The sequence below is a fragment of the Scyliorhinus torazame genome, chromosome 17 (genome assembly GCF_047496885.1).
Source record: "Scyliorhinus torazame isolate Kashiwa2021f chromosome 17, sScyTor2.1, whole genome shotgun sequence".
NCBI lineage: Eukaryota > Metazoa > Chordata > Chondrichthyes > Carcharhiniformes > Scyliorhinidae > Scyliorhinus > Scyliorhinus torazame.
Window position 1 is genome coordinate 115,999,141 of NC_092723.1, and position 288,358 is coordinate 116,287,498.

At 48.3% G+C, this 288,358-nt stretch overlaps 2 protein-coding genes and 1 non-coding gene across 3 annotated transcripts; 2 read left to right on the forward strand and 1 right to left on the reverse strand.

Moving 5' to 3' along the window:
* Positions 1–58,268: 58,268 nt before the first annotated feature.
* On the reverse strand, positions 58,269–181,509 carry LOC140394090 (myosin-16-like). The gene is made up of 44 exons (XM_072480928.1): positions 181,229–181,509; positions 173,794–173,937; positions 171,162–171,318; positions 162,233–162,260; positions 159,376–159,472; positions 155,944–156,036; positions 154,207–154,270; positions 154,010–154,108; positions 137,220–137,323; positions 131,481–131,619; positions 129,307–129,425; positions 125,476–125,625; positions 121,784–121,954; positions 120,902–121,069; positions 119,336–119,462; positions 118,950–119,008; positions 118,546–118,633; positions 118,021–118,138; positions 110,406–110,526; positions 107,598–107,734; positions 106,222–106,303; positions 103,056–103,229; positions 101,976–102,203; positions 100,699–100,803; positions 98,602–98,688; positions 97,618–97,763; positions 95,070–95,160; positions 93,972–94,028; positions 90,712–90,798; positions 89,721–89,966; positions 85,907–86,024; positions 85,145–85,272; positions 84,355–84,551; positions 81,153–81,285; positions 74,415–74,631; positions 72,818–72,954; positions 71,485–71,588; positions 71,014–71,206; positions 70,223–70,426; positions 69,610–69,735; positions 68,965–69,135; positions 65,763–65,963; positions 63,121–63,337; positions 58,269–59,559 (listed from the first exon to the last, which is right to left on the reverse strand). Exons 1-43 carry the CDS (start codon positions 181,430–181,432, stop codon positions 63,146–63,148), a joined length of 5,811 nt encoding a protein of 1,936 aa, XP_072337029.1. The 5' UTR covers positions 181,433–181,509; the 3' UTR covers positions 58,269–59,559; positions 63,121–63,145.
* trnac-gca (transfer RNA cysteine (anticodon GCA)) lies at positions 99,208–99,296 on the forward strand. The gene is given in 2 exon segments: positions 99,208–99,244; positions 99,261–99,296. It is a non-coding gene; the product is annotated as a tRNA-Cys (tRNA).
* A 58,778-nt stretch (positions 181,510–240,287) lies between the features above and the next one.
* On the forward strand, positions 240,288–272,494 carry LOC140393569 (importin subunit alpha-5-like). Its single transcript, XM_072479852.1, has 11 exons — positions 240,288–240,382; positions 248,314–248,391; positions 253,264–253,398; positions 256,425–256,510; positions 257,721–257,989; positions 258,090–258,172; positions 259,749–260,012; positions 264,518–264,751; positions 265,790–265,972; positions 271,626–271,775; positions 272,303–272,494. Exons 2-11 carry the CDS (start codon positions 248,323–248,325, stop codon positions 272,357–272,359), a joined length of 1,530 nt encoding a protein of 509 aa, XP_072335953.1. The 5' UTR covers positions 240,288–240,382; positions 248,314–248,322; the 3' UTR covers positions 272,360–272,494.
* Positions 272,495–288,358: the final 15,864 nt, after the last annotated feature.

The window sequence follows — 288,358 nt, forward strand, 5'->3', positions numbered from 1 at the left end:
GTACTATGAAGAAGCATTTAAAAAACTGTGTAAGTACTGGACACAATTCAAATTCCTAAATTCCCCCACTCTCTCCCCAACCCCCACCCTCCCTCCCCATCTCTCTCTCTCTCTTTCTCGCACCAATTCTCAGTGCTGTTCACTCAGTGCCTTATTTCCTCAAATGTTCCTCAACCTACCCCCTCTCCCTTTTGGCTCTCTCCCCACATGTTGCAGCCAAACACCAAAAGATGCCTAGCCTCACACACAGATTGGCTGGCATTTTTCATCTGCCCATAAATTCCCTACAATGCAGAAGGAAGCCAGTCAGCCCATCAATTCTGCACTGCCCCTCCAAAAGAGCTTTCTACTTAGGCCTACTACCCCGCCCGATCCCCATAACCCCACCTAACCAGCACATCTTTGGACATTTAGGGGCAATTTATCATGGCCAATCCACCTAACCTGCACATCTTTGGACTGTTGGAGGAAACCTGAGCACCCAGAGGAAACCCATGTTGACAACGGGAAAACGTGCAAACTCAAGGCCAGCTTTGACAAAGAAGTAATCGAGACTTGAACCCTTAGCTCCCTTCTCTCTCCATAGATGCTGTGAAACCTGCTGAGATTGTCCAGCATTTTCTGTTTTTGACCCAAGGCCAGAATCAACCGCTGTCCATGGCGCTATGAGGCAGCAGTGCTAACCACCATGCTGCCTCTCTCTGCACTTCAACCAAAACCTTTGTGAACTCAGTGAGATACTGGCTCTGATTTGGACTGACAAGAACTGCAGAAGTTCAAGAAGGCAGCTCACCACCACCTTCCCGAGGATAGTGAGGGATGGGTAAAAAATGGTGGCCTAGCTGACGCCCACAACTCATAAAAAAAATACTCTCATTGGATGATGACATCCCTTGATTGATAAAATCTTTCAATTGCTGCCTGCCCCACCTCGGTTTCTATTTGTTTGTTTTTTTCCACATTCTCCATTTTTGGAGGCCTTCTCGCAGACTCCTAAGAGGGCGTTCACCCTGGCTGCAAACTCACACAAGCTGAGGCCTTACAGGAGTCCTTTAAGAGATCACAAACCTTTACTTGTATAAAGGGGCTCTGTTACTTTCTGTAGCTGCAGAGCATCCAAAGTATTCTTATAAAATTTGTCATCAACCCACCTGGGCATCCAGAGCCTGCCACTGCACCTGAAAAGGCCGCTGCTAGAACAGCCTTGCACAGGACCTCTGGTTTAGACTGCAGTTCATAACTGACCTGTGTGTGTTAGATTGGAGAACACCATTGACAACCAGCCAAGCAGAACCTAATTCATGGTCTTCTTCAGGAAGCATTGTCAGTCAATTTCAGTTTGCTTTGCATATACATCATCATGTAGTCATTGGCCTTGAATTTCTTGGGCCCTCACTCTGCTGGTGTACATGTTGTAGAGCACATCCCTTGCTTCCCGATGCCCAAAGCTAGAAAATCCCTCCCAAATTCTGTGGCATCGAGTCATTTGCATCTACTGCCCTATGATTCTTAAGGAAAGTATATCCAGGGGAATATCAGGAATTCCTCTCCTCATCCCCTTGACTACGCCCCCCCCCCCCCCCCCCCCCCCCCCCGCTTGACCTCATGATCTCAGTAGGTAGTGGCGATGGGAGCAGGGTTTTGTGGGTGGAAAATCTACCTACTGCCTCATCCAACCAGAATTTAACGGTTCAACAGAAGCTGAATGCTTGCAGTACTGGGATATAACCCTAATTTGAGGCCATTTGTCAAGGTTAAAAATGATCTCAGCCCATTCCAGTCCTGTATCTCTCGGGATGTTATAACCCCCACAGGACCTATGGGATGACCCGCTTAATCTCCCTTTGAGACCCATGGAGTACAAGCTCCCCTGCTGAGGGGCGGAGGCTCATCAGCAAGTTAGTTAACTCAGTACCATAAAAGCCGGTCCAGGTAGGTGCCGAGCTGAAGAGTACTCCTGTGTGGGACTGGGACTCTTCTTGTCTATACGTTCTTCCAGGAAATAAACCTTGTTTTAACTCTCCTTTCTGGACTCCTCTGTGGCTCCAAATTGGGGACAAAGCAGAGTTGGCAGGTAACCATTTAGAGCATGACCACCTCTCTTCATGGTGGAATAACGTTTGCACCATTTTGTAAATGCTGGTTTTTGACTGGCTTGATGCATTCGATGTGGGTACAGCGGAATGAGTTTCAGTACGCAGAGCATATGTGCTATTTTTTTAACGTGAACTCTTATCGTTGGTGAAGTGTTGGGTACTCTGCTACACAGACGAACCAACACGGTTGCGAATGGTACAACGCAGTTTTATTTCAAACACCTATTTACACTGGTAAACTGTTTACTGAGGTTCGATCATGACCCTTGATTCTGTGGACCTATTTCTAATTCTATCGTGTAGTGGCACTCAGCACATGGTGGATGTCTGAGTGGCTTGTAATGAGCTCTGTGCCCTGAGCCGTCTCCTGCTCGAGTGCCCAGGAAGTGTTGTGTTCCCTGTTTTGTACTGTGTATGCTCTTGCCTGTGATTGGCTGTCGTGTTGTGTGTGTTGATTGGTCCGTTGATCTGTCCATCAGTATGTATGTATGTGCTATGATGTTTACCTGAATATCATGACAGTTGGGGATAATTGTCAGATGGTGAATCTTCTGAGCGCCTGTGGGGCCTCCCATTTCATTGTCATAAAGAGCCCAACATACACCACGGTCCCAGACTCTAAGGCGTTCAAAGATTTAGTGGCACTCGTTGCAAATACTACTCCCCCAAGCAATCGGTTTTTGTACATGAGGCACGATCAATTTGACTGGAGACGAAGTTGAATCCAAACTGAGGCTTTATTAGTATCAGATGTGTGGCCTCCCACAGCAGCTGGAGAAATGGCTGCGAGCTGAAGGCCACGCATATTTATAACCCGCCTCCTGGGTGGAGCTAGCATGCAGGGGCCACAGGTGAACCTGTAGTGCAGGTTCTACCGTACAACCTCTAATATCAGAACACAGTGGGGTCACAGTGAACCACATTCACCCCCTGATAAAATTGAGTCCGGCGGGGGTAGTGGATAACTATATACAATTAGAAATTTTAATATTTACAGAGCAGTAAAAAAATGTCTCCGGTCATCCGGCGGCCGGTCAGAGGCTCAGCCGATCCGGTGCCTTGATGGTTCTTTGAGATCGACAAAGTCGTGACGGTGATGTTGGCGCTGTCGTGTTCGAAGTTGACTCCGGGAGCATGCCGAAATCCTCTTCATCAACGGAGGTGGGCAGGGGGAGGATGGACGGTCCTAGGGGGGGGTGATGGGGACGGCGGGGGAGGGGAGGGTGGCACCGGGGGCGACAGGGGTGGTGTGGGGGTGGAACCTGCTGGTGCCAGGTCACTGAGGGAGACGGTATCCTGGCGGCCGTCGGGGAACGCCACGTAGGCGTACTGTGGGTTTGCGTGGAGCAGGTGCACCCTTTCCACCAACTGGTCCGCCTTGTGGAGCCGCACATGTTTACGGAGAAGCACGGTTCCCGGAGCTCTGAGCCAAGTTGGGAGCGATACCCCGGATGTGGACTTCCTGGGGAAGGCAAAAAGACGTTTATGCGGTGTACTGTTAGTAGCAGTGCAGAGTAATGAGCGAATGGAATGTAGTGCATCAGGGAGGACCTCTTGCCAGCGGGTGGCCAGGAGATTTCTGGACCGCAGGGCCAGCTGGATTGCCCTCCATACCGTCCCATTCGCCCTTTCTACCTGTCCGTTTCCACTGGGGTTGTATCTCGTCGTTCTGCTGGAGACGATACCCCTGCTGAGCAGGAACTGACGTAGCTCATCACTCATGAATGAGGATCCCCTGTCACTGTGGATGTAGGCGGGGAAGCCGAACAGAGTGAAGATAGAATTTAGGGCTTTAATGACGGTGGCAGACGTCATGTCGGGGCATGGGATGGCAAAGGGAAAACGGGAGTATTCATCGATCACACTGAGGAAATATGTGTGTCGATCGGAGGAGGGGAGGGGGCCTTTGAAATCCACGCTGAGACATTCAAAGCGGCGGGAAGCCTTCACCAGGTGTGCGCGGTCTGGCCGGTAGAAGTGAGGTTTGTACTCCGCACAGACCTGGCAGTCCTTGGTGATTGTCCTTACTTCCTCGACGGAGTAGGGCAAATTTTGTGCCTTAATGAAATGGTACAATCGAGTGACCCCTGGGTGACAAAGGCTGTCGTGCAGGGTCCTGAGTCGGTCTACCTGTGCGCTGGCACATGTACCTTGAGATAGGGCATCTGGGGGCTCATTGAGTTTGCCAGGGCGATACTTAATCTCGTAGTTATAGGTGGAGAGCTCGATTCTACACCACAAGATTTTTTCATTTTTGATCTTGCCCCGCTGTGTGTTGTTGAACATGAAGGCTACCGACCGTTGGTCAGTGAGGTGAGTGAATCTCCTGCCGGTCAGGTAATGCCTCCAATGTCACACAGCCTCAACGATAGCCTGGGTCCCTTTTTCGACGGATGAGTGCCGAATTTCAGAGGTATGGAGGGTGCGGGAAAAGAATGCCACGAGCCTGCCTGCCTGGTTGAGGGTGGCGGCAAGGGTGACGTACGACGCGTTGATTTCTACTTGGAAATGAAGTGTTTCGTCTGCAGCGTGCATTCCAGCTTTGGCAATATCAGCTCTGATCCGGGCGAAAGCCTGTTGGGCCTCGGCCGTCAGGGGGAAATGAGTGAACTGTATGAGTGGGCGGGCCTTGTCCGCGTAATATGAGAAGAACCCCAAGCAACGTTTGAGGGCCTTGGGGCAGTGGGGAGAGGGAGCTCCATGAGGGGGCGGATGCGGTCAGGATCGGGCCCCAGAACTCCATTCTAGACCACGTAGCCGAGGATGGCTAAGCGGTTTGTGCGGAACACACATTTGTCCTTGTTATACATGAGGTTGAGGAGAGTGGCGGTGCGGAGAAATGTAGCGAGGTTAGCGTCGTGGTCCTGCTGGTCATGACCGCAGATGGTCACATTGTCTAGGTACGGAAACGTGGCCCGCAAGCCGTACTGGTCGACCATTCGGTCCATCTCCCTTTGGAAGACTGAAACCCTGTTGGTGACGCCGAAGGGGGCCCTAAGGAAGTGATATAGCCGGCCGTCTGCCTCGAAGGTGGTGTCTGGCGGGTTCGATTTACGGATGGGGAGCTGCTGGTAAGTGGATTTCAGGTCCACCGCTGAGAGTACTGTGCAATCTGGTTAACCATGTCAGATATGCGTGGGAGGGGGTACGCGTCGAACTGCGTGTACCTGTTGATGGTCTGGCTGTAGTGCACGACCATTCGGTTTTTCTCCCCAGACTTAACCACTACCACTTGAGCTCTCCAGGGGCTGTTGCTGGCCTCGATGACGCCCTCCCGAAGCAACCGCTGGACCTCGGACCTGATGAACGCCTTATCCTGTGCGCTGTACCGTCTGCTCCTGGTGGCGACGGGTTTGCAATCTGGAGTTAGATTGGCAAAAAGGGGAGGAGGATCGACCTTTAGGGTCGCGAGGCTGCACACAGTGAGGGGTGGTAAGGGTCCACCGAATTTAAGGGTCAGGCTCTGGAGGTTGCACTGGAAGTCCAGGCCGAGGATAAGTGCAGCGCAGAGGTTAGGGAGGACGTAGAGGCGAAAGCCGTAGAACTCTATGCCTTGGACTGTGAGCGTGACCGTGCAGTACCCCCGGATCGCTACGCGATGGGATTCGGAGGCCAGGGAGATACTTTGATTGGTAGGGTGTACCTTAAGGGAGCAGCGCCTTACCGTATTTGGGTGTACAAAGCTCTCGGTGCTCCCGGAGTTCAGTAGGCAGGAGGTCACATGGCCATTGACTTTCATGCTGGTGGATGCGTTGGTCAGATTATGTGTTCGGGACTAGTCGATTGCCATGGAGGTGAGCCGTAGTTGACCGTCGGGTAGTGAGACGGCCGTTGAGTTGAGGTCCTGGAATGCCATTGGTGTCCATGTGCTGCGGGGTGGACAAGATGGCGGCGCCCGGAGATCCTGGGGATTACAAAATGGCGGCGCCCATGGAACGCACGTTGCGGGGTTGTAGCAAGATGGCGGCGCCCATGAAACGCACGTGTTGTGCGGGGGAGAAGATGGCGGCGGCCATTGGTCGCACATGGCCTGGGGAGGAGAGGAGGATGGCGGCGCCCATTGTCCGTGACCGGGGGGGGTGGGGGCGACCACGGCCGCTGAGCGGGCCTGGCACACCGCAGCGACGTGGCCCTTTTTCCCGCAGGCCTTACAAAGGGCAGTGCGGGCCGGGCAGCGTTGGCGGGGGTGTTTTTGCTGGCCGCAAAAATAGCATCGGGGCCCCCCGGAGATCACTGGCTGGCGCGTAGCGCAGGCGTATTGGGTGGGTAGTGCCCCTACTGGGGCGGCTGCATGTGGGGCCCATGAAGCGTAGGAGGGGTGGGCCACGCGGGTGGGGGCGTAGGACTGGATATTGCGCAGGGCGACCGTCATGGAGAGCGCTAGTGTTTTAGTCTCTGCGAGGTCACGCGTGGCCCCTTCTAGGAGCCGCTGCCTGATAACATCAGACCCAATCCCAGTCACAAAAGCGTCCCGCATAAGGAGATCTAAGTGCTCCTTAGCTGTAACGTCCTGGCAGTCACAGTCCCGAACTAGTGGGATCAGGGCCCTCCAGACATTCTCGATTGACTCACCAGGTAGTTTTGGGCAGCACGGTAGCATTGTGGAAAGCACAATTGCTTCACAGCTCCAGGGTCCCAGATTCGATTCCGGCTTGGGTCACTGTCTGTGCGGAGTCTGCACATCCTCCCCGTGTGTGCGTGGGTTTCCTCCGGGTGCTCCGGTTTCCTCCCACAATCCAAAGATGTGCAGGCTAGGTGGATTGGCCATGATAAATTGCCTGTAGTGTCCAAAATTGCCCTTAGTGTTGGGTGGGGTTACTGGGTTATGGGGATAGGGTGGAGGTGTGGACCTTGGGTAGGGTGCTCTTTCCAAGAGCCAGTGCAGACTCGATGGGCTGAATGGCCTGCTTCTGCACTGTAAATCCTATGTAAATTGAACACACGTTGCGAGAGCGTGTCTGGCGAAGAGCGTGTTCGTCTTCTGTTCATTATTTTCTTTGAGTTGAGTCATGGCATCAGCGTAATTGGGCGCATCCTGGATCAGCGGGAAGACTTTGGAGCTGAGTCTGGAGTACAAGATTTGAATCTTCTGAGCCTCTGGAACAGGGGTCGGCGCTGCGTTGATTTAAGCTTCAAAACAAGGTAGCCAGTGCTGGAAGTCCTTTCTGGCGTCGCTTGAGTGTGGATCCAGCTGCAGGTGATCTGGTTTAATCCGGAGGTCCATCTTCTGAATCAGATACTAATAAATTGAGGCACGATCAATTTGACTGGAGACAAAGTTGAATCCAAACTGAGGCTTTATTAGTATCAGATGTGTGGCCTCCCTGGCAAAATGGCTGTGAGCTGGAGGCCACGCATATTTATAACCCGTCTCCTGGGCGGAGCTATCATGCAGGGGCCACAGGTGAGCCTGTAGTGCAGGTTCTACCGTACAACCTCTAATATCAGAACACGGTGGTTTACCACAGTTCAGAGGTACCAATTTAATATGGCTGAGAGGATCACAGGGAAATCCGTTACTGAGTATTTGGCACAATTGTGCAAACTGGCGGAGTTTTGCGACCATCCCTACGCGAGATACTATGGGAACGCTTTGTATGTGGAGTAAATAATGTTGCGACTCAGCGGAAATTGCTGTCTGAGTCGTTGCTGGACTTAAAGAAGGCCGTAGAGATCTCCCTATCATGGGAGAGTGCAGAGAAGGGGGTCCAGTAACTCCGGAGTATACCGGGGGGAGGTCAACTGTGTAGGGTGCCCCCCGATTCGGTGAACAGCATCCTCTAGGACCCCCAGAACCTCACCCTGATCCAAACACTGTCGAGACCAGGCTCGTAGGCTAAGGGCTTCCACAGCCAGGTGGGCCACCTCCCTGAGTCGATGGAGGATGATTCAAAGCAGTGCAGCACTTGCGGCCGGCAAACCGCAGTAATAAGTAAACCACATGTTAGTCAGCAATTCCTGGGCTGAATTCTCTGCCGTTGGGATTCTCCGTTGCGTTGGCAGCCCGGGGGTTTCCCGACAGCGTGGGGCTGCCCCACAATGGCAAACCTCATTGACCAGCCGGCGAAACAGAGAAACCCTAAATCTGGTGCAGCGGGACGGAGAATCCCGCCCCCTATGCCCAGCTCAAAGGCCAGCCCAGAACCAGGACCCTCCACTTAGAACAACCTGATGTTGAGGAGTGTACGCAATTGCAATGCGTTGCCGTGCCATGAGCTGCCCCCATCAGGATTACTGTTCAGGTGAATGGCCACCCGTTAGAGATGGAATTGGACATCGGGGACCACAGTTTCACTAATAGGGGGCGCAATTCTCCGACCCCCCGCCGGATTCCCCCGCCCCGCAAGGGAGAATCCCGGCCATGGAGTCAGACCTTCAAGAGAATCAGGACTGGAGTTCAGTAGTTGGGCTTGCGGGACACCGAGGCGAGGCTAGCAACCTACACAGGGAAACCCCTAACCACAGCGGGCACGACAATGACCCCGGTCATGTATCGGCAGCAGTCCATTAAGCTACCATTAATAATTGTGCGAGTCCCTGGACCGAGTCTCCTGGGCTGTGACTGGCAACAGATCGCCTGGATGGGCACCAGAATCTTGGGGAAGTATCCAGAAGTCTTCCATGAGGGTCTGAGAAAGATTAAGGGGACCATGGACAAGATATATGTGAACCCTGAGGCCCAGCCAATGTACTTGTGTACCTGCCTGGTCCCCGATGCGGTGCTGCTGAAATCGAGGATAAACACAACTGATTGGAAGGCCTCGGTATCATCCACCCAGTGCAGTTTGCGGATTGGGCAGCGCCGGGAGTCCTGGTACTAAAACCTGACAAAAATGTGCGCTTGTGCGGAGATTATAAATTGACCAAAAATGAGTCCTCCCATCTGACAGGTACCTAAGCCCCAGATTTAAGACCCATGCGCAAAGTTGGCTGGTGGTCATTCCTTTTCTAAGCTTGACATGAGCCACGTCTATGTCCAGCTGGAGCTGGATGCCGATTCCAGGCTTTATGCAACCAGAATAGCGACAGGGGCCTCTACGAGTACAGGGGGTCCCCGTTTGGAATATTGTCAGCTTGTGCAATATTTCAGCGCGTTATGGAGGATATCCTGAGAGGGCTACTGCATGTGGCAGTCTACCTGGATGACATCCCAGTCATCGGAGCCACGGAGAAGGAGCACCTGAGCAACCTGGAGGAAGTCCTCCACCAGTTTTCCAAGATGGGCATCTGCCCCAAGAGGGGAAAATGCATTTTCTATCCAAAGGAAGTTACATACTTGGGTTTTTGTCTGGATTGGGATGGACTACACAACTGAGGAGAAGGTGGGGGCTATAAAACAAGCCCCCACACAGGAAAACACGACAGAATTGCAGTCGTTCTTGGGTCTCGTATACTATTACGGGAAATTTATTCCTGGCATTGCGACCACCTCGCCCCACTACACACATAGCTGAAGGGGCACCAAGAATGGTTGTGGAGAGTGCCTCAGGAGGAGGCCTTTGCCAGGGTAAAGCTGCAGCTTATGTCGTTGGGGTTATTGTCGCAGTATGACCCCTCCAAGCCCCTACTGGTGATGTGCGACGCTTTGCCTTACGGAATTGGAGCAGTGCTGTCCCACCGCATGGCTGATGGTAGAGAAAGGCTGATAGCATTCCCGTCACGGACTTTGTCTGCTGCGGAGTGCAATTCCAGCCACATTGAAAAAGAAGGTTTGGCTGTTGTATTTGCGGTGAAGAAATTTCATCAATGCTTGTATGGGCGACTTGCGGAGGCAGCCATGGAGTGAGTGGTCGTACACGGGGTGGCTCCTGCTTGAAGGTTTTGGTTTTGGCCCTTTTCATCCGTGCTTTTGGTAGATTCAGTGGAAAAGTGGAGCGGAGGGGAAGAAGTTCTCCCCTGGATGGGCATGTTTGCGGGCTATCAGACCCGGCTGAAGACAGTGAAAGACCTGGCGAGAGAGTTGGAGGAGACTCGTGGTGCAGCACCAATTATGAAAACGGTGGAGGGGGAAGGATCGGCTTCGAAGGGAAAGCTGCAGATGGAGCAATTGACGCAGAAGCTGAGAGCGGGGTGCCGCTGGGAACGCACAAGTTTCTGGAAAAAGGAAAGATCCTGAGGGTGAAACGAGTGTGTGAATCGGAAGGAAATTGAATCCAGATTTATCAGGCCATTTTGTTGAGCACGAAACTGGGGATACTGGGCCAAGGACGTGCGGGACCCTGGGTAGGGAACGGATTAAAAGGGGGGAAATGTACAAACTGTTAACTGTTCTGTTGGAATGTGGTTTTGCAGTTATTGTTTACGTTTGGAATAAAATATCTTGAAAATAATAAGTGTATGGGTGTCGATTGGCCATTGTGACGGACAATAAAGCATTGGTAGGGCTCTTTAAAAAAGACAAAGCATCCCGCCAATAGCATCTGCCTGGATACAGCGATGAGCCCTGTTGCTAGCAGCCTACAAGTCTGCCTTCGGGCATCGCCCAGGTTTGCAGATTGCAAACGCAGACACATTGAGCAGGTTCCCGCTGCCAACATGCCTTCCATCCCCACCGAGGGCCGGTAAAGTTGTTTCATTGCTTCATTGTCACCTTGCTGGTCACCGCCGCCCAGGACACAAAAGGACCCAGTATTTGGAATGTGTGCCACATCGTCTTGTACGGGGGCTAGCAAGGTAAACTGCCCGAGGATCTACATGCCGTTGACGCTAAGATGCCGGAGCTCAATGTGGAAGACACCATTCTTCTGAGGGGGGCTTGTGTCATGGATCCAAGCCAGAGCAGACAGGCGATTCTCCAGGGCCCGTACAACAGACACCAGGGGTGTTGAAAATGAAGATGCTGGCCAGACTTTATGTGTGGTGGCCAGGCCTGGATGAGGTGATCGAAAGACTAGCCCGACAACGCACCACATGCCAGGAGCAGTGGAAGCTGCCGTCTTCCACCCCACTACTTCCATGGGAATGGCCAGTCGGCGCCTACACGCCGACCTTGCCGGGCCGTTCCAAGGGTCAATATTTTTATTCATGGTGGACACCGACTCCAAGTGGCTGGAAGTCCATTGGATGTCGTCCATCATGTTAGAGGCCATGGTTGAGAAGCTACAGCTCTCTATCAGCACCCACGGCATCCCGGAGATGCTCGTCACACATAATGGCACCACGTCCACCAGTGGGCAGCATGGTAGCACAGTGGTTACCACGGTTGCTCCACAGCGCCAGGGTCCATGGTACGATTCCTGGCTTGGGTCACTGTCAGTGAGGAGTCTGCACTTTCTCCCCGTGTCTGGGTGCGTTTCCTCCGGGTGCTCCGGTTTCCTCCCACAGTCCAAAGATGTGCAGGTTAGGTGGATTAGTCATGCTAAATTGCCTTTAGTGTCCAAAAAGGTTAGGTGGGGTTACTGGGTTACGGGAAGAGGGTGGAGGTGTGGGGCCTAAGTGGGATGTTCTTTACAAGGGCTGGTGCAGACTCGATGAGCCGAATGGCTTCCTTCTGGACTGTAAATTCTATGTTCTATGAAGGCAAACGGGGTGTGGCACATCCGCATGGCGCTGTGTCATCCTTCCTCGAACAGGCTGGCTGAGCGAGCGGTGCAGATCTTCAAGAGAGAGATGAAGAAACAGACCACGGGGTCCTTGGAGACACAACCAGCAAGATTTTTGATTCACTACCGGACCAGTACGTATGCCGCGATCGGCAGAGCATTGGTGGAAATGTTGATGGGTGGGAGATTCAGGATGGTCATCTCGGAAACGACATTTCCGACACGCTATACACCCGCCGACCCAGCCCTGCAGCCACTGGCAGTGCAGTCATGAGCAAGGAGGAGCAGACGCCCTCCTGCTCTCCCCTCTTCAGAGGGATGTATGGAGTTCGACGGGGGGGGAGGGGTGTTATAACCCCCACGAGGCCTGATTCAAACAGATTTAGTAGTATCTTTATAAAGGAATTTGGATTAATACTTGGAAAAAAATAGGCTATGGGAAAGAGACAGTGAAACTAATTGGATAGTTCTGTCAAAGAGACATCACAGGCATGGCTGGCATCTAGTGCTCCACTATTGCGAATACATCATGTGAGATTTCTCAGTCAGTTTTCAGATTAAATCCCATATATTTACTTTAACCATGCATTTCATATTAATGTTTTTATTTTGGAAATTGTTCAGTTCTTATGTTGTTCATATTTAATATTTCTGTCAGAAAATCTCATGTATTGTTCTGAGAATCATTCAAATCTTGAAATCTAAAACACTTCAACCTCCCAGGAGAGAACCTTTTAGAAAAATACGGTTTTCAAAAATGAAAGGAAAGCAGTACATCTGTGGAGTTGAAGAGAAGAAACATTGATTGTCCTATATCTGAAATATGTTTTAAAAAATGACAAATAATGCCACGATAAATTGCAGACCTTTGTGCTCGATGAGCGCAGTATAAAATACAATAATATTACGAGGAAAGAAATGATTGAGTGGTGAATAATTGCACTGTGCAAATTATTCAATAAATAATCTCCACACTACCATCATTGTGAACAGAAGTTGTCTTTTCCACTTCAATCTTATTTTTGAAAAATTGACACCACAATAAAGGCAGGTTATATTTCTTTTTCTCAAGTTATTGAGTTAAGGGGCATTATAAACTGCTTTACATTATATTATTCCGTAATTACTTTTTATGAAGAGGAAAAGATGTAAGATTTATAGTGCCCGATTAAAGATGTGTGAGCTAAGCCAGTCAATTAGTAAGACCTCTCTGTGTATTTGCATTGTATGCGTCAATTGCCCTTTCCAACCATTTTATTCTGTTTGTGTCTTTACGTTTTATTTAAGGAGGGTAGCGCGGTGGTGCAGTGGTTAGCACTGCTGCCTCACGGGTCACTGTCCGTGTGGAGTTTACACGTTCTCTCCGTGTCTGCGTGGGTTTCGCCCCCACAACCCAAAGATGTGCAAGATAGATGGATTGGCCACGCTAAATTGCCCCTTAATTGGAGAAAATGAATTGGGTACTCTAAATTTATTTTTAAAAAAGTTTTATTTAAGGTGGATGTCCCATGAGTCTGTCAGACCTCCGTTCTGGAGCACTTCACTCACTAAAAAGCACACAGAAATGGGTTCAGTTTACAAAACATCCTTTGCCAGACTGACGTTCTAAAGGCACCAGTCCGCCAGATTAGCACAAAGAAAGTTCAGCTTCTGAACTCATGCAGCTGTCAGCAAGGGCGGTGCTGCTACTTTAAAGCTGCGTCACATTCAGGTGTCTGCAACTTTAGAGCGTGACAAAAATGCAACCTTCGCATATCTAGCCACAAAGATATTCCATCACAGTCCATTTCTCCTGGGGGATTGTCTGGCAGTTTCCCGAAATCGAGGGTGAACCACCATACGTTGTCTTGAGCAACCTTGGTGAAATCATTTGCATGCAAGGGCTTGGTGCTCGCCTGTTGCTGTATCCAGAATGCTGGTTCCTGGTTCTTGCCCAGGTTGGTGAAGTTTCTCCCACAGATTGATGTGTGCCTGTGCATGTGTGGCTACTCCAGTCACACAATATAGTTGTTTCAGAGGCTTGGGGCATTATGGGCATCTGATGCCACCATTACAACCTCACTGATTTTACCATTAGAAAGTGCTTCAGCAACATGGAAGAGGTTCAGACAAATGTGATGTGTTGGGTGCTTTGGATCCGTGGAACACAGACAGGCTACCAACACTTAAATTAGAACAACACTATTTTATTAAGCTAGAAACTGTTGAACATACTTTCACTGTGGGTTAACACGATGTCAGATTAAACTAAAGACCTATGCCTGTCTGAACCAGTCTATGCACTCAGCACATGGTGAAGATCTGTGCTGTAAGCTGTAAGCTCTGTCCTTCTGAGAGGCTGCATCCCGAATGAACGGGAACTCTGATGCCCTCTGTCTTTAAAGTGAGTGTGCTCTAACTGGTGATTGGCTGCGGTGTTGTGTGTGTTGATTGGTCTTGCTGTGTGTCCATCAGTGTGTGTCTGCACCATGATATACTGGTGTATATTATGACATCCCCCCTTTTATAGAAAAATGTATGTTTGTGGCAATAAATAATGTGTGGTGAGAATGTTCCTAACTACGTGTGGGGTGCGAAGACATAGTTACAGGATTATGTACATGAGAACTAAGCTATTTACATGGGAAGGTGCCTGGTGCAGAGAAGCAGTATGCAACAAGAGTAACGAGATCAACACTATATACAAACCAGGGAAACGATCAAACAAAGCAACGGAAAAATTCAGAGAGTCCATAAATTCGAAAAGTTCATAAATTTAGTCTCTGAGGTGGGCGACAAATTCTGGTTGACCGCCTCAAGGGTAGGTCGAGAGCCGCCGGTTCAGGAGCAGGCTGGACTGCGTCAAAGTCAGGGGGAGGCAGAGTGACAGGGAGCTCTGTATAGTCCGTGGCAGGGTCAGCAGGAGGGCGAGGTGACACTGGAGGATCACGAGGCGAGCGTGGAACGAGACGAAGGGCTCGTCGATTGCGGCGCAGAATAGAGCCATCCGGTAGACGAACCAGGAACGAGCGGGGGGCCACCTGCCGAAGGACAACAGCGGTTGCAGACCAGCCACCATCCGGAAGATGGACGCGGACGCTGCCACCTGGAGCCAGAGCAGGGAGATCAGCTGCACGGGAGTCATGAGCCGCCTTGTGCAGTGCACGAGACAGCTGCATCCGACAAAGGACCGGAACGTGGTCGAGGTCTGGGACTTGGATGGACGGCACCGTCGTCCTCAGGGTGCGATTCATGAGTAACTGGGCTGGCGACAGGCCAGTGGACAGTTGGGCGGAGCGATAGGCCAGCAAGGCAGGGTGGAAATCGGACCCAGCATCGGCAGCCTTGCATAGGAGCCGTTTGACGATATGTACTCCCTTCTCTGCTTTGCCGTTGGATTGGGGGTACAGGGGACTGGATGTCACATGGGCAAATTTGTACCTCCTGGCAAAGTTGGACCATTCTTGGCTGGTGAAGCAGGGGGCCATTGTCCGACATAACCGTGAGCGGGATGCCGTATCGAGCAAAGGTTTCTTTACATGCACGAATGACTGCAGACGAGGTGAGGTCGTGCAACAGTATCACCTCCGGGTAATTCAAAAAGTAGTCCACGATCAGGACATAGTCTCTACCCAGCGCGTGGAACAGGTCGATACCCACCTTGGTCCATGGTGACGTGACCAACTCATGGGGCTGCAGGGTCTCACGTGGTTGGGCCGGCTGGAAGCGCTGACAAGTGGGGCAGTTGAGCACTGTGTTGGCTATGTCCTCATTAATGCCGGGCCAGTACACAGCCTCTCGGGCCCATCGGTGGCACTATTCCATGCCAAGGTGGCCCTCGTGTAGCTGTTCCAGGACAAGCTGGCGCATGCTATGTAGGATGACAATGCGGTCCAGTCTTAGAAGAACCCTGTCTACTACCGCCAGATCATCTTTGACATTATAGAATTGAGGGCATTGGCCCTTGAGCCACCCGTCCGTTAGGTGGCGCATGACACGCTGTAGCAAGGGGTCAGCCGCCGTCTCGCGGCAAATTTGGACGAGGCGTTCATCCGAGGCAGATAGATTGGAGGCCGCAAATGCCACATGGGCGTCAACCTGGCAGACAAATCCCGCTGGGTCACATGGAGTGTTGACTGACCTGGAGAGAGCATCAGCAATGATGAGGTCCTTGCCTGGGGTGTATACCAGCTGGAAGTCGTATTGCCGGAGGTTGAGAAGAATACGCTGGAGGAGAGGCGTCATGTCGTTCAAGTCTTTCTGTATTATATTGACCAGCGGGCGATGGTCGGTCTCGACGGTGAATTGAGGAAGTCCGTAGACATAATCGTGAAACTTAACAACACCGGTCAGAAGGCCCAAGCACTCCTTTTCTATTTGCACGTAGCACTGCTCTGTGGGGGTCATCGCACATGATGCATATGCAATGGGGGCCCATGATGAGGTCTTATCACGTTGAAGGAGCACTGCCCCAATGCCGGATTGACTGGCATCGGTCGAAATTTTGGTCTCCTTTGCTGGATCAAAGAAGGCTAAGACCGAGGCCGTGGTCCGTTTTGCCTTGAGTTCCCTCCATTCGCGCTCGTGGGCAGGGAGCCATTGGAAGTCTGTCGTCTTCCTGACCAGGTTCCTGAGAGCCGTGGTGTGAGAGGCGAGGTTAGGGATGAGTTTCCCCCAAAAACTGACCATGCCAAGAAATCGGAGGACCACCTTCTTGTCCTCTGGTGTTTTCATAGCTGTGATGGCAGCTACCTTGTCCGCATCCAGCTGCACATCCAATTGGGAGATGTGGTCCCCGAGGAACTTAAGTTCTGTCTGACCAAAAGAGCATTTGGCCCTATTGAGGCGGAGGCCATGCTCATGTATACGTCTGAATACGCGCTGGAGGCGACTAACATGCTCCTGCGGGGCGGTGGACCAGATGATTATGTCATCGACATAGACGCGAACACCTTCAATACCTTCCATCATTTGTTCCATAATCCTATGGAACACTTCTGATGCAGAGATGATCCCAAACGGCATCCTGTTGTAACAATATCTTCCAAAGGGGGTGTTAAACGTGCAGAGTTTCCTGCTGGATTCATTGAGCTGGATTTGCCAGAATCCTTTTGAGGCGTCGAGTTTGGTAAAGAGCTTGGCGCGAGCCATCTCACATGTGAGCTCTTCGTGCTTGGGAATTGGATAGTGCTCTCTCATAATATTGCGATTGAGATCCTTGGGATCAATGCAAAGTCTCAATTCGCCGGAAGGCTTTTTTACACATACCATGGAACTGACCCAGTCGGTCGGTTCCGTGACTTTGGAAATCACTCCTTGGTTCTGGCGGTCCTGCAGCTGCTGCTTGAGGCGGTCCTTAAGGGGTGCTGGGACCCTGCGAGGTGCGTGCACCACAGGCGTGGCATTCGGTTTTAATAAAATCTTGTAGGTGTACGGGAGCGTGCCCAAGCCCTCGAAGATGTTGTGGTACTGGTTGATAATGACGTTGAGCTGCGCCCTGAAGCCAGTGTCCTGAAAGGCAGACGCGTCAGCAGGAGAGAGAGAGTGAACTCTCTGAACTAGGTTCAACAGCTTGCATGCCTGCGCGCCAAACAGAGAGACTTTCGAGGAGCCCACAATTTCAAAGGGAAGGATGGCTTTGCGTGACCTATGTGTCACTTCAAGTTGGCATGAGCCGCTGGCAGCAATGGCATTGCCATTATACTCTAATAGCTGGCAGGCTGATGGCAGGATGGCTGGTTTGACACAAAGGCTTTGGAGGTCAGACCGGGCAATGAGATTGGCGGAGGCACCAGTGTCCAGGTGGAATCGTATTTGGAACCGGTTGACCGTAAGGGTGGCACACTATTCACCGTCCGGAGCGATGCTGTATACTGATAGAGGCTGGATTCTTTGCTTCGGGGACACCCTGTTTCTGGTAATGATACCGACTCGAAAAGGCGCCTACGGGTCCTCGGTGTCAATATCGGGTAGCAGGTCCGAATCGGGCTCAGCGACCGTGGGTTGAATGGCCCGGACAGCCCTGCGAGGCTGGCTGGAGCGACGAGAGATGGCAGGCTGAGCTGATCTGCATAAAGCAGCATAATGGCCAAGTTTGCCACATTGCAGGCATCGTCGGGATTTGGCAGGACATTGCCGCTTTAAATGGGCGGAGCCGCAGTTGCCGCACGTTGTAGCGTCAGTAGGTTCACTTCACCACCGCACATGCGCGGTGTGGTCGTACGTGGTGCACGGCTGCATAGTACGTTCGTCGACGTCCCCTCGTTCAGTGCGCACAAGCGCGGGAGTCTGTGAAAAGCGCGCAAAATGGCCTCATCTAGGCTGAGGCCCTGGAGTTCCTCGATTGCTTGGACCCGTTCTGCCTCGTGGGGACCCTACCGCGACGTTTCAGCCGCTTGGATGTGGGAATACCGACTAGTGGCGTGTTCATGTAGCACGCAGGTCTCAATGGCAATCGCTAGGGTGAGCTGCTTTACTTTGAGGAGCTGCTGGCGTAGGGGGTCCGACTGAACACTGAAAACGATCTGGTCGCATATCGTGGAGTCGGAGGTGGACCCGTAATTACAGGACTGCGCAAGGATGCGGAGGGGGTGAGAAAGGACTGGAAAGGTTCATCCTTACCCTGCAAACGCTGTTGGAATACATAGCGCTCAAAACTTTCATTCACCTCGATGTCGCAGTGACTGTCAAACTTGAGGAGGACCGTCTTGAATTTTGATTTATCTTCACCATCAGCAAAGGTGAGAGATTTGAAAATGTGGACGGCATGGTCCCCGGCCGTGGATAGGAAGAGAGCGATCTTCCTGGTGTCTGAGGCAGCTTCCCGGTCTGTGGCTTCAAGGTAGAGCTGGAATCATTGTTTGAATATCTTCCAGTTGGCCCCTAGGTTGCCGGTGATGCGGAGCGGCGGCGGCGGGCGGGCGCTGTCCATTTTGCAGGATGGCTGTATGCTGGTGGAAGGCAGATCACTTGCAGGTAGGTCTAAGAAGTTCTAACATCCCTCAACTACTGGTGCCATGATGTGTTGGGTGCTTTGGATCCGTGGAACACAGCGAGGCCACCAACACATAAAATAGGACAACACTATTTTATTAAGCTAGAAACTGTTGAACATACTTTCACTGTGGGTTAACACGATGTCAGATTAAACTAAAGACCTATGCTTATCCTAACCAGTCTATGCACTCAGCACATGGTGAAGATCTGTGCTGTCAGCTGTAAGCTCTGTCCTTCTGAGAGGCTGCATCCCGAATGAGCGGGAAAACTGATGCCCTCTGTCTTTATAGTGAGTGCACTCTAACTGGTGATTGGCTGCGGTGTTGTGTGTGTTGATTGGTCTTGCTGTGTGTCAATCAGTGTGTGTGTCTGCATCATGATATACTGGTGTACATTATGACAAAATGTGGGGGATTTAACACACAGTTAAATCACAACCAAATTTTCACTCTGATTATTTCTGACAACTTCCTTGCCCAAAAATATAAAATCAAAATGGTGCAAAGCTCATAAACCACCAATCACAAATTTGCATCATGTACATTGTTAGAGGCCCCCTCTCCTTCCCAGAATTTCATGCCAAACAATCTCTTCCTTGCAGCAGTTGTTAATTTTACCAACACTTCGTACACATTCCCAGACTCACATTTCCACTACAATGGCTCTCCACCATGGCGAAAATATTGACAATGGGCGGAAATTCAAAGTCCCACTCCTGAAAACGCCATTTCTTATTTTCACGGGGGTTTGACTGGAGTCAGGCTGGGGTTTCCGCATTTTCAGTTCATGGAGGCTGTAGGCCACTTAAATTACCGGCTTCCTCCACTGAAGTGGGATTTTGGCCAACCAAGAGTGTGAAACCAAGGGTGTTCAGATTAGACCACGTAAAAGCTAATCTTTACTTGCTGCATTCATTTGGAAAGCACCTTTGGAGAGGTGAGGCACCTTTTGGATATGGTTCTGTGACATCTTTTGGAGAGGCCAGTCACCCTTTGTTATAATTAAGGCACCCATTTGGAGAGGTGAGGCATTCTTTGGGATTGTGGCGTTGAGGGGCTTTTCATTGTAACTTCATGGTTGACGAGGGAAAGGCTGTGGATGTTGTCTACATGGACAGTCACAGTCTCTGACCAGGGGAATTAAAGCACGGCAGAAATTTTCTACAGACTCACCAGGGAGCAGACTACGAGTAGAGAGTATGTGTCTGGCGAAGAGCGTGTTCGTCCGCTGGGCGTAGTTCTCTTTCAGTAGCGCCATGGCTTCATCATAGGTCGCGCGTCCTGGATAAGCGGAAAAACGTTGGAGCTCAGCCGCGAGTAGAGGATCTGGATCTTCTGAGCTTCCGGAATTGGGTCTGGTGCAGACCTGATGTAAGGTTCGAAACAGGCTAGCCAGTGTTGAAAGTCCTTTTTGGCATTGCTTAATTGCGGGTCCAGCTGCAGGCGATCCGGCTTGATGCTGAGGTCCATCTTTCGAAATCTTTAGTGTAATAAATTGAGGCACGATCAATTGCACAAAGACGAGAGTTGAATACAACTGAGGCTTTATTACACTAAGATGTGTGGCCTCCTACAGCAGCTGGCGAAATGGCTGCTGTATGGGGAGCACACATATTTATCCTCCGCCTACGGGGCCGAGCCAGCAGGCAGGGACTACCCCCATACCTGTAGCACAGGGCCTTACCACACATCTCTTAATATATACAACAGTGGTGATTACCACACCCAGCAGCCTCTCCTTCCCCATGGCCCCAGCAGCCTCTCTCTCCCCCATGGCCCCAGCAGCCTTTCCCTCCCCCATGGCCCCAGCAGCCTCTCTCTCCCCCATGGCCCCAGCAGCCTCTCCCTCCCCCATGGCCCCAGCAGCCTTTCCCTCCCCATGGCTCCAGCAGCCTCTCCCTCCCCATGGCCCCAGCAGCCTCTCCCTCCCCCATGGCCCCAGCAGCCTTTCCCTCCCCCATGGCTCCAGCAGCCTCTCCCTCCCCCATGGCCCCAGCAGCCTCTCCCTCCCCATGGCCCCAGCAGCCTCTCCTTCCCCATGGCCCCAGCAGCCTCTCCCTCCCCATGACCCCAGCAGCCTCTCCTTCCAGCCAATGTCCCAGCAGCCTCTCCCTCCCCCATGGCCCCAGCAGCCTTTCCCTCCTCCATGGCCCCGGCAGCCTCTCCTTCCAGCCAATGTCCCAGCAGCCTCTCCTTCCCCATGGCCCCAGCAGCCTCTCCCTCCCCATGGCCCCAGCAGCCTCTCCTTCCCCATGGCCCCAGCAGCCTCTCCTTCCCCATGGCCCCAGCAGCCTCTCCCTCGCCCATGGCCCCAGCAGCCTCTCCTTCCCTTATGGCCCCAGCAGCCTCTCCCTACCCCATGGCACCGGCAGCCTCTCCTTCCAGCCAATGTCCCAGCAGCCTCTCCCTTCCCCATGGCCCCAGCAGCATTTTGTTCCTCCATGGACCCATTAGCCTCTTCTTCTCCCAAGTTCCCTGCCGCATCTCCTTCCTTCATGGTCCCAGCAGCCTCTCCACCCCCCCCCCCCCCGACATTGCCACAGCAGCCTCTCCCTCCCCCATGGCCCCAGCAGAGTCTTCTTCCCCCATGGTCCTAACAGCCTCTCCCCCCCCCCCCCACCCGTGACATTGCCATAGCAGCCTCCCCTTCCCCCATGGTCCCAGCAGTGTGTGCCTTTCTCCCATCCCCCTCCCAAACTTGTCTTTCCCCATCATACTTACCACCGCTAGTGTTCACTGCTGTCCAATTACAGCCTGATTCTCTGCCACAATTGCTGTTGATGTGCCCACTAGTGTAAAGAGGAGAAGACCAGCACATGAAGGAGGTCAAAGTCTGATAACTGCTCAGTATTGGAAATGTTCCTGTCTGCAAGTCTTTCTGCTCCATCTCCTCCCTCTTCCTCAACCAGTTGCTCTGGCACTGGTAGGCCTTCGATCTCCTCTTTGCCCTACTGCATAGCAACCTCACATAGCAACAAAGCTTCACAACAGACAGCAGACAGTAATGATCTTGAATGTATGTCTGTTGATAAGCCATGCTCATCAACTTTTCCTTCAGTCTCCACTGGTATTCCCTATCTGATTTCAGGCAAGATCACTGTTACGAACCCCTGGGCTAGTGTGTGGTCAATTCTAGCCCTACTTGACCCGGAGTCACAACACAATTGAATGAACTAATAATTTTCAGGAAGATACCCAGTCTTTGGCCCTTGGCTGCCCAGTATTGCGGTCATCAGGTTTCTAAATTTAAACGCAATGCTTTTTATTTATAACAAGAACTATAATGAAATATGCAGCAAATACAACTATTATTAACTGATTAACTATTATCTAATTCCTAATCCCTCAACTTAAACCTGCCCCCACCTTCCACAAATACACACAAGGCAGACAAACACAGAGCGATGTAAAAAAATGCTAAGTAAAAGTAAAAGATGAAAGTCTTTGCTTCAAATGGTTGTTTTTAAGCACACTGTCCTTCAAAGCAGGCTTCAGGTCAAGATTTCTGCTTTCCAGTCTCTCATGGTTTTCACTCTAGATTCATTCAGGGATCTGCAGTTTCAGAAATACAGAAACTCACAGCCTTTCTGGAGATAGAGAGAGTGAGAGAGGGAGAGCGGGTCATTCCCCTGAGTGTCAGGTCGCTGAAAATGATTCCACTCAGGTAGGATCCAATCACCACCAGTTACCAAGCAGAAATTGGCCTTTTGGCCAATTCATTGGCCACCAGCCAACCAATCAAACCGAGTCCCACCCCATCTCGTGGGTGCTGAAAGTCTGAATTCTTCTGTCCAAAGCTAGCACAGTGTTCTCTGTTGTAACTTGAATTCCTCATTCTCCCTGCTGCTTGATTTAAAGGTACACCGCCATTAAGCATCCATGGATCAAAAATGATAACGGCAAAAATAAAGAAAGGGGAAATAAAGGAATCGACAGAAAGGACCCTTACAGCGATCTATCCAACGCCATATTGCTTCTAAAATGAGTGTAAAACATTGTAATGTCGTGACTGCACATATCTGATTCAAACTCTTAACTAGGAAAGAGATTCTATGACTTTGCATTCAGTAGATAAAGGCATCTTATTGTTTAGACCAACCAAGAGGATTACAGTTTATTTGTTCCGTAAATACAGTCAGATCCATATAAAGTGGACAAAAAAACAGGAATTTTCCAATCTCATTCACACTGAACTTAGGCTGAAATTTACACTGGTTGATCTTGCCAACTGCAAGCTTACCCCCACCAAATTTACTGCAGAATTATGATTGTCCGCCATTTTATGAATGTCTGGTCAGCTTTTTAATGCAGTGTAGAAAGATCGATTAGTTTTAGGAGTGACCATATAAGAAATAGGACTTGGTTATTTTATAAACAAACTTTATTAAAACAAAAGAAAAGAAAACAATATTTAAACTTTTACTTCATCTCTAACACTAACAAATTATGGTAAGAAGTTTTACAACACCAGGTTAAAGTCCAACAGGTTTGTTTCGATGTCACTAGCTTTCGGAGCGCTGCTCCCTCCTCAGGTGAATGAAGAGGTACGCTCCAGAAACATATATATACCTCTTCATTCACCTGAGGAAGGAGCAGCGCTCCGAAAGCTAGTGACATCGAAACAAACCTGTTAGACTTTAACCTGGTGTTATAAAACTTCTTAATGTGCTCACCCCAGTCCAACGCCGGCACCTCCACATCATGACTAACAAATTATATGCAGTTTCTTAACCTTCCATTAGACAACATTGACACAGAACATGCAGCTCTCATGCCACTTTCGCAGGCAGTCAAAGGCAATACAAGCAATTTTCTTTCTGGTAGAGACCTTTTCCAAAGCCTGCTCAATTTCCACAGCCTTCCCTTGTAATTCTTCCTCTCTCTAAGTACCGACCATCCCCTCAAACAATGCTTCTCCCTTGAGGTGGCAAGACTTGAAACACTTATAGTTATCTTGGCTGATTGCCCATTCCTGTTTATACAAAAGAACAGAGCTATGCAATTCATATGCAACTAGCCTTCCCTTGACGGACATATAGATCATTAGACTCTGTGATGGGATATTGGCTGGTCAAACAAGGTTGTCCCGAATGACAATGGGTCTTGAGTGGATCATCCTGGCTGAACCGGGGCATCCTGTGTATTCCCACTAACGAGGTTAAGTCTGAATGGTGCAGTGGGTAGCACTGCAGCCTCATGTCCCAAGTTCGATCCCAGCTCTGGGTCACTGTCCGTGTGGAGTTTGCACATTCTCCCCTTGTTTGCGTGGGTTTCGCCCTCACAACCCGAAAGATGTGCAGGGTAGGTGGATTGACCGTGATAAATTGCCCATTAAAAAAAAAGTCTGAATGGGACAAGGTAATTCAGGTTGTGGGTGTATCCTCTGACTCTTTTTAACCCCTAAATTGCGTGGTACATCTTGGAGCCAATTTCTTTTAAAAAAAAATTTCAGTACCCAATTCATTTTTTTTCCAATTAAGGGGCAATTTAGCGTGGCCAATCCACCTAGCCTGCACATCTTTGGTTTGTGGGGGCGAAACCCACGCAAACATGGGGAGAATGTGCAAACTAGACATGGACAGTGACCCAGAGCCGGGATCGAACCTGGGACCTCAGGGCTGTGAGGCTGCAGTGCTAACCACTGAGCCACCGTGCTGCACCTTTGGAGCCAATTTCTGAACCCAAGTTCCTAATATCTCCCTATCGTGACAACCCAGAAATGTGAAATGCAAAAAAAAATGCAAATACAGTATCACTAACCCGGGCAAAATTGTGAGTGTAGAAAGGTGTGCTACTCCTTTCAGCCATGGTGCCTCACCCTCAGAACCTACTTCTTCTGCTGATCCTCCTCCTCTACCATTATTAGGGTGAACATTGGGATGTCCACTGGGAAGGCCATTTCAGCAGCATAGTCTTTGTGAATGTATGTGGGAGGATGGGTGCAAGGCCATGAAAATGTTTGTCTTTCTGAGATTGACAACAGTATTGGTTCATTAGTGTACAGGCTTCAATAAGGGAAAAAGTAAGGAAAAAGGGAAAAGAATTGTTATCAAACTGCAACACTCCCAGTTATGCAGATTTGGTCTGTTATGTGCCTAAATCTTCGAGTGTAAATTTATGCCCATTCAGAACCATTGTAGGTTCAGGAAACTCATGCTCTCTCGTTTTTCGTACAGGTCAAGGGCTGGGCCTGGTTAATAAGCTAAGCAGGGGGCTGGATTCTCCGTCCCGCCATGCCACATTTCTGTTTCACCCCACCGGCGGGATGCTTCATAACGTCGGCTGGGCAATGGGGTTTCCCATTGTGGGGCAGCCCCACGCCGTCGGGAAACCCCCAGTCTGCTGGCAAAACGGAGCATCCCACCGGCAGAGAATCCATCCCAGGATTTCTGCAAACATAACTTGGGATCAGCACGAACAACTGAAAGTGTGTGCATGGAGAAGTGAAACCATTGTAAGTCTGCTTGAGATGAGTGCAAGAATTTCCCCAGGAGAAATCAGTGCCAGGTACTTGCCCTTGCATTGATGAGGATGTACGAGGAAACCTCAGGCCAAAGTATATCCAGCAGAGGGCAGTAGAGCCTAGCTGCTGATTGGCTGTTGCGGGGCAAATTTGCATCAGTGCATTGCGGTCACTGCATCCAGAAAGTGCACCTGAGCAAGCCACCCTAGGTGTTCAAGTGAAGGCAAGCATCCAGCAGAGGGCAGTAGAGCCGAGCTGATCATTGGCTGTTGCGGGGAAAGTTTGCATCAGTGCATTGCGGTCACCGTATCTTGAAGGTGGTTTGTGGAGGAGCTGTTGTCAAGTGACAGTTCAACCTGAAACGCTTGTTCAGTATTTCCCTCCCTACCTCCTCCTCTAACCAAAAAAAAAGACAATCACTGTAAGGATCCCAGCCGAGTAAAGATCAAGTGGGAAACTCGAGGGCAGGTAGAAGTAGAAAGAAGTTGGACCGTGACGTCACAGCCTGCAGGTAAGTGATTGGCTGGTGACTGGTAAGTAGTTTTTCTTTTCCCTGAGGTGTTATCATGCGGGACGCAGTGGTTGCTGAGTGAGTGTTTGCTGTGAAGGGGAGTAAATCTTTTTTAAAACTTACTGTTGGGAGGTTCCAGCTGAATCCGGTCGGAGTGAGGACAGAGTGACTGCTGGGTAAGTAGTAAAGATTTAAATTGTTTGCGCAGGCCCATAAAAACTGATTGCTGTTCTTGTGTGGGGTGCAGTGGTTGCTGGTTAAGTGTTTTATTTTTACTTGTATTTAATTTGGGCAGTTTCGAAACCCTAGACACTACACTTGTAGTGTCCCCCACCCTTCCACCTCCTTTTACCTAAGGGGTAGAGTGAATAACAGGTAAGCTCTTTTTTTCTTTTTTTTTATCGAGAGGGGATGGCAGGGAAGGCAGTGCAATGTTCCTCCTGCAGAATGTTTTAGGTGAGGGACACCGTCAGTGTCCCTGCTGATTTCACCTGTGGGAAGTGCACCCATCTCCAGCTCCTCAGAAACCATGTTAGGGAACTGGAGCTGGAGCTGGATGAACTTTGGATCATTCGGGAGGCAGAGGTGGTCATAGATAGTAGCTTCAGGGATGTAGTTACTCCGAAGAATCAAGATAGATGGGTGACGGTGAGAGGGGCTGGGAGGAAGCAGTCAGTGCAGGGTTCCTCTGTGGTTGTTCCCCTCAGTAACAAGTATACCGTTTTGGATACTGTTGAGGGGGACGACCTACCAGGGGTAAGCCACGGTGAACGGATCTCCAGCACTGAGTCCGTCCCTGTGGCTCAGAAGGGAAAGAGGGAGAGCAGGAGAGCAATAGTTATTGGGGATTCGATAGTTAGAGGGACAGATAGACAGTTCTGTGGCAGCGAAAGAGACTCACGGATGGTATGTTGCCTACCGGGTGCCAGGGTCCGTGACGTCTCGGGCCATGTTTTCAGAATCGTCAAAGGGGAGGGGGAGCAGTCACAAGTCGTGGTACACATTGGTACCAACGACATAGGTAAGAGAAGGGACGTGGATTTAAAACAGGAATTTAGGGAGCTAGGGTGGAAGCTGAGAGCCAGGACAAACCATATTGTCATCTCTGGTTTGTTGCCGGTGCCACGTGCTAGTGAGGTGAGGAACAGGGAGAGAGTGTAGATAAACACGTGAATGCAGGGATGGTGTAGGAGGGAGGGTTTCAGGTACGTGGATAATTGGAGCACATTCTGGGGAAGGTGGGACCTGTACAGACAGGACGGTTTGCACCTGAACCAGAGGGGCACCAATATCCTGGGAGGGAAATTTGCTATGGCACTTCGGGGGTTTAAACTCATTTGTCAGGGGGCTGGGAAAACGAGCTGTAGTCCAGAAGCCAGTGTCGAGAGTAGTGAGGTACTGAGGAGGGTATCAAGGTCGCAGGAGTATACCGGCAGACAGAAAGGTGGGTTGAAGTGTGTCTACTTCAATGCAAGGAGCATCCGGAAGAAGGGAGGTGAAGTTGGAGAGTGGATTGGTACTTGGAACTACGATGTTGTGACCATTACGGAGACATGGTTAGAACAGGGACAGGAATGGTTGTTGGAAGTTCAGGGGTATAGATGTTTAAGTCAGAGTAGGGAAGGTGGTAAAAGAGGTGGAGGAGTTGCATTGTTAATCAAGGATAGTTTAACGGCTGCAGAAAGGCAGTTCGAAGGGGATCTGCCTACTGAGGTAATATGGGCGAAGTTAGAAATAGGAAAGGAGCGGTCACGTTGTTAGGAGTTTTCAATAGGCCCCTAAATAGTAATAGAGATGTGGAGGAAGAAATTGCAAAACAGATTATGGATAGGTGTGGAGATCTCAGGGTAGTTGTCATTGGTGACTTTAACTTTCCAAATATTGATTGGATCCTCTATAGGTCGAACAGTTCGGATGGGGCAGTTTTTGTACAGTGTGTGCAGGAGGGTTTCCTGACACAATGGGCGGAATTCTCCACTCCCGTGCCGAAGTGCCAACGCTGTCATGAACGCCGTCGAGGTTCACGACGCTGCGAAACGGCCACTATCCCGACCGATTCAGGGCCCGATAATGGGCTAGGTTCGGGGCCACATCATCTACACGCACCAGGCCTTATCGCCGCGTAAAGGCGGCGCCGCATACATGACGCGGCCGGCGCCACATAACTGGCGTCACCCGCGCATGCGTGGTTGCCGTCCACTCCGAGTCCGCCCCGCAAGAAGATGGCGGACGGATCTTGCGGGTCCGCGGAAGGAAGGAGGTCCTCCTTCAGAGAGGACGGCCTGACGATCGGTGGGCACCGATCGCGGGCCATCCCACATTTGAGGTACCCCCCGGTGCGGGATCCCACCCCCCCCCCCCCGCAGGCCGCCTCCCCCCCCAGCATTCCCGCGCTGTTCCCGACGGCAGCGACCACGTGTGGACGGTGCCGGGGGGAACCCGCCATTTTGGCCTGGCCGGGCCTGAGAATAGCGGGGGTGCCGGAGAATCGCCATTTTGGGTGTCTCCGGCGACTCTCCGGCCTGCGGCCCGCGGAACTCGACGGGGCCGTTCCCGCCGCTTGGGAGAATCGCGGGAGGGCGTCGGACCGGCGTCCCGGGAAATTTTGGCGGCCCAGGCGATTCTCCCAACCGGCGCGGGAGTGGAGAATCGCGCCTAACATGTGGATAGGCCGACAAGAGGGGGACCACATTGGGTTTAGTATTGGGTAATGAACCGGGCCAAGTGTTAAATTTATTTGTGGGAGAGCACTTTGGACATAGTGTCCACAATTTGGTGTCTTTCACTGTTGCAATGGAGAGTGATAGGGCCATACGGCAGGGCAAGGTTTATAATTGGGGGAGGGGTAATTATGATGCGATTAGGCAAGAATTAGGGAGCATAAGATGGGAACAGAAACTGTCACGGAAAGTCACAAATGAAAAGTGGAGCTTGTTCAAGGAACAAATACTGCGCGTCCTTGATAGGCATGTCCCTGTCAGGCAGGGAGGAAATGGCCGTGTGAGGGAACCATGGTTCACAAAAGAGGTTGAATGTCTTGTCAAGAGGAAAAAGGAAGAGTATGCAAGGATGAGAAAACAAGGATCAGTTGGGTCGCTTGAGGGTTACAAGTAGCAAGGAATGAGCTGAAAAAAGGGCTTAGGAGAGCTAGGAGGGGGCATGAGAAGTCCTTGGCGGGTCGGATCAAGGAAAACCCGAAGGCTTTTTACTCTTATGTGAGAAATAAAAGAATGACCAGGGTGAGGGTAGGGCCGGTCAAGGACAGTAGTGGGAACTTGTGCATGGAGTCAGAAGAAATAGGAGAGGCGTTGAATGAATACTTTTCTTCAGTGTTCACAAAGGAGAGCGGCCATGTTTTTGAGGATGAGAGTGTGATTCAGGCGGGTAGACTGGAGGAAATAGATGTTCTGAGGAAGGATGTATTAGCAATTTTGAAAAACCTGAGGGTCGACAAATCCCCTGGGCCAGATGGGATATACCCAACGATTCTTTGGGAGGCAAGGGATGAGATTGCAGAGCCTTTGTCTTTGATCTTTGGGTCCTCACTGTCCACGGGGATAGTGCCAGAGGACTGGAGAGTGGCGAATGTTGTTCCTCTGTTCAAGAAAGGGAATAGGAATGACCCTGGTAATTATAGGCCAGTTAGTCTTACTTCGGTGGTCGGGAAGATAATGGAAAAGGTCCTGAAGAATAGGATTTCTGACCATTTGGAAAGATGCAGCTTAATCCGTGATAGTCAACATGGATTCGTGAAGGGTAGATCTTGCCTCACAAATTTGATTGAATTCTTTGAGGAGGAAACTAAGTGTGTAGATGAAGGTAGAGCAGTTGATGTCGTATACATGGATTTTAGTAAGGCGTTTGATAAAGTTCCCCATGGTCGGCTCATGAAGAAAGTAAGGAGGTGTGGGATAAAGGGAAATTTGGCCAATTGGATAAGTAACTGGCTATCACATAGAAGACAGAGGGTGGTGGTGGATGAAAAATTTTCAGACTGGAGACCAGTTACCAACGGTGTACCACAGGGATCAGTGCTGGGTCCACTGCTATTTGTGATTTTTATCAATGACTTGGAGGAGGGGACTGAAGGATGGGTCAGTAAATTTGCTGATGACACCAAGATTGGTGGAGTAGTGGATAGGGTGGAGGGCTGTTGTAGGCTGCAAAGACACATTGATAGGATGCAGAGCTGGGCCAGAAAATGGCAGATGGAGTTTAACCCTGATATGTGCGAGGTGATTCATTTTGGTAGAAAAAATTTGAATGTGGATTACAGGGTCAAAGGCAGGAATGTGGAGGAACAGAGAGATCTTGGGGTTCATGTCCACAGATCTCTGAAGGTTGCCACTCAAGTGGATAGAGCCGTGAAGAATGCTTATAGTGTGTTAGCGTTTATTAACGGGGGCTTGAGTTTAAGAGCCACGGGGTTATGCTGCAGCTGTACATGACCCTGCTGAGGCCACATTTGGAGTATTGTGTGCAGTTCTGGTCACCTCATTATAGGAAGGATGTGGAAGCATTGGAAAGGGTACAAAGGAGATTTATCAGGATGCTGCCTGGTTTGCAGGATAGGTCTTATGAGGAAAGGTTGAGGGAGCCAGGGCTTTTTTCTTTGGAGCGGAGGAGGATGAGAGGCGACTTAATAGAGGTTTATAAGATAATGAGGTGGATAGAGAGTGGGGACGTTCAGAGACTATTTCCTCGGGTGGATGTAGCTGTTACAAGGGGGCACAACTATAAGATTCAGGGTGGGAGATATAGGAGGGATGTCCGAGGTAGGATCTTTACTCAGAGAGTGGTTAGAGTGTGGAATGGACTGCCTGATGTGATAATGGAGTCGGACACTTTAGGAACTTTCAAACGGTTGTTGGATAGACACGTGGAGCACACCAGAATGACAGGGAGTGGGATAGTTTGATCTTGGTTTCGGACAACGCTCAGCACAACATCGAGGGCCGAAGGGCCTGTTCTGTGTTCTATGTTCTCTGTATATAAAGGATCCCAAAGTGAGAAATGTTCCCAGATTACCATCAACCAGTGCATTCCTTCTGTACATACTTTGGTCTGAAGTTTCAGACTTTTCTGGAATTCCATACAATGTAGATTCGTAAATGACATTTTGAATTAATGGCATTTTTACTTTATTTTCACTGGTGTGAAATGTTTCTATTAGGCACTAGATTTATGCAACTAAATTACATGTCTTATGCATGAATAAAAGACAGATTGGTTTCAGCACAGCGCAATGCCTCATGCACAGCTCATATATTAGTTCATAAAAGTGTCAGAAATTTATAATATGTCAGCGAAGGCCAGAGCTCCAGGACACTGATAAATTATCAGGTACACATTAATAAATATTTGTCTCAGTTAGATTTTCCTTACTGGTTAGGAATCTAAGATATGATTTGTCACCATTTATTCAATAGGGATTTCTTATTATTAAAATTGCAGTTTGGCTAGTTAGCACAAAGCATTAATTTACAATCATACCACTTCTTGGTTATTCTTCCCAGTCCCCTGAATGAACTGAGCCATGACAATGCCCATGCATGTCAGCAGAGATCCAAGGCCTCACTCAAGTAGCCATTCCTTAGGCATGGGCTGAAGTGCCGAATGCTACCTGGCTGTTCCTTATGAAGGAGCATCATAACCCAACCCAGTCCCGGTCTCACACAGCATCTTAAACACTTCCTTATGGTGCGACAAAATAGCAAACAGAAGCACGATTTCTTGTTGCTAAGAGACACTGCTGGCTGAATACACTCAAAGAACAAAGAACAATACAACACAGGAACAGGCCTTTCGGCCCTCCAAGCCTGCGCTGATCACGTGTCCTATCTAGACCAACCGCCTGTATCCTTCTATAGCCTGTCGGTTCATGTGCCTATCCAGGTAAGTCTTAAAGGTCGCTAACGTATCTGCCTCAACCCACCTCTCTTGGTAGTGCATTCCAGGCCACCACCACCCTCTGTGTAAAAAACCTTCCCCGCACATCTCCACTGAACCTTTCCCCTCTCACCTTAAACTTGTGCTCCCTTGTAATTGTCATTTTTGTCCTGGGAAAAAGCCTCCAGCTGTTCACCCTATCTATACCTCTAATATTTTATAAATTTCTGTCAGGTCGCGCCTCAGCCTCTGTCTCTCTTGGGAGAACAATCCCAGTTTATTCAATCTCTCCTCATAGCTAATACCCTCCACACCAGGCAACATCTTGGTCAACATTTTCTGTACTCTCTCCAAAGCCTCCACTTCCTTCTGGTGGTGTGGTGACCAGAATTGGACACAGTATTCCAAATGTGGCCTAACCAACGTTCTATATAACTGTAACATAATTTTCGAGCTTTTATACTCGATACTCCGTCCCATGAAGGCAAGCATGCCATATGCTTTCTTTACCACCATTTCCACCTGTGCTGCCACTTTTAAGGATCTGTGCACCTGCACGCCCAGATTTCTCTGTGTCTCTATGCTCCTGATGGTTCTGCCATTTATTTTATACCTCCCACCTGAATTGGATCTACCAAAATGCATCACCTCGCATTTGTCCGGGTTAAATTCCATCTGCCGTATCTCTGCTCAATTTTGCAGCCTATCCATATCCTGTTGTATTCTCTGACAATCTTCATCATTATCCGCAACTCCTGAAATGCTAGTATCATCCGCAAACTTGCTAATCAGACCCGCTACGTTTTCTTCCAAGTCATTTATATGGATTACAAAGAGCAGAGGTCCCAGAACTGATCCCTGCGGAACACCACTAGTTACAGACCTCCATTCGAAAAAAAACCTTCCACTACCATGGCCAAGCCAGTTCTGGATCCATCCAGCTTGTTCACCCCTGACCCCATGTGATCTAATCTTTTGCACCAGCCTGCCATGTGGGACCTAATCATATGTTTTACTGAAGTCCATGTAGACAACATTCACAGCCCTTCCCTCATCAACCATTTTTGTAACTTCCTCAAAAAGTTCAATCAAATTAGTGAGACATGACCTCCCTCGTACAAAACCATGCTGTCTGTCGCTAATAAGACCATTCACTTCCAAATGTGCATCGACCCTATCTCTAAGAATCTTTTCCAACAATTTCACTATCACTGACGTCAAGATCACTGGTCTATAATTACCCGGATTATCCTTGCAACCCTTCTTAAATAACGGTACAACATTGGCTATCCTCCAATCCTCTGGGATCTCACCTGTGGCTAATTAGGATGCAAAGATTTCTGTCAGAGGCCCAGCTATTTCATCTCTTGTCTCCCTCAGTAATCTGGGATAGATGCCACCTGGCCCTGGGCATTTGTTCTACCTTAATGATTTTTTAACACACCTAACACTTCCTCCCTTGTAATAATGACCTAAAGTGTTTATACATCCCTCTGAGGCACCACCAATCAACGTGTCCCAATCCTTTGCGAGTACCAATGCGAAATACTCATTAAGGACTCGCCTTGGGTTTCCTCCGGGCCGAATGGCCTCCTTCTGCACTGTATGTTCTATGTTCTATGTACTTCCTCTGGTTCGACACATCATTTCCCTCATTTGTCCTTGAAAGGACCAACTCTTTCTCTAGCTACCCTCTTGTTCCTAATATACGTATAAACAGTATACAGTATACATTTCAGGAGTTGCCTTGGGATTTGTCATGATATGCACTCATGCACATAATGAGATACAGACAGGCAGTGACAGACACCCAGTACAGCCAATCAACACACAGGACAGAACACAACCAATCACCAGGCAGAACACTAGAAGGTGGTCTGGCACTATAAAACACACTAGGCATCAACACTCTGCCTCTTTCCTTTGGTAACAACTGTAGTGACAGTCAGGGTGTATATATCAGTTAGCACCTTCTACACGTGGCTCAGAGCTAGTCTGGTCTAGTTAGTTATAGTAAGCACGCTTAGATTAGTAGAGTGTCAAACCCACAGCGAACTGTGTGCACTGCTCAGCAAGTTCAATAAAGCGTATTGAACTAACATCAAAGTTTGGAGTCTACTTTCAAGTACAACTGCATCCAGTTGCAGTCTGTGTTACCCCAGGGTGATTAACACGACAGGATTCTCCTTAGTCCTGTCTGCCAAGGACATTTTGTGACCCGTTTTTGCCCTCCTAACTCCCTGCTTGAGCTCTTTTCTACTTTCCTTGTACTCCTCATGTGCTTTATCTGTTTTTAGTTCCCTGTATCTCACAGAAGCATCTTCTTTCTTTTTGACAAGGTTCTCAATTTCCCTTGTCATCCATGGTTCCCGAATCCTGCCTTTCCTGTCCTTCCTTTTTACCGGCACATGTCTGTCCTGCGCTCCCATCAACTGCTCCTTAAAAGACTCCCACATTCCAAATGTGGATTTACCCTCAAACAGTCTCTCCCAAAACAACAGCCTCCAAATCCTGCCCAATCTGGTTGTAGTTAACCTTCCCCCAATTTAGCACCTTAATCCTAGGACAACACTCGTCCTTTTCCATGAGTATCCGAAAGCTTACAGAATTGTGGTCACTCTTCGCCACATGTTCTCCCACTGCAACTTTGATGACCTGGCCGGGCTCGTTCCCTAGCACTAGGTCCAATATAGCCCCCTCTCTAGTCGGACTATCCACATATTGTTCCAAAAAAACATTCTTGGACACACTTAACAAATTCCTCACCATCCAAACCCTTAGCCCTAAGGGATTTCCAGTCAATATGAGGAAAATTAAAGTCTCCCACTACAACAACCCTATTATTTCTACATCTATCCAGAATCTGCTTACATATCTGTTCTTCAACTTCCTGTGGGCTGTTGGGAGACCTGTAGTACACACCCACCATAGTGACTGCCCCCTTACTGTTTCTGAGCTCTACCCACAGTGCCTCGTTACTTGATTCTACCATGGTGTCCTCTCTCTGTACAGCTGTAATATGTTCTCTAACCAGTATTGCAACTCTCCCACCTCTTTTACCTTCCCCTCCGTCTCGCCTAAAACACCTATATCCTGGAATATTTAGCTGCCAGTCCTGTCCCTTTTTTAACCAAGTCTCCGTTACCGCAACCACATCCAAGTTCCGAGCATGAATCAGGCTTTAAGTTCACCTGTGTGATGAACGGTTACTGCCTTATCATCATGTAAGGTGATGTCCCCTTTAAGACCGGGCTTGTAACCCTGGGGACTCTGCCTCTGGCTCCGCCCATCTGGGAGCCATACATAAGGGCTGCCTCATGGTCTGTAACAGTCAGCTCTCATCTCTAGCTCTGGCATAGTTATTAGTCTAATAAAGCCTTCTTTACAGTTTAATCTCTAAGTGTCATTATTGAGGGTACCTCAATCTGTCTTACCTGTTATACTCCGTGCATTGAAGCAGATACACTCCAGACCTACAGGCCCACTGAGATCGACCTCCCCCAGCCTACCTTTCCACTTAGCCAGCCTGACCCTGGTACCATGCTCATTCCCAGTCTCTACACTTGCTGGCTTACTGTCTTGATTCCCAACCTCCTGCCAAATTAGTTTAAACCCACCTGAACCATACTAGCAAACCTCCCAGCCAGGATATTGGTGGCCCTCACTTCAGGTGTAACCCGTCCTTCTTGTGCCCCACCTTCACTGGAAGACATCCCAGTGATCCAAAAAACTGAAACTCTTCCTTGCTGCACCAGTTCTTTAGCCACGTGTTGAATTGCACTATATCCCTGTTGTGGCTTCCGTGCTGTAGCTTTTTTTGAAATTCTATGGTTTTTCCCCTTGAGGCTGCCTGAGATCAGTTACTTCAGCACAGGCTTGGGATAGAACCAATGTCGTTTCTCATTTGCATGGGTTCGCACCACACTAGGTAATGCATTAGCTCAGCAAATAATCATGGAAAACATGGATCTGGTAATTCATGCCGTTAGCCTGAGGTCTGAGGCTTTGTGATAGTGTGGCTCAAACGCACTTTCAGTGCATCAAGCCTGCACAAGGGTTGACAATGTAACAGGTTAATTGACGCCTCTATTTTATTTAAATTAGGGGGCGGCATTACATTATTTAAAGACCACTATTTTCACAGGATTTGTAAAAACGGTTTTGATGCCGAAAAACAATGATTAGAAAGAAAGGAAGACTTGCATTTATAGCGTGCCTTTCATAAGGGCAACACGGTAGCATTGTGGATAGCACAATTGCTTCACAGCTCCAGGGTCCCAGGTTCGATTCCGGCTTGGGTCACTGTCTGTGCGGAGTCTGCACATCCTCCCCGTGTGTGCGTGGGTTTCCTCCGGGTGCTCCGATTTCCTCCCACAGTCCAAAGATGTGCAGGTTAGGTGGATTGACCATGATAAATTTCCCTTAGTGTCCAAAATTGCCCTTAGTGTTGGGTGGGGTTACTGGGTTATAAGGATAGGATGGAGGTGTTTACCTTGAGTAGGGTGCTCTTTCCAAGAGCCGGTGCAGACTCGATGGGCCAAATCGCCTCCTTCTGCACTGTAAATTCTATGATAACTCAGGATATTCCCCAAAACTCTTTAAAACCGTGAAGTACTCTGTTATAACCTACAAGAGATCTTAGGGTTGGAGCAATCAGTCTCACCGTGAGTCTTGCTGAATACGAGCTCCCCCATTAAGGGGACAGGGAGCCCTCAATCATCCGTGGTTAAGATCTGTATAAAGTCAGCCAGATATGGAACCGACGGAGCAGACTCGGCTAGAATCTGATGTATATTGTCAATATAATTGCTTTGCAATAAACCAATTTTTCTTTTTACTAACACGGTTCGGACTCATTTGTGGTCTACAAAACTGGCGATGAGGATACAATTGGATTACTGTTGACGCTGCTACACCATCAGCTGAACCACCTCCTTTACTCTGCTGGACCAAGGTTGGATTTTTTTTACCGGAAGTGCCTTTGTTTGGAAGATTAGACGTGTTCAATGCAAGACTCGAGGATTGGACACAGTATTCGGAACACATGCGTTACTTTTTCCTTGCCAACAATGTCACATATGATGATCGATAGACAGTAATATTGCTGACTGTCTGTGGAGCACATACTTATGGAGTGATAAAAAGTTTTACATATCCTGCAACTCCGGACAATAACATTTTTTAGCAGTTGGTAACTCTAGTGGCGCAACACTTCAACCCTAAACCGTCCGTAATAGTGCAGAGATGCCATTTTAATACGGCAGAGAGGACCCCTGGAGAGTCCATAACCAAGTGTTTGACAAGGCTACAAAAAATAGCTACATTTTGTGAACATGGAACTTCCCTTTCCGAAATACTGAGCAACCATTTGGTCTGTGGAGTAAATAACATGGCTACTCAAAGGAAGTTACTAGCCGAACTGTCCCTAAACCTTAAACAGGCTGTACAAATTTTGCTTTTCTGCGAAAGCACTGAGACAGGAGTGCAGAAAATCCAGGGATGGAGGTTAACACCCTAGGACATGTTCCCCCCATACCACCCCCCGGTCCCCCCCACCCCTAGGCAAGCAGCAGGTCCCCAGGACTGATACCCCGCTCCGGACCGAGTACCGTAGGGGCCAGATCCGTTGATCAAAGACTGAGTCATCCCGACAGGATATCCCCTTGGAGTCTATAGAGGAAGAGCCAGGCCATCATGGTGCATGTGAATGCAGGGATCGAAGGGAGCGCAAGGCACAGGTCAGCCAGAGATCCAGGCGCCCCAGTCAAGTCAGGCGCCAACCACAGGCTCATATTTTCCACCTGAATCAGCCAGGGCAGGAGTGTATGCAACTGAATTGTTTTACGGCACCCCGACTGACCCCTGTCAAAATAACTGTGCAAGTTAATGGGCATCCATTAGAAATGGAGCGAGACGCAGGAGCTACAGTTTCTGTTACTGGAAAACAGACTTTTGACAGGATAAAATCTGTGGGACACTGAGGCAAATTCGCGATGGATACCCACGAACCGTTAGCCATTGCAGGAACCATTATGACCCCGATGGTTTACGGACAACAGTCGGTGCGCCTCCTGTTAATTATAGTCAAGCAATATGGCCCCAGCCTGAAGGCCGCGATTGGCTGAAGCACCTACGTCTGGACTGACAGCAAATTTTCCAAATGTGATCTGGGAGCTTGTACGAAGTACAAGGAAAATACCGTGAGGTTTTCCAACCCAGACTGGGGGAAATAAAAGGGGTCATGGCAAAAGATTCACGTCAACTCGGACGCACACCCAAGATATTTCAGAGCTTGTCTGATCCCTTAGCGTTGTTAGTGAAAGTTGAGGCCGAACTTAGCCGGCTCGAAGGACTTGGGATCATCAGGCCAGTATGTTTTGCTGATTGGCCGGTGCCAGTGGCCCTGGTGCTCAAATCTGATAAGACAGTCAGATTGTGTGGGGACTACAAGTTAATGGCCAACACGGCCTCCCGGTTAGATCAAAGCCCAAGTCCTGCATCAAGGATCAATACGCAAAATTGGCCAGTGGACACTCAGTACCAAGCGTGATATGACCCATGTGTATTTGCAATTAGAATTGGACTCTGCCTCCCATAAATACATCACTATAAACACCGATAGAGACCTGTATGAGTATACCGCACTACCCGTTGGAATGTCGTTTGCCTGTGCCATATTCCAGGGGATGATGGAAAACATACTGGGCAGCACGGTAGCACAAGTGGATAGCACTGTGGCTTCACAGCGCCAGGGTCCCAGGTTCGATTCCCCGCTGGGTCACTGTCTGTGCGGAGTCTGCACGTTCTCCCCATCCATGTCTGTGTGGGTTTCCTCCGGGTGCTCCAGTTTCCTCCCACAGTCCAAAGACGTGCAGGTTAGGTGGACTGGCCATGATACATTGCCCTTAGTGACCAAAAAGGTTAGAAGGGGTTATTGGGTTACAGGGATAGGGAGGAAGTGAGGGCTTATGTGGGTTGGTGCAGACTCGATGGGCCGAATGGCCTCCTTCTGCACTGTATGTTCTATACTATGAGGGTAGTTGAGAGTGGCAGTATATCTGGATGAAGAGTTGGTCACAGGGAAAACAGGAACATTGACGCAATTCGGGCAAGGTGCTCCGTCTTTTCTCGGAGATGGGTGTTCGCCTGCAGAGAAAAAAGTACTTTTTCATGTGAGGGAAGTGGTATACCTGGGCTACCATGAGGGGTTACACTATTTGTTTAGGTATGGGCTATTCAGCAGGCTCCTATCCCTGAAAACACCATGGCGCTGCGGTCTTTTTTGGGATTGGTGAACTATTATGGAGAGTTCATCCCCGACCTCGGGACATATGAAAATCGCTTATTGTCACAAGTAGGCGTCAAATGAAGTTACTGTGAAAAGCCCACCCCCTCACACCTTCTTTTAAAGAAGGACCAGGAATGGACGTGGAGAAAGCAACAGGAAGCAGTGTTTATGCAAGTTAAATAAAATTGACTTCCTCCGGCTTGTGAACACATTATGATCCCGCCAAACAGCTAATTGTCACGTGTGATGCGTCACCGCACAACATTGGCGCCTTTTTATCACATCGCATGGTAGATGGCAGAGAGAGGCTGATCATTTTCACCGGCCAGACACTGGCCATGGCCGAGCGCAATTATGCGCAAATCGAGAAAGATGGTCTGGTAGTTGTTTTCGCAGTGAGGAAATTCCATCAATATGTGTACGGTCGACATTTCACGATCATCACGGACCGCCAGCCACTGCTCGGTCCTTTTAAAGAAGACAAGGTAGTTCCGCCTATCGCCTTTGCCAGGATCCAGCATTGGGCCCGCCTGCTGGCCGCCTATGTGTACTCAGCTGAGCATTGTCCTGGCACCCAGATCGCAAATGCGGATGCATTAAGCTGACTGCCTTTGCCGACATGCCCTCCTTATCCTCCCAGGATGGATGAGGTCATGGCCACGCTCAACTTTATGGATTCATTGCCTATTTTAGTATCTCAAATCCACGAGTAGACACAGACTGACCCAGTAGATCACGGTAGCACAGTGATTAGAATTGTTGCTTCACAGCGCCAGGGTCCCAGGTTCGATTACCGGCTTGGGTCACTGTCTGTGCGGAGTCTGCACGTTCTCCCCATGTCTGCGAGGGTTTCCTCTGGGTGCTTCGGTTTCCTCTGTCATGTGTGAGTACCTTTAAGAAATGGGTGTTTACTACTGCAGTGATGTCAGAGAGTGGATGGAGATGGGCTGTCTGTCAGCTTTTTACTTTTGTTTTAGGCTGTTTGCTGCAGGGTGTGTTTTAGTTTTGTTTTCAGTGTTGGAGCTGAAGCGAGACAGAGCAGGTGTAATGTTGATCTCTCTGCCATGAAAAGACTATCTCTTGATCATTTGGTGAATTCAGAATTATAAATGTTCTCAGTAGTGAACCTAATGTGCTTCTGTTAAAAGGTGTGTCTTTTGTCTTCTGGATCTTGTTTGGGACGTTATTAAGGATTACTTAGTGTTGTATTCTTTAGGGGTTGTATTTGAATTGATGGTTGCTAAGATGTTCACTGTATGTTTTAAAAAGGTTAACTTGAGTTCATAGAATAAACATTGTTTTGCTTTAAAAAATACTTTTCCATTTCTGCTGTACCACATCTGTAGAGTGGGCCATGTGCTCCCCATACCACAATCTATTAAAAGTTGTGGGTCAGATGAACTCCATGATACACTTTGGGGTTCTCTAAACCCTGGCCCATAACATCTCCCACAAGTCCTGAAAGACGTGCTTGTTAGGTAATTTGGGCATTCTGAATTCTCCCTCCGTGTACCCGAACAGGCGCCGGGATGTGGCGATTAGGGGCTTTTCACAGTAACTTCATTGCAGTGTTAATGTAAGCCTACTTGTGCCAATAAAGATTATTATTATTATCCTTTTGAAAGTTCAGCACATAGTCTTATATGGGGGTCAGCATAAGTGATATCCTGGCAAATTTCAGGCATTCTTGACGAAGATGGACAGAGTGGATAGGCAGAAGCTTTTCCCAGAGTGAAAAAGTCAATTACTAGGTGACATAGGTTTAAGGTGCAAGGGGCAAAGTTTAGAGGAGATGTGCGAGGCAAGTTTTTTACACAGAGCGTGGTGAGTGCCTGGAACTTGCTGCCAGGGCGGTGATGGAAAAGGTATGATAGCGATGTTTAAGAGGCATCTTGATAAATACATGAATAGGATGGAAATGGAGGGGTACTAACCACAGATGTGCAGAAGGTTTTAGTTTAGACAGGTATCATGATCGGTGCAGGCTTGGAGGGACGGAGGGCCTGTTCCTGTGCTGTACTGTTCTTTGTTCTGTGTCTGAGTTTAGCGTGGAAGGTGGCATCCTGTTGTGGGGTACGCACGTCGTTGTCCCTTGCAAGGGCCAGGATCTGATCCTCAAGGATTTGCACAACAGTCACCCAGGGGTGTCAAAAATGAAAATTCTAACATGTAGCTATATTTGGTGGCCTGGACGCTGAGATGGTGGGAGTAGCCCAACAGTGCGGCGTATGTCAGGAGCACCAGAATCCGCCAGCCGTGCCCTTCACCCATGGGAATAGCCAGGGTGACTGTGGGAGCGGTTAGATGCCAACTTTGCCAGCCCGTTTCAAGGCACAATGTTCTTACTCTTGATAGACACCCACGTTAAGTGATAGAATGTCGAAGACCACCTCCAGAGCAACCATTGAGAAAATGCTTTTCTGAAACTTGCGGTAGCGGCCTTGGAGTGAGTGGTCACATATTTGGTGACTCCCGCTTGAGGTGGAATTCTCTGGTCCTTCCCCACCCGATTTGAGGGGCAGTTTGCAGGCCTGGAGGAGCTTGAGACGTAGCAGCTGCCTAACCAAAACAAGTTCAGGTACCTGCAGCTAAGGGACTTTGTTAGAAAAGACGTGCTGCCCTTTCTGGAGCTGCCACCTCCAGTGGTGCAAGACAAGTTGTTGTCCGAGGATGGCATTGGGGAGGGAAGAGTGGCGAATATATATGGAGAGCTGATGGATAGGGAGGGCTCTCCTGTGGAGGAGGGCAGACGTAAGTGGGAGGAAGAATTGGGGTGGAGTTGTGGGCTGGGGTGTGAAGGGTAGCCCTGCGGAGGGTGAATGCTTCCTCGTCATGTGCAAGGTAAAGCCTCATCCAGTTTGAGGTGGTGCACAGAGTCCACATAACGGTATCGAGGATGAGCCAGAGATGAGGAGTTTGGATTGTTAGTTTTGTTACTTATTGCCAAGGTTTGGCTTGTGTATTTTTGTACGTTCTCCCTGTGTCTGCGTGGGTTTCCTCCGAGTGCTCCGGTTTCCTCCCACAAGTCCCGAAAGACGTGCTGTTAGGTGAATTGGACATTCTGAATTCTCCCTCTGTGGACAGGCACCGGAATGTGGCGACTAGGGGCTTTTCACGGTAACTTCATTGCAATGTTAATGTAAGCCTACTTGTGACAATAAAGATTATAAAACATTTTTTTTTTTAAATGCCTTCAATGAAAATATTTCTGAAAAACAAGAAAAATTGCGTTTGTCCTTCAGCATGCATGGTATTCCAGAGGTGTTGGTTACTAACAATGGAATGCTTTTCACAAGTGAGAGTTCTTGGAATTCCTGAAGGCTAATGGGATACGGCCTGGTGGAAAGGACAGTACAAACATTCAAACATGGACTCAAAAAGTAGACTTCGGGGTCGATGAACACAAAACTGGCCAGGTTCTTATTCTGCTATAGAACCACTTCGCATGCTGCTACCAGGGTGGCACTGGCCGAATTTCTCATGGGCCGGAGGCTTCACACCCGTCTTAGTCTGGTTTTCCCTGGTATAGGCGGGCAAGTATGCCACAGCCAAGAATTGCAAGGGCATTGTTCTATTCTACGAAAACCACCCAGACTCTTTGTACCAGGTGACACAGTCTATGTTCAAAACTTTGTAGACAGTACCCAGTGGACCTCTGGGACAATCATCTGCCAGACAGGGCCAGTATCTTATCAAATTCAGGAACAAGGTTGTGTCATGAAAAAGCTCCTTGATTTCATTTGGTCCAGACGACAGAGTTCTATGTAAAGTTCCTCAGTAGAGGAAAGTTACTGTCTAACCAAATCTGATGCCAAAAAGGCTAGAGCATTATGCCAAGGGGGTCAAGATGACAAAATTAGAGCGGTCGTAGATATGGTTTCTGACATGGAAACCCGTCTCCGACAGGGAGCAAGCAGTGCATCTGCCTCAGACTGTGCATCCACAATGACATTCCGATTGGAAGCTGTGTTCACTGTCCTGATATACTCCACCAGATCCAGCACTGTGAGTGGAAGAAGGACAGCCAAAGGCAAAGAAAGTCTTGCGCCCTCCTACTCCACAGTCGGCAGAAGAGTTTTTGTACTTGGGGGAGGGGTGGGGGGGGGGGGGGGGGGCGGCGCGGGGGGGGGGGGGGGGTGAGATGTTATAACCTGCACGAGACCTACGGGATTGGAGCAATCAGTCTCCCCATGGGGCTTGCTGAATAAGAGCTCCCCGCTAAGGGTGCGGGGAGCCCCAGATCATTCATGGTTAAGGTTTGTACAAAGCCGGCCAGGTGTGGAACCGACAGAGCAGACCCGGCTGGGATCTGATGTATGTTGTAAATATAGTTGCTTTGCAATAAACCAAGTTTTACTAACTTAGTTCGGACTCTTTTGTGATCTACTGTGTAATCACTGTTGTAATGTAACCAATCTGTATCCAGTAATCTCCCACATACAGTATATTCTCCCAGGTTATTTTGAAAGGATAAAGGGTGATCTGTATACTAAATGGAAGTTGGGTATTCCAAGGATCCAAATAATAAATAATTGGCCAGCATGGCTGGATAATTGAAAAACAACCTCTCCCCAATTGCAATGAGCAACACTGTCATTTCTGTGCATTTGTGAAACAGACACGGAAAAGTCTAACCAGGGAAGGGACCAGAGAAAGATACAGGCTTAAAAAGCTAGAATGTGAATGAAGTTGATCACCACAAAATTCAGTTGCATTGCATCTGCATTTTTTAGGCACTACGGGTGGCTTTTCAGTGCCAAAATGGCATCCATGTCACCTGCACACTCCTGCTGTGGATTGTACAGGATTTGGATTTAGGTTTATTTTTACATGTACTGAGGTACAGTGAAAAGTATTGTTCTGTGTACAGTCCAGACAGTTCCATATATGAAAAATCATAGGACATACAATAAAGAGACAATGTAAATACATAGACATCGAGTGTAGTGAGTGTAGTACTACTCAGTAGAGAAGATCTGTGGAGACCAAAGAGAAAATGCTGGAAAATCTCAGCAGGTCTGGCAGCATCTGGAGGGAGAGAAAAGAGTTTCAAGTCCAGATGATCCATTGTCAACTTTATTAAGATGTGTGGAGAGATCAGTTCAGTCCACAAGAGGGTCATTCAGGAGTCTGGTAACAGCGGGTTAAGAAGTTGTTTTTGAATCTGTTAGTGCGTGTTCTCAGACTTTTCTATCTCCTGCCAGGTGGAAGAGGTTGGAAGAGAGAAGAATCCAGGTGAAAGAGGTCTTTGATTATGCTGCCCACTTTCCCAAGGCAGTGGGAGGCAGAGTCAAGAGATGGGAGGCAGGTTCGTGTGATGGACTGGGCTGTGTTCATGACTCTGTAGATTCTTACAGTCTCGGACCGAGCAGTTGCCATACCAGACTGTGATGCAGCCAGATAGGGTGCGTTCTATTGTGCATCTGTGAAAATAGCACAGTGGTTAGCACTGTTGCTTCACAGCGGCAGGGACCAGGATTCGATTCCCAGCTTGGGTCACTGTCTGTACGGAGTCTGCACATTCTCCCTGTGTCTGCGTGGGTTTCCCCCGGGTGCTCCGGTTTCCTCCCACAAGTCCCGAAAGACGTGCTCGTTAGGTGGATTGTACATTCTGAATTCTCCCTTCTCCCACGCTATTAGGTTCTCGATCTCCCTCCTGTACCCGAACAGGCGCCGGAATGTGGCGAGTAGGGGATTTTCACAGTAACTTCATTGCAGTGTTAATGTAAGCCTACTTGTGATATAATAAAGATTATTATAATAATTGGGAAGAGTCATAGAATCATAGAATTTACAGTGCAGAAGGAGGCCATTCGGCACTTCGAGTCTGCACCGGCCCTTGGAAAGAGCACCCTACTCAAGTCCACACCTCTACCCTATCCCCGTAACCCCACTTTACCTTTTTGGATACTAAGGGCAATTTAGCATGGCCAATCCACCTAACCCACACATCTTTGGACTTTGGGAGGGAACCGGAGCACCTGGAGGAAACCCATGTAGACTTGGGGAGAAGGTGCAGACTCCGCACAGCTAGTGACCCAAGCCGGGAATCGAACCTGGGACCCTGGAACTGTGAAGCAACTCTGCTAACCACTGTGCTACCGTGCAGCAATATGGACATGCCAAATTTCCTTAGTTTCCTGAGGAAGTATAGGTGCTGTTGTGCTTTCTTGGTCGTAGCGTCGACGTGGGTGGACCAGGACAGATTGTTGGTGGTGTGCACACCTAGGAATTTGAAGCTGTTAATCATCCCCACCTCGGCACCATTGATACAGACAGTGGTGTGGACAGGACTTTGCTTCCTGAAGTCGATGACCAGCTCCTCAGTTTCGCTAACATTGAGGGAGAGATTGCTGTTGTTATACCACGCTACCAGGTTCTCTATCTCCCTCCTGTACTCTGTCTCATTGTTGTTTGAGATCCCCCCACAACGGTCGTGTCACCAACTATTGGATGCCATGTTGGAGAGGTTGTTTGCTTGGATGCAGGGAATGTGCAGAGTTGGCAGATTGTCAGTGTGAACACTCATTTGACTTCAGCAGTGACGTTTTTAATATCGCTGCTCCAATTAGCACCCTCTCCTAAACTCATATACACGGCTAAACATGTTGTTCAGCAGCACTAAGGAATGTCCAGCACTATTTAAGGGATCATCATTCAATTTCAAGTCAGTTGCTCGTTGATTTCTGCGAAGTAAGTAGTAATGTTTGTTGGCTCGTCCAATTGTTGAAGGTCGAAGAAGGCAGTGGTGTGGCATGTGGTGAAGACTTTGGTTCTCACTTCATGGGTTCTGCTCCAGACAATCCAACAATCACCTCTCACCCATTTTATTGAACAAAGCTGTGGTTTCTGCCTGTTTGTGAAACAGGAAATAATAAGGGAGAGAGCCAGACACTGAAAGGAGCAGCTTTTGCAGCAATGCAGGTGCTGAGACAGAAAGGGACCACCAGGCAACACACAGGTGTCATGATATGCAGACACACACATAATGATAGACAGACAAGAAGCTAATGGACACAGAGAACAGGACATGACCAATAAGCAGGCAGGACACTCAGGGGTGGGATCTGACTATAAAAGACACGAGGCACTCACACGTCGCCTCTTTCCACTGATGAACATCTGGAGAGTCAGTCAAGCGTGTTGTTACAATCTCACACCTCCACCACGTGGCTAAGAGCTAGTCTGGTTCAGTCAGACAGAGTAACCACACTTAAGTTAGCAGAGAGTCGAACTCACAGAGAACTGTGCTAACTGTGCTATTAGTTCAATAAACCTGATTGAACTAACTTCAACGTCTGGAGTATCTTTCTGATCTAAGCTGCATCCAGTTGCAGCCAGTGTTAGACCAGTGTACCTAACACGACATGATACCAGGAGACTACTAATTTAAGGTGGCTTACCTCAGTCCGCTCCGTGATGACCAGCAAATGTATCCCAAAACCATGGAGAAGATTCAGGATCCTCACCAGCTCAGGACCTCCAGCAATCTCAGTGCCAACTGGCGGATATTCAAGCAAAAGTTTCTGCTGTACATCGAAGCCTCAGACCTCGAGGATGCGGCTGATGCAAGAAAGATCGCGCTTCTCCTCTCAATAGCGGGTGATCAAGCCATCGAACTCTTCAACTCGTTTAACTTCACCGAACGTCAGGACAAGACAAAGTTTCAGACCATCCTGGACAAGTTCGATAGTCACTGTGAAGTGGACACCAATGAAATCTCGAGCGCTTCATATTCAAACAACGTCTTCAAGGTAAAGATGAATCTTTCAATGCCTTCTTAACTAGCTTCTGCCTGCTAGCGCTGTCCTGCAACTTTGGTGATATTGCTGACTCCATGATCAGAGACCAAATCGTGCTTGGAGTTCACTCTGATCCTCTGAGAGAGCAGCTCTTAAAAATCAAGCATATGACTGTCGTGTTGGGTGTTCCGATGCACAAATGATCCAACACGGCTGTAGAAGGTACAACTCTGTTTTATTGTCTTAACAACGACAACTACTAACTGCTGGCTTGGGTACGTGCTTTACCAGCTAACCTGTGGACCCAGCCCTATCACTATCTTAGTGAGGCACTCAGCACATGGTGTATGTCTGAGTGGCACGCTGTGAGCTCTGTGCTCTGAGCTATCTCCTGGAAGAATGAGTGGGAACTGTGGTGTTCCCTGTTTTATAGTGCGTGTGCTCTCACTGGTGATTGGCTGCGATGTTATGTGTGTGCTGGTTGGTCCAACTGCCTGTCCATCAGTGTGTGTGATTGCACCATGATATGCTGATGTGGATATCATGACATCCCTTTTCACAAAGGATATGCGCCTACATGCTAATAAATAGAAATGTGTACTGAGTGCATCTGAGTATGTGTGTGCAATATTTACAACATGTATATGAGGCTAAACTATATACAGAGGAAGGTGTCAGGTGCAACAGAACAACGAGGTTGTACCAATAACAGAACAAATGCAATCAGCAAACGACGAGAGAAAACTTCTGGAACAATGAACGACAAGAAAAGAAACACGTTAACAGTACTGTAAAACAGTTCAGTGAGTCCAATGTGCTAACAGGCTCATAAGTCAAGTCTCTCAGGTGGGCGACGAATTTTGGTTGACCGTTAGGATGGCACACCCACTCACCGCCCGGATCAATGCTGTGCACTGGCAGCGGCTGGTGCTTCCGACTTGGGGACATCCGGTTCTTGTGGATTACCGCAACGCGGAAGGGCTCCCTGTCTTCGGTATCGCTGGTCTGCATGCTATCATGATATGATTCAGTGTAGAGGGGCTGAATCGCCCGCACGTCCCTGCGAGGCTGACGGAATTGTTGGGAGTTGGCAGGTTGAGCTGCTCAACAACAGGCAGCATAGTGGCCGATCTTGCCACAGCGGAGGCATTGTTGCGCTTTGGCCGGACATTCCCGCTTTAAATGGGCAGAGCCACAGTTGCCGCACGTCGTGACGTCATGGCGTTCGTTGCGCCACTGTGCATGCATGGTGCGGTCCTGCGTGCCTCTGCATCAACTCTGCGTCCCTCTGCGTCAATGTCCCATCTCCTGGCACGTACAAGCGCGGTAGTCCTCGGAAAGCGTGCAAAATGGCCGCCCTCGTTCGGGCCGCGAGCCGGGAGGAACTCGATCGACTGGACCCGCTCCGCCCCGTAGGACCCGTGCCATGCCATTTCGGCCGCCTGGATTTGGGAGTACCGGCTGGTCGCGTTCTCATGGAGGATGCAGGTCTCGATGGCAGTCGCTCGGGTGAGGCGCTTTATTTTTAGGAGCTGCTGGCGTAGGGTGTCCGAGATGACCCCAAAAACTATCTGATCCCGTATCATGGAGTCGGAGGTGGCCTCATAGCCGCAGGACTGCGCAAGGATACGGAGGTGTGTCAAGTAAGATTGGAAAGGCTCATCCTTACCCTGCAGGCGCTGCTGGAAGAGGTACCTCTCGAAGCTCTCATTGACTTCCACGCTGAAGTGTTCCTCGAACTTCAGAAGCACCGTCTTATATTTTGTCTTGTCCTCGCCTTCCACGAATGCCAGCAGTTATAGATTTTGTTGGCGTGTTGCCCCGCCGTGGAGAGAAGGAGGACGATCTTCCTGGTGTCCGATGCATTCTCGCTGCCTGTGGCTTCTAGGAAGAGCTGGAAGCGCTGTTTAAACAGCTTCCAGTTGACGCCAAGATTTCCAGCGATTCGGAGCAGCTGCGGCGGGCTGATGTTTTCCATGGAGCAGGATGGCAGATTTCTGAAAGGGTGCAGGTAGGTCTCACAGTCGCTGGTTAGCATCCACCACTGGTATCATGTTGTGTTGGGTGTTCTGATGCACAAATGATCCAACACGGCTGTAGATGGTACAACTCTGTTTTATTGTCTTAACAATGACAACTACTAACTGCTGGCTTGGGTACGTGCTTCACCAGCTAACCTGTGGACCCAGCCCTATCACTATCTTAGTGAGATACTCAGCACATGGTCTATGTCTGAGTGGCGCGCTGTGAGCTCTGTACTCTGAGCTATCTCCTGGTAGAATGAGCGGGAACTGTGGTGTTCCCTGTTTTATAGTGCGTGTGCTCTCACTGGGGATTGGCTGCGATGTTATGTGTGTGCTGGTTGGCCCAACTGCCTGTCCATCAGTGTGTGTGTGATTGCACCATGATATGCTGATGTGGATATCATGACAATGACCCTGCCAGTCGCGATTGAAACATGTACAGAGCATGAGCACGCAAAAAATCGGTATTCCTAATACAAATCGGCTGAAAATGAGAAACTTGCCTCCCACGAGGCAGGTCATCTCCTGGATGCAACGCCTCAGCATTGAAGACAGCGGCCATCTCGCGCGCTTTTCCCAGGGCCCCACGCATGCGCGATGCGAACAGGATAACAAAGCGGCCGACACCCACACTGCGCAGGTGCAGATGTCTGCCGTCCGCATTGTGCATTTGCGACGACGTACACCGCGTCACGACGCCGACGTCATGACGTGCCCGAACTGTGGCAACGACCACTTAAAGGGACACTGCCCTGCAAGACGCAGACGATGTTTGAACTGCAGGAAGTCTGGACACTATGCAGCCTTGTGCAGGTCTGCACCACCAGTCAGGCTTCAATCCCGCCCATCAAGGCCCTGTCGTTCCCACCACCACCTCTCCGGCGGTCGACCAGGATCAGACGCAAGCCACAGAGACTGGACTTATGAACATTTGTTCTGTTTGCTATGTTCTGTGTTCTCGCATTAGACAGCTGTTTTCACATGTACATATGTTCACATCCACTGCATGTATATATGTTAATATTGGCCTATTCTTGTAAATACATTCACATATGTCATCCAAACATAAAGAAAACGGGAGATGTCATGATATGCAGACACACACATAATGATATACAGACAAGCAGCTAATGGACACAGAGAACAGGACATGACCAATAAGCAGGCAGGACACTCAGGGGTGGGATCTCACTAAAAAAGACATGAGGCACTCACACTCCACCTCTTTCCACTGATGAACATCTAGAGAGTCAGTCAAGCGTGTTGTTACAATCTCACACCTCCACCACGTGGCTAAGAGCTAGTCTGGTTCAGTCAGACAGAGTAACCACACTGAAGTTAGCAGAGAGTCGAACTCGCAGAGAACTGTGCTAACTGTGCTATTAGTTCAATAAACCTGATTGAACTAACTTCAAGGTCTGGAGTATCTTTCTGATCTAAGCTGCATCCAGTTGTAGCCAGTGTTAGACCAGTGTACCTAACATGACAAGGCGCAGTAAAGTTAGAACGCAAGTTAGAATGGGTGCAGTCGTTTGCAGCCCTCTTGACCTGCAGCATTACAGAAAGAACAAGCAGAGGCAACACATGGCAGGACAAGCCTCGCGAAAAGGGAGGAGGAGGAGGAAATGGATAAGGGTCCTCAGCAGGAGATTGTATCCATCCAGTATCTACAGAGAACATTTCTTCCACAGCAACCTCAGCCACGAACAGACTGTGCCATATTTCTGCTTTACTAAGGAGGCGCTCGCTGAAATCTGTCACACATTGCAGGTAGACCTGTAGCCCTGAGGGGCGACATGGTGGCGCAGTGGTTAGCACTGCTGCCTACGCCGCTGAGGAATTGGGTTCAATCCCAGCCCCAGGTCACTGTCTGTGTGGAGTTTGCACGTTCTCCCCGTGTCTGCGTGGGTTTCACCCCCACAACCCAAAGATGTGCAGGTTAAGTGGATTGGCCACGCTAAATTGCCCCTTAATTGGGGAAAAAAAATAATTGGGTACTTAAAATTTATTTAAAAAAAGACCTGTAGCTCTGTGACTTAGTTGGGATTTCAGGTTTTTCCATGGTACGAGGTGCATATGCATCATTTTGAAGATGTCACATGCAAACATACCAATGGACTGCAACCACCAAGGCTTCCATTCAATGTTCAGCTGGTGTGTGACCATACTCAGCAAGTCATGCAGCTGAATGCCTGGTCAGCTTGGTAGCAGTCAAGAAGCTTCTATTCTGTGCCAGTCCGCTGAGCCAGTATCATTTCAGCCACCATGTGAAACCAGAGGATAGTTTACTTGGCAATAAGAACTATCTTTTGACCACCTGGCTCTTGACTCCAGTCTGTAACCCACACACAAGTTGGCAGCATGCACATAACTGGAGCCGTCCTGCCACTGAAATGTCATTGGAGAGACTGTCTGGGTGCTGAACACGTTGCTGCCTGGACCTTTCCAGAATACTCACTGGAGTGCAGCGCATGATTTGCTGCAGTCGGCTGCATGCTGCACAGACTCACTCCCTCATTAGGGTACAGCCCTTGCCACCTTCAGCAAGCAGCTGAGGAGGAAGAGGTAGAGGAGGAAGAAAACTTTACCTGAATGCTCGTAGTATTCGGAATAAGGTAAATGAGTTGATGCCGCAAATCATCGTGAATGACGATGATTTAGTGGCCATTACTGAAACATGGTTAAAGGATGGTCACGACTGGGAGTTAAATATCCGAGGGTATCAAACTATTCGGAAGGACAGAGTCGATGGTAAGGGAGGTGGTGTAGCTCTGTTATTTAAGGATGACATCCGGGCAACAGTAAGGGATGACATCGGTGCTATGGAGAAGAAGGTTGAATCCATTTGGGTGGAAATCAGGAATAGTAAGGCGAAAAAGTCACTGATAGGGGTAGTCTATAGGCCACCAAATAGTAACATTATGGTGGAGCAGGCAATAAACAAAGAAATAACGGATGCATGTAGAAATGGTACAGCAGTTATCATGGGGGATTTTAATCTACATGTCGATTGGTTTAACCAGGTCGGTCAAGGCAGCCTTGAGGAGGAGTTTATAGAATGTATCCGCGATAGTTTCCTAGAACAGTATGTAATGGAACCTACGAGGGAACAAGCGGTCCTAGATCTGGCCCTGTGTAATGAGCCAGGATTGATTCAGGATCTCATAGTTAGGGATACTCTCGGAAGGAGCGATCACAATATGGTGGAATTTAAAATACAGATGGAGGGTGAGAAGGTAAAATCAAGTAGTGTTTTGTGCTTAAACAAAGGAGATGACAATGGGATGAGAGAAGAACTAGCTAAAGTAGACTGGGAGCAAAGACTTTATGGTGAAACAGTTGAGGAACAGTGGAGAACCTTCCAAGAGATTTTTCACAGTACTCAGCAAAGGTTTATACCAACAAAAAGGAAGGACGGTAGAAAGAGGGAAAATCGACCGTGGATATCTAAGGAAATAAGGGAAAGTATCAAAATGAAGGAAAAAGCATACAAAGTAGCAAAGATTAGTGGGAGACTAGAGGACTGGGAAATCTTTAGGGGACAACAGAAGGCTACTAAAAAAGCTACAAAGAAGAGTAAGATAGATTATGAGAGTAAACTTGCTCAGAATATAAAAACAGATAGTAAAAGTTTCTACAAATATATAAAATAAAAAAGAGTGGCTAAGGTAAATATTGGTCCTTTAGAGGATGAGAAGGGAGATTTAATAATGGGAGATGAGGAAATGGCTGAGGAACTGAACAGGTTTTTTGGGTCGGTCTTCACAGTGGAAGACACAAATAACATGCCAGTGACTGATGGAAGTGAGGCTATGACAGGTGAGGACCTTGAGAGGATTGTTATCACCAAGGAGTAGTGATGGGCAAGCTAATGGAGCTAAAGGTAGACAAGTCTCCTGGCCCTGACGGAATGCATCCCAGAGTGCTAAAAGAGATGGCTAGGGAAATTGCAAATGCACTAGTGATAATTTACCAAAATTCACTAGACTCTGGGGTGGTCCCGGCGGATTGGAAATTAGCAAACGTGACACCACTGTTTAAAAAAGGAGGTAGGCAGAAAGCGGGTAATTATAGGCAAGTGAGCTTAACTTCGGTAGTAGGGAAGATGCTGGAATCTATCATCAAGGAAGAAATAGCGAGGCATCTGGATGGAGATTGTCCCATTGGGCAGACGCAGCACGGGTTCATAAAGGGCAGGTTGTGCCTAACTAATTTAGTGGAATTTTTTGAGGACATTACCAATGCGGTAGATAATGGGGAGCCAATGGATGTGGTATATCTGGATTTCCAGAAAGCCTTTGACAAGGTGCCACACAAATGGTTGCTGCATAAGATAAAGATGCATGGCATTAAGGGGAAAGTAGTAGCATGGATAGAGGATTGGTTAATTAATAGAAAGCAAAGAGTGGGGATAAATGGGTGTTTCTCTGGTTGGCAATCAGTAGCTAGTGGTGTCCCTCAGGGATCAGTGTTGGGCACACAATTGTTCACAATTGACATAGATGATTTGGAGTTGGGGACCAAGGGCAATGTGTCCAAGTTTGTAGATGACACTAAGATAAGTTGTAAAGCAAAAAGTGCAGAAGATACTGGAAGTCTGCAGAGGGATTTGGATAGGCTAAGTGAATGGGCTAGGGTCTGGCAGATGGAATACAATGTTGACAAATATGACGTTATCCATTTTGGTAGGAATAACAGCAAAAGGGATTATTATTTAAATGATAAAATATTAAAACATGCTGCTGTGCAGAGAGACCTGGGTGTGCTAGTGCATGAGTCGCAAAATGTTGGTTTACAGGTGCAACAGGTGATTAAGAAGGCAAATGGAATTTTGTCCTTCATTGCTAGAGGGATGGAGTTTAAGACGAGGGAGGTTCTGCTGCAATTGTATAAGGTGTTAGTGAGGCCACACCTGGAGTATTGTGTTCAGTTTTGGTCTCCTTACTTGAGAAAGAACGTACTGGCACTGGAGGGTGTGCAGAGGAGATTCACTAGGTTAATCCCAGAGCTGAAGGGGTTGGATTACGAGGAGAGGTTGAGTAGACTGGGACTGTACTCATTGGAATTTAGAAGGATGAGGGGGGATCTTATAGAAACATATAAAATTATGAAGGGAATAGATAGGATAGATGCGGGCAGGTTGTTTCCACTGGCGGGTGAAAGCAGAACTAGGGGGCATAGCCTCAAAATAAGGGGAAGTAGATTTAGGACTGAGTTTAGGAGGAACTTCTTCACCCAAAGGGTTGTGAATCTGTGGAATTCCTTACCCAGTGAATCAGTAGAGGCTCCTTCATTAAATGTTTTTAAGATAAAGATAGATAGTTTTTTGAAGAATAAAGGGATTAAGGGTTATGGTGTTCGGGTTGGAAAGTGGAGCTGATCCACAAAAGATCAGCCATAATCTCATTGAATGGCGGAGCAGGCTCGAGGGACCAGCTGGCCTACTCCTGCTTCTAGTTCTCATGTTCTTATGTAAAAGAAGGATCAAGAATAAGAAAAGGAGGAGAAGGAGAAAGGGAGGTGGCAAGCAACATATCCACTTTTCTGACCAGCCTGTCTATGATTGGCTCATCCAGCTGTGATACCAGTGAAGGCAACTCCTATTCATCAGCCATTATCCGTCCTACTTCTTATGCTCCCTCTCTTGTTGTTTATTACAACATCTGCTTTACCATAATGCTGAATTAAAAGCTGCCATAAAACAACCATATCAAACCATTTTTATCAGTCAAACCATCCAATATGCCATACAAAAGACAACTAACCATGCTTGCGCATTCTCTTAGTGCCACATGCCTTTGCCTGCCTTTGTACTCCTATACAGTGTAGCATGGTTAGTGGAAGGCTGCTGATTTTCACCAGCAAAGATTGAAGATGGCCATGCGGGACTCCCTCAAGCAGCTCTGGTCCTTGAGGGCCCAGCTTCAGACTGCATCATCTCAGCAAGGGTGGCAGCAGCTCTAGGCTGGCTGACTGACGGGCAACATCAGAGCACTGGAGGATTGGCATTGGTTGGGATTTGGGGGAAGGCGGGGGGAGGGGGGGGGTAGAATGCTGTAATCCTGAGAAAGGGCAAGAGGTTCATTCTCCATGGACCCACTGCCTTTCTCCTGATTGGCACCTCAAAAACTGTAGCAATCTTTTGGAGGACAGATGTTGGACTGCACATTGGCTGTCTCTAAGCTGATAGCAGTGGGTGTGAGACTGAATCATGGTGCTCCTTTATCATCGGTATCATCTTCCTCTTTCACTTCTTGATGTTCCTCCACTGCCTGGCCAAGTTGGATATCTCCTTGGATATCCGCAAAGAGAAAGGCACAAGGGTAAGCTTGCAGTTTGTGGATGGTGGAAAGGAAGAGGTGCATGCTTACACCATCTGCAGCTTGTAAATCAGTCGAGGTTGAGGGATGACGGGGCAGTGGAATGCGAGAAGAAAGAATAGGTATGAGCAGACCGTGACCTTTGATGGTTTCAGCCCTTTTGCTGTCCACGAGCTTAGTCGTGGCCGCTCCAGTACGATGAGCATTGAAGCATTGCCCCCTCCAGTAAGGCAAGGACATGCCCTTGGTAACGGGCTGCTGCCACTGATTTTGCACCATTTGTTCTGCAAATGAGGGACTGTGCCAGTGAGTGTGCTGCAATGTGTATGGGTGATGTGCCTGTGTGGTTGAATAAGCTGGCAGTGTGCCCAAGTTGAAAGATGTCAGCATAAGGCTGGAAGCACGGTTCAATGTGTGAGGGTGAGGTGAAGCTATGAATGTGAAGTATGAGTAATAGTTGTTGGAGATTTTTGGAAGGTGAGTGAAGTGGAGGCGGGGAAATAGTGAACAGTGCAGTGTCTGAGGCTCCAGTTTTATTTGTAAGGATATGTCATTTGAAAATAAATTCACTGACCCTGACCACTTGTGTAAGGTTATTACACTTTCTGTGGCACTGAATTCAGGTACTCAAGGCTACACTGTTGGCAGTGATGATTTTCTACTCCCAGTGGCTTCGCAAAGTCTGTCAGTAGAGTCTCCTGAACCATGAGAATAGAACACCTCTCTTCTTTGATCCATCCCCTGCTCAATGGCCTCGAGTGCTGTGTCAGAGGCCTTGGAGCAAACTCTCTGCCCTATGTGCCGTTATTCAGATCTGTTTCTGCTTGGACCCTCTTCCCCATCCAATTCCAACACATGCTGCAGGCAAAATGTACCTCCTCCTTTAGAGAGGCAGGATCACACAAATTTGTGGCCTCTGCTGAACCATGCAGACACTCAACAGCTGCACACCATAATCGCAGTAATAAGAAATGTATGTGTTTGGATTTTGAAATGTAACCAGTCTGATTGACACATTTGGCTTTCTGTAGTCAAGTGACTATGTCATGAGGCTGCCTCTGGAGGCAGACATTTTAATACTAGTTCAATAAAACCTCTCACTGAGACAAAACACTGATGGAGACTGCTGTCCTTATACATGCTGCCTGAATTGGAAGGAACAAGCCCGTCGCTTGCTATTTGACTGTATCCCATGTTGCCCCAAGTCTATTTAAATCAAGGAAGGCCAAACCCCACATTGCATGCTCATCATTTAGATATTCTTACACAGAGATAAAAGCCCAATGTTCAAAGTCAATCAGTCAGGGTTGATCTGCTTCAGCGAAAGGCCTCGAAAACCTATTACAAACATACAACTTAGTAGCAGGAATAGACCATATTATAAAACTATTGCTGACCAAGCTAATGCGTATCTTGGGATGCAATTCAGCAGCCTAATCGTGCCCGGCTCATTGTTGGGACGGGGCTGTTGAATCTCGTGAGAGGCCTCTCACCCGAATAGCAACGTTCAAAATGCCTTGTGAGATTTAATGATATCTTGCGAAACATCTCTGTTTGGATCTCGCCCTCATTGGGCGTGATACACATCTGCATATTTAAATCAGCCATTAGGCTCATTTAACTATGCGTTTGCAGGATTCCCCTGGTGTTCGGGATCTAAAGGCCGCGTCTGGAAGACCTCACCAGTATGCCGTTTATTGCTGGTTTCCAAATCCCCCAGGTAACAGCACCCAGGCCATGGAGACTCCGGGGTGGTCAGGACAGGGCAGGGTGGCACTCTGGCAGTGCCACCTGAGCACCCTGGCACTGACACCCTGGTACCAGGATGTCAGGGACACTGCCTTGGTGCCAGGTTGGCACTACCAGGGATTGGGCCTGGAGGAGGCCTTACCAGGTAGAGGGGGGTGGGGGGTGGGGGGGGGATGAAGGGGTGTTCTCGGAGGCCTCCCCAAGGTTTGGGGGGGATCAGGAGAGGGTCTGGGGTTGAAAATGGTGGGGAGCTGAAAGGGGGGGGGGGGGGGGTGATGATCAGGGCAGCCTTCCAAAATGGCGCACCAATCTGCGAGGAGCTTTTCTTGCTGGGCTCGCAAGCAGGAAATGACTCAAGTGCTGCAGCCATCGAGAAATACCCCAGTAAACATGCCCAAAACCAGACATAGAATTTTTCCATTTGAATCGCACCTTTGCTCTGTTTCAAGATTCAACATTAAACCAGTTGAGAGGTTGAATAAACTCGGTTTGTTCTCACTGGAACGACGGAGGTTGAGGGGCGACCTGATAGAGGTCTACAAAATTATGAGGGGCATAGACAGGGTGGATAGTCAGAGGTTTTTCCCCAGGGTAGAGGGGTCAATTACTAGGGGGCATAGGTTTAAGATGCGAGGGTAGAGTTTAGAGGAGATATACGAGGCAAGTTTTTAACACGGAGGGTAGTGGGTGCCTGGAACCCGCTGCCGGAGGAGGTGGTGGAAGCAGGGACGATAGGTGACATTTAAGGGGCATCTTGACAAACACATGAATAGGATGGGACTAGAGGGATATGGACCCCGGAAGTGTAGAAGATTTGAGTTTAGCCGGGCAGCATGGTCGGCACGGGCTTGGAGGGCCGAAGGGCCTGTTCCTGTGCTGTACTTTTCTTTGTTCTTTGTTCAGTATTACCCAGCCCGCTCACTCATGGTAAGGCAGTGTGGTTTGTTATTTTTATTATTCACATAGAGGAATTTGCACATGAATGATGTGTATTCTGACTGTAATTATTCCTCAGGATGTTTTATTCCTGTTTATACTGGACGGCACAGTGGTTAGCACTGTTGCTTCACAGCGCCAGGGTCCCAGCTTTAATTCCCGGCTTGGGTCACCTGTCAGTGCGGAGTCTGCACGTTCTCCCCATGTCTGTGTAGGTTTCCTCCGGGTGCTCCAGTTTCCTCCCACAAGTCCCGAAAGATGTGCTTGTTAGGTGCATTCTGAATTCTCCCTCTGTGTACCCGAACAGGCGCCGCAATGTGACGACTAGGGGATTTTCACAGTAACTTCAATGCAGTGTTAATGTGACAATAATAAAGATTATTATTGCACAATATAACACTTTAATAATTTGTCTTTGGCCTCTCAATAAAGTTATTTCAGTCCTCCCAAATGAAATACCAGGCGATGCACACGAGTACTGTCAAAGTATTTAAATTAGCTGACTTATTGCCCTGTAAACTCATGTAAAGTGAGGTGCATGCAATGGCTCCCGATGCAGCTTCACTGGATCTGCAATATGGTTCCCACATGTACACTGCAACACATTTTATTTTCATACCATGACCATGTTCTCCCAGTCATCAAATGTTGGCAAGAGCAACGTATGAAAAATTATTAAAATTTCTATGAATCAAATTCCCGTTGAATGAACACAAAAAACTGCGTAGAGCTCATTACTGCACTATACATTTATTCAGGTAATTGGGGTGCACGGGTATTTACACAATCAGCCAGGTTATACATTGAATTGCACACTCTGTCCTTGACTTGAGGGAGCAAACTTCCTTTCCAACTGTCAGCATTACCATTACAGATGTTTGCTCACTTTACACAGGATGGAAGACAATGCACCTTTGTCATAAGCTGCTCCAAAAAACCATCTCTTAGACATTCCACAAATTCCTTTTCTTGGGATCCACTGCCAACCTGATTTTTCCAGTCCACCTGCATATTGAAGTCCTCCATGATTATTGTAATATTGCCTTTTTTACATGCCTTTTCTATCTCCTGATTTATTTTCTGCCTCACATCCTGACTACTGCTAGGGGGCCTGTACATAACTCCCATCAGGGTCTTTTACCGTTGCGATTCCTCAAATCTCCCCACAGAGATTCTATGCATTCTGATGCTATATTGCTCCTTGCTATCGATTTAACTTCATTCCTTACTAGCAATGCAACCCCGCCCCCTTTGCCCATCTGCCCGTCCTTTTGATAGTTCGCATATCCTTGTATATTTAGATCCCAGCCTTGATCCCTTTGCAGCCATGTCTCTGTGATGCCCACAACATGGGCACAGTGGTTAGCACTGCTGCCTCACAGCTCCAGGGGCCCAGGATCAATTCTGGCCTCGGGTGACTTTCTGTGTGGAGTTTGAACATTCTCCCCGTCTGCATGGATTTCCTCCAGGCGCTCTGGTTTCCTCCCACAGTCCAAAGAGTTAGGTGGATTGGCCATGCTAAATTGTCCTTAGTGTCCAAAAGATTAGATGGGGTTACTCGGTTACAGGGATAGGGTGGAGGCGTGGGCTTAAGTAGGGTGCTCTTTTCAAGGGCTGGTGCAGACTTGTTGGGCCGAATGACCTCCTTCTGTGCTGTAGGGATTCTATGATTCTATTCTATACATCTTTCCTCAAATAAGGGGACCAAAGTAGTACTCCAGGTGTGGGCTCTGGGGGAGGCAGATTCTCAGAGGAATGCAGCAAGAGCAGGGTGGCACCATGAGTGGCTCAGCTGTACGGGAGCGAGAAAAAGAGTGAAAGCAATAGTGATAGGGAATTCTCTCGTAAGGGGAACAGATGGACGTTTCTGGGGCTGCAGACATGACTCCAAGAGAGATGATTCTTCATTTCTGCACGTTTCCAATGATAAATAATTCAATATCCCTTGAAAAGACGGGAAATTTTTGTTCAGCAGATATCACTTCAATGAATGATTGACAGCTGTCAAGGAAGGCACACATAACCCTGAAAGTAAATGAAACAAGTTTAAGATTGATGGAAATCACTTCGGTTCTTTTATTTCATAATTCTACATAAAATTATTGTTCATATAAGGGCAGCACGGTGGTGCAGTGGGTTAGCCCTGCTGCCTCACGGCACAGAGGTCCCCGGTTCGAACCCGGCTCTGGGTCACTGTCCGTGTGGAGTTTGCACATTCTCCCCGTGTTTGCGTGAGTTTCGCCAACCCAAAGATGTGCAGGCTAGGTGGATTGGCCACGCTAAATTGCCCCTTAATTGGAAAAAATGAATTGGATACTCTAAATTTAAAAAAAAAATTATTGTTCATATTATATTTTACGGTTCTTCTTACATTTATAGGCCTTGAACTTCATGGAGGTTTGAAAGGAGCATCGAGTGCATGATTTTCACACTGCGTTGCACCTGGTGCCGATCCCGTTGCGCCGGGTGCATCATGGGAGAGGCCCAAAATGGGCTTTGTGACGGGCTACGAGCTGCGCGCAAGTCACTCGACCCACGCCGCCCAGCACGATCTGGATTATGCCCTCACTTGGCGTGACCCAGATAATAATATTTAAATGATACATTAGTCTCACCTAAATATTCATGGCCGATTTGAGGCTGCCATCTTCCGGTTCCCAAGAGTCACTGGGCGCACTGGCGAGGCCGCACCCGGGTCTCACCCGGGATTAGCACTAGTCTCCACAAGCAGAGACCAGGCTTGATGGCCACTCCGGGAGACCCGGAGGCCATTGAAGCCCCCTGCATGAACGGGGATAAGGCTGGCACATGGGCATCCTGGCAGTGCCTGAGTGCCAGGTTGGTAGTGCCAGGGTGCCAGAATGGCAGTGCTGCAGGGCATCATGAAGGTTCAGATGGTGAAGGGGAGGACATTAAGGTGGGCGAGCCCTTAGTGATCCAATAGCAGGTATGCTCACTTGGCGTGGAGGAAGGCGATGCCCAATGCCCAAAGGATAGATGGGTGTGGGACAGGGTCACTCTCATGTCTAGGTGCTAACTTTTATTGATGGGAGGGAGGTTGTCGCTCGGGAGTCAAGCGTTGGGCATGGGGTGTTGCCCATGTCTGCAAGGGGTTGCATTGCACGTGGGTGGGGGGGGTGGGGCACCGTCAAGCTCACTTTGAGATCAGGGCATCCTTTCAAATTCACACTCTGATCTCTGAGGAGCCTGGCTGGCCAACGGGTTCAGTACCCCACTGCAGAAAGAATTTCTAAGGGCGCGCATCTCCAGTCGTGTTGGGTTCTCGCTTGAGCGCAACGTGGCCGGAGAATGCCGGGAAAGTCCACCAGCGAGCCTCCAGACAGCCTCAACGGCAGCTGGGATTCTCCGACGATCCGCGAGACGCCGGAGTCGGACCCAGCCCCAAATGGGCGGGACCGAATGACGCTCGCAGAAGTAGGTCATAAACCTACTTGCGACCTACCTGCGCAGGAAACAGCGGCCTCCCGCGATTCCTCGGCCTGCCTAGGGAGGCTGCAGCTGGGCGCCGATCAGTGCTGGTCCACACAAATGAAGACCAGGTGGAAAGGCACCCGGGGGGGGTCTCCCAGGCCACCGGAGACCCCAGGGTGGTCAGGGTAAGTGCAGGGTTGCTCCCTGGCCCACCCCCTGGAATGTGGGCACCTTGGCACTGCCCAGCTGACACCTTGGCACTGCTACCCTGGCACTGACAAGGTGACCGGTAGGCAGGGCCAAACCAGCAGGAGCACTGCCTGGGTGCCAGGGTGGCAGTGCAAGTGTGCCCAAGTGCCAGGGTGGCACTGCCAAGGCCAGGCATCAACGGAGGCCATGTCCATGAAATGAGGGTGGAGGGGAGTCAGGTAAGTAGTGACCTCCGGGAGCTTGGGTGGATGATGGGTTAGGTCCTAGAAGGAAGGGGGTGCTATAAGAGGGTTTGGGGGGCCCGAAGAGGGGGGACTCCATAGCTGGGTGTCCTTACTTGGAGGGTGTGGGGTAGTGTCCATGTGCGTGTGTGTGTGTGTGTGTGGGGAGGGGCGGGGGGGGGGGGGGGGTGACATTGGCCATGGGTGAGTGTAAGCTCACTTAGAGATCAGGGCATCCTTTCAAAATGGCGGGCAGATATCTGAGTTCAGCTCCCCAGTGCTAAAAAAGAATTCTAAGTGTGGGCTAAACCGGCGAAAAACTCCCTAGGGCCCCAAAAAGTGACTAAGTGTCATTGAATAGCGGTGGGGAACTCGCCGGCAGAGCCGGCGGGAAACTCCCTGAAAAACCCGCCACAAATTAACTTTGAAATTTTGGGGGAGAATCGGGCCCCAAAGTTCATGTGCGGGATTCTCCGCCGGAGGGATTCTCCGTTTTGCCCGAACCCGGGGGTTTCCTGACGGCGTGGGGCTTCCCCACAATGGGAAACCCCATGGAACAGCCGGCGAAGAAGAATCCTGCCGGTAGGTTGAGGCCGAAATGTGTCAGGGCGGAGAATCCAGCCCAATATACCTTCCACCATCCTACTCATCACATAATACAACAAGAATGGAATCGGTGACTAATCATAACAATCAATTGCGATTAATTAATGTACAACATTCCCAGACATTATGTAAAGAAAATTCCAGTGGTGGAGTCATTGGGAATTATAACTGCAAAGTCAGCAGTTCCTCCCTAAGCACACTGTTCCTACCAGTTAGCACATATTTTTTTATTTAGGCAAAGCATTGAATGATCTGAAACTTTTGTAACTTATTTTGTTTCTATGTTTAGCCCTGATCTCGTCCACAGATGGTTCCAAAGGTGCTTACTGATCCCCATTAGGGATCTTTGAACAGTGACTGAAAGGAGGAGCTCAGAATGCACAGACTCATCGCCTCAGGACACTGCTGGCTATCTGGGCTAGCTCAATACAGACAGAGGAGAAAATCTTTGTGTTCATAGCTCACGGATTTCCCCAGTGATCATTCTGGGTGTTTTTCCATGACTTTAACATCAACGCTTTACCAACAATGAGAATTATTTATATGGGCTGAGATAACTCTCATCCAACCCCGCCAGGAAGTCCGCTGGATGAATGCATTGCCCTGTTTGACCTCCAGTTTGTGCTGGGTTTGCTGATTTCAGTGAAGATTCAACAAAGGTGCTTCAAGTGGCCTCACTGACCCTTGATTCGGTTCGAGAAAAATAGCCCACAGTCCCCAATTCAGGATTGATGTCCTGTGTAATTTGCTATCAATGCGCATGTATGTAGATAACAAGGTCAGATGAAGAGCTGCTGTACTGCATGATAGACCAACCTACAACACCTGCTGGTACTTGGATGGTCAGTTAGGAAGGTTCTAGAGGATGGCTCCAACTAGAGGGTGTTATTGTTAATTGAATTCATTAAGGTTATGTAGATACAGAAGGAAAAAAATGACCAATTGAAACAGATGTATAATTTGAGTCGCAACAAAGTTGCAAAGGAGCCATCCTCAAAGATATACAACTAGCCGGGGAAAAATATTGAAGCAAACAACTAATAGAAAATCACAAAGACAATCGTTTTTGAACGTGCGTTTGCAATTTGGTCAACACAATCAAAAAAGTCAAAGTTACCAGCTGAGATAGAACAAGCATCTGTCTACTCCTCGGTGGCAGATTTGGAAGACACCTGGATGACCTCGACTGTGCTAAAGCTTTTGCTGGCAGAAACTCGGTTCCGGGTTCTGAGTTTGTTCAGCGCACATTCTGCCATCCCAGCTCTCTCCTCGGCATCGTCCAGCTCGTGCACAGTTTTCCTGTATTTTGCCAGGCTCTGGTTAGCCTGTTCTTCCTGTGAAAGGTGAAAGCAAAGCAACAGTGTGAATGGGGTTGTCATCACCAGGTCCTTTCTATTAGGAGCAACAGTAATCAGTCCCCTCAGCTGAATGTTGTAGAAGAGGTCTCCAAATTGGTTGAAATTGAGATGAAAGACTAACATCCCTATTACTAAATGGATAATCTTTCACAATTTACTCCTTTGGCAGCTGAGAAAATAATATGGGGTGTATTCTTTATCCTGTAGATTGAGTAAGGTACTGTATAAAGACAGTTTTTAAAAAATCCAAGACACTGAAAATGGAAATAATATTGTCGCCTTCAATTCTCTGGTGGGATTAGTGAGGTTTGGGGTTGGGGGTGGATGGCTGTTCTTGTAACTCAAGCAAGAGACCAGTGGATCTCCCAGGAAGATGGTGGGCACTTTACTCTGCGTCATTTTCTTGGACGTTCTTCACTGTCCTGTAAAGTGTGGAATTTCCAACCCCAAATCCCACAGGAAGCAAATGACGGCGAGGGCCTCAGATGCCCAAATCTCCTGCTCCAGTTTTTTTTCCTGTAGTTGTGGGTAGGCTAAGCGAGTGGCGAGATGTACTGGCTCTCACAGGGCCGTATGTTGGTGCAGTCTAGGCAGGAAAATGGCCTGAACCAGCAAAATGTAGGCACATAAGTTCCTTTTTCTAAAGGGGAGGATGGGGATTTACTCCAAGGGAAACTTTGGTATGGTCAATGTATACATCATTTGGTATGATAAGCACTGTCGTGTATCCTCCCAACATACCCATCCGCGTAGTGAAGTAAGGAATTTTAGGGTCTCTAACTATTACAACAATCAAGAAAAACAGTTGTCAAACTTAGGCATCGTTGTTTTGATTGGCCATCTTTGATTGACTGTTTCCAATTAAAAATAGGTAATCAGACAGCTTTCTGATTGGATAATTTGAAATTAAGGTTCGTGAGATAGAGGACGAATTCTCCAGCCGTTACAATTCACTTTTTCTGCCGGCAGCGGACCCCCGCCCGCCGGTTTCCCGGCAATGTGGGCTGGCTTCAATGGGAAATCCCATTGGCAAGCGCCAGAGTATAGAATCCCATCGGCAGTGAATGGCGCGCTACCGAGACACACATGGCTTGGGGACCGGAGAATCCTGCCCAGTGCTTTCTATATTCTCAGAATACACTGTATTTTGTTCCAAAGTGTAATTTGTTCGACCGGTATACATGAGCTAATGTTGCCAACCTCAGAAGCCTGCATTTTTACAGCACCTTTAAAGTCGAACAAGGCACAATTGTTGGGCGGGATTCTCCCATCGGGCGGCTAAGTGCCGGTGCCGGCGTAAAAACGGGAGAGTTTTACTCCGGCGTCAGCGCCCGTTCCGAGACCCGATTCTCCGGGCCACAGAGGGGTAGCATGGCACTGGAGCGGCCCACGCCGCTCCAGCTGCCGATCCCAGTGCGAGCCCGGCACCGCGGGGTCCCCGCATGCGCAATTGGCCCGGCACCAACTAGCGCATGCGCAGTGGCCTTCTTCTCCGCGCCGGCCCCAACGCCAAATGGCGCAAGGATACAGGAGCCGGCGCGGAGGAAAGGAGGCCCCTGACAGAGAGGCCGGCCTGCCGATCAGTGGGCCCCGACCGCTGGCCAGGCCACTATGGAGGCCCCCCTGTGGTCGGACCCCCCTCCCCCCCCACAGGCCGCTCCCGAACCCTTCAACGTCGAGGTCCCGCTGCCTCAGAGGATGTTAGAACGGCGCCGGCGGGACTCGGCATTTTGTTGACGGCCGCTCGGCCCATCCGGGCCGGAGAATCAGCACGCCGGCCCGTGCCGGAGAGTCGCCGCATACCCTGACCCGCGCCACACAGACCACGCCGGCTCCAGTGGCGCCGATTCTCCGCTCTGCAGAGAATTGCGTCCCGGCATCGGGGAGGCGTGACGCAATTTGGGCGGCCCGCCGCCGATTCTCCGAGGCAGTGGGGGGTCGGAGAATTCCGCCCCATATGTTCATTCATGAATCGAAGGCAGTTTCTTGGACCATTGTCTGATGGTGCTTCATCCTGAGCGGTTTCCTTGGCAGTTTTTGTGACTGGTGCTTTACCATTGCCTTCCACACTCAGGGGCTGGGCGCGGAGGCAGGTCCCAAGTCTACCTCAGCTGGGTGGGGAATCAAAATAGTGATTTTGGCATTATTCTGAACCACATGCAAACCATCTTGTCCCCATTCCCAGCTAAAGTGATAGAGGTCCAAATGAAAAATATGGATACCAAGCCAAGAAAGGGGCTGTTGGGAAGGGTCATCTATAACATGGGTAAAGAGATGGGTTTTAAATATAGCTTTAGAGGAAAAGAGGGATTTCAAGAGGAATTTCCAGAGCTATCTGTTCATAATAATGACCTCTTCTTTTAATACTTGTTGCAAGGACAATCTTAAACAGTTCACTTACAGATTCCTCAATCTGCCTCTTGTAGCTCTTCAGCTTGTTCTGCAGTTTCTCCACCAGCTCCTGCATGCGTTGGTTAGTCTTGTGATCTTCCTCAGTCTGGAAGATAAGCTCCTTCAGCCTCCGTTCATGCTTGCGCAGACTCTTCACTGTCTCAACGTGGCGTTTCTGCTCAGAGTCCAGCTCAGACTCGAGTTCCTTAATCTAAAGCACAGGAAATAAACACTAAATAAAGTTTCTCACTTGAGAGGCGTAGCGTTGGCTTTCATCAGAATTCAGGATCAGGTGACCAGAAAAAAAAGAAAGGATGGAAGATTTGCATTTATGGAGATCTCGGATGACCTCCAGATGACCTGAATCTCTTTCTGGTCTATAGGAAACATTCCAGCCAGACATGTGACAACCATTTCTAAGGGCCAATAAGATCAAGCATTCCAACAAGCAAGTCAACATTAACTTGCACTAAAGATTCCGGGATGTTTTCAATGCAACGCAAATTTTCCTTTGCTGATGTATATGTTCTCATTAAGTAATGATTTATGAAGGGGCAGCACGGTGGCGCAGTGGGTTAGCCCTGCTGCCTCATGGTGCTGAGGTCCCAGGTTCGATCCCGGCTCTGGGTCACTGTCCGTGTGGAGTTTGCACATTCTCCCCGTGTTTGCGTGGGTTTTGCCCCCACAACCTAAAGATGTGCGGGGTAGGTGGATTGGACACGCTAAATTGCCCCTCAATTGGAAAAAATGAATTGGGTATTCTAAATTTATTTTAAAAAACTAATGATTTATATTTATTCCAGAAGACTACTCATTTCAGTTGAGGATGAAAGATGGCGGACTGGATCAAATCTCACCCCCATTTCTTTTTTTAAAAAAAATCATTTTATAAAGGCATTTGTGACTTTTTAACAACAATTTTGAAAGCAAGCATAACACAGTAAATAACATCCCCCCAATCAACAACTATACCCAGCCAACATGGCTTACACACACAGTTCCCCAGACCCTTCTCCTCCACTTGCAGATCTCACCTAAACTATCTCTCCTTACCCGCCCCCCCTCTCATTCCCTAATCCCCGCCCCTTATTGTATCTGCTAACAGGTTAATTTTCCCCGAAGAAGTCAATAAACGGCTGCCACCTCCGGACGAACCCTAACGTCGATCCTCTCAGGACGAACTTGATTTTCTCAAGCCTGAGAAACCCAGTCATGTCACTAACCCATACCCCCGATTTTGGGGGCTCCGAGTCCCTCCACGCCAATGGGCTACCATGGAGGCAAAGGCCAAAACGCAGCCTCTCTCGCCTCCTGGACTCCAGGGTCTTCCGACACTCCAAAAATTGCCAACTCTGGACTCGGCGCCACCCTTGTTTCTAGTACCGTGGACATGACATCAGCAAATCCCTGCCAGAATCTCCTAAGCTTTGGACATGCCCAGAGCTCACCCCCATTTCTGACATATCCTATTTTTATTGGGTTGGGAGTGGGCTAGGGGTGGGGGAGGGGGGGGCGAGGGGGTGGGGGGGGGGGGGGGGCTGGACAAAGACGGGACATGACTCCCACATGCGGAAATCCTAAACTCAGCAAGGCCATTTTTGCTGCAGTGTGTAAGTTACAAATCTTTGGGAACTTGCAAGGGCGAATCTTTAACGGGGGATAAGGTCTGTACAGCTGTTGTTAGTTAAATGTCCATTCCTTTAAAAATTGAAAAAGATGTCTGTCTGAGGATGTGAAAGTCGAAAAAAATGTGATTTCGCGTTTCAATGGGTGTTTGTTGATATAAATTGTCCTGGTGCACTTCTTCCAGCTAAACACAGGAGACCGAGGGACAGATTACATTTGTTTATTCATGATTCAAGCATTGGGAACCATCCCAGAGAAACCTATGAAGCAGCAATTTCCTCTAATGCATCTCTCAGCTCTAACACAGCTCTCACAGGGAGAGCATTCTAATCCAGCTCTCTCCAACGAGTCACAGATATAGAGCTTGTGCAGTTTGCCAATTCACAGAACGTTGTTTAATTTCCAATCTTGCATTATTTAACCTTTCACCCAAAAGCTTGTCTGTTATGTTCTAGCAAGAGACTGTTCTTCTTACAAGTAAACAATCTTGCTGGCAAGTTCTGCTGATCTTGGGTCTTGTGGTAGAGCACATGTGCTCTTTACTATCATGCAGGTGTATAAGATCTAACCCCCATTTTACATAATCTATTCATTCACCCTAACAAATCATAATGGCTGTTATTCAAGCATTATTAATGGTTGGCTGCTTTCCACAATCGACCATCATCATAGTGGGGGGGGGGGGATTCTAAGTTCACAGTTTTATTGACAGCTTAAACAGGTTATTAGGGGATTAGCCATCTTTGATGTGGGGCTATCAATAAAGGTTGGAGTGTATTTTTTTACATAGTGCACTCTGTAATGGATAGGTAGAACTTTATTTTATTTCATCTCAGTATGGTCCATGAGGTCTGCCATGACGGATACTTGGCAAAGAGGGTGTTCGGGAAAAGGGTGGTGGTTCATGAGTTTGCACTAAGTTAACATAGCAGCTATAAGGAGCCCAGGACAAAGATGGAAGCATGAGTTGGCATGGATGGTGTGAGGGGCCATTGGGAGTGGGCTGGAGTTTCATAAGCTGCCATTTAGGTGCATGAGGAGTGGGTGGGGTTGTGAGGGGTGAGGCATGGAGGGCATAATGTTTGAGAAAACAACTGGGTCCAAATCCCAGAAAACCAAGGCATACATTTTAAGGGGCTGGTTTAGCACAGTGGGCTAAACAGCTGGCTTGTAATGCAGAACAATGCCAGCAGCGCGTGTTCAATTCCCGTACCAGCCACCCCGAACAGGCACTGGAATGCGGTGACTAGGGGCTTTTTACAGTAACTTCATTGAAGCCTACTTGTGACAATAAGCGATTATTATTATTAAACCAACTCCCAGAACAAAAATCTGCTCCTTGGGCACTTTTTCCCAAGATGGGTGGGTAACTGGGTGATTTCCTGACTTGAGCTAATCAACCCGGGATGAAAATCCAGGCCTCTATATTCACATTAATAAATCAATGGACTATGGGTTTATTTGAACCTTTTTCTCCCCTTTAACATCTCAGGTGTTATGATGCAATGAACTAACAGAGTCTAAAGCTGAACTATTTTCCGTGGTAATTCAGTCCACATTAATCCCTACCCTATTGCTCTTCTCACCTTTGTCTCCAGTTTCTGGATGATGCGTCGGCCACCCTTGAGGGCTTGTTGTTCAGCTTCTTCTAGCTTAACCTGCAAATCCTTGATATGAATCTCAAAGTTCTTCTTTATCTTCTCCAAGTGCATGCAATGTTCCTGCTCTTGATGCAGCTCCTCAGTCATACGGGCAGCCTGGTTAAACAAAAGTGAAAATTAAATTGACGTAACTACTTGTGAACAACCTATATTTTACACATATCCTGTTAGAACCAAAATATATCAATAGCTGAGACATCTGCGATTTAAACAACTCAGGAATCGCTCTTTACAAACCATGCAATGAAGGTATCAGCAAAAAGAAATTGACCATTTAGATTCAATATTTTGATCTTTTTAAACATTCAATACGTCATCCTTCAATGCTCCCTAATATCAATTACTAAATAACAATAATAATGACAAAAAAAAATGGTTTACTTTTTAAACTGACCATCAAAGGACTGAAGATGTCTGATTTATGCTTGGACGGAAAGCGAATTTTAATTTGGTTTACTTACAAATGAATTAGCCTAAGTAAAATTATGTCATACGGATAATAGGTGAATGTTTTCTCAGTTAACAAAAGTATCTAAGTTGTGTGGTAGTCCACCAAGATTGAAAACCTACATCACTCATGGCCTTCTTTGCCTTCTCATCGGCAGAACGGTACTCGTGGATCAATTCTTCATGGTCATTTGTGAGGGACTGAAGATCCCCTTCCAGTTTCCGTTTATAAATCAGCAAAGTGCTGCTCTGAAAGGGAAAAAAATAGAAAGTTGGAGCAGCATTTATTCTGTCCAGTTTGATCAGTCAACCACTTTAAATAAACACCTCCCATTCTGGTCAGATCTCTTCCATCTGTTTTACTCACCCATGGTGCTCTATTTTAGCATTTCAACACTAAGGGGCCTTAACTGGAAATTCCAAAAGGCAATCATACCAAATCAGAATAATGCTTCAATTTTCTACAGTGAATTTGATTATAACTTGTGGCCAACTGTGTCCCGCAGGGTCTCTGTTCTTTAAGAACAATACTGAGACGGTTCAAAATCTACTTCATTTCGGACCCAGATAGGCAGAATGGAAAATAAAGTTTGAAAATGATTGGATTCAAACCACTGTAAAGATATTATGATAATACAATGTTGATTTATGACTCAGTTACTTCCGCAAAATGTTCATTCACCCTTTTTAATGTCCTTTCTCTAATAGCTTATGTATATATGGCTCCACTAGTTACCTGCACGTTGAGTTCATTGTACCGTTCAGTAATTTCGACCAACTCCTGTTCTGTGAGCTTGCGGGATCGTTCACTGGATTCCAGAGTGTTGCGATGTTCCTCCAGTTCTGTCTGCAGAAGGCTAATGCGTCGTTCTGACAGGTTGAACTGTTCACGCAGCTCCTCGTGTCGACGCGAATCCTCATCCATTTGTGCTTGTGTGTCCTGAGAGAGCAAGAGGATCATTCTGTCAGCAGTGAAATTGTTGAATGTGAGTTGCTGGCTGACTCTCAGTCAGACAATGGTTCAATTTAAGAATTATTTTCAAATCTTTCCATGGCCTTGCCCCACACTGTTTCTGAAGCCACCTGAATTCCAACAACTCACTGAGGTGCCTGCACTCATCCAATTTTGGGCTCATGCAAAATCTCAAATCTTTTTGCTCTAACTTTATCTGTCTGGGCCCTAAGCTCTGAAATATCATCCCTTTATCTCTCTGTCTGCTTTAGACCCTCCTGACCTGCCCTTATACCTCCTTTGTGGCTCAGGGTTTTTCTTTGATAACGCACCTTTGAAAGGTTTTGGAACTGTTTAGTACTTTAATGATGCTATATAAATGCAGTTTCTGTTGTAAATGCATTAATAATCCTCCCATATTTAAGAAGCCCTTATGTACGTAGGCTTGTATTTATCTTATTCCAGTTATTTGAGTCTTGCTTTTTATTTCCTTAACATGAATCTACCCAACCTTCCTGGCAAGGCGAGATTACAATAATGTTGCAATGAAGCAAAAGGCTTCAACTCCTCTGTACCTTGAGTTGTTGCTGGAGTTTCTTTAGCGTCTTGACCAACTCTGCGTTGTTTTTGTTTGCATGTTCCAGTTGGATCTCCATCTCATTGACATCAGCTTCCATTTTCTTCTTCAGCCTGAGTGCCTCAGCACGGCCCTTGGTCTCAACCTCTAAGCTGGCCTGCAGTGATTCAATGGCACGCTGGTGGTTCTTTCTGTAAATTGACCGGAAAAGGTAGCTTTGGAAACCTTAGCAGTAGTGATCAACAGTGGTGGAATGTCATGGAGATGCCTTTACCCAACAACATGCAACTTCTTTGTTGAAAGAGAAAGTTGATTGTGTTGACAGTACAAGTATTAAAGAGATACCATTGGTTCAATTCTCATTGTAAATGCAGGGAACAATACTTAAATTACAATAATCTAGCTGAAAACAAAATCAGAAGTACCTTTAAAAGGTGTAGAATGAAAGTAATTAAATCACACTTCATACCTTGTGGTTTCAAATTCCTCTTCTTTTTCATGGATTCTCCTCTCGATGTCTGCCTTCACCTGCGCCAATTCCAGTTGAACGCGGACCACCTTGGCCTCCTCTGCCTAAAAGCAAAGACCAACCAAACATTGTCAGCATGGAAATGAAAGTTAAACTGATGAGGCATAAAACAGCCATGACTAGTTTTTATATAGGACTTGTAAAGAAAATTCCCAAAATTCTCCAGGGGTCTCACAAATAGCGGTAAATAAGGGCATTGAGCCACAAGGGCAGAATCCGAGGTGTAATCAACAGTTTGGCCAAAAACATGGGGAGCAATTCAGCTGCCTCCTCGTGCCCGACTTGGTGTCGGGACAAGACTGTTAGATTTACATCGCTCAAAACAACTTGGGAGATTTAATGGAATCTCGCGAGACGTCATGATCTGGATCTCATCCTGACTAGATGGGACCCAGATCAGCATACGTACTGCTCATTTAAAATGAACTACATAAGGGTCGGGATTCTCCCTTACCCGGCGGGGCGGGGGTGCCAGCGGGATGGAGTGGTGGGAACAACTCCGGGGTTGGGCCGTCCCAAAGGTGCAAATTTCTCCGCACCTTTAGGGGCCAAGCCCTCACCTTGATGGGCTAGCTCCACGCCGGAGTGGTTGGCGGGCCGCCAGCCGGCAGGAAAGGCATTTGGCGCCATGCCAGCCGGGGCCGAAAGGACTTCGCCGGCCGGTGGAAATCCACGCATGCATGGGAGCGTCAGCGGCTGCTGGCGTCATCCCCGTGCAAGCGCGGCGGGGGGGGGGGGGGGGGTCTCTTACGCGTCGGCCATGGTGAAGGCTGTGGCCGAGACGGAGGGAAAAGAGTGCCCCCACGGCACAGGCCCACCCGCGGATCGGTGGGCCCGATCGCGGGCCAAGCCACCATGGGGGCACCCCCCAGGGCCAGATCGCCCCGCGCACCCCCCAGGACACCGGAGCCCGCCCACACCGCCTAGCCCTGCCAGTAAGAGAGGTAGTTTGATTCTCGCCGGCGGGACAGGCATTCCAGCAGCGGGACCTCGGCCCACCGCGGGCCGGAGAATTGCCGGGGGGGACCCGCCGACCGGCGCGATTCCCTCCCCCGCCAAATTTCCGGTGCCGGAGAATTTGGCAACCGGCAGGTGCGGGATTCACGCCAGCCCCCGGCGATTCACCGACCCAGCGGTGAATGCAGCAGACAAATGTTTTGGCTATTTTCCAAAATTATATTATTGTGCTGATGCTTCGTGCAATACTAATCACAGTTTTATTATGACGGAAACCTTTGTTTTGATTGACATTCACAGAATCAGATTTCATTACCTCCAGTGAACTTTCAGCCTCTTCCAGAGCTAGCTGCAGTTCATCCCTTTGAACTTCCAGCTTTTTCTTCAGTTTCTGAAGCTCGTGCACACTCTTTCCACCCTCAGTAAGTTGGTCGACCAGTTCTTTAACCTCATCTGAAGATTCACAGAAAATTGCACAGTGAAATGTGTGATCGTTCGCATCAAAACCTCAAGAAGGTAGACGTTTGGAAAATCGTGCATTTGTTGTTCACTGGGCAAACAATGTCACTTCCCCTATTTGTTGCTTTAAAATGAGTGTGGGGAAGGGGCGAAATAATGTGCCTGAAGCGGACAGGCCTTTGAGCACAATGGGCCGATTGGCCTCCTTCTGCGTGAACCGTTATGGGGTAGGTTTTGATTCTGGGCGATAATATAAGATGGGTGACAGCAAATTGGCAGCCTGTATCCACCTCTCCCTATTTTTATTTCCTGTGAAATCAATTCCATTGTGAGGTGGCACATCTTGCATTGTAGCATTGTAAACGCTCGGCACAGTTATAGAATCACTTTCATAACAATGTGACATCTGGTAGATTTGACATTGATATTGTGAACTAAATTACTCGATATGTTGAGGTTCCTTCTACTACTTTCTAATATACCATGACCTTTGGTACAATATTGTTTGTGGTTCTGTCATTACTGCCTAAGATAGCTTCTGCATTGCACCACAGTGACCAGAATGAAAATATTTTAATTACAAAGCTGAGAATTAAAATGGCTATATTTTAGTTAGATGTAATTGCCAATTTATGCATCAAAGTTCACTGTTTGACATAGTCAGGCCATGACAGGATTGAATCGGAAGTGGAAGATCTGGTGGACAAAATGGATTGAGAAATAAATGGCTTGAACAGCTTTTTAGCAATGAACTGAAGATTAACATTTTCAAATAATGCCAGCAAATGTGAAGTATATTGTTTATCTGGAGGGTATAAGGGAAATTATTTTTCTGGATTCTATGTCTACATCCCCACCATGCCAATCCTGCAAAACAAAATTAACTGGCGATGTGATAATGATTGTACTTTTGTATCTGCATTTAATTGTGTGTGTCACTGTAATCGCGCGTGTGTGTGTGTGTCTGTGCTGACACTGTGCCCAGGCATGGGTCAGTTGCAAATCCAATGTAGAATCATAGAATCTTTACAGTGCAGAAGAGGGCCATTCAGTCCATTGAGCCTGCACTGACGCTCCAAAAGAGCTCCCTACCTAGGTCCACTCCCCCACTCTATCTCCATAACCCCACCTAATCTTTGGACACTTTGGGGGGCAATTTGGCATGAACAATCCACTTAACCTGCATTTCTTGGGACTAGTGGGAGGAAGCCGAAACACCCGGAGGAATCCCACACAGACACGGGGAGAAAGGGAAAACTCTACACAGTCAACCATGGTTGGAATCAAATTCGGGTCCCTGGCACTGTCAGACTAACCACTGTGCCACCGTGTTGTCCCTGTAGTTCTGCTTAATTTGCGTTGAGTAGTAAGACGCCTCTAATGTGAGAGTATCAAAATAATCGCTGCTTGTTCTTTGTTGTGAAAAGATTTTATGATGAATGACAGGTTCCCACCTTGTAGATTCTTATTGTCCTTCTTCACAATCTCAAGCTGCTCGATAATCTCTTCATAGACTGTTTTAAGTTTGAAGACTTCTGTCACATAGCTCCTGCACTCTTTCTGTGAGCTGTCAAGTTCAACCTGCAATTCTTCATATTTCTGCTGCCATTCTGACATCATTTTATCGAAGGAGCGTTGTTTTTTGTCCAGAATAGCTGCAGCAGCATTTGCCTGGGAATAGTCAGAAGAGCAGGTGCTTATTACATTCCGCACCAAAAATAACCACTAAAAAAACAGGCCTGTATTTTGTTAGGTTTAAATCTTCTTGGGGTATCTGTGAGCGCAATGGAGGAAATATTAAGGGCGTTGTAAGTTGTCGGGTAAATATTTGAGTGAATGATCCAGGGAGCACTGGTCTTAGGGTTGCAAACTCCAGTTGGGCATATTCCTGGAGGTTTCATCACATGACCTCACAACCTTTTCACTAATTCTTATTCAATATTTTAAAAGTAATGAACAAAAATTAAAAATAGGCATTTAAAAAAAAAATGCCACTGTACTTTTTCACACCAGGGGCGAAATTCTCCGTTATCGGCGGAAACTCCGCCGATCGGCGCAAAAAACGGCGCAAATCCCACTTGCGTCACGTCATAAAAATGGGCCGATAGTCTGCGGCCCGAAATGGGCTAGCAGCGACGTAACGGGATCCGCGCTTGCGCAGTGGTTCACGCCGTGCAGCGTCATACGCGCTGCACGGCGTGACGGCTCATAAGGCCGCGCAGCTCCCCCCCCACCCGACCGGAACAGCCGACCGCAACACCCGACTTGATGGCTGGCCGTCGCTCAGCCCCGAGGTTCGAGTCACGCGATGTGGAGGCGCTCCTGGATGCGGTGGAGCAGAGGAGGGACGCCCTGTATCCCGGGCACGGCCGCAGAGTTGCCCCACGCCACAGCCGGCGTCTGTGGAGGGAGGTGGCAGAGGCCGTCACCGCTGTGGCCCTGACACCACGGACAGGCACCCAGTGCCACAAGAAGGTGAACGACCTCGTCAGAGCAGGCAGGGTGAGCGTCCCCCATATCCCCCATATCCCCTCTCCCCCAAATCCCCCCCTCCCCCATATCCCCCATATCCCCCCTCCCCCATATCCCCCATATTCCCCCCTCCCCCATATCCCCCCCTCCCCCATATCCCCCATATTCCCCCCTCCCCCATATCCCCATATCCCCCCTCCCCCATATCCCCCCTCCCCCATATCCCCCCCTCCCACATATCCACCCTCCCCCATATCCCCCCTCCCCCATATCCCCCATATCCCCCCTCCCCCATATCCCCCCCTCCCCCATATCCCCCCTCCCCCATATCCCCCCTCCCACATATCCCCCATATTCCCCCCTCCCCCATATCCCCCCTCCCCCATATCCCCCCTCCCCCATATCCCCCATATCCCCCCTCCCCCATATCCCCCATATCCCCCCTCCCCCATATCCCCCATATCCCCCCTCCCCCATATCCCCCCTCCCCCATATCCCCAAGTGAATCCAGCCCTAACCTTAACCTCTGCAATGCACGCGCAACCGATGGCGTGCATTCATATACCTGCCTAACACTGTTGCCTTTTACCCCTGCCACCACCCCCCCCCCCCCCCCCCCAGGAGAAGCGCGCACACAACAATAGGGAGCATGTGAGGACTGGAGGAGGGCCCGCTGATGAGAGGCCACTGACCGTACACGAGGAAAGGGCCCTGGAACTGGCTGGCGGACCTGACGACCGGGAGGTTGCTGATGCAGAGGTCGGGGCCCCACGAGCAAGTGAGCCACCAACAGCCCGTCCCCATATCCCCCCTCCCCTATATCCCCCTCTCCCGTATCACCTGATCACTGCCTGATGTCTAACCATGCATGCTTCATTGTGTATCGCAGGACCAAACGTCCAGGCACCCATCCCCGCAGATGCAGACCGCCCGCAGGATGCCCCTCGGAGACCACGGGAGACGGAGAGACCCGAACCCTCCAGCATGCGACGCCCGCAGGATGCCCCTCGGAGACCACGGGAGACGGAGAGACCCGAACCCTCCAGCATGCGACGCCCGCAGGATGCCCCTCGGAGACCACGGGAGACGGAGAGACCCGAACCCTCCAGCATGCGACGCCCGCAGGATGCCCCTCGGAGACCACGGGAGACGGAGAGACCTGGAGCAACAGGGAGACGACACCCCCGTCACGTGCGGGAGCGACCACCCAGCGATGAGGGGGGCAGCCACAGGCCCCCGTCACATCCGAGCCAGGACACCACTACCCAGGACACCACTATCCAGGACACCCCTACCCGGGACACCACTACCCAGGACACCCCTACCCGGGACAGCACTACCCGGGACAGCACTACCCAGGACACCCCTACCCGGGAAGACGAAATACCGGACAGTGACTCAGAGTGGATGGGTGGAGACGAACCCCCACCCCAAAGTGCCATGGACTCAGAGTGGGACGAAGAGCACGACACAACGCCACTGCTGTCACCAACACCCTCCACCATCGCAGAAACACTCACCACGGTTGGGCACTTTAGTGATGAGGCGTCTGGTACACTCACTGGTGCGCACAACACAGCCGTCCCGGTACAGCAGGTGGAGGTAGGAGCAGCAGAGGGACCGGGCGGTCGGAGGGCAGCCCAGGCCAAGCGAACATCTGCCGCCCAGATGGATCCCGGGTTCCTGCAGTTACCACACCCACACATAGATCCGATGCAACCACCGACACGGAGACGAGCGAATAGGGTGACGGGTGGCTTGCGGCGGCTGCGGTCGCAGGTGGAGGAGTCCACCCGCGTCCAGGAGCTGGGAGTGGTCCCGGTCATGCGTGCCACCCAGGCTGACACCGCACGGGTGGCGTCCGCGGTGGAGGCAATGGGTGCGACGGTGTCAGACATGGGGAACGGTTTGCGAGGCCTGGGGCCTTCCGTGCAGGCGGCGTCTGTGGCCCAGGAAATGGCTGCCCTCTCACAGGAGGCCATGAGCCAGTGCCAGCGCCAGATGGCAGAGGCGCTCAACGCCATAGCCCAGTCTCAGCAGGCCATGGCCCAGTCTCAGCAGGCCATAGCCCAGTCTCTGCAGGCCATAGCCCAGTCTCTGCAGGCCATGGCCCAGTCTCTGCAGGCCATGGCCCAGTCTCAGCAGGCCATCGCTGAGGGCATCGGCGCCAGTGGCCATGTGCGAGCTGGCGTCGCACTGTCGCAGACAGGGTTCGACAACCCCCTGGGCTCCATGGCTGCAAACCTGCAGACCCCTGTCGATACCAGCACGGGCCTCCAGGACTGGCAGCGCCAGATGTCGGGGGCGCGTCGGATGGCCAGTCCGTTCGCATCCCCCACCCATGTAGAGGCCTGGGGGCCATCGGGCACCCCGAGGGAGGAGGAGGTGGTGTGGTCCATCCCGGCTCCCTCTGTAGGGGAGGTCCCGGTACACCGCGACACCTCGGACTCCCCCCCTTCCGTCCCAGGTGCATCGGGTGGGCAACGGGCAGGACAGGCTGGCAGCTCGCCATCCCAGTCGCCCGGGCCGCAGCCTGGCCCATCTAGGCCAGGACGCCCCAGGAAACGGCCGCCAAAGGGATCCAGTGTCAGAGGGCAGGAATCACAGGAGTCCACCTCCAGTTCTGCTGTACCGTCTGGGGAACCACGTAGACGTAGTCAAAGGGCCCGTAAGGCCAAACAATTAGACACTGAGTAAGTTGGCACGGGTGCAGGGCACAGATGAGTTTTAGGCGCTAGGGCACGTGCATGAACTCCTTTGGTTATTAAAGTCAATGTTACACCTACCGAAGCTGCCTTTATGCTCTGTCCAAAGTGTGCGGGGGTGTCATGTACGTTGAGCGCAAGTGTGTGTGTGAGGGGTGGTCTTACCTCAGCCCCAGGTGAGTCTGCCCCCTTCCCCCTGGGCCGCCATCAACATCCCCCGGGCAGAGGACGGGACCGTGCGCTGCAGTATCACAGCCGCATGCAGGGATGGTCCGGGTGGATGGTGGTACTGTGGCCATGGGTCAGACATAGTCCAACGATGTAGAGCCAGGAGCTCATCGGAGGCGGGCTGTCATCATTCTCCATGGCCTGCGATAGACACGCGTCCACCCGCAACTGGGTGAGCCCGGCCCGTTGTGCCGCCGGTGGATCGGCAATTGGGAGTGGGGGGGTGGTGTGCATGCGGGTGGGGTGTGTGGGGTTGGGGAGGGGGGTGATGGTGCTGGGTGGATGGATGGGTGGGGGGTGTGGGTGGTCGGCTGTTGTCATGGTGTGCGGTCTGTGGCCATACTACCCGATTCCCACGCCCATCTAGTCAGTGAAGCGGGCGTCTATCAGTCTGTCCCGTGCCCGCTGGGCCAGCCGGTAACGGTGGACAGCCACCCGTCTGTGTCTACCCCGTCTGCCCTGACCATTGCCCCCATCCCCCTCATCTGGGGAGGACTGGGCCTCTTCCTGCTGCTCCTCCACTCCGCCCTCCTCTGCCTGCGGCACATCGCCCCTCTGCTGGGCTATGTTGTGCAGGACGCAGCACACCACAATGATGCGGCCGACCCTATCTGACCGATACTGGAGGGCGCCCCCAGAGAGGTCCAGGCACCTGAAACGCATCTTCAGCACGCCAAAGCACCTCTCGATCACTCCCCTTGTCGCTACATGGGCATCATTGTAGCGGTTCTCCGCCTCATTGCGTGGCCTCCGTATAGGCGTCATCAGCCACGATCGCAATGGGTAGCCCCTGTCGCCCAGCAACCAGCCCCTCAGCCGGGGATGGCGTCCCTCGTACATGCCGGGGATGGATGACCGCGACAACACGAATGAGTCGTGTACACTGCCTGGGTAACGGGCGCAGACGTGCAGGATCATCATGCGGTGGTCGCAGACCACCTGTACGTTCATCGAATAGGTCCCCTTCCTATTAGTGAACACGGCCCTGTTATCTGCAGGTGGCCGCACGGCGACGTGCATCCCATCGATCGCGCCCTGGACCATGGGGAACCCGGCAATGGCAGAGAAGCCCACGGCCCGGGCATCTTGGCTGGCCCGGTCCACGGGGAAGCGGATGTAGCGGTGCGCCATGGCATAAAGGGCATCTGTCACTGCCCGGATGCACCGATGCACCGATGTCTGCGATATGCCGGACAGGTCCCCACTCGGTGCCTGGAATGACCCCGTTGCATAAAAGTTCAGGGCCACCGTAACCTTGACGGACACGGGGAGAGGGTGTCCCCCGCCAGTGCCACGCGGTGACAGGTGTGCCAGCAGGTGGCAGATGTGTGCCACGGTTTCCCGGCTCATCCGGAGTCTCCTCCTGCATTCCCGGTCCGTGAGGTCCTGGTATGACTGCCGGGGCCGGTACACACGGGGCGCCCTCGGGTGCCTCCGTTGCCGTGGGGCCGCGACGTCCTCCTCCCCCTCCTCGTCCTGTCGGTCAGGTGTCCCTCCAGCCTGGGCGGCTGCCGCCTGCCCCTCTGCGGCAGCCTGCGCCGCCTCTCTGGCACGCTCCTCCTCCTCCTCCTCCTCCTCCTCCTCCTCATCCAGGGCAACATAGACATGAGCGGCTGCCACCACGGCGGCCAACATCGCTGGATGATCTGAAAACATGACGACCTGGTGGGGGGGAGGGGAACGACGACATGTCATCATTGCCCATATCCCCTCCTCCCCCCAGCCAGGTGGCATGGACCGCATGGGTCCAACTGTTGGAGGCTGGCACCTGGCCAGGTGGACCAACTCATTTGCCCTCCCATCACCCACCCCGGCACGGACCCCCCCCCGCCCCAACCTCCACCCCAGCACGGACCCCCCCCCCAACCTCCACCCCGGCACGGACCCCCTCCACAACCCCCAACCTCCACCCCGGCACGGACCCCCTCCACAACCCCCAACCTCCACCCCGGCACGGACCCCCTCCACAACCTCCACCCCGGCACGGACCCCCTCCCCAACCCCCAACCTCCACCCCAGCACGGACCCCCCCCCCCCAACCTCCACCCCGGCACGGACCCCCTCCACAACCCCCAACCTCCACCCCGGCACGGACCCCCTCCACAACCCCCAACCTCCACCCCGGCACGGACCCCCTCCACAACCTCCACCCCGGCACGGACCCCCTCCCGGCACTCCCCCGGAGCCCAGCCTACTCTAACCACCCCCCCCCCCCCCCCGCCGCACACACACACAAGCCGAGACACACCTCTTCTCAGGCAATCAGTCTGCGGCCACGCCATTTCCTGCCCAGAGCCAACCCCCCAGGCCGTCACTCACCTCCTCGCTGGTCGGCGTGAGCCTGGAGCACCGGGTCACGCCGATGAAAAGGAGGTTTGATTGACGTCGACGTGAACGGTCATCACGTCGACGGGACTTCGGCCCATCCGGAAGGGAGAATATCGGCAGGCCGAAAATCGGCTGCCTTGCGCAGGCCCGTGACATTCTCCGCGGCAGCGGCGCCATTAACGCCCCGCCGACTTTTCTCCCTTCGGAGACTTCGGCGGGGGCGGGGGCGGGATTCACGGCGGCCAACGGCCATTCTCCGACCCGGCGGGGGGTCGGAGAATGACGCCCCAGGTTCCTTGCAGCACTGTTCTGATGACTAACTATTTATTCCTGGAGACCCCAGGACACCCCCGGAAAGTTGGGAACTCTAACTGGTCTGTGCTTATACTGTTGGAAAGAAGAAAACAATCCCATTTTCAATCTAAGTTTCTTTTTCAGACATGCGCTCACTCTCGTTACCTTTTCCAGCTCAATGGTCAAATCTTCCACCTCTCCTGTAAGTCTCTGTTTAGATTTCTCCAGACTAGCTGCTCGGGCCTGTGCAGCCTCAGCAGCCTCTTCAGCCTCTTGCAGCCTGGCAGCCAGCTTCCTCCTGGACATCAAAAAGTATCATAACAGAAGATGTGACATTCAAGGAGAAGTCAATCAGCACAAAGGTTAAGGTGCTTGCATTACTTCACTATCTGGGGTCCTATGGTATGAAGACACCCAATTCTACCAAGTCTCAAGTCTCATGAAGTGGACAAGAAAGGGAATACTTCAATAGGTTTGCATTTAAATAGCAGCTTACTTAACTATAGGATGTCCCTAAATGCTTTGCAATTGTGATAAACTTCATACCACAGTGGCTACCATACTCAAGGAAATGCAGCAGCCTATTTGCATACAGGAATATCCCTCAAAAAGCAAGGTGATAGTGATCGGGTAATCTGTTTTCTTGTGTTTGTTGAGGGATAAATATTAACCAGGGCATCAGGGAGAACTCCATTGCTCTTTTTGACTGAGGTGCATAGAAATGTCTTCACTCAAAGGGTTGTGAATCGTTGGAATTCTCTACCTCAGAGTGCTGTGGTACTCAGTCCAGGAGAATATTCACGATTGAGATGATTGGATTTTGGGATATGGGGATTGGGCTAAAAGGTTAGTGCAGCAAAAACAGAAAATACTGGACAATCTCAGCAGGTCTGACAGTACCTGGGGCGAGAGAAGGGAGCTAACATTTCAAATCTGGGTGACTCTTCGTCAAAGCTAGAGAGAACTGGAAATAGGATCAGGTTTTTACTGTTGTGTGGGGGTTGTGGGGGAGGGGGTGCGTACCTGGAGCAGTGGGGCTGGATAAAGGGCCAGCGATATGTGGAGATGAACAAAGATGTGGACAAAACAGGAAAAATACCCGACCTGACGATCATACCACGCCCAACTTGGGATTCGCGCAGCCGGTGAGTCTCGCAAGAAGCCTCTCGTGAGACTTATCCGTCTCGTCACGATCTCGCAAGAAGTTGCGATTTGGATCCTGCCCACAATGGGCGGGGCCTGAATTTACATATTCAGATGAGCAGTTAGGCTCACTTGAATGTCTCTACCCACCGCCCGGGATTGAATCCTCTCGCCTCAGAGACCCTGGTTGGGTGCATTTTTGTACTGGTCTCCACAAACGTGGACCAAGTGGAACGACACTTGAGGGGGTATCACAGGGAATCGGAAGCTCCCAGGTGGTCAGCCTCTGGGAAGGGTGGTACCCTGTGACTGCTGATGCCACCTTCGCATTGCCTGGCACACTGGTAGTGCCACCTGGGCATCCTGGAAGTGCCACCCAAGTGCCAGCCTGGCAGTGTCAAAGTGCCTGGGTGGCATCTTGCCCATGCTAGGGATCGGGCCCATGGATGCCCTGCCCTTATGAGGTTGGGTGAGGGGGGTCCAGGGGTCACATTGGGGGTTCAAGAGTTCAGGGCGCCACTTTCAAATCTCTCCCGATCTCTTCCAGCACTGGTGAGCAGAGCTGCTCAGTGCAGGAAACTAAGGTAAGTGCAGCCTCGGCGGGGCCCTCCTTACTCAAGCCCGAGAAAAACCCAGGGCGGGATTCTCTCAGCCCGGGGCCAGGCCGGAGAATCCCCGCGACCGGCGCGAATCGCGCCACGCCTTCCCAACACCGGCATGCGATTCTCTGCCCCACGGAGAATTGGCGCCATTGGCACCGGCGTGGTTGGCTCGGCGCCGGTCGGGGCCCGCTCTACGCAGACGGCCTGCCGATTCTCGGCCCGGGATGGGCTGAGCGGCCGTTGTAAAAACGCAGAGTCCCGTCGGCGCCGTTCACATCTGCTCTCAGCCTGTGGGACCTCGGCGTGGAAGGGTCGGGGGCGGCCTGTAAGGGGGGGGGGGAGGGGGAATCCAACCCCGGGGGGGGGGGGTCCTCCGATGTGGCCTGGCCCGCGATCGTGGCCCACCGATTGGTGGGCCAGCCTCTCTGGCTGGTGGCCTCCTTTCCTCCGCACCGGCCTCTGTAGTCCTGCGCCATGTTGAATCGGGGCCGGCGCATTGAAGGAAGCCACTGTGCATGTGTGCGTTGGTGCCAGTGCCACTGCGCATGCGTGGATCCCGCGGCCCAGTTCGCGCCGGGATCAGCAGCTGGAGCGGCATCAACCGCTCCAGTGACATGCTGGCCCCTTTTGTGGGCCAGAATTAGTTGTTGGGTCGAGCCGTTCACGGCGTCGTAAAATGCAACGACGTTTACGACGGCTTGGACACTCTGCTGCGGGATTAGAGAATCCCGCCCCCAGAGTCCTGTTTATTAGCAGTGTCGTTCTTGATGCTGCAAATGCTGGAGAGTTCCCCGCTAACAAGTAGGCTTACATTAACACTGCAATGAAGTTACTGTGGAAATCCCCGAGTTGCCAAATTCCGCTGTTCAGGTACACTGAGGGAGAATTCAGAATGTTCAATTCATCTAAGAAACAGGCACTATAGAGTGGCGACTAGGGGATTTTCACAGTAACTTCATTGCAGTGTTAATGCAAGCCTACTTGTGACACTAATAAAGATTAGATAAAGATTATTATAAATGCACCCGCAATGGGACTCTGTTTTTCCCATTCAATTGCTCCCAGAGGGATTATAAATGGTGGTGATAATGACTAAGAAGAGTGCTGATAGTAGCACATTAAGAGATCAGAATGTGTTAATGGCAGAACAAGAGGTAAGCAGTGTGTCAGAGGACAAAGGGCAATGTTAATATAGTATATTAATGTAGTAGTTCAGTCATGAATGGCTCATGGGGCCAAATGGCTTACTCCTCCTCCTATTGTGTATGCTCTTATTTAACAGTGAACATGTTCAATGAACTGCCTGGTCATTCATTCAAAATGAAAACAGAAAATGCTGGAAATACTCAGCAGGTAACGCAGCATCTGTGGAGGGAAGCAGAGTTAATGGGTGGAATTCTCTGGCCCTTCCCGTCAGCGGGATTGTCTGCTCCCACTGAAGTTGACCCCCGCCGCGGGTTCCCCCGATGGCGGCACAAACGAGGAGTGCAAATCGCCATCGACTTCACCGGAAGGTCCCACTGGCGGCCGATGGCGGACCTCCTCCACCGCGGGAAATCCTGCAGCAGGTGAGGCTGGAGAATTGCACCCAGTGTTTCAGGTCAATGACTGTTGTCACTCACTTTGTCTCTTCCAGCTCTTCAGTTTTCTGAATGGCATCAGTTTCGTATTTGGTCCTCCACGTTGTCACCTCACTGTTTAGTTTAGAGACAAGTCTCTGCAACTCAGCTTTGCTCTCCTGTTCTTCCTCCAATTGTTCTTTGGTTAAGTCCATGTCATGTTTAGCATTAGCTAGACCCACCATAGCTCCACTCCTAGCCTAAAGTGTGACACATGAGTGTTATTATCTGCCATGCTGCAAAAGATTAACAAAACATACACAGGCTCACTAGCCAAATGCACAGTTCTAACCTGTGTGTGCAAACATTAAAAAAAGGGGATAACTAGGTTGTGAAATTTATTTCAAGGTGATTAGCTTATTTTTGAATCTGCTTTAAATCCACCAATACTGAAGAAAAAAGATCTCCCAAATTTGATGGGGATGGAGAGGATTTTCGTGTTAGCCTAATGCTTTTTAATGTTTTCAAAATTGAATTGAGGTGGGATAATATTTAACGAGTCATTGGAAATAAAAGAGAGAGAGTTATAAAATGGGCTGCAAATTCGCTATTCACCTTGACACTGTGTGACGGTTTAAAACAGATCCACCCAGAGAGAGATGCTTTGTGAAGTTAGCGTGGTCACTGTTAATTTGGTTCTTAATGAATGTAGATCAGATAAAGTAAATCTTTCAAATAAAATACTGTTATTTAGATTGGTAGCTGTCACACATCCCACAGATTTATCTCCAGCAACTTTTACATTGTACTTGAGATCAAGTGTTATTTATTTTTGGCTGTGGTTATTTCTCACCCTTGTCTCCTCTTCCAGTTGCCTCTTCAGGTCTTCAACCTGTGAAGACAGGCTAGTTTTGATCCTGATCAGCTGGTTCAGTTTACTCTGCGCCTCCTCAAATGCACGGCTCAGCTCACTATTCTCAGCTGGTCAAGAAAAAAATTCAGGAATGGTTAGTCAGGAAATTGGTGCTTTTCTCAAGCTTGTTTACCTCATTGTGTCTTCACTGAGACCTTGTGCCTTCATGTGAGGTGTTCAGTGCTGCTTACGAGTAATTTTGAGTCTGCGCTCTTCTGTGGCCAGGACAATTTGGTAAACGAGCCACGCAATCGAGCACAACTTGCGATGTGTCAATGCTGCTGAGCATTCAGCTATGAGAAGCTCGCTCGCAGCATGGAAATCGCAGGAAAAAGAGACATTGACCAGGTTGGAAATTGGCACGGGAAAAAACATAGGTAAACAAAATAGGGAACTAGGCTGTAGAAAATAAAATCATAAATACATTACATTCAAAGCGCTGGAGAATGTACCAGGCCCTACCTGCAAAGAACAGTTTTCAGGATGAATTTCATTTTTTAAAAATGATACTGTTCACATTTCCTGACTGATTTTACCTTAAGGTCAGCAATTTCAGACCAATGCACTACTGCTGGTAAGTAAACCTTGGTTTGTAACAGATACAACTTCTAATTTATCACATGCAGAAAAACAAATTGAGGTAAATTATTTCATGTTTTAAACAGTTTAAAGTGGCATAACAATGAACAAGCTATATATTACCTGACAACCTGGTCTTCACAGTGTTAACTTCAGTCATATTTCTTTCCATTTCGGTATACTTGGCATTGGCCTCTGCTAAGTTGTCTTCCAACTTACGAATATGCATGTCAGCATTCAACTGCAGACAGGAAAAAGGAATGCTTTTATATCACTAAAAATGAGCACAGGTTAAGCTTTCCTTCCATTAACTCAGATGTACCCCACCCAGTTCCTTCTACTGATAATGCAATCCTGCTGAAGTGTGTGATTCGTACCTCTGTTGGTAGCACACTGACCTCTGAATCACAACGTTCTGGGATAAACTCCCATTCCAGGCTTTGAGCTCAAGCATCAAGGCTGACATGAGGGAACACTGCACTGTCTGAGGTGCTGCCTCTTGGGTGAGATGGTAAACCGAGGCCCACCTGCCTGCACGGCTTGATGGAAGAGATCCCAAGGCACCACTTCAAGGAGGAGTGGTGGAGCCATCTCTGACACTGGGTTGCTGGCCAATATTTATCCCTCAATCAGCACCAGAGAAACAGATTATCTGTCCGTGATCACATTGTTGTTTGCGGAAATTTGCTGAGTGCAAATTAGCTGTTAGATTTCCTACATCATAATAGTCACACTTCAAAAGATACTGTATTGGCTTCAAGTGTTTTGAGATGCCTGCTGTTTATGAAAAGCACTGTATAGATCCAAGTTTTTCTTCCAAAGATTCAACAGAAGCACATCATTGACAACTAGTTATTTATAATGATGCCTTCCAGTTTCAGAGGCAATTTTCAACTCTCTCTGGGATGTAGGTTGCAACATTCCTACATTGCAACAATGACTGCACTTTAAAAACTAAAGTACTTAAGTAAAGCACAATTTTTTCCTTTCATGGGAAGGGGGCATCGCCGGCAAAGCGAGCATTTGTTGCCCATCCCTAATTGCCCCTGAACTGAACATTTCGAAGGACTGTTAAGAATCAACCAAATTGCTGTAGGTCTAGAGTCACATGTAGGCCACACCAGGTAAGGATGGCAGATTTCCTTTCTTCTAAATTACATTAATGAATACTGGGTGGTGGACATGGAAATTGTGAGGGTGGCTTGAGGAGCCGGGGCCAAGGTGGGGGCAGATGGAGGAGGCCTCTTGTGAAGGGTTGTGTCTAAGGGCATTGGTAATGGCACTTCCGACCAAGTTCTCAACGAGCCTGGTGGTCATAGAATTTTTACAGTGCAGAAGGAGGCCATTCGGCCCATCGAGTCTGCAACGGCTCTTGGAAAGAGCACCCTACCCAAGGACAACACCTCCACCCTATCCCCACAACCCAGTAACCCCACCCAACACTAAGGGCAATTTTGGAAACTAAGGGCAATTTATCATGGCCAATCCACCTAACCTGCACATCTTTGGACTGTGGGAGGAAACCGGAGCACCCGGAGGAAACCCACGCACACACGGGGAGGATGTGCAGACTCCGCACAGACAGTGACCCAAGCCGGAATCGAACCTGGGACCCTGGAGCTGTGAAGCAATTGTGCTATCCACAATGCTACCGTGATGGCATCTGTAAGAGTCTGGAATCAATTTAGACAGCATTTTAGATTAGGGGCCATGGCATTACTGCCATCAATTTGTGGGAATCATAGGTTTGCGCCGTCGGGGATGGATGCAATGTACAGGATTTGGAGTAGGGAGGAGGTCGAGATGTTTAGAGATTTGTTTATGGAAGGAAGGTTTGCAGGACTAGAGATGGTGGAGAAATTTCAACTCCCAAGGGGAGTGTGTTTGGGTATCTGTAGGTGAAGAGTATTGTTCATAAAGAACTGTCTTCATTCCCCCAGTTGCCGAGGCCTTCATTGATGGACAGGATGCTATCTCGGGATGAGATAGGGGAAGGGAAGATTTCCGATATATATGGGTGGTTGCTGGAGACAGGGAAAGCATTGTTAGAGGAGGTAAAGGGGAAGTGGGAAGAGGAACTGAGCCTGGGGCTGGAGGGTGGGCTGCGGAGTGAGATTTTGCACAGGGTGAAATACACCTCTTCATATGCCAGGCTGAGCCCGAAACAGTTTAAAGTATTCAATAGGGAGCACTTGACTAGAGCACACATGAATGGGTTCTTCTCCGGCATAGAAGACAGGTGTGAGAGTTGTTTGAGGGGGCTGTTGAACCATTCACAAATGTTCTTGCCCTGCCCTAAGCTGGTTGGGTTCTGGGTCTTGTTTTTTGAGACCATGTCGGAGATTGTGGAGGTTAGGCTGCATCCATGTCGATTGGTGGCAATCTTTGGGGTGTTGAACTCGCTGGAGCTTCTTGATGAGACGAAGGCTGATGTCTTTGTCTCTCTGACAGCCTGGAGACAAATCCTGCTAGGATGGAGGTAGTCATTGCCACCTAAGGCCTCGGCATGTTTGGGAGACTTGGTAGGGTTCCTGAGATTGGAGAAGATTAAGTAAGCCTTGAGAGGGTCGGAGGGAGGGTTCTTTTCCAGGTGGAAGCCATTCATCACCTTCTGTAAGGACCTGTTCGTGGCCAGCAGCTGAGTAGGCGAGGGTGGTCGGGCCGAGGGGAGTTAGGAGGTTTCGGGGTTGCTACTTGTACTTTGTTAAAATAAAAATGCGAATAGTCTGAATTATATTGAAACGCCTTTGTGAGAATTTGACAATGTTTGGAGTAAAAATATATGTTAAAAAGAATTACATTAGTGGACCAGATAGGGCCTATATGACAATTGATGAAAGTTTCATGGTCGCCATTACTACAAGTAGCTCTATATTCCAGATTTATATATTGATATCAAATCCCGCCTACCGTGGTGCAGTTTGAATCCATTCCCCCACTGCATTTGTCTGGGCCTCTGGATTACTGGTCCAGTGATTTTACTATTCTGCTGCCACCTCCTCAATAGGACATTGCGATGTCCTGAGGTTGTGGAAGACACTATATAAATGGAAATTATTTTACTCAAAAGTTCTGCCATGACAGTTCAATTAGTATTGTTTGATGTAGGTAAACGTTTGGATCCCAGCCTCGTGGGTTTGTAAACATTAGCACTGAATATATAGAATTTCTATATCCTTGCTTTTGTCACAAATGTATCTGTCACTTCTTTCAACGCTGTCAATTTACAAATCAATTGAAGACTCGACTATGTCAGCTTCCTGTCTACATGCCAGTTAAACACCCTTAAAATGATTGCGAACTCTGTATGTGCTGATGGTGAACAGGTATCTTTCAACAGGTGAGGATTCCGAAAATCTATCCCTCGCCCCTATCATTTGCACTCAGGGCTCCCAGATGAAGTGTAGCCAAGTTTGATGTAGAGTGAGGTTCTGTCTGGAGTCTGAACCGTGCCAATAATGTGTGTCTCCTCCACCTAGTGAGAATACTCCCAGTGCTCCAGAATGATATTCAACATTTTAATATGTTGAGCTTCTCTGAACTTGATTGATAATTTACTGCAAAGTCCCAAATCAGAGGCAGCTTGGCACTGTGGACCTTGAAACAGATCTGAGAAATGTGTTTCTAAGGGGTTTAGCTCAGTTGGCTAGACAGCGGGTTTGCGGTGCAGAGCAAGGCCAACATTGCGGGATCAATTCCTGTACCGGCTGAGGTTATTCATAAAGACCCCGCCTTCTCAACCTTCCCTCTCGCCTGAGGTGTGGTGATCCTCAGGTTAAATCACCACCTGTCAGCTCTCCTCCTCAAAGGGGAAAGCAGCCTATAGTCATCAGGCACTATGGCGAACTTACTTTACTGTACATTTCATCCCGACAGACTGGGACATTCATCTTGCCAGCTTGTGTCAGAATTTGTTTTGTTGCTCATGCTCCATTACCTTGGATTTCTGCAGGGTCTCTGAGTTGCTGCTGAGGTCATCAATCTCAGCTTTCATGACATGCTTGTCCTTCTCAAGTTTGGATTTGACCCTCTGCAAGCTCTCAATCTGCTCGTTCAGCTCAGCCAAGGAGTCCGTGTGCTTCTTCCTCAGTGCAGAGGCCGTGGCCTCAGACTGCAGGGCAGCTTCTTCCAGTTCCCGACGCAGCTTGAGAAGTTCCCCTTCACGTTTCCTGTTTAGCTCAATCTGTAGACATGGAAAGGTGAATGATTTTTAACAGATTTAAATCCAAAATTTCAATCTCATTGCTCGAAAAAGAATTTATTTAATTGGATTTTCTTTTCCTGATTTCTAATAATGAACAAACAGCTTTGTATTTATCAGGAATGTTGTACTTTGCTTTACTGCTTGGATTACAAGCTCAGGTGGCTGGACAGCTGGTTTGTGATGCAAGGTGAGGCTAACAGCATGGGTTCAATTCCCGTACTGGCTGAGGCTAATCATGAAGGCCCCGCCTTCTCAATCTTGCCCCTCGCCTGAGGTGTGGTGATCCTCAGATCAAATCACCACCAGTCAACTCTCCCCCTTAAAGGAGAAAGCAGCCTATGGGCATCTGTGACTATGGCGACTTAATTTTACTTTAAGATTACAGTGAGGACACACACCAAAGAAAGTAATCATCCAGCACAGAATGAGGCCATTCGGCCTATCATATGTGCTGCAGCCCTTGGAATGAGCTACCCAATTAGTCCTATTCATCCTGCTTTTTGCCATGGTCCTGAATTGTTTTCCTTTTCCAGTATTTATCCAATCCCCTTTTGAAAACTATTATTGAATGTTTTCTCCACCCTTTCAGGCATTGCATTCCAAATCCTAATAACTCATTGTGTATAAAAAAAACTTTTCCTCTTCCCCCTTTGGTTCTTTTGTCATATTGGAATATATAGATGAGGTTTAGTGTGACAAACTTGCTGTTGGAAAGCGAAGTTACCTGAGAGACTGTGGCACCACCGGCTTCTTCCAATCGGTCACTGAGCTCCTCTAGATCACGCGAATACTCAGCTCGCTGCTTCTCAACCTACAAGGATTGGAGGTGTACTTTTATTGGTAAAGATGCTCATTGGAAGCTGGTTATTCTACTTACAACAACAATCACATTTATGTAGCGTCTTTGTCATAGTAAAAACATCTTGAGGCGCTTCATGGAAGTGTTATCAGATTGAATTTGACAGGTAAGGTGAGAGTGACTGCCCTTGACATCAAGGCAGCATTTGACCGAGTTTGACATCAAGGAGGCCTAGCAAAACTGGAGTCAATGGGAATCAGGAGGAAAACCTTCCGCTGGTTGGAGTCATACAAAGCACAAAGGAAGATGGTTGTGGTGGATGGAGGTCAATCATCTCAGCTCGAGGACATCACTGCAGGAGTTCATCAGGGAAGGGTCCGAGGCCCAATCATCTTTACTGCTTCATCAATGACCTCCCTTCCATCATATGATCAGAAGTGGGATGCTTGCTGATGACTGCACAATGTTCAGCACCATTCTTGACCACTCAGATACTGAAGCAGTTCATCTCCAAATGCAGCAAGACCAGGACAGTATCCAGGCTTGGGCTGACAAGTGGCAAGTTACATTCACACTACACAATTGCCAGGCAATGACCACCTCTGACAACAGAAGATCTAACCATCACCCCTTGACATTCAATGGCATTATCATCACTGAATCCCCCACTATCAACATCCTGGGGGTTACCATTGACCAGAAACTGAACTGGACTAGCCATATAAATACTGTAGCTACCAGAGCAGGTCAGAAGGTAGGAATCCTGCGGTGAGTAACTCACCTCCTGACCCCACAAAGCCTGTCTATCATCTACAAGGCACAAGTCAGGAGTGTAATGGAATACTCCCCACTTGCATGTATGAGTGTAGCTCCAACAACACTCAAGAAGCTTGACACCATCCAAGACAAAGCAACACACTTGATTTCTCCCCCTTCCAAAAACATTCAATCCTTCCACAACCGACGAACAGTGGCAGCTACAAGATGCAGTGCAGGAAATCACCAAGGCTCCTTAGGCAGCACCTTCCAAACCCACAACCACTATCAAGGATAAGGGCGGCAGATACCTGGGAACCCAACCACCTGTCTTCCCCTCCAAGTCACTCACTATCCTGACTTGAAAATATATTGTCGTTCCTTCACTGTCGCAAGATCAAAATCCTGGAACGCCCTTCCCAACAGCACTCAGGGTGTACCTACACCTCAGGGACTGCAGCGGTTCAAGAAGGCAGCTCACCACCACCTTCTGAAGGGCATCTAGGGATTGGCAATAAATGCTGGACTAACCAGCAATGCCCACATCCCGTAAATGAATAAAAAAAGGTCGGAAAATGAGATAGGCTTTAAGAAGAACTTAAAAGAGGGGGCGTGATAGAGACATGGGGACATATAGGGAAGGAATTCCAAGGATGAGGGTTTAGGCAGCTGAAGACACGTCTGCCAAAGTGCAGAAATTATATTACAGATATGCAATAATCCAGAATTGAAAGAAGGCAGAATTCTCAGTAGATTGCATGGCTGGAGGAGATTACAGAGATGGGGCTGGATGAGGATCAGGAGAGATTTGGAAACATGGCTGAGAATTTTAAAATCGAAGTATTGCCGAACTGGGATCGAAACATGTTTAATTGAATCATCCTAATTCAGTCTCATTTGACTTGCGCTGTATATTTGCTCATTATTTCCAATTCCACTTGTACAGATGTTGCGACCTTTCCTCCTATCACCCTCCCTAATTGAGAATTCCACCTGAAACCCAGAAGAGAACTTTACAGGCTCAGAAATGTTTTGGTCATCAGGTTTGAGTCTTGACCCCATTTACAGTCTTCTGGTTCAATCTTCCGAAAAGTGGCCCAAATAAGAGTACATTTCCAGGATCAACATCCAAATAGACACAGCAGGTGGGTTTAGAAGGAGAGAGGTTGGTTCAGCGTGCCCCATTGTAAGGGCAGTGTTCACAATGTCTGCAGGCTGTGTTACTGAAAGGAATGCCATTCACCTGAGGAAGGAGCAACGCTCCGAAAGCTAGTGACATCGAAACAAACCTGTTGGACTTTAACCTGGTGTTGTAAGACTTCGTACTGAAAGGAATGCAGCAGCAGCAGGAGGACGCATGCAAGGGAGCTGCAGAACAGCAGAAACTGCATCACCCCAGCACCATCGGACAAGACAGTCTTCAAGGGCGTCTCACAGAATGGAAAGCTTCTGCCAGCCAAAGATCTCAACTCTCCCATTTTTTTACAGTTAAAGGTTGGAAAGTCTTGAGGCCCCACAATGGTCAAACCTCCCAATTTTCAGCCACTCTTCTGAGTTACTGACACAGTGTGAGGCCTGTGCTATACTGGGAAAATTGAGGAGTGGGTGACAGGTTGCATTTAATCACCTGGTCATCCGCCATAATTAGCTTGCCGCCAATGTTGCCTATCATTGGATTCAGCACACCCTGGGAACACATCAGCAAATCAGCCAAAACACTGCTTCCCTCCAACCTACCTCCAAAGCTGCCTCCAAGGACCTGTAAAGTCTGCCGTCCCCCAGGGACACCCATCTCCCCACCAACCACTCCGACCTCTAAGTTGTTTCTCTCCTTTTAAACAAGATATTGAAAATGTTTTTGGTCTGTATTCTCTAATTCATGTTTATACGACATTCATCGTCACTCTCTTCTCCACAAACATGCCTCACTCCTCCTTAGCTGCTGTGCCCCCTTTAAGTTTCCTTCCTGCTTCCCAGCCCTTTTGCACTGGCCTCTACTGAGTGCTGTGTCCCTTCCTGCCTCTCCAAATGTTCACAGTCTTCAGTCACAGTTCCTTCCAGAAGCTGCACGCTTTGCTGTTAATGGCAGCCACATTCATTTCTTTAGCTCTTCTTTTTGGGTAAGGCTCCTTCCGCACAACCAAGGGGCTCAACATCCAGGTTCAAATCTTTGCACCCAGCTGCAGTCTTTGTCTTCCCCTTGATCCCCAACACTGCCTGCTGACCCCACTTGGTTCTCCAACATTTTAGTTATGACTTGACTGCAGAGGAGTCATTAAGTATCCCTTACGCATGGACAATAAAGAAAATAATGACACTTTGAAAAAATGTGCTTATCTTTTAACAATAGGTTACCATGGATATCACAGACTGATTACTTCCAGCAAAAGGCACCTGTGTAAATTATGTGTTAGATTTGTTTTACACACCTTCGCTCTCATGGCCCGTTCTCCCTCAAGTTCCTCCTCCAGTTCTTCAATTCGGGACTGAAAATACAAACATGAGCGTTACCATTTAAAACCTCTCACTCAGTTTGCGAAACATGACAACATTACGCTTCTCTCTCCACAGATGTTGTCAGACCTGCTGAGATGGTCCAGCATTTTCTGTTTTTGTCTCAGATTCCAGCATCCGCAGTAATTTGCTTTTATCACAGCACTGCAGTAATGATTTGCCTAAAAACTCTTTGAGTACATGTTAAATCATGGTAAGTCAACACAAAATGATGAAATCTAAAGAGCCTTTAATTTTGAAATCATGTCACCATCAAGGCAGATATATTAAATAATACTAACCTGCAGCAAATAAAGTTACTTTGTTGGACTCAGTGCTCACATTAACAAATTGTATCCAAGGCCATAAAGTAACAGGGAGGGCATATTTGCACAAGAGCTACTTCAAAATATTTCTTCTGAGATTGGTATTAAAAGCAAATCAAAATGATACTTACATTAAGCAGTTACTTTGCAGATAATTATGAGTGTGGAATAAAGAGATTGTTGTGGTTAAATTTATATTTTGCAGGGCAGCACGGTGGTGCAGTGGTTAGCACTGCTACCTCAAGGTGCCGAGGTCCCAGGTTTGATCCAGGCCCTGGGTCACTGTCCGTGTGGAGTTTGCACATTCTCCCCGTGTTTGTGTGGGTTTCGCCCTCACAACCCAAAGATGTGCAGGTTAGGTAGATTGGCCACGCTAAATTGACCCTTAATTGGAAAAATGAATTGGGTACTCTAAATTTAAAAAAAAGGTGTATATTTTTAGTTTGTCATTATTTGAATTCAACAGACATCTGAGATGCGATATCAAACTATAAGGACTAATTTTGGGCCGGTGTGAAACCAACTTTCCATTAGATCCAACGAGTGAGTTTAAATTATAATCCCCCTCCATCCCATGCTGCTTTGAGTGAATCAGCCAATTTAAGAAAAATTTTTCAAGTTCAAACTTCTAAAAGTTTCTTTCCGATGAATATTGCCATAAATAAGAGCATGCTTTGATTGGATTTGCCCCTTAGGCCGTTTGTCTACCTGATGCTCTTTAAGTTTCCTGTGCAGGGTGGAATTCAGCGACTGCTCATCTTCCCATTTGGAGTTCAGACAATTAATCTCCATGTCTCTCCTGTAAAAATGATGAAAGGTGTAAAGTTGCAATGGGGACTGCTGCAGATTAAATAGTCAGGCTCCCGGTCAAAAGCTTAGGAAGGTTCTTTAGTGAAGTTATGATGCCCTGATTGTATTCACACAGCAACAACTGTAAGTTAACAAATAGAGTTATTTAGAACCTTAGAGCAGGATTTTCCCTCTCGACATTTCTGTCATTCTTTAATGCAGCTGGCTGTGTTAAAGACTAGAAACCTCATATCAATTATTAACAGCCATAAATAATACTTATGTATAAGATCAGTCAATAGTTTATAACAAGTTGTTTTATAACTTGATGCTCCCTTTTCAGGTTTGTAAGAATTCATTTTCCTTGTTACCAATTTTTCCAGAGAAGCACATTTTGTACTGTTCCTGCATTATCATTCTGGTCATATATTCACTCATATCGAGTGAGGTGATTTTTGTGTTGTATCGAATCCTCTTTTACAAAGTAGATCTTATTAAGAAAGCGACAATCCAGTGATATCAGCTAACCCTGAATGCAAACTGCATGGTCACAATGACAAAGGAGAAAGAACACAGCTGAGGTAGCGGGAATGTAGTACATGTTAACAACTCTTAATTGTCCCTTTATGATAGTGCATTTGTAACAAATTTTTAAAAACTTATTCAGCACAGTCAGATTTTATTTGTGGCCTAGTAACCTCATGTTGAATAGGGTACATTTGCACATCTTAATTAGCAGAAAGGTCAGCGACCTGGAACATGTTTCACTCTCTGTTACTTGACCGGCAGAGTATTTCCAACATTTTCTGTTTATAGATTCCCAGCATTCACAATATTCTGCTTTTGCTGGAACTAACATCTGGGTACCCGTATCGTAGATAGGAAATATATAAAACACAAACGTCTTGAAATTACACCATTGGAACAATGAATATTCACATAATGTAATTTCAAGGGTTAAGAACGTGTGTGATGCTATTAGAAAAAAATCAGTGTTAGAATTCTTCACTCAGATCGAGGAGGAGATTTCTCAACTTTGTCACTTCTAAATGGTCAACATTATATTTACAGAAAATGCTGCAACAACTTACATTTATGTAATGCCATTGTTATGGGCCAGGGTTTAGAGAACCCCAAAGTGTATCATGGAGTTCACCTGACCCACAACTTTTAATAGATTGTGGTATCGGGAGTACACGGCCCACTCTACAGGTGGGGGTAGAGCAGAAATGGAAAAGTATTTTTTAAAGCAAAACAATGTTTATTCTATGAACTCAAGTTAACCTTTTTAAAACATACAGTGAACATCTAAGCAACCATTAATTCAAATACAACCCCCAAAGAATACAACACTAAGAATTGGCAAGTCATGTTGCAGCTGTATAGAACCTTAGTTAGGCCACACTTGGAGTATAGTGTTCAATTCTGGTCGCCACACTACCAGAAGGATGTGGAGGCTTTAGAGAGGGTGCAGACGAGATTTACCAGGATGTTGCCTGGGATGGAGGGCATTAGCTATGAGGAGCGGTTGAATAAACTTGGTTTGTTCTCACTGGAATGACGGAGGTTGAGGGGCGACCTGATAGAGGTCTACAAAATTATGAGGGGCATAGACAGAGTGGATAGTCAGAGGCTTTTTCCCAGGGTAGATGGGTCAATTACTAGGGGGCAGAGGTTTAAGGTGCGAGGGGCAAGGTTTAGAGGAGATGTACGAGGCAAGTTTTTTTACACAGAGGGTAGTGGGTGCCTGGAACTCGCTGCCGGAGGAGGTGGTGGAAGCAGGGACGATAGTGACATTTAAGGGGCATCTTGACAAATACATGAATAGGATGGGAATAGAGGGATACGGACCCAGGAAGTGTAGAAGATTTTAGTTTAGACGGGCAGCATGGTCGGCACAGGCTTGGAGGGCCGAAGGGCCTGTTCCTGTGCTGTACCTTTCTTTGTTCTTTGTTCATTGTAATCCTTTAAGCTTTCCTTTTAACATCCATAAGACTTAAAACACCTTTTACCACAAGCACATCAGGTTAAAGTCACTAATGTTATTAGTTTTAAATCACCAGGATCGATTTACAGCCTTTAGAATACAGAGAGAGATTCATACACCTTCTGGCTGTGACTGCAGCTATCCAGCTCTGAAAACGAAACTAAAACACACCCTGCAGCAAACAGCCTAAAACGAAAGGAAAAAGCTGACAGACAGCCCAGCTCCACCCACTCTCTGACATCACTGCAGCAGTAAACATATTTCTTAAAGGTACTCTCACTACAGATATTTATATACACACCCATTTATAAACACCCATTTCTTAAAGGTACTCTCATATGACACCATTAATACAGCAAACAAGTCCCATTGCACTTAACAAGAGCATTGTCAATAAAGGTCTGACACTGAGCCACAGCAGGAGATACCACAATATAGAGATGTATATATTGATAGGAAAATAGAAGGTAAACCACTCACTTCTTGAGAATCTCCTCAAGGTCAATCTTTGCCCTTTCCATCTCATTCAGGTTTTCAATTGTCATCTTCAGGTCACCTTCAGCCTTTCGTCGAGCTTTCTCTACCTCAGTCCTAATCTTCTTTTCCTGACTCCAGTTATCTTCCAGCTGTGAGGTGTTTAAACAATGGTCAAGTGTTTGACTCCAATCATTTGACAAGTTGATTATGACCCAAGTTAAAGGAAGGACGATGTATCAACATCACATCAACGTGGTGGGGGTGGAGATCTCCATCCAAGCTTCTGAGAAGCGGGCACAGGTATTTGCCTGGGATGCTGTACATCCAATCTCGAGCAACCAAACACTCGATTTGTGTGGATGTGCTCCAATTACTGAGGTTTCATGTTCCCCCACTCTCAGACATTGAGTGGAAGGAATCCCATCTCCCAGTGCCAAAACCTCTCTGGTTCCTATGAACGAGCCAGAGTTGCTGGCCTAACAACAACAGTGGATTACAGGAGAACTGCCTGTTTTAGCTACGGAAGGCTGATTTGGGTCTAGTCTTTCATCAGTGGGCAATCATTTCAAAGTCACCACAAATCCAAAGAAACCGCAGTTGCCTTCCTCAGGGATGTTCCTATGCTGTTAGTCAAAGGTCAGGATTTCTAAAGTGCTGCCCTGAGCCATGCATCGCTGATCTTTAGATATTCAGTCCACAAAATCATCAGAAATTCCATTCTGTTCTCATTTATATTTCAGATCTACCTTGTTTTAATATTGAGGTTCAGTAAATTTGAAAATATTTATTCATCCTAATGTGGATGGATAATTCCTAAATCAGGTTGCTTGGATATGTATATATCCACATTAATGAGAACATGCATGTAAACGTTATGCACAATCTTTAAGGACCCTTAGCATGCAAATATGTTAGCATGTTGCCAATGAAGACAGAAAGCTTGGACAACCTGGTGCAAGGTAACATTTTTCAAGTGTCCTCAGTTACCTCTTGGATCTGAGAGTTGAGTTTTCCATTGGTCTTGGTGAGGTGATTGACTTTATCTTCCTCAGACTGAAGATCATCCAGTGTTTTCTGGAATAATAGTACAGGACAAAAATATTATTTGTTTGAGAGATGATTCCAGGAACTTTGGTTTTAGTAAGAACTGCAGGTGCATTGCTTTAACTAAGGGTTTTCTTATACTCGTTCAAGGGATATGAGCATCATTGGCTGTGGAAGCATTTATTGCCCATCCCTAATTTCCCTTGACAAGGTAGGGGTGAGCCATCTTCTTGAACTGCTGCAATTCACGTGGTGTAGGTACACCCACAGAGCAGTTAGCTACTGATCATCTTGCCACACAGTAGAATATTTGAATGCTGTTTATTTTTCATTAAAACAAAATTCTACAATAAGCTCACTTATGGTACTGTGGTCAGCATCAACATTCAGTAGATTCAATTATTTAAAAAAAAAATTTAGAGTGCCCAATTCACTCTTTCCAATTAAGGGGAATTTTAGCATGGCCAATCCACCTACCCTGCACATCTTCGGATTGTGGGGGGGCGAAACCCACAGGAACACAGGGAGAATGTGCCAACTCCACATGGACCTTCGATAGCTCAGGTGGTAGAGCGGAGGACTGCAGAGGTTGTTCACAGGAAATTCTTAGGTCGCTGGTTCAATTCCGGCTCGAAGGACACTTTTGTTGGGCAGCACGGTAGCACAAGTGACTAGCACTGTGGCTTCTCAGCACCAGGATCCCAGGTTCAATTCCCCGCTGGGTCACTGTCTGTGCGGAGTCTGCACGTTCTCCCCGTGTCTGCGTGGGTTTCCTCCGGGTGCTCCGGTTTCCTCCCACAGTCCAAAGACATGCAGGTTAGGTGGATTGGCCATGATAAATTGCCCTTAGTGACCAAAAAGGTTAGGAGGGGTCATTGGGTTATGGGGATAGGGTGGAAGTGAGGGCTTAAGTGGGTTGGTGCAGACTCGATGGGCCGAATGGCCTCCTTCTGCACTATATGTTCTATGGACAGTGACCCAAAGCCTGGATTGAACCTTGCTGCCCCAGTAGATTCAATTATGAAAGAATTCCTGTGGCATCATTTCCGTGAAGAGTACTGTCAGTCGCTAAAACCATCTGAGCAGCCATGTGTATACAGTGTGGATACTCTTATAACACATTGAACACCATCCGATTTAAGTTGCTTTAATTCTACCAGTTCAGCAATTGTATGAATCCTGACACCAGGGGCGAAATTCTCCCCCAACGGCGGGATGTCCGCCAACTGGCGCCAAAGACGGCGCCAATCAGACGGGCATCGCGCCGGCCCAAAGGTGCGGAATGCTCCGCATCTTTGGCGGCCTCGCCCCAACATTGAGGGGCTAGGCCGACGCCGGAGGGATTTCCGCCCCGCCAGCTGGCAGAAATGGCGTTTGTTGCCCCGCCAGCTGGCGCGGAAATGCGGCGCATGCGCGGGAGCGTCAGCGGCCGCTGTCAGTTTCCCGGCGCATGCGCGGGAGCGTCAGCGGCCGCTGTCAGTTTCCCGCGCATGCGCAGTGGGGAGAGTCTCTTCCGCCTCCGCCATGGTGGAGGCCGTGGCGGAGGCGGAAGGGAAAGAGTGCCCCCACGGCACAGGCCCGCCCGCGGATCGGTGGGCCCCGATCGCGGGCCAGGCCACCGTGGGGGCACCCCCCGGGGTCAGATCGCCCCGCGATCCCCCCCAGGACCCCGGGGCCCACCCACGCCGCCTGATCCCGCTGGTAAATACCAGGTTTAATTTACGCCGGCGGGACAGGCAATTTCTGGGCGGGACTTCGGCCCATCCGGGCCGGAGAATTGAACGGGGGGTCCGGAGACTTCGGCGGGGGCGGGATTCACGGCGGCCAACGGCCATTCTCCGACCCGGCGGGGGGTCGGAGAATGACGCCCAAGATTTTCACAGACTTTGCACTCAATGGGCTGATGCCACTTAGCTCAACTATATTTAGCCACAACCTTACTGGATAACAGAGCAGTGACAATGAGAGGAAATTTGGAAATAGTTAAAGGTTATTACAGATAGAGCTGGTAATGCAATGGCTCTATAGACTCAAACCAACCTGGTGAAGTTCATCCAATGCTCTTTTCTCCTTTTGTAGCTTAGCAATTGTATCATCTCGTTGATTGAGATCTAGGGTCAGTGAACGCACCTTGTTATCCAGAGCCTAGTGGAATTGAACAAAATAGGTAATGAACGGAAAGTAACATGAGACTCCTCCTCCCCCCCTCCCCCCAGCACGACATGTTGTCATTGGCTAGCGGCAGGATCTCCTGGTTCCGCCGCTGTCAACAGGATTTTCTTTGGGTAGCCCCCGCCCCCCCCATCGCCGGGTAACCCATTGTGTGGGGGCCAACATTGGCAGGATGGGAAGATCCCACTGGCGGGTACGGCAGGGAAATCCCGCCCATTATCTAATAAAAGTGTATGCATGTATGTATTTGAACATGTATGCGATCACATACACTAGCTACTGTTTGAGACTGAGGAGTTTTCTGAGCAGGTGGGGAGGTTTGATCAGGTTCTGTTTTTTTTTTTGGTTGCATAAGAATATAACCCAAGCATGGTCTTTCCTAAATTCTCAGTTGACCTCATTGGGGTCAGAGAATGGCATGGCTCATGTGAGCAGTCTCTGTGACCTCTCCACCACTCATACTGTTTGAATCTGATTAACCAGGGGAGATCATTGATAGTTGTTTTTTCCCCTTCTGCTTGTTTCAATGTTCTCTATTCGGTATCTCTGTGCCAGGTATTGAACTGTTTTGTTTTTGCCCCAGCTCTCTATCTCTCTCTGCATTTAGGAACAACTGTGCCACTCAGTGAGAAAAGATTGTCTTGAGGTATCAGGTGGTGTGGAGCCACTGGTTTGCTGTTGTCCAGTGTCAGAATACTGCCTGTAGGAAGGACAGAATTCCGTGTTACTGAGGAGGATTTCTTCTGTAAAATGGGGAGGAGCGGGTACAATTTTTATCTTGTTACTGCCCACTTGGAATGGCGGTGGAAAGATAAGGAATCCAGGACAAATCAGTTCTGGTGGATTCCTACCTGTTTTGAACCTTGCTCCACCTTCAGATTGGGGTCTGGCTGGGGTCTCAAGCTGCCCAAAGCAGCCCAGCAATTAATTCACCTATGCAGAAAGCGGTGGGGAAAGGCTCTATCTCCTTCACAGGATGTGCTGGATGTCAGTGAGACTTGGAGGTGGATTGTGGGGGAAAAAGGGTCTTGAATGGAGCTGTAAGTAGGAAGGCATTTATATGTCTCCAGATTTTAAGTTTAACTTCCTTTGGGCTTCTTATTGCTTTGCAAGGGAAATAATAAGCAGGTAAGTTTTCAGGGTACCTGCTTTTCTTTCTCAGTTTTTACAAGCGTTGACTCCAGACCTTCGAGATCCAGTTTCAGGTCAGACAGCTCTGTCTCTAGCTTTCTCTTGTTACTTGAGAGACTCATGCTGGAGTTCTCCTCCTCCTCAAGCCGTTCCTTCATATCCGAGATCTGATTTTCATATTCCATCTTGGTCTTCATCAGTTGAGTAAGACGTTCTTCCAGGTCAGTTGTATTTTCTTGTTCCTGTGGATGAGGAAAAGAGAAGTGAAGGTGGCTCCCTGTTGATGATGCTAAAACCATTTGTCTTCAGGTGATAATGTCAAAGAATCACACAGTCCATTGTGTCTTCGAAAGAATTATTCAATTGGACTCAATCCGCTGCTCTTTCCCTGTAGCCTGCAATTTGTTTTCATTTTCAAATACATATCAAATCCTTTTTGAAAGTGATGTTCGAGTCTGTTTCTACTACTTTTTTAGGCATTGCATTCTAGAGCATAACAACTCATTGATTAAAAAAAATTCTTCCCATCTCCTTCATCATAATTCCTTTAAATAAGGAATGTGCTGATGAATGAGACGGTATGGATAGAAGCGTCCATTGAAAAATAGGAGACATGTTTGCGCAATTGTAGTCAATGCGGAGAATTATTGATTTGATCTTTGTGTTAATATTATCTAGTACAATCATTGCTTTTTGAATTAAAGATTTTGCAGTATATGATCATATTTTGTGCACTTTATATCTAAAAGTAAAACAGAATTACACATAGGTGAAGATGACTGACTGAAGAGAATTGTATGCGTAGGTAACCCTGGCTTAGTGGGTACCATTCTTGTCTTTGAGTCAGAAGGTTGTGGTTCTAGATTCACTCAAGAATCCAGAACACAAATCTCGGCCGATACTCTAGTTCAGTACCGAGGGAGTACTACACCTGCAAAGGTGCTGTCATTCAACTAAGGCAACTGTCATAATGAAGTCAATCTCTACACATGAACTAAAGTAGAATTGGCTAAATTAGTTCTGAGTAATTTTGAGTTTGTTATGTCAACATGGTTATGACTTGGTTTACTGTTCGCTGGTTGCAGATTACTTACAGCCTGGACTTGCAGTAAGAGATCATTCTTTTCCTGTGAGAGAGTTGCTGTCTTCTCCTCGAGTTCCTTGAGGCGGTTAAGGAGATCATTGGCCTGTGCCATCGCAGTCCTTAGTTCCTCCTCTTTCTGCTTCATCTCATCTTCCTGACGGGCCACATTCAACAGAGGCTTAACCTACAAAGAACAGGATAGAATCAGCCTGCTATCCAAAACCATAGCTGCCAATGGCAGGAATTTTGGAACAGACAGTAAGAACAACCTGCATTTATGTAGTAATCCAAATGCAGAATGCTGCGGATGCTGGAAATCTGAAATAGAAAATGATTGTAATGTACAACATGCCTGGCAAGCATCTGTGAAGAGAGAAACAGAGTTAATGTTTCATGCTGTGACCTGTCACCTGGGTCTCTCTTCACAAATGCTGACAGATCTGCTGGGTATTCACTGCTTTTAGTTCTGCACTTGCGTCGCGTTTTTAACTTGAAAAACAGGGCAGCACGGTAGCATTGTGGATAGCACAATTGCTTCACAGCTCCAGGGTCCCAGGTTCGATTCTGGCTTGGGTCACTGTCTGTGCGGAGTCTGCACATCCTCCCCGTGTGTGCGTGGGTTTTCTCCGGGTGCTCCGGTTTCCTCCCACAGTCCAAAGATGTGCAGGTTAGGTGGATTGGCCATGCTAAATTGCCCTTAGTTTCCAAAATTGCCCTTAGTGTTGGGTGGGGTTACTGGGTTATGGGGATAGGGTGGAGGTGTTGACCTTGGGTAGGGTGTTCTTTCCAAGACCGGTGCAGACTCGATGGGCCAAATGGCCTCCTTCTGCACTGTAAATTCTGTGATGATAAAGGCTGGGATTCTCCCCTGCCCTCCACAGTGGATGTGGCGGCTGGATCTTATGGTCCCACTGAGGTCTGTGGTCATTCAAATTGCTTACCAGCCCACAGGGCGGCACAGTAGCTCAGTGGTTAGCACTGTTGCTTCACAGTGCATTGGACCTGGGTTTGATTCCGACAACGCAGAATCGCCGAGCAGAAACTTATAGCCAAGTTCCGCACACATGAGTGCGGCCTCAACCGGGACCTGGGATTCATGTCACATTACATTCATCCCCCACCATCTGGCCTGCGAAATCCTACCAACTGTCCTGGCTTGATACAATTCACACCTCTTTAACCTGGGATTACCCCATCTCTGGATCTGTAAAGATTTAATCACCTGCTAATGCTCGCATTCCTAGCATTGTTTGGCATCTTTGAATTTGTCTATATATGTGTTTCTGGATCAGACCTCTTCATTCACCTGAGGAAGGAGCAGCGCTCCGAAAGCTAGTGACATCGAAACAAACCTGTTGGACTTTAACCTGGTGTTGTAAGACTTTGTACTGTAATATAGTTTTATGGGGAATTCTATAGACTTTAACAGGATAGAAATAGGCCATTCAGCTCAACTGGTCGGTTCTGGCATTTTCACTCGACAGCAGCCTTCCCCTCCAGCTTCTTAACGTAACCGTTTCAACATAACCGTTTATTCCTTTGTCCCTCATAGGTTTATCAAGCTTCATCCTTAAAAGGATTTATGTTAAGCATGGGTGATGCATTCCAAATTCTTGTGGAAATTATGCATGTGATAAAAGGTGTTTCACGTCAGAAGACATCAGTACCCAACTGATCCCTCTCTCATCCAACCATAGCCCACATATCCTTCCAGCAAGAATGATTAGTGAGAGTTTGGGAACAGTGCCCTACATCCCTGTCCTAAACCTGAGGCATCCAGACAAATGACAGCATCATTACTCACTTTTTCCGGAGGGAAACTAGGCCCAAACACACTGGGAAGTGAAATTTAGGCCAGGATTTTCGTACCCCGTCACATCGGGAGGGTTCGGCGACAGGAGCGGAAAACATTGCGAGAACTGCAAAGTGTGACGTGATTGCCCCTCTCTCCCCCCCCCCCCCCCCCCAATCAGTGACAGGACGTGTTCCTGATGTTCAATGTCAGGGACATCATTATAATAAGTTAACATATGATAATCAGTCTCTACGCCAGAATGATACACCCTATCCTTGTCGGAACATCCATCCACATTAGCGTGATGGCAGAACAGGGTGAACCATTACTGGCCTCTGAAGGTGTGCACCTCGCGAGCAGACCTCAGAGCGGAGCTCAGAGGTGGATGATCATGCCCAGGTACTATCCGGGCACCTCCTTTGGCACTGTCCAAGTGCTGCCCGGGTACCCCAATACTGTTCGGACACGCCACGGTCACTCCCAGACCGTGCCAAGGGAGTTCCAGAAGGGGGGCGTCATTCTCCGACCCCCCGCCGGGTCGGAGAATGGCTGTTGGCCGCCGTGAATCCCGCCCCCGCCCCCGCCAAAGTCTCCGCTCCCGGAGATTGGGCGGGGGCGGGAATCTAGCCGCGCCGGTTGGCGGGACCCCCCGCTGGATTCTCCGGCCCGTATGGGCCGAAGTCCCGCCCAGGAATTGCCTGTCCCGCCGACGTAAATCAAACCTGGTATTTACCGGTGGGACCAGGCGGCATGGGCGGGCTCCGGGGTCCTGGGGGGGGGGCGCGGGGCGATCTGACCTCGGGGGGTGCCCCCACGGTGGCCTGGCCCGCGATCGGGGCCTCCCGATCCGCGGGCGGGCACTCTTTCCCTTCCGCCTCCGCTACGGCCTCCACCATGGCGGAGGCGGAAGAGACTCTCCCCACTGCGCATGCGCGGGAAACTGACAGCGGCCGCTGACGCTCCCGCGCATGCACTGGGAAACTGACAGCGGCCGCTGACGCTCTCGCGCATGCGCCGCATTTCCGCGCCAGACGGCGGGGCAACAAACGCCATTTCCGCCAGCTGGCGGCGCGGAAATCCCTCCGGCGTCGGCCTAGCCCCTCAATGTTGGGGCTAGGCCGCCAAAGATGCGGAGACTTCCGCACCTTTTTGCCGGCGCGATGCCCATCTGATTGGCGCCGGCTTTGGCGCCAGTCGGCGGGCATCCCGCCGTTGGGGGAGAATTTCGCCCGGGGTGTCTGTGCTTTTCCCGCCCGACATCGGCCTTTGCTGATATCGGGGAATATCCCAACACTAATCTCTATAGCACAGGATAAGAACATCAGAAGTTATCTTTTACATGATACGATATCAGAAAAAAAGCACTCATTGTAATGAATACCTTAGTGTAAAGCTTCCACCAGCCCCAGTAGCGTAGTTGCAGGAATTTGCGGATATTCCGCTGAATAACTATTAGTGCCATTCTGGAGATTAAAGAGTGAAAGAAAGGTACATCTTAGCAGCAGATAAGAACTAGCCTCCTCTTTATTAATTCCAATATCACCTTCTCATCATATTTTATTCAGTCATTACATGACAATCGTTCATGCATCAATCATTCATGTGCTTACCCAAAATGTGGAAATGACTCAGACGCCTTGGTTTCGGGGAGAATTAGGGGGCGCGATTCTCCGAAATAGAGACAGTGATCGCACCGTCGTGAACGCCGTCGCGTTTCACGATGGCGTGAAACGGGTGCGGGGACAACCGATTCCGGCCCCAACAGGGGGCCAGCACGATGCTGGAGTGGTTCACGCCTCTCCAGCCTACCTTCCAACCCGCGCATGCGCAGCTGGGCCGCACCAACCTGCGCATGCGCGGGGGACTTCTTCAGCGTGCCGGCCCCGACGCAACATGGTGTGGGGGTTCAGGGGCCGACCGCGCAACAAAGCAGGCCCGGGGGGGAGAGGCCGGCCCGCCGATCGGTGGGCCCCAATCGCGGGCCAGACCCCATCGGAGGCTCCACCCCCCCGGGGACGGAGTGTGGTTTGCACAGAGTAAATCTCAATGCATAGACACATGCAGAGTTAAGTGTAGAGTTTTAGGGGGGCCTTTAGACATATGGGGCTAGATTCGCCGTCAGCGGGATCCTCCGTTGCAGAGACAGCGCACTCACACCCGTGGCTTTTCCGATGGCGTGGGGACAATGGGGACAATGACCACAATGGGTCAGAGGATCCTGCCGCCAGCGGGGGCGCGTTGCACCAGAAAACAGAGAATCCCGCCCATGGTTTTTAAGCTTTCTACCATTGTGGCTTTCCTCATCTCATATTTGGGTCTGCTGTAGACTGATTGACAGAGATCGAATGCTACGATTTGTTAACAGCTCCATCATCACTAACCATGTGACCACCGGGATGACAGAAAGTCGATTAAATTGTCCTTGCCCTTTTCTTTTCTCTCGCAGTGCCTAAGTACCTATATGTGATTTATTGAAAAATATTCCTTTGGGCGGCACGGTGGCATAGTGGTTAGCACTACTGCTCATGGCACCGAGGACCCGGGTTCGAAATCGGCCCCAGGTCACTGTCTGTGTGGTGGTTTCACATTCTACCCGTGTCTGTGTGGTTTCACCGCCACAACCTCAAGATGTGCAGGGTGGGTGAATTGGCCATGCTAAATTGCCACTTAATTGGAAACGTTTTACAAAAGATTATGCACAACCCATATCATAATTGTCATTTTGTACATAAAGTTTTACTGATTGTGGAGTCTCACCTTCTCTCCAGCATCTTTTTGAATTCTATGCGCATCAGCATTCCACGGGATCGAGACTGAATCATTGACATAATCTTTGCCAGTCGGTCATCACGAAGATCCTCTAGTTTAGCCAGAACACCAGCCCTAAAGAACACCTGCAAAGTACACAAAACAATGTGAACTGTATAACAAACAAGTGGCAGATTTGACCTGTATCTTTATGTAAATCAATAAACTATCAGCATCCCAGCACAGCAGTAAACACAAAGGATCATTGCAACCAGGACTAAAGAAATACATCTTAGATTCCTGTACATTCACATATCTTACTCTTAGACGTGGAGCAGATGCTTCCTCTTGTGGGGCATTCTAGAACGAGAGGTCATATTCATAGGATAAGAGGTAGTAAATTTAAAACGGAGTTGAGGAGAGACTACTCGCAAAAGGTTGTGAATCTGTGGGATTTGTGACCTCAGAGTGCGGTGGATGCTGGGACAGTGAGTAAATTTGAGGAGGAGTTAGACAGATCTTTAATTGGTAATGGGTTGAAGGGTTATGGAGAGCGGGTAGGATGATGGAGTTAAGGTCAGGATGAGATCAGCCATCATCGAATGGGAGAACAGAGTGGGAGGGCCAAATGCCCTAATTCTGCTCCTCTATCTTATGAATTTACTCGGTTTCATTTCTGATGTGAACTTGGAGTAAATCCAGAATTGATCTGGCACAAGGCAACCAAGATTGAATAGAACATAGGAACAGGAGAATACCTTTCAACTCCTCGAACTTGTTCCTCTGTTCAGTTAGATCATTGTTCACCTATATTTTAACTTAAGTTGGTAACCTTAGCTTCCTTACCAAACAAAATTTTCGCCATCTGATTTTTGAAATTTTCAACTGACCCAGCTTCAAACAGGCACTTTTGAGGAGAGATTTCTGGATTTTGACTAACCTTTGCATGAATAAATGTTTCCTGATAATACCCTTGTTCAACCAAGCTCTAATGTTATGATTATGCCTCCTTGTAATTTAGCCTACCCAGCAAAGGAAATTGTTGCATTCTGTCTCCCCTAACAAAACTTGGAAGTATTGTAAACTGGGAGTGTAGAACTTCAAAAGGACAGAAACTAGTTGGTGGAGTGGGCAGATGAAGTGGATGACACTGGTTGCGCTGGGGCGCGCCCATCCCGCTGATGGGTCGACTGAGGCCAGAGGGCACCTAGGGGGCTGTCCTGGGGGAATACCCATATGACCTGTGGCCCTGAGTTCACAGTGGGCAGTCAGTGGCATGCGCAGCTGCATGGCTGCCTTGCAGGCCGCAGCAATGGTGCTCTGGGCCCGTCTACCCCAATCCCACAGCCCACTTCCTGGCCACCTCCCGCGACTCGCCCTGGCCCTGGCAGAAGCCCCCGGCCAGCGGCACAACTGTCAGCAAACTGTGGTGATGTTGGACACTTTCCGTCCCCCCCCACCCCTCGCTCAGCAGCCACGGCGCCGGTTTCACGATTTTTAAAAGTACAAGTGAACCTTGCCGTCGGGAATTCACCCCAGTCGAGGCGGAGAATCACGGAGGCCCCGGAGAATACCGGGTCAGGCCCGTCAATGATATACCAATAGCGTTTACTGTACCTGTGTTCTGGAACACTCTGACACCACTGTCGAGGCGACGGAGAAATACCATTTGGCGTGAAATTGGCACCCGCTACAATTTCGCCGTTGGAACTGATACTCCGCCCAATCGCGTTTCCCGATTCCAGCGTTGGATGACGGAGAATCGTGCCAGAATAAGATAAGAGGTAAAGGGACACAGGAGCAGAGGGACCTGGGAGTCTCTGTGCATAGATTATTGAAGGTGACAGGGCAGGTGGAGGGAGCAGTTATTAAATACATAGTATTCTGGGCTTTATTAATAGGGTTTGAGAGTACAAGAGCAAAGAGGTTACGTTGAATGTATACAAGACACTAGTTAGGACTCAGCTGAAATGTTGCGGGGGGGGGGGGGGGGGGGGAGGATATTCCATTGTCTTGCAACCTCCCAGGAATAGTGGAAGGGACAGAGAATTGAGGGGGGTCTCAAAACGTTTTTTACGCTGATGGATTTTCCCCACTTGATATTCCCAAATCTCCTCCAGTCTTCCTTGCTGTAACCCCCCCCCCCCCACACACACACAGAAGTCTACCCCCCCGTCCCCCCGTCGTCGTCCCCCATCCCCCCCCCCCCCCCCCCCCCCCCCCCCCCCCCCGTCGTCGGCGGTGTTACGTCACGTTGGCAGTTTTTACAACAGGTTTTTTAAAATGGGGAACTGATAAACAGAACCTGTTAGGGGCGCAAAGCTAAGTACAGCCCCCGGGGGGGAGAGGATTATGTATGGGCTGTACCATGGCACTGCCCAGCCACTGCCCTCTGACTGCCCACATACTACCCCCTGGAACTGCCAAGGGACAGTGCCAAGGCAGTGATGAGGGCAGTGATGGCGAGAGGTGCTCTGTGGGGGAGGTGTCAGAGTCTGTGGTGGTGGGGGAGTAGGGGTCTGTGCCTGTGGGGGGATGGATTCTATGAAGGGGGGAGTTCCATGTTGGGGGAGAATTCCATGGTGGTCATGGTCGGTCTGTTTTGGACACAGAGTCAATGTGGATTAAGAAAAAGGTGCTAATGACGGGGGAGTGGATCTCAAGGCTGTTGTGTTTAATTCAAATGTCAGTGTACAACTGAATTAAAAAGTAATGTAACAATATATATCCTTTATCCCAAATGAACCCTCATATCTGCAATAACATGTGTAATTTTAGAATTCAAGAGTTTTCTTGTTTGACCTGATGATGTGTTACCTTTGTGTGTCCAATTTTGTACTCATTTTCTTCGAGGTCAATGGAACCAAGGACCAATTCTGATGCTTTCTTGTTATCAACAAATCCCTTAGGAATGACATTTGGGTTCAAGATGTGGTACCTGAACAAAAACAATTAGTTAAACAATACACATTTTATGCAGGTCTAAAGGTCGCATTAAGTTAGCTTTTTAACTTAAGTTAATTTTCTGTTTTGCAGTGATTAAGCCACAACAATTGATTTTGGAGGCAACAAACATTGTTCTATACGTACTGACCCCATCCCTCACCCTGGTCACTGTCTAAAGTTGAACCAAATTAATCAGGACCCTTGGACGGGATTTTCCCATCTGAAGGCAGAGTGTTGATGCCGTCGTAAAAACTGGAGAGTTTAACGACGGCATCATCGGACCGCTATGTGTAGCGATCCTCTGCCCTACAGGAGATCAGCATGGCACTGGAGCGATATAAGACTTGCACATCCTTTTTTTTAGAAAATGTAATATATTAGAAACACGTATCAAAACAGGTCACAGCGAATAAACATCCCGGGAAACATGCTTCCCAACAATCATCTGTACAGTCTGTACAGATTTTTCCCCTTTTTCACTCACCTCCCCCTTGACGAACAGCCCCTCAAACACGGTCACAAACATCCCCCATCTTTACTCAAACCCCCCCTGAAAAGCCCCTTAATTCATACAGAAACCGCCCCATGTCTCAATCCTCTCCTCCCTGGTCTGCCTCATAAAGTCCCTGGTAGACCCTCATAAACTCCCCGGGGGGGCGGCGTGAATCCCAGCCCGCCGCTCCGACGCCGGCTGCCGTATTCTCTGGCGCCGGTTTTCGGGCGGGGCGGGGTTTATGCCACGCCGGTCGGGGGCCGTTGGCAGCGCCCCCCCCCGGCAATTCTCCGGGCCCCGATTGGCCGAGCGGCCGTCGGTTTCTGGCCAGTCCCGCCGGTGTGAAATGGAGATGGTCCCACATGGTGGGACCTGGCTGGGAGTCCTCAGGGGAGCGCAGGGGGATCCAGCCCCGGGAAGTGGCCGCCACGGTGGCCTGGCCCATGATCGGGGCCCACCGATCTGCTGGGCGGGCCTGTACCGTGGGGGTGCTCCTTCCTTCTGCGCCAGCCATGGCGGAGCCCTACAGAGGCCGACCTGCGCATGTGCAGAAGAACCCCCCTGCGCATGCGCAGGAACATGTGCGGCCGGTCTGCGCATGTGCAGAACCACGCTGGCAGTTCTGCGCATGTGGCAACTCGCGCCGGCCCTTCGCCACGGTTGGCATGGCGCCAACCCCTCCAGCGCCAGCCTAGCCCCCGGAGGTGCGGAGGATTCCGCAACTTCCGGTTGCCCGACGGCGGAGTGGTTCGCGCCGTTCTTGCCGCCGGCGTCGGGCCATCCCGCCAATTGCGGGAGAATCCCACCCCACATCCCCAGCCCCAGTCCCTATCTTCAATATTTCCCTGGACGCAGCCTGTCTCCGCAACTGGAGCGCCAGTATGCGGCTCGCCTTCTCCCATACTCATATTGCACCCCCCCTTGCCCTACGCAGTTGCCCTACCGCCCTTCCTGTTGTCAGCCCCTACAACCTTTTCCTCCTCGCCAATCCCTCCATGGTGGGCACACTCGAATATTCCCTGTCCACCTCCACTATCTCACTCACGAGACGGTCATGTTCTGCCCTCCTTTCCCTATCCACACGAGCCTTAAACAAAATAATTTCATCCCGGACCACTGCCTTCATTGCTTCCCAAAAAATGGCCGCTGACACGTCCCCATTCAACTCCACATACTCTTTAATCGCCGCCAGCACCTTATCGCAAAAACCTCCATCCGCCAACAACCCCGAGTCAAACCTCCACCCCAGCCTCTGCTCTCGTCCTGATCTAAACCAAAACCAAAAAAACATGCTGATTTTCTTTTTTTTAATTTAGAATACCAAATTATTATTTTTTCAATTAAGGGACAATTTGGCTGGCCAATCCATCTGTCTTGCATGCCTTTTTGGTTGTGGGGGTGAGACCCACGCAGACACGGGGAGAATATGCAAACTCCACAGTGACCCCGGGCTGGAATCGAACCCGGGTCCTTGGCGCCACTGTGCTGCCCCTTTCCTGATTTTCTTAACCCTGCCATTGATGGCTATGACTTCATCAAGAGCGCTGGAATTCTCTTCCTAAACCTCTCCACCTCTCTCGCTGTACCTTCAGAAGCCACTTCTTAGACCAAGTTATTTGTCCCCTGTGCTAGGATCCCCTCGTGTGATTTGATGCCAAATTTTGTACTAGATAATGCTCCTGTGAAGGACTTTTAGACATTTTATGACATTTCATAGAAGTTACAGTGAAGAAGGAGGCCATTTGGCCCATCGAGTCTGCACCGGGCCTTGGAAGAGCAGCCCACTTAAGCTCACACCTCCACCCTATCCCCGTAACCCAGTAACCCCACTGTGGTGTTGGGTGCTCTGGTGCACAGATGAGCCAACACAGTTGTATGTGGTACAACTCTATTTTATTTTAACTCTTATAATACAGTTCGTTCTGGATACTCTGCACGTGCTGTCTCCCTGAGTGTGTTTGGTAGCAGATGTGTCCTGGTTCTCCTCTGCAGCTAATACTGACCACCGGGGGTCGTGTCTGTGCTTTTATATCTTTCTGTCATTGGTTGTGGTGTTGTGTGTTCTGATTTGTCTGTTGGTGTGTCTATCATGATGTGTGTGTTTGAATATCATGACATCCCCCCTTTTTACAAAGATATGTGCCTACGTGGTTATAAATATAATTGTGTCGTGAGTGCATCTAAGAGTGTGTGTGTGTGTTGTGTACAGCGTGTGTATATGACGTAACTATTTACATGGGGCGATGTCGGGTGCGTCACACTAACAAGGTTGTACCATAACAAAACTTGGATGCGAGAGAAAAAAAAAACTTGAACATTGGTCCGGTCAGACGATATCTGGAACAATAAACAACAACAGGTTATAATACAGAAGTGTTTGACTTTTTGAACGTATGAACAGCGTTATAAGTCCAGTCTAATGGGTGACCGCCTCAAGAATGGGCAGGTCCTCAAGCCGGTTCAGCTGTGGAGATTTGGGGTCACACTGGTTCACCTTGGACTGTTGGAGGTGATGCTGTTGCCGAAGTCTCTACTTTACCATTTGTTGTACTTCGTGCAGTGCTTGGTTTTTTCATTCGTGCAAATATAACATTCAACATCTTTGTTAGTGGTGCCTTGGCTGTGGTTTGGTTCTGGTGGCGATGGAAGGGGCATGATCCGTGGCATCTCCACGAAGTCATCCTTGGGAACCAGTGGAGGATCCGGCGTGTGCGTACGGTTCAGTTGCGAGCGTGGAAGGCGGCGCAAAGCTCGCTGATTGCGCCTACGCACCAATCCATCCGCCCTGCATGCCAGGAACAAGGTGGAGTCTTTTTTCTTTTTATGTTTGTGGTGGACGGCATCTTGTAGCCGATGGGTCGTTGCCATCGAAGTAGCACCATCACTAATATCATGCAAGGCGATGACTGTGCCAGATGTGGAAGTTGGCCGAGACCGTGCACGCTGGTTCCGGCCACCTGCTGTGCCGGAAGGGCGACTCCGCAGAGAAACGTCGAAGCATGTCGCCTTGGAGAGAGAATTGTTGCTCGCATCAACGTCTGGCGATGGCGCGAATTGGTGTGTCCATCTTGGACCGCCGGTGCTGGTTGCCACTGCCGACCCAGTGGGACTGCCACGCGATCCATTCCCTGTCGCCGTGGCATCCGCCGTCACCCTGAGCGTGCCATCACCGAGGCCGCAACACCGCCCGTCCGGAGCAAGGTCTGGCGTGCGCAAATCAGAGTCGGCGCTTGGCTGCTCCCCATCTGGAGTCCGGTCTGCCTTCCGTCGATGCCCCCCGTCCGGAGTCCCAACAGGTTCACTGGAGGCAGCCGAGATTCCCTGAAGCTGCACTTCTGGAGTCGGAACATGCAGGAATGCACCAACCAGTGGAGAGGCTCGAGCCATCGAGGGTGGAAGCGGTGCGCCGCCACCGCAGTCGTCAGTGGTCCCACCGTGCTCGTCGAGTGCCTCGGTACGCACTAGGCGAGGTCTGTCACCTTGCACCTTTTGCATGGGAAGTGGGATGCTGTCGTCACTCGTCTCACATCCCGTGGATAGATCCTCATTAGCAGCTTGCTGTTCACTAGGGTTGGATAAATTGTCAGAGTTTTCATCTGGTGGTGCACACCATGTCGGTGGACTGTCATTGTCTTGCCGTTGTCCTTCATTTGGGCTTTTCTTCTTTGGAATTTTAAATCTTCCCCCAGACATTGCAGAACCTTGTTTATTACCCCCAAATTCTCCCATATGTATGGTCTCGAATATAGGATCCAATGTTTCTATCGACATTGTACTATTTTCCAAAGAACATTCCGTTTCACTTTTCTTCTCAGGTACCTCATATGTATCTTTGTCTAATGTACATGCCTTCATGGTCTCTGGGTCTGATTTTGCTGGGACTGGCATGGTCACAGTCTCTCTTTTACTGTTCTCAATTGCCCACATCATACTCCCCATACATAACTGCTTAATCACTGGGGTTAGTGTGGTACAATGGATAATCGGGTCGACCTTATCTGCATCTTCACCATTAGTGGAAAGCACACTTGGTTCACTTGAAACTGCTGTGGGTTTTAAATTTGTTATCTGGCTACTCGATGTCGGTGTCCTCAGGATTCTTGCTCCAATGTTCTGCTCATTTATCAGTGGAGTGTGTATAGGTTCAATGCAATTAATGTTCCCCTCAAGGTTTGAAGAGTCATTACTGACTAACTGCTGGTCTCCGAAGTTGGGATTTTGCGGCGTTGTGTTGAAGGGAGACATTTGTCCCTGCTGTAGATATGATTCAGGTTGTGTTATTTCCATTACCTGAGGATCAATGTCTTGTCCATTTTTTCGATCCGTACTAAAACACTGGTTTAGTCTGAGTCTGCTCCTTGCAAGTTAAACATTCAATAAATTTCTTTAGCAAATCCTCAGCATCCTTCTGTGGCCGTGCAGCATTATTAATCTCTGTTCGGCTTTAATGATCCTGAAGGTCAGCGCATAAACCTTTTTTCTTCGGGCTTGGACGAGGCGATTCCTTTGGCTTGTCTTCAGTTGGGCTTGAACAGTCATCAGCGCTGTGCCCTTCATTGTAGCATGAGAGACCTTCATGGTCATGCTGCTGTGTAGTGGAGCATGGTAGGCTGTTATAGCCTTCTTGCTGTTCACGTGAGCATGGCAGACTTGCATCATCTGCCGCTGGTTGGTCAGGAGAGGTTGCTAGACCCTCATGGTCTTGTTCCTGCAAGGACTGCACATTGGAGTCTTGCGTTGCTTCTATCGTGGAGGCTGTCCACGAGCTCTCTGTGGAGGCTTGTGACACTGGAGTCACTTCTTGTTCGTGCAAGGACTGCGCTCTGGAGTCTTGCGTTGCTTCTATCGTGGAGGCTGTCCACGAGCTCTCTGTGGAGGCTTGTGACACTGGAGTCACTTCTTGTTCGTGCAAGGACTGCGCTCTGGAGTCTTGCGTTGCTTCTATCGTGGAGGCTGTCCACGAGCTCTCTGTGGAGGCTTGTGACACTGGAGTCACTTCTTGTCCGTGCAAGGACTGCGCTCTGGAGTCTTGCATTTCTGCAATTGTGGAGTCTGTCCACGAGCTTGCTGTGGAGGCTTGTGACACTGGAGTCACTTCTGGTTCATGCGAGGACTGCGCTCTGGAGTCTTGCATGTCTTCTTTCATAGAGTCGGGAACGTTGAGCGGGACGTGGACCACGCTCTGTGTGGCAGCAGGGCGCTCTCCGTGTGCTTGCACCGCTCCCTGTCTGTTAATGTCAGGCTGCAGCATCATCCGGTACTGATAAGTTGGAACGTCATATCTGCTGGATTGAAGATCCTCAAATCCGAAAAATGAATCCGCATCTGCGTCGGATTCAATGTGGGGGCCGCCAATGTGCAACACGAAAGGTTCGTCCGAGTCATAGTCGTATAGGACCACGGAGCTATCATTGGGCTCGCGAGGTCCGGAAACACTGTAAAGATCGTCATCGAAGTATTCGAGGTCGGAATCATCGGCTTGTGCGTAGGTAACTGCTTGTCGGAGGGTTCTTCGGAGGTCAAATTCATCTCCTGGGTCAATTTGCGGCACTGTGCTGTCATTCCAGGTGAGGGAAGGTTGTTTTACAGCTTTAACAGATTTTTGTTTTTTTGATTTGGGACGTTTCCCTTTTAAATTGGATTTGGGACGTTTCCCCTTTAAATTGGTGCAGTCTGGGGCCTCTGACATCCTGACGCTCGGTATGTAGCACGTAGGAAGCGACTGCGCATGCTCAGATCGCTGTTCTTTTACCGATGGCCGTTTTCTTGACTGCGCATGCGCAGCATCCCGCGCATGCGCAAATGAAACTTCCGGTTCTGCGCACTGCTCGCGCAACTGTGCTAGCGTGATACCTTTAGCAAGATGGCCGCCGACCTCGACCCAGCCCTCTCTCAGGCCCGGGATTTCGGCCTCTGGGAATTCGGGCTCCGGGATCCCGGCCACGAGGTGAGTACTGCAGCTTTTCTTACCTTTACTTGCCGATTGGATTGCGTTTTCTTCACAGTACTTGGAGAATTTGTCCAGGACTGCCTGGTAATCGTACCTTTGCTGCCTCCTGAAGAACCTGAACCTTGTGAATATTTCTCTTGCCCTTGCACCGGCGATGGTGAGGAGAAATTCAATTTTTTCGCTATCATCCAGGTCTTGGAGTTCAGCTGCCACCAGGAACAATTCGAACCATTGCCGGAATCGCCGCCAGTTTTCGCGGAGATCGCCGTAGCACTGGAGCGGCTGCGGAACCGGGAGCTCTATCATTTTGCCTGGGCACTGCTGGTTGTCTCTGTACACTGAGGTATGCCGGCAGGTATCGATCCACTCCTGTACCATGTGGTGTTGGGTGCTCTGGTGCACAGATGAGCCAACACAGTTGTATGTGGTACAACTCTATTTTATTTTAACTCTTATAATACAGTTCGTTCTGGATACTCTGCACGTACTGTCTCCCTGAGTGTGTTTGGTAGCAGATGTGTCCTGGTTCTCCTCTGCAGCTAATACTGACCACCGGGGGTCGTGTCTGTGCTTTTATATCTTTCTGTCATTGGTTGTGGTGTTGTGTGTTCTGATTTGTCTGTTGGTGTGTCTATCATGATGTGTGTGTTTGAATATCATGACACCCACCTAACGTTTTTGGACACTGAGGGCAATTTAGCATGGCCAATCCACCTTACCTGCACATCTTTGGACTGTGGGAGGAAACCCACGCAGACACGGGGGGAACGTGCAGACCCGCATTGACAATGACCCATGCCGGGAATCGGACCGGAGATCCTGGACCTGTGAAGCAACTGTGCTAACCAGTGTGCTACCGTGCTGCCCACTAACATTCGTGGTGTTACATAAATCAATTTGTTGATTCTTATGGTGATAAATGGAAGGCGACAACTTATTTCCAGTGACCCCAATGTTAGATTGTGTCATTATAATGAAAAGCCGAAAAACAAACAGTGCTGGTTGTGTTGTGACTGGATAGAAGTAGGCTGGGATATACTTGCCTCTGTTTGAACTCAGGATACTGCAGTCTATTGGGGAAGCCTTTCCTGCAGATACGGATTCCCTCCAGCACACCATTACAGGCCAACTGGTGAAGAACCAGGCCGGCATCACACACACCTGGAATAAAATTCACACTCTTACATTTAAAAGGGCTCCAATGGAGTTGGGCCAACGTTTAATTTTATTGAATGGATATTATTATCACTCAATCTCAAAATCACAACCTGTCAAATCCCTTCCAATTTGTTTCAATTCTATCAAATTCTTGAGCAACAGCGGGTCTTGGTTTAAATGCAAGCCGCTGCCCAGTTCTTAAAATATTTTCAGAGTGTGGTGAGAATGTGAACGTGCTACCAAAAGGAATAATTGACACAATAGCATAGATGTATTAAAGGGGAAGCTAAATAAGAACACACAGGGGAAAGGAATAGAAGGATACGCTGAGAGGATTAGATGAGGAAAAGCAAGAGGGGGAGAGTAAATTCTGGCATAGAGCATTTGGACTGTTACTGAACTGGACTCACCTGGCTGTTTGTTTTCATTTGGCACGATACAGCGGACAAAGTGGGGAGCTGTGCTGCGCAGTGTGGTCATCAGCTTGTTCAGCTGTTCCTGTAATGTTGAGAAATGGCACAAGAAAAATGGCTGCAATTAAGTGAAATTAGGCAAGGCAAATAAAAAGGGGGGGGGGGGGTGGGGTGGGGGGAGGGGGTGGTGGTCAAAGTTTGGTGCAGGTAAAGAACGGCGCAAAAATAATGACTGACTCGTCCTTGTGTCTGGAAAGGTGAAGGGAAGCAAATGAGAAAAAGGAGAAGGAAGAGATGAGGCGCCGAGCACCAAAATGGGACAAAGGCAAAATAAGACAGAGAGAGGAAGAGAAAATTGCTGTCAGCTGTTTCTGTTGGGGAACACTGTGCAGAACTCTTACCCTGTAGAATGCAGAAACTGTCTGGAAAGATGAGCCTTTCTTCTGCTTCTTACCGCCAGCTGCAAAGTGATGGTTTTGACATATAAACAACTGCATTCGATAAATAAAAAGCTCTCAAGAGTTTTGTGTCGGAGACAGAACTCAATTTTAATGTGTACCTCCATGCCCAAGCACAGGTGGCATATTAGGTGTCATAGTCCATAACATAGAAAGACACGCCAAGCTGGTTTACAAATGTTCAATCAAAAATTCATCAATGTTAAAACATTTACCAAGTTGGCAAAAATCTTTGAGAGAAAATTGTATTTTATCCTTGGTTTCCACCTTCTGCCTTATCTCTTTGTCAAGCTCACGTTACTGATGTCCCTACATTCTGCAGACCTCACCTGGTGCTTCCTCTTCTTTGAAGAGGACAGGCAGCAAAGCCTGAGAAGATTTCTGGAAAAGACCCACCACTGTTTCATTCAAGGGATCCTTGTTCTTCTCCAGCCAACCTTGAGTGCTGTAGCCAACCTGAAGAGGAGAAACAGCAAATGGTATTAACAGCAACAGCACCTTTAATTGGAGCTGTGAGCCTGCAGACAACGACCAACCATGTTGGATGGCAACTGAATGTCCTCAATATGGGGTGCAGGAGATGTTAGTTCCCTGAAATGAGCAGGTGGGCAGAGTGGAAAGATGGGTGGCTGAAAATCCAGAAGAAAGATGAACATAAGAATTGGGAACAGGAATAGGCCATTTGGGCCGTTTGAGCCTGGTCTGTCATTCACTAAGATCATGGCTGATCGGATTTTGACCTCAACTCCACATTCTCTCCTGCCACCACTACCCTTTGACTCTGTTAGTCAAGGATTTATCTATTTCCACCTTAAAAATATTCAATAACCAAGACTCCATTGCTCCTGGGATTTTTCAACCCGTCATGGTGGGATCTGCCGCTGGGAATCCAGTGGACCAACCAAAAGTTCATTGCCATCTGGCAGGACAAAGCCAGCATCAGTCCAGGCCAGGAAATCCTGCCCCTCATCTGCACCTTGGGCCTCATCATGGCTCGGGGCAGGGTTTGAATGGCCCTTGTGGTTCGAAGCTGGGAGGGATGAGGGAACCTTGGGACAAGGGAAATACCAATGTTTTTTAATTGGGCGGGGGTGGAGTAATCCTGTTCCTCCTGGTGTACAATGGCCTTCAGATTCGAGAACAGCAACTTAAATCATTATAAACCCCCATCAATATTGTGAATCCACTAATTATGTTAAATGAGACCACAAATATGTTTCGAGTTAATATTAACTAAAATAGAACTTGTTTGTGCACAATATTCTGATACTGATAATATGTTTTATTGTTCTTTGATCTTTAGGGTTTTGGCAAAGGTTGGTATGACCAGTACAGGCTTGGAGGGCCGAAGAGCCTGTTCCTGTGCTGTATTGTTCTCTGCTCTTTGAACACATAGGAATGAATGTTAATTTGCAAGGGTAATGTGTGATCACACTTGGATTTATCATCACAAATGATTTCTTGTGTCAGCGTTAGAGAATGTGCAATCCGGCACAAGGTTTTGCTGTGGAATATTCTTTAATCAGCTCTTGTGAGGTTTAACAGGTTGAGAACAATATCTGGGTTTATTGAAAGCCTGAATGTGGCAGACTTGATTTACCATGCATTAAATGGCCAGTTAGTCATACACTGGTGTAACTGAGGGGGTGGGTGTAATTGGTCCGTGGCCGTTACATGCAATGGGTTGCCGCTGTATCAGCATGCTCGATTTAAACCGTGCCCAATTTTCTTTACCAATTTATTTCAGAGTGGATTTGCCATTAGCCTGTTTGGAGCTATTAGTGTTAACCAATTTAACTGCATCCCTCACCCCCACCTGCCCAACACCCACTGCCACCAAGACATTTTTTGGAATGTTAGAGTGGTGCACTTTTCCAGAAGCAGCGAATGTTTACCGTGCCAGCATAGTGGACAAGCTCAAAGGTAGCTTGCGATTTGCCTTTCGGTTTCAGGAAATTATTGGACTTCCCCAAATGGTTGTCAAACAACGCAGCCTTGAATGTTGCATCAGTGGCCTTGGGGAACACGCACTGCTCTTCCAGGATGGAGAAGATGCCCATGGGCTGGAAACAAACAGCAAGAAGAATAGTCACTGTAATAAATCACAACTGTACCATTTCTACCAATTAAAACATATTTGTGAAAGCTGCAATGTAAAGATTGTTTATGCCACCTGAACCAAATTCTAAATAGACGTGGACTAAAGACATAGAACTGTCTTTAATTCGATGCTAATTGGAACGTTTATTCAGAGAGGTGAAGTTGATGTGGGATTTGGAAGATGGAAAACACCACGATCGTGCAGAAAGGAATGCCCATCTGGTGACGATGCGCAATGTTGGCACAGCTAGCTTTGCATTGCGTCTGATTGTTCAATACTCAGAATGTGTGATGTTGGCACTGGGAGCTGAAATGCGTTCATTCGATGGCAATGCAGTGCCTTACCTTGGCAAGTGCAAAATTCACAAATAAGAGTCATGGACATCCTGGGCTTGACCATTCAGCCCCTTGCATCTCTCATTATCCAGCTGGAATCTCTAGCCCGTCAACTTGGTTCTTCCTCTCCAAAGTTTTACTCTTTTGTTTCAGCCCTCCAGCACCAAACAACAATAAATTGTGTTGAGATTGCTCCTTTTACACAATGAAACTTCCTGAAGCACTTCAGAGGAGCCTCATAAAGCAAACTATGACAGTGGTTCACACCAGGAGATTTAACAACAAATTCACATGATCTTTCTTTTGAGATGTGCTTGTGTAACTTTTCTTGACAAAATTACCTTCTCCAGCAGCTCAATGCAGGCTTGCAGATCCATGCCAAAGTCAATAAACTCCCAGTGAATCCCTTCTTTTTTATATTCTTCCTGTTCCAGGACGAACATGTGGTGATTGAAAAACTGTTGCAGCTTCTCATTGGTGAAGTTGATGCAAAGTTGCTCAAAGCTATTGAACTGCAAAATGATAAGAATAGCAGAGAATAAGACTGAAGTTCTTTTTCTATCTATACCCTCGACCACTAATTCACTGAAAAATTAATTGATAATACTCATTACCTTTATATCTATAACGAACAGCCCATTTATTTAGAATGTAAACTTTACATCCAATTTTTTTTTTAATCGTCTTTTCGTTGTCGATCCACTCATCCTCTCAAAGCCCCAATTTTTAAATACACTTTTTCATCCACAAGGCTGTATTAGATTGCATAAACTTTCCAGCAACAGGCCATTTGGCTCTTGTAATCTATGACAGTGTTTATGCTTCACATGAGCCTCCTCCCACTTCATTTTACTCTCTCAAAATATCCTTTTATTTATTTCTCCCTGGCATATTTTTCTAGCTGCCCCTTAAGTGCATCTATGCCAATGGTGGGCAACCTCCAGCCCAGGAGCTATATGCGGCCAATCGGGGTTCTGAGTGTGGCCCACGAGACATTTTGTTGACTGTTGCCCGTGCGCAGGGTTGCCACATTCCGCTGGTTTCCATCCGCGTAGATTTTTTCCTACCTGTACGATTAAAATTAAATGCACGTAAAGTAAGGGTGCATGAAGTGAGATATGTGCTGATTACTCACAACATTGACTGTGAGAGCCGTACACTTCTTCTGCATCCAATCAAAGCGTAAACATTTATTTTGTTTTTGCCACATGAGGTTGATGATAGTTCTATTAATATATGAATGATTAAGCATTTTGTATAATTTCTTGGGAAACATTCAGTGTGTATTAAATGTATTTAATCTTATTCTAGGGTCATGGTTAGTGAACAGGCCCAAATTCAATCTTGCGGCCTGTGGTAGTCACCGCTAACTGTATATTGGATGTAGTACCTGTATATTAGATGTAGTACGGTAAGGCTCCTGTACTCGAGGTACATGGGTAAATCCCTGCCTGCTGGCTCCGCCCAGTAGGCGGCGTATAAATGTGTGTGCTCACCGGAGCTGTTCCCATTCTGGCAGCAGCTACAGGAGGCCACACATCTGTGCTCAATAACGCCTCGATTATTCACCGAGATTACTCTCGTCTTTGTAGTAATTGATAGTGCATCATGGCCCACTGAGATGAAAGAGGGCCACCCATGCAGCCCACTCACTAGCTGTGGTTGCCCATCACTGATCTATGCCATTCACTTCAACCAGTTCATGTGGTAACAGGTTCCAAATTCTAACCATTCCCTAAGTAATCCGATTTTAATTCTCTCTTTAATATATTTGTGACTGTCGTATGTATAAGTCCACTTGTTTTGGACTCTGCACAAGCGGAAACGTCATCCCTCTTATCTACGCTATTGAACCCCAATCTATCATCCTGGGCTCTGGGTCATAACCATTTCATACATGACTGGCTGCAATGCTACACTTGCTGCAAGGAAACATTCTTTTATTTATTTGTGTTGCAAAAGGTGCTCTGAACTCACCGGAATTGCGACTTTTCAATGTGTCTCAATATCAGCACAGATTGACATCTGGGACGGGATTCTCCAACCCCCCCCCGGCAGGTCGGAGAATCCCCGGGGGGCGGCGTGAATCCCGCCCCGCTGCCGTATTCTCTGGCGCCGGTTTTCGGGTGGGGGCGGAATTCATGCCACGCCGGTCTGGGGCCGTTGGCACCAGCCCCCCCCCACCCCCCACCCCCCGGCAATTCTCCGGGCCCCAACGGGTGGAGCGGCCGCCTGTTTTGACCAGTCCCGCCGGCGTGGATTGGACATGGTCCCAGGCGGCGGGACCTGGCAGATATGTTTGCTGGTGCGGTCCTCGGGGGGGGGGGTGCGGGGGGATCTGACCCTGGGGGGGCCACAGTGGCCTGGCCCGCGATTGGGGCCACCGATCTGTGGGCGGGCCTGTGCCGTGGGGGCACTTCTTCCTTCCCTGCTGGCCCCTGTGTAGGGGTCCGCCATGGCTGGCGCGGAGAAGACACCCTCCTGAGCATGCGCCAGAATACGCCGGCCGGTCTGCGCATACGCGGAACCACGCCGGTGTTTCTGCGCATGCGCTAACTCGTGCCGGCCCTTCGCCGCCGGCTGGCGCGACGCAACCCCTCCGCCACCAGCCTAGTCCCGGAAGTGCAGAGAATTCCGCTACTTCCGGTCGGCCCGATGCCAGAGTGGTTCGCGCCGTTCTTGGCGCTGGCGGTGGGCCAATTCACCGATTGCGGTGAATCCCGCCCCTGGTCTAACTCCAAGTGACAATAAATATAACTTGCATTCTTTATTTCTGATCCATTCCTTATTCTTGCATAGCAGGGTTATGCTTTTCAAAACATTGGGGACTCATTTAGATTTTTTGAGTGATAGTGTAAAACACAGTTTCAGAAAAGCAAAATACTGTGGATGCTGGAAATCTGAAACATAAACAGAAAATGCTGAAAAAACTCAGCAGGCCTGGCAGCATCTGTGGAGAGACAAGAGTCTGAAGAAGAGTCATACAGCCTCGCAACAGTAACCAGGGGCAAAATTCTCCCCCAAAGGCGCGATGTCCGCCGACTGGCGCCAAAGACGGCGCCAACCAGATGGGCATCGCGCCGGCCCAAAGGTGCGGAATGCTCCGCATCTTTGGCGGCCTAGCCCCAACATTGAGGGGCAAGGCCGACGCCGGAGGGACTTCCGCCCCTCCAGCTGGCGGAAATGGCGTTTGTTGCCCCGCCAGCTGGCGCGGAAATGCGGCGCATGCGCGGGAGCGTCAGCGGCCGCTCTCAGTTTCCCAGCGCATGCGCGGGAGCGTCAGCGGCCGCTCTCAGTTTCCCGCGCATGCGCAGTGGGGAGAGTCTCTTCCGCCTCCGCCATGGTGGAGGCCGTAGCGGAGGCGGAAGGGAAAGAGTGCCCCCACGGCACAGGCCCGCCCGCGGATCGGTGGGCCCCGATCGCGGGCCAGGCCACCGTGGGGGCACCCCCCGGGGTCAGATCGCCCCGTGCCCCCCCCCCAGGACCCCGGAGCCCGCCCACGCCGCCTGGTCCCGCCGGTAAATACCAGGTTTGATTTACGCCGGCGGGACAGGCAATTTCTGGGCGGGACTTCGGCCCACCCGGGCCGGAGAATCCAGCGGGGGGTCCCGCCAACCGGCGCGGCCCGATTCCCACCCCCGCCCAATCTCCGGGAGCGGAGACTTCGGCGGGGGCGGGGGCGGGATTCACGGCGGCCAACGGCCATTCTCCGACCCGGCGGGGGGGTCGGAGAATGACGCCCCAGGTTTCTGTCTCCACAGATGCTGCCAGAGCTGTTGAGTTATTTCAGCATTTTCTATTTTTATTTATATAAGCAATGTCAACTTCCTATTTTACAGCTCCCTGATTTTCACTAAGGAGTGGCTGATCTAATATCATTTGTTTTACAGTCAAAATTTATCTTCATGGGGGAGAAGATTTCATTTTGTTATGTACAATTTTTCTGCTTTAGTAATTAGCAGGGACAAAGAAGTATTGTTTCCTTTTTTGATAGCTTGAGTTTTAAAGTTCCTGCATGATGGGGACACTTTACCTCAAAGATCTCAAAGCCAGCAATGTCCAACACGCCTATGAAGTACTGACGCTGCAACTTGGTGTCCAAGGTCTTGTTGATTCTTAGAACCATCCACTTGAACATTTTGTCATAAACAGACTTTGCCAGGGCTCCAATTGCATTGTAGCACTGAAAAAGATAAAATTCCCTTCATCAATATAATTTTTGTCGATAATGTCAGATGGCTGCTATCAGTTTGTATAATATGGGAATGGAATAGCTTTGAATGTGGGCAGCACTGTGGTGTCATGGTTAGCATTGTTGCCTAACAGCGCGGAAGTCCCAGGTTCGATCCCGGCCCTGGGCCACTGTCCATGTGGAGTTTGCACATTCTTCCCGTGTTTGCATGGGTTTCGCCCCCACACCCCAAAGATGTGCTGGGTAGGTGGATTGGCCACGCTAAATTGCTCCTTAATTGGAAAAAAATGAATTGGGTACGTAGTTTTTTTAAAAAAAGGAATAGCTTTTAATTTATGTTGGAGTGGAATCACTCTGTGGGATGGGGCACTGATGGGAGCAGGTAAGCGCAAGAAATAGATTCACATATTGAAGTTCAGACGAATTTTAGCTCCATGACCTCATTCACGCAAGCAAGATTGTAATGCTGGCCGGCAGTGAGCTTTGCGGATGAGCAGTGGGAGAGACCACATCCAGAGTGAGATACAACCAGAGTGAGTGTGGTTATTGGGAAACTTGAAACAGAGTGGGAATTAGGTGCAGAGCGGGAAGAGGTGCTGTTTGCATTTTCTCCTTGCTTTGTTCCTTTTTAAATTCTCAGTGAGTGGTCTTGTCCAGCTGCAGTAGTTCAGGCTACAAGTGAGAAAGCTGGTTGGTAAGTAGTGAGTAAGGTCGGTAAGTCTTTACTACTTTTATCACTTATCCTGCGGAGATTTAAAAAGAGCGGGAGCCGAGAGTCCGAGCGGAGGTTTAAAAAGAGTGGAGGCTGAGAGTTAGAGTGGAGATTTAAAAAGAGCGGGAGCTGAGATTCCGAGCGGAGATTTAAAAAGAGCAGGAGTTGAGAGTCAGAGCGGAGATTTAAAAAGAACGGGAGTTGAGAGTCAGAGTGGAGATTTTAAAAGAGCGGGATATCTCTGGGCAACAGGCTGAGTTTGAAAAACGATCCAGGAGTGACATCATAGAAAAATGGTAAGTTAATTGGCTGGGAAATAACTGCTCATTTGTATTACCTATTCTAAATTGCTTCAGATTAAAGGTAAAAAGAGAAATATTTTACAGATTAGAGAGTCTAAAAACTAGCTGGAAATTTAAAAAAAACTATGTGTTGTACCTGTATGATGTGGGAAGACTATGAGTGATGTAGGTAGAGAAATCCAGGAAGGGTGGGTTGCAAGAGCCTCAGCCCTCGTCCAACAGGTTCGAGATTCTTGCTCCCTGTGTGGATGAGAGCGGGGTCTGAGGGAGGATGAGCAAACTGACCACAGCACCATGGTCCAGGGAGCCATTCAAGTGGGGGCCGAGAAAGGAAATGTAGTCACACTGGGGAATAGCAGAGTTAGGGGCAAGGACACTATTCTCTGTGACCAGGATCGAGAGTCCCGAAAGTTGTGTTGCCTTCCTGGTGCTGGGGTTCGGGATATCTCATATGGGCTGCAGAGGAGCTTGGAGTGGGAGGGTAAAGATCCAGTGGTCATGGTCCACTTTGGTACCAACGACATAGGTAGAACAAGGAGAGAGGTCCTGCTGAAGGAATATGAGCAGCCAGGGGCTAAATTAAAAAGCAGAACCAAAAAGATAATAATCTCCGGACTACTACCTGAACCACATGTTAATTGGCTCAGGGTCAATAAGATTAAAGAGGTAAATGCGAGGTTCTAAGATTGGTGTGGGTGAAATGGGTTCAAGTTCATGGGACATTAGCACCAATACTGGGGAAGGATGGGGCGATCTTCACCTGAATCATGCTGTGACCAGAGTCCTGGCGAATCGCACAACTAAGGCTGTAGAAAGGGCTTGAAACGAAATAGTGGGGGGTAGGTTCAGTTGTATGGATAATTAGGAAAAAGGGGGGCAGTCAACGCAGGACTGAGGGTGCTGTACCTAAATGCGCGCAGTATACGAAACAAGGTAAATGAACTTGTAGCACACATTGATATTAACAGGTACGATGTGGGCATCACAGAGACGTGGCTGCTAGGGAATCAGGGCTGAGATCATATCCAAGGATATGTGACCTATCGCAAGGACAGGCAGATGTGCAGAGGGGGCGGAGTTGCATTGTTAGTAAGGCATGAAATTAGATAGATTGCAAGAAGTGATATCGGGTCGGAAGGCCTCAAAACTGTCTGGGTGGAATTAACGAATCGCAAAGGAAAAAAAACCCCGATGGGCTCCCAAGGAGTTGTCAGAATGTGGGGCAGAAAATAAATCAGGAGTTAGGAAAGCATATATGAAAGGCAATATTACATAATCATGGGGGACTTAAATAAGCAGGTGTACTGGGAAAATAAAGATGGTAGCGGATCCCAAGAAAATAAATCTGTGGAATGTCTAGAGATGGTTTTTTGAAGCAGCTTGTGACAGTGCCCACTAGGGAACAGGCAATTCTGGAGTTGGTGATGTGTAATGAGGCAGACTTGATTAGAGAACTTAAGGTGAAGGAACCCTTCAGGCCAGTGACCACAATATGACAGAATTTACCTGCAGCTTGGGAGGGAGAAGCTGGAATCAGATAGAACGATATTATGATTGAATAAAGGTAACTACAAAGACATGAGGGAGAAGCTGGCAAGAGTTGATTGGAAGGGGAGCCTAGCAGGGAAGATGGTGGAACAGCAATGGCAGGAGTTTTTGGGGGTTATTCAGGAAGCACAACAGAAATTCATCCCAAGGAGAAGGAAACATGCTGAGGGGAGGCCAAAGCAACTGTGGAAGTTAAATTTGCGCCCAGTGTGTATTTCTTGGTTTATTTTGGGCTAAATTAGCTTAGCTTCGATGGGGAAGCAATATGCTCACACAATAGGTCTCAATGACCCTGACCTGAAAAGGGATAAAGTAGCTTGATGCCCAGTCTTGCCAGTTGTGAGGACACAAGCTGTGATAAGACCATAAGACATAGGAACAGAATTAGACCATTCAGCCCATCGAGTCTGCTCCGCCATTCAATCATGGCTGATGTGTTTCTCATCTCCATTCTCCTCCCCATAAATAACAGTCATATCGCCTGCGAGTGGGCTGAGCAGAAAAAGTATTTCTTCTCATTGTGACCCTCCTGGTCCAGAGCATTTGAAAGTATGGCTGCTGTGTGGGTTCCCCAGTGGCTCAGCTGGTGAGGCCTTCATGCAACTGACCATTGTGGAACAAATGATCCCGGGGTTCATTTCCCAGACTGTCCTGAAATCCTCAATTTTTGAAAAGGTTGTTCCAGTTTGGTTCATCACGTTTGGGGCGAAGAAAGGGAAAATCCGCTATGGTTCCTGCTCCTGGTTGACCTCCAGTGACACCTGCTGGCAAGTGGATACCTATGAACTCTGGGCGAGGGCAGGCCAGACTTGTTTCCTATGCTCCCTGTGGCCAAATACTTGGCTCACACTTACAGCCTTGGCTCACACAGGAAGAACAGTCATTCTATCATCAAAGTGCTGGAGAGTGCTTAGGGTCTGTAAACTGTAACACAACAGGAGTTAAAATGCTTCGGAGAGGAGGACATGGGAAAGTGGGCCCTAAGTAAACTAAACGTGGATGGAAGTTGATTGCAGTTAATTTCATATTTTTTTAATGGATAGTTCTTCTAAATAGCAAAAGAGATTGAATAATATCGAGATGAAAGTGAAATTAAATATTAATGCTTACCTGATCCATAGTCTGGCTCTTCTGCACAAATTCATTGCCGACCTTTACTCTTGGCCTGGTGATGCCCTTCTGTAACTCGCCCGAATTGATAGTCATCAAGTGGGCGACCTTGTCAGCCACTGGAAAGAGGAGAAGTTGGATTGAGAACTCCATGATAAAGAGTTATAAATACTAGAAGCAGTAAAGCTTTATTTGTATGGTTTGAATTAGCAACAGTGCGCACTTCCATATTTAAGCTATTTTGATGCCACGGGCGAAATTCTCCCCCAACGGCGGGATGCCCGCCGACTGGCGCCAAAGCCGGCGCAAATCAGACGGGCATCGCGCCGGCAAAAAGGTGCGGAAGTCTCCGCATCTTTGGCGGCCTAGCCCCAACATTGAGGGGCTAGGCCGACGCCGGAGGGATTTCCGCCCCGCCAGCTGGCGGAAATGGCGTTTGTTGCCCCGCCAGCTGGCGCGGAAATGCGGCGCATGCGCGGGAGCGTCAGCGGCCGCTGTCAGTTTCCCCGCGCATGCGCGGGAGCGTCAGCGGCCGCCGAAAGTTTCCCGCGCATGCGCAGTGGGGAGAGTCTCTTCTGCCTCCGCCATGGTGGAGGCCGTAGCGGAGGCGGAAGGGAAAGAGTGCCCCCACGGCACAGGCCCGCACGCGGATCGGTGGGCCCCGATCGCGGGCCAGGCCACCGTGGGGGCACCCCCCGGGGTCAGATCGCCCCGCGCCCCCCCCCAGGACCCCGGAGCCCGCCCACGCTGCCTGGTCCCGCCGGTAAATACCAGGTTTGATTTACGTCGGCGGGACAGGCAATTCCTGGGCGGGACTTCGGCCCATCCGGGCCGGAGAATCCAGCGGGGGGTCCCGCCAACCGGCGCGGCTGGATTCCCGCCCCCGCCCAATCTCCGGGAGCGGAGACTTCGGCGGGGGCGGGGGCGGGATTCACGGCGGCCAACGGCCATTCTCCGACCCGGCGGGGGGTCGGAGAATGACGCCCCACATCTCTGTGTTCAGACGGATAAAGTGAGCCCTGAAGGCGATGTTCACACGTTACTATTTGCTGTGTAGCTTTGTGTCAGGCTTGAAGCAACGGCCACGTACCCAATGGGACACATCAAAAAGAACCTCTATTAACAGATAATAATGATTCATTCAGAACTGGGACTGGATAAATCACGGCCGGGATTCTCCGACTCCGCGCCGGGTCGGAGAATCCCTGGGGGGGGATGCGAGAATCGCGCCCCGCCGCCGGCTTCCCAATTCTCCCCCACCGGTTCTCGGGCGCCCGCGGGATTCCCGCTGCGCCAGTCAGGGGCCGTTGAAAGCGCCCCCCCCCCGGCGATTCTCCGGGCCCCGACCGGCCAAGTGGCCACCGAGTTCGGCCGAGTCCCGCCGACGTGGGTTACTCAGGTCCCATACGGCGGGACCTGCAAGGTGTGTCTGCGGGGGCCGTCCTGGAAGGGGGGGGGGGGATCCGACGCCAGGGGGGAGGCCCCCCCGGTGGCCTGGTCCGTGATCGGGGCCTACCGATTTGCGGGCGGGCTGGTTCCGTGGGGGCCTATGTTCCTCCGCGCCAGGTCCCTGTTGGCCTCCGCCATATTCCCCGATGGCAAACGCGGAGAATGGAATCCCCGCGCATGCATGGAATCACGCCGGCCGTTCCACGCATGCGCGAACTCGTGCTGCTGTTCCGTGCCGGCTGGAGCTATGGGGAGCACTCCGGTACCGACCTAGCCCCCTAGGAAGGGGAGCATTCCCCATTATCAGGGACCATTGACGCCGGAGTGGTTGCCGCCACTTTTCAAGCCGGCGTGGGGACATAACCCCATTATTGGAGAATCCCTCCCCATGTGTCAGCTGTATATGACAGCAAACTGTATAAAAACTGTATTAACCAACGAGGTTGCAGAGAAGCTGGAGTAAATTTAACTTCAGGTCATGGTGTAATATTGAATCACAAATCCATTTTATGGCATGTATTGTGGCACAGTGGGTCGTGTCTCTACCACTAGGCTAGACACTCTGGGTTCAAGTCCCACTTCAGGACATGTTTTTTTTCAATGTCACTGTTCAGCTTGTTAGAATGAATGAATTGCAATAACTCAGTCTTTTTATTCTACATTTGATGCTTCCTCCGTTATACCGCGCGTGATTGGAAATTTGAAACTGAAATTAGGAAATATACCTTCAGGAGTGTCAACTTCTGCCTGTTCCTCTCTAGGTTTCTGTTTGAACTTCATGTTACCAAAATGCATAATTGCCCCGGTCAATTTGTAGATACCGAGCTTTTCGTCAGCGGTGAAGCCCAGTACATCAAAGGCAACCTAGTGATTAAACATTCATTGTGGTTTTACTTAATTATCTTATGTGTTGTTTAAAGAAAAGAAAGAAGTCTCGAAACAAATCAAAATTCTGTTCTCAAGTGTATGCTCTCCTGCGCTGATTCCATTCTGGTTCCAGCTGCAGGAGGCACAACATCTTGTGCAATAAAGCCTCGATTGTTTCACCATTCCCGTCTCGTGGTAATTGACGGTATACCAAGTTGTGACCTTCAGAAGTTTTAGACCTAAAATCTGAGCTAAAATGATTCATACTTTGCCAAGTTAAAATGGACTCGAGCAATGGAGTCTTAATTATGAAACCTAATCCTTGCCCAGTTTCTTCTCTGGCTCTCATTAAATTTGTAGGGCAAGCTCTCAGTGAGCTCTTTGCTACCAAGAGGAAGCCGGGCCCACAGTTGAGTAAGGTATGATACAGCCACATTCCTTTGTAGCATTGGGAAAGGGAGTGACATTCTTCAAAGGAGACATAGATCGGCAAGGACTGCAGCAATCTAGGCATCGGAAATGACAACAGAACACAGGAGACGTCGGCGAAAGTGACGTAACGGAAAGCCAAAGTTGTGATGTGAGTGGGTGAACCAAAAGACAGGGCCTGTGACCCTGAGTGAGAGGAAATGAATGCCTCCACTAAATTCCATTGTTGAATCTGAATAATTCCCCTGCCAGTTGCTCTTGGGGGATGGAAATCCAGGGCGCACCACAGTTCAGCCAATCACCAGCAATTCAATCCAACTCTAATTAATAACATTAGTTAATCACTGTACGGACATTCGGCCTGACACAACCAAATCTCTTGACTCATCAGTGGCCTTTCCTCCAGCTCTGCAGCCCGAGTGGGCAATGCTTCAACTGATTGGAGCACTGATCATATGGTCTGTCGACCATGCCGATATTTCCATCAGTTGGCTCCAGCAACGCCGTGTCAGGATTTTCTGTGGCTGGGGGAGTAGGTTCTTGACGTAGGGAGGGTCAAGTGGAATCTGGACATAGGCTGTGATTTGCTGGCAGACGGTCCCTGACATAGGGAATGTCAGGCCGTACCCTAGCCCAGATTGCGATTAGCTGGTGGATGGCCATGATCGCCGTTGCCGGGATCTGATGTGTTCCCAGAATGCTTTAATAGGGCTCTGGGAGATTGAGGCCGATTCCAGTGGACTCCCGGTGGCCATTCCAGAAGGATTGGCAACCCTAATGGCACATCTAGCCCTGTCGACCTGCAAAGTCCTTACCACATCTGGGAACTTGTGCCAAAATTCGGCGAGCTGTTGAGCTACAGCCTGACGTAGACATACTTATGGCAACTCACCAAGGCTACTTTGACAGCATCTTCAAAACCCTCTGACCTCTATCACCTTGAAGGACGAGGGCAGCAGATGCATGAGCACACTACCAGCTGCAAGATCCCTTCCAAGTCACTCACCATCCTGTCTTGGAAACATATCACCGTTCCTTCACTATCGCTAGGTTTAAATCCTGGAACTCTCTCCCTAACAGCACTGCGGGTGTACCTACACCACATGGCTGCAGCGGTTCAAGAAGGCAGCTCACCACTATCTTCTCAAGGGCAGTTAGGGATGGGCAATAAATTCTGGCCTCGCCAATGATGTCCACATCCTATGAAGACTGAAGGTGTCAGAATTTATCTAGGACGTCACACCTCAGTATGGAGGCTGAGGAGTCCACTCCAAGCCATCACTAGCGACTTGGTTAATTGCCACCATTGCTGGGCCCGGAGCTGCTGCTCTGCACTGGGAGGACCGGGAGTTGCTGCTCTGCACTGGGAGGACCATTGGACCTGCACTGGGAGGATCTGGGAGCTGGTGCTCTGCACTGGGAGGTCCGGGAGTTGCTGCTCTGCACTGGAAAGACCCGAGAGTTGCTGCTCTGCACTGGGAGGACCATTGGAACTGCACTGGGAGGACCCTGGGGCTGCTGCTCTGCATAGGGAGGACCTGGGAGTCGCTGCTCTGCACTGGGAGGACCTGGGAACTGCACCGGGAGGACCCGGCAGCAGCTCCGAGGTCTTCCCAGCGCAGAGCAGCAGCTCGCGGGTCCATCCACTGCAAGGCAACAGTTGTGGGAAAGGAAGCCGTGCCTTTTTAACGGTACCAGCTGCCATAAAGCGGTGAATTTAACCATCCACTTTGAGAAGCCAGTGACTGAGGTGTTAGGGTGGTTGGGAGGCATGGATGCAGGTGGTTGGGTGGTCAGGGGAGGGAGGGGATTGGTTCAGAGGGATTGGATGTGGGCGTTGGGTGGTCAGGTGATTAGGAGGTCATTGGGTAGTCAGGGTGGGGGTCAGGTAGTTGGGAGGTCATTGATTAGTCAGGTTGAGTGGTCAGACAGGAGTTGAGTAGTCAGGGAGTCACGATGTTGAGGGGGCTGGGTGTGGGGGTTGGGTGGTTGGGGGAACTGAGTGGTCAGATGGAGGTGGTTCAGGTGGTTGGGGTAATGGGGGGGTCAAGTGGTCAGGTGATTGGAGTTCGGGAGGATAGCTGACTGGTCAGAAGAGTTGTCCAGTGGGGAGGGAGGAAGTTGGGAGGGTATTTGGGTTCAGGGATGTAGCTGGGGTGTTTGGAAGATCGTCAGGGGGCTCAGAATGGTAGTTGGAGGGTGTGGAGGTGTTCGAAAGGTGTTGGGTGGCCAAGGGATGGGTAGATGATTGGGGGGGGGTGGGGTGTTGTCAGGGAGCTCAGTAGATGAGTTACCCAGGGGTTAGAATTTGTCTAATTCTAACTTTTCCTCAGTAACTATTTGGAGCTACCCGAAGTCTGGGTGGGATTCTCCGGCCGCGCCCACATGGCGACCCGAAATTCCTGCCCGAGGTCAATGGACCTCGACATGGTCTGCGTTCCACCCGTAACGAACTTGTGGCGGACGGGGCGAGAAAATCCAGGGGCGGGATTCTCCGACCCCCGCTGGATCGGAGAATCGCCGGGAGGCGACGTGAATCCCGACCCGCCGCTCCGACGCCGGCTGCCGAATTCTCCGTCGCCGGTTTTTAGGCGGGGGCGGGGATCGCGCTGCGCCGGTCGGGGGCCGTTGGCAGTGGCCCCCCTGGCGATTCGATGGGCCGAGCGGCCGCCCGTTTTCGGCCAGTTCCGCTAGTGTGGGTTAGGCCAGGTCTGTATCAGCCGGACCTGGCACTGAGGGCGGCCTGCGGAGTCCTCGGAGGGGGCGCGGGGGGACCCGGCCCTGGGTGGGGGGCCCCCACGGTGGCCTGGCCCACGATCGGGGCCAACCGATCTGCAGGCGGGCCTGTGCTGTTGTGGCACTCGTTCCCTCCGCGCCGGCCTGTGTAAAGCTCCAACATGGCCGGCGTGGAGATGAAACCTCCAGTGCATGCGCAGGAAACACGCCAGCGGTTCTGGGAACACGCTGGCGCTCCTGCGCATGCGCCAACTTGCGCCAGCCGGCAGGAGGCCCTTCGGCGCCAGTTGGCGCGGCGCCAACCACTCCAGCGCCGGCCTAGCCCCCGAAGGTGCGAGGGATTCCGCACCTTCCGGGTGGCCCGATGCTGGAGTGGTTCACGCCACTCCTTGGCGCCTGTACAGCCTGCCCGTCGAATACCGGAGAAGCCCGGCCCAGATCTCTGCCTTTAAATGGGAGTTTCAGATGGATCCCAGGCAAGGTAATTACCCATTGAAAGTTTAAACGTCCTGGGAAATTTCTGTGCTGTCCCCCCTGAACCACAGATGTGTAAAGTGCAACCCACCTTTATTCCCCCCACTGGCGAAAGTAGTGGGTGCTGGGTTCAGGGGTGGGAATTCTGGGGCATCATTCTCCGCCGGCGGGAGTCTCCGTTTTGCCGGCGCCTGGGGGTTTCCCGACGGCGTGGGGCTGCCCCACAATGGGAAACCCCATCGACCAGCCGGTGTTACGGAGACTCCCGCCGGCCGGTCGGAGCAGAAATGTGGCGGGGCGGGTAGGAGAATTTCGCCCCTGAAATCAGGGACGGGATTCTCCGACCCACCCCGCCGGGTCGGAGAATCACCGGGGGGCGGCGCAAATCCCGCCCGCCGCCGGCTGCCGTATTCTCAGGCGCCGGTCTTTGGGCGGGGGCAGGGATCACGTCGTGCCGGTCGGGGGCCGTTGGCAGCGCCCCCCCCCCGGCAATTCACCGGGCTCCGATGGGCCGAGCGGCCGTCGGTTTCTCGCCAGTCCCGTCGGCGTGGATTGGACAATTCCCACATGGCAGGACCTGGCTGGTAGGCCGGCTGATGCGGTCCTCGGGGGGGCGCTGGGGGGATCCGGCCCCGGGGGCCCACCGATCTGCGGGCGGGCCTGTGCCATGGGGGCACTCTTTCCTTCTGCGCCAGCCACTGTAGGGCTCCGCCATGGCCGGCGCGGAGCAGACACCCCCCTGCGAATGCGCTAGAATACGCCGGCCGGTCTGCGCATGTGCGGAACCATGCCGGCAATTCTGCGCATGCGCTAACTCGCGTCGGCCCTCTGGCGCTTGTTGGCATGGCACCAACCCCTCCGGCGTCGGCCTAGCCCCCGGAAGTGTGGAGGATTCTGCAACTTCTGGTCGACCCGATGCTGGAGTGGTTCGCGCTGCTTTTTACGCTGCCATCAGGCCATTGCGGGGATTCGGGAGAATCCCGACCCAGGGCTCTGGTGCCATTTTGAATAAATCAGAGATCCTTTCTATCTCTGCAAAAATTCCAGCCAATGTAAGTGCAATGGGATGTTGGAGTACATTAAGCAAATATATAAATGCAATATTGTTGTAACATCGGATCAACTGTCATCCGTTCACAAATGTTTTTTTTAAATTTAGAGTAGTCAATTTCTTTTTCTTTTCCAATTAAGGGGCAATTTAGCGAGGCCAATCCACCTAACCAGCGCATCTTTCGGTTGTGGGGGTGAAACCCACGGAGAATGTGCAAACTCCACACAGCCAATGACCCAGGGCTGGAATTCTAGCCCGGGTCCTCAGTTCCGCAGTCCACTAATGTTATTGATAAATGACAGCAAAAGTATAAATTGGAGAAACCACCTATTTAGAACACAATGCAGCTATGTTATTGGTGAATGTTCTGCATTGCTTTTGTCCACAAGTACAGTTACTGCATCACCGAATGTCATTCGAGCGGCACGGTAGCACTGTGGTTAGCACTGCGGCCTCACAGCACCAGGGACCCGGGTTCGATGCTGGCCTTGGGTGACTGTTCGGAGTTTTGTTTGCAGATTCTTCCTGTGTCTGCAGGGGTTTCCTCCGGGTGCTCCGGTTTCTTCCCGCAGTCAAAAGATGTGCAGGTTAGGTGGATTGGCCATGATCAATTCGCGGGGTTGCGGGGACAGGGTGAGGGAGTGGGCCAAGGTAGAGTGCTCTTTTGGATGGTCAGTGCAGAATGGCCTCCTGCACTGTAGACATTGTGTGGATCAGATTCAGCAAGTGGGACTTGTGACTTTGAAAATGCTGACTGCTTCTATGGCCTCGTAATGTTTCGATGAACACTGCCAACATTTCCTGTGAAATACTTGTGTATTTTCTCCAATTAACAACAATTAATTTGAGGTAAAGTTTTCCACAAAGGGGAATCGCCCTTGTTTTAAGTTAATGTTAAAATACTTACATCAGTGAGTTCCAACTCTTCACCATCATCCATATGGTCTACTTTGATGACACCTTGACATACCCAGAAGTATTGATTCGGATCATTCACCAATAACAGCGCTTCTGATGAGGAAAACAAGAAAACTGTGAACTCCTCATCTCCATCTCCTTTAATCTTTACAATTAATGCTTAAGGATACCTCTTTATCTCCAACTAATGAAAAAGAAAGAAGAGAAGACTTGCATTTATGCAACACCTTTCACAACTTCAGAATACTATAAAGTTCTCCCTGCATTTGTGTGGGTTTCCTCCGGGTGCTCCAGTTTCCTCCCACAAGTCCCGAAAGACGTGCTGTTAGGTAATTTGGACATTCTGAATTCTCCCTCCGTGTACCCGAACAGGCGCTGGAATGTGGCAACTAGGGGCTTTTCACAGTAACTTCATTACAGTGTTAATATAAGCCCACTTGTGACAATAAAGATTATTATTATTAAGTACTTTACAGCCTTTACACCCAATGAAGTCGTCTTGAAATGTGATCACTGTTTTAATGTGGGAATTGTAGCAACTAATATTCTCACAGCAAGGTCTTACAAATATCAATGTGATAATGACCAGATAATCTATTCTAGTGTGCTGGTTTCGGGATGAATGTTGGCCAGGTCACCAGCCTTCCCTAAATGGAGCAATTGGATCTTTTATCTCCACCTGAGAGGATAGGCGGGAACTCGGTTTCGCACCTAATCCATAAGGTGGCACCTCTGACAATGCAGCCCTCCCTCAGCACCGCACTGAACTGTCAGCCCAGATCATGTACAAATAGTTTGCTAATGGGGTTTGAACCTCCAACCTAGAAGGGAGAGTGCCTCTCAATAAGCCACTGCGGTGAAGGAAACAAACTTTTTGGTGGTCCCTATACAAACCTGCAACAGGAAGTACATTAGTAACAATGCTAGCCGAATAATTATCAATTATCCTTCAACTGAGTAAGGCTCACCCTTCATTCATCAATGGTTGGGGCACCGCTAGAGTCTTGTGTTTAATTCTGGGCAGCACACTTTAGAAAGGACGTGAAGTTTTGGAGAGGGTTCAGAGGAGATTCACCGGAACACAACCAGGGATGGAATTCACTACCCCAGAGTAGGTGGATTCCAGGACATGAAGTAAATTTAAGGAAGAGATAGACAGATTTTTAATTCGCAATGGGTTGAAGGGTTATGGAGGACAGGCAGGAAAGTGGATTTGAGGCTGAGAGGAGATCAGCCATGATCGTATTGTATGGGGACGCAGGCTCGAGAGGCTGAATTACCTGCTCATAAATCTAATGAGGGGCTCCCGTTAAGTGGAGAGGATAGAACATCTGGAATTATTCTCCGATGATTAGAGAAGAATGAGGGAGCTGTAATGTGGGGCGGGATTCTCCGCGAACCGGCGGGTGGGCCACTCTGGCGCCGAGGAGTGGCGTGAACCACTCCGGCGTCGGGCCGCCCCGAAGGTTCGGAATCCTCCGCACCTTCAGGGGCTAGGCAGGCGCCGGAGTGGTTTGCGCCCCGCCGGCCGGCGCAGAACGGGCTTGGCGCCACGCCAACCGGCACCGAAGGGCCTCCGCCGGCCGGCACGAGTTGGCGCATGCACTGGAGTGCCCGCGTGTGCTGGTGTCATCCCAGCGCATGCGCAGGGGGGTCCATTTCCACGCCGGCCATCGCGGACTGTTAAAGCGGCTGGCGCGGAGGAAAAGAGTGCCCCCACGGCACAGGCCCGCCCGCGGATGGGTGGGCCCCGTTCGCGGGCCAGGCCACCATGGGGGCACTCCCCGGGGCCAGATCCCCCCGTGTCCCCTCGAGGACCCCGGACGCCGCCCTCAGAGCCTGGCCCCGCCGGTAAGAACCTGTCATAACATACGCCGGCGGGACCGGCCGGAATGGGCGACCACTCGGCCCATCGCGGGCCGGAGAATCGCCGGGGGGCCGCTGCCAGTGGCCGCCGACCGGCGCGGCACAATTCCTGCCCCGCCAAATCCCCGGCGCTGGAGAATTCGGCAGCCGGCGGGGGCGGGATTCACGCCGCCCCCCCCCGGCGATTCTCAGACCCGACAGGGGATCGGAGAATCCTGCCCATGGTGTTCAAAATTATGAGCGATTTTGATGGAATTGGTAAGAAGAAACTGTTTCCACTTGTGGGTGGGTCAGGAACCAGAGGAGACAGATTTAAGATGATTGGCATAAAACACCGGGGAGGGATGGAGGTGGGGGACAAAAAGAGAAGTGAGTTGTTATGCTCCTAAATGCGTTGCCTGGAAGGGTGATGGGAACAGATTCAGTGGCACCCAGCTGGTGGCCTCCCCACTCTGCAGGGGTTTAGCAGCCTGGTAAAATGGTCATTTCAATATTTAAATTGGCAGCTGGGAAGCCGGTCCCATCATTGGTTCAGATGCTCTAATGGCCCCATTGCATCATTAGCTCCCTGTAAATTTACCAGCCCTCCCATGCCATGATCCCACCTCCCAGAGGCTGGTGAAGCTCTCGCCAGTGCATGGCAGGGAGTGTATTCCATTACCTCCCTCAGGGTAACTATTGAATTAATAGGGAGGCTTGCAAAAGTGCTGGGCATTGGGTAGACTTGTGCCATTGGTCGGTTCTTTTTGAATCATAAAATCTAATATTTGCCCAATATATTTGAACATAGAGATTTTGTACAGTGGATAGTGCAATGATATAATTCCCTCATGCTTACATGTGCTTATTACTCATAATGGCCCATCTGCTGGCTTTACAAAGCAAGAAGAGCCAAATAATCTCAGACAAGCAGCCAAAGAGGAACAGTCAGCAGAACATGAATCACCAGACACAACACGTGCCTCAGTTAGGACCAGGTGAGAGGGGTGAACTGGCGCCCCAGTATTCACCACCCTCGGATTGGTCAGAACAAAGATGTTGTTTCTTTCTCATGAGGTTATGCCTTTTCAGAATCATAGAATGTCTCCAGTCAGAAGGAGCCCATTCGGCCCATCGAGTCTGCACCCCCTCTGAAAGAGCACCCTACCTAGGCCCATTCCCCCGCCCTATCCCTATAGCCCTGAACACTAAGGGGCAATTTAATGTGGCAATTCATCTAACCTGCACATGTTTGGACTGCGGGAGGAAACTGGAGCACCCGGAGGAAACCCACGCATACATGGGGAGGTCATACAAACTCCACACGGACAATCACCTGAGGCCGAAATTGAACCCCAGTCCCTGGCACTATGAGGCAGCAGTGCTGACCACTGTGCCACTGTACTGCCCATATCGGAACGTATTTATCTATGTTGTGAGCAGTAAGGAGCCAATCAAGCTAGCTTTTCTTGAATCAAAGAAACAGCAAGTTTATTAACCACTAAACACGAGAAAAATAATAAAAATATGGTGTTGAGCAGTCATTTGGGCACACACACATATACACATACACACATGTATTACACACACACAGGCACTCATATACATACACACTCATATACATACATAGACACATATATACACACACACTCATACATACATACACACACATATACATACACACATACATACAAACACGCACACTCATACATACACACACTCATACATACACACACTCACACATACACACACTCATACATACACACACTCATACATACATACATACAAACTCATATGCAAACACGCACACTCATACATGCATGCACACTCATAAACATACACACATTTACTCATATACATACACATACACACACTAATATACATACACACATATATATACTTGCACACACTCATATACACTCATATACGTACACACAAACACTCATATGCATACATACACACACATTCACATACAAACTAGTGGAGGTTGAATCCAATAAAAAGATGTCAAAGAACATACAATTAATTGTCTTTGAGACGTAAATTTGAAATGCTACAGCAGATTTAGGCTAGCTGGTTTATTGGATGCAATCAGATATAGAAGATGTAGCAAGTATTACAGGGGACGGGATTCTCTGAACCTCCGCGCCGGAACCGTGCCCGGCACGGGGGTGGAGAATAGCCGTTCACGCCGGAAATCCGGCGCGGCGGCACTTCCGTGATTTTCCGCGGACCCGCCAGTCACGCGTGGAAGAGGCACCAGTGGCGATTCTTTGCGGTCGACTGGCCGAACACCTGCCGGCGTGGTTTACATCTGGTACCACACAGCGGGAGCTCGGACCTGTGGCCGCGGTGGCGGTCCCAGGGTGAATCTGACTCCGGGGGGTGGGGGCCCTCAGCGATGACCAGGCCCGCAATCGGGGGCCACCGATCGGCGGGCCATTGCGATCTGTGGGGGACCTACCTTACTCTGTGTGGGCCCGCTGTGTGGCTCCTCCATGTCGGCGGCGCCCGCGCCGAGGTCGGCCGCCGTGCGCATGTGCGGACACGCTTGCGGCCGCCGTGCACATGTGCGGCCGCGCGGTCTGGACAGCAGGGCCCCGCCAGCAGCCAGAGTTGTGGGATGCAAGCCGGGGTCCTGTTAGCCTCCTGGAAAACGGAGAATCACCCCGGACGTCCGGAGTGATTCTCACCCGTTTTTCGGCGGGTGTGGGGCCTTAGCCCCCAAAAGGGAGAAACCCGGCCAAGATGTTTGTTCACTGGTAGGTTTCCGAGGTAGCGTGGCCCCTTTAAATGGGCAGGGATCACAGACCACGTGACTGGCTCAGGGTGCTGTAGACTAAAGACCTGTTGTATGATGTTCTGTGCCTGTTTCCATTCAGCCCATCGAGTCTGCACCGACCCTCTGAAAGAGTACTCTATCTAGGCCCACTCCCCTGCTCTATCCTCATAACCCCACCTAACCTGCACATCTTTAGACTGTGGGAGGAAACCGGAGCACCCAGAGGAAACCCACGCAGACACATGGATAACGTGCAAACTCCACACAGACCGGGGCCCAAAGCCGGAATTGAAGCCGGGTCCCTGGCGCTGTGAGGTAGCAGTGCTAACCACTGTGCCAGGCTTTGCCAGCTTGCTGAGCACTGAGTTTGGGACCGCGCTCAGCAACATGTTGTGCGACCGGCTGGTTTGTGGGATCAATAACCTCAATATCCAGAAGAAACGTCAGCGAGAGACCACAATTATGTTGGAAAAAGCAATCAAGGTAGCTCAGTGCACCAAAAAAAGGCACCACTGAGCTTCAAAGCATGGCTGAAGGGGAGTATGGGGCGATATGCAGCAGGATCAACGGGCACTGCTCCAAGTCAGACACAGCCCTTGGGACAGGACGGGAGCTCAAGGAGCTGGAAGGAATCAGGGCATCAAACTGAATGCGAGGTGGACGTTGCAGGGGGCCCATACCTAGGAGACCTGCCATGTTCAGGATGTTGTGTGCTTCCATTGCAACCAATTCCTTAAGAGTAAATCAGGTTAAAGTCCAACAGCTTTGTTTCGAATCACTAGCTTTCGGAGCGCTGCTCCTTCCTCAGGAGCAACGCTCCGAAAGCTAGTGTTTGAAACAAACCTGTTGGACTTTAACCTGGTGTTGTAAGACTTCTTACTGTGCTCACCCTAGTCCAACGCCGGCATCTCTACATTAAGAGTAAATGGCAGACCCCTTAAAATGGAAGTCATCTCCGGGGCTTTGGTGACAGTAGGGAGTGAACAGACCTTCCAATGTCTACATGCAGGAACACAGTCTTTAAGCTTAACGAGTATTACAGCCAAACGTTCGACATACATAGGGGAGATTTTGAAGATCCTCAGAACAGCCAGTACCCTAGCGGCCTACAAAGGGCAGTTAGCCAATCTGTCTTTGGTAGTCATTCAAGGACATCGACCCAGTCTATTGGGAAGAGACTGGTTGTAGAATATTAGGTTCGACTGGCTGGAGATCTCAAAATATCTGCGCGTCCTCCAAGATGTCTTGAGGAAATATGAAGACGTCTTCCAAGAATTAAGTGTTGAAAAGCCAAGATATATGTCAATCCAGATTTGACACCCAAGTTCATTAGAGCCACGCCAGTGCCATACGCATTGCCCCAGAAGGTTGAAGCAAAGCTCAAGAAATTGAACGAGCTGGATATAATCAAGCCAGTTCAGTTTTCAGAGTGGGTGGCGTGATAATTCCTGTCCTTAAAATCTGATCAGTCAATAAGGATTTGTGGGGCCTAAAGGATGATCATAAACCAGGTTGCCCAGGTCGATTGGTATCCGATGCCCCGAATTGAAGACATCTATGCCAAGCTGGCGGGGGTCCTTATGAAAGGGGCTTTGTGATGCTGTGGTCCACCTAAGATACGATAAATGTACCTTCCAGGCCTCTGACGTTACATACCTAGGATTATGCGCCAATGCAACAGGGTTGCACTCTTTGGAAGAAAAGGTCACTGCCATACGAGATATTGCTGCACTCAAAAATGCCAACGGGTGTAAGTCCTTCCTTGGTTTGGTCAATTACTGTGGAAGGTTTATTTTAAATCTAGCCACAACATAGGCCCCATTGCATTTACTATAAGGAAGAATAAACAGTGGCAATGGAGGGATCATCAAAAAGAAATCTTACAAGTTGTGAAGCAAGCATTGCAGTCATCCTTGGTGCATTTTGATCCAGGAAAACCAATAGTGCTGACGTGTGACACACCCTACAAAATGGGAGATGGTTCGGACCGTCCTATTGCCTTTGTCTCATGGACCCTTTCAGAAGCAGAACAATATTAGGAGCAGATTCAGAAGAAGGGCTTAGCGGGTTATATTTGGTGTGAAGAAATTCCACCAGTATGTATATGGTTGACAGTTCAACATCATGACTGACAACAAGCCATTGTTGGTCCTGTTAAGGGAAGATAAGCCAGTACTGCCCATAGCCTCAACAAGGGTGCAGTATTTTGCCCTGCTGTCGGCGGCTTACAACTATGCTTTTCAGCACCAGCCTGGAACACAAGTTGATAATGTGGATGCGTTAAGCCGCCTGCCCCTACCCAAGAGCACTCCCCCACCATCAGTACCCCAGGAGATTATTCTAGCACTAAACTTCCGAGACACTCTGCCAGTGTCTGCAGGGCTGGACCCAAAGAAACCCTTTATTCTTTCAAAGGTCAAACAAATGTTACAGTCTGGCTGGCGATACGAGAAGTCTGAACTGTTCAGGACCTTCTTCACTCGTCACGATTTTAAATTTAGAGTACCCAATTTTTTTCCAATTAAGGGGCAGTTTAGTGTGGCCCACCTACCTGATCAGCCAATAAGCATTTGTGGGGACTAAAGGATGATCAACCACACAACTTTTTGGGTTGTGAGGGTGAAACCCACGCAGACACGGGAAGAACGTGCAAACTCGACACAGACAGTAACCTGGGGTCGGGATCGAATCCGGGTCCTCAGAGCCATAGGCAGCAGGGTTAACCACTGCGCCATTAGTTGACATAGTGGGCAGTATGGTGGCGCAGTGGTTAGCACCGCTGCCTCACGGCGTCGAGGTCCCAGGTTCAATCCCGGCCCTGGGTCACCGTCCGTGTGGAGTTTGCACATTCTCCCCGTGTTTGCGTGGGTTTTGCCCCCACAACCCAAAGATGTGCAGGGTAGGTGGATTGGCCACGCTAAATTGCTCCTTAATTGGAATAGACAAATTGGGTACTTTAAATTTATTTTTAAAAATGTTAGTTGACATGTGAAGATGGCGTGATTCTCTGGGGATCATGGGTGGTCTGCCCACCTCTGGCGAGGAGGCCTGTCCTTCAAGAGTTACATAGCGCACACTCAGGACAGACAAAGATGAAGCTGTTGGCACGGAGTTACATCTAGTGGCCAGGAATAGGCCATTGAAGAGCTCGTACAATAATGCCACCCTTGTGAAAAATCCAACGCCTTCTGCCACACTTGACCCTCAGAAATGGCCAGATCGCCTGTGGACCAAGGTCTACGTGGATTATGAGGGCCCATTTTTGGGCAAGATGTTTTGTGTGCCATTAGACGGCCACTCTAAGTAATTATCAGTCCAGGGGATAGGGACCTCTAACTCAGCAATCACAATAGAGGCTTTACGCCTTGCGTTTGCCATTCATGGGTTTCCCGAGACATTTGTTTTGGACAATGGCACCCCCTTCACCGGTAATGATTTCCAGCTTTTTGAATGGCATACGACACAGGAGAGACATCGCCTATCACCCAGCGTCGGACTGTTTGGCTAAGCAAGCCAACAAACTTTCAAGAACACTATGAAAAAGCAGTCAGATAAACCATTTAGCCAGAAGTTGCCTAATTTTCTGATGTTGTACAACTCAACCATAGGGGTCACTCCAGCTGAGTTGGCACACTGGGCTAAATCGCTGGCTTTTAAAGCAGACCAAGGCAGGCCAGCAGAACGGTTCAATTCCCGTACCAGCCCCCCCGAACAGGCGCCGGAATGTGGCGACGAGGGGCTTTTCACAGTAACTTCATTGAAGCCTACTCGTGACAATAAGCGATTTTCATTTCATTTCATTTCATGGGTCGTCGGTTGAGAGACCTTGTATTGCCAAATTTGGCAGGGAGGGTGGAGGCATGTCAGGCCTCCCAGAAGAGTCAGCGGTAACAGGAGAGAGAACACAGGTCTTTCCGGATGGGAGACCCGGTTTTGGTATGACATTTCACTGCATATTAACCTTGGTTAGAAGGACGGGTTGTGGTCCAGCCAGGCCCGCTATCTTATGTGGTTGATGTTAATGGGAAGACCGTTGAAAAGCACCTCGACCACTTGAGGAGTCGAGGGGAGGTGACACCCGCCAGGGTGGAGTCAACAAGTTGAGTCAGCACCATGAATACTCCTGTAACTCGGTCCAGTCAAAGGGAGCCAGGGACACCCACACCTGTTCAACCAACTGCGTCTGTTGAGGCCGGTGAGACTAGTTCACCTATTGTTGACGTGGCAGTGCCTGGGGTAGCATCGGTTGTGGACCACCAAATCCCCCAAAGGAGTGCCGAGTCTGTGGCTGGGCTTCGGAGGTCTGGGAGAAAGCGGAAGGCTCTGAACTGACTAACGCTTTGATGGACTATCTTTTCTCAGTTGTCCCTGTTAACAATTTTGACTTTTGTACATATTTATGAGGAAGCATTTTAAGGGACTTAAGAGGGGAGACATTGGTAGTGTGGCCCCTTTAAGGGGCTCCACTGACCATGTGACTGGCTCGAGGCCAATTGCGCAGGAGCACCAAAGACCAGCCAATGGGGCATTTGAGCAAGGCTCTGGGAGAAGGACACAGGCAATGTGGACCAGGGAGCTGAAGAGTAAAGACCTCTGTATATTGTTCTGTGCCTGTTATCGTACTGACTTTGCCTTTCATCAATAAACCCCTTTTGTCTCGAGTCCATCAGTTTCTGATAGAATTGGCTTCTCGAACCAGGCAACATACTCATTCCAAAGGAGAGGGAGGGAGAGAGAACAGTCCTCAGCCTGTTTCCTCTGCTAAAGACATTCTTGACACCATCTGTGTCATTTGCAATCACTCTATAGTGGATGGGCAGCCATGTCTTGAAATTACTTAACCCATTTTGTATTCCCAATTGGCTGGCGCTGAAGTTAATGTGAATCCCGACCCGCCCGAAAAACATTGCGGGAGAATACGGCAGCTGGTGTCGGGGCGTAGAGGCGGGATTCCCGCCGCTCCCCGGGGATTCTCCGGCCTGGTGGTGGGTCGGAGAATCCCGCCCTTGGTCTTTTCCGCCAGGAAAACTGGCGTCAAAAGGCCACAGATTTACCGTCTTGCAGGGGGCTAGCAGGCAGCTGTCGTGGAGCTCGCAGCTCCAGCTGCCGATACGGCCCCTCCGCACTTCCGGGTCAGAGGTCACGCATGCGCAGCCTCCAGTGGCCATGCCATGCTCCATGGTGGACTCAGCACTCGGATCTGGACCACCAAAATAGTGCCCCCGATCAGCCGCTCGCCCGACCCGCACACATAGCCCCCAGTCCCGAATGAGACCCCCCCCTACCTTCCGATCGGCCTTCCCCCGACTGTGGCGGCCACGGATTGAATACCCAGCCGCCTCGTGAGTTTCCCGAACGGCAGGACCACATTAGAAACACGCCATCGGGCATTCGGCCAGTCAGAGATGGAGAATAGCGGGGCGGGCCTCAGGCAATGGCCTGAGGCAGTGGATACTTGGCGGGAGTACGCCGCTTTTGGGGGGGGGCGGAGAATAGCAGAATCGGTGCCGGTCCCGATTTCGTGCGGGAAAACGGATTCTCCACGCCGTCGCCGAACACGATTTCAGCATCGGGTGCTGAGAATCCAGCCACATATTTTCAAAAATAAAGAGGCACAGACACAATATAACAATGTACACGAAGAAGCACATGGAAAATAGGAGACAATGGGGAGAAGAAGGGCGGTCAATGAGGTGTGAGCAGATGTGGGACTGATCCAGCATCTTGCTTGCCCCATCTAATTTGAGTCAGGATACAGATATTAACGGATCTGGTGCGGGATTCTCCTCTACCTGGCGGGGCTGTACCGGCGCCGAGGAGTAGCGTGAAGAACTCCGGCATCGGGCCGGCTGGATGGTGTGGAATCCTCCGCACCTTCAGGGGCTAGGCCGGCGGGGTTGCTCCGAGCCAGCCGGCCATGGCGGAGGTTGACAGCAGCCGGCATGGAGGGAAAGAGTGCCACCACGGCACAGGCCCACCCGCGGATCGGTGGGCCCCGATTGTGGTCCAGGCCACCGTGGGGGCAGCCCCGGGGCCAGATCCCCCCCGCGCCCCCTGAGGACTCTGCAGGCTGCCCGCAGAGCCAGGTCCCGCTGGTACGGACCTAGTTTAATTTACGCCGGTGGGACCGGACGAAAACGGGCGGCCGGTCGGCCCATCGTGGGGCGGAGAATCGCCAAGGGGGCCACTGCCAATGGCCCCCGACCGCAGTGACGCGATTCCCGGCCCCGCCGAAAAAACGGCGCCGGAGAATTTGGCAGCATCCGTTGGAGCGGCGGGGCGGGATTCACGCCGCCCCCGGTGATTCTCCGACCCGGCGGGAGGGTCGGAGAATCCCGCCCCAGATTTCCAACTCTTGGTCCATATAGAATTATAACTTTGCTTTGTAATCTACACACATTGACAGACCCACACCAAACACGCACAAACACTATACACACATACACCCACACAAACAATCACTATACACACACACCCACACAAACAATCACTATACACACACACACCCACACAAACAATCACTATACACACACACACCCACATAAACAATCACTATACACACAAACACACGCACACACATCCCCACACACACAAACAAACCACACACACCACACTCACAAACACCAAACACACATGTGGGCGGGATTCTCCGACCCCCCGCCGGAGATTTGGCGGGGGCAGGAATCGCGGCGCAGCGGTCAGCGGGACCCCCCCCCCCCCCGGCGATTCTCCGACCCGCGATGGGCCGAAGTCTCGCTCGTTCTATGCAGGTCCCGCCGGCGTAAATTGGAGTAGGTCCCTTACCAGCGGGACCTGGCGGCGTGGGCAGGCTCCGGGGTCCTGGGGGGGGGCGTGGGCGATCTGGCCCTGGTGGGTGCCCCCACGGTGCCCTGGCCCGCGATCGGGGGCCCACCGCTCCACGGGCAGGCCTGCGCCGTGGGGGCACTCTATTCATACGCGCCGGCCGTGTAAGCCTCCGTGATGTCCGATGCGTAGGTGAACCCCCCCCTGCGCATGCACGGGGATGACGTCAGCAGCCGCTGACGCTCCCGCGCATATGCGGACCTGCGCCGGCCGGCGGAGTCCCTTTGGCCCCGGCTGCCGTGGCGCCAAAGGACTTCCACGCCGGCCGGAGGGGCGCCAACCACTCCGGGGCGGGCCTAGCCCCTGAAGGTGCGGAGGATTCCGTACCTTTGAGGCGACCCGACGCCGGTGTGGTTCACACCACTCGGTCCCGCCAGGACCCTCCCGCCCCGCTGGGTACAGGAGAATCCCACCCACAGATACCAAACACACACACACACCAGTTGAAGGTGAATTCAAGATATTGAACCAAACAGTCATGAGCATTTTCAGTTAGCTTGCTAACGAAACACTTCTGAAGTCCAGGAGCGAGGCATTCAGAAAACTCCTAGGGGTTCTTTGTGTTCTGGGCAGACATCTCGATGGAAATAGCAGCATCCGTGGGAAAACACATAGCAACCTGACCTTCATGTCAGCTACACCTCACAGCACTGAATTAGTGGGTGCAGGTGTGTTTCCTAAAGAAATTAACCAACAGAAACTCCAGTAAATCCATTGAATCGATGCGCGTTCAAGTAAGTCAAGGTCTAAATAATGAGCCTTTAACCTAATGTTTTCTTTGGCTAATTTTTGCCTAATTCTATTCCCCTGAAGCTCCTGGCATAAATTTAATGTATTAAAGGCATTTTAAACAAGCTGTTATTGTTCCAATATCCCTCTCCTGCAGCCGATTGCTTAGATTGTCATGTGAGAGTACCTTTAAGAAATGGGTGTTTTTTATAGAATAACTATAGTGGGTGTACCTTTAAGAAATGGGTGTTTATTACTGCAGTGATGTCAGAGTGTGGGTGGAGCTGGGCTGTCTGTCAGCTTTTAGTTTCACTTTGAGAAAAAGCTTGGGTGTGTCTGTGTTTTTTTGGTTTCATTTCAGTGTTGGAGCTGCAGCCAGCCAGAGAAGGTGTAATGTTGTTCTCTCTGCCATGTAAAGACTATCTCTTGATCATTTGGTGAATTCAGAGTGATAACTGTTCTCAGTAGTGAATTTAGACCTGATGTGCTTCTGTTAAAAGGTTTCTTTTATGTCATATGGATGTTAAAAGGAAAGTAAGGATTACTTAGTGTTGCATTCTTTGGGGGTTGTATTTGAATTGATGGTTGCTAAGGTGTTCACTGTATGCTTTAAAAAGATTAACTTGAGTTCATAGAATAAACATTGTTTTGCTTTAAAAAGTACTGTTAGATATCTGCTGCACCACGCCTGTAGAGTGGGCCGTGTGCTCCCCATACCACAATGTAGTAAAAGTTGTGGGTCAGGTGAACTCTATGATACACTTTGGGGTTCTCTATACTCTGGCCCATAGTAAGATTTACACTGGTATTTCCACAGATTGGGGAACATTGAGGAATGAGTCACGTGAAGGAAGTTCACAATGCAAGTGAACCAATGAAATGCATTAAACAAATACTAACGGTGGGATTTCCCCACTGCGCCCCCACCTCCCGCAGCATGTTTTCTGGCGGTGCAGGCACCTCACCATTTGCTGGCAGAGGGATCTTCCGGCCCCGCCAATGTCAATGATGTTTTGTGTTGTTCGGCGGATGCACTGCGAGGGATCGCCGTCGGCGGGACAAAGAGACCGTGCCGGTGGAAAGGGCAGAGAAATTCAGCCCTGTATGGAAGCAACTGAATCCAAACATAATAAGGCAGACAGCATCCTAGCCTTTGCTAATTAGGGGTGCAAAGTATAAAAGCAATGACGTTTTGTTAAATTTGCAAAAACCATTGGTTTGGCCCCAACTGGAGTTTTACATCCAGTTCCAAGGGCCACACCGGGAAAGATGTGTCGGCACTAGAACGAGTGCAGAAAAGAATTGACAGGATTGCTTCCGGGGATGTGGAACTTATACTACGTAGATAGATTGACGGAGTTAGGACTGTTTTCCTTGGAGAAAAGGAGGTTTGATAGAGGCATTCAAAATCATGAGGGTTCCAGACATAGGAGATAGGGAGAAATGTCCCTTTGGTGGAAGGATCAAGAACCAGAGGGCACAGGTTTAAGGTAATTAGGAGGTCTTCCAGTTGTGGCATGTAGGTGGAGCTCGCATGTTTGGTGGCTCCTGCCAGAGTCGTCATTTTTAGGCCCTTTACACCCAGTTTGGGGGAGAATTCTTTGGTGGGAAACCATGGGAAGGTCTGAGACATTTATAGAATGTCAAAAACCGGAAAAATATTTACGGTAATTGGCAAAGGAAGCAATGGCGACCTGAGGAAAAATCTTCTGAAGCAGCGTGTGGTTAGGATCCGGAATACACTGCCTAAGAGTATGATGGAGGCAGATTCAGTAAAGGCTTCCAAGATGGAATTGGATTGTTATTTGAAAAGGAAGAATGTGCAAGACCATGGAGAGAAGGCAGGGGAGTGGCACTATGCAGAGAGCTCTTACAGAGAACTAGTACGGACACGATGGGCCGAATGGCCTCCTTCCATACCGTAACAATTCTGTGACAAAATGATTACATTTTGTATATATAATGCAAAGAAAATATCAGTTGTCCACCTGCCTGCGTGCATCTTTTTATTTACATCACTGCCGATTTGTTTCAACTGTGACTACCAACACAAAATATTTTATAACAATGCTTATTTAAATGTCTCAGCAGCTTAAAAGCAAACATATTTGCTTCATAACCCAAAGTTTGCCACCTTAAGTCTGATGAAACCCTAAGACAAATATAAACAGTCACCTGTTGTATCAGGACGTTAGGTGGGTTCTGGTCTTTTATGTAGGATAAGTTGACACTATGGGTGGAATTCTCCCATCAGGGACTAAGTCTCGCGGCGGGGATGGGGGTGGAGAGCAGAGAGACACCGTGGCATATCTTCCATCCCTGGTGAAATTAATTATGTGTCCTGGGGTTTTGCACCATCATCTGTGGTGGGGCAGGTTTGATGGTGCGTGTTCCACCATCATACCTGGATGCCATGTTTAAAAGCCACCTGCCATGACTGACCCACCATTGAAGAAATAAGATGGGTCTCTGGAACACGCTGAAGCTGGAAGATGGACCTCCTCGAAGACATTGATGCTGGAAGATCAGCCTGATAGATGCTCTTTCCACCCACTGCTGTGATGTTCCAGGGTTCAGGGTCTTTGACAGAATCCACCTTGAATTACGGAGGCAGACCCAGGCCTTCTTCAGGTAAGTCTCCATTGGTCAGATGTGTTTTGGACTGCAGTGTTTTACTGCTGGCATTGTGAAGAATTAGACGGGCGTGGGGGTGGGGGGGGGGGGGGGGGGGGGGGGGGATTTTGGTTGGATCTTCATTTTGATGCCAATCGGTTACACACCGGCCTTCAGCTTAATTCTTGATCTGCCTAGGCAGGCACCATCCGAAGATCCCGCTGTAAATTTACGCTGGTGTGAAAGTGATTTTTAGGCCTCCACTCCTGCCTACGATTGAACCCGCCGGTGGGAGAATGAGAGAGTTCCATCCTATGGCTGGGATTTTGGAACCCGTCACTGGCGGGACGGAAGCCTCAATGAATCAACTGAAGGTCTATTGACTTTTGGCGGGAATATCCATTCCCACCAGGGACAGGAATGGAAAATTCCGGCTGATTTCTCATGCTTGGCTCCAGTTTTTGAAAAATGGTATAATGGGTGCAATCCAATTGCTATGCTGCACCTCAAAGTCAGCTCACTGCGGTGCAGCGTGGCCAATAAAAGTAGGGATCTACCCAGCTCGAAAGATCTAAAGTGACCTTGTACGACATGGCAATGTAAATACCACCCATTGTTGGAGGGATCACATTTTGGCAAATCAGTGTATTAAAGTGAGACAGCTAGTCTCACTTGAATTTGCACATTCCCGAGAGAGGCTTTGGGATTCATCTCCTTCGCCTTGGAGACCTTGGGCGAGCGCAGTTCAATATTAGTCTCCACAAACAGGAACCAGATGGAACAACATTCATGGGGGTCTCCCAGAGGATCAGAGGCCACCAGCTGCATGCTCTTGGGCAGAGTGGTGCCCAGGAACTGGTGTCACCTGGGCACCTTGGCAGTGCCAGCCGGGCACCCTGGCAGTGTCAGAGGGCAACCTGGCAGTGCCAATTGGATGCCAGCCTGTCACTGCCAAGGTGCCAAGGTGGCATTGCCAGCTGGCATGGGCACTGCCAGGGTGGCAGGCCAGCACTGCCAAGGTGTGCCAGCTGGCATTTTTTTGCATGCACGCGATCGGGCCGGGGTGCCCTGCGTGGGTGTTGGGGGTGCTGGGGAAGCGGGGGGGGGATTGCAGAGGGGGGAGTGCCGGGGGGGGGGGGTGCGGGCATAATCCGTTCGGGCTGGGGGGGGGTCAGGGGCAACTTTGGGTGCCTTGGAGATTAGGATGCCATTTAAAAATGATATCCCTACCTCTCGCTGCACTGGGGAGTTCCGGTGAGTGGAGCTCCTCAGTGTACAGAACGGGGCTATGTGTGGCCTCAACTGCTCGTTCCCCAGTGAGGCCCATTATACAATGCAAGTCACGTTGTATAGCCATGTGTTCCTTGGCGCTGCAAGCGCCGAGTAGCACGCGACTAAACGCGCTCGCTGTGGGACTTTGTTCCCAATTAGTTGAATCACGCCCACTGTTAATAGTGTTAAGAGGTTTACACAGCTTTGACTGCCCCTTCACTTAGCTGGAAGAGACAAATAGATGAGTGTTGATATAATAAAAGTTAGTTCACCTGGATTTTTACTTTAGAACCACAAAACTACAACTCACGATCTTAAGAAAACTATGTGGGGTATTTCCGATTGACCAGATGGTCTATTCCTAGTGTCTCATTTCTGTATTTTCATTGATAAACTATGCTTATGGTCAAATGCAGCACGGTAGCTTGGGTCACTGTCTGTGCGGAGTCTGCACGTCTCCCTGTGTCTGCGTGAGTTTCCTCCGGGTGCTCCAGTTTCCTCCCACAAGTCCCAAAAGACGTGCTGTTAGGTGAATTGGACATTCTGAATTCTCCCTCTGTGTATCCAGCCGGAATGTGGTGACTAGGGGCTTTTCACAGTAACTTCATTGCAGTGTTAATGTAAACCTACTTGTGACAACAATAAAAGATTATTATTATTATTAAAATGCTTACCTAATAATGGTCCGATCTTTCCTGACAGGATCTGGTAGAAGATGTGGTAGCCCCTCTCAGCTGATTGTTGTGAGATGACACGTGATTTTTCTAGCAAATCTAAATGAACAGATATGTTGCGAATGTGAAAATAATCCTATCTTTAACTACCAACCACAGCATCAAATGAAAAAGAATACTAAAAACCAGATGCTTACAGCTCTCAATATCAGCACCAGCCAGTTTACCAGATGGACCAAAGTGAATTCGGATGAATTTACCCTTGAGGGAATTGCAAAACAAAATTAAATTGAATTTAGTTACCCATTACCATCAGCATTAATCTTCAGTCTTAAATAGGTCATGATATACATACAAAGAGGAGGAATAATTTGATAATCTAGCTTTCACTAAAGTTTCCCCCGCCATCTGGTTAGTTAGGGATCGCACCAATTGCAGAGGTTGTCAGCCGAGATATGTCTGAAGAATGAAACCTTCTGCCATTGGCTCATGAGGTGGGAAAGGCTTCAGCCTGTCCTCCGCTTACTTTCACGGACTACATCAGTACAAAGTGGATGTTAATCTACCTGTGAGGAATATCGGCACACTGGTTGCAACTTAATCCAACCAGAGGATCACAGATTGGTTCAGACAATTGGGTGGCGAGAAATCTATCAGTACAAATGCTTAAACTTATGGAAAATGCTAACACTGTTACAGTTGTGTAACTCTGGCCTCATCACTTTATTTGCAGGGAGCAAAATACTGCAGGGACTGGGAATCTGAAAAGCAAAAATAAAGCTGAAAATACTCAGAATGCCAGGTAGCATTGCTTGAGAAGGAGCAAAGTCAGCCAGTTGAGGTTTCAGGTCCAAAACCCTTTCTTAGGATCTGCTGAGCTTTTCTAGCTTTTTCCTGCACTGTTCCATTTCTGCTTTACATTAAAAATTGACTTGTGACCCATCCCATCAAATTTTGATCAGGCAAAAAAGGTGGAATTCAAGGAAGATGCAGAGTAAGATGGATGCCACTGGGCCCATTGAGCTGGGTCGGTTTTATGAGCGAGTTAATCAATCGGCTCCACTCCCCTGTTCTTTCCCCACAGCCTGCACATGAAGTATTTACCCAATTGCCTGTTGTAAGTTATTGTTGAATCTGTTTCCACTGCCCTTTCACGCAGTGCATTCCATATCACAACATGCCACAAAGATCCATTTCCCCTCTTTGTTTCTATGGTTCCTTTGCTAATTATTTTAAATTGGTATCTGCTGGTTGCTTGCCTTCTTGCCATGGAAACAGTTTCTCCTTATTTACTCTGTCAAATTTTCTCATAGTTTTGCAAATCTCCATTAAATCTATGGAATAAAACGTCCAACTTAATTTGTTCCTGATATTGGGCAGGAAATATAGATGACCTTTTATTTGTTCATGGGATCTGGGGACCCCAGGCAAGGCCGCATGTACTGCCCATCCCTAATGTGGCCATTAGAAAGTTGTGGTGAGCCGGCTTCTGGAATACAACTGAGTGACTTGCTCGGTCACTTCAGAGAGTAGTTCAGAGTCAACTACAATGCTGTGGTACAGCAGCCACATGTAAGGCAGACTCTGTAAGATTTCCTTCCCTAAAGGACTTTAGATGGGTTTTAATGACAAGATAGTGGTCGCCATTACTTATACTAACTTTATATTTAAATTTCAACTGTAATTGAATTTAAACTCATGTCTCCAGGTCGTTAGCCCAGGCCTCTGAATTAATAGTCTTATAACATAATCACTGTGCTAATGTACCCTCACCGCGAGCCTACCAACACCTTAGCAAAAGTTATTCATAAGTTTCAGAGCAGTTGATCGTAGACTGGTCTCAAATAAAGGACAAAACGTATAATTATGCAACAGCAGGATCCCTTATTTAGTAAAACATACACAAAGGGAAGGGAAGAAAGAAATGGACTTACAAAGCGGGAGGAGTTGTTGTTTCTGGTTGTTTTCGCGTTGCCAAAAGCCTCCAGCACAGGATTAGCCTGGATGATTTGATCTTCCAGGGAGCCCTATACAAAGGAAAAGAGAAAGGGAAACTGAAACTTAAGATATCAGTTCAACACCTTTTTCTGCATGAAGGATTTATTTTATTAATTTTCAGAGAAGTCTATTGCACTGAACTCATTCCAGGCATAACATCAAAAAGCCATGATGTGGAGATGCCGGTGTTGGACTGGGGTGAGCACAGTAAGAAGCCTTACAACACCAGGTTAAAGTCCAACAGGTTTGTTTCAAATCACTAGCTTTCGGAGCACTGCTCCTTCACCTGAGGACGAAGCAGTGCTCCGAAAGCTAGTGATTTGAAACAAACCTGATGGACTTTAACCTGGTGTTGTAAGACTTCTTACTATGATCAAAAAGTCAAGCCAGGATTGGCGACCCTTTGTTCCAAATTTACTTCACAATTTTCAGATCTAAGTACATAGAAATAGTAACCATTGTATTAATGTAACAGTGATATAAATGTTAACATTTTGGAAAGTTTGGCATTCCCTTGTTCCTCCCTTGTTGCTGTGAGACAGTGGTCATAAACCTCCCTGAAAAGACGCAAAATACAATTGTGCAGTGAGATTTGGAATTCTCAAATATCTTGGTCCAAACTACTGTGTTACCAGTTCATGACATCACCATGCCGATCACTGATCTACAAGTAAAGCAAATCTTTGAACGTGCAGTTAGCTGATGCAAAATTTTGATTTATTTATGTTCATATGAAGTCAGGTTTAATTTTAAAAAATATATATTTTTATTCTCCTTTTTCACATTTTCTCCCAAATTTGCACCCACCAAGAATAAGCAATAATGAATATAATGTCTATCCCCATATCAACAACAACAATCCCATCCTCCCACCAACCCCCAAGCAACTGCCCGCATGTTAACATAAACAAATAACAAAAAGGAATCCGGAATCACCTATAGGCACCATTAATACATATAGTCTCCCTCCCCTCAACCCTCCCGACCGCCCCCCACTAATGTTCGATGTTATCCAATTCTTGAAAGTGCATAATGAATAACGCCCAGCAATTGTAGAACCCCTTCATCCTTCCCCTCAATTCAAACTTAACCTTCTCAAGAGTCAAGAATTCCAACAGGTCCCTCCGCCTCGCCAAGGCACAGGGTGGAGAGGTTGCTCTCCATCCCAACAGGATCCGCCTTCGGGCAATCAACGAGGTGAAGGCTACAGCATCTGCCTCCGCACTGGTTTCCAACTCCGGCTGGTCCGACACGCCGAATATGGCCTCCCGAGGACCCGGGTCCAGTTTCACTTGCACCACTTTAGAGATTACCCTAAAAACCTCCTTCCAGTAATCCTCTAGCTTTGGACAGGGCCAAAACATATGAATGTGATTTGAGGGGCAAAGTCAGATTTAATATAAAGATTTTTGTGATTGAGGTATGATGGAGTCTGCTGGTGTCACGATACGTTCGGATGATTCAAGCCCGTTTACAAAGCTTGGTCTATCTTTCAGTTGAGTTAAGTGTCTCAAGCAAATTTGAAGTTTATTGTAAGAATGTTTTTGGAAGCAAAGCATTTGAAGCTTAAGAGGATAAATGATCGAAGGAAAGAACATAGACATGTGTTTAAATTGCCTTGTCCAATGCTGTTTAGGAATCTAAAAGCCGTGGCTATTGTGCCTCAATAGATGTTACACTGTTGTTTGGGAGGTTGCTTAAACTCAAGTATAATTAACTTTATTTTCCAGAAAAATAAAAGAAAACACATTGGCTGGTTCTTGGAAGGTCTACATTGAATGTAAAAATCATCCAACAATAAACATGTTAAACTGAACACACATACTGTTGGTTGTCAAATTACCGTTATCATGAACATCTTGATTCTTTTAATACATGTTAACCCTATGGAACACATCCTGCAAGCACCATGGACCTCTGACAATCTTACAAGTGTGAAAATATTCTCCACTGCTCTCATATCATGCAATGATAAGGCACAGAAAGAGGCAATTGGCGTATTGTGCCTGAACTGGGTCTTTAAAAGACGTGTCCAATTAATCTCACACCCTGCACTTTCTCCATTATCTTGCCATTTATTTTTGTCCCTTCAACTATTTACCTAGTTCCTTTTTGACATTATTGTTGAATCTGCTTGCATCACTCTTTCAGGCAGTGCATTTCAGAGCATAATAACTTTATTTTTTTCCCCCTTCACACCACCAATCTTTTGCCAATTGCATTAAATCTCTATCCTCTGGTTCCTGACCTTTCCGCCATTAGAAACAGTTTCTTGTCATCTACCTAATTAAAGCCATTCCAGTCTTTTCATAGAGATCATAGAATTTACAGTGCAGAAGGAGGCCATTTGGCCAATCGAGTCTGCACCGGCTCTTGGAAAGAGCACCCCACTTACGCCCACACCTCCACCCTATCCCCGTAACCCAGAAACCCCACTTAACCTAAGGGCAATTTAGCATGGCCAATCCACCTAACCCTGCACATCTTTGGACTGTGGGAGGAAACAGGAGCACCCAGGGGAAACCCACGCGCACGCGGGGAGAATGTGCAGACTCCGCACAGACAGTGACCCAAGCCAGGAATCGAACCTGGGACCCTGGAGCAGTGAAGCAACTGTGCTAACTACTATGCTACCGTGCTGCCCTATCTTCATTATACTTTCATTATCTTCTCTGCTCTAAGGAGGCAACTCCTTTACTCTCTAAACATAACTGAGGGTCTGCTGGTACCATTCTAGTAAATCTTCTCTACACCCTTATGAAGGCCTAGATATTATTCTTAAATTGTTGTGCCCAGAATTGAACACAATGGGCACGATTCACCCAAATGGGAACAAAACCCCATAGCGGTGCATTTAGCATTTAAATGGCAACCCGATCTCCGAGGCCCTCATAGTGATCCCCGACCTAAACGCATTATGGGAGGCCATACTAGCTGTCTCGCTCTAAGATGCAGATTTGCCAAAAAGTGATTCTGCCCACAATGGGTGGGATTTACATCGCGTTGCGAGGCAGGTAGGTCCCGGGACTGGGGTCTCCCGACTTTCATCGTTCATGCTGCGCCGCAACAAACTGCTTTTCCGACGCTGCGTGTCCATTGGATCACATCCATTATGCTAGACAAGGCCTAAGGTTCAGCATGACTTCCTTTTTCTATGCTCTATGCCTCTGTGAATAATGTCATGGATCCCATATGTTCTTTTAACAACCTGCTCAACTAATAATAATAATCTTTAGTCCCACCACTTTCAATGATTTGTGTACAACATCTCTATGTCCCTGAATCCTTTAAAATTGTACCATTTATTCTTTACTTATTCTTCCTACCAAAATGTATCACTTCACAATTCTGTCAAATTGTAATCTTACCTTTGTATCACCTTCAGCTATCTTTAGGCCGCCCATATTGGCAAAATACTGAATAACCTTTTTAGTGTTTTCAGTTTTCCCGGCACCGGATTCTCCGCTATGTGTGGAAAAGGCACATTTTCAAATTGTTACTGATATATTTGAATTGATCCCAAACCATCATTTTCAGACATTTGAAACCCCAAATTGCCTTGCAACATAGAACTGGATGAACTTTTGTGATCAGTTTTAGACCAAGACAAGTTGAAACTCAAAAGTACAACAGAAATAATTTTCTCTCATATACACATTTGTACCTGATCTGTACACTCGACAATAACAGCAGTTGAGTTCTGCAGCTAAATCTTTACCCCAACTGTGCCAGAGAGTCTGGATGGTAGCAAGGACAGATCAGTTCCAATCCTGCTTATGGGGCATTCCACAGAGCCTGTTCCCACCTCTTGCAACAAAGAAGCTCCAGGGGAAATGAGGTCAGTGATGAATCTTCTCTCTTCCTCCTGTACCCACAGGCTGCAGTGTGACCAGTTACAGCCCATTCAGACATGATGGTAGGGTGGTTGGTGGTTCATAGCCATCTGGGACTGAACACAAGAATTAGGAGTAAGAGTAGGCCATTAGGCCCCTCGAGCCTGTTCCATCATATGACAAGATCTTGGCCTCAACTCCGTATTCCTGTCTGTCTCCATAACTGTTGACTCCCTTGTGAAGGCAGATGTTCTCGCCTCTGCCTCGTTAATAGCCCAGTGGTGAGTTCTGCTTGCGGTGGGGATCTCCTACTTCACCCGGTGCCTCGGTCCGGTTGGGTGACCTCATGGAATTTGTACATCTGGAGAAGGTCAAGTACACCGCCAGGGGGTCGGTTGAGGGTTTTTACCTGAGGTGGCAGCCATTCATTTCCCACATTAAAGAATTTGCCACCACAGCTGTTGGGGGAAGGGGGGGGATGGGTGGGGCTGGTTCTTGTTTTGGAAAAGTGTGTTTCTTTCTTCGGCAGTATTTATATGGTTGGTTGTATTTTTCTAATATTCCATTATGTAACGTCAGCTGTTTGTGTTGATATTGTGTTATTATCGTAGATCATAGAATTTACAGTGCAGAAGGAGGCCATTTGGCCCATCGAGTCTGCACCGGCTCTTGGAAAGAGCACCCTACTTAAGCCCACACCTCCACCTTATCCCTTATCTCTGTAACCCAGTAACCCCACCGAACATTTTTGGACACGAAGGGCAATTTATCATGGCCAATCCACCTAACCTGCATTTCTTTGGACTGTGGGAGGAAACCAAAGCACCTGGAGGAAACCCACGCAGACACGGGAAGGATGTGCAGACTCTGCACAGATAGTGACCCAGCTGGGAATCGAACCTGGGACCCTGGAGCTGTGAAGCAACTGTGCTAACAACTGTGCTACCGTGCTGCCCGTTATGTTTGCTTTCAATGGAAAATATTTAATTAAAATATTTTTAGGAAACCAAATATGGTTGTATACAGTGACAACATTATTCTCTTCCAGAATGGAGATGATTGGGTAATTTCCCATCAATTGGAGCCTGCACTGCTGTGTGTGATTTTACTCACGTAATGTGTGTGTAACGATCCTCCACTGACTGCACTCTGCTGGAGAAATCACCCTATTTTTATTGGGAGACATTACCATGTTCTGTATTTTCTGGTTCATCGTGCCTCTTTGTAAATAGATTGTCTGCTGATTGCCCTTTAGTGGCCTGTTTAACTAGACTGCTGAGTAAATGGACTCTGCTTGTTATACCATAGACAGCTGTGAGCCCTGCTGTTAATCCAGTTTGTGACATAATATAACTTTTTGCATAATGGTTTCATAGACACTGAACAAATACGGCCAAAGAACAAGGAGCCAAAACACCAAGCAGCCTGTCAGTGGAAGCACGCCCGTAACTGTCACTCAGGCAATAATGTAGAATGTGTCACAATTTCTGTGGGATAGGGTCATCTGCACATTTAGGTTGACAGCACAGAGAGGCCCTGTCGTAAGCAGTGAAGTGAGAATTATTTCCTCTTTATCCAAAGGATAGTCTCCCCTTGAGACCCATCGCCTTTTTTCTGAAGCATTTAAGGGCAAGTATTAGGCCCAAAACACAATTTATGACTGCTTTCAGCAAGCACGGGTTCCCCTCGGCCTATCAGATGGTTTTCTGAGAATATTTATCTGGGGGATCCTGCAAACCCTCCAGAAATATCCTTCTGAATAGAGATGGTGTTGGTCAACGATCCATGTGTTGCCCGTCCACCTCCCCCACCAGAGTTTCCAAGACTCCTTTCCATAAGGGGAAATCCTATTTCAACTGTTATAACCCTCAAGGAGGTCACGGGGTATGGCCTATCGGGTTCCCCGTGACCTCAGCTGAGTATGAACTTCCCCATTAAAGGGGCAGACTTCCCCTTAACAAGGAAAGCCTGTTGGGTACAAAACCCCCCCCGCCTAAATGTAAGTCGGGGTGCGAGAACCTTGTTTTGCCTCCAAACATCTGTTTCCTTGTGGTCACTCTGCTCAGATCCAACAGGAACTAAGTACATTCCACCTTGTGTTCCACTCAACGTCTGACAGTTACAAGCACCCAGGTTCAGGATGTAAATTCAGGCCTGTAGTATTTAACATCAGAGTGATTCTCGAGACTATTCAACAGTGCAGTCTTGTCAGTGTCCTCCATAAATCAAAAGCAGACATAAAAACATATCATTTGATTAACTGTGACGATGTTCATGGAGATTTACTTGTGTGTTCATACAATTGTAATCATCCATACTGTTTTTCGTACAGTTTTAATTATCCCCAACAGTGAATAAAAACTGTAACAGGTTCATCTAAATAGTTACTTACGTGATGAGCATCGATTGGTTTTCACGCTCTGCCAAAAAAATTAAATACAAACAAAATTATTGGAAGGCCCTCTCAATTATGAGAGAGTGCTCTAGTGGATTATAAGAATGATTTTACAATGGTTGAAGATTACAGGACTAAATCAGTGATGGTGTGCCGCTCACTTTGAGCACCATTCTCATACTCCTTTGATGAATGAAAACAAGTTGCTATGCAAATGTTACCAGCATCACAGAGGAAAACAAAACTCCATTTGATATTCCTTTCCTGTAAATCATATATTTATGCTTTAGTTTGCACCAAGTTTTAAACAACAATCCTGAATCCTCTAAAAAAAGAACCCAGCAAACATTGAATCAATTATGATTGGGTGGGTAACTGTAAGATGCCATGGACTTGGTCTACATCAGTCTAGCATCAACTCTATGCAGCACCATAGTGAATGGCTGGGGATGGAGCCCCACAGCGCCACTTATGAACTGAGATGTTTGAAGATCTTCAATTTAAAAACCGACAGGAGGTCCAAAGAATTTCTCTGTGGTTAAGTATCCAAAAGTGATAAAATGTACCTGCAGGGTTTTCTTCCCCTTTATCCGAAATGCCATGTTTAAATTTGTAATTCTTTTTTAAAAAAATTTAAATTTAGAGTACCCAATTATTTTTTTCTCCAATTAAGGGGCAATTTAGTATGGCCAATCCACCTTACCTGCACATCTTTGGACTGTGGGAGGAAATAGGAGCACCCGGAGGAAACCCACGCAAACACAAGGAGAACGTGCAGACTCTGCACAGACAGTGACCCAATGTTGTGGGGGTGAAACCTACGCAGACACGGGGAGAATGTGCAAACGCCACACGGACAGTGACCCAGGGCCGGGATTTTAACCCGGGTCCTCAGCGCCATAGTCCCAGTACTAACCACTGAGCCACTGTGCTGCCCCCACCTCATGCGGAGAAAAGCCCTTCCTGTCGCCGTCTACCCTTTTGCCCAGAGGTTCTCTGGAGGACGGTGTCATATTGTGGGGAGCTCGAGTGGTAATCCCACTGCAGGATCAGGAGTCCCTGCTAAAGGACTTACACAGTGGGCACCCGGGCGCCTCGAAGACGAAGATGTTGGCCCGTAGTTATGTCTGGTGGCCCGGCATTGATGGGAACATTGAGAGGGTGGTGCGAAGCTGCCCAGCATGCGAGGAGCATCAGAAGCTCCCGCCGGCAGCCTTCCTTTATCCATGGGAATGGCCAGTGCGCCCTTGGGTTCGACTACATGCGGACTTTGCAGGGCCTTTCATGGGGTCCATGTTCCTCATCATCGTGGATACGCACGCAAAGTAGCTAGAGGTGTACAGGATAGCCTCGACAACCTCCAGGGCCACGGTGAAAAGGCTCCGGTGCTTGTCTAGCACCCATGGGATCCCTGAGGTCCTGGTAATGGATAATGGGATGCTCTTTACTGGTGAAGGGTTTGCCACATTTACAAAGCAAAATGGCATCCGGCATATTAGACCCGCCCCGCATCATCCCTCCTCCAACCACCTGGCAGGTAAAGGCGGTCCAGACTTTGAAAAGGGCCATAAAAAAACAAACCTTGGGTTTCATGGACAAGTGACAGGTGTGGTTCTATTTTAACTACAGCACAGCGTCCCGCGTGACGATGGGGATCGCCATTGCAGAACTGATGATAGACCGGCAACTTAGAACCCAGTTGAGTCTCACATTTCCGCACCTTGGCAGGAAAGTGGAGGTGAGACTTCCGGTTGCGGCTATGCGGAGCTCAGTCGCACATTCGGCGGCTCCCGCAAAAACGGACTTTTGGGCTCTTTTCAGGGCCCCCAACGGCACTTTTTCAACGTTTCCCGGTGTGGGAAGGAGATTACAACAATTCCCCGATAGTATATGGCTTTTACCAGGAGCGGGGCAAAGGAGATGGAGAATCGGTCGAGGTGGAAGAATCTGCGGATTCTGGGCCTCCCGGAGGGGCTGGAAGGGCCGGATGTGGGGGCCTATGTGGTCACCATGTTGAACTCGCTAATGGGAGTGGGGTCCTTCAAGGGGCCCCTGGAGCTGGAAGGGGCCCATAGAGTGTTGGCGAGGAGGCCCAAGGCTAACGAGCCTCCGCGGGCGGTGCTGGTGCGGTTTCATCGGTTCACTGATCAGGAGTGTGTGCTCAGGTGGGCCAAGAAGGAGAGGAGCAGCAGGTGGGAGAATGCGGAGGTTCGAATATACCAGGACTGGAGTGCGGAGGTGGCGAAGAGGAGGGCCGGGTACAATTGAGCGAAGGCGGTGCTGCACAGGAAGGGGGTGAAGTTTGGCATGTTGCAGCCGACGCGACTGTGGGTCACCTACAAGGACTGGCACCATTATTCTGAGTCTCCGGAGGAGGCGTGGGCCTTTGTTCAGGCCGAGAAACTGGACGCAGATTGAGGGTCGGGATGGGCGTTTGGGGACTGCGGTTGATATGTTACTTTTTGAGGGGGGGGTCCTTTGCTCTTGGTTTCTTTTTCTTTGTGTTTTTCTCTTTCTGGTCGGTGAGGATGGTTAGGGCGGGTTGGGCACTGTTCTGGTTGTGTTGGTCGGGGGGCTCTTGGAGGGGGGTAAGCAAATGGAACTGGGGTGGATGGCCGGCGGTGAGATGGGGCCCCGCGGGGGAGGGGGAGGCCCGAGTCGGGGGTGAGGGGACTGGGCCTGTAAAAGGAGCTGCGTCAGAGGTGGCAGGGCCGGGTAGGTGGAAAGCACGGGCTTTTTCCCGCGCTGAAGACTGGAGGGGGCGGGGCCAGGGCGGGGAAGCGAGAGTTGTTTCCCGCGCTTAGGATGGAAGGGGGAGAGCCTGTGGATGGGGAATGGAAGAGGAGGGTGTACCACAGAATGGGAGGAGTCGAAGGAGAGGCGGGAGTGGCCGGGGTCAGCAGGAGTCCGCTGTCTTGCGGAAGTGCAATGGGGGGAGTAAATCATCTAGGATGGGTCCTAGCCCGGTGTGGGGGGTTGGGTGGGGGGGAATCGAGTTGCTGCTGCTTTGATCAAGGGGGAGCTGGAGCGAGTGGGGGGGGTCGAGACGGGGCTCTGCCGCCGTGGGGAACGGGCCGGGCGTGGGGTGCGGGCGTGGGGTGCGGGCGCGTGGCTGGCCGAAGAGGGGTTATGGCTAGTCGGGGGGGACCCGCCCCCTGGTCCAGCTGATAACCTGGAATGTAAGGGGACTGAATGGGCCGGTCAAACGGGCCCGCTTGTTCGCGCACCTGAAGGGGCTCAAGGCGGATGTGGTTATGCTCCAGGAGACACACCTGAAGGTGGCAGACCAGGTAAGATTGAGGAAAGGGTGGGAAGGTCAGGTGTTTCATTCGGGGCTGGGTGACAAAAATCGAGGGGTGGCGATCTTGGTGGGAAAGAAGGTGGCATTCGAGGCGTCGAGCATTGTGGCAGACAATGGCGGTAGGTACGTAACGGTAAGTGGTAAGCTGCAGGGAGAGAGGGTGATACTGGTCAATGTGTATGCCCCGAATTGGGACGATGCGGGTTTTATGTGGCGCATGTTGGGTCGGATCCCAGACTTGGAAGTGGGGGGCCTGATAATGGGGGGAGACTTTAACATGGTGCTGGATCCGGCACTGGATCGCTCTAGGTATAGGACGGGTAGGAAGCCGGCGGCGGCTAGAGTGCTGACGGGGTTTATGGACCAAATGGGAGGGGTGGACCCTTGGAGATTTGCAAGGCCGGGGGCTAGGGAATTTTCATTCTTCTCACATGCCCATAAGGCTTATTCCCGAATCAACTTTTTTATTTTGAGCAGGGCGCTGATAGCGAGAGTAGAGGATACCGAGTATTCGGCAATAGCCATTTCGGACCACGCCCCGCATTGGGTGGTCTTAGAGCTGGGGGAGGAGAGGGACCAGCGCCCATTGTGGCGCTTGGAGGTGGGGCTATTGGCGGACGAGTAGGTGAGCGAGCGGGTCCGAGGAAGTATAGAGAGGTTCCTGGAGGCCAACGATAACGGGGAGGTCCGAGTGATGATGGTATGGGAGGCGCTGAAGGCGGTGGTTAGGGGAGAGCTGATCTCCATTGGGGCCCACAAGGAGAGGAGGGAGCAGAGGGAGAGGGAGAGGCTGGTGGGGGAGATGGTGAGGGTAGACAGGAGGTATGCAGAGGTGCCCGAGGAAGGATTGTTGAGGAAGAGGTGCAGCCTCCAGGCCGAATTCGACCTGGTGACCACCAAGAAGGCGGAGGTGCAGTGAAGGAAGGCCCAGGGGGCGGTCTACGAGTATGGGGAAAAGGTAAGCCGGATGCTGGCGCATCAGCTTCGGAAGCGGGACGCAGCGAGGGAGATCGGGGGAGTTAAGGACAGGGGAGGGAGTGTGGTGCGGAGTGGGGTTGGCATTAATGGGGTCTTCAGGGACTTTTATGAGGAATTGTACCGGTCTGAGCCCCCTCGGGAGGAGGGAGGGATGGGCCGCTTCCTGGACCAATTGAGGTTTCCGAAGGTGGAAGAGGGACTGGTGGCGGGACTGGGGGCCCCGATTGGGCTGGAGGAGCTGACCAAAGGGATAGGAAGCATGCAGGCGGGGAAGGCACCGGGGCCGGACAGTTCCCCCGTCGAATTCTACAAAAAATATATGGACCTGTTGGGCCTGTTGCTAGTTAGGACCTTCAATGAGGCAAGGGAGGGTGGGTGCTTTGCCCCCGACGATGTCCAGGGCACTGATCTCCTTGATCCTGAAGCGGGACAAGAATCCCCTGCAGTGTGGGTCTTAAAGACCGATTTCGTTGCTAAATGTAGATGCCAAGGTGCTGGCGAAGGCCTTAGCCATGAGGATTGAGGGTTGTGTGCCGCAGATCATCCACGAAGACCAGACGGGGTTCATGAAGGGGAGGCAGTTGAACGCGAATGTGCGGAGGCTTTTGAACGTTATCATGATGCCGGCGAGGGAGGGGGAGGTGGAGATAGTGGTGGCGATGGACGCTGAGAAGGCCTTCGATAGGGTAGAGTGGGGGTACCTGTGGGAGGTGCTGAAGAGGTTTGGGTTTGGGGAGGGGTTTGTCAGGTGGGTCAGGCTGTTGTATGAGGTCCCGATGGCGAGTGTGGCCACAAACAGGAGGAGGTCCGAGTACTTTCGGTTGCACCGAGGGACGAGGCAGGGGTGTCACTTGTCCCCCCTGCTCTTCGCACTGGCGATTGAACCCCTGGCTATGGCACTGAGGGAGTCGAGGAACTGGAGGGGGTTGGTGCGGGGTGGGGAGGAGCATAGGGTGTCGCTCTATGCGGACGACTTGCTACTATGTGTGGCGGACCCGGTGGGAGGTATACCGGAGGTAATGAGGATCCTCAGGGAATTCAGGGATTTCTCGGGGTACAAGCTCAACATGGGGAAGAGCGAGCTGTTCGCGGTTCACCCAGGGGACCAGGAGAGGGGGATTGGCGAGCTCCCACTAAAAAGGGCGGAGAGGAGCTTCAGGTATTTGGGGGTCCAGGTGGCCAGGAGCTGGGGGGGCCCTGCATAGGCTTAATTTCACAAGGCTGGTGGAGCAAATGGAGGAGGAGTTCAAGAGGTGGGACGTGTTGCCGCTGTCCTTGGCGGGTAGGGTGCAGTCAGTCAAAATGACGGTGCTCCCAAGGTTTCTGTTCCTGTTCCATTGCCTCCCCATGTTTATCACGAAGGCCTTCTTTAGGCGGGTCAACAGGAGTATAATGGGGTTTGTGTGGGTGCGAGGGACTCCGAGGGTGAGAAGGGTGTTCCTGGAGCGGAGTAGAGATGGGGGGGTGCTGGCGCTGCCCAACCTCTGTGGGTACTACTGGGCCGCCAATGCGATGATGGTGCGCAAGTGGGTGATGGAGGGGGAGGGGGCTGCATGGAAGAGGCTGGAGACAGCATCTTGTGTGAGTACACGTCTGGGGGCGCTGGCAACGGCACCGCTGCCGCTCCCTCCAAGGAGGTGTACCACAAGCCCGGTGGTGGCGGCTGCCCTCAAAAAGTGGGGGCAGTGGAGACGGCACAGGGGGGAAATTGGGGCCTCGGTGTGGACCCCAATACGGGGGAACCACCGGTTCGTCCCAGGGAGAACAGATGGAGGGTTTTCGGGGTGGCACAGGGCAGGGATACGAAGTTTAGGGGACCTGTTTGTGGACGGGAAGATCGCGAGCCTGGGTGAGCTGGAGGAGAAGTACGGGCTCCCCCCGGGGAACACCTTCAGGTACTTACAGGTAAGGGCGTTTGCCAGGCGGCAGGTGGTGGAATTCCCGCGGCTAGTGCCACAGACAGTACAGGACAGGGTGCTCTCGGGGGGGGGTGGGTGGGAGTGGGGAAGATCTCAGAAACTTACCAGGTGATGCAGGAGGAGGCCTCGGTGGTGGAGGTGAAAGGTAAGTGGGAGGAGGAGTTGGGAGAGGAAATTGAGGAAGGTACGTGGGCAGATGCCCTAGGGAGGGTGAACTCTTCCTCATCGTGCACGAGGCTCAACCTCATACAGTTTAAGGTTCTGCACAGGGCACACATGACCGGGACAAGGATGAGCTGGTATTTTGGGGGTGAGGGCAAGTTTGTTAGGTGCTCAGAGAGCCCAGCAAACCACACCCATATGTTCTGGGCATGACCAGCGCTGGGGGAATTTTGGAAGGGCGCAGCGAGGACGGTGTCGAGGGTGGTAGGATCCAGGGTCAAATCGGGCTGGGGGCTCGCAATATTTGGGGTCGCAGAGGAGCCGGGAGTGCAGGAGGCGAAAGAGGTCGGTATTCTGGCCTTTGCGTCCCTGGTAGCCCGGCGAAGGATTCTTCTTCAGTGGAAGGATGCGAGGCCCCCAAGCGTGGAATCCTGGATCAATGATATGGCGGGGTTTATTAAATTGGAGAGGGTGAAATTCGCCTTGAGAGGGTCGGTACAAGGGTTCTTTAGGCGGCGGCAACCGTTCTTAGACTTCCTGGCAGAACGGTAGACATTGGTCAATGGCAGCAGCAACTCGGGGCGGGGGGGGGGGTTTACTTTATTTTTGTTTTTCTTATTTACACTGGAGGGTCTGAGGGGGTGTATATACCTGTTATGTTAAGTCGGGGTGTTAATGTTAATTTATTATTTATGTACGGGGAGGGGGGGATGGTGGGTTGCTTTTCTAGAATGTTTTGTACTTAACCCTGTTGGGTTCCTTTTTCATTTTGTTATTGATATTTTATGAAAACCTTAATAAAAATTATTTTTTTTAAAAAAGGAAAGTGGAGGTGCAGCTGGACATGTAAAAGTGGCATCATGACAGGATGGCGCCAGGGCAGCAATTTCACTCCAGGGACACGGTCTCGGCCCATACAATATTCTGCTCAAGGAGACGGGGCACTTTGGCTCCCAGGTGTCGTGCTGGAGAGAACAGGATCGGTCTCATACAAAGTTCGGATTCAGGGTAGACTTCAGCAGAAGCATTTGGACCACCTGAAGAAGCAGGAGCCTGCGCTACACAACACCAAATCTGCAGCATTGACTTCTCCTCCATGCTAGGAAATGCCCCTCAGCCTGGGGACACAACCGTCAAGATCCCAGCGCCCGGCCCAGCAGGAAGAGGATGACTGCAGCTCGGAAATGGACACGGAAGTGTCCGTGCCTATGGATGACATTGAGTTCCCGACAATAGCGCTTCGGAGGTCGGCCAGAAAATGGCGGTCGATGAGCCGATACACATCGCCCAACTCAGAGTCGCTGCAAGCAGAACAGCCTCGGGCAAAACAGCACAGAAGGCCCCCACCGTTGGCGGCTGAAGGGGAACTTTTGGACTTTGGGGGAGAGGGGTGTTATGACCCCCACGAGGGCCATGGGGAAACCATTGTTCATCACCCCATGGGGCTCATGGAGTACGAACTTCCCAGATATGATGCAGAGGCCACCCAGCTGAAGCTTGTTACAGACTTACATAAAAGCCGGACTAAAGCAGGGCCTGGTGTGGTTAGTGTTACGTTCTGGTGCTTGGCTGATCGGAATAAGTGCACTAGAGTACGTCTAGTTCGTGACTAGTTAAAGTTTTATTGTTCAACAATAACGTGGGTTACATAACCGTAAGAATATTATCAAAAGCTACTAACTATTATAAATTATCCAAGAGCTACTACAAATTGTGACTATCCACTATGAAGACTATCTCTCGACTGTTCTCTACTACCACCTGGTGGTTGGAGGTTATATCAAATACCCTATACATGATTGCTTATGCATATCATCATAGTTAGTTCTCCAGCAAGGTTTGGAGTGGGAGTGAGTTCCTGCCTTGAGCAGAATATTGCATATAGTTTAATAAATCTCTGTTCTACTACCAATGGTTTCCTCAAGTTACTGAAACCCTAATTGCCTTAACTAGGCCGTTTCAGAGTTAACTGCTTTGCTGTGGGTCACATGTAGGCCAACCAGATAAGGATAGCAGATTGTAATAAACCAGATGGTTTAATAATCAATTACAATGAGAGTTGCCACAGTTACCATTACTCTGACTAACTTTATATTTTTAGATTCCAACAGCTGTAGTGGGATTTGAACCCAAATCCCCAAATCATTAGCCTCAGCCTCATAACTGTTAGTTCTGTGACAATACCACTGCACCACCATCTCCACTGGTAGAAAAAGTGGGAAATATGCTGAAGCAGAGGAATAAAGAAAGGAGCGACTTAAAAGGGAAATGGTTGAATGCGACAAAGATTTGCTGTGATGTCTGGTGCATAACTAAATATGTACTGTATTAAGTTCAAAGTGCGATGAGCAGCATCTGCATTAAGGAAAACCTATTTAAAACACATTCTACCATGCAAGCAGAGCAAAAGATTGTCTGCATATAGCACACCACAATTCCCATCCAGAATAGAGATGATCTCCCACCAATCACACCTGGAGACCGTTCTGTAAGTGGTGCAAATACTCAAGTATTTTCAACTTGTTTCAAAATCACTGAAAAAAAAATCTCTTGACTGATTTCTTACCTACGAGCATGTCATGGTAGGCATTGTCTGAGATTGAGAAAAGGTGAGGAGGCATCTCATTGCGTTTTTTGCCCTTGTACATATTAGCCACTCTGCTTCCATAGATAGGCAGCCACTTGTATGGATTCACTGTTACACAGAACAACCCAGAATAGGTCTACAAAAAAAGAAAGATAACCAAAATAAATGTTACAATTATAAAGCGGTTACATGCTATTAATTTGATGAGTTCCGCAGCAGCATGAATGACAAAGAGGCACCACTGAACTGAAGTTACTTGCCAACTACAGCGCCTTTCACGATCTTAAGACATCCCAAAGTACTTTACAGCCAATGAAGTATGGTTTCTATAGTAATGCGACCAATTCACACACAGGAAAGGTCCTATGAATGCTAATGGGACAATGACAAGGTATACTGGTATTTTGTTTCAGGGATAAATCTTAATAATAATAATAATAATAATAATCTTTATTGTCACAAGTAGGCTTACATTGTAATTAAGTTACTGTGAGAAGCCCCTAATCGCTATGTTCAGCACCTGTTCGGGTACACGGAGGGAGAATTCAGAATGTCCAATTCACCTAACAGAACATCTTTTGGGTCTAGTGGGAGGAAACTGGAGCACCCGGAGAAAACTCACCCAGACTCAGGGAGAATGGGCAGACACCATACAGATAGTGACCCAGCAGGGAATCGAACCTGTGACCTTGGTGCTGTGAAGCCACAATGCTAACCACTGTGCTACCATTCTTGACCAGGGCACCAGGGACCACTTAACAGCTTTTCCTCTAAATCGTGCCATGAGGTCATTTATGTCTACCTGAGTCCTTGGTTTAACAGACCCACTGAAAGATAGCACTTCTGACAGTGTAGTGCTCCTTCAGTCCTCTAGATTCTGTATTCACGTTTCTGAGAGTGTTGCCTACGAAACCTGCTTTGTAGTTTCTTCTGCACACTGCCATATCTGGTTCTGCACCTATTATTATGGATTGGGACATCTTCTCTGGAGAATGTACTGTGGAGAGCGCTAATACCTCTGCTACTATCTCTGATATTGATTTGGCATAATGCTCAGAAACCTCACTTGTTTCAACACTTCAAAAAAACAATTTCTGCATGTTTCATAAAATCTATCCAAGATCCATCACTTTTTAATGTTTGATTTGTCTCGTCCTGGCCTCAGAATCTCCTCCAACCTTTGCAGCTTCATCATATTGAAAACACTTCACTTCAAATTATTCCAAGAATGGAATATATTCCCTAAACTGGGGAAGTTCCTTTCCCTCTTACAACTTTGGATATGACGTAAATACACCTCTGACCTCTCTCCCTTCACATACCCTTTCTCACTTGCAGTGATGGTTAATATCTCGAGAATTTCCCTTGTCTCTTCTAAACTTTAAGTATGCCTTCTAACAGGCGAAGGCGGGCGACAGCCTTACAATGTTAAAATCGCTCACTACACAGTCCTCGACTTTACCTCAACCTTTCCCAGTCCTTGAAAATTTTGGAACTCCATTAGCCTCTCATTACCTTTTGTATATCTTGCAAATGTGAGATAAATACAAGGGGCGCGATTCCGAGAGGCCGCGCCGGTTGGGAGAATCGCCGGCCGCGCCATTATATCGCACGACGCCGATCCAACGCTGTCCCGCCATTCTCCCAACCGGCGAGAACAGCCCCGTCGAGTTCTGCGCCGCGCCAGCCGGAGAATCGCCCAAGACATTCACAACGGCGATTCCTCGGTACCCCCGCTATTCTCCAGCCCGGATAGGCCGAGCGGCCGCTCCGACACAACAGGTTCCCGCCGGCGCCGTCCACACCTGGTCGCTGCCGGTGGGAACTGTGCGGGAACGCTGGGGGGGGGGGCGGCCTGTTGGGGGGGAGGGGGTTCCTTCACTGGGGGGGGGCCTCCGATGGGGTCTGGCCTGCGATCGGGGCCCACCGATCGGCGGGCCGACCTCTCTAAAGGAGGACCTCCTTTCCTCCGCCGCCCCGCAAGATCCATCTGCCATCTTCTTGTGGGGCGGCCTCGGGGAGGACGGCAACCGCGCATGCGCAGGTGACTTCATTTACGTGACGCCGGCCACGTCATTTACGTGGCGCAGCTATTTACGTGGCGCCAAGGCCCAGCGCACGTAAAATACGTGACCCCGCTCCTAGCCCCCCGGGGGCGGGAGAATAGGGGGCTGGGAGCGGGCTCCGACGCCGGAGTGAAACACTCTGGTTTTCACTCCGGCGTCGGGACTTTGTCTCCCTTTGGGAGAATCGCACCCAAGATCTTCCTTTCTTTCCTTTCCCTGCCAACTGTCCCCACCCCTTCCTTCTACTTCCTTTTCCATCATTCTGTTCCCTTCCTTTCTTCCCTTCCTTTCTCCTCTTCATTCATTTCCCTGCCTTTCTCCCCTTTCCCCTTCCTCCCCTTCCCCCTTCCTCCCCTTTCCCCTTCCTCCCCTTCCTCCTTCCCCCCTCTCTTCCCCTTTCCCCTCCCCTATCCCATCACTCCACTTTCCCTCCCTCCCTTCCTTCCTGCCCCCTTGACTAAATGAGGGAATTGGCCCATCACACCGGTTTCTTTCAATTTTAACAAAAATAGAAAGGCACAAATCAATAATCCTGTGTGACATACATAGATCCGCATTTTGACGTAGCGATCACGCAGATTCACAAGAACGCTGGCCTCATTTAGAAAGGTCAGGTTGGCCATGTCCGTGGCTTGGTAAAACTTTGGTGGATTCATTTGGTTAACATCATCCTTCTTAATTGTCACAGTCTGAAAAAAACACATCAAAGCTAGTACAGACTTTAAATGCAATGTGTAATTTATATTATTGTATTCTGGAGTAACACATAACCATTTTTGTGAGGACCAAGAAGAATCCAGCACGAGTTTGTGGAGTCAAACAGAAAGTAACTTTATTTACAACAATACGTATATAGCAGCAGTACTTCACCACTGTTTCCTTCACTAGCCGGTACCACACTGGCCAGCTCTATTTGTACAGGTGCAACTGCTAATTATTGTCCTGCCCCCCCCCCCCCCCCCCCCCCCCCTCCTCATTGGGGATGCTCATACTCCTTAAAATACAACAACAACATCATGGGATAACCAATTGTCCCCAGCCAATAGGATTCAGGCAGGTTATAACAACCATCAATTAAATGATGAGGATTGACCTTGGGCAGGAATTTCGAGTCGGCGGGTGGGCGTGGCCAAAGAATCCCGCCATAAGTGTTGACGGCAGGGCTGAATTGCGTGCGGTTCACATTGACGTTGGGGGCGCTATTCGGTAAGAGAGTCAGGACATGCAAATAGGCCAGCACTCGGCCGGTGCAAATTGAGAGCAATTCCTGGCCCACCAGGCGTTCTAACCACTGGGGTCAGAGTTAGCGCTAAAGAGCCTGGCAGCTGGAGCTTTTTTTAAGCGCTCCACTTACCACACACTCACTGCAGCCACCAAGATGGCTCACAGAAGACCTGCAACCCCCCCCCCCCGGAGTTAGGGAGTCCAAGGTGGGCCCACAGCTCCATGCCAGGAGGAATGGAAGGATACCCTCTTCCCCAGATGGGCTGCAGACCTAAGCCTGCCCTCCTGTACACCGTCTGGGTGGTGGTGGCAGAGACAGTCAGCGCTGCCAGTCTCACCAGGAGGTGACAGCCGGTGATCCGGAGAGTTGGGAGTCACGAGTGAGGCCTCCACCCTGAGAGGGGCAGAGAACCAGGAAGAGTTCAAAAGGCCACAGTTCAGGTGTCCTCTGGATGGGGTGAGATTTGCTGATCCCCTCCTTACTCTGAAGTGGGGCAGTGCTTCTGAGGAGTGCCAACGCCTGGTGAGCTTGGCTACATCCATCCCCTTGATGATACAGCTGGGGCATCAGTGTGCCCAGAAGGGTGGCCTGGGTGGGCTCCCAGATGACTGGAAGCCTTCTGAGCATTCAAAGGATACAGGCAACACTCAGCAGTGTGAGCAGCCAGAAGCTTGTAAGATGCACCAATGGGGTGCATTTAAAAATGGCGGTCTGAGCCAGGTCACCCCAGTCCTGAGGGAGACACCAAGTCGCTACTGCCTCTTGTCCGGGCAGCCACCCCCCAGCAAGCCCCACAGTTTTCAATGTTTTTTTAGTGTTTTTTTAGCTTCTCAGTCCCCCTCCGCAGCCATGGCATCAAGTCCTTTAAGAGAGCGTGGGGAAAAGTTTAGAACTGATGTGTGAGGCAGGCTTTTTACACAGAGGATGGTAAATGTATGGAACGCGCTGCATGGGGAGGTGGTGAGAGCAGGTACGATAGCGGCATTTAAGGAGCATCTAGACAAATATATGAATAGGGTGGGAATGGAAGGATACGGACTCCGTAAGTGCATACGGTTTTAGTTTAGGCAGATACCATGGTCGGCGCAGGCTTGGAGGGCCGAAGGGCTTGTTCCTGTGCTGTATTGTTATTTGTTCTTTGTTGGTCCTGTTTGTAAATACCTGCCGTAACTCGCGCCCACGTGAATTTGGCCTGAGAGGGGCAGAGCACCATGGAAGCACAGAGCATACTGAGATAACCTGGTAAGTACATTTAAATGAATGCAAATGCCAGTTTTGCATGGTTGCTCTGGCACGGGGCACAAGTTGTTTTCGTCGCCAGGGAGGGACCGGAGCATGCCGCCCAATCGGCTCCGGACATGAACTTCAATTTTTGCCGGATGCCCGATTCTCCACCTGATCATGATTCGCGTTTCCGGTGTCGCAAGGCAGAGAATCCAGCCCAAAACTGTAAATTGCATAACTTGCCCTCATATCCAAGATATTTATTTTAATTACATAACATCATATACAAATGGAACAACCAAATTCGCAATGATCAGCTTGAAGCTTTGGGTTTTATCATGTGGCTTCAATGGAAGTCGGAATACGTATCCTAATTTTTTGAAACGCTAAGTGTTTTAACTATCCCTGTTACTTTCTTTGGTCTCATTTTTCACAGATTCATAGATTCGTTAGAGCACAGAAGGAGGTCATTCGGCCCACAGTGTCTGCACTAGCTCTCCAAATGTACAGTTCACCTGTGATATGGTACGAATTAAGTAATGGCATGATGGGAAAACTGGTCAATGGGAAGACTTGTCAAAAGGTTTGATACAATACAAGAAAGACTGAAACTACTCATTCCAGCTCACCAGGCCCAGGTAAAGAATGCTGCCCTAACCATTTTCAGACTAATATGGCTGTAGGCCAACTCTGCATAACTTGAAGTCTGAAAAGATCAGCGAAGGTCAAGCCATTCCAAAACACCGGACCTCGGCAACTCCTGATAAAACTAACTCGTCATAACCCAGGGCCGTAGGAATTTAAAACAAAGATAAGTTCAGGAAGAAACAAGTCTATTCTGACCTTTCAATGTTCCCTCCGAGGACTAAATAATGGTATGAGTGATATGACCAAACATGGTCTGGTCTTTGCTTCCGTTTGTATTTCCGATCAAACTCCTGACCATACTGTTGTCACATAATCTTGATAAAGATAATGTATAAATATTGAGCTAATTCTCCGCGAAAGCGCGGAACTTGTGACAGACTGAGCAGTTTTGTTGACTGCTCTCTGACTTCAAGTTTCAGCCATTACTGCATGCAGTTGTTTTAGAAAATAAAGCTTGTTATCCTGTCTTAACGAGTGTGTTGTATCTTTCTACTACAGAAGCGGGAAAATATTGACTTTGACACACCCAGTGACTCGTTCTTGCCTTCTCCCAGTAACCCTGCAGATTCTCCTACTTGCCATTCAATGTTTTAATATATCTTTGTGACTGTGCTTTATTTTGTAAATGAGGACATGCTTATAATATATCTGCATGTCCACAGTACCTGATCCTCACCATAAAGATCAGGAAGAAGTAGAACAGATGAGAGAGGCCATTTGGATCATATAGCTCATCTTTCCAAGAAAAAAATAATAGACCGAAGGATTGGGAACAATTTAAAATTCAGCAAAGACGAACCAAGGGATTGATTAAGAAGGGGAAAATACTAACAAGAGATTTCCGGTACTTAGGGATTCAGAGAGCCAGGAGTTGGGGAACCTTACATAGGCTTAATCTAACACGATTGGCGGAACAGATGGAGGAGGATTTTAAGAGATGGGACATGGTGCCCCTGTCACTGGTGGGTAGGGTGCAGGCGGTCAAAATGGTAGTCCTCCCGAGATTCCTTTTTGTGTTCCAGTGCCTCCCGGTGATGGTCACGAAGGCTTTTTTCAAGAAAATCGAGAAAAGTGTCATGAGTTTTGTGTGGGCTGGGAAGACCCCGAGAGTGAGGAGGGGTTTTTTGCAGCGTAGCAGGGATAGGGGGGGACTGGCACTACCGAGCTTAAGTGAGTACTACTGGGCCGCCAATATCTCAATGGTGTGTAAGTGGATGGGAGAAGGGGAGGGAGCGGCGTGGAAGAGATTGGAGATGGCATCCTGCAAAGGAACCAGCCTACAAGCACTGGTGACAATGCCGTTGCCGTTCTCCCCGAAGAAATACACCACAAGTCCAGTGTTGGTGGCAACACTGAAAATTTGGGGGCAGTGGAGACGGCATAGGGGAAGGACGGGAGCCTCGGTGCGGTCCCCGATAGGAAATAACCATAGGTTTGTCCCGGGGAGAATAGATGGGGGATTTGGAGCATGGCAGAGAGCTGGGATTGTGCAACTGAGAGATCTGTTCTCAGACGGGACGTTTGCGAGTCTGGGAATGCTGACGGAAAAATACGGGTTGCCCCAAGGGAATGCATTTCGGTACATGCAACTGAGGGCTTTTGCGAGGCAACAGGTGAGGGAATTCCCGCAGCTCCCGACGCAGGAGATTCAGGATAGAGTGATCTCAGGGACATGGGTGGGAGATGGTAGGGTGTCGGATATATACAGGGAAATGAGGGACGAGGGGGAGATCATGGTGGATGAGCCGGGAGTGCAGGAGGCGAGAGAGGCTGATGTTTTGGCCTTTGCGTCCCTAGTAGCCCGGCGAAGGATATTGCTTATGTGGAAGGAAGCCAAACCCCCGAGCGTGGAGACCTGGATAAATGACATGGCAGGGTTTATAAAACTAGAACGGATAAAGTTTGCACTAAGGGGTTCGCCTCAAGGGTTCACCAGGCGGTGGCAACCGTTCATTAACTACCTCGCAGAACGATAAAGGAAATGGGAAGGTAACAGCAGCAACCCAGGGGGGAGGGGGGGGTGGGGGGGGGGGGGGGGTGGGGGGAGGGCCCGGGTGGGTCCTCAGGGGTGTTTTTGTATAGATATTTGTACTTGGGTATGTATATTGGATTGTTTGATTTTATTATCTGGGAGAGTTATTATTTTTGTTATGGCAGTTGCCATTTAGTTTATATATTATTTATTTGTTTGTTAAAAACGGTCACTGTTATTTATATTGTTTTATTGTTGTAAAAAGGGAAAAACCTTTGTACTGTTTTGTTTGGCCGAAAAATTTGAATAAAATATATATATTTTTTAAAAAGAAGGGGAAAATACAATATGAAAGTAAGCTAGAGAGGAACATAAAAACTGACTGTAAACGTTTCTATAGGTATGTAAAGAGAAAAAGATTCACACAAATGAATGTAGGTCCCTTAGAGAAATGGTTTTGAGGAAATTAATGGGATTGAAGGCAGATAAATCTCCAGAGCCTGATAATCTTCATCGCAGAGTACTTAAGGAAGTGGCCCTCAAAATAGTAGATCCATTGGTGGCCATTTTCCAAAATTCTTTGGACTCTGGAATGGTTCCCACAAATTGGAGGGTAGCTAATATAAGCCCGTTATTCAAAAAGGAAGGTAGAGAGAAAACAGGGAACTATAGACGAGTGACCCTAACTTTGGTAGTAGGGAAGTTGTTGGAATGCATTAACAAGGATTTCATATAACAGCATTTGGAAAGCAGTGGTATAATGAGACAAAGTCAGCATGCATTTACGAAAGGGAAATTATGCTTGACAAATCTGCTGAATACTTTCAAGATGTAACTTGTAGAGTTGACCAGGGTGGATGTGATTTATTGTGACTTTCAGAAGACTTTCGACAAGGTCTCACACAGTAGATTATTATGTTAAGTTAAAGCGCATGGGATTGCAGATAGTGTCTTGGATAGAAATCTGGTTAGCAGATAGGAAGCAAAATGTTGGAATAAATGGGTCCTTTTCTGAATGGCAGGCAGTCACTAGTGGGGTTCTGCAGGGATTTGTGCTAGGATCCCAACTGTTCACATTATAAATTAATGATTTGGATGAGGGATCTTAATGTATTATCTCCAAATTTACAGATGATACAAAGTTGAGTAGGAGGTTGAGCTGTGAGGAGGATGCAGAGATGCTTCAGAGTGATTTGGATAGGCTGACTGAGTGGGCATATGCTGGCAGATGCAGTATAATGTGGATAAATCTGAGGTTATCCACTCCGGTGGCAAAAATAGGAAGGTAGATTATTATTTGAATGAGTGTGAATTGAGAGAGGTGGATAGTCAGCAAGACCTTGGTGTCTTTGTGCATCAGTCATGCAAGTACAGCAGGCAGTAAAGAAGGCAAATGGTATGTTGGCCTTCATAGTGAGAGGAATTGTGTACAGGAATAAGATTGTTTCACTGAAATTGTATAGGGCATTGGTGAGGCCACACCTGGAGTATTGAGTGCAGTTTTGGTGTCCTTATCTGAGGAAGGATGTTATTGCTATGGAAGGAGTGCAGCAAATACTTACCAGGCTGATTCCTGAGATGGCAGGACTGTCATATGAGGAGAGACTAAGCCGGTTATGAGTATATTCATTGGAGTTTAGAAGAGTGAGAGGGGATCTCATAGAAACTTATAAAATTCTAACAGGATTAGACAGGGTAGATTCAGAAAGAGTGTCCCCAATGGTGGGGGAGTCTAGAACTAGGGTGTAATATCTGGCACGGGACCTATGGAGTGGGAATGCTTGTCTTCCCCGTGCTCCTTGCAGAGTATGGGCACTCCCTAGGGGCGAGGTATCTCAATTACCCAGTGTATAATGTTGGCCAATCAGTCACCGACCTAGCAGGAACTCAGGAGGGGTCTACCGGAAAGTGTATATATTTGTAATTTGTAAATAAAACGTTGTTCTTATTTTTATGCGGTGTGCACTCCTTGTGCTTATTAAATAGGGGTCATAGTTTGAAGATAAGAGGTGAGGAGAAATTCCTTCACCCAGAGAGTGGTGAATCTGTGGAATTCACTACCACAAAAACATGTTATTTCAAGAAGGATTTAGATATAGCTCTTGGGGCTAAAGTGGTCAAGAGATATGGGGGGAAGGCAAGATCAGGGTATTGAATTTGATGATCAGCCATGATCATAATGAATGACACAGCAGGCTTGAAGGGCCGATTTGCCTACCCCTGCTTCTATTTTCTATGTGTGTTTCTATGTATGTACCTATGCTTCTTCCATCCACTTCCTTCAGTTTGTGCAACTCCCTCTTGAGTGATTCCAGACCTTTTGCCTCCACCACATTATCCAGAAAGCCATTTGTGACATTGACTACAATGTACCAGGAAGTGACTCCTGACATCTGTCTGCAATGTTTTCCAAATATTAGTTTGTACCTATGTCCTCTTGTCTGACAAGTAAAGCTTAACTTAGATCCGTACTGTGGGCTAAGCCTTACTATTCCCACTAGTGCCTAATACACCTCCAGACAGTTCCCTCTAACACACCTCCTCTCAAGGTTGAAGAGCCCATGTTCTCTGGTATCGTTCTATGTTCTATGTTCTATAACTTATTGATATGGTTGATTGACTGGAGGTCACATAGCATCTGAATGGAAATTCTACTCAACATTTGCAATGACACGGATCCCGATATGTTGAAGCTAATTCCAAGTATATAATTCATGATATTAGCATCAGCTACTGAAGGTCAAATTCAGGTAAATATCAGAACTCCTCCAACCTCCAATTATCAAAGCAAATGAAGCGTGCGCTGAAATTCTCCATTTAGCAAAAGATGCATTAATATTATAAAAATGTGACAAATAGGTGTTGTCCTTTATTTCCCTCAATGGAACCCTATGAGATACATTTTACATACTTGATTCTTGGCAGTCTTCACAGTGACTTGGTCTCCTTGCTCAGACTGGATCTCTCCTTCAACAAAACCATCTTTTAGATCCTTGACCCAGCAGGACTTCTTAATGTCGTAGGGCTTGCTCATAAAATCCAGTTTCTCCTTTTCAGTGGGAGCCAGAAAAGGCATGGGATCGACATCATCTCCACACTCTCCTTTGCCAACCATCTTGAATTTGAATTGATTGCAGAGAACTAACTCAAGGAGAACAGAGAACTCCCTCTGAAGGTGCAAAACAAAAGCAAAACAACCTAGAAATGGAAAACTAGTTCAGTGATTTTTGTTTGTTATTTCTGCAAACCCACTTAAAGTGTCCTAAAATGCACCATCCTGATATCCCACTGTGATTCCTGGATACATCCATCTGTCACCACTGTTGCTGGCCTTACCCAATTTATAGGGCCGGGGGAGCTCACGTAAGGCCCGATTTTCAAGGTGTCGGGGCACATTCAGAGGCGTTTACAAATGGCAGCAGAGACCCAGGTGCAGAATTCCCACCTCCATTTCCAAAATTTTCCATTTTTGATGGTGGGGGAAAGAGATGGATTGTGAATCACACAGGAAGAAATCCAAATTCAGCAAAGCCATTTGAACTTATCACTGAGTTCGAACAGACCCAATTTTCATTGTTCCAAACGCCCTAACCTACAGTCACTAATTTATGGAGGATACATAAACGGTCTTGAAGGGTGGATGAGATCTGTTTAAGTCTCTTAACCTTAAACTCTTTAAATCCCCAGCCCTTTAAAATTAAAAGAAACAGCCTGGAGCTGTCAGCGCAACAGAAACAGGCACTTGCTGCTGGAAGAGGCTGTTAATTGTCCATTTAAATGGCTCAATTGGCCTTTGGGTGGAAAGATGTCCTTTACCTTCCCCGATGCTGGTAAAATGGCATGGTGAAAGAAAGACAATGAGCATTCCACTCTTCACAATCCCTCGCAATTTTATGGGACTCACCGTCTCCTAGCTTATCACGATAGGTAAAATTAAGCCACAAGTGTCCCCCACCACAATCTTGTCTCAGCGTATCTCAGTCATCTTATCCAACAACACATTTATATACACAACTCTACGTTTTCTTATTTACCTGCTCCCTAAGACCCACAATCAACGTTCCTTCTTTATGTCTTGTCTTTTGTAATTGCTCTGTACATCTCCCCATTTGCCAACTTGCGCACTCCATTCAAAACTTCGCTAAAACCTTTGCCTTCAACTATGCTTTTACCCTTCCTCCCAACGTCCTCTTTTCCTTTAGTTTTTCCCTCACTTTTATCTATCGTGACAAGTGTCCTAAGCTTTCTTTGTGTATGTGGACATTGCTTTAGAAATGTTAACTGATTTTCAATTGTGAAAAATACCACCAAATTCATTGACAAAATAAATATGAATAACATATAATTTAAAATGAACTGACATTTATAGCCAGTAGATTAAAGAATCATGGTTGTTCAGCATGAGATGAAATTAACTATTTGAAGACTTCAAGAAGAAAATACCTTCTGCTGAAATTGCAAAGTAAAGCACAATTCAAGTAACTGATCTTTTTAAACAATACCTCAAAAGATACAAACAAAAAACGTAAAGAACATCTTAACTTCTGTTTAGGATTGCAGTTTGCTTTTGGTATGAAATGATTTAATATATATGCATTCACCGAGTAAACATCGTAAGATAAAATACCACAGCATCATCGAATCTTACAGCTCAGACTGGCCATTCAGTCCAACACGCTTGTTCGGATTCTTTGAAAGAGCTATTCCATTAGATGCATTCACATACTCTTTCCCCATAGAACATAAGAACATAGAATAAGTAATAAGAACTCGGAGCAGGAGTGGAGCACCTCAAGCTCACACCACCATTCAGTACGATCATGGTTGATCTCATCTCAACCTCAACTCCACTTTCCTCCACTTTCCTGACTGTTCTCCATAACCATTGAACCCGTTACTAATTTAAAATCTGTCTTTCTCCTCAAAATTACTCAGTGTCTCAGAATCCACTGCACTCTGAGGTAGGGAATTACACAGATTCACACCCCTTTGAGAGAAGTAATTTCTCCTCATCTCTGCTTTAAACTGACTACCCCTTATCCTAACGATATGGTGCGCTCTCACCAACACCTTGTACAGCCCTGTAATGTTCTCCGGTCAAGAATTTATCGAGTTGCTCTTTGAATGATATTATCAAATCTGCTTCCACTATCCTTTCAGGCAGCGCTTTCCAGAACACAACAAGTTGCTGTATTTGAAAGGTAGCTTCTCCTCTAATTCTTTTGCTATCTAAGCAGGACGGTAGCACAAGTGGATAGCACTGTAGCTTCACAGCGCCAGGGTTCCAGGTTTGATTCCCCGCTGGATCACTGTGTAGAGTCTGCACATTCTCCCTGTGTCTGCATGGGTTTCCTCCGGGTTTTCTGGTTTCCTCCCACAGTCCAAAGACGTGCAGGTTAGGTGGATTGGCCTTAGTGCCCCAAAAGGTTAGGAGGGGCTACGGGGATAGGGTGGAAGTGAGTGCTTAAGTGGGTCGGTGCAGACTTGATGGGCTGAATGGCCTACTTCGGCACTGTATGTTCTAAGAGTTTATAAAGCACATTTATTTTTCAAAAAACATGCCTTTTGGCAAAGTAGTTAAAATGGCAAATATAACTTGAGAATAAACACAACTTCACGTCATAGTAAGATTTGTTGATAAATTGAGTGGGCAATTGAATGCACTAACCAACACAAAAAAAATATTACCACCGAAACACTTACCAGAGACAGAGCAGCGGCTGCTGTGCCGTCTTCTTGGAATTTGCCTTTTATACTTCACGTAATCTCCTGAGTAAGCAAAAACCATGAAGAAGTATTTACAGAAAAAAATCATTAGATCTCCTTCATTGGGCATTCATTGGCTGCTCCTGATCCCCAGTGTATGGCGCAGTAAATAGCTTGTTTCTAGGGAATTCTAGAGTCCAATTTATGTCCGTATACGGGACAGGGAACAGGTGCAATGTTGTAACTTGGAAACTGTACAGCGCTCATTATACAGGAGATTGAGTTGCAGCATTGCTTAAGGGAAACATTAGTAAAACTGCTATTTAAAAGAAATTAAAACATTAATTTAATCCATGAGATGCTTTTTGTAAGAAGAAAATGTTTTTTTTGAAATCATTAACTTTCCAAGGCAGCAAGTCACACTTGTTATTGTTTAGTATTTTTTAAAATTTGAATGGACTCTATGGTGAGTTCCATGTTCCAGATGTTCTTTATTCACACTGGAACTATAAGGAAAGGAAATTATACTCTACAATCAAAAGTAATGAGAAATTCTTGCATTGAGGGCACAAGGACCTTGTTTCAATAATCCAGATGTTTCCTTTTGCAGCTCAGCGTAAGATATTCAAGTTATGAAAGTCTAGGAGTTTTCTTTCTATTCTTTGGGGTGTGGCCGTCACTGGCTAGGGCAGCATTTATTCCTCATCCCTTCAGAAGGTGGTGGTGAGCTGCCTTATTGAACCCCTGCAGGACATGTAGTGTAGGTACACCCATTGTGCTGTTAGGAAGGGAGTTGCAGGATTATGACCTAGCTGGATCCAATTTAGAACCTCGGGGGGGGGGGGGGGGGGGGGGGGGTGGGGGGGGGGGGGGGGGGGTGGTGGAGGTGGTGATGGGACAGAAAGAGTGAAGAAGCCAGATTTTCTTCTGGAACGAATGGGAGTGGTATCACTGTCATTAATCAGCCTTGACTACCCAATTCTACTTTCTTGGATCAAATTACCCCAGTATCATTATGCATATTACTGCAGTGCAGAAGTATGAGGTTATTGGTTGTACCGACATAATTAGGAGTGAACACTATAACCCCAGTAGTGCTCCATTGTCTGAAGCTTACTGTTTGTGTGTATAGAGGGTAGATAAAGATAAGGTTAAGTCGCCATAGTCCCAGATGACCATATGCTGCTTTCCTCTTTGAGGAAGAGAGCTAACTGGTGATGATTTAACTTGAAGATCACCACACCTCAGGCAAGGTTGTGAAGGTGGTGCCTGCATGAATAACCTCAGCTAATACAGGAATTAAACCTGTGTTGCTGGCCTTGCTCTGCATTATGAACCAGCAGTCCAGCCAAGTGAGCTAAACCCACCTTGGTATAGTGAATAGGCTAATTCCAACAACCCTCAATTACGCAAGTGTGACTCTTTGAATAGTAAACCTGCTTCCTCTTGGATCCATAAATGGGCAGAATTTTCCATTCTGGAGACTAAGTCTGATGGCAGGAAAGTCGCCGTGATTCCCACAAGGCGGCGGGACTGTTGAACACCCGCGATCTTCTGTTGGTCTGCTTATTAATCAAGCATTCGCAAGGAGCTCGATGAATCTTGTGATGGCATGTCCAACCTTACCTCATGGGGTTGAAGGTCCTGGTGCCATATTTAAAGAGTACCCAGAAAGACACTCACTTTATGCAGACCAGGAGCTCCAGTGTCCTTGCAGCCATGGCTCATACTGGAGAAGCTGGCAGATGTGAGAAACCACATTTAGGGACATACAAGTGCACCTTCGCCATTGCCTTTAATTTATCTCCAGATAAGAGTGCTGTTGGCAATACATCCATGGTAGGCCAATTCTCGCAATTGCAGTGATCCATGTTCGCCAACATCGTGGCTCACCTGGGGCATCGCTGCCTCTTGCTGCTCAAGCCCTGGCTCCTCTTGGCCTTGTGCCAACCTGCAATGGGCCATCCTTCTCCTCCTCTGGGTGAGAACCATTACCAAGGCAGCTAGGGTCCGGGTACGGTCCCGGCCCAACCTCACTGACTGTGTGGAGCTTTCACATTCTCCCCATGTCTGCATGGGTCTCACCCCCACAACCCAAAGATGTGCAGAGTAGGTGGATTGGCCACGCTAAATTGCCCCTTAATTGGAAAGGTAAACACAATGCAGCACGGTAGCATTGTGGATAGCACAAATGCTTCACAGCTCCAGGGTCCCAGGTTCGACTCCGGCATGGGTCACTGTCTGTGCGGAGTCTGCACATCCTCCCCGTGTGTGCGTGGGTTTCCTCCGGGTGCTCCGGTTTCCTCCCACAGTCCAAAGATGTGCGGGTTAGGTGGATTGGCCATGATAAATTGCCCATAGTGTCCAAAATTGCCCTTAGTGTAGGGTGGGGTTACTGGGTTATGGGGATAGGGTGGAGGTGTGGACCTTGGGTAGGGTGCTCTTTCCAAGAGCCGGTGCAGACACGATGGGCCGAATGGCCTCCTTCTGCACTGTAAATACTATAAATACTATGAATACTATGATAAATAAATAAAAAGAGCGGGAGCTGAGAGGGACACCACTGGGCAGCGGGCTGACTTTGAAAAACAATCCACGAGTTGATCTCTGTGACCAGGATCGAGAGTCCCAAAGGTTTTGTTGACTACCTGGTGCTAGGGCTCGGGATACCACGGGAATATAGAAAGTTCATTGGTTGGCAAGTTACTGCTTATTTGCAGTATCTATTCTAAATTGCTTTCAGATTAAAGATAAAAAGAAATATTATACAGATTAGAAGGACTAAAAATCAGCTAGAAATTTAAACAAAGACAAATTAAAAACTAATTAAATAAAATTAATTAAAAAACGAATTAAAGGGCAGCACGGTAGCACAGTGGTTAGCACTGTTGCTTCACAGTTCCAGAGTCCCAGGTTCGATCCCTGCTTGGGTCACTGTCTGTGCGGAGTCTGCACGTTCTCCCTGTGTCTGCGTGGGTTTCCTCTGGGTGCTCCGGTTTCCTCCCACAAGTCCTGAAAGACGTGCTGTTAGGTGAATTGGACATTCTAAATTCTCCCTCTGTGTACCCAAGTGTGGTGACTAGGGGATTTTCACAATAATTTCATTGCAGTGTTAATGTAAACCTACATTTGACAATAATAAAGACTATTAGTATTATAAAATTGAGATGCAGGGCCAGGTGATACCTGCATGATGTGGGAGCTGATGGACTCCATTGTGATTCCTAATGAACACATCTGTAGTAGGTGTTGGTTACTTGAGGAACTTCAGCTCAGAGTTGCTGAACTGGAATCTGAGTTTTGGATGCTGTAACACATCAGGGAGGGTGAAAGCTACCTGGACACTCTGTTTCAACAGGCAGTCACACCACACTCACTGACTACCTGAATCCAGCTGGTGGTCAGGGATAGGGGGATGTGACTATGAGTGAGGTAGTAGAGGGATCTAGGAGGTAGGGTTGCAAGAACCGCAGTCCTTGTCCTTGTCCAACAACTTTGAGATTCTTGCTCCCTGTGTGGATGAGAATGGGGACTGTGGGAGGATGAACAAACTGACCATAGCACCATGATACAGGGCACCATTCAAGTGGGGGGAGAGAAAAGAAATGTAGTCATAATCGGGATAGTATAGTTAGGGCCATTGACACTCTGTAACCAGTATCGAGAGTCCCAAAGTTTGTGTTGCCTACCTGGTGCTATGGTTCGGAATATTATACCTGGCCTATCCAGGAACTTGGAGTGGGAGGGTAAAGATTCAGTTGTCGTGGTCCATGTAGGTACCAAAGACTTAGTTGGAACAAGGATAGAGATTCTGGTGAAGGAACCTAAGGTGAAGGGGCTAAATTAAAAAGCCGCACAAAAAAGGTAATAATCTTCAGATTACTAACTGAGCCACGAGCTAATTGGCACAGGACCAATAAGAGTTAAATGCATGGCTCAGAGGTTGGTGTGGGAGAAATGGGTTGGAGTGACATTGGCACCAACACTGGGGAATGATCGAGCTGTTCCGATGGGACAGCCTTCACCTGAATCAGAGTTATGGCAAGTCACATAACTAGGGTTGTAGATAGGGCTTTAAATTAAATAATGGGGGGAGGGTTCAGTTGTATAGAAAATTAGAAGACCAAAGTTAAAGGAGAAGGTACGAGTTCAGGTTAATGATGAGGTGGATTGTTGCCAGGAAGCAAAAGGAAGGGACAGAACGTGTGAAAGCAATATTGTACCAAGGAATTAGACAGGAGAATGGAAATGTGGGGCAGTACGGTGGTGCAGTGGTGTTAGTCTTGGCGGTAAAGTGGTGCAGTGGTTATCACTGCTGCCCCACGATGCCAAGGACCCAGGCTCGATTCCGGCCTGAGTCACTGTCTGTGTGGAGTTTGCACATTCTCCCCGTGATTGAGTTGGCCTCATCCCCACAACTCAAAGATGTGCAGGGTAAGTGGATTGGCCATGTTAAATTGCCCCTTAATTGGAAAAAATGAATTGGGTACGTTAAATTAAAAAGAAGAGTAGGGAAATATAATAATAGAAGAAACTGAAAGGCTTTGTGTCTGAATGCATGGAGCATTCAGAACAAAATTAATGAGTTAACAGGGCAAATAGAGACAAATGGGTATGATTTGGTGGCAATTACTGAGACATGGTTATAAGGAGACCAGATCTGGGAACTGAACATCCACGAGTACTCAGTATTTTAGAAGGATAGACAGAAAGGTAAAAGAGTTGTTGTAGCTTTGCTTGTGAAGGAAGGGATCAGTGCTGTCGAGATAAATGATATAGGCACTGGGATCAAATCGTGGAATCTGTCTGGGTAGAAATAAGACACAGAAAAGTAGATGTACAGTGGGCACAGTATAAGCCAGGAAATATGGGGAGCTTGTAAGAAAGATACGACAATAATCATGAGTGATTTTAATTTGCACATAGACTGGATTGATGTCATTGGCAAGGGTAGCCTTGATGTAGAGTTCATTGAATGTATGAGAGATTGTTTCTTGGAGCAATATGTTGTGGAACCAACCAGGGAGCAAGTTATTCTGGATTTGGTATTTTGCAATGAGGAAGATAATTAATGATCTCATAGTTAAGGCTCCTCTAGGGAAGAGTGATCATAGCATGATGGAATTCAAAATACAGTTTGAAGACAAAAACCTGGAGTCCCACACTAGCATTCTGGAGTTAAACAAAGGTAATTACGTTGACGTGAGGACAGATTTGGCCCTATGGACTGGGCAGGAAAACTAAAAGGCAGGACAGTTGATGAGCAGTGGCAGTTATTCAAGGAGATATTCAATTTATCCAAACTAAAATATATTCCAGAGAGGGAGAAAGATTGTAACGGGGGGAAAGCATCCACGGCTGAGCAAGGAAGTTAAAATAACATGAAGGCCAAAGCTAAGGCATACCATAATGCAAAGGCCAGTGGCAGGCTGGAAGATGGGCAAACTTTTAAAGATCTATAGAAGGTTACTAAAAAAGTGCAAAGATAAATTATGAAAGAAAGCTAGTGCAAAAATATAAAAAAAGGATAGCAAAAGCTTCTATAAGTATATCAGAGGAAAAGAGTAGCTAAAATGAATGTTGGTCCCTTGATGGATGAGACTGGGGAGTTAATAGTAGGGAATACTGCAATGACATTGATGCAAAATCAATATTTTGCCTCAGTTTTCATAGTGGAGGACACTAGTGCCATTACAATAGCAACAGGTAACATTGGGATAATAGAAAGGGATAAACTCAGAAAATTCATCATCACCAGGGAACAAGTACCAAAAATATTATTGAGATTGAAGGAAGACAAGTCCCAGCGCCTGATGACCTACAACCTAGAGTCGTAAAGGAAGTGACAGCAGAGATAATAGATCCATTGCTTCTCATATTCCAAAATTCACTGGATGTGGGAAAGGTTCCAATGGATTGGATAAATGCTAATGTAATGCCCTTATTCAAAAAGCGAGGGAGGCAGAAAGTAGGAAATAATAAATGAGTTAGTTTACCATCAATCATTGGGAAATTGTTAGAATGCATTATTGAGGAAGTAATAACAGGGTACTTAGAAAGTCAAAACACAATCCATTAGAGTCAGCATGGTTTTATGAAGGGTGAATCGTGTTTGACTAATTTGTTAGACTTCAAGCCAAGTCGATACTGGGCATCCTGTAGATGTAGTATATCTGATGTAGTATATATAGGTGAACTGTTAATTCGATAGATAGATAGATTGATAGATATATAGATAGATAGATTGATACATAGATAGATAAACAGATCGATAGTAATATAGATACATATTTATATAGATAGTGTTATAACCTGCCTACTTACCATTGGCTGGGGACTAATGACAATCCCACAATCCTGTGGGAGTATGAGCTTCCCCAATGAGGGGGGCGGAGAAACCATTAGTAAACTCCTAGTATAAATAAAGCTGGCCAGTTTAGGAACCAGCAGGCAGGAGTGTGCAGTAAGGGAAGTTGCTGCTGCTGTTATATATATATGTTATTGTAAATAAATGTTATTACTTTGTATCCTTAAAACTCGTGCTGGATTCTTCGTGGCCCTCACAAAAGATTGATAGTTAGATAGATAGAAATATAGACAGATAAATAGATTGTTAAATTGATAGAAAGATAGATAGATAGATTGATAGATAGACAGATAGATAGATAGATTAGAGAAGGTAATGATAAGGTGCCACACAGATGGTTCAACACAAATTAAGATAACATGGGATTAGGGGTAATTTATTAGTTTGGATAAAACACTGGCTAACCTACAGAAGGCAGAGAGTCGGGATAAATGGGTCTTTCTCTGGTTGGTAAGATGTAACTAGTCGGGTACCACAGGGTTTGGTCGTCTGGCTCCAACTAGTTACAATCTATATTAATGACTTGGAGTTCGGGATAGAAGGTAGTATAGCCAAATTTGCAGATGACACTAAAATAGGTAGGATCGTAAGTTGCAATGAGAAAATAAAACATTTACAAATGGATATGGATCATTAGGTGAACGGGCCAAAATTTGGCAGATGGAGTTTAACATGGATATGTGTGAGGTTACCTATTTTGGTCGGAAATATGGAAAGGCAACTTATTATCTAAATGGAGAGAAACTTCAGAGTGCTTTGGTACAGAGGGACCTGGGTGTCCTCGTGCCTGAATCTCTGAAAACTAGTACACATGTACAGTGGATAATAAAGAATGCAAATGGAATTTTGGCCTTTATAGCTAAAGGAATAGACTATTAAAGTAGGGAAGTGTTGCTGCAGCTGTACAAAGCATTGGCGAGACCACACCTGGAGTAGTATGTACAGTTTTGCTCCCCTTATTTGAGGAGGGATGTAGTTGCATTAGACGCAGTTCAGAGGAGAGATGAGGAGTTTGTCTTCTGGAAAGAGATTGAGTAGTTTAAGCCTAAACACTCTCAAGTTGAGAGGAGATCTAATTGAGGTATATAAGACGATAAAAGGTATGCAGGAGTGTGCAGGGGCGGGGGAGGGCAGCTGAGGACTCCCTTCCAGGTGAATTGAAGCTCTGGGGGAGTCCGGGGTCACATGAGAGGGCAAGAGATCGGGCGCCATTTTTAAATGACATCCCGATCTGTACTGAGGAATTACTGCCGAGTGGTGCTCCTTAGTGCAGAAAACAGGACTAAGTGCGGCCATGTCGGGAAGTTCCCCACTGAGGCCCTGAATCTACCCGAATGGGAACACAGTCCTGTTTGATAGCGTGGGGTTTCTTGCTGCTCCAAGCAATGGAAAACACCTGGCTAAACAAGCTCGTCATGGGACTCTGTTCCCATTCGGGTAGATCGCACTCAGTGGCATTTGTGAAAGAGTATTACAGCCCCAGACCCTCGAGCATATTGTAATGGCACAACTTCAAGGAGCGCCAATTTCTGCATTTGTAGCAAGACTATGTCAGATATCTGAGCACTGTGAATTTGCCTCTTTATTAAGTGACATGTTGGCGATGGTTTGCTTTGTGGCATTAGCAATCTCAGTGTCCAAAGGAAACTCTCAGCAGAAACAAAAATATTCCTGGATAAAGTGGTAGAGATAGCTCAAGCCATCAAATGTGCCGAAACAGGCGATGCTGAGCTATAATGTGTGCAGGAAGGCGAGGTGAATCAACTCTGGAGTGGAATGGCTGCTAGGTGAGGACTCCAAGTGGCAAGCACAGAGGAACAAAGATCCAAGAACAAAATTGTGGACCGAAGCATAAGAAAAGAATGGGCCATCAGCCCAGGAGTGTGATGAGTGTTGCAGACGTGGGGGAGATCGTCGTCAGGATCAGTGCCACTGCAAAGATTTTATTTGCTTCAATTGTAACAGGAAGGGTCACATTCAAGGGCAGTGCTAAGACAGACGGGATGCATCCAGTTTTTCACTCTGACTCCAGTGCAAAAATAGAATGAGATTCTGAGAAAGAATCTGAAATTTATAAGTTAAAGATGGCGAAGTTGAACAGAAGGCTTCTATTGATAAAGAATTATGGTGAATGAACAACCATTGAATATGGAGGCTGACACAGGAGCTTCTGCCACGGTGGTGGGTGAACAGATCTCCAAGTACCTATGAGGAGGAGCCCAACCCAAGGTTCAGCAGGACAGTAGCTACGTTAGCAATTTATTTGGGGAAACCCTAAGGTTATTCGGTCCCACAATTGGACTGGTGTCATATCAACACCTATCTGCTCAATTACCCATGGTTGCTGTGGAAGATCAGAAGTCAAGCATCAAGGATCGGAATTGGTTGTGACAGAGAAAGCTAAATTAACTGGAAAATTTAAAAATAACTTTTCAAGGGATTCAGTGCAAGTATAAAGACTGGATAAGATTTTCACAGTAACATCATTGCAGTGTTAATGTAATCCTACTTGTGACATAATAAAGATTATTATTACAAGGGGTCAAGGTCAAAATCTATATGAACCCCCCCCCCCCCCAGTACATACCAACATTCTTCAGGGCTTGGCCCATTCCATATGCTCTATATCAGAAAGTCGAGGCCAAATTGAAACGTTTGGACGAATTAGGAATCATAAGGCCTGTACAGTTCTCTGAATGGGCCCCTATTGATCCTGTGGTAAAATCTGATTGCACCGTCAGGATCTGCAGAGATTGCAAACTCGCCATAAACTAAGTGGCCAAACTTGACAAAATCCTATCCGGAAGATTGGAGATCTTTACGTAAAGCTGGCGGAGGGGCCTCACATATACAAAGCTCAACTTGAGCCATGCTTACTTACAACTTGAGATAGACAGATGCCAGAAAATATGCAACAATCAACACATACAAGGGACTGTTCCAGTATACAATGTTTCCCTTTGGCATATTGTCTGCATGCGCTATCTTCCAATGAACGATGGAGAATTTGTTGCAAGGAATTCCAAAAGTTGTGGTGTACTTGGATGACGAGGACTTCAGAGGAAGAACATCTGGCCAGCTTGGAGGAAGTCCTTAAGAGGTTTAGAGATGTAGGTATAAGACTGAAAAGGGAAAAATGCACCTTTCAAGCCAACGAATTTACTTATTTGGGGTTCAAAGTTTTTTTTTAAATGCATTTTTATTAAACATTTTTTAATGAATACAAAATAATAAAACAAAACAAAGAACCAAAAAACAGCAGCCTCCCCCAACAGCTGATGGTGACTAGCCCTTTAATGAACAGAATAAAAGGCCGCCATTTTAATAAAATCCTTCCATTGCACCCCTTAACGTATACTTAATTTTCTCAAAATGCAAAATCTCTCTCAGGCCCCCCAGGCACACTGAGGCATTGGGTGGAGAAGCTGATCTCCTCCCTAACAGAACCCCCTGCAAGCTATCAGCGAGGCGAATGCTAAGACACCCATTCCCGTTCCCATCTGCAGCTCTGGCCAGTCCGACACCTCAAATATGGCCACTAGGGGACTGAGCTCCAATTCCACCCGTGTAATCACTGACATGGTGCTGAAGAAGGAGACTCAAAATCTCGCCAGCTCAGGACATTCTCAGAATATATGTACATGGCTTGCCGGGCCCCTCCCACAACGCTCACACTTAACTTCCACCCCCTCAAATAAGTAACTCATCCTAGTCCCAGTCCTACTTAAGTGCGCCCGGTGCACCACCTTAACCTCTATCAACCCCAGTCTCGCACATGACAAAGTGGGCTCAAAGTTGATGCTAAAGGCCTATGCCTCTTAGAAGATAAGGTGAAAGCAATCAAATGGGTTTCTGCAATGAAAAACGTCGCAGAATTAAAATCATTTCTGGGTACAGTCGGTTTATATCAAACTTAGCAACAACATTGGCTCCCTTGCACCATCTCCTAAAAAAATCAGCGCTGGTACTGGAAAGACCTGCATAAACAGGCCTTCAAAAACGTCAAACTCGTCCACTTTGACCCAGACAAACAGATAATCTTAACATGTGATGCTTCACCCTATGGGGCAGGAGCCGCCCTATCACACAGAATGGAAGATGACCCAGCGCTTTCACTTCCCGGATGTAAACCAATGCAGAAAGAAGATATTTGCAAATTGAAAAGGACGACCAGGCAGTGATGTCTGGTGTGAAGAAATTTCACCAATTTGTTTATAGTCACCGTTTTACCATCATTACTGATCACAAACCGCAAGGATAAGCCGATCCACCCATTGCTTCGACTAGCATGCAGAGAGGACTCTGCTTTTGGCTGCCGATGTTATGTTTATCAACATTGGCCAGGGATTCAGATTCCCAATTCTGACGTTCGGAGTTGATTTCCGCTCCCTCAGAGTGTGGCTTCGCCCCTGGTTCCATAGGAAATTGCCCTAGCTTTAAATTTCTTGGATACCTTGCCCATATGATCATCAGATCATATTAAGAATTGGACTCAATTGGATCTACAGGGAGAACAAAATTTTCACAGTTATCCTGACATTAGGAAATTGATTTTTACCTCCCGCCAAATTGCACTGCTGGTGGGAGTGTGGAAACGTCTGTATCGTTACAGCCTTTTAGACCCATTGCATTATTTACGTCATTGTTCAGTCCTGATTTAGAAGTAAAACTCTGTCGACACAGGCATCATATTTTAAAATAGATATTTACTGAAAAGAATGGCTCACAAACATTGCAGGGAAATACTTGAGATTTTGCTGTTCATTTAGCGGACTGCGTGTTATTTGATTTTGCCTCAGTTGGCTCAGATCAAGGGTCGTATCACTGATGAAAGAACAATTTCAGCAAAATAGCAAACATTTTTAAAGGAAGACACTGTGAATATTTTAGAGGTCAACAGTTTAAAACAGGCCAGAATCCATAGATTTTGGAAAACAAGCTGAATTTTCCAATGATTTACCTTCCAAATCAATGTCAAATCAATTCTGTCAAAACAGAGCTCTTTTCCATAAACGTAAATGGGAATTTGTGGCAGTCAAAGCATTTATGATCATGGCAATTAGTAAATGGGTACATTCAACACTATTAGCATTGAAAACATTCCAATTTATTTGTCCATGAGTAAATTAGTGCATTCCCTAATGAGAAGGGAATGCACTTGTGAGGCCTCCCATTGGAAAGTTAATCAAATAAAAATATAACATAATGAAATCTAACCAGTGAAGAACTTATACTCTTTAGGGAATTGGCACAGGTTGCATGTCAGAAATAGAGGAAACATTCCAGCGTCTGCGTGGGAGAGGCCGAGCGCCAATCAGTCCGTGATCTAACCGGCCTGCTCCCATTGGCGGGTTCCAGCCTAGACATGGCAAGACTCCAATTGTCGCCAGTTAAGGGCAATCCCCATCTCTATAATGAGATGGATGCCCTATCTAACAGCCTCCCGGGAATTTACCAGCTCCCGACCGAGCAAGATGTCACACAGGTGCCATTTAGCACTTGTCCGCACAAACTTGGACCAGGCGTAACAGCACTTTGGGGGGGGGGGGGGGGGGTCTCCCAGGCCATTGGAGACCCCTGGGTGGTCAGGACAGGGAAGCACCCTGGATCTCCCTCTGGCATCCAGGTACCTTGGCAATGCCAGGGTGGCAGTGCCAATGGCCGGGGTCCTGAAGGGGACTAATCCCATAAAAATGGAGATGAGGGGGGTATGAAGGGTGGGAAGAGTGAAGGGTGGGTATGAAAGGGCCTCCTAAAGGGTGGGTGTTCTGAAAGGGGGGGGGGAGGGGAAACTGAAAGGGGGATGGGGAAGCCTAAAAAGGATGGGCCCATAGCAGGGTGTCTTCATTTGGGGGAGGTAATACCCATATATGTGGGGGTGACATTGCCCATGTGTGGGGGGTTGTGCGGGAACCCTCAAGCTCATTTAGAGTTTGGGGCACCCTTTTAAAATGGCAGTCCGATATCTGAGGAGCCGGTCTTACCAGCGAGTTCACTGTTAAGAAAATCTCTAAATGTGGGTTAATACCGGTGTGAATCTCCCTGAAAGAGCCGCTGGGAAACACTCCGCCAAACCCGCCCGAAATTACACTTAGGTCATTATCTACCAGCTGCATTGTGCTCAAGTGACAGCGCGGCATGGTCAGTAGATGCCGGGAAAGGCCCCCGGGCCGACATCATTGACATGATAGCGGCAGCATCACAGAAACAAAGGTAATGCCATGAACAAGTCATGTGTTTATATTTAGGGCGCAATTCTCAGGACAATTTTCTATGTGTGGTAGTGATGCACTATCAATTACCACAAAGACGAGAGTAGTGGAATAATCGAGGCTTTATTGAGCAAAGAAGTTGTGCCTCCTGTAGCTGGAACCAGAATGGCTGCAGCACCGGTGAGCACACACATTTATACGCCGCCTACTGGGTGGAACCAGCAGGCAGGGATTTACCCATGTACCTCTACTATACGGGCCTTACCATAATACATGTAATACTACTAGTGGTGACTACCACATTCACCCCCTGTTAAAAAAAAGAGTCCAGCGGGGGTCTCAGTCCTGGTGGTGATGTGGGCGCTGACTTGGTCACCTGTGACTCCGTGAGCGTGTTGTCCTCATCTTCGTCGCCCCTGACTGGCACCAGTGGGAGGACGGATCGTACTGGGGCGGGGTCAGCGGTGAGGTTCGCTGGAGGGTGGGTGAGTGGCGCAGGGGTGAATGAGGCAGCCCGGGGGGAGGGTCAGGTCGGGGCCGTGGATAGGGATCCAGCGGGTGCCAGGTCTCGGAGGGAGACTGTGTCCTGGCGCCCGTCGGGTGTGCCACATAGGCGTACTGCGGATTCGCGTTGTAGGAGGTGGACTCTTTCGACCAAGGGGTCCGACTTATGGGTCCGCACATGCTTGCGAAGGAGGACGGGTCCAGGAACTGTCAGCCATGTTGGGAGCAAGACCCCGGAGGTGGACTTCCTGGGGAAGGCAAACACACGCTCGTGAGGGGTCTCATTAGTCGCGGTGCAGAGGAGCGATCGAATGGAGTGGAGCGCGTCGGGGAGGACCTCCTGCCAGCGGGAGACCAGGAGATGTTTAGACCACAGGGCCAGCAGGACGGCCTTCCAGACCGTCCCGTTCTCCCTCTCCATCTGCCAGTTTCCCCGGGGGTTGTAGCTGGTTGTCCTGCTCGAGGCATTGCCCTTGCTGAGCAGGAACTGACGCAGCTCATCGCTCATGAAGGAGGATCCCCGATCACTGTGGATGTAGGTGGGGAAACCGAACAGAGTGAAGATGCCGTGGAGGGCTTTAATGACCGTGGCAGAAGTCATATCAGTGGTTTCACAGGTCGGCGCAACATCGAGGGCCGAAGGGCCTGTACTGCGCTGTAATGTTCTATGTTCTATGTTCTATATCAGGGCATGGAATGACGAAAGGGAACCGGGAGTACTCATCAATCACGTTCAGAAAGTATGCGTTGCGGTCGGTGGAGGGGAGGGATCCTTTGAAGTCCATGCTGAGGCGCTCAAAGGGGTGGGAGGCCTTCACCAGGTGCGCTCGATCTGGCCGGTAGAAGTGTGGCTTGCACTCTGCACAGTCCTGGCAGTCTCTGGTGACGGTCCTGATCTCCTCAATGGAGTAGGACTAGTTGCGGGCCTTGATGAAATGGAAGAACCGGGTGACCCCCGGGTGGCAGAAGTCGGTCCACTTGTGCGCTGGCACATGTACCGCAGGATAGGGCGTTAGGAGGCTCGTTGAGCTTCCCCGGCCGGTACAAAATCTCGTAATTGTAGGTGGAGAGCTCGATCCTCCACCTCAAGATCTTGTCGTTTTTGATCTTGCCCCGCTGTGTGTTATTGAACATGAAGGCAACTGACCGTTGGTCAGTGAGGAGAGTGAATGCCTCCAATGTCTCACAGCTTCCACAATGGCTTGGGCCTCCTTTTCGACAGAGGAGTGCTAAATTTCGGAAGCATGGAGGGTGCGGGAGAAGAAGGCCACGATCCTGCCCGCCTGGTTGCGGGTGGCGGCCAAAGCTACATCCGATGCATCGCTCTCGACCTGAAAGGGGAGGGACTCATCGACCGCGTGCATCGTGGCCTTGGCGATGTCTGCCTTGATACGGTTGAAGGCCTGGCGGGCCTCAGCCATCAGGGGAAAAACTGTGGACTGAATGAGTGGGCGGGTCTTGTCCGCATAATTAGGGACATCCTGGGCATAGGAGAAAAACCCCAGGCATCATTTCAGGGCCTTGGGGCAGTGGGGGAATGGGAGTTCCATGAGGGGGCGCATGCGGTCGGGGTCGGGCCCTAGAACTCCATTTTCCACGACATAGTCAAGGATGGCCAAGCAGTTGGTGCGGAACATGCATTTTTCCTTATTGTATGTGAGGTTAAGGAGTTTGGCGGTCTGGAGGAATACTTGGAGGTTTGCGTTGTGGTCCTGCTGATCGTGGCCGCAGATGGTGATGTTATCTAGGTACGGGAAGGTGGCCTGCAGTCTGTACCGGTCAACCATTCGGTCCATCTCTCGCTGGAAGACCGAGACTCCATTAGTGATGCCGAAGGGAACCCTAAGGAAGTGATAGAGGCGGCCATCTGCTTCGAATGCAGTGTATTGGCGGTCCTCCGGGCGAATGGGGAGCTGGTGGTAGGCGGACTTCAGTCCACTGTGGAAAAGACCCGATACTGCGCAATCTGATTGACCATGTCAGATATGTGTGGGAGGGGGTACGCATCGAGCTGTGTGTACCGATTGATGGTCTGACTCTAGTCAATGACCATCCTGTGCTTCTCCCCAGTCTTTACTACTACCACTTGGGCACACCAGGGGCTGTTGCTGGCCTCAGTGACCCCTTCCCGCAGAAGCCGTTGGACCTCCGACCTCATGAAGGTCCTGTCCTGGGCACTGTACCATCTGCTCTTGGTGGCGACGGGTTTGCAATCCGGGTGAGGTTAACAAACAGGGAAGGTGGATCGGCCTTAAGGGTCGTGAGACTGCATACGGTGAGGGGGAGTAGGGGTCCGCCGAATTTTAAGGTTAAGCTTTGGAGGTGGCACTGGAAGTCCAGGTCGAGTAACAGGGCAGCGTAGAGGTGGGGGAGGACGTAGAGCCGGAAGTTGCTAAACTCTACGCCTAGGACGGTGAGGGTCACGATACAGTACCCCCGGATTTCCACGGAATGGGATCCGGAGGCCAGGGAGATTTTCTGGGTGAGGGGGTATACCAGGAGGGAGCAGTGCCTTACCGTAGTGGGGTTGATGAAGCTCTCTGTGCTCCCGGAGTCAAAAAAGCAGGTCGTTCGTGCCCATCGATCTTCACCGTCGTTGTTTCGGTCGCAACGTTGCGGGACCGGGACTGATCCAGGGTGATCGAGGCGAGCTGCGGCAGATGCTGGGAGGCCCCGGCTGGTCAGCGGTGGTGGAGGTAACGGCCGGCGATGAACGGCCAGACGAGCAGGGGTCCTGAGGCGCCATCCAAAATGGTGCCGAAGATGGCGGCGGCCACAGGGCGCACATGGCGGGCGGCATCAAAGATGGCGGTGCCCACGAGCCGCACGTGGCTTGCGGTGAAGAAGATGACGCCGCCCACGGGCTGCACGTGGCTTGCGAAGAGGAAAATGGCGGCACCCCTAGGTCGCACATGGGGGTGTAGGAACGCCTTGCGTGGAAACATCGGCGACCGACCGGGCCTCGCAAACAGAAACAAAGTGTCCCTTCTTCCCACACCCTTTGCAGGTTGCGCTCCGCACCGGGCAGCGCTGCCTGGGGTGTTTGTTCTGCCCGCAAAAATAGCACTTGGGCCCCCCAGGGTTGGCTGGCTGCCGCGCGGCGCAGGCTTGCGGTGAGCTGGAGTCGGCAGCTGGTGGGGCCCACGATGCCCACGAGGGTGCCGCGCGGTCGGTGGTCTATGACTGGACATTACGGGAGACCACTTCTAATGAGTTAGCGAGCTGCCTAGTTTCTGCAAGATCAAGCGTACCCCCTTCCAGTAGCTGCTGGCGGACGTACGCAGACTTCATGCTCGTAACTTAAGCATCTCAAATTAAATGTTCTGTGTGCCGAAACTGCCTGGCAATCACAGTTCCTACCTAGGATGTGCAGGGCACGCCAGAAATCGTCCAGAGACTCCCCGGGGAGTTGCTGTCTCGTGGCCAGGAGGTGCCTGGCGCATACTTGATTGACTGGTCGAACATAATGTCCCTTCAGGAGTTGCATCGCTTCGGAGTAAGTGGGCGCATCCCGGATGAGAGGAAAAATGTCAGGGCTCACCCGTGAATAGAGGACTTGGAGCTTCTGCGAGTCCGAGGGTTCCTCAGCGGATGTTCGGCGGTAGCTTTCGAAGCAGACTAGCCGGTGGTCAAAGGCGGACGTAGTGTTGGCTGCTTGAGGGCTCAGCTGCAGGCGATCAGGCTTGATGCGGAGATCCATCGTTTAAAAAAATCTTTGCTCAATAAATTGATGCACTATCAATTACCACAAAGACGCGAGTAGTGGAATAATCGAGGCTTTATTGAGCAAAGATGTTGTGCCTCCTGTAGCTGGAACCAGAATGGCTGCAGCACCGGCGAGCACACACATTTATACGCCGCCTACTGGGCGGAGCCAGCAGGCAGGGATTTACCCATGTACCTCTACCAGGTCTCGGAGGGAGACTGTGTCCTGGCGCCCGTCGGGTGTGCCACATAGGCGTACTGCGGATTCGCGTTGTAGGAGGTGGACTCTTTCGACCAAGGGGTCCGACTTATGGGTCCGCACATGCTTGCGAAGGAGGACGGGTCCAGGAACTGTCAGCCATGTTGGGAGCAAGACCCCGGAGGTGGACTTCCTGGGGAAGGCAAACACACGCTCGTGAGGGGTCTCATTAGTCGCGGTGCAGAGGAGCGATCGAATGGAGTGGAGCGCGTCGGGGAGGACCTCCTGCCAGCGGGAGACCAGGAGATGTTTAGACCACAGGGCCAGCAGGACGGCCTTCCAGACCGTCCCGTTCTCCCTCTCCATCTGCCAGTTTCCCCGGGGGTTGTAGCTGGTTGTCCTGCTCGAGGCATTGCCCTTGCTGAGCAGGAACTGACGCAGCTCATCGCTCATGAAGGAGGATCCCCGATCACTGTGGATGTAGGTGGGGAAACCGAACAGAGTGAAGATGCCGTGGAGGGCTTTAATGACCGTGGCAGAAGTCATATCAGTGGTTTCACAGGTCGGCGCAACATCGAGGGCCGAAGGGCCTGTACTGCGCTGTAATGTTCTATGTTCTATGTTCTATATCAGGGCATGGAATGACGAAAGGGAACCGGGAGTACTCATCAATCACGTTCAGAAAGTATGCGTTGCGGTCGGTGGAGGGGAGGGATCCTTTGAAGTCCATGCTGAGGCGCTCAAAGGGGTGGGAGGCCTTCACCAGGTGCGCTCGATCTGGCCGGTAGAAGTGTGGCTTGCACTCTGCACAGTCCTGGCAGTCTCTGGTGACGGTCCTGATCTCCTCAATGGAGTAGGACTAGTTGCGGGCCTTGATGAAATGGAAGAACCGGGTGACCCCCGGGTGGCAGAAGTCGGTCCACTTGTGCGCTGGCACATGTACCGCAGGATAGGGCGTTAGGAGGCTCGTTGAGCTTCCCCGGCCGGTACAAAATCTCGTAATTGTAGGTGGAGAGCTCGATCCTCCACCTCAAGATCTTGTCGTTTTTGATCTTGCCCCGCTGTGTGTTATTGAACATGAAGGCAACTGACCGTTGGTCAGTGAGGAGAGTGAATGCCTCCAATGTCTCACAGCTTCCACAATGGCTTGGGCCTCCTTTTCGACAGAGGAGTGCTAAATTTCGGAAGCATGGAGGGTGCGGGAGAAGAAGGCCACGATCCTGCCCGCCTGGTTGCGGGTGGCGGCCAAAGCTACATCCGATGCATCGCTCTCGACCTGAAAGGGGAGGGACTCATCGACCGCGTGCATCGTGGCCTTGGCGATGTCTGCCTTGATACGGTTGAAGGCCTGGCGGGCCTCAGCCATCAGGGGAAAAACTGTGGACTGAATGAGTGGGCGGGTCTTGTCCGCATAATTAGGGACATCCTGGGCATAGGAGAAAAACCCCAGGCATCATTTCAGGGCCTTGGGGCAGTGGGGGAATGGGAGTTCCATGAGGGGGCGCATGCGGTCGGGGTCGGGCCCTAGAACTCCATTTTCCACGACATAGTCAAGGATGGCCAAGCAGTTGGTGCGGAACATGCATTTTTCCTTATTGTATGTGAGGTTAAGGAGTTTGGCGGTCTGGAGGAATACTTGGAGGTTTGCGTTGTGGTCCTGCTGATCGTGGCCGCAGATGGTGATGTTATCTAGGTACGGGAAGGTGGCCTGCAGTCTGTACCGGTCAACCATTCGGTCCATCTCTCGCTGGAAGACCGAGACTCCATTAGTGATGCCGAAGGGAACCCTAAGGAAGTGATAGAGGCGGCCATCTGCTTCGAATGCAGTGTATTGGCGGTCCTCCGGGCGAATGGGGAGCTGGTGGTAGGCGGACTTCAGTCCACTGTGGAAAAGACCCGATACTGCGCAATCTGATTGACCATGTCAGATATGTGTGGGAGGGGGTACGCATCGAGCTGTGTGTACCGATTGATGGTCTGACTCTAGTCAATGACCATCCTGTGCTTCTCCCCAGTCTTTACTACTACCACTTGGGCACACCAGGGGCTGTTGCTGGCCTCAGTGACCCCTTCCCGCAGAAGCCGTTGGACCTCCGACCTCATGAAGGTCCTGTCCTGGGCACTGTACCATCTGCTCTTGGTGGCGACGGGTTTGCAATCCGGGTGAGGTTAACAAACAGGGAAGGTGGATCGGCCTTAAGGGTCGTGAGGCTGCATACGGTGAGGGGGAGTAGGGGTCCGCCGAATTTTAAGGTTAAGCTTTGGAGGTGGCACTGGAAGTCCAGGTCGAGTAACAGGGCAGCGTAGAGGTGGGGGAGGACGTAGAGCCGGAAGTTGCTAAACTCTACGCCTAGGACGGTGAGGGTCACGATACAGTACCCCCGGATTTCCACGGAATGGGATCCGGAGGCCAGGGAGATTTTCTGGGTGAGGGGGTATACCAGGAGGGAGCAGTGCCTTACCGTAGTGGGGTTGATGAAGCTCTCTGTGCTCCCGGAGTCAAAAAAGCAGGTCGTTCGTGCCCATCGATCTTCACCGTCGTTGTTTCGGTCGCAACGTTGCGGGACCGGGACTGATCCAGGGTGATCGAGGCGAGCTGCGGCAGATGCTGGGAGGCCCCGGCTGGTCAGCGGTGGTGGAGGTAACGGCCGGCGATGAACGGCCAGACGAGCAGGGGTCCTGAGGCGCCATCCAAAATGGTGCCGAAGATGGCGGCGGCCACAGGGCGCACATGGCGGGCGGCATCAAAGATGGCGGTGCCCACGAGCCGCACGTGGCTTGCGGTGAAGAAGATGACGCCGCCCACGGGCTGCACGTGGCTTGCGAAGAGGAAAATGGCGGCACCCCTAGGTCGCACATGGGGGTGTAGGAACGCCTTGCGTGGAAACATCGGCGACCGACCGGGCCTCGCAAACAGAAACAAAGTGTCCCTTCTTCCCACACCCTTTGCAGGTTGCGCTCCGCACCGGGCAGCGCTGCCTGGGGTGTTTGTTCTGCCCGCAAAAATAGCACTTGGGCCCCCCAGGGTTGGCTGGCTGCCGCGCGGCGCAGGCTTGCGGTGAGCTGGAGTCGGCAGCTGGTGGGGCCCACGATGCCCACGAGGGTGCCGCGCGGTCGGTGGTCTATGACTGGACATTACGGGAGACCACTTCTAATGAGTTAGCGAGCTGCCTAGTTTCTGCAAGATCAAGCGTACCCCCTTCCAGTAGCTGCTGGCGGACGTACGCAGACTTCATGCTCGTAACTTAAGCATCTCAAATTAAATGTTCTGTGTGCCGAAACTGCCTGGCAATCACAGTTCCTACCTAGGATGTGCAGGGCACGCCAGAAATCGTCCAGAGACTCCCCGGGGAGTTGCTGTCTCGTGGCCAGGAGGTGCCTGGCGCATACTTGATTGACTGGTCGAACATAATGTCCCTTCAGGAGTTGCATCGCTTCGGAGTAAGTGGGCGCATCCCGGATGAGAGGAAAAATGTCAGGGCTCACCCGTGAATAGAGGACTTGGAGCTTCTGCGAGTCCGAGGGTTCCTCAGCGGATGTTCGGCGGTAGCTTTCGAAGCAGACTAGCCGGTGGTCAAAGGCGGACGTAGTGTTGGCTGCTTGAGGGCTCAGCTGCAGGCGATCAGGCTTGATGCGGAGATCCATCGTTTAAAAAAATCTTTGCTCAATAAATTGATGCACTATCAATTACCACAAAGACGCGAGTAGTGGAATAATCGAGGCTTTATTGAGCAAAGATGTTGTGCCTCCTGTAGCTGGAACCAGAATGGCTGCAGCACCGGCGAGCACACACATTTATACGCCGCCTACTGGGCGGAGCCAGCAGGCAGGGATTTACCCATGTACCTCTACTATACAGACCTTACCGTAATACATGTAATACTACTAGCGGTGACTATCACAGGTAGCGAACGGGAATTACCGCGAGCTTCCCGAGGCTCGGTCCAGCGACACCGGCAAAGCAACTCAATGGTAATTGGTCCACTTAACGAGGCCTCACACACTTCTCATCATAAATGAAGGCTCGCCAGCTGATTCGCTGGGACTGTGCTTGCCAGCCCCCAGCTCACAAGGGGGAGCTGCACTTGCTTAGCCAACCCCAGCCAACCCACAATAATGGCGCTGAGGAGACGAGCCTCAGGATTCGGAGATGCTGACCTGGGGAGGCTGAAAGATGCTGTGGAGGCCAGGAGGGATTTTATGATCCCCTGAGGGTCTGGAGAGTCAGCCACAGGGCAGCCTGTGCTACCTGGGATGAGATAGCGGCAGCTGTCAGCTCGGCTGACCAGGAGGACTGGCCTCCAGTGCCTGAAGAAGGTCAATGACCTATACCGGGCAGCACGTGTGAGTAGACACCAACGCTCACCCCACCAAGGGAGCATCCACCCCCCAACTCTTCATGCAATCCCCAGCCCTGCCTTCACCCCCCCTTCAACCCCTCCAACCCTTCCTTCACACACCCTTCTCCAACCATAGTGAACCAGGCGAGTGCTAACGATGCCCTCTCTGTGTCTCCTCAGGAAAAGCTCCCCCATAACCGACCCTCTGGCCGTGGACATGTCCCCGGAGCTCTGACCATCCCCTGGTGTCCGGATGTTGTAATGTTCAGACACAGTGTCCAGGCATCAAGGTTTGATTGGGATGTTGGGCAATGGCTCCCATGCCACATGGCCTACCCACCCACCGGAATCCACTTGGGTTGTGTGAAGTGCTCACTTAACCACGATTGCCAATACCCTCTTCGCAATAGCCTTCAGCCACGCAGCCAGAGGCCTCAGCAGTCGGTGAGGCTTACGAGTGGTAATTGGGTAAGACGGGCAGGGACAGGGCTTGCCCCTGGAATGGGTACACACCATCAGTTGGCATGGTGGTGCCGTGACTGGTTGCTCCCCGGTTGCCCACCCAATGCACGCCCGGCATGTCAGCCCACCCTTGCGAATGGTCCCCACCCCCAGCCGAGGGTGTCCCAGCACCCACCGAGTGCTGGGGTGGCAAACCAGGCACCCCTGAACTCGTTGCCTGTGAGCAAAGATGGCTACTCACCTCCTTGGCTCCCCACAGAAGCCCTTCCGCCAGGTTCATGTTTTTCAAAAGGAGTACTAATCGGTGCCAGCGTGACCACTTGCTGGGGAGGCCGCTGAACAACAGGAGGCTGTTGGATATGGGATAGCTCTCGTTAATTGTATGGAAATTGGGCTTAAGTGATGATAATTGGTTTCTCGCCACGTTACTGCCAGATCCTGATTTTGCCAATGGGAGCGGGCCGGTTGCATCACAAACTGTTTGCCGCCCGTCACGGATCTCGTTTTTGGCCTCCCCCGCTATTCACCGGCCTCATTACACTTGTGCGAGAGCGCATCGAGGCCAGAGAATCATGCCCATAGTCTCTGTTGGCTTGAAAATCATCTTTAAAAAAAAAAAAATTTAAAGTACCCAATTATTTATTCCAATTAAGGGGCAATTTAGTGTGGCCAATCCACCTACCCTGCACAACTTTGGGTCATGGGAGTGAGATCCACACAAACACAGGGAGAATGTGCAAACTCCACAGAGACAGTGACCTGGGAACGGGATCGAACCCGGGTCCTCGGCACCGTGAGGCAGCAGTGTAACCACTGCGCCACCGTGCCATCCCTGACTTGAAAATCATCTTTGATAAATTTAACAAGTTGATCTCTGAACAAGCTGGTTCCAAACAGAACTTTATCATCTACATGGCAGCATATTGGTCAGGGTGACTACAGATGGAGAAATATTCTAACTAATTTCCTACATCAAATCAGTGAACAAGGTTGTATTCTTGTCCCAGGCCATCCCAACATTTCTTTGAATCCATAGAATCCGTACAGTACAGAAAGAGGCCATTTGGCCCATCGAGACTGCACCGACCCTCCAAAAGAACACCTTACCTAGGTCCACTCCCCCGGCCTATCCTTGTAACCCCACCTAACCTGCACATCTTTGGATTGTGGGAGGAAACCAGAGCACCCGGAGGAAAACCACACAGACACGGGGGAGAAGGTGCAAACTCCACACAGTCACCCAAGGCTGGAATCAAACCCGTATCCCTGGCGCTGTGAGGCAGCAGTGCTTACCATTGTGCCACCTTGCCGCCATTTTTGAATCGATGGCAAACTTTTCAAATGAAGACACCAAGCAACGATGAAAATCGCTGGGGAAACCAAGCATGAGTTGCTCTTTTCTGATAACTTGGTTGTTTCAATAGCCCCATTTACAAACCATCAGAGAACATTGGCTGCAACATGGAACAACTTAAGCTGAGAAAAAAAGACTCAGGCTCCAATCTGCATTAGGATCTCATTGGAGAAACATGTACGCCACGCAGAAGTACCAGCTAACGTATCCACCAGAACCCAGACTCGGCTGCTATTGTGCAGACTTGCATCCCGCTTTATTGCGTGAAACAATGATAATGCAGTGCCACTAATGACTCGTTTGTAATTGACAGAAGAATGCATTATGCACCGATTCCCGAATTGTTTCTGTCAATATTTTCCAAATTTTCATGTGTGATAAGTTTCAAACTTTCCTCAGATTCTCCTTCCAGCAAAACACTTAACAGAAAAAATAGACACTGTTGGGCTGCAAGAAATAACCGCAGAACACATACTTCATTCTGCAATTAAATACTTTGCAAGATTAAAATCATATTCAGCATTAACCAAGCAAGATCATTGGTCTCTTTACTACCCCCTAAAAGGACATGAAGCATAGCATAGAATTCCCAAGAAACAGGCTGTTAATTGATTCCCCCCTAGGGTTTAAACAACTTCTGAAGTTGTTTACCAAATCTTTTTTTAACAGTTGCTTCTTGCCCATGAGAATGGGTAATGTATAAAAAGGGATTACAGACAGCAGCATATGTTTCAATTGCTGATGGGGGTGCGGTGGTGGGTGAGATGGTGGTGTAATGTCACTGGATTAGGAATCTGATGGCTAACGTTCTGACGGCATGGTTCAATCCCACAGTGGCAGTTTTTTAAATTCAATTTGTAAATTAATCAGTTCCCTTCAATAATAAATCAGGAATTGAGAGCGCATCTCAGTATCGGTGACCCTGGAAATCATCACTGGTCTTAAAAACTCATCTGGCTCACTCACGTCCTTTAAGGGAGGATTTCTGCCGTCCTTACCCAGTCAGACCTCCATGCCTGTCGACCGATCCCACAGCAATGTGGTTAACTCTGAAATGGCCTAGCAAGTGACTCAATTGTGGCAATTAGGGATGAACAACAAATGCTGGCCTTGCCAGTGATGTCCACATTCTATGAAAGAATGAAAAAAGGCTATTTGAAGTTTCTGCATTCATTTTATGTTTATCCCAGTGTAAACTAACAATTTGAAGCATTTGGTGGTAGCTCCATAATCTGCGAATCAAAGGAACGTTCTGTTGGGTTAGTGAGATTTTAAATGCTGGGTGAATGTCAAATGTACATCAGAATTATTCAATCTTGTCTTGATATTCTGTCACGTGTTTGTGGATTGTGTCTAAGAGTCACATATTACCAACCTGTGAAGGTGGCAGGACTAACTGATGAGGCAGTTAACATAGAACATAGAACATAGAACAATACAGCGCAGTACAGGCCCTTCGGCCCACGATGTTGCGCCGAAACAAAAGCCATCTAACCTACACTATGCCATTATCATCCATATGTTTATCCAATAAACTTTTAAATGCCCTCAATGTTGGCGAGTTCACTACTGTAGCAGGTAGGGCATTCCACGGCCTCACTACTCTTTGCGTAAAGAACCTACCTCTGACCTCTGTCCTATATCTATTACCCCTCAGTTTAAAGTTATGTCCCCTCGTGCCAGCCATATCCATCCGCGGGAGAAGGCTCTCACTGTCCACCCTATCCAACCCCCTGATCATTTTGTATGCCTCTATTAAGTCTCCTCTTAACCTTCTTCTCTCCAACGAAAACAACCTCAAGTCCATCAGCCTTTCCTCATAAGATTTTCCCTCCATACCAGGCAACATCCTGGTAAATCTCCTCTGCACCCGCTCCAAAGCCTCCACGTCCTTCCTATAATGCGGTGACCAGAACTGTACGCAATACTCCAAATGCGGCCGTACCAGAGTTCTCTACAGCTGCAACATGACCTCCCGACTCCGGAACTCAATCCCTCTACCAATAAAGGCCAACACTCCATAGGCCTTCTTCACAACCCTATCAACCTGGGTGGCAACTTTCAGGGATCTATGTACATGGGCACCTAGATCCCTCTGCTCATCCACACTTTCAAGAACTTTACCATTAGCCAAATATTCCGCATTCCTGTTATTCCTTCCAAAGTGAATCACCTCACACTTCTCTACATTAAACTCCATTTGCCACCTCTCAGCCCAGCTCTGCAGCTTATCTATATCCCTCTGTAACCTGCTACATCCTTCCACACTATCGACAACACCACCGACTTTAGTATCGTCTGCAAATTTACTCACCCACCCTTCTGCGCCTTCCTCTAGGTCATTGATAAAAATGACAAACAGCAACGGCCCCAGAACAGATCCTTGTGGTACTCCACTTGTGACTGTACTCCATTCTGAACATTTCCCATCAACCACCACCCTCTGTCTTTTTTCAGCTAGCCAATTTCTGATCCACATCTCTAAATCACCCTCAATCCCCAGCCTCCGTATTTTTTGCAATAGCCTACCGTGGGGAACCTTATCAAACACTTTGCTGAAATCCATATACACCACATCAACTGCTCTACCCTCGTCTACCTGTTCAGTCACCTTCTCAAAGAACTCAATAAGGTTTGTGAGGCATGACCTACCCTTCACAAAGCCATGCTGACTATCCCTGATCATATTATTCCTATCTAGATGATTATAAATCTTGTCTCTTATAATCCCCTCCAAGACTTTACCCACTACAGACGTGAGGCTCACCGGTCTATAGTTGCCGGGGTTGTCTCTGCTCCCCTTTTTGAACAAAGGGACCACATTTGCTGTCCGCCAGTCCTCTGGCACTATTCCTGTAGCCAATGATGACATAAAAATCAAAGCCAAAGGTCCAGCAATCTCTTCCCTGGCCTCCCAGAGAATCTAGGATAAATCCCATCAGGTCCCGGGGACTTATCTATTTTCAGCCTGTCCAGAATTGCCAACACCTCTTCCCTACGTACCTCAATGCCATCTATTCTATTAGCCTGGGGCTCAGCATTCTCCTCCACAACATTATCTTTTTCCTGAGTGAATACTGACGAAAAATATTCATTTAGTATCTCGCCTATCTCTTCAGACTCCACACACAATTTCCCATCCCTGTCCTTGACTGGTCCTACTCTTTCCCTAGTCATTCGCTTATTCCTGACATACCTATAGAAAGCTTTTGGGTTTTCCTTGATCCTTCCTGCCAAATACTTCTCATGTCCCCTCCTTGCTCGTCTTAGCTCTCTCTTTAGATCCTTCCTCGCTACCTTGTAACTATCCATCGCCCCAACCGAAACTTCACACTTCATCTTCACATAGGCCTCCTTCTTCCTCTTAACAAGAGATTCCACTTCCTTGGTAAACCACGGTTCCCTCGCTCGACGCCTTCCTCCCTGTCTGACCGGTACATACTTATCAAGAACACGCAGTAGTTGATCCTTGAACAAGCCCCACTTATCCAGTGTGCCCAACACTTGCAGCCTACTTCTCCACCTTATCCCCCCCAAGTCATGTCTAATGGCATCATAATTGCCCTTCCCCCAGCTATAACTCTTGCCCTGCGGTGTATACTTATCCCTTTCCATCATTAACGTAAACGTCACCGAATTGTGGTCACTGTCCCCAAAGTGCTCTCCTACCTCCAAATCCAACACCTGGCCTGGTTCATTACCCAAAACCAAATCCAACGTGGCCTCGCCTCTTGTTGGCCTGTCAACATATTGTTTCAGGAAACCCTCCTGCACACACTGTACAAAAAACGACCCATCTATTGTACTCAAACTATATTTTTTCCAGTCAATATTTGGAAAGTTAAAGTCTCCCATAATAACTACCCTGTTACTTTCGCTCATATCCAGAATCATCTTCGCCATCCTTTCCTCTACATCCCTAGAACTATTAGGAGGCCTATAAAAAACTCCCAACAGGGTGACCTCTCCTTTCCTGTTTCTAACTTCAGCCCATACTACCTCGGAAGAAGAGTCCCCATCTAGCATCCTCTCCGCCACCGTAATACTGCTCTTGACTAGCAGCGCCACACCTCCCCCTCTTTTGCCTCCTTCTCTGAGCTTACTAAAACACCTAAACCCCGGAACCTGCAACATCCATTCCTGTGCCTGCTCTATCCATGTCTCCGAAATGGCCACAACATCGAAGTCCCAGGAACCAACCCATGCTGCCAGTTCCCCTACCTTGTTTCGTATACTCCTGGCATTGAAGTAGACACACTTCAAACCACCTACCTGAACACTGGCCCCCTCCTGCGACGTCAAATCTGTGCTCCTGACCTCTATACTCTCATTCTCCCTTACCCTAAAACTACAATCCAGGTTCCCATGCCCCTGCTGCATTAGTTTAAACCCCCCCAAAGAGCACTAACAAATCTCCCCCTCAGGATATTTGTGCCCCTCAGGTTCAGATGTAGACCATCCTGTCTGTAGAGGTCCCACCTTCCCCAGAAAGAGCCCCAGTTATCCAGAAATCTGAATCCCTCCCGCCTGCACCATCCCTGTAGCCACGTGTTTAAATGCTCTCTCTCCCTATTCCTCATCTCACTATCACGTGGCACGGGCAACAACCCAGAGATAACAACTCTGTTTGTTCTAGTTCTGAGCTTCCATCCTAGCTCCCTGAAAGCCTGCCTGACATCCTTGTCCCCTTTCCTACCTATGTCGTTAGTGCCAATGTGGACCACGACTTGGGGCTGCTCCCCCTCCCCCCTAAGGACCCGGAAAACACGATCCGAGACATCACGTACCCTTGCACCTGGGAGGCAACATACCAAACGTGAGTCTCTCACGCTCCCACAAAATCTCCTATCTGTGCCCCTGACTATAGAGTCCCCAATTACTAATGCTCTGCTCCTCTCCCCCCTTCCCTTCTGAGCAACAGGGACAGACTCCGTGCCAGAGGCCCGTACCCCATGGCTTACCCCTGGTAAGTCCCCCCCCCCACAAGTATCCAAAGCGGTATACTTGTTTCTCAGGGGAACGACCGCAGGGGATCCCTGCACTGACTACTTTTTCCCAGTCCCTCTTACAGTTACCCATCTATCTCCAATCTTTGGTGTAACTAATTCCCTGAAGCTGCTATCTATGACCCCTTCTGCCTCCCGAATGATCCGAAGTTCTTCCAACTCCAGCTCCAGTTCCCTAACTCGGTCTTGGAGGAGCTGGAGATGGCAGCACTTCCTGCAGGTAAAATCAGCAGGGACACTAACTGCATCCCTCACCTCAAACATCCTGCAGGAGGAACATTGCACTCCCTTCCCTGCCATTCCTCTAACTTTTTCCAAGATCTGGCTAACAACTAAATTAAATTTTTATAAAAAATAATAATAATATAATAAAATATGGTGCTTACCTCAGACCAATGGGTTTTATTATTAGGTTAGAGGAGGAGGGCGGGTGGGAGACACTACACGTGTAGTGTCTCGGGTTTCCTCTCCACCAGAATTTATTGGTGAGGGTCTTCCCAGACGTCCGCGGATCGACTTCCTGTTCCCGCCTAAAAAACTAATTTAAAAAAAAGAAAAATTCTCAGCTCCTGCTGAAATTGACTAACCAGCCAGCTCCACTCCCGCCGAAATCGACTGGCCTGCCCCTGCAAAGACAAGTGCTTTTAAAGGACAGACTTACCTCCCAGCAACCACTTCCGCAATGCTCCCGCTGAAACTGACTCACCAGCTGTTCTCACGCCGAAATCGACTGGCCTGCCCCTGCAAAGACAAGTGCTTTTAAAGGACAGACTTACCTCCCAGCAACCACTTCCGCAATGCTCCCGCTGAAACTGACTCACCAGCTGTTCTCACGCCGAAATCGACTGGCCTGCCCCTGCAAAGACAAGTGCATTTAAAGGACAGACTTACCACCCAGCAACCACTTCCGCAATGTTCCCGCTGAAACTGACTCACCAGCTGTTCTCACGCCGAAATCGAAAGAAAAGCCAATGGGTCTGAATCTTGCACTCGTTGAATGTGCGTAAGCGGAAGGCTTGGAAACGGGTTTGATATGCGCTTCTGGCCGTGATCGGCTCCCAAAAGTGATTTCATGCTGGCTGGCCATTGAATGAGCAGCCAGCATACATTGCGCGCTGAGAAAGGCTCAGCACTGCTGGGGTTAGCTGGGGGAGGGCAGGCACCAAGTAAAGTGGGGGTGTAGATTGGCACTTCAAACAAGCTCCCCGAAGACAGCTGCAGACCTGTAAAAGTTAAATAAGATCATAAAAATGTGCCATACAGCACCTTCAAGCACCTGACAGCAGAACTCGAAAAACCTATGTGACATTATGGGAATTTTTCAGAATACAAAGGGTTAATGTCATATCATAATTAATCACTAGATGGAGCTAGATACAGAACTATATAAAGCGCTGACTCACAGGCTTCTGGGAGAAAGCTGGAGAGGGGAACAGAGGAGCAATGAGAGAAATCAGAGTACAGTTATAGAGTGTAGAAACTAGTGTTAGTAGAGTGTAGATTGTAGATTACTAGATTATTGTTTATTATAGGAGTAAGTGGTCGAGCTTTAATAAGCAGTGTAAATAAATGTTAGCTTTGTTAATGAACTTAGCTTCTGTGGTCTTTATGAACACTACAACACCCATCCTAATATCAGAATCACAAAGAACACCACAGACTAAGCCGCCAGACATATTTTTTAATGATATTTTACCCCGGACATTTCAACCTGTATATAATTTTCACAGGAGTACTGAGACGGTCTAACCATAAAGGTTTATTGAGTCAAAGAAAACGAAGACCGCAATGCGGCATGCAGCACATCATTCCCGGCCGGGACTATCGATCAGCATGCTTTCAATCCTGGACGGATTTAAGCCTGGTTCACGGGTCCCAGCCGCCTGGCATCCGCCCCTCAGTGGGGGAGCTCGGATTCCATGAGCCCCACAAGGAGTTCAATTGGATCGTCCCCGGGGGCCTTATGAGGGTTATTTGATCGCCCTGGATCGAGGCTGAAGCAAAAACGTGAAGGTCGCCCAGCTGATTCGCCTGTCCGTAAACTGTAAAGTGGACGGGCCACGTAAAATCACTTTCAAGTGACTCTTTATTGAGCTTAATTACCCACTTAATTGTCAGTGGGCGTGCTTTCGACTGCCATGCGCACCCACTGAGCGAAATATGGTGCAAATAGGGACTTCCAGTGGCAACATGTATGAGCAGGTCATGCATTAAGTAGCTCCCGCCAGTGTACTTGTTTTCTGGCCCTTTTTGCCTGATTCCCAGGGTTCTCTGGTGGACAATCTCTTCCGATAAGAAAGTAGATGGGTCCGAGTGTGGAAGTATGTCAAAGAAGACCACAACAAGGAAGTATGCAGCTGACACTGCTGCCTCATGGCGCCGACAACCCAGGTTCTATGCCGGCCCCGGATCACTGTCCGTGTGGAGTTTGCACATTCTCCCCATGATTGCGTGGGTCTCACTCCCACAACCCAAAAATGTGCAGGGTGGGTGGAATGGCCACACTAAATTGTCCCTTAATTGGAAAAAAAATTGGGTACACTAAATTTACATTAAGAAAAAGATGTATGCAGCTGGAAATTCTTCAATGACTCAGATGCTTTGCGTCGAGCCTCAGCAGAGAAGATGGCGGGTCAGGCAATCGGGGCCACCCTGATCACGGCAGATATGCTAACTGGGGTACTGGCCATCGTGTTCAAAAACAATTTGAGAAGCATTTTGAGATGCAATGCAGAATGATGTTCGAAACTTTACGTAAGTTAATTGAGGAGGACCTGGGTCCTGTTCGTGAGACGTTGGAGAGGACTTTGAAGGTTGTAAAGGAACATGGCGAGCTGTTGAAAGTGGTGGCTTTGTCGAGTCAAAGTGATCAAATTGCCTCGTTGGAGGCTGAGATCTTGGTGGCGGCGGAAAAGAACAAGAATCTGAGGGCAAACGTTGGAGAATCGGTCGAGGAGACATAACCTCAGGGTCGTTGGAGTACCGGAGGGCAGGGAGGGCCTGAATCCAACTGCATATTTTATGCAGATGTTTGGTTAGTTGGTAGGGGTGGGGGTACTGGCGTCCCCTGCAGAGTTTGACAGGGTCCATTGAACATTCCGGAGAAGCCTTGGCCGAATGAGCCACCACAAGCTGTAATAGCCAGATTCCACAGCTTCCAGGAGAAGGCGCGGGCCCTGAAGTGTGCCAAGGGGAATTGTGACCTGAGATGGGAAGGAAGCAATGTTAGAATATACCAGGATGTCTGCGCGGTCTTTAATAAGGCCAAAGTGACTTTGTACAAGAGTGGAGTGAGGTTTGGAGTGGTGTACCCTGCGAGGCTGCATGTTACCTTCGGCTCAAAGGGCCATTATTTCGATACTTCGAAGGATGCAGAAGATTTTGTTGCAGCGCATGGACTGGGTCGAGTTAAACCTACTCTGAGTGGGCTTGTTATGGTTCTTTACGGGAGGGGGTTTGGGGGAATTTTGTATTCTGTATTTTGTATGTACTTGTTGTTATTTCTTTGTTTTTGGGTTGGATAGGGTTGTTATGTACAAGTTGTATGGTAGGGGGTGGGAGGATATCTGTCTTGTGGGATATTGTTTAACCCAATATTTCTCTTATATTCGGAAATATATGGCTCCCCGAGGGAAGGTACTTTTGGGAGGGGTGCTGTATCTTTGTTATGTTTCAGTAGCCGGGACGGGTAGAGCCACCCTTTTCTCTTTTTTGGCCCTAAAGAAGGGCCACCTCGCTGGCATTAAAGTTTTAGCTAGAAAACGGGAGTGAAGTGAGAGGAGAGGCTGCGGCCTATTGGACTGGTTTTAGTGGTTCAGCCGAGCACTTTTGTTTGGTTGGGGGCTGGGGTTGGTTAGGAGGGGGTACTGTTCTTTGGAATGTGATCAATATGGATGTTTGGGTGGGATTTGGTTTGGGGGGGTGGAGGAGGAGGGTTAGTTTTCTGAAGCCGATCATGGGATTGTCTTATTTATTGCTTGGGATGGTTTGGTGGCCATCTTGAATGGGCCTTGGGCCTACATCCTCTGGACAGGCGAGTGATCACCCTTTACGATGGAAATGGCTGACTCCAGGTTGTGAGGGTGGGAGGTGCCCGATGAGGCACGATCAATTGGACAAAGACAATAGTTGAATCCAACTGAGGCTTTATTGCTATCAGATGTGTGGCCTCCCACAGCAGCTGGCGAAATGGCTGCTGGCTGGAGGACACGCATATTTATACAGGCAGGGACTACCGGTGAACCTGTAGTACAGGTCCTACCGTACATCACTTAATACAGGTGCAACAGTGGTTTACCAGATTTACCCCCTGTTAAAAATTGAGTCCGGCGGGGGTGGTGGATAACTATATACAACAATGAGTTAATATTTACAAGATTTGAGCAAACAAATATCCTTTGATGTCCGGTGGACCGGTTAGAGGTTTAGCCGGTCCTGGGCCTGATGTTTCTCTGGGAGCGACGCAGTGGTGTCGGCGATGTTGGTGCTGATCTGGTCGATGGTGACTCCGGGAGCGTGCCGAAATCCTCTTCATCGTCAGCCGTGGGCAGGGTGGGGACAGATGGTCCTGGGGGGGGGTGCTGTTGGGAGCGATGGGAGAGGGGAGGGTGGCGCCAGGGGCGGAGGGTGTGTGGGGGTGGAACCTGCTGGTGCCAGGTCCCTGAGGGAGACAGTATCCTGGCGGCCGTCGGGGAACGCCACGTAGGCATACTTGGGGTTTGCATGGAGCAAGTGTACCCTCTCCACCAATGGGTCCACCTTGTGTAGTCGGACACTCTTATGGAGAAGCACGGTTCCCGGACCTGCGAGCCAAGTCGGGAGCGACACCCCGGATGTGGACTTCCTGGGGAAGGCAAAAAGACGTTCATGGTGTGTACTGTTCGTGCAGTGCAGAGTAATGAGCGAATGGAGTGGAGTGCATCAGGGAGGACCACTTGCTAGCGGGAGGCCGGGAGGTGTCACATAGGGCCAGCTGGACGGCCCTCCATACAGTCCCATTCTCCCTTTCTACCTGTCCGTTTCCCCGAGGGTTATAGCTTGTCGTTCTGCTGGAGGCGATACCCCTGCTGAGCAGAAACTGACGCAGCTCATCACTCATGAATGAGGATCCCCTGTCACTGTGGATGTAGGCGGGGAAACCGAACAGAGTGAAGATTGTGTTGAGGGCTTTAATGACGGTGGCAGACATCATGTCGGGGCATGGGATGGCGAAGGGGAATCTGGAGTATTCGTCGATCACACTGAGAAGATATGTGTGACGGTCGGTGGAGGGGAGGGGGCCTTTGAAGTCCACGCTGAGGCATTCAAAGGGGCGGGAGGCCTTCACCAGGCGCGCGCAGTCCGGCCGGTAGAAGTGCGGCTTGCACTCCGCACAGACCTGGCAGTCCCTGGTGATTGTCCTTACTTCCTCGACGGAGTAGGGCAGATTTTGTGCCTTAATGAAGTGGTACAACCATGTGACTCCTGGGTGACAAAGGCTGTCGTGCAGGGCCCGGAGTTGGTCTACCTGTGCGCTGGCACATATACCTCGTGGTAGGGCGTGGAGGTTCGTTGAGTTTGCCGGGGCGATACATAATCTCGTAATTATAGGTGGAGAGCTCGATTCTCCACCACAAGATTTTATCATTTTTGATCTTGCCCCACTGTGTGTTGTTGAACATGAAGGCTACTGACCGTTGATTAGTGAGGAGAGTGAATCTCCTGCCGGCTAGGTAATGCCTCCAATGCCGCACAGCTTCAACGATAGCCTGGGCCTCCTTTTCGACAGATGAGTGCCAAATTTCTGAGGCATGAAGGGTGTGGGAAAAGAATGCCACGGGTCTGCCTGCCTGATTGAGGGTGGCGGCAAGGGCGACGTCTGATGCGTTGCTTTCTACTTGGAAGGGTAGTGTCTCATCTACAGCGTGCATTGTGGCCTTGGCACTATCAGCTCTGATCCGGGCGAATCCTGTTGGGCCTTGGCCGTCAGGGGAAACTGGGTGGACTACTTGTCCGCATAGTTTGGGACCCACTGAGCATAATACGAAAAGAACCCCAGGCAGATTTGAGGGCCTTGGGGCAGTGGGGGAGGGGGAGCTCCATGAGGGGGCGCATGCAGTCAGATCGGGCCCCAGAACTCCGTTCTGGACCACAAAGCTGAGGATGGCTAAGCGGTTCGTGCTGACCACACACTTCTCCTTGTTGTAAGTGAGGTTTAGGAGAGTAGCGGTGTGGAGAAATTTAGCACGGTTGGCGTCGTGGTCCTGCTGATCATGGCCGCAGATGGTGACGTTGTCAAGGTACGGAAACATGGCCCGCAAGCCGTACCGGTCGACCATTCGATCCACCTTCCTTTGGAAGACCGAGACCCCGTTTGTGACGCCGAAGGAGACCCTAAGGAAGTGGTATAGGCAGCCGTCTGCCTCGAAGGCAGTGTATGGACGGTCTGATTTACGGATGGGGAGCTGGTGTTAGGCGGATTTCAGGTCTACCGTTGAGAAGCCCCAGTACTGCGCAATCTGGTTAACCATGTCAGATATGCGTGGGAGGAGGTACGCGTCGAGCTGCGTGTACCGGTTGATGGTCTGGCTGTAGTCCACGACCATTCGGTGTTTCTCCCCAGTTTTAACGACTACCACTTGAGCTCTCCAGGGGCTGTTGCTGGCCTCGATGATGCCTTCCTGAAGCAGCCGCTGGACTTCGGCCTGATGAAGGTCCTGTCCTGGGTGCTGTACCGTCTGTTCCTGGTGGCGATGGGTTTGCAATCTGGAGTTAGATTGGCAAAGAGGGAAGGTGGGTCGACCTTTAGGGTCGCAAGGCTGCACACAGTAAGGGGTGGTAAGGGCCCGCCGAATTTCAGAGTTAGGCTCTGGAGGTTGCACTGGAAGACCAGGCCGAGGATTAGTGCAGCGCAGAAGCTAGGGAGGACGTAGAGGCAGAAGACGCTGAATTCTACGCCCTGGACCATGAGCGTGACCGTACAGTACCCCCGGATCGCTACGCAATGGGATCCGGAGGCCAGGGAGATTTTTTGGTTGGTGGGTGTATCGTGAGGGAGCAGCCCCTTACCGTATCCAGGTGTATGAAGCTTTTGGTGCTCCTGGAGTCCAGCAGGCAGGAGGTTACATGTCCGTCGACTTTCACGCTGGTGGATGCGTTGGTCAGGTTATGCGGACGAGACTGGTCGATTGACATGGAGGCGAGTCTTGGTTGGTCGTCGGGTAATGGGGCAGCTGGTGAGCCCGGGTCCTGGAACGCTGGTGGTGCCCATGTGCTGAGGGGTAGACAAGATGGCGGCACCCGAAGATCTTGAGGGTTACAAAATGGCGGCACCCATGGAACGCACGTTGCGGGGGTGGAACAAGATGGCGGCGCCCATGGAACGCACGTGTTGCGCAGAGGGGAAGATGGCGGCGCCCACTGGCCACACGTAGTCTGGGATGGGGGATGGCGGCGTCCATTGTCCGTGACCGAGGGGGGTGGGGGCAATAGCGGCTACTGCGCGGGCCTGGCACACCACGGTGAAGTGGCCCTTCTTCCCGCAGGCTTTACAAAGGGGAGCGCGGGCCGGGCAGCGTTAGCAGGGGTGCTTCTGTTGGCCGCAAAAATAGCATTGGGGGCCCCCCGGGGTTCGCTGGCTGGCATGCAGCGCAGGCATATTGGGTGGGCAGTGCCCCCGCTGGGGCGGCTGTCTGTGGGGTCCACGAAGCATAGGAGGGGTGGGCCGCGTGTCTGGGGGTGTAGGACTGGACGTTGCGCAGGGCGACCGTCATGGAGAGCGCTAGCGTTTTAGTCTCTGTGTGGTCGCGCATGGCCCCTTCTAGGAGTCGCTGGCGTATGAGATCTGACCCAATTCCAGTCACAAAAGCGTCACGCATAAGGAGGTCTGAGTGTTCCGTGGCTGTAACGGCCTGACAGTCACAGCCCCGGACTAGTGGGATTAGAGCCCGCCAGGAGTCTTCTATGGACTCACCAGGGAGTTGAGAGCGAGTGGCGAATGCGTGCCTGCCGAAGAGCGTGTTCGTTTTCTGTGCGTAGTTGTCCTTGAGTAGAGTCATGGCTTCAGCGTAGTTCAGCGCGTCCTGGATTAACGGAAAGACTTTGGAGCTCAACCTGGAATATAAAATCTGAATCTTCTGAGCCTCCGGAACAGGGGTTGGTGCCACGTTGATATACGCTTCGAAGCAAGCTAGCCAGTGCTGGAAGTCCTTTCTGGCGTCGCTTGAGTGCGGATCCAGCTGCAGGCGATCTGGTTTGATACGGAGGTCCATCCTTAGAAACTGATAGCAATAAATTGATGCACGATCAATTGGACAAGGACGATAGTTGAATCCAACTGAGGCTTTATTGCTATCAGATGTGTGGCCTCCCACAGCAGCTAGCGAAATGGCTGCTGGCTGGAGGACACGCATATTTATACAGGCAGGGTCTACCGGCGAACCTGTAGTACAGGTCCTACCGTACATCACCTAATGCAGGTGCAACAGTGGTTTACCACACCAGATTCGGTTGGCCATCTGGAATTTAAGGGGATTGGGGGGAGAGTTTTCTCTCACCTAAAGAATCTGAGGGCTCATGTGGTGTTTTTGCAAGAGACCCATTTGGGGGTGGGGATCAGACCAGATTGTGGAAGCGGTGGGTGAGCCAAGTCTTTTTCTTGGACTGCCACGGTAAATCTTGGGGTGGGGGTGGTGGTAATTTTATTCAGTGCTATAACCTCCCCGGATTCTATTGGCTGGGGACAATTGGTTACCCCATGAACTTTTATAGGGGCCAATCAAGTAAATGTACTAACAGAAACAAACTTAGGGACAAATTAAAAGGGGGCACTCCTGGTAAGGGCACTGCCCAAACAAAACAAAGAGCAACGGAAACTTGTCAAACATCAAATCAAAATGTTATTAAAAGGGTCGATAAGGCACTCTAACCTCTGTGGTGCCCACTGGGTGCGGGAGTTGGTTACCCCATGACTGTTGAGGAATATTAGCTCCCCTAATGAGGGGGGGGGGGGGGGGGGCGGGACAATCGTTCACCTTTCAGTTGTATAAATAGAGCTGGCTAGTGTGGTACCAGCTAAAGAGGGAGAACCAGTAGTAGACAACTAGTGCTTTATAAATATTGTTGTAAATAGAAGTTACTTTCTGGTTGACTGTACAAACTCATCCTGGACTCTTCGTGGTCCTCACAACAATCAACAAACGGGTTAGTTTTTTGGCAAACAAGATAGTGGCGGACACATATGGTAGGTAAGTGATGGTAAGGTTGGTGATATTAGTTAACATATATGCCTGGAGGCGGACCGCAGGTACTCGTGCACCCCTCCCCTGGAGCTCCTGGCAAGCAGGAAACACTGCAGACACAGTTTGATCTGTTGTCTATGGGGAAGGTGGTGAGACGGTTACAGCGTTCAAAGGGGATCTTTTATGAGTATTTTTGGGGAGGCCAGCCGTCTGTTAGCTCATCAGCTGAGGCAGCAGGTGACTTCCCGGGAGACTATTCAGGTTCGAGGTTCGAGTGGGAGTTTGGTTTCCGCCCCAGAAAAGGTTAATGTGGCATTTGAGACTTTTTATAAGAATCTTAATAAATTGGAGTCCTCGGTCAGGGGGTGGGGGAACGTGTTGACTTTTTTAGGTGGGCTGGAGTTTCCGGTGGTGGGGATGAGAGAAGGGAAGAATTGGAGGCCCCTTTAGGTCCTGAGGAGATTTTAACTGGTATTGGACAGATGCAAACTAGTGAAGCGCTTGGGACTGATGGGTTTCCAATCGAATTCGATTTGGTCTTCAATTCGGTTTGCAGATCAGTTGGTTCCGTTGTTGGTAGACATGTTCAACGACTCTGTCCCAAGGGTCCCTGCCTGCTATGCTCTCGCAAGCCTCCATTTCACTACTGTTGAAAAAGGATAAGGATAAGTGTGGGCCATACCGGCCTATCTCGCTGCTTAACGTGGATGCCAAGGAATTGGCTAAGGTATTGGCAGTAAGGCTGGAGCCCTGTCTTCCCGAGGCGATTGTGGAGGGTCAAGGACTGGCAATTGTTGGCCAATATCTGGAGGCTGTTGAATGTTGTTCTCCCCGCACCACACCCCCCCCCCCCCCATTTGTCCGAGGAGCCTGTGCCGGAGGTGATAGTGCCTTTAGATGCTGAGTAGGCATTCGACAGGTACTTGTTCGAAGGCCTGAAGCAGTACAGTCTTGGGTCAAAATTGATTTCATGAGTATGGTTGTCCCCTTGGCTAGTGTCTGTACTAATACCTTGAGCTTGCGATACTTTCATTTGAAAAGGGGGACGGGGCAGGGGTGTCCGATGTCTCCCCTCTGCGTTAGTGATTGAGCCCTTAGCCATAGCTTTGAGGGCTTCGAGTATATGGAGGGATAAAGAAGGGAGGAGGGGAGCACAGATGCTGATGATCGACTGTTTTATGTCACGGACCCGGCCAGCTCTAGCTTTTGGGAGTTCCGGTGGCCCATGATTGGGCCCAGTTGCAGAAATTGAATTTAGCACATCTGGCGGACATGGACCTGATCTACAAAAATGGGACAACTTTCCTCTGTCCTTGGCGGGCAGAGTCCATTCTATCAAAATGAATATACTTCCTAGGTTTTTGTTGGGTGGGGGGGTGGGGGGGGGGGGGGCACGGTGGCACAGTGGTTAACACTGCTGCTTCACTGCACTAAGGACCCGGTTTCGATCCCGACCCCTGGTCACTGTCTGTAACATAGAACATACAGTGCAGAAGGAGGCCTTTCGGCCCATCGAGTCTGCACCGACCCACTTAAGTCCTCACTTCCACCCTATCCCCATAACCCAGTAACCCCACCTAATCTTTTTGGTCACTGAGGGTAATTTATCATGGCCAATCCACCTAACCTGCACGTCTTTGGACTGTGGGAGGAAACCAGAGCACCCGGAGGAAATCCACGCAGACACGGGGAGAACGTGCAGATTCCGTGACCCAGCGGGGAATTGAACCTGGGACCCTGGTGCTGTGAAGCCACAGTGCTATCCACTTGTGCTACCATGCTGCTCAAGTTTCCACATTCTCCCCATGTCTGTGTGGGTCTCACCCCCACAACACAGAAAGATGTGCAAGGTAGGTGGATTGGCCACGGTAAATTGCCCCCTTAATTGAGAGAGAAAATAGTTGTGTACTCTAAATTTTAAAATAAATTTTGAGGTTTTTGTTTTTATTTCAATGTTTTCCTATTTTCCCTCCTAAAGCTTTTTATGGGAGAGTCTATAGGTTGAGTTCATCTTTTGTATGGGTGGGCAAGACTCCGAGGATTCGTAGAGTGGTTCTTCAAAGGGATAGGCAGTCGGGGAGCATAGCATTGCCGGATTTGCTTCATTATTATTGGGTGGCAAATTCTGAGAAGATGCTGGAGTGGTGCAAGACCCAGAATCTGTATGGGGGAAGATAGAGGTCATGTGGGGGGTCTAGCCTGGGTCCCGTTGGTGATGGCCTCGCTTCCGTTTTCTCCGGCTAGGTACTCCTCGAACCCGGTAGTTACTTTGAGGATATGGGGACAATTCAGGCAGCATTTTAAGCTTGGAGCCATGCTAAGGCTGGCCCCTATCAGTGCCAATCATTTATTTGAGCCGTCGAGATTGGACGCAATGTTGAGGGTGTGGGGAGGAAAGGGGCTGGAGAGATTCGAAGATCCGTTTAGCGAGGGGCTGCTGACCAGCTGAGAGGAATTGACGGTGAAGTTTGAGCTGAGGGGGATGAATTCATCAAGGAATTTTGTGCGAGTGGCCTTCCCAACATTTCCTGGGGCATCGTCGGCATCTCTGTTGGAAAGGATACTTTCACTAGCAGGGATGGAAGAAGGGAGCCCGTTTGGCAAATTTTGTCTGAGGACTCTGGTTTGGTGCATAGAGTGAAGGCGAAGTGGGAGAGGAAGCTGCGGCCTACAGTAGATGATGAGGTGTGGAGTGAGGCCTTTTGCAGGGTGGGCTCCACGTCTTCATGTGCCTTGCTTAGTCTAATCCAGCTTCAGATGGTGAATAGGGCACCTGACCAAAACTAGGATGAGTGTTATATTTCTGGAGGTACAAGACAGGTACGAGCGGTGTTCCGGGGTGCCAGTCAATCACACACACATGTTCTGGTCTTGCCCCAAATTGGTAAGCTTTTGGGTCTCCTTCTTTAGCACCATGTCGGCGATTCTGAATATTTAGCTGGAGCCTTGTCCTTGGTGGCCATTTTTGGGGTGTCAGACTTGCCAGGGCTGCAGATGGGAGTGAAGGCAGATGTCCTTGCCTTCGGCTTGATGATTGCCTGGAGGTGGGTTCCGCTGGGGTGGAAATCCGCTTCTCCGCCAAGCGCCTCGGTATGGTTGGGGGACCGAATGGAATTCTTGTACTTGGAGAAATTCAAGTACACAGTCAGGGGGTCATTTGACGTGTGCTACTGGAGATGGCAGCCATTCATTACCTACTTTAAGGAATTAATCATTGTCAGTTGCTGGGGACCGGGGTTGTTTTGTTTGTTTTGTATCTTGGCGGATAGAGTGGGTATGGTTGGTTGAGGTTTTTGGTATGTGGGTTTTGTGTATCATCTACTGTGGAGAATATGGGGTTTGTTGTAAACTCTTTGTAAAAATGGAAAATCTTCAATAAAGATTCTTTTTTCGAAAGGAATGTGGTACAAGTGGGCGCTGACATTGAGACGCACATCCAAAGCTTTCTCATGCGATTTCACACACTTCAAAGATTTCATTCTTTTGAACTGGGTTAGTTTAATTTTCTTTGCAGGACCAGTGATAAAAGAAAGGGGACTGGATTCGCCGCTGTCGGGATTCTCTGTTTCGCCGGTAGCCCGGGGATTGCCCGACGATGTGGGGCTGCCCACAATGGGAAACCTCATTGGCCAACTGGAGAGACGGAGAATCCTGAGGGCACGCTGTACCATGGCGGGGCAGAGAATCCGGCCCAAAATTCTCAGGTCCCCCAGTGTATCTCGGCTGCGCGCCATTTGCCGAGGGCAGAGATCTATCTTCCCACCGCTTGTCAATGGGGTTTCCCATTGAAACCACCCCACGCTGCGCCAAACCCATTGGGGGCTAGGGCCGCCAGCGGGAAAAATTAATCCCGATGACTGGAAAATTCCAACCAATGTGTTTGAATTCAGGGTATTATTTAAATTACCAGAGGTTTAATATTTTTGTCATGATTTTAAAGTAATTCCCATTGCTATTGCTTGGCTCCTGAGGAATGTACATATTAGAAATATGCGCGGCTCTGGAGAATACTTGGTGGCATAGCGGTTGCATGGGTGTGGCGTGGGTGGTCTAAGGAGGCATGGGGTGACATGGTTGATTTGAGGGACCATGGGATGGCATGGTGTTAGTTGAGGGGAGAGGAGGTTGAAGGTTGAGGATTAAATGATGTTTGGAGCTGGGTTGCTGTGTTGGCTAGCCCGTCCACCATTTTCATTGTGACAAAGAGGCTGCACCAACATGTCTATTAATCTGGATCAAAATGAGCAAAGATTGAGGGAATAAAATGATGGAGACAAACAGGGAAACCATAAGGAGCAACCATTTTACACAAAGAATTAACAGAGGGTGCAAGGCAGCTGCAAAAGTCCAAATTATAAAAAGAAAAATGTTCAGCAATAATCGCAGGCTAGTGGAGATTGCCGAATATATTCTGAACAGTGTGGCTAAATAGTGAGTGCGATCTGATTCTTAATATTCTTTCTGTTTGTGGTAGGCAAGGATCAGAAACTTGAAACAATATATTTGGCAGTAGGGCCTGCTTGGATTGGTTTGACTTGGCGGATTAATTTTGGGTTGCAGCAGGACCAATAATCATAGAATTTACAGTGCAGAAGGAAGCCTATCAAGTCTGCAACGGCCCTTACAAAGAGTACCTCACTGAAGCCCACGTATCTACTTATCGCCGTAACCCAATGATCCCACTTAACATTTTTTGGACACTAAGGGCAATTTAGCATGGCCAATCCACCTAACCCGCACATCGTTGGACTGTGGGAGGAAACCGGAGCACCCAGAGGAAACCCACGCACACACGGGGAGAACGTGCAGACTCCACACAGTGACCCAGCCAGGAATCGAATCTGGGACCCTGGACTCTGAAGCAACCGTGCTAACCACTATGTTACCATGTTGCCCAATAATGTTGAAGGTCATACCCAAATGACCTGAAAATTTCATTAAATTTAAGGTGAGCTCTATGATATTGTTCATGAATAGAAGCTTTTAAAATATGTCTGTCTGATCCATTATTAGGTTTCTCGGATTGATGGCATGGTGGCACAGTGGTTAGCACTGCTGACTCACAGCTCCAGGGACCCGGGTGCAATTCCAGCCTTGGGTGACTGTCTGCGTGGAGTTTGCATGTTCTCCCCGTGTCTGCGTGGGTTTCCTCCGGGTGCTCCGGTTTCCTCCCACAGTCCAAAGATGTGCAGATTAGGTGGATTGGCCACCCTAAAATTACCATTAGTATCCAAAGATGTGCAGGCTAGGTGGGATTGCGGGGTTAGGGTGGGGGACTGGGTCTAGGTAGAATGCTCTTTCAGAGGCTCGGTGCACTCAATGGACCTAATGGCCTACTTCTGCACTGTAGGGAATCTAATGGATTCTATGGAGTTTGGGTCTCCAGGAATTGAAGATTGTCTGAGGAAAATTCCTGCCAGCAAAATTGGAGAAATTTCATGGAGCCATTAAATAGATTGTGGGCTGGCGGGATCTTCACTATACTCTCCGTCGAGGGTCGGAAAGCCCCGCCCTGTGTTTTTTTTTCCATTTTCTTAGAATAGTTCTGTTTATCATGAGCACGAATGTTCCGCCTTTTGCGTTTGGAATGGGGGGGTTGGCAAAGATATGGGGTACGATTCTCTGCTCCCGTGACTAAGTGCCCACGCCGTCGTGAACGGCGTCGAGGTTCACGATGGCGCGAAATGGCCCCGATCTCGACCGAATCAGGGCCCGAAAATGGGCTAGGTTCGGGGCCGTGAGAAACTCGGGGGGTGTGTCGCAAAAGCAGCGTCGTCAGCACGCGCTGGGCATTGGCGCCGCATAAAAGGCGTAACTGGCATCACCCACGTGTCGGCTGGCGCCGGCCAACCCGTGCATGCGTGGTTGCCATCCTCCCCGAGGCCGCCCCGCAAGAACATGTCGGATGGATCTTGTGGGGCGCGGAGGAAAGGAGGTCCTCCTTCAGAGAGGCCGGCCCGCCGATCGGTGGGCACCGATCACGGGCCAGACCCTAATTGAGGCCCCCCCCCGGTGCAGGAACCCCCCTCCCCCCCCCACTGTCCGTCCCCCCAATGTTCCCGCGCTGTTCCCGCTGACAGCGACCAGGTGTGGACGGCGCCAGTGGGAACCCGTCATATCAGCCCATCCGGGCCGGAGAATTGCGGGGATAGCAGAGAATCGCCATTTTGGGTGTCTCAGGCGATTCTCCGGCCTGCGCCGCGCAGAACACGACGGGGCCGTTCTCGCCGCTTGGGTGAATCGTGGGAGGGCGTCGAACCGGCGTTGTGTGGAAAAATGGCGCATCAGGCGATTTTCCCAACCGGCGCGGGAGCGGAGAATCGCGCCAAGGTAGTCTTAGTTCTGGATGTTCTGGGGTTAGAAGCAGAGTTCAGCATCACTCTGTGTGTTGTGGTTGCACAACATGAAGTCCAGTCCGAGGGAGCAGTTGGATGGGGCACAGAATCGCAGACTAAGATGCAAAGTTGCCTGTCATAACCCCTGCAAAGCCTATGGGGAAACCATTATCATTTTCGCTGTGTGGAGTACAAACTTCCCAGGCAGGGGCAGGGATACAGCTGAGGCTCATTAAACTGATCATAAAGGCTGGCCTGAGCAGGGACCGACATGTTGGTTGTCCCAACGGGGACTGTGAGTGTGGATAGGTACTGCTGGGGTAACCTTTGTTGAAAGAAAAATAATTTTTTTCCTTCCTACTGTTGGCTTTCTTGGTAATTAAACTGACAACGAGGAAAAAAGAGACTCCAGACTCACTTTTCAAAATACCCAGTGTTGCTAACTTTTGGTTGGTTCAATTGGCTCTGTTTTACAACCTTTCCTCTAGAGTCGCCAGGTATCTTTATGATACCGCCACGAGGTTCAAGTTCAAGTAATGATCAATAACTCAACACACCAATTAGTAAGATTCAAATCAAAACACATTTATTATACACAGTAAATCACTACTCATGCATAAATTCTACTTTCTAGGCTATTTCTATCACTAACAGGCCTATACTTAGCTTCGGACTGGCCCACCAGGTCAGGGGAACAAATGGCCTTTTGTTCAGGTCCTGAGTCTGTGGGATTCAAAAGCTGGTATGGACTGGTAGCTAGGAGCGCCTATCTCGTAACGAGCGAGAACTTGAAACTTACGTGCTTGGAAGCAACAAGACAGGTCAATGTCAAGGGTTGGTTCAAGTTGCTCAGTGACCCTGCCAAAGAAGGACGATTTGAACTTGGGGGCTTTACTTTATAGCCCCCAAGGGCTTCCCACCCTTCGGGGCGGACCCCATATCTGGTTCCAAGTGATTGGACTACTTTCCGATCACTTGCATTGATTTCTCCAATGCTGGAGCGGTTCCCTGACCGCTAGCTGGTCCCTAAATGTTCGTTGGCCTTCCTTTGTCTTGGCTCCTGCTGGCGCCGAGGAGTCTGGCTTGGCTTTATTTACCTTAACTGTTGCCATTGTGCCTGGGAATCGCACATTACTATGTAGATGGCTGCTGGTTTCAGTGCCGATTGGTTGTTTTGCAGGTTCCAATATACATGATTCCTGCACTTGCTAGCCTTTGCCTGTGTTGGCTGAATTTCCCTTCAGCCTTTGCGGTTCTCCATTTTAAGCCGGGAAGTGGCCAACTCAGGTGGCTACACCAGCCACTCCAGGTGTCTACTGTACAGAAACATGGGGATATAAGGTTTTAAAATACTGCTGTTGGGTAAGCTAGAGGCATTCGACATGGGCTGGAAGATTGGGGCCAATACCCAGAATGTACAAGGTCAGGCCAAAGGTCTGTTGGGGGAAGACCATCAAAAGGTGATCCTCCTGACCGGCTGAGGGGCCCTGACCTTTGGAATAGCTGCACCGGACTCCAAATCATTTGATGAGTTGGTTGCACTAGTGACTGAACACTATGATCCGAAAGTTTCCATTATAATGCAACGTTATACGTTCAACACGGCTGTGCAATATCCGGGTGAGTTGGTCACTAACGTTTTGACCTGCCTTAAGCGTGGTGAGTTAGGGACATCCCTCTCGGTAGTGTTGAAGAATAGACTTGTTTGTGGAATAAATAACATGGCCACACAAAGGAAGCTATTGGCAGAGCCCAGGTTAGACTTGAAATGGGCCATTGAGCTTTCACTATCCAGCAAAAGTACAGAGAAAGGAGTACAGGAGCTTCTGGAGTCCATGGACTTTGGGGTCCATAGCTTGACTCGCCCTCCATATTGAACTCCCGCAACATCAAAGGGCACTGCCAGAATGGCCAGATCACCTCCAAAGAGACAATCTGCAGTCAGGCCCAGTACTCAGGAGCCACTGCGGACCTGCAGGATACCTCCCCTGAGGACGAAGGGGAGGACTAACCAGATGTGTGGACGGAGAACACATGGTGATCAGACCTGCCAGAACCGCGGAGAGAACGCCACCCATGGCAGGTCACCACATGCCAGGCCTTGTACGTGGCCCCACCAGAAGAAGACTGTATGAAGCAACTGAACGGCATCATGACCCCGAAGGTGGCGCCCATCCGGGCCACATTGCAAGTGAACGGGCATCCTCTGGTGATGGAGATGGACACGGGAGCTGCTGGCTCCATTGTGCGCCCATAAACCTTTCACCGGCTTCGTACAGGGATCTTAGCACTAACACCGCGGGAAACAAAAGCCAAGTTGGCAACCTACACAGGCGAACTGCTGAGCATCGTGGGGACCACTATGGCCCCAGTGACACATAGACAGCAAAAGGTCAGGTTTCCCTTAGTCACGGTGCAGGAACCGGGACCCACTCTGCTGGGATGTGACTGATTAAAATTACTCCTTATTGAATGGCAGTAAATTTTCCAGATGGGCACTGGAAACTTTTATGAAGCCCTGGGCAAAATCCCCACAGTATTCCGGGAGAGTCTGGGCAGGATAAAGGGGGCCAAGGCTCATATCTATGTGGACCCAGAGGCTCAACCCAGATATTATCGGGCAAGGCCTGTTCCCTACGCCTTACCCTATGCCTTGCCAATGTTGATGCAGAGCTGCAGCACCTAAAGGACCTGGGAATCATACGCCCAGCACAGTTTGCAGAATGGGCCACACCCATAGTACCAGTTAAGAAACCAGACCAGTCTGTCCAACTCTGCGGAGATTACAATCTCACGGTGAACAAGGCTTCATGTCTGGACCATTACCCAATGCCCAGGGTGGAAGATTTATATGTGAAACTGGCAAGACTGAGAAGCTGGGGCCTTCATGAATAACTTCAGCCATTATGGGAATTGAACCCACACAGTTGGCTTTGCTCCGTGTCACAAACCAGCCGTCCAGCCAACTGAGATTAGTGTGAAAAATTAAAGCACTTGGAATTGAAGGTAAGCTACGGGCATGGATTGAAAATTGGTTAGCCGACAGGAAACAGAAAGTAAGAATTAATGGGCCTTTTTCAAAGTGGCAGACGGTGATTAATGTGGTCTTGAAGGGATCAGTACTTGGGCCCCAGTAATTCACAATATACATGAATGATTTGGATGAGAGAACCAAATGTAATATTCCAAGTTTCTGAGGACATGAATTGTGGTTGGAATGTGATTGATGAGGAAGATGTTAAGGGGCTTCAAGGTTTTTTGGACAAGTTAAGTGTTATGGTGGCCATGAAGAACATGGGGAAATATCAATAGATCTCCCTGTGAGTTTCGTGGAATATGAATTCCCCTATTAAGCGGGCGGTAGCTTGCTCAATAGGAAATGTTTGACAGGAACTTGAAAGCCACTGTTCCAACCTGGACCGGCATCTCGATAGGTCCCCGGGCTTGTCGCATATATTGTAAGCTGCGGTAGCTGCCTTTTTCGTTACTTCAATAAAGGGATTTGATGTTAGAAGACTGGCCTTGGCAAAGTTATGATATTGGCGACAAGGAGTAAAAACAAGTTTTTACGAGTAACCTTCAGGGTTGAAAATGAGCGGTTTCTCCGGGAAGAAAAATAAATGCCTCTCTTCAGTAAACTCAAACCTTATGATGTTAGCAGAGAATACACAGAGCACAAGCGTTACTTCTTCCGGGCTAATAATATTGCGAGAGATGAGAAGCAAAAAGTCATTCTGCTGACAGCATGCGGGGCCCTGGCATTTAGCGTGATATAACGCCTGACCTATCCAGATGCCCCTGGCTCGAAAACCTTTGACGAGCTCGCAGAGCTAGCATGAAATAACATGACCCGATCCCCTCACTCATCCTCCGGAAATACTGCTTTAACACGGCAGGGCGAACGCTGGAGGAACCTGTCATTGAATTTTGACCCGATTGAGGAAACTGTAGAACATTGTGAATTTGGCCTATCCCTAATCAAAGTGTTATAGAAAATAGAACATAGAAAATACAGCACAGAACAGGCCCTTCGGCCCACGATGTTGTGCCGAACCTTTGTCCTAGATTAATCATAGATTATCATTGAATTTACAGTGCAGAAGGAGGCCATTCAGCCCTTTGAGTCTGCACCGGCTCCTGGAAAGAGCACCCTACCCAAACTCAACACCTCCACCCAACACCAAGGGCAATTTTGGACATTAAGGGCAATTTATCATTGGCCAATTCATCTAACCTGCACATCTTTGGACTGTGGGAGGAAACCGGAGCACCCGGAGGAAACCCACGCAGACACGGGGAGGACGTGCAGACTCCGCACAGACAGTGACCCAAGCCGGAATCGAACCTGGGACCCTGGAGCTGTGAAGCATTGTGCTATCCACAATGCTACCGTGCTGCCCTTAAGAACAAATAAATCTACACTATATAATTTTACCGTAATCCATGTACCTATCCAATAGCTGCTTGAAGGTCCCTAATGTTTCCGACTCAACTACTTCCACAGGCAGTGCATTCCATGCCCCCACTACTCTCTGGGTAAAGAACCTACCTCTGATATCCCTCCTATATCTTCCACCTTTCACCTTAAATTTATGTCCCCTTGTAATGGTTTGTTCCACCCGGGGAAAAAGTCTCTGACTGTCTACTCTATCTATTCCCCTGATCATTTTATAAACCTCTATCAAGTCGCCCCTCATCCTTCTCCGTTCTAATGAGAAAAGGCCTAACACCCTCAACCTTTCCTCGTAAGACCTACTCTCCATTCCAGGCAACATCCTGGTAAATCTTCTTTGCACCTTTTCCAAAGCTTCCACATCCTTCCTAAAATGAGGCGACCAGAACTGTACACAGTACTCCAAATGTGGCCTTACCAAAGTTTTGTACAGCTGCATCATCACCTCATGGCTCTTAAATTCAATCCCTCTGTTAATGAACGCGAGCACACCATAGGCCTTCTTCACAGCTCTATCCACTTGAGTGGCAACTTTCAAAGATGTATGAACATAGACCCCAAGATCTCTCTGCTCCTCCACATTGCCAAGAACTCTACCGTTAACCCTGTATTCCGCATTCATATTTGTCCTTCCAAAATGGACAACCTCACACTTTTCAGGGTTAAACTCCATCTGCCACTTCTCAGCCCAGCTCTGCATCCTATCTATGTCTCTTTGCAGCCGACAACAGCCCTCCTTACTATCCACAACTCCACCAATCTTCGTATCGTCTGCAAATTTACTGACCCACCCTTCAACTCCCTCATCCAAGTCATTAATGAAAATCACAAACAGCAGAGGACCCAGGACTGATCCCTGCGGTACGCCACTGGTAACTGGGATCCAGGCTGAATATTTACCATCCACCACCACTCTCTGACTTCTATCGGTTAGCCAGTTCGTTATCCAACTGGCCAAATTTCCCACTATCCCATGCCTCCTTACTTTCTGCATAAGCCTACCATGGGGAACCTTATCAAATGCCTTACTAAAGTCCATGTACACTACATCCACTGCTTTACCTTCATCCACATGCTTGGTCACCTCCTCAAAGAATTCAATAAGACTTGTAAGGCAAGCCCAACCCCTCACAAATCCGTGCTGACTATCCCTAATCAAGCAGTGTCTTTCCAGATGCTCAGAAATCCTATCCTTCAGTACCCTTTCCATTACTTTGCCTACCACCGAAGTAAGACTAACTGGCCTGTAATTCCCAGGGTTATCCCTAGTCCCTTTTTTGAACAGGGGCACGACATTTGCCACTCTCCAATCCCCTGGTACCACCCTTGTTGACAGTGAGGACGAAAAGATCATTGCCAACGGCTCTGCAATTTCATCTCATGTTAAGCTTGTACAAGACAATAGTTAGGCCTATTCTGGAGTACTACATCCAGTTCTGGGCACCATACTTGAGGATGGATCTGAAGGCATTGGAGAGTATATAGAGGAGATTTACAAGAATGATTCCGGAGTTAAAGAACTATCACTAGAAGGGTAGTTTGGAGAGGTTGGGACTGTTTTCCTTGTAGAAAAGAAGGCCGAGAGGAGACTTGATGGGGATACTCAAGATCCTGAGGGGCATGGACAGAGGAAAGAGTGAGAAAATGTTCCCTCTCAAGAAGGCACCAAGAACTAGAGGGAATAGATTCAAAATAATTGACAAAGGGTATAAAAATGACACGAGGGGGGAAAAAAATCATCCAGAGGTTAGTTGGATTCTAAAATTAATTTTACAAAAGGGTGGTGGAGCCAAGTTTGATCAGGGTATTCAAAAGAGGATTTGATTGTGATTTTAAAAGAAAGAATGTGTACTGTAAAGATTCTGTGATTCTATGACTGGAGACACTGAAGGTGAAACTCTTTGGAATTCAAATGGTCGATGCCATCCTGCCTCACAACATTCGATTAATTAGTGTTATGAGGGAGCTGTCCTATGAGGGGGGATGAAGTAGAGTCAGTCTGTATTCTCTGGAATTTAGTATCTCATTGAAACATATCAAATTCTGAAGGCTTTGGCAGGGTAAGTGCTGAGTGGCTGTTACCCTTGACTGGAGCGTGAGATGAGATATTTTTCACTCAATGTGTTATTAATCTTTGAAATTCTCTATCCCAGAGGTCTGTGGATGTTCAGTCAATGTGTATATATGAGAGAAACACATATCCACATGTCCTCCTCCTCCTATTTCTTGTATTTTTTGTCAAGTTGTGAGGGGAAAGAGATAATGGGCGGAATTCTTCCGCCCCACCCATGGTGTGTTTGCTGGCGGGTAGAGATCCGTTACAATTCTTTCAATGGCGGGTTAATATTGGTCATCATGCTTGCAGGTGGCACAAACACCATTGGCATTCATTTGCATCTCATGAATTCTCATTATAATAATAATTATCTTCATTATTGTCACAAGTAGGCTTACATTAACACTGCAATCAAGTTACTGTGAAAAGCCCCGAGTCACTACACTCTGGCAGCTGTTCAGGCACACAAAGGGAGAATTCAGAATGCCCGAATTACCTAACAAGCATGGGACTTGTGGGAGGAAACCGGAGCACCCGGAGGAAACCCACGCAGACACAGGGAGACTCCGCACAGACGGTGACCCAAGCCGGGAATCGAACCTGGGACCCTGGAACTGTGAAGCAACAGTGCTAACCACTGTGCTACCATGCCCACTGGTGTCCTGTCTGGTCTTCCAGTCTGACGTCACACCAACGGGAAATTACAATAGCATCAAACCCGATCGCTAAAGAATGGCTTGAACAAGGTGACCCCCAGTTCGCCGGAGACTTCAAGGCGAGTGCAATAACTTTCTGTTACAGTGCTGCACTGCTCCTGATATGCTGTTCACCACTCTGATGGGGCAGAGCAGTTCCTGCCCGCATCTCCATGCCGAACAAGTCTTCATGTTCAGCACCGTGCTGCTGGACCCATGGAACTGTGTCACCAACTTAGTTCATCACTGCGCCCAAGGTTGGGGAGTACAGGGGTCCCCTTCCCACCTAGTGACACAAGCGGTGTCTATCTGGGGAGTACTGTGCCGTGGGACCCATGCAGGTCCAGAACAAAGGCCCGAAGTTCGACTGTGGCTGGTGTGTGAGTTGTGGGATGAATGGTGGCGGCCTGATGAAGACAAGGGGGGCAAAATGGAAGGAGGGCTGTGCAAGGAAGGGGGGTGTAGGACGAGGGCCCATGTTGACAGACAAGGGGGCAAAGAGGTGGATGAAGAAGGTGAACAATGGAAGGCAGAGGGAAAACCGAGGAGAGGGAAGCTGGACCCCGATGAGCCGGCATGAAAACCTTACAAACAACAGGGTCAAAGGGACGCCACATCGTTTACTGCAAAGGGTTGGATGAAGACTCCAGTTGTCTAAGTGGGCCATTGGCACCTCACAGGTAATGGACTTAGCAGGGCTGAATTGAGAAACAGACTTCTTCTTGAGATAGCTAGCATTTTCCCTCTGGGTTGCTGATACCTGTACGGTCTGGAGAAGACAGGTGGGCTGAAGAGAATGAGATGAGTGTGCTGGGCTGACATTTAATTATATTGTGTCGGGGCCTTTGGACCCGGCAGCTGAGGGCAGGCAAACAAATCAGCTGTGTGCCCGCCAGGAGATCCGAAGGGTAACTGGCCTCTGAGAATCCAAACATTTAGCGCGGGAACCCGCCATTCTGGCAATGGGACAGCTATCGCCAGAGCTGACCACCACCGCACTTAGTCTCAAAATAGGAGAATTCCACCCAAACCTGCCTGTCCCTGGCCCCTCCCCAAGACAATCCAGGTATTGGAATCTTAGTGCGACTGGATTTTGGCTCAATTTACACTTCTGAAAATCTCTGCCTGCCTGAAATAGGGTTGAGTTAATGTTTTTGACAGATCTAAAACATTTTCAGTCCCTCATAAACAAATAATGTTCACTTCCAAAAACATTATAGAATCAATGAATTTATAGTGCAAAAGGAGGCCATTCGGCCCATTGAGTCTGCACCGGCTCTTGGAAAGCCCACTTAAGCCCACACATCCACCCTATCCCCGCAACCCAGCAACCCCACCCAACCTAAGAGCAATTTAGCATGGCCAATCCACCTAACCTGCACATCTTTGGACTGTGGGAGGAAACCGGAGTGCCAGGAGGAAACTCACGCAGACACGGGGAGAATGTGCAGACTCCGCACAGTCAGTGACCCAAGCCAGGAATTGAATCTGGGTCCCTGGAGCTGTGAAGCAACTATGCTAACCACTGTGCTACCATGCCGCCCTATGAAAGGAGGGCTTAGCAAGGTTGGGGGGAGGGTGGGAGGGAATATGAACTGATCATGTGTATTCAGTTAGCAGTGTTTGTCACCTGTAATTTTTTATTGTGCAACTTAAATTGCAAATGACACCCTCCAAAGAAAATAATATTATCACTTCATTAGCTGCTTATCATCAATATAATCATAAGTTCAAATGCTCTTTATTTTGCAGTGTCGCAAATTATGGCACATAACTTGCAGTATCAGTAATTTTCTCTGTAAACGTGACATTAGAGTAGCATGCAATCATGGGAACAAGGTACTGTTTGAAAAGGGTTTGACAGAAACTTGACAGCTGATCATGTTCGACTGGCAGAGATTTCAAATGTCAGTCGAGCTTCAGTATGGCATTCTATACATACCCCGCTCAGCTGGGCAGTGCTTGATGGTGACTTTGTGTAAACACAATTAAAATGCTTTGTTTTCTCGGCAATGCTTTCCGTCGTTGCATAAAAATACCACAGCAGTAAAAAGAATTGTCAAGAGAAGTGGATTGATCGGCATTTATTTCCTGCTGTCAGGATCATAGACATCTTTCAATACTTGGGAGTGTACAAACAGATGCAATACTCCCACTTACTTCTCTGGTAGGTCTTCTTGAGAAACAGACAAATCCTCAGAGAGCTAGTGATCTGCACATAAAGTGCATATCCACTGTATTTTTAGAAACATTACCCACTTGCATTTGAATCCATTCAGTTCTAATTGACGATCTTCACGTATATAAATAAATCTCGTCCTTTGCCTGAACCAGGATATTCTTCATCAAAGTGACAACTTGTTAAATGGGAGCATTGACACTCAGCAAAAGAAGTTAACATTATTCATGTTATGCTGAAGCTTTAGAATTTACTTTGGTAGCTCTTAGTAGACACAACGTATGTTATTTCTGCAAATGTCTTAGGCTCCCTTGCCAAAGTAAAATGGGAAATACAGCAAGGGAATCCTAAAGCCACAGTGTGTGAGTGCTGCAATGCGGTGCCACACAGTGATAAGATATGGTTGCATCTCTGATTTTCCATGGAGTGAGTAACCCAATCTCACAGCAAGGAATAATGGCAGGATAGACCTTTGGGTAAAGCTGACCTGGGGATCAATTCTGTTACCTGTCTTCTCACTAAATAATAAACCAATCACTTGAAAAATGAAAGAGAGAAAAATACAAAATAATTTTCCCAAGAAAATGATTGAAGTGGTTCAGACATATAATAGATGCTCTATACATCTCTACAGTTAGGTTTTATTTGAAATATTTTGTGTCTTGAAAAAAAGGTCTATTTGAAATAATTTTCCATCTTATCCACAATACACAATTCCTCATCTGGGAGGGTTGATCAATTATCAGCTCCCAGGCATATGTAAATGCTGGGCAAAATTCTCCATTTGGGGGACTAAGTGTTGATGTTGGGACTGTGTGAGGTTCGCATTCCCATTGGTATTCTGAGCAACTACCGGCCCAGCAGGTGTTCCAACCGCTGTGGCCAGAGTTAGCGCCAAAGAGCCTGGCAGCTGGAGCTGTTTTCAAGCACTCCACTTACCACATACTCACTGCAGCCACCAAGATGGCTCAGAGATGACCTGCCCCCTAGGTCAAGAGTCCAAAGTGGACCCACAGCTCAATGCCAGTGAGGCGCGTGGGAACACCCCCTTCCCCAGCCTGAGGCTCACGCGTGCCCTCCTGAACACTGCCTGGGAGGTGGTAGCAGAGATGGTCAGCACCAGGAAGAGACAGCTGATGATCCGGAGAGGTGGGGTCACGGGTGACTTCACTTCCCTGAGAGGGACAGAGAACCAGGGAGGGTTTCGTAGTCCATGGGGCAGGTGCCCTCTGGTTGGGGTGAGCTCTGCTGATCCCCTGCTTCCTCTGAAATGGGACAGCACTTCTGAGGAGAGCCAACACCTAGTGGGCTCCTGATTGAACTTGACCCTTGATGATACAACTGGGGTATGAGGTTGTCTAGAAGCCTGGGTGTGCTCCCAGATGACAAGAAGCTTTCTCAACATTGAAAGGACACAGGCAGCACTCAGCAGTATGAGCAGCCAGGAGCATGTAAGATTGACCAAAGGGGTGTGTTTAAAAGACAGACTGCAGCAATGGCGGTCTGAGCCAAGGAACCCTGATCCCTAGGGGCCACCTCAAGTCCATGGACTTGGCACTAAGTCACTATCTGCTACTTCCCCTGCCACGCCCCAGCAAGCCCAAAGGTTTTCAATGGTTGTTCATTGTTTTTTTAGCTTCCTGCTCCCTCTCTGCAGCTGAGGCACCCTGTCCACGTTTGTAAATACTTGTAGTAATTCACGCCCGCGAGACCTCCGCTGGAGTGGTGCTTCGCGGAAGGGCGGAACATACTGGGTCCAATCTGCAAATCACATTTAAAAGCATGCAAACGCCTGTTTTGCATTCCGCCGCTGGCATGGGGCACAAACGTAATTATTGCCACCAGTGAGGGACTGGAGCATGGCGCCCAAATCAGCGCCAGGCACGAACCTCAATTTGTGCCGGAAGCCTGATTCTCCACCCGATCGCAGTTCGCATTTACAGGGTTGCGAAGTGGAAAATTTCACCCGCTGTTTTTGTGGACATCCTAAAGCACTGCACGGGTTACCAAATATAGTCATTGTTGCAATGGCGTGATAACATGGCAATATATTTGCATAGGAGGTCCCAGAAACACAAATCAGATTTGTTGCTAGAGTGATGTTGACAAATAGGAGAACTCTCTTGTTCTTTATTCATTTGTGCCACTGGAACACCAATATCTAGCAGCTAAATGGGGCCTTTCTTTTCTTTTTCAACATTTCAAGTTCATTCTAGAAGCACTTAAGACTTTGAATAAATTAATAAAGAGAATTGTGGAAAATATATGCTTCTTCTGAATGTTTTTATTTTGAAACCTGTGCACTGCTTGTTTTACATAATACTCAACACATGGCTGAGAAGGAGGAGGGGGGTCACATTTTTGACCTAGGTCTGTCTGGATGGGTTTGTTATGCATAACTGCCCTCTTTATTGAGTTTCAGACAATTCAACTATATTTTAAGATTCCACAGGCTGGTCCTGAAGGTTAGCCTGTTCTCAAATGTGACATGTTCAGAAGTCATGTGACTAAATGGTGCATGATTTTGTGTCACGTGATCAGGTAACATGTGGTCAATTGCAATGTCTCCAACCTGAAAAATGCATGTTGTGATCCTGGGGTGCCAATGGGACTGCTGAAGTTCCCCACTCTCTCTCTCTATCCCAACCACAACTTGCAATTGCTGGAAAGAAATAGCTGGTTGACAATTGAAAATTGCCCCCACCAACCCACTTCCTTGGCGTAGGTTTTACATTTCCCCTTCCCATAAATGGCATGAAGAGGCCAGCTGATCAGGCACTAAAAACACAATGGGCAGATTATTGGAAACACGGTATTTTTAAAATAGGTAAACGGTTGGAATTTTTTTTTTAAATTGCAACGTTTTTATAATGCAGAACGAGGTTCCATTTTTTTGCATGCAAAAGTAGTGTGAAGTACTGACAATGTGAAAATCGACAGTATTAAACTCACAGATTGTCATTTGTGAGATTAAGTTCATTTGTGAGATTAAGTTCATTAAAAAAGTAACTACAATGCATTAAAATAGCTTTATTTTAGAAATATCCAGCAATAAAAAACTATCCACCCGTTGAAAATGAGTTCTTCCCAATTTCCGTGAATGGCAACATACTGGGCGGAGCTTATTACTACCTGTCCAACCAGCTAAGAGTGGAAATGACATCTTTCAGCAACAGTACCGTGACCCGGGAAATTTAAAGCGCACGGAGAGCCGAGTTTTCGTTTAAACACTGAATGGTTGTGCTGGAAGAGGTTGGTTCGTGAATGACTGTAGGTAGGTTTGTACGAGGCGGCGTTGTATGAATTTGTTGCATTGATCTTACGGAGAGGTGTAAACGCCTAGCAGCGCCACTTGTTTGAAATGTGGAAGCTTAGTTGTATTTACAATTTACTTTGCAAGTTTCCATACAATTTTCGACAACGTAACTAACTCCTTATTGCTTTTACTCACGGAAGGGAACACAGATGAAGTGTTCATTGAAGGAAGAGTCATACCGAAGGTGTTAATTTGTCTCTTACAGACATTGATGGATAATGGAGTGTTTCCAAATTTTCCCTTCATTTAATTGTCCAGGTGGTGTATGGCGCAGAATTAATGTGCGGATAATATACTATATATAGCTATTCTCTCCAGGGTGCAAATGTTTTTTTTCTACTTTTTTTGAAAGAGGTTGTACTAAGATATGGGAGCTCGTTGCTTCAGTGTTTATTAATGTGAAGGTATCTTCTATTGAGACAACGTATTCCCTCAGTCCACACCTTCCCCACCCCATCCTGTAACAACCCCCCAAGCTCTTGAGACACCCATTGGAACAGCTTAACCTGCATTTGGTCACATTGTGAATGAAATTTATTGTGGTAATATGCAGCATGCTGTAGCTGTGAGTGATATAATCACTGGTGACATTGACTTTAAGGATTTTATCCTAGAGAATAAAAGGGGTGGCAAGGTAGCACAGTTGTTTCACAGCTCCAAGGTCCCAGGTTCAATTCCAGGCTTGGGTCATTAACTGTGCGGAGTCTGCACATTCTCCCTGTGTCTGCGTGTGTTTCCTCCCACAGTCCAAAGATGTGCAGGTTAGATGGATTGGCCATGTTAAATTGCACTCGGGTGAGGTGGGGTTACTGGTTTACGGGGATAGGTGGGCTTAAGTGAGATGCTCTTTCCAAGAGCTGGTGCAGACTCGATGGGCTGAATGGTCTCCTTCTGCACTGTAAAGTCTGAAAAGAGTACAAGGGAGCTAAACTGCTCTTTCCAGGGGCTGATGCAGACTGAATGGGCCGAATGGCCTCCTCCTGCACTGTAGGGATTATATGAAATCCGAATTGGGTTACTTTCCAAGTTGCAGTCATGTTGGTTGGTTGTTGGTTTGGGAGGGGGTTATGTTTACGTTTGTATTTGTTGTTATAAAATCATAAATGCCTTGATAAAATGTTTTTTTTAAAAAAAACGTTGCAAGTTGGAGCTCTGGTAGAATAGTAGAATCCCTACAGTGCAGAAGGAGGTCATTCGGTCCATTGACTCTACACCGGCATTAGAAAGAGCAGCCTGCTTAAGCCCACACCTCCACCCTATACTTGTAACTAGGGGCAATTTAGTCTGGCCAATCCACCTAACCTGCACATCTTTGGATGTGGGAGGAAACCGGAGCCACGCAGACACAGCGAAAGTGCAAACTCCAGAGTCACCCAAGGCTGGAATTGAGCCTGGGTCCTTGGAGCTGTGAAACAGCAGTGCTAACAACTGTGTCACTCTACCGCCCTCTGTCAGAGGGGGTTCAGTCCCACTCTAGAAACGTGAGCTGAAACTATGGTGTAATACTGAGGGAGTGCCACGCTGTTAGAGGCTTGGTTTTTTGGATGAGTTGTCAAACAGCGGTCCTGTCAGGTGAACATGACAGAGGAGCAGGTGCCTTTGCTAATAGTCAATCAACATCACAAAATAAAATCCAGTCATTATCACCTTATAGTTTGTGGAGCTTGCTGTGTTCGGAGGGGTTGCCACGTTTCCCACACTGCAAGAGTACTTCAAAAAATATCTGCTTGGCTGTAAAGTGTTTTGGAATGTCTGGTGGTAATGAAGGTGCTATATAAATGCAAGTCTAGGACATTGACCTCATTAAAAGCCGAAAAAAATGGGAGATAGTTTTAAGTGTGGACAAAATCAAGCTAATGAACCCATTGATAAAAGCAAATGACTGTAGATGTTTGAATCTGAAACAAAACCGCTTTATTTTTGCTAACCACTACACCACCATGCTGCCCTATCAAAGCTAGAGAATTGAAAATGGGGTCAGATTTAAGCTAGGTGGAGATTGACAGGCGTCATGGACAGAAACAATGTAAATTGGGATGTTTTAAGTATTAAGAAAGGTGCTGATAGTGGCACAGAAAGTGATTAGAATGTGTGAATGGCTGCTGGCCCCTATCCAGCCCCCCCCCCCCCCCCCCCGCCACAACAGTATGAATCTGACCCTATTTCCTGTTCTCTACGGCTTTGACAGACATCCAGACCAGAAACAGTAGCTCTCTTCTCTCCTCTCTCTCCAGTTCGACCTGTTGAGATTGTCCAGTATTTTCTGTTTTTGTAATTAACCCATAGGCATGATTTGACTCATGGCATGTATGTTGGACTGTAAATTAAGCATTATGTATAACTGTTTAGATATGTTTTAGAATTTAGTTAAAAAGGCATTTGTAAGACATTCAATCTGTGTGCTGGGTATATTCTCTGGAATGAAACTTGATGAATGGTGTTTCAGAAAGTGTTGATATCTGGAGTTAATTAAATGTTGCAAACTTGGCTTACAAGAGATATCCTCTCTGTTGGGTAGAGACCATGATGAGGCAAATTCTTCATGGCATATAGAGTGTTTCTGATGGAGTAAAATGAGTTTCCTCCGGGTGCTCCGGTTTCCTCCCACAGTCCAAAGATGTGCAGGTTAGGTGGATTGGCCATGATAAATTGTCCTGAGTGTTGGGTGGAGGTGTTGACCTTGGGTAGGGTGCTCGTTCCAAGAGCTGATGCAGACTCAGTGGGCCGAATGGCCTCCTTCTGCACTGTAAATTCAATGATAATCTATGATCAATCTAGGACAAAGGTTCGGCACAACATTGTGGGTCGAAGGGCCTGTTCTGTGCTGTATTGTTCTATGTTTTTCTAACCCCCCCACCCCCCACCCCCGGGCCAATGGGCTGTTTTTGTTAAAACGTCGATGTTGTGTAAAATGGGAGTTCTGTCATAGCACTGGATATTTGTGCACATTCCACCAAAAATGTAATTTCCTTTATAGGTTGGCCAAAAAAAAACGATGACCTGGAGCATGGTGACCAGCCGGCACCTCCTCCATCCCTTCAACCTGGAGCATGGTGACCAGCCTGCTCCTCCTCCATCCCTTCAACCTGGAGCATGGTGACCAGCCGGCTCCTCCTCCATCCCTTCAACCTGGAGCATGGTGACCAGCCGGCTCCTCCTCCATCCCTTCAACCTGGAGCATGGTGACCAGCCGGCACCTCCTCCATCCCTTCAACCTGGAGCATGGTGACCAGCCGGCACCTCCTCCATCCCTTCAACCTGGAGCATGGTGACCAGCCTGCTCCTCCTCCATCCCTTCAACCTGGAGCATGGTGACCAGCCTGCTCCTCCTCCATCCCTTCAACCTGGAGCATGGTGACCAGCCTGCACCTCCTCCATCCCTTCAACCTGGAGCATGGTGACCAGCCTGCACCTCCTCCGTCCCTTCAACCTGGAGCATGGTGACCAGCCGGCACCTCCTCCATCCCTTCAACCTGGAGCATGGTGACCAGCCTGCACCTCCTCCATCCCTTCAACCTGGAGCATGGTGACCAGCCTGCACCTCCTCCATCCCTTCAACCTGGAGCATGGTGACCAGCCTGCACCTCCTCCATCCCTTCAACCTGGAGCATGGTGACCAGCCGGCACCTCCTCCATCCCTTCAACCTGGAGCATGGTGACCAGCCTGCACCTCCTCCGTCCCTTCAACCTGGAGCATGGTGACCAGCCTGCACCTCCTCCATCCCTTCAACCTGGAGCACGGTGACCAGCCTGCACCTCCTCCATCCCTTCAACCTGGAGCATGGTGACCAGCCTGCACCTCCTCCATCCCTTCAACCTGGAGCATGGTGACCAGCCTGCACCTCCTCCATCCCTTCAACCTGGAGCATGGTGACCAGCCTGCACCTCCTCCATCCCTTCAACCTGGAGCACGGTGACCAGCCTGCACCTCCTCCATCCCTTCAACCTGGAGCATGGTGACCAGCCTGCACCTCCTCCATCCCTTCAACCATGTTGTGGAAGGAGAAAGCTGAAGGATTATATAAATAAAAGTGCTGCAGATGGGTCACAGCATCTGTAGAGAAAGGGGAGAAGTTTGAGCATTTTGTTATAACACTTTGAAATATTCCATTTTTGGTTCCATGGCAGTTGGTAGCTTCTATTATTGGAATCCATAAAACCCACAAACTAGCTAATCAGCTGAGCAAATTCTTACTAAACATGTAAGGTTACAGCCCCAACCAATATCCCGCCAAACTTCTAATCAGATTAACTGGCCTTTTTTTAGCTCCCTGCCCTTGCGGCGACTTTTCACTGTACCTCCTAATATCTGACTGCTTTTAACAGTAGAATTATTTCATAAAGTGTAAAGCAATGGTCATTGTCCCTTCAGCAAATGTATATCCTGTGGGGAAACAATGGGAGAATATATTTAAATCAAGATAATTTAATTGTTTTGGGTTTAAATCCAAATTTGCAATTGTGATGCATCATTCAGTCGATACTTGTGTCACCGTAGTAACTTTGCTCCACCAGTTGGTACAAAGAATGAAATTTTATTTATACAACATGCTTTATACAGAGCAGTACAGCCTTGTTGCTGTCAGTGTCTCCTGGATCAAACAGGCCAAAGCCTGCGCTCTGCTCAAAGATTCTGCGTGCTAGGTACCAACTGGATGAGTTGGTCACATGAACCTTTCGAAGATCACCCCTTAAAAGGGGTCAGCTACTACATCTGCCCCCTGCCCCACCCCCTCAACCCAAGTTCCTTAATATTGTGATGAATATATATAATTGTTATATTTTATTTGTTACAGTAATGTTGTTTTAAAAATCTTGATTTAAAATATATATACAGGCAGTACGTCTGCTAAAGCTATGATTTAAGGAGCTGTAAATGTGGTAATTGTTGATTTTAACCATTTACTTGTTTACATATAGATGGCTAATGGAGTATTGTTTTAGATGGCTAATGGAGTATTGCTCATGTTTAGGAGGTTCCCTGGGGTGTAGATCATTTGAGCGATTTGTATTTAGTCCTAGCTAAGCGGGTGTGAAATCTGTCCAATTCAGATACTTCAACCAGCTCCGTAATCAAAGTTTACCCAGGTATCTTTCTTTATGAGAACAAAGTTTGGACACATATAATGCAACGCACTTTATTAAATATAGTTAATCTGTACATTACCCACTGCATTTACAAGAAACGCCCACGATTCGACTATACTACCTGCAAAAGTGGTTTTGTATGCTGTAGATCCAATCTCCGAGTCCCTCTGGTTCCTCTTTGCTGTTGCTTGCTTGCTTCTGGTCAAGGTCACCTCACACACCGAGTCTTTGCTGGTGTCTATGAGAGTGCCTACCTTTAACCCCCTCTCTCCCTGCCTTTCCAGAAACTTCTCTGGCTACCGGCCAATGAGGTGTCGGGAGGGGTCCCAGCAGCCAGTTGTCCAGTTGATAACCGTTTGATGGGCCACCTGAGCCTGACCCAGGTGTCCCATCTCTGCTGGTATGGGCTGCACATGACCTGTTCCCATATAAGGCAACAGTAGATACTCTGTGACGGAATGTGGGCCATAGACAATAGACCTGTGCATTTCAATGGGGTATGATGATCTCCTGCTGGGTCTCCATGTGATGAGCTTTGGTGGGTGATTAAATGTGACAGACCGTGACATGTTCTGGCAGTTTGTCTGTTGGTTGTGTATTTGACTTTGGCCAGGTCTGGATTCCACCAGCCTTCCTGAGGTTTGACTGCAGTATGATTTAAAAATGCCCAATTCTTTAATTTAGGATATCCAATTTAATTGGCCTTAAAACTTGGCCCTGATATTATCTCACCGGTCATAGGACATCTTCGTGGCAGGAGACTGGAGAATACCTTGTGCTTGGGATACAGATGATGTAATTAATGGGATGAGCCAGGTCTGTTTGCAATTTTGCCATAGGATTTAAAATTAAACAGCAAAAGTGTTTGGCAAGACAATTTCCGGGTTGTTTCTGGAAGGGTGTATACAAATGTCTGCAAAGAGAAGCGAGGTACCCTGATAACTTTATTTAAATGCTCAATTAGAATATGCAGTGGCAGGTATAGCTAGTGTTGTTAATGTGGTTAATTCAGCATTTAAATTAAAGGGTGTTTTTTGTTTACCATAAAAGATACCTATTGATCAGTGTTATGACCTATGTGGTTTAGTAATCTTTCCTCCGTCTTAAAATGGCAACTTGTTAGGATTTTCATAGGGGATCATAACAGTATACAGAATTATAGTTGTACAGTTTCCCCATAATCAGTCCATCAAAACCTCCCCTCTAGTGGCTTCCGTTTCCTCATAGAGTGGCGCAACGTGACTTAAGAGGTATGCTTCTGTTGGGTATTTTGTGCAGAAACTGTCACACTAAGTCTCTCTCTCTCCTGGAACTGAGGCTTCAACCTCCTCTTTCAATTGGAACAATGCTCTCACCTGTCACAGGCTGATTGAAAATTTCACTCCTTGGGCAGCCAACAACACTTCCAGCTGGTAACAAAGAATCTGGTTGTAACATTGGCTTCTGGGGCAACTGATGATCCACATGTTTCCTCGAAATCCTGTATTGTACATTCACCTCATAAGATAACAGTCCTGACTTGACCCAGTGTCATGGGTGTGTCCCTTTAAGAAATGTTTTTGTCTTATCACATGGCTTCAGTTATGTCATTGTGTGAGTGGAGCTGGGCTGTGACTCTTGAGGTTTTTACTTTCGCTTTCAGTTTTGACTGCTGTGGACTACAGACAGAAAAAATGTGTTTTGGCCTGTCTCTTTGTATTTTCATTTTAAAGAGTTGTTCCAGAAAAAAAACTATTGATTATAGCCACCTGCTTTGTAACTTAAAATATATAGTTTGCTTTCCGGAAGGGTCCAAACCTGCTGGTGAGATAGGGTCAGAATCTCAGGAAAAGCCAATCTTATTCAAGTGAGAATGTAAAGTGCTGGTCCACGTCCTTGAAAAGAGGTTTTTGGTTTATGGGATTTTGTTTTTGAATTGGAGCAGTTAAGGGGGGATTCATTAAGTGTTATACATTGGTTACGGTAGCTGTGGGGTGTCCTAATGTTTGTGCTGTTTGTTTATATAGATATGTTAACGAAGTTTGTGGAATAAAGCTTATTTTGATTAAAGTGCCGAAGAAGACTGTTGAATCACACCTGAAGGGAAGGCTCTTGTGCTCATAGCCAAATTCAACATAAAGGTTGTAGGTCAGATGGACTTCATAATATACTTTGGAGTTTCTAAACCCTGGTCCATAACCAGTACAAACAACAAATGTTTATTTAACAAAACATGCTATTTTCAGAGTAGTACAGTCTTGATGCTGTCAGTCTGCCTCCTGGATCGATCTGGTGATTCCGTGCACTGGGTACTGATTGGGTGAGCGGGTCACATGAGTCTTCAGAAGATAGCCCCTACAGCTACTACAGTCACGAAGAAAAAGAATGTGCTTACATTATTAAACATGACCAATACATTGGGTGATTTAAGGATGTGGTTTTTTTTCTGTAGATGTTTTTTATTTCAATTAGGTGCAGCTATTTCCTCACTTTATCTACAATTGAGAAATTTAGGAATAGGGTAGGGATAAATAAGTAAATATATTTTAGAACATGTTGCTTCGTATTATTTCATATCGGGTTGCTGAAAAGGTTTTCACTAACTTGCCTTTCCTTGTAGTGGTTGCTTGGCTCAGTTGGTGTTTTCACCTTGCATTAGTAACAATATTTTGAGCTGTCATTTCAACCTGCTATTCCTTGAAAGTTGTTGCTTGGCTAATTGTTTACTGCTCTTCAAAATAACAGTTGAAAGTTCTTAAACTTAATGAGCATTGCTGTACATAATTGAACTCAAATTGCACTCTTTTTAAAAAAAAATTCAGACAGACAAGATGTCGACCGCTGGTGAAATGGAGCACGACAGGATGAAAAAATTCAAGAATCGAGGCAAAAATGTAGAGGTACTTGGGTTGGTTCTTGCGTAGTATAGCTAATGAGAGAAAAATATGTTTCAATTTTCTACTCCTCATTTGACATTAGTTCAAATTACTCCGGGAAACAAGTTTGTCCAATATAATGAGTAACTTCTGGACATGCCACCCAAGTGGCATTTGTCCACTCGACAAACGCAATGGTTACAGCCAACAGTTTACATCAAAAGCTGTGCCTGCAGGTTCCAGTTTTAATACTTTTACATACTTGTAACCTTGCCCCAGCAGTTTTCATTGCTGCTTTAAATATTCTAGTAATACCGAGGAGGAGCAACTGCCAAACGCTTCATTCTGGAAGATTCTCTTGGTGAAAGGAGATATGGATAATGGTACCGCATCCAGTGACATTGTTCAGGGCAAATATATATTTTCTGTTTGGGGTGTATCGTAGGATTGGGAATATATTTTTCCCCAACACAAGTGAGGAAAGCACCAGAAGTGACTGTGATAAACAACAAAGCTAATTTTGGTTTGGGTGGTGATGGTAGAAATCTGCATAGGCAGTGCTCTCCAAAGCATCAAGCAGAAGTGTAAGATAAGACTGGGCTTTGATATCCTTTCTGCACTGGTCTACCAGGGTTTCCCAGATATTTTTTGTTAGATTGGAAGATTGTAGAGATGCTGAAACTATGTTGTAAAGAGAAGCGAACTAGCTAACTTTTTGGGTTTAATATCTTAATCTAGGTGGAGATCTGAAGAAATATTGAAGTGGTTGGTGTTGTCCTTTGCATTCTTTCAGGACTGCATCTATTCACTTGTGGAAAAAACTATTGCAATTAAGGGTTTTATTGTGGATGGTTGTATTGATTTTAATCTTGTTGCTTATTGTTTGGTCATATTTTACATCAGCTGCCATGTCCAAACCACTGTCGTAGTACTGGTGCTTAACCAGTCACGCCACTCCTCTGGGACATGGGTGCCTCTTTGAATACCTTCACCCTGTAAAAGCTTTGTTCTAATTTGAAATGTTTTTGCCCATTGCCCGAGATCCACCTCCAAAGCATTGAAGCAGTGACTTGTGCTCTGATTTTAATCTCCATCCCAGTTCCCCTTGACCTCCGTCCTCTGAATTTGCCACTCTTTCTTCCCCCCCCCCCCCCCCCCCCCCACCCTCCCATCCCGAACCATTTCCTCCACAGATACTACATCTCCACTCCTATTCTGACAACTTTCCTCCCAGCCAGGCTCTTAGTTTCTTCCCAAACTCCTCTGCTTCACATAACTCTGATTCTTTAGATCCTCTTTTTCCAAACTCATCCATTTGACCTTTTTGTTCATCCTCCTGATATCCCCTTTACTTATTTTTATTAGCAACTTTTTCTTACAATGAAGATGCAACAATGTAATTCCTTTTTCAATCGGTAAATAAAGATTTTGGCGGTTTCCTGCAAATAGCTAATATTATGCCTATATTAAGAAGGGAGGTGGAACACATCCAGGGAATAAAAGGCCAGTGAACCTAACATTGGAGGTAGGAAAAAGAATCACCCCACCTAAAGGAGAAAGTAGAAAAACATTTTGAAGACCAAAATTATAATAAAGACCCAGCTCTTGCTCAACTGATCTTATTGATTTATTTGAATGTGTCATGAGAATGTTGCTTTAAGAAATGGCTAGCTGCTCATGTTACTGCAGTGATGTCAGAGTGTGGGTGGAGCTCTGGTTCTGCTTTTTAGTTTCACTTTGAGAAAAGCTTGGGTGTGTCTCTGTCTTTTTGTTTTTGTTTTTCAGTGTGTTGCAGCTGAAGTCAGCCAAAGCAGCTGTAATGTTGTTCTCTCTGCCATGAAGGACTATCTCTTAATCATTTGGTGAATTCAGAATTATAAATGTTTTCAGTATTGAATGTAAACTGTGGTGTGCTTCTGTTTAAAGGTTTGTTAAGTCTTTTGGGTGTAAAAGGACAGCATACAGGTTACTTAGTGTTGTATTCTTTGGGGGGAGTATTTGATTTACTGGTTGCTAAGATATTCACTGTTTGTTTTAAAAAGGTTAACTTGAGTTCATATCATAGAATAAACATTGTTTTGTTTAAAAAAAATAAAAAATAAAAACAAAATAAAAAACTTTTCCATTTCTGCTGTACCACACTTGTAGAGTAGACCGTGTGCTCTCCATACCAAAATCTATTAAAAGTTGTGGGTCAGGTGAACTCATGATACACTTTGGGATTCTCTAAACCCTGACCCATAACAATTGGGGGCTCGAGGGGGATCTCGAGGGGGATAAAAGTCTATCTATTGGATTGGCTTAGTGAACTTAAAGACAGTGAGGGGTGAGCATATTGCGGTTGCTTTTCAGGTGTGGTATTTTAGTTTAAGTAGGGAGTGTGTTGTGGACAATGGCTCTTTCAGAGGCTCTGAAGTTTTTGGGGGTGGGGACGGTCACACACAGTACCTTACGGACAGAGACTAAAAGCAGACTGTTAGATTTGGCAAAAACATTGCAGTTAACATTACCTGACAAAATGCGAGATGATGAGGTAATTATGGCAGTGGTTAAGCATTTAAAGTTGCCCGAGATACAGTTTGACTCATTGGAAATGGAAAAAATTCAGTTACAACTCAAACAAATGGAACATGAGAAAGAATTAAAGCAGCTTGAAAAACGAAACCAAAAAGACAGACACACCCAAGCTTTTCTCAAAATGAAACTAAAAAGCAGAACCAGAGCTCAGCTCCACCCACACTCTGATATCACTGCAGTAACATGAGCAGTTAACCATTTCTTAAAGTGACATTCTCATTACATATGTAACCAAAAATATTTGAGGTGCAATGGATCTGATCTATATACAGAAGGCCTTCAATAAGGTAGCACATAATAAACAAATGAATGAGGTCTGTGTATAGCACTGTTACTGGGTTAGCCATCTTGAGGTCTGGACTAATGCCCCAGAGGCATACGTTCAAATCCTCTGGCAGCTAGGGAAATTTAAATAGGAATTAATAAATTATTAATAATCAGTAAACGACTAAACCAACTGTCCTTCAGGGGAAGGGAATTTGCAATCCTTGTCTGATCTGGCCTACATATGACTCCAGACTCAAAGGAATGTTGTCATCTCAATTGCCCTCATAAATGCCCAAGCAAGCTACTCTGTTTTGGTGGTTTACCAAGTTCATGCTCCAGGACGATTGGGGGAGTGGGGATTAAATGCTGGTTTTGCCGTCAATGCACATCTCTCTCAAGAGTGCATTAGAGTCGGGGGCAAGTAGCAGAATAAATAGCTAATTGTCGTCAAGACCAAAAGAGCATCAGAATAAAGGTGTGGTGGGGCCATTATTTCTCATCTGATTTGGATGTTGGGATCAAAATCAAAATTTTAGTGCCTAATTTTTTTTTTCCAATTAAGGGGTAATTTAGCGTGGCCAATCCACCTACCCTGCACATCTTTGGGGTTGTGGGGGTGAGACCCACGCAGACATGGGGAGAATGTGCAAATTCCTCAAGGGCAGGGATCGAACCCGGATCCTCGGTGCCGTGAGGCAGCAGTGCTAACCACTGCACCACCCTCCAGTTTCTAAATTTGAAGGTGGCCCCAAATCTGGAGGCGAGCTGGGGTCTAGTTTGTACTAAGGAGGACTGCAACAAATTACAAGATTGAACTTGCAGCTTGAAAAGTGGAGCAGTAAACATGGATCAAACTGGATTAGAGCACACTTGGCCAACTGTGTACAATTCTGGTTGCCATACCATGGTATAGGAGAAGATGCAGGAATCATCATGGAACTGAAATTATGCCTAAATCGGGAAAGGAGGGTGAACTGGCTGCGTTTCCTTTTTTTAGAGTATGTGGAGTGACTTGTTAGAATATTTTATTAAGTAGAGATAGAAAAGATTGTGTTTCCACTTGTGTGGAAGAACATGACCCGTGTCTTCAGAACTTAAATGGGGAATTCAGAAGAAACCTTTAGCATGAAAAGTTGAGAATGTGAAATTCTCTGCTACAGGTTCAATTACCACCAGGAGTGGTTGAGATGAATAGCATAGATACTGTACATTTTAAGAAGGGAGGTTAAATTAGTATATTCGGAAGAAGGGAGTTGTGTTGAGATTTAAGGCATGATTCTCCGACCGCATCCACCCGACGACGAAGAATTCCACCTGAGGTCAATAGAGTTCTCCATTAGATGCGGCTCGCCCGTGGCGTTCTTGCGGCGGGCGGGAGAATCCGGCCCTTGGTCTTTAAGAAGGCTTGAGTGGAACATACACGTGGAGTGATTGGTCTGAATCATGTTCCGAATCCTGGTGCATATTCATTCTATCTCTAAATCCTATATTTGGCGTAGACGCTCTCATTAAAATAGCATATTTTACTAGCTTTTCAACTGACCGTAATGGTGTATGTCTTAGTAGCTTTCTACTGGGAGACATAGTGGTATTGTTGCTGGACTAGTAATCCGGGGGCTCAGGTTTGAATCCCACCATGGTGAAATTTGAACTCGCAAATTTGGAATTAAAGTCTAAACATGACCATTGTCGCTTGCCATAAAAACCCACCTGGTTCACTCATGACATTTGGGGAAGGAAATTTGCCATCGTTACCCAATCTGGTCACAGGTGATTCCAGATGAATGTAATTGACTCTTCAATCCACCCTGAAATGGCCTGACCAGGCTCGGCGTAAGGGCAATTAAGGATTGCCAATAAATGCTGTGACACTCTCATCCCATGTAAGAATAAACAAAAAATAACTCTGAACAATTATTAAAACCATTTTGTGTTGAATGCATAGAATTGCTGACCAGATTAGAAAGCAGTAGAACATTTTGCTTTTTGTTTTTGTTGAGAGTTTTGAATTTTGGAAACTTTTTAAAAAACTTTTTTTGTTGCTTAAAACAGATACTGAGGAGGCAGCGAATTGATGTTTCTATTGAATTACGAAAAGCCAAAAGGGATGAACAGATCTTGAAGAGAAGGAATATAAGCAGTTTCCCAGATGGCGAACCTTCATTACAAAAGCTTGCTGGAATGAATGTATGTATAACATTCCCATCTGGTGATGCCTGTGCCCAGCAACAAATCACCAGTTGAAATTAACCATTGTCTGATTATTCCTAGGTTGTTTATGAAATTAACATCTATTGTACCTTTTGCCAAGTCTGATTCTTAAATCTCCTCCAAGTAGAGAGTATGACTTGTAGTCAAATATCATTCAGCACCTTGGGATAGCCCAGCTAAGACTAACCTTTATTCTGTGTCCACCTACCACAGCATGGCATAATGAGCTTTTGGCCCAATGTTTTGATTTCTAATCAGCTGCCTGTATTTTCTTTTTAAATGTATATGTTGCCACAGTCCCAGAGGACTATAGGCTGCTTGCTCTCCCCTTTTGAGGGCTGACTGGTGGGGGATAAACTGGAGGGTCACCACACCTTGGGCAAAGGACAAGGCTGAGAATGCGGGGCCTTTATGAATAACCTCGGCAGGTACAGGAATTGAACCAGAGCTGTTGACGTCGCTTCGCATCACGAACCATCTGTCTAGCCAACTGAACTAACCACACCGGTTAATAATGTACAAAAAGAAAATAAATCTACCGATGTAAGGTTAAAAAGTCATATGAATGCAGCTGATTTGTACCATTTCAGATGTTGATTGGACATCTAGTAAATTGATTTCTAGAATGGACTAATTACCAAATGAGGTTTCTATCTTGATGGACGTCCGGTGGTGGATATGAAGGAGTAAGTCGCACACATGGTGGCTCCCGCTCTGGTTGGACGTTTGGACCTTTTCCCCCCCGATCTTTCAACGGACTTGAATTGTAGAACGGATGTCAGTGACAATTCTCTACTGAATTCCCACTTCAGTGAATGGAGAAAAGAACTAGAAGTGTTCGTAAGGGCAGAAATAAGAAGACAGAGAAGACTTGTGCTGTACTTGCAACAGGGGACAGCATAGCGGAGGAGCGAACCTCTGGCTTGTCGACCCAGCAGTCTATGGAGCAGCTGATGCAAGTCATCCAGGAGGGCTTTGCTACGCAGAAACGGGACTGCTTGGACCCGATAAAAGCATTGATTGAGCGGCTGAAGCTCTGGTTGAACGCCCAGAATCGGGCGATCCAGAAGGTGGAGAAGGCACTGGCTGAGCAGGAGCAGCATCAGACCGTGCTGGAGTGGGATGCTGAGGGACCAGCAAAAGAAACTTCTGGAGAAGGTGGAGGACCTAGAGAATAGGTCCCGCCGGCAGAACCTAAGAATTGTCGGGCTCCCGGAGGGGTCCGAAGGAATGGACGCTGGGGCATACGTCGCAGGCATGTTTGAGAAGCTGCTGGGGGATGGGGCATTCTCCCGGCCCTTGGATGTGGATAGGGCTCACAGAGCATCTGCAAAGAAGCCGCGAATAGGAGATCCCCTGAGGGCTATGGTGGTGAGATTCCACAGGTTCTCGCATAAGGAGCGTATTCTGCAGTGGGCCAAGCAGACACAGCTGTAAGTGGGACAACAGCACCCTGCGGGTTTATGAAGACCTGAGCATGCAGGTGACCAGGAGGAGAGCAGGCTTCAATCAGATCAGGGTAATTCTTTTCCAAGAAAAAGGTGATGTTTGGACTGTTATACCCAGCCCGTCTCTGGGTCACGCATGAGGATCAGCACTTTTACTTAGAGTCGCCTGAGGATGAGTTGGACTTTGCAAGAAAGAAAGGGCTGACGAAGGACAGAACTTTTGAACTTGGCTGCAACGTTAGTGTTTCTGTTTTCTTTGTTTTGTTTCTCTGTTTTTGTAAAACGTTTCTCGTTTTGCTTGGAACCAGCAGTAGAGCTGGGTGAGTTTATATTTGCACTGTTGGGGGATGGAGGTGTGCTAGTTTTGATCTTGGTGTTTTTCAGTTGGGCAATTGTGTGGGATTGTTTGATGTTGGAGTTGTTTGCATGAATGGGTGGGGAGGGAACAATAGGTGGGAGTGGGGAGGGAACAATAGGTGGGAGATTGTTACCATCTGGGGATGGGGGCCACCAAGCTAGCTGGGTGAGCTAGCTCTCGGAAGTGCAGTGGGGGGTGTGCATATGTTTGGTTTAGGAAAGGGATTGGGTTTCAGGGTGCTGCTAGGGGGGTGGTGAATGTTCTGCTGGCGAGGGAGGGACATGGGCTGAGGGACAGAGGAGGTCGGGGGTGGGGGCTGCCTGGGGATGGACCGGTGGAAGCGCGGATCACTGGCTGGTGGCGGGCCTAAAAAAGGGGTGACGGATGGGAGGGGGCAGCAATGAGTTCCGCCAACTAGGCTGATCACCTGGAATGTTAGAGGGTTAAATGGGCTGGTCAAAAGGGCACGTGTGTTTGCACATCTCAGGGGATTTACGGCGGACGTGGTGATGTTGCAGGAGACGCACCGAAAGGTAACTGACCAGGTTAGACTGAGGAAAGGCTGGGTCAGTCAGATGTTTCACTCTGGACGAGACTCAAAGGCTAGAGAGGTCGCGATCCTGATCAATAAGCGGGTGGTGTTTGAGGCGGGTAGAATAGTCTCAGACGTGGGCGGTCGGTATATTATGGTCAATGGGAAACTGGAGGGGGTGCAGGTGGTGTCAGTGAATGTATATGCGCCAAATTGGGATGATCTGGAATTTATAAAGAGGATGCTATGGAAGATACCGGACCTGGACTCGCACTGGTTGATCATGGGAGGGGACTTCAATACAGTTATGGACCTGGGTTTAGACCGGTCAAGCTCAAACAGGCAGGGTGCCAAGGAACAAAGAGGGTTCATGGAGCTGATATGGGGGGGGGGGGGGGGTGGTGTCCAGAGGTGATGGTCTTCGGGGTGTCAGAAGATCCAGGAGGAGAAAGAGGCAGATGTTCTGGCCTTTGCTTCCCGGGTAGCCTGGAGACTGATACTATTGGCATGGAGGGACCCAAAACCCCCGAAGTCGGAGACCTGGCTATCGGACATGGCTAGCTTTCTCTAGGTTTCATGTATCTTGTTTATTTTGTTGCTGTTTCTATACCAAAAATACCTCAAAAAATGTATCTTAATAAACGTTGCTCTTTCCTCCCTGCAGGACCATGCAATGACCATAGAAGAGATTGTGAAGGGAATAAACAGCCCTGACTCATTGCTGCAGCTTCAAGCTACAAATGGAGCTAGGTAGAGGCGCTGTTGCTTCATCTCACTGCACATAACATTTTCTAGCCCCAGTTAGAAGATTGGCGAAGTGCTTTGTCATGCATATAGGTCACATTTTTCTTGTAAGTCTGGGGATATGTAAAGTCCCGCGTTTCAGACACCATCAGTGAAAAATAAATTCTAATCTTTGATTGCAATACTTCGGGCACTTGCAACTTAAGAGCTAATATTTAACTCCCAGGGTGCATTGAGGTTGTTATGTGGGGTAATTGTCTTCTGTATCTTTTTAAGTCTGTCTGCACCCCATGCCCTACCAAGAAAATTCCACATCTGCTGAAAACCCTCCACATTTAAAATTGCAAATCCAATTAAATATGATAATTTTACTTTCCTTTCTTTTAAAACCCTGTGACCATCTATTCGGCCAAATTTAACTAAGAACAAGATGAGCCTTTAGATGGGAAATGTTGGTGTTAGTAGTAGATTAAGCACCCTGCTTTTTGGTTTCATGTATGTATATGAATCTTGTGTGTTTTGAAAAATGTGAGTACCAATTAATTTTTTCCAATAAAGGGGCAATTTAGTGTGGCCAATCCACCTAACCCGCACATCATAGAATTTACAGTACAGAAGGAGGCCATTCAGCCCATAGTCTGCACCAGCCCTTGGAAATAGCACCCTACTTAAGCCATGCCTCCACCCTATCTCCATAACCCAGAAACCCAACCTCTCCTTTGGGCAATTTAGCATAGCCAATCCACCTAACCTGCACATCTTTGAACCGTGGGAGGAAACTGGTGCACCCAGAGAAAACACACGCAGACACTGGGAGAAAGTGCAACCTCCACACCGACAGTCACCCGAATTTGGAACTGAACCTGGCACCCTGTGAGACAGCACTGCTCACCACTGTGCTATCCTGCCGACCGAATCTCTGTATTCTATCCCAATATTGTGCTTTTGCCATCTCCACCCACCAATCCCGTGCATCCCCTGCACAGTGTTATGTTATCCACTGTACATTGATCAAATGTCTACATTTGTATTATTATTCTTGCACTTAACTGCTCAGGTGCATTTTACACTGAACCACTGCATCCAACAGACTATGGTCCCATTCGAACTTGGGTCTTGGAGAAAGACTGTTGCCTAATCCTTACCCTTTACGCTGTGTGATGTAGGGAGAAATTACTAATCTGAGGGAACTTGCTCATCATTTTCCTCTTGATAGGAAACTTCTGTCACGGGCATGGAAACCGCCACTGGATGAGATTATTGAAGCCGGTCTAATTAAGAGGTTTGTTGAATTCCTTGGGCGAGATGATGATGCTGCACTGCAGTTTGAGTCAGCCTGGGCACTGACAAACATTTCTTCTGGAACATCAGCACAAACTGAGGCAGTGGTGGAAGGAGGTGCAATTCCAGCACTTGTAAATCTCCTTTCTTCTCCATACATGTACATCAGTGAGCAAGCTGTGTGGGCCTTGGGTAACATTGCAGGTATGACGGCACCAATTTTGTGATGGAGTTTATTTGTTAATTAACTTTACTGTGTACTAAACCATAAACCAATGGCAGTAACTTTTTAAAACTCTTGCAGGTGATGGCCCTCTCTATCGTGATGCAGTAATTGAATGCTCTACTGTCCCCTCACTTCTGGGATTGGTACAACCTGACGTCCCTGTAAGTCCAAATGGTCGTCAGTGGGCTGAGTGATTTGCTTCAATTTAGTCTGCCTAACAGAATGCTATGCTCCAATGAGTTGAATTTGGGTGGTTCTAATGGCCATTTAAATTAAATGAGTTCTAATAACCAGTGCACTATTTGTGATAAGGCAAGGTTCCCTTCCTGCTCCTTTCTCCACTTCTCCCCTGTCCAGCCTTGGGTGACACAGCCGAAGGCTTCATTGGGATGATGAATAAAGAGAGGGAGATTGTGCAAACATGGAATTTGTCAATTCTTGTTTCATATTAAATCCAAGTAATGCCAGTGGTGTCCTCTAGTTGGAAAGCTGTAGGTTCAGGCACTGCTCCAGGATTACAGCTTTGGCACACATCAGTATGCAGCATTCAAGGGCTGCTACATTGTTGTAGATATACTTTGATGAAACAGTGAGGTCACCATCAGTGAGAGATCCATTGCCACTTTTGGGCAGGATTAGTTTCCTGCCATTCTGGTAAAGAGCCATCCCTCGACTAACAATACCACATAGCAGCTTAATTAATCATTCCTTGAGTCTGTCCAAGTGCAGCAAGGCCTGGACAACATCTTGGCTTGGGCCGGTAAGTGGCAAGTAACTCACGTGGTAAGTGGCAAGTAAGTGTTCGGCAATGATCATCTCCAACAAAAGAGAAGCTAATCATCTCCCTTGACATTCAATAGTGTTACCATCGCTGAATCCCCACAATCCATCTCCTGGGGGTTACCATTGACCAGAAACTGAACTGCACCTGACATAAATACTGAGGCCATGAAAAACAGTCAGAAACGGGGAATTCCATGGGCAGTAACTCATTTCCTGATGTTCCAATGTCTGTCCACTATCGACCAAGCACAAGTCAGGAGTTTTGTTGGAGCTACACACATCCAGGCAGGTGGAGAAAATTCCATCACACAAGTTTAATATTACCAAGACAAAGTAGGCTGCTTGATTGGCATCCCTGACCGTACCTTCATTCACTCCCTCCACTTGACTCACTGGCAACAGTGTGTCCTGTTAAATGATGTGCTGCATCAACTTGCCAAGGGTCCTTCTGCAGTACCCTGCAACCTCTATAATCTGGAAGGACCAGGGCACCAGATGATATGGGGACACCGCCACCTGCACGTTCCCCTCCAAGCCCCACAACCATTCTGACTTCAAGCTATATTGCCATTCGTCCATGTTCTTTGGGTGTACCAACATCGACTACAGCATTTCACAAATGTACCCCATCACCACTTTCTCAAGGGCATGAAATAGCCTAACCAGTGCCATCCACATCCTGTGAAAGAATAAATTTAAAACCTAAAATAATTTCATTCCCAGTGATTTGTGTGAAGTTATCTGGCATGTTTATTAACTAAATAGGTGACCTATATATTGTAAAGTGAGATTCTCAGTGGTCCTAATTCTCTTCTTGCAAATAGGTAGTCTGCAAGTCTAATTCTACTTTAGCATCCAGCTTTGCTTCAGGATTTGGCAGAAACTTTCACTTTACTAATTCCCTCTTTCCCCTTCTCACTGTACTAATGTTGTTCAGTTTTACTTCAATTCTAGATTGGCTTCTTGCGCAATATCACGTGGACTATATCAAACATATGTCGCAACAAGAATCCACATCCGCCTCTCCAAACAGTTCAACAGATCCTTCCTACGCTGATTCAGTTGCTTCATTATGAGGATGAAACCCTTCTCTCTGATGCTTGTTGGGCAGTATCATACCTGACAGATGGCCCGAATGATCGGATTGAGGAGGTGGTTCGCACTGGTGTTTTGCCAAGGCTTGTGCAGTTAATGTTGAAGGATAAGCTGGCTCTGTTGGTGAGTAATCTGACACAAGTAGAGCTCTACCCTATTTCTCAAGCTTTTCGGATGACTTTATGCAGGACTGTGATGAGAGAAAATGATTTGCTTGCTGGTCTCAAAAATTGATTTTGTGTGGTTGGGGGGTGAGGTGGGAAAAGAGGCGAGAAATCTGTTTAATCATTAATGGCTTTGTGGCCTGCAAGTAGCATGACAAACGGCAACTTCCAATGTATGTGTCTTTGAATTGACAACTATTTCTTCAGGGCTCTTTTGGTCTGGGATATTCAGTCGGCTATTGCTTTTTGTTTTAACTACATCTTGCTGATTGGGGCAGAATGCTTGAACAAAGGACCACCAAGTTATGATCAACTAAGCGCTCAATGCCCTTCCAGGATAATTTCAAAATCCATGTCAAGGTTGGATAATTTCAAAATCCATGTCCAGGCTGGATATGTGTACTGCATATGCTTTTTTTTTTTTTGTACAATCTGTCAGCAAATTCATTGCTTGGTTTTTAACCTTTGCTTTACATGGTTTGATCAGCTATTTGGAAAAGTAGTACATGCCTTTCTTCTTGTCAGAGTAATTGCTAATCCTGTTGTTTACTTCATGTGTTCAGTGCCTATAACGATGCCAGTTCTTTGGAAAACTGGGTTGAGAGCTGTGGAATTATTTTCTTCCCCTCTAATTTCTAAGGAATAACACAAATAAAACTAATTGATGCACTGCAGCCTCCAGCACTGTCAGCATGTTTTGTGCTGTCATAATGCTTTGAGGCTTTGCTTATTCTATAAATTAGTTGGAGATTTAACCCCATCTTTCTGGTGTGTTGCCATGAGGAAGCACATACGCTGACAGGGAGAGACCCCCCCCCACCCTGATACTAGCCAGTGTGGGCTGAAAATGAGGAGCATACAAACATTTTTCACCCATATATTAGACTAATCACATTGACCTGTTAGGCCTTTGCAGGGCACAAGCCTGGGTAAGATGTATGGAGACGCTGGGCTGCCCAAAGCTGCAGAGAAACTTTGAGGGGGTTTTGGCCTCAGACACTCATTGTACTATTGTTTGGGTATGCCTTATGAGCCAAACTCCACTATGGGCAAATAGCTCTACTGTCTGTGGATAAGCTGAAGTCTAGGGGAGTAAATCCTGGCAAAAGAAAATAGAGAGGACTCCAAGGTTGATAGCTCAATGTCTGATGTCTGGCCCAAAAAAAAAAAAAAATCTGGTGTCAGACAGTCCTTTGGATCCCTTTGGATGTAACTGGAGAGGTCATGAGGTGGACCCTCTTGTTTGGGAAGCCTTTTTTCCCTGATCAAGACATTGTAGTTTTATTGCAGAGTATTAGCCTGACAGTGGAGATGGCAATTATGAATGGTAAGCCCATGTGTTCCAGTGGTCCGCCATCGCCCACTTCAGTCAGGCAGCTGCCCTGACTTGTATGGCGATGAGCTGCCACAGTCTACAGTGTTAGTCATGGGGGCAATGGGGCAACTCCCCCACAGGCCAGACCTGAGGAGAATGGGTGGGCAACCAACCAAAAAGAACAGGCTGTCTGGTGGCATGGTAGCAGTGGTTAGCACCATTGCTTCACCGCGCCCGGGTCCCAGGTTCGATTCCTGGCTTGGGTCACTGTCGTGCAGATTAGTGTGGATTTGCTCTGGTTTCCTCCCACAAGTCCCAAAAGATGTGCTTGTTAGATGAATTAGACATTCTGAATTCTCCTTCAGCGTACCTAAACTGGTGACTGGGGGATTTTCACAGTAGCTTCATTGCACTGTTAATGCAAATGCAAGCCTACTTGTGCCCAAAAAGATTATTATTATAGATAACCAGTTCGGAACACATATATGGAAGTGTGACGAAGGCTAGGCAAGCGGCAGCGTGGTCTTGGTGCATCTGGGAGCAGCAGCCAGTTACTCTGGTAGGGGAAAGGTGCAGCTGAAGTCCAATGGATTCATGGCTGATGAGAAAATGGTTGGTCAAAATGTGAGGCATCATCAAATGAAACTCAACACCACAATAGTAAGCATAAAGTATGGAGAACATACAGCAGTAAATACTTCGAACTGGGATTTACTTGGGATTGGCAGCGGAGGCCTTGTATTGGGGAGTTCTGCTCATAGCGAAGAGGGAAGCTTCACACAATTGGGGAGGAGTTGATATTGCCAGCAGATATGGAACTGAGAGAAGGCCTGCAGGCAAATTAACATAATTTCCTTGTTGGATAACAGAATTCACGAGATGGGAATGATCAGCTAAAGCGCGAAGACCAGAAAGTTGGTGTCGATTTTTATGTATTTGAACTGAATGAATCACTGGACATTGCACCTGCTCACTTGTGTAGAGTATTAACACAATGGAGAGATCCATGAGGGCTTTGTTGTAAAATTGTCGCTCAACTGCAAAGGCCAACACTGGGGTTGTTGTGTGGGTAAGAGCAGTGGCTCCACTGCACCATCCATAGGGAGGCTTGGCCACAAAGAAAATACATGCTGAGCTCATGACCATTTTGGAAGAAAGGGTTCATGGATCATAGAATTTACAGTGCAGGAGGAGGCCATTCAGCCCTTCGAGTCTGCACCGGCCCTTGGAAAGAGCACCCTGCCCAAGATTCCACCCTATTCCCGTAACCTGACTTAACCTTTTGGACACTTGAGGGGTAATTTAGCGTGGCCAATCCATCTAATCTGCACATCTTTGGACTGTGGGAGGAAACCGGAGCACACTGGGCGAAAGTTACCCACAGAACCAGTCACCCAAGGCCAGAATTGAACCTGGAGCTGAGAGGCAGCAGTGCTGACCACTGTGCCACCATACCACCCCACAAAAAGCAATTCCTGGAGTTAATTTTATCAAGGGCCATCCACTGAATTTGTGAATATTTGCTGCTCTGTGACCAGATGGGCAGTGATCATCAACTAGCTACTTCACATGAGTTATCCCGAGGAAAGGTACACTCGCGTCTGTCTGAAGTGAATTCTTTTATTTGATTCAAAGTTTGAACTCTCAATATTTTGGTGATTTTTTTTTTTTTTTTTTTTTTTCTTTTTTTTTTCCAGTGGCTTGCCAGATGACACACACCTGGCAGATATTTTCAGTCACCTTAAGCTTGCCGCATTGAAAAGCAGATATCTGAATAAACCTAACATTGAACCAGATCTGCGAAAGAACAACTTCTTGCTAAGGGGCAAGTGTTGGCTTTTTCCACTGGTAATCCTATTTCCGATAAATGTGCTGTGATTGAGTGCAATGCATTTGAGTGTGCATCATAAACTATTAGAAATAGTTTCCATAAAGGAACAAATTGGGAACCACTGCACTTTGACAAGCTGAGCTCCACATCAGCCATTGCTGCCATGGGGTTTATGACCCCAAAATCTCATCTCGTGATGCCACTAGGGGTCCTGACCCATACAGAAGCCCTGGCTTCGACCAATGGCCATTGAGATTGGGGACGCCCATTTAAGACTGACGAGGAGGCATTTCTTCTCGGGAGGGTAGTAAATCTGCAGCATTCTGGCTGGGTCATTAAGTATGTTCCAGACTGAGAGATACAGATTTTTCATCAGCAAGGGAATCCAGGGTTTTGGAAAGTGGAGTTGAGGATTGAAGATTATCACATCAGTCATGATTTCATTGAATGGCAGAGCAGACTTGGTGCACTGAATGGCCTATTTCTGGTGGCTTGGTAGCACAATGGTTAGCACTGTGGCTTCACGGCTCCAGGGTCCCAGGTTAGATTCCTGGCTTGGGCCACTGTGCGGAGCCTGCATTTTCTCCCCGTGTCTGTGTGGGTTTTCTCCGGGTGCTCAGGTTTCCTCCCGCAGTCTAAAGACGTGCAGGTTAGGTGTATTGGCCATGCTAAATTGTCCTTGGTGTCCAAAAAGGTTAGGAGGGGTTACTGGGTTATGGGAATAGAGTGAGGGTGTGGGAATAGAGTGGGGGTGTGGGCTTAAGTGGGGTGGTCTTTCCAAGGGTTGGTGCAGACTCTATGGGCCAAATGGCCTCCTTATGCACTTGTGGCCTATGGAATGATTTCATGCTCCCAGTATACAACTTTATTTGTTTGTGTACTGAGTACAGGCAACCAGTGAGCAATTATTTGGCATGTTGCTGCAAGCTGCACCTGACTCAACCTGCATTTAATCCCTGGCTTTACCAAGTTGAACAGAAATTTTCACCTGCCAGCAGGGCTGAAGGAGTAGAAAGGAGATTAATTCTGTGCCCATACCAATCCTGGCAGAAGGTTGGCCTCCACTCTGATTTTTTATTTTTTATTTCTCTCTAGCAGAAACTTCCATTTGTTCTGGTCTCAATGTAAAAAAAACAAAAATCAATTTGGTTCTGCAATCAACCCTGCATATGGCTCAGAACCACAAAGTGGTGCAGTCACTAGAAATCAATCTCCAGTGACCTGACAATTTCTCTGCGTAGCCTTGCAACAATCACCAATGGTGGATGATTTAATCTGAAGCCTTTTTCTACAACTGTTTTTGTTCCTTTTATTATAGACGCCTGCCCTCCGTGCTGTCGGAAACATTGTGACTGGAACTGATAGCCAAACAGAGGCTGCACTTGAAGCAGGGGTTCTCTCCGTTCTCCCGAAACTTTTGAAACATCACAAGAGCTGCATACGGAAGGAAGCTGCTTGGACCATTTCCAATATTGCTGCTGGACCTACAATGCAGATTCAACAGCTGATTACTTGTGGAGTAATAGCTCCCCTTATTGAACTTCTGGAAACTGTAAGTACTTGATTACCATCGAATAACAGTAGGTTTAACATGCAGGTTTGAGTGGACTTCAGTAGATTATACTGCACTTAATGTACATCTTGAGAGGGAGGTGTCATTTTTTGTCATATCCAGGAAATCATGCCTATGTTATGCATTGCAGTCTTGATGAGGCCTTTGACAAAGTAATTTGGTTAAAGTGGAATTTTAGCAGTCCAGAATCCTTTCCAGCTCCTGAATGTATTAAATGTGTTTTTTTGCTATTGATTTGATTGAGTCTATGTAGGAAATGCTGGCAAGACCTTTTTGTCCCATTCTACCCTGAAGGTGATGAACTGCTAAATGTTGTGGTCTTGATGCTTCCAGTGTCCTTGGGTAGAAAGCTCAAGGATTTTGACCCAGTAACAAGGGGTGTGGGGGAAAGGAGAAAGAAAGTGGCATTATTCCAAGTCGTGATGTTCTGCAACTGGTCCTATGTCCTTCCAAGGTTCTTAGTACTTAAGAGGTGTTGTTAAAAGCCTTGGTAATTTGATGTTGTGCATCTTGTATGTGCAGTGACTGTTTGAGGTAGTGGGTAGAATGTCAATCAAGTGGGCTGCTTTTGTCCTGGCATTAGAGGGAATGTTCTGCCCCAGGGTGGTGGTGGTGGTGGATTTGGTGATGGTAATGCTGATAAATGTCAAAGGGAAGTGGTTAGATTCTCCTTGGAGATAGTTATTACCTGGCACTTGTGGGGCACAAATTGCTCATCACTTGTCTGTCCAGGGCTTGTTGCACGTGGGCACGCACTGCTTCACTGTGAGGTATTGAGAGAATGGAATTAGAATATTGTAGGTGACTGCTTATTTTAATCAAAACCACCTACAGTGGATTATGATGATTTTCTCTTGTATACATGGTGTTAAAAAGTTATGAACCTCTTCATCGCAGACTGACCTTGGTTGAACTAATTACAGCGCCATACTTGATGGTACCAGGCTTAGTTGCACAAGGAAAGATTTGGTTCTGTTTTTAATTACTCAACATTTTTGTGTAATATTTGTCTTCCAGGGTGAATTTAAAGTTCAAAAAGAAGCTGTTTGGGCGACAACAAATTACACGAATGGTGGTACAGTTGACCAGGTTGTTCACTTGGTGCAATGTGGAGTGCTGGGACCTCTCCTTAATCTACTAAGTAACACAGATGCCAAACTTATTCTCGTGACCCTGGAATCCCTGTCCAATATCTTCCTAGTAAGTTAGCTGGACCCTTAAACAAGCATTTAAATTTGGAGATTTTGTGAAGGCAGAGGTACAAAATGATTACTTGGCACCTCTCCTCACTGTGGGGAGAGAATTCTGTGAATGTTGAAGCTCTGAAACAAAAAAGAAGGCAGCAGTGATATTGGTATTCATGCTGGCAGAATTCACAAGTGGATAAGTCACCTGAACCAGATGAGAAGCCTCCTAGGCTGCTGAAGGAAGCAAGGGTGAAAACCGCTCGAGGCTCTCGCCACAATTTTCCGATCCTCCTTTGATAAGGAAGTGGTGCTGGACAATTGCAGAAGTTGTATCCCGTTCCAAAAAGGGAGAGGGGTGGAAACCAGCAAATACAGGAACATCTACCCGATATCAATGGTGGGGGGGAAACTTTTGGAGATGACGGAGGAAACGTTAATTGGCATTTGGAATAATGGGGGTTGTAATAGGTGAAAGTCAGCAAGTTTGTTCGAGGCAAATTTGCGTTGGATTGACTTGCATGTTTGAAATAAGTGAAGGTTGATAAAGATAGTATGGTTGGTTGATATTTAGTATACTTTGTTTCAATAAAATACCACCAGCTTGTTCATGAAAACTCTGAATAATAATGTGATTAAAGGGACGCTGCAGCTTGGATACAAAAATGGCTAAGAAAGAAAACCGAGAATGGTGGTGTCTAACTTTTTTTTCCCAGACTGGAAGTAAATATACAGTAGTGATCCCCAGGCCTCCGTATTAATACACACACAACTCCCGATCTTCTTCTGGTATATTACTGACCTGGACTTGAACCGAAGTTTGAGTCAGAGCTCGGAAGTGTAGTAACCAATAAACAAACAGGCTGCAGAAGGACATTGACAGACTGGTGAGATGTGCAGGCACATAACAGGACATCTAATAGAGGTGCAGGAAGTTGCTGAGCAGGTTGATGAACCTCCTCGGCCTTCAGTGGAGTTGATGAAGTGGCAGTGTTTCTCCAGGGGGAAAAAACAGACCTATTCCCCAGCTGTTACTTTATTCTGTGGAAATTGGGCCTCAGAGCAGTCCCTTGGGTCACGCACACCAACAAACAAGTGAGGACTTGAAAGGGGCCTTGCAGATGTCATCTGCCCAAGCTTTATGGCAGCCACTTGCTGCCTAGGAGCTTGTGGCCCTGTGACCCACAATGCACAGCCTGACCAGATTGGTGGAAGTGAGTGTGAGCCACTTTCATCAACTATTTGGGTTTAGTGCCTCCTTTAACAGGGAAGAACACGCCAAGGTACTTTAAAGGTGAAATGCTAACGAAATTTGACACAGCCACATATTAGCAAGTGTGATCAAAAGCTTCAGAGGTGAGTAACATTTGTCTTGAAAGGAAGAAAGATATTTGAAGAGGGGGGAAAAAAGTGAAGAGATAGAAGTTCTGGCACACGGGATTTATGGGTAATCTCTCTGAGAAGTGGAGATGCTGGCGTTGGACTGGGGTGAGCACAGTAAGACGTCTTACAACACCAGGTTAAAGTCCAACAGTTTTGTTTCAAACACTAGCTTTTGGAGCACTTCTCCTTCCTCAGGTGAATGAAGAGGTATGTTCCAGAAACATATATATGGACAATGTCAAAGATGCAAGACCATGCTTAGAATGCGAGCATTTGCAGCTAATTAAGTGTTTACATATCCAGAGATAGGGGTAACCCCAGGGTAAAGAGGTGTGAATTGTCTCAAGCCAGGACAGTTGGTAGGATTTTGCAAGCCCAGGCCAGATGGTGGGAGGGGCGAATGTAATGCGACATGGATCCCAGGTCCCGGTTGAGGCCGCACTCATGTATGCAGAACTTGGCTATATGTTTCTGCTCGGTGACTCTCTGCCGTCGCGCGTCCTGAAGACCGCCTTGGAGAACGCTTACCCGGAGATGAGGGGCTGAATGCCCTTGACTGCTGAGGTGTTCCCCGACTGGAAGGTAACATTCCTGCCTGGTGATTGTCGCGCGATGTCCGTTCATTCATTGTCGCAGCGTCTGCATGGTCTCACCAACGTACCACGCTTTGAGACATCCTTTCCTGCAGCGTATGAGGTAGACGACGTTGGCCAAGTCGCACGTGTATGTACCCCGTACCTGGTGGGTGGTGTTCTCGCGTGTAATGGTGGTATCCATGTCTATGATCTGGCACGTCTTGTTGAGATTGCCATAGCAAGGTTGTGTGGTGTCGTGGGCACTGTTCTGAAGACAGGGCAGTTTGCTGCAAACAATGGTTTGTTTGAGGTTGCGCAGTTGTTTGAAGGCAAGTAGTGAGAGTGTGGGAATGACCTTGGCAAGATGTTCCATCTTCATCAATGACGTGTTGAAGGCTGCGAAGATGTCGTAGTTTCTCCGCTCCGGGAAAGTACTGGACGACGAAGGGTACTCTGTCGGTTGTGTCCTGTGTTTGTCTTCTGAGGAGGTTGGTGCGGTTTGTTTGCTGTGGCGTGTTGGAACTGTCGATCGATGAGTCGAGCGCCATATTTCGTTCGTATGAGGGCATCTTTCAGTGTCTGCAGATGTCTGTTACGCTCCTCGTCTGAGCAGATCCTGTGTATACGGAGAGCTTGTCCATGTCAATAGGGGATGGCTTCTTTAATGTGTTTTGGGTGGAAGCTGGAGAAGTGGAGCATCGTGAGGTTATCCGTGGGCTTGCGGTAAAGCGAAGTGCTGAGGTGACCGTCCTTGATGGAGATGAGTGTGTCCAAGAATGCAACTGATTTTGGAGAGTAGTCCATGGTGAGTCTGATGGTGGGATGGAACTTATTGATGTCATTGTGCAGTCATTTCAGCGATTCCTTGCCGTGGGTCCAAAGGAAAAAAAATGTAATCTATGTATCTGGTGTATAATGTCAGTTGAAGGTCCTGTGCGGTGAGGCGGATCTGACCAAGGAACACATCTGCCAACTCAACAGACTGATTAAGACCTAGGATCCAGACTTTCAGAGCACCCTACGTGCTCTCCTCCCACGTACTCCCCGCATTGGAGATCTATACTGCCTCCCGAAAATACATAAGGCCAACACACCAGGCCGCCCTATCGTTTCAGGCAATGGGACCCTGTGTGAGAACCTCTCTGGCTACATCGAGGGCATCTTGAAACCCATCGTACAAGGTACACCCAGCTTCTGTCGCGACACGACGGACTTCCGACAGAAACTCAGCACCCATTGACCAGTTGAACCAGGAACATTCCTCGTCACAATGGACGTCTCGGCACTCTACACCAGCATCCCCCATGATGACGGCATTGCTGCAACAGCCTCAGTACTCAACACCGCCAATCTCCAGACGCAATTCTGCAACTCATCCGCTTCATTCTGGATCACAACGTCTTCGCCTTCGACAACAAGTTCTTCATCCAGACGCACGGAACAGCCATGGGGACCAAATTCGCACCTCAATAATGCCAACATCTTCATGCACAAGTTTGAACAGGACCTCCTCACCGCACAGGACCTTCAACCGACATTATACACCAGATACATCGATTACATTTTTTTCCTTTGGACCCATGGCGAAGAATCACTGAACTGACTACACAATGACATCAATAATTTCCATCCCACCATCAGACTCACCATGGACTACTCTCCAAAATCAGTTGCATTCTTGGACACACATCTCCATCAAGGACAGTCACCTCAGCACTTCGCTTTACCGCAAGCCCACGGATAACCTCGCGATGCTCCACTTCTTCTCCAGCTTCCACCCTAAACACATTAAAGAAGCCATCCCCTATGGACAAGCCCTCCGTATACACAGGATCTGCTCAGATGCGGAGGAGCGTAACAGACATCCACAGACACCGATAGATGCCCTTGTATGAATGGGATATGGCGCTCGACAGTTCCAACGCGCCACAGCAAAAAACTGCACCGACCACCTCAAGACAAACACTGGACACAACCGACAGAGTACCCTTTGTCGTCCAGTACTTTCCCGGAGCGGAGAAACTACGATATCTTCTTCGCAGCCTTCAACACGTCATTGATGATGATGAACATCTTGCCAAGATCATCCCCACACCCCCACTACTTGCCTTCAAACAATCGCGCAACCTCAAACAAACCATTGTTTGCAGCAAACTACCCAGTCTTCAGAACAGTGACCACGACACCACACAACCCTGCCATGGCAATCTCTGGCCAGATCATCGACATGGATACCACCATTATACATGAGAACACCACCCACCAGGTATGTGGTACATACACGTGTGACTCGGCCAACGTTGTCTACCTCATACTTCCATCGCAGACGCTGCGCCGACGAATGAACAGATATCGCGTGACAATCGGCAGGCAGGAATGTTTCCTTCCAGTCGGGGAACACTTCAGCAGTCAGGGGCATACAGCCTCTGATTTCTGGGTAAGCATTTTCCAAGGCGGTCTTCAGGACGCGCGATGGCGCAGAGTCGCCGAGCAGAAACTTATAGCCAAGTTCCGCACACGAGTGCAGCCTCAACCGGGACCTTGGATTCATGTCGCATTACATTCATCCCCCACCATCTGGCCTGGGCTTGCAAAATCCTACCAACTGTCCTGGCTTGAGAGAATTCACACCTCTTTAACCTTGGGGGGGCGGGGGTACCCCTATCTCTGGATATGTAAAGACTTAATTACCTACAAATGCTTGCGTTCTAAGCATTGTCTTGCATCTTTGAATTTGTCTATGTTTCTGGAACATACCTCTTCATTCACCTGAGGAAGGAGCAGTGCTCCGTAAGCTAGTGTTTGAAACAAACCTGTTGGACTTTAACCTGGTGTTGTAAGACTTCTCTCTGAGAAGAGGCAGTGCAAATGCAATTGACCAAAAGGGTCTCCTGTGCTGCATCATTTGATGATTGTGATCCTATAATTTGGGCTTTGCTCTCTTGCAGAAGTACAGCTTTGTTGCAGGGCATGCACCCTCGCTTAACTGTAAGAGTCCACAATAGGAGTAAAACGGTAGATTAAAACCAACTAGGGTTGTATTCCCTGGAATTTAGAATGTTGACTAATATTTTGATCAAAGCTCAAGCCATTAAGGGGAAACTGTTTCTATTAGTTGGAGTCCAGCACTTGTGGGACTTGGATCCAAGAATGAGAACCAGCTAGTGAAATCATCATTTCTTCACACTCCGTTTGGGACTCTGTTGGACTAATTGTTGTGATACAAGGCTAAGGTGGGTTGGATGACCGATTTTTCCACCTTTTTCATTGAATGGTGGAACAAGCTTGAGGCTAAATGGCTTATTCTCATTCCGTGTCCTCTGTCTGACAGCAATTTTTCTACTAACGGGGGTTGTTTGAGCAAGAAAAAGACATGCAAAATGCATGATTACATTCTCAAACCAACTTCTAATTACTGGTGACTCTGTTGAATTACATAGCCTCACTACAGACCAGCTTACAGATTATATTTTTAAGAAAATGAATTACTGGAGGAACAAGCACTCTCCAATCTTAACTTGCAATGTACTTTTTGTTGCTGACAGTCTTGAATTCTGACCTTTTATTCTTGAAACTTGGGTTGTGAATCAACCCAAACAAAGGGAATCTGATGATTCCAACATAAATTTTCATTGTTAGTAGCAACTTTCCACTTGCCTTGCAAGATGCCAAGAGTTAATGCTATCCTTGCTTTCATTCTTTTCATGAAAGGCTGGAGAACAGTTGGGTGAGACGGATAAACTATGTCTATTGATAGAGGAATTTAATGGCCTGGAGAAAATTGAGGCTCTTCAATTTCATCCAAATTCCACTGTGTACGAAACCGCATTAAAGCTAATTGAGAAGTACTTCCTTGATGAGGTAGGTGCAAAAACGGTAACCTGACTGAATATTCTAGCAGTAAATTGTGTTGCTGTTGATGCAAATTCTTCCTGTGATTTCTTTTTTGTTTTCCAATTTGTGGGGGCTTTTGCTGCACGTATTTGCTGACCATTCTTTCATGCTTCCACTGGAGGTAGGCTGGAACTGACACATGCCTGCAGTTTGTAACAAAGGTGTGGCCATCTGGCCTTGCCCACAGTAAGATTCCTGCTATTGGAAGTAACTAGAAAGGAACAGAGGTGCTCAATTATTTCTGCCTTTCTACTCTCAATGCTTTCAACAATCACTTGTACAGCTCATTGGATATTTCTTTCTCTCTATCTTTTTTAGTCTGAGGGTGAATAGTTCATTACTAGGATTTTGGAAATGAATGGCCCATGTTTTTGAGGTGGGATAGCTTCTCTGCTCATTCTGGTTAGACCAATGTTGTGGTAGTGGAGGAGGAGGGAGCAATGCAAGGGAATATACACCAATGCATTTAAATCTGAAGCCCTTCTCTCTTCCAGGAGGAGGAAGTTACAAACCTACAAGCTGAAGTGGCAAATGGAGAACCTTCATTTTGAAGTACATCCTACTGAAAATACATTTAGCTTTTGAAGAAAAATTGTTAAGCTTATCCTTGTCCGTGCAATAATTTATAATCCATGTTTAACTCTATTCCAAGTACTTTCAGAAATAAATCACTTTTTTTGCAAAAACTTTGAAGCCTGTCATTGAACTCTTTGAAAAAAGCTATCAAAAAGCTTTGAAAAAAGGGTCTGGTTTAGCACACTCGGCTAAATCGCTGGCTTTGAAAGCAGACCAAGGCAGGCCAGCAGCACTGTTCGATTCCCGTACCAGCCTCCCTGAACAGGTGCCGGAATGTGGCGACTAGGGGCTTTTCACAGTAACTTCATTGAAGCCTACTTGTGACAATAAGCGATTTTCATTTCATTTCATTTCATCAGGAAATTGCTGGAATAGTTAAGGAGGTTATAGTGAGGCAAATTTCAGAGCAATCAGGCAGAATGGGAAAGAGAAATTGTGTTTGACTAAATGCTTATTACTTAAAGAGCTCAATAGATGTGGATAAGGGGAAACCTGTTGATCTGCTGTACTCTTCTTTCCAGAAAACCTCTGACACTGCAAACATTACTACACAAAGTATGAGCTCATGGTGTCGGGGGTAACATTAGCATGGATAGAGGATTGGTTAGCTAGTTGGGACCAGTGAAGGCATGGGTTGGAAAAATGTAATGAGTCACAGGGATTAGTGCTGGGGCCTCCACTATTTATGTCAATGACATGGATGAAGGGTCTGAAGATATGATTGCTAAATTTGCTGATTACAAAGATAGGCAAGTAATTTGTGTAAGAGGACATGAGGGGGGGGGCGATTCTCCGAGCCCCGCGCCGGAGAATCCGGCCAACCGCGCCCCGACGCCAGCGCGCGATTCTCCGAGGTGCGGAGAATCGACGGGCGCAGCGTTAGCCGCGGGCCGCTGGAATCAGCGGGACTGCCGATTCTCCAGGCCCGGAAGGGTTGAGCGGCAGACACGAGAGAGTCCCGCCGGAGCCGTTCACCCCTGGTCGCTGCCGGCGGGAACTCTGCGGGAACGCTCGGGGGGGGGGGGGGGGGGGGGGAGGGGGGGCTCTCTCACCGGGGGGGGGGCTCCGATGGTGTCTGGCCCGCGATCGGGGCCCACCGATCGGCAGGCCAGCCCCTCTTCTCTCTCTCTCTCTCTTTCTCTCTCCTCTTTCCCCCCCCCCCCTCCCCCACCCCGGGCCTACTTTCCGGCGCGGCTGGCCCCTGAACACCAACCCCATGTTGGGTCGGGGCCGGCGCGTGTAAGGAGATCCCCGCACATGCGTGGGTTGGCGCGGCGCCCATTTGCCGCCGCGTAAGGAGGCTGGAGCGGCGTGAACCGTTCCAGCGCCGTGCTGGCCCCCTGTGGGGGCCAGAATAGGTCGTGCCGGGCCCTGTTCACGCCTCCATGAAACACGATGCCGCGAACACTTGGACGCCATAATCGGAGAATCGCACCCGAGGACTCTGTGAAGGAACACTGATGGTGTTCAGTGAGTAGGCAAACATTTAACGCATGGTATAATGTGAGAAAATCTGAACTTGTCCACATTGGCAGAAATAGAGAAGCAACATATCAAAATGGAGAGATGGGGTGGCACGGCAGCACAGTGGCTAGCACTGCTGTCTCGTTGTGCCAGGGTACTGGGTTCGATTCTGACCTCTGAGTGACTGTTATTGTGGAGTTTTCACCTTCTCCCTGTCTCTGCATGGGTTTCCTCTCTCAGTCCAAAGATGTGCAGGTTAGGTGGATTGGCTATGCTAAATTGGCCCTAGCTGGGGTTGTGGGATAGTGTGGGGTTTGGGCCCAGGTAGGGTGCTGTTTCAGATGGCCACTGCAGACTTGGTGGGCTGAATGGTCTCTGCACTGTAGGGATTTTATGAACTCTACATACAGATGAATTTGTGTGTCTTGGTTCATGAATCACAATGTTAGTATGCAGCTACAGCATAGATCAGGAAGGGAAATGGAATGTTGGCATTCATTTCGAGGCAAATATAATATCAAATATCAAAACTAGGAGTTTTTTGTTTGGTTGAGACATTTAGATGTGTACTGGCCTTCTCATTTGGAGGAAATTTATTAGAAGCAGTTCAGATCATGTCCATTTATTGTGCACTGGGTGGGAGTGGGATGGAGTAGGAAAGGTTTAGCATGTTGGGCCTATATCCATTGTATAAATATAATAATCATATTCCATCTAGCACTTCACCCTTGTTTAATTAACTGCCAAGACTAGTTACGATAGTTGCTGTAGTACAAAGGTCAAGTCTTGTTTCTATAATGGAAGAAAAACTATTTAAAGTGGCTGCAGAATAGACGCAGGCACTAATTTTTCCCCTTGGCGCTCTGTTATGAACAGCAATTAATTTGATATTTTTGGGATAAAGCTTGATGCAGGAGTCCAATGCAATTTGTTCTTTATTAGTGGTGTTGCAAGCTTTTTCTTCACAATTGTTAATTGTTAACAGAATGAACGTGCTTTCTTGTTGCCCATGATTAGTCGGTTTTGTCTGGAAAGAGTCTGCCTTTTACTCTTCATTCAGCAGCAAGCTTTTGTGGGTTTAAAAATTAAAGGTTAGTTATTCTCACACACTTGTCCTGACTTAAATGCAACATCTCACATACTTTTTCTCAAAAGATCGGATACAGATGAGAGGTTGTGTGGTTTTACAGATTACAAATGTCTTCGTGTCTGGTTTATGGTCTCCTGCAACACGGGCCTGTGGTTTCTTGGGATTATGCTCAAATTGAAGTGAGGGTCCTGGAAAGCACAGTAGACTGCGGTTTATTGTGGTCTAATTTCTAGAGGTTGGTTCTACGGGTGAACAAAGAATGGGTTACATACTCCAGCTGCAAAACATCAGGCAGCAAGTTTCTAAGTCTGCTTCACAGGCTGGCTTTGATGGAATTGCCTGCAAACCACCCCAGGCTGATCTTTTTCAACATACAAACGACAACATTGTTGCCTTCATGTCGGCTTTTCCACGCATTTTTTTTCTGAAGTGTTTATTGTTCAAATAAGGTGGAGAATATTCATGTTGATTACACCTCCTGTGTTGTGGGTTAACACCTCCTGAGGGTGTGAGACATTCGCCATGATACAATGGGGCATTCGCTTCCCATCTGCCACCACTTGAGTTTCGATCTTTCCCATTGCAGTATGAAATGTGGAGGCAGGTGTGGAAATTCTGTTGTCCTTTTTTGGTCCATCCTTAAAGATGAGTGAATTCACCAGATGGCTGCAGAACAAATTTTGGCTTGTTCTGGATAAAGAGATCAAAATCATACTGAAACTTGAAATATACTTTTTTGCAATTTATTTATTCTGCAACTGGACCATACTGTTTAAATATCCCATTGTTCGGTCTACAGGCCCAGTATATCAATATCTCTCTCCACCTTGGCACAACTGGCTCCTCGTGTTTAAATCTTCCAAATTCCAGTCTGGTTCCATTTTGTTGGAACGTTTTCCCTTTCCATTGAACATAATTGCACTCCAAAGGTGTTTGATGGAACAATTGGCTCATTGACTGGATCCATTCCATTATTTATAATTGTCTAGCTGTGCCTAATGAACAAACCAGTTGAGGAAGCTAACCTGCAACCCATCTGGTTTGCTATAGGGAAGGAAATCTGCCATCCTTGCCTAGTCTGGCCTCCAGGACCCCCACCCTTCACCCCTTTGCAGTGCCACCCTGGCATCTGGGCACGCAGCAATGTCCCTCTGAAATAGCTGAGCAAACTACAGTTCAAGGGCTTTTGGGATGGGCATTATAATTGCTGGCCCAGCCCACATCCCCTGAATGAATATAAAAACAACTAATCATTCTCCATTTATGCCCTTTCTCTCCCAATCAATGAGTGAGTAATTCAAATATTGTAGAACAACCATTTTGCTATTTCCATTCCTCTCCCTGAACCCTTTGAGTAAAGATGTCTCGGCACAACAGGTATTCCCCCCTCCTTCAACATTATCATGCCTCTTTCTTTCTTACCTCTTTGGTTCCCTCTCAAAGATATAGCAATTCAATTTTGCCATCCTTTCTGATTCATGTTTCAACCAAGTCAGTACTGAGATCTATATCTGTATTGGATTTGGTGCTAATTTCTCACTGAGCATTGCAATGCACATTTATTTTCCTTTTCTTCAGATGTAACACCACTTCTCATTATATTGTGACCTTTATTGTCACAAGTAGGCTTACGTTAACACTGCAATGAAGTTACTGTGAAAAGCCCCCAGTCTCCACATTCCGGCGCCTGTTCGGGTACACAAAGGGAGAATTCAGAATGTCCAAATTACCTAACAGCACATCTTCAGGACTTGGGGGAACCCAGAGGAAACCCACGCTGACAAAGTGTGCAGACTCCACACAGACAGTGACCCAAGCTGGGAATTGAACATGGGACCCTGAAGTAACAGTGCTAGCCACTGTGCTACCGTGCTGCCCACTTCTTCCGACACTTGTTCCTGTTTCTCTGGTTTTTTTCCACCTAGTAACAAGTCAATTTGAATTCTGTCCGTATGTTTCAGCATCCATCATAGGAATGGTAACCACTTCAGACCAAGAACATGATCCTCCATTTTGACAGCACCATCTGAAACTTGTTTTGCAAATCTTGCCCTTGTTCAGCTATGAACACCTTATGATCTCTTACCTTTGTGAAATTATTAGCAACTTCTGTCGTCTTTAACACTCCCTTTGTGTCCATGACATCTTTGCCAGTCTCACCTGAGCTCTCGCCTATCCCTGACCTTCTATTCTGCTCTGGCTTCTGAACAACCTCCTACCCCCTGGACTATATAATCCATGTCTCTACCTCCCTTCAGCTCTAAAGAAGAGTCACAATGGATTTGAAACATTAGCTCTAGGCACAATCTAATGGAAAGGTAATTTGTGGCAGGTTTTTCTGGGGCTTTCTCCCTGGCTCTCCTGAGTTCCCCACCCACTATCTAAGCACACTTAGTCATGTTTTGGGGTCCTTGGGATTTTCTCACTGGGCTAGCCCATACTTAGAATTATTTTCATCACTGGGGAGCTGAACTCATGGGCCAGACCGGCTCCTGAGGTCGGTCCACTATTTTGAAAGGGTGCTCTGATCTCTTAAGTGAGCTTGAAGTGCCGCCGCCCCCCCCCCCCCCCCCCAAACCACCCACGGGCAATGTTGTCCCCCTCCCTGCTATGGGGCAGCTGAGGGGCCCTCTTTTTCAGTCTTTCCCAGCCCCCTTTCCAGGACACCTACCCTTCACCCCTCCTGCCTTCCAAGGCCACTTCATACCTGCCCTGCACGCCACCAGCCTTCATGCCCCTCTCTACCCCCTCATGGGCATGGCCCCTCTTGGGCTCTGATGCTTGGCAGTGCCACCCTGGCAGTGCTGCTGACTTTGCAGTGCCATCCAGCACTTGAGTGCCGGGGGCGCCCCCCCCCCCCCCCCCCCCCCCAGGTGCTGTTCTGCTAGTAGATATCAGGAGCCTGATCGATACTAGGTGAGCAAGTCTAAGCAGGTTTTAAACCTACTTAGGTGTGCAAGGCTTGGTCCCTGTGGGCACGTTTTCAAGAGAGCGTGACTATTTCTTCTCAAAACCAACCCTTCCTCTGTCTGTACATTGTAGGACTGAGGTGATACTTCCAAGTACAATGACTTTTCTGGACCAATTGCCTGAATCTTCTATGCTCACAATGTCATTACAAGTGTCATATAACTGCTCTTGTTTTGCTTTACTGTTTTGCATTTCCTGCAGTAACACTGTATTCTCCTCCTTTGTCAAGTGTGGTACGCAACCTTCTATTCAGGAATAATTTTGCTGGCGATCTACCATGTGACAATGGTCACACTCTAACTCAATAGTGCAAGATATGGATCAGATTGGCTGTCCATTGCCGTCTGTCATGGGAGTGAAGGTTTTTTGCCTAATGACATGGCGTCTTATGACATGGCTTCAGTGATGTTGTTTTTGTGGGAGCCGTGGCTGAGAGTTTTACTTTCGCTTTCACATTTGACTGCTGTGGACTCCGAGAACAGAAGTGTTTTGGCCTATCTCTCTAGTTTCATTTTAAATATCTGTTCCAGTAAAAATCACTTCGGTGGTGGCTTTTTAGATCTAGTTTGCTTTCCAGAAGGGTTTAAACCTACTGGTGAGACGGGGTCAGAATCTCAGGAAAAGCCAGTCCTATTTCAGTGAGAATGCAGAGGTGCTGGGTCACACCCTTGAAAAGGGTTTTTGGTTTATGGGATTTTGTTTTTTGAATTGGAACAGTTAAGGGGGAATTCATTAAGTGTTCTACATAGATTAACATAGCTGTGGGGTGTCTGTTTGTAATTTATAACATTTCTAGCTGTGTGTTTATATAAATGTTAATTAAGTTCTTAGAATAAAGCTTATTTTTGAAGTGATTAGGAAGAATGTTGAATAACATCTGAAGGGTAGGCTCTTGTGCTCACCCTAGCCAAATTCAACAAAGTTAGTTGAACTCTAATATACTTTGGAGTTTCTAAATCCTGGCCCATAATACTTCAACAATTGTTTAACAATATGTACACCTTTTTGGGCTTTGCTGTTGGCTTGTGGGTGAAACAGATTTGATGTGATTGAAATCATTCATGATTGCAAAGTGTTGACACACTTTACAGCTAAAATAAGAACCATTGTCACTCACGACAACTTGAGGAATTCGGTGTCTCGCAAAAATTGACTTGATATGCAGTATTACACTGCTTGCCGTTCTGCTTGACAGTGGAGCCATTTTGGGATAGTTTGAAAAATGGTCTATGATTAAATCTTTCCCTCGTAGGTGAAAGAGATCCATAGCTACTTTCTGCCATGGTGTCGTAGGTAAATCAGATATTTGCATAGGTTCTCTTGTTTGCTTGCAACGATGCATCTGGCATGTGTCATAACAACTGACCATCTTGTCAATATCCTGGTTTATACCTGGCCAGTAAACAGTCACGAGCTCTACGTTTACACTTCTCTGTCCCGAGATGTCCATTCACGTATGCATACATTGAGCTCTGGGCCAGTGTGAGTTGATGTTCCTCATTACCTCTTGAACAGTTTGATCCTTCCTGGTCTCTTGGATCTCGCGTAGTTTCGTATCTGATACTGGTAGTAGTGTGAAAATAAGGCTACATGTAGAACCACGCCTTCAAAAATTCCGTGACTAATATTTTGTATCTGCGCTCTCGACAATGCATCTGATAAAAACAACTTTGCCTGGCGTGCAGATGAGATTGAAGTCATAGTGTTGTAACTTCATCATCGACCTCAATGTGGCCTTTGAATGCGAGGAGACATTTGGTTGTAATTCTTTGTGATAACCAAAGGGCGATGATCTGTCTCAACAGTGAAAGGTGGAAGCCTGTACACGTAGCCGTGGAATTTCTCCAAACCTACAAATAAACCAAGGTATTCTTTTTCGATTTGAGAGACCTCTGCTCTGTTGGCATCATGGATCATGATGCATATGTGACTGCTTTCTAATCGTCATGTTCGAGTTGCAGAAGTACTGCTCCGAGACCATCTTTGGTCGTGTCTGTTGAATCATTAATCTGCTTAGATGGGTCAAAAAATGTGAGAACTGGCGTTGTGGTTAGTGAAGTCTTGAGCTTTTTCCACTCTTGCTCATGTCGCTCAGTCCAAGTCAAATCCATTGTCTTGTGCAGGAGATCATGTAGATGTGGTGCTTTTGCTGACCGGTATTGAATGAATTTCCCTATAAAACTGATCATGCCCATCACTCTTAAGATGGCTTTCTTGTGTGGTTTGGGCATGTTGAGAATTGCTTGGATTTTGTCCTTGTCAGGTTCAATGCCATACGATGAAAGTTTGTCACCTAGGAATGTGACGTCAATTACTTCAAATTGGCACTTTTTGCTTGCTGAACTTCAGCACGTTTCTCCTGATGCCCATTAGAACTTAAGCAATCTCTTATTGTGCTCTTCTGTGATTGAGTCCCAAATGATATCATCCATGTACACCTTGATTGCCTTTGATTATGTGCTCCATAGCACAGTGAAAAATGTCTGATGCTGAAATTATGCCAAACGGCATTCCCAGAAAGCAATACCTTCCAAATAGCGTATTAAAAGTGCAGTACTTTGTTCCTCTAGCTTTAGCCGCCAGAAACATGGAGCTGCAACAAGCTTCGTAAAGAATTGTGCACCAGCCATCTCGGATGTCATTTCCTCACACTTTGGTATTCTCTTTTGATATTATCATTAAAATCTTGTACGAATATCGCCATTCTTTTTTCTTTACACACACCATGGAATTTACCCAGTCGTTAGGTTCTTCTATCTTTCGGATTGTCATCTGTCTAGCTCCTTTTTGAGGCTATCCTGAAGAGGTGCAGGTACTCTTCTTGGTGTATGTATCACAGGTTTTATCTTGTGTTGATCCAATCCTTTGTGGATGCTATACCAATTGCACTAGACCTAATTCTTCACCGGACTGATCCCCTAATAATGAATCCATGCCCTCCGATACAATAAAGAATGGGACGGAATAACTGTGTTCTTCACCACCACACTCTGGTCACATGCACCATAACATTTAATGCTTGAATTATTATAATCTGAGATATTTTGTGATTTCTTCCATTGGGCTGAATTTTTAGATTTTTAAAAATCGGTCATGGCGAATCTGATTGATCTCCTGAATTTATTGCAGTAAGAAACAGATTAAATTATTGTTTCAACACATGCCAGATGCTGTCCACATTACCATGAAATCTGAGACTCATTGGTGGCTTCAACGACTCCCATGTGGTCTGCAGTCTGCAAAACCTTCAATTTCTGTGGACCTCATGGCAGGCTGATGGTGTTTTCTGCGTTTAATACTATCCAGCTCTGGCACTGTGTAATGTTCTTGTCGATGGCCTGATTATTTTACAAGAACACTTGTAGCTAAAGTTATAACTGGTTTATTCACATTAACTGTGGGTCAAATATATACAAAACAACAGATGAATAGCAGTATGAACAGGCAGAAACCATTATCTCTCTCGGCTCCCTAGACAGTCTGAGGTCACCTGACTCTAACATTCACTTCTGTACGAATGAGACTCCTTGTGATCAGTCGGTGAATTACAACACAACTATGTAATTATCATAGAATTTACAGGGCAGAAGGAGGCCATTCGGCCCATCGAGTCTGCACAGTCTCTTGGAAAGAGCACCCTACCCAAGCCCACACTTTGACCTTATCCCCATAACCCAGTAACCCCATCCAACACTGAGGGCAATTTATCATGGCCAATCCACCTAACCTGCAGATCTTCGGACTGTGGGAGGAAACCGGACCACCCGGAGGAAACCCACGCACACACTGGGAGGACGTGCAGATTCTGCACAGACAGTGACCCAAGCTGGAATCGAACCTGGGACCCTGGAGCTGTGAAGCAATTGTGCTATCCACTATGCTACTGTTTGTTGGCTAAATATTGGTCAAAATGATCAAAAGAACTTTGCTTTGAAATAGTACCTTGAGATCTTTTGTGGCCATTTCAGGGTCTTGGTTTAACATCTCCAACAAAAGATTGCACCTCTGACAGTGTAGCACTAATCCCGTGTGGCATTGGAGTGAAAGAAGTATCTTGTTCTTCACACAACTTTGAAATGTCTATTTCCTCTTTAAATTTCTTATCACTATGGGCGTTTATAATAATCTGACCTGATTCTTGGAAATTTCAATTTCTTTCCTCTTTTGGGAGTTACAGACTGATCTGCTCCCTGTGTTCAATGAAGATCCAAGTGCTGTTTTGATTTGAACAGAACAGCCCATCTCTTTCATTTCCTGCAAACAAATCCAGGAATCCCCTTTTTTGTTTTTTGAATCTCTGGTCCAAGGGCAAAAAAGAAACACATTGGCAAAACCACACCGCCTTCCTCCAGTTTTAATTATTTGCCTCTGGCCTGTAACTGAAACATGTATCTAGCATCTCCGCATGCAATTTTACAAGAATTTAACTTGTTGACTTTTAAACGCTTATGCCATTAAAACCGCTACTAACCCAAGAACAGAACAGTTTGCATTATATCAGCACCTTCCATGTAATAATCTTTATTGTCACAAGTAGGCTTGCATTAACACTGCAATGAAGTTACTGTGAAAATCCCCTAGTCCCCATATTCTGGCGCCTGTTCGGGTACACAGAGGGACAATTCAGAATGTCTAAGTTACCTAATAGCACTTCTTTCGGGACTTGTGGGAGGAAACCGGAGCACCCGGAGGAAACCCACGCAGACACTAGGAGGACGTGCAGACTCCGCACAGACAGTCACCCAAGCCGGAATCGAACCTGGGACCCTGGCGCTGTGAAGCCATAATACTAACCACTATGCTACCGTGCTGCCCTTGGGAACCGTCTTGAGACACTTCACAGATGTGCGAGGAAAACAGATACTGGAAGGAGAGATTCGAAATGGAGAGCAAAAGTTTGGTCTAAGTTTCGTAGAATTGAGCCTTGAGAGAAATGGAGATGTTGTGGGGATGGAGTTTCACAGAACGAGATAAAGTGCACGATGCATCATGTATAAAAGTTGAAATATTTTAACATGTCAATGTTGCGTGAATTGATGATATTGAGCACGTTTGGAAATGAACGTGTGTCAGGCCAACAGCTGTTGAAGTTGCAGCTGTGCCTTGCCTTGGGAAAGATCTTCCAAATAAACTATTTCCCTCAAAACCAATCCTGGAAAACTTAATAAATCACATTGTTGTCAAGGAGAACAGTTGTTTAATTTGAGGCATAAAGGGAAGTGATTTTAAATAGTTGTTCATGGATCCTGGGGCGTGTTTAGATTTTTAAACTGCATTTAGGACCTAAATTCATGGGCGATGAGTAATAAAAAGCTGACTGAAGTACTATGCAGTACTCGCCTAACGATTAAAATAAAACATGATACCTACTATTCGGCATTACTGCCTTTTCATTCTTGTGAATGAAATTTGAGATTAAGACACCTGAAATGGAAATGAGTGATAGTTTCTTGGAGTTGGTGGTATGCTTCAGGTGGTGAGTGTAACAGGAGCTACAGAAAAAATAGATTGGCTTGTATCTCACGATTATTTGAAAGAATGCAAAAAAGACAATAGCCTGACAATATTTGTATTCCCTTTTCCCAATCCGATGCTATATTTGGTACTTGTGGTAGTGCCAAATGCCCCATCCTCATCCATTCTGCCGATGAGAGACTAGGCTTGCAAAACACCTTCCTGCCCCTGTTAGCCCACCCACCACTGTTCACTTGGGTTCTGTCAGCTGCTCAACAATCACTGCCCTTTGCAATTAATTCCGGTAGCCCTGTGAATAAGGCCCTTCGACCATTGCTTTGGGATATTGTGGTTTTGTCTGCAACTTGGCTCGTTGGTGACTGTGGATGCTGGACCAAACAAAATGTTTAAGCCTGAGATTGCTTTTTGTTAGATAAATCTATACACCAAAAAGGCAGGTAAATGGAGTTGAGATTTGATCTGATACAGTGGAGGGGATGAAAGTTCCCAGCACAGCACTCCTGCACAGAAGTATAGATTGTTTGCAATGTACTGTATGCATAGAATAATGTGGAATTGTAGCATATTGAGGTTCAAATATGTTTGCAAGGTTAAACGAGCACAATTATAGTATACCAGAAAAATCAGTGTTTGGTTTTGTTGGTGCCATGGAAACTGCAGGTGAAACTGAAGAGCGAAATAGTAAATTGGCATTGAGTAGAAAGAACAAGAATGAACAGTAGCTTGAACACTATCATAGATTAATTTTCATTGTATTGTAACATTATATCATTATTGTTAAACTCTACATGCTTCATGCTATAATGGCATTGGTGTACCATGGCAGTTTGAGGGAATTATAATAATCATGTGTGAAAGATCAGTAATATATCAATGGGGCACATTATCAATGCGGGGAATGTTACCGCATTCTAATCTGACTTTAAGATGATTGTACAGCATAACACAATAACTACCTGGGGATATTCAAGGCTGTAATTTATATGTGGGGTACAACAAGCTTGTGTTTCAGTTCTGTTAACTTGTTTGCAGTACTTTTCTTTTGCATATAGTGTATGGGCTGAATCAGTTACATGGATTTTCTTTCAACAGGCTCTCATTTGATCATTCATAGCAGTATTTTGTGTTTCAGAAAATATGTAGGAAATCACTCAGAAATTGCTAATTCATTCTGGTGTTAAAATAACTGATTGCACAGATTTACACAATCTCCACCAAAAATGTGTCTCAATGAAATGTTTTAATTGTCACATTCATCCAAGTATCTTTAGCAGATTTTAAGTATTTTGGAAATTTTCTGGTATCTTTTGATTTACCAAATCACACACAATCAAAGCTATGGCTGACCATTTTGAATGCAAGTGGTATGAAGGTCTCCCTCATTTGAAAAGAGAAGAAAACCCCATTATTAAGTAGAGCTGGAACATTCACTCTGTTTCTCTCTCCACAGATGCTGCCTGACCTGCTGAGTATTTCCAGCATTTTCTGTCTTTGTTCCAGATTTACAGTATGTTCCTTTTGCCTGAGCTTGAACCATCATTGGTAGAAGTTGCTTTTGTACTAGACCCCCTGAGTGATCTTGTGCGACGGCAATGCATTCCTCATACTTACCATATGCAAAAACTACATGAGGAAAAACTGAGCAATAGTTTTATTTAGTTAAAATAAAATACTTTTCTCCTTTTCTACTCCCCTGATTTCTTGCTTGGTGTTGACTGTGATTTGGTTCTACAGGTACCTTGGTTCTACAGGTACCTTATGTCCTTTGGACCATGTTCACAAGGTCATTCTGCACCAGTGACCTTACATTGAGTGTATTAAGAAATTGATGTGGCATGGTAGCACAGTGGTTAGCACTGCTGCCTCACAGCTCCAGGGTCCTAGGTTTGATTCCCGCTTGGGTCACTGTCTGTGGAGTTTGCACTTTCTTCCCGTGTCTGGGTGGGTTTCCTCCGAGTGCTCCGGTTTCCTCCCACTGTCCAAAGATGTGCAGGTTAGGTGGGTTGGCCATGCTAAATTGCACCTTGGTGTCCAAAAGATTACGTGCCGTTACTGGGTTACAGGGATTCAGTGGAGACGTGGGCTTAAGTAGGGTGCTCTTTCCAAGGGCTGGTGCAGACTCGATGGGCTGAATGGCCTCCTGCACTGCAGATTCTATGAAGCCTGCAATATTTCTATGTTATGCCATTTTTATATGACTTCAATAATTAGAGCAAAATAGCTTCTGAGTAGAGATGTATTTGAATGATTGTCACTGTGCCAGCAGAATGGCCACATAATGCATCTCTCCTGATATGGCTCCATTTCAGTGTGTTTTTAAGTTGTGCGTCCCAGAGATTTGAAGTTGGCGACGATTCCAAAATTGTCAGATTACAGAACAATGACCTTCGGAACCTCTCCTCCAACGAGTGCAAATTTTCCCATGCATGTACCAATACTGGATGACCCAATTGCATCAAAGTGCACTTCTTTAAGCAGTCTGTAACCTATGACACACTACATGTCAGTCCTGTTCCTACAATCCTACAGGACTAGAAATGTAGCTAGAATGTGGGACTCACCACCGTAATGAATAGTTAAAGTGACCAGCAGAGACACATTTAAGAGGAAGCTAGACAAACATAAGGATCAAAGGAATAAGAGGATATGTTGAGTGGGTTGATGAAGAAGGTTGGTAGAAAGTTTGGTGTGGAGCATAAATACCCAACATAGACCTTAGAATGTACACTGCACTAATTCTATGTGCTTGATGTTTGTGTCAGCCCCCATTTACGTATTAACAGTATAGGTCATTCAGGCCAACTTGTTGATGTTGGTGTTTATGCTCTATGTAATCCTCCTCTTCCCCCACCCTTTAATTAACCACATAATTATAAACTGTGTATTCCTTGTCATAATATACACCAGTATATCATGGTGTAGACACACACTGATGGACACACAGCAAGACCAATCAACACACACAACACCGCAGCCAATCACCAGTTAGAGCACCCTCACTATAAAGACAGAGGGCATCAGTTTTCCCGCTCATTCGGGATGCAGCCTCTCGGAAGGACCGAGCTCACAGCACAGATCTTCACCATGTGCTGAGTGCATAGACTGGTTAGGATAGGCATAGGTCTTTAGTTTAATCTAACATCGTGATAATCCACAGTGAAAGTATGTTCAACAGTTTCTAGCTTAATAAAATAGTGTTGTACTATTACAAGTGTTGGTAGCCTGTCTATGTGACTGTTAAGGTAAACGCAATCTCCACAGATCCAGAGTACCCAACACATCATTCCTTTCTCCCTCATGTTAGGCTAGCTTCACCTTGAAAACATCTGTGTTGTTTGTCTTTTTAAAAAAGTATTTTTATTCTCTTTTTTTCACATTTTCTCCCAAATTTACACCCACCAACAATAAACAATCAGTAACAAATATGTCAATCCCCATATCAATAACAACAATCCCATCATCCCACCAAACCCCAAACATTAGCCTGCATGTTCACACAAACAAATGACAAAAAGGAATTGGGGATCACCCATAGTCGCCATTAACCCACACAGCCCCCCCCCCTCCCCCCAACCCTCCCACCCACACGCCCCAACAAATGTTCGATGTTATCCAGTTCTTGAAAGTGCGTAATGAATAATGCCCATGAATTGTAGAACCCCTCCATCCTTCCCCTCAGTTCAAACTTAAACCTTCTCAAGAGTCAAGAATTCCAACAGGTCTCCCTGCCATGCCAGGGCACAGGGTGGAGAGGTTGCTCTCCAACCTATCAGGATCTGCCTTTGGGCGATCAACAAGGCGAAGGCTACAGTATCTGCCTCTGCACCCGTTTCCAACCCTGGCTTGTCCGACACCCTGAATATGGCCTCCCGGGGCCCGGGTCCAGTTTCACGTGCACCACTTCAGAAATTACCCTAAAAACCTCCTTCCAGTAATCGTCTAGCTTTGGATAGGACCAAAACATATGAATGTGATTAGCCCCCCCCCCCCCCCCCCCGCCCCGGCAACGTTCACGCACACCTTCCACTCCTTCAAAGAATCGGCCCCTCCTCGCCCTCGTGAGGTGTGCTCTGTATACCACCTTCAGCTGTATCAGCTATCCTCGTGCACGAGGTGGAGGCATTCACTCTCCGGAGCACCTCACACCAGAACCCCTCCTCCATACCCTCTCCCAACTCTTCCTCCCACTTTGCTTTGATCCCTTCCAGTGGTGCCTTCTCCTCTTCCAAAATAGTCCCGTAAACCGCTGACACTACCCCCTTCTCCAGTCCCCCTGTCGTCAGCACCTCCTTCAACGTGGAGGCCGGCTCCACCAGGAAGCTCTATCTCCTTTCTGGCAAAATCTCGACCCTGCAAGTATCTAAACACTTCTCCCTGCTCCAGCCCATACTTCGCTTCCAGCTCCCTCAATCCTGCAGACCGACCCCTAAGAAATAAATCTTTTAGTGTCTTAATCCCCTTCTCCTCCTATTTCCGAAAATTTCCATCCCACTTCCCTGGCTCAAATCTGTGGTTTCCCCCGAATCGGCATTTCCCTTGACCCTATCCACAACCCAAAGTGTTGGCGAAACTGCCTCCAGATTTTCAATGAAGCTATTATTACTGGACTCCGATAATTTCCCCGGAGCAATCGGGAGCAGCGCTGTTGCTAGTGCTTTCAGTCGCGACCCCCTGCACAAACTCTCCTCCGTTCTGACCGACTGAGAATCAATCCCTCTGACCCAGCTCCGCATCTTCTCCACATTTGCCGCCCAGTAGTAGTACAACAGGTTCGGGAGACCCAAACCCCCTGCCTGCCTTCCCCTCTGTAGCAGCACCTTTCTAACTCTGGCCACCTTCCCTCTCCATATGAACAAAGTAATCCTTCCCTCAATCTCTCTGAAAAAAGCCTTTGGCAGGAAAATCATCAGGCATTGAAAAATAAACAGAAATCGTGGCAACACGTTCATTTTAACCGCTTGTACCCGGCCTGTCA

Coding starts and splice junctions, on each gene's coding strand:
- LOC140394090 (XM_072480928.1), bottom strand. CDS start 181,432: ATGGTTGGCAAAGGAGAGTGTGGAGATGATGTCGATCCCATGCCTTTT. Junction 125,626..129,306: donor AGAGCCAGACTATGGATCAG/GTAAGCATTAAT, acceptor TATCTTTTTCAG/TGCTACAATGCAATTGGAGC. Junction 70,427..71,013: donor AACTCCAGCAACAACTCAAG/GTACAGAGGAGT, acceptor TTGCTCTCTCAG/GACACACAAGCACAAATGGA.
- LOC140393569 (XM_072479852.1), top strand. CDS start 248,323: ATGTCGACCGCTGGTGAAATGGAGCACGACAGGATGAAAAAATTCAAG. Junction 258,173..259,748: donor TGGTACAACCTGACGTCCCT/GTAAGTCCAAAT, acceptor CTTCAATTCTAG/ATTGGCTTCTTGCGCAATAT. Junction 264,752..265,789: donor TTATTGAACTTCTGGAAACT/GTAAGTACTTGA, acceptor TTTGTCTTCCAG/GGTGAATTTAAAGTTCAAAA.